Source organism: Neovison vison, chromosome 2, assembly GCF_020171115.1.
Source record: "Neovison vison isolate M4711 chromosome 2, ASM_NN_V1, whole genome shotgun sequence".
NCBI lineage: Eukaryota > Metazoa > Chordata > Mammalia > Carnivora > Mustelidae > Neogale > Neogale vison.
In genome coordinates, this window is record NC_058092.1 from 106,081,039 (window position 1) to 106,299,223 (window position 218,185).

At 41.6% G+C, this 218,185-nt stretch overlaps 4 protein-coding genes, 1 long non-coding RNA gene, 15 other non-coding genes and 2 pseudogenes across 25 annotated transcripts; 14 read left to right on the forward strand and 8 right to left on the reverse strand.

The window, feature by feature from the left end:
* Positions 1–1,970: 1,970 nt before the first annotated feature.
* Positions 1,971–2,042, forward strand: TRNAE-CUC. Its single transcript has one exon. It is a non-coding gene; the product is annotated as a tRNA-Glu (tRNA).
* A 1,084-nt stretch (positions 2,043–3,126) lies between these two features.
* On the forward strand, positions 3,127–3,198 carry TRNAG-UCC. Its single transcript has one exon. It is a non-coding gene; the product is annotated as a tRNA-Gly (tRNA).
* Positions 3,199–3,947: 749 nt separating this feature from the next.
* Positions 3,948–4,019, forward strand: TRNAH-GUG. The gene has a single exon. It is a non-coding gene; the product is annotated as a tRNA-His (tRNA).
* A 979-nt stretch (positions 4,020–4,998) lies between these two features.
* On the forward strand, positions 4,999–5,071 carry TRNAK-CUU. Its single transcript has one exon. It is a non-coding gene; the product is annotated as a tRNA-Lys (tRNA).
* Positions 5,072–13,454: 8,383 nt separating this feature from the next.
* Positions 13,455–14,913, forward strand: LOC122898822 (annotated as a pseudogene).
* Positions 14,914–18,400: 3,487 nt separating this feature from the next.
* Positions 18,401–18,474, reverse strand: TRNAN-GUU. Its single transcript has one exon. It is a non-coding gene; the product is annotated as a tRNA-Asn (tRNA).
* A 3,289-nt stretch (positions 18,475–21,763) lies between these two features.
* LOC122900430 lies at positions 21,764–51,693 on the reverse strand. Its single transcript, XR_006383224.1, has 2 exons — positions 51,636–51,693; positions 21,764–22,243 (listed from the first exon to the last, which is right to left on the reverse strand). It is a non-coding gene; the product is annotated as an uncharacterized LOC122900430 (long non-coding RNA).
* Positions 26,230–26,393, reverse strand: LOC122901351. Its single transcript, XR_006383451.1, has one exon. It is a non-coding gene; the product is annotated as a U1 spliceosomal RNA (small nuclear RNA).
* TRNAQ-CUG lies at positions 38,343–38,414 on the forward strand. Its single transcript has one exon. It is a non-coding gene; the product is annotated as a tRNA-Gln (tRNA).
* LOC122901349 lies at positions 39,692–39,855 on the reverse strand. The gene has a single exon (XR_006383449.1). It is a non-coding gene; the product is annotated as a U1 spliceosomal RNA (small nuclear RNA).
* Positions 51,694–64,091: 12,398 nt separating the features above from the next.
* On the forward strand, positions 64,092–64,165 carry TRNAN-GUU. Its single transcript has one exon. It is a non-coding gene; the product is annotated as a tRNA-Asn (tRNA).
* Positions 64,166–73,237: 9,072 nt separating this feature from the next.
* On the forward strand, positions 73,238–73,310 carry TRNAV-CAC. The gene has a single exon. It is a non-coding gene; the product is annotated as a tRNA-Val (tRNA).
* Positions 73,311–77,868: 4,558 nt separating this feature from the next.
* Positions 77,869–77,942, reverse strand: TRNAN-GUU. Its single transcript has one exon. It is a non-coding gene; the product is annotated as a tRNA-Asn (tRNA).
* Positions 77,943–78,293: 351 nt separating this feature from the next.
* Positions 78,294–84,319, forward strand: LOC122899195. The gene is made up of 4 exons (XM_044236794.1): positions 78,294–78,326; positions 78,536–78,946; positions 81,724–81,927; positions 84,157–84,319. Exons 1-4 carry the CDS (start codon positions 78,294–78,296, stop codon positions 84,304–84,306), a joined length of 798 nt encoding a protein of 265 aa, XP_044092729.1. The 3' UTR covers positions 84,307–84,319.
* TRNAH-GUG lies at positions 78,493–78,564 on the forward strand. Its single transcript has one exon. It is a non-coding gene; the product is annotated as a tRNA-His (tRNA).
* TRNAE-UUC lies at positions 80,387–80,458 on the forward strand. The gene has a single exon. It is a non-coding gene; the product is annotated as a tRNA-Glu (tRNA).
* A 2,118-nt stretch (positions 84,320–86,437) lies between the features above and the next one.
* TRNAG-CCC lies at positions 86,438–86,508 on the reverse strand. The gene has a single exon. It is a non-coding gene; the product is annotated as a tRNA-Gly (tRNA).
* Positions 86,509–91,439: 4,931 nt separating this feature from the next.
* ARNT (aryl hydrocarbon receptor nuclear translocator) lies at positions 91,440–161,297 on the forward strand. Of its 6 annotated transcripts, none has more exons than XM_044239105.1 (23): positions 91,440–91,565; positions 102,774–102,887; positions 112,611–112,722; positions 119,991–120,035; positions 125,779–125,823; positions 128,975–129,019; positions 131,079–131,292; positions 135,196–135,409; positions 137,821–137,923; positions 139,638–139,703; positions 140,121–140,206; positions 141,736–141,812; positions 146,441–146,575; positions 148,905–148,979; positions 153,176–153,327; positions 155,619–155,729; positions 155,868–155,940; positions 156,112–156,223; positions 156,400–156,502; positions 156,889–157,033; positions 157,839–158,001; positions 158,376–158,542; positions 159,274–161,297. In XM_044239105.1, the coding sequence occupies exons 1-23, from the start codon at positions 91,541–91,543 to the stop codon at positions 159,361–159,363; spliced, it is 2,472 nt and encodes an 823-aa protein (XP_044095040.1). In that variant the 5' UTR covers positions 91,440–91,540; the 3' UTR covers positions 159,364–161,297. The 6 variants fall into 6 exon arrangements, with proteins under 6 accessions (XP_044095040.1, XP_044095038.1, XP_044095041.1 ...); XM_044239103.1 differs by having other exon boundaries at positions 91,441–91,565; positions 156,886–157,033; XM_044239104.1 differs by having other exon boundaries at positions 91,442–91,565; positions 156,886–157,033; positions 157,842–158,001.
* Positions 151,011–151,204, reverse strand: LOC122901365. The gene has a single exon (XR_006383462.1). It is a non-coding gene; the product is annotated as a U2 spliceosomal RNA (small nuclear RNA).
* Positions 161,298–161,390: 93 nt separating the features above from the next.
* Positions 161,391–173,898, forward strand: CTSK (cathepsin K). Its single transcript, XM_044239109.1, has 8 exons — positions 161,391–162,796; positions 164,282–164,405; positions 165,084–165,206; positions 165,292–165,447; positions 166,386–166,604; positions 170,962–171,127; positions 171,371–171,476; positions 173,342–173,898. The coding sequence occupies exons 2-8, from the start codon at positions 164,283–164,285 to the stop codon at positions 173,439–173,441; spliced, it is 993 nt and encodes a 330-aa protein (XP_044095044.1). The 5' UTR covers positions 161,391–162,796; position 164,282; the 3' UTR covers positions 173,442–173,898.
* Positions 173,899–183,080: 9,182 nt separating this feature from the next.
* On the reverse strand, positions 183,081–184,219 carry LOC122898823 (annotated as a pseudogene).
* Positions 184,220–187,851: 3,632 nt separating this feature from the next.
* On the forward strand, positions 187,852–208,674 carry CTSS (cathepsin S). Its single transcript, XM_044239110.1, has 8 exons — positions 187,852–187,989; positions 188,917–189,040; positions 190,634–190,756; positions 192,051–192,200; positions 194,518–194,745; positions 195,764–195,929; positions 197,230–197,332; positions 208,452–208,674. Exons 1-8 carry the CDS (start codon positions 187,955–187,957, stop codon positions 208,549–208,551), a joined length of 1,029 nt encoding a protein of 342 aa, XP_044095045.1. The 5' UTR covers positions 187,852–187,954; the 3' UTR covers positions 208,552–208,674.
* The last annotated feature ends 9,511 nt before the right edge of the window (positions 208,675–218,185 follow it).

Consider the following 218,185-nt stretch of genomic DNA (forward strand, 5'->3'; position numbering starts at 1 on the left):
GTCTGGTGTATGATCTACAAATGTATGGAAAAAGGAAAAAAGAAAATGGAAGATGGAGTGAAGTGAAGGAATTGCACTCCTCCCCCATCTTCCCTTAGGTGTGTGATGCCAGAAGAGGAGGAGGCTTAATCCTGTCCTGAATGATGAGGCCTCTCCTGTTTTGTTTTGTTTAAGATTTTTTATTTATTAGACAGATAGAGATCACAAGTAGGCAGAGAGAGAGAAAGGAGGAAGCAGGTACCCTGCTGAGCAGAGAGCCCCATGTGGGGCTCGATTCCAGGACCCTGGGACCCTGAGATCCTGGGACCATGACCTGAGCCAAAGGCAGAGGCTTTAACCCAATGAGCCACCCAGGTGCCCCCTCTCCTGGTAGTTTGATGTTGAGAAGGGTGACTAGCTCCCAGAGCTTGTACTTTCTTTCCTAGGTTCTCATGTGTTGCCAAAAATTACCAGCAGGTGACAAAAAAAAAGATGACAATGGACTGTTACTGACTGAAATATAAGGTTGATTTCCTCTGATATAGAGGAATAAATTCTACTATATAGATATAGAGGAATAAATTCTACTATCCTACCCACCCCAATTTGGAATTGGTATACAATTCCAAAATGCTGAAAGTTAGTTACTTTTTTTCCATCCTTGGGGTACAGATTGTTGTTCAGTGGAACAGAGCTGGAATAAAAAGAAATGGCCTCTGTTAATCTCCATGGTGACATGTGACAATGGGATTACTGGTTTTTGTGAAAATAACCATCTGGCATTTAGTAACAAATTTCTGGCATTTAAACCCACAGGAAGGTGGAGATTGAAGTCAGGAGGATGTATACTTTTCTTAAACAATATTTTAACATTGATACTTTAAAAGCAAAGCAAAAGAACATAAAACCCCACAAATTCCCCATGTCCTACCATCCATTCTTCTGTTAAGCCCTGCTGATATGCACACATCATTAGTGATTCAATATTTAAATTCACTTTTTCATTATCGAAAGTATTTTTTGATGTTAATGCGGAGGGGGACTGCTTTTAAAAATTTCGGTTTGAACTCGTCAAGGTTAGTAACATTGGGATCTTCTGATTAAAAAAAAAAAAAAAAAAAAGCCTGAGTGGAGGCTTTTGTTTCATTCTTGTTTTTCTCAATTTTTTATTTCAAAAATTTTTACAAAAAACTCGAAAGAATAAAATAATGAGCACTCAATTACCCCTCACGTAGATTCATTGTCAGTATTTTGTTACATTTGTTTTTTCTCATATAGTCAAAAAAAGTTAATTTGCATACACTGATGGGTATGGTTTTTAATGTTCCTTTAGTGGAAGCATGCACCCCATTTCTTTTTTCCTTCTTACTCCCACTCTCCTTTCTTCATATTAAAAAATTGAAAAGCTCCATACCTCTGCCTTTCTCTTAGTCTCCCACCAGAGTTAAGCTCAGGTTCTGCTGACCACCAAGGACCGGTAGGCCCAGTGACTTTCACGTGACTGCAGTATTTGTTTTGGCCAGCAGAATTTGGTCTAAGTTCATAGACGAAAAGAAGCTGCCATAGGATCAGGATCTCCAAGCGTTGGTCACACGACGACCTTTATATTTCTTAAGGAAAAGTTTCTGTTCACCTGGGCAAAGCTCCAGCTAAAGGTCGTTATTTTTCTCCTGATCACAGTTCAGGAAATCAGGGCAACTACGTGAAGCTGAGAGCTTCTTTTCTGTCTCCGTCTCCTCCTGTTACTTATCTCTGGTCTTGGGGACTGTGATCGTGCATTTCTGATCATCCCTCAGCTCTGGGAGCCAGGCTTCCGGGTTCTTTCGCGGGTTTACTAACTTCAAAAAAGAAACGCGAAGGAGTCCATTCCACCTGACAAAGGCCCAGTTTTCAGAAATCTCAAAACCCAAGGCAGTCGGAACGATATACAGAATTTAGGTAGAAACATACACTTAGAATCATATAATTTCTATCAAGAGCCTTCCCTAACCTCCCTGGTGGTCTAGTGGTTAGGATTCGGCGCTCTCACCGCCGCGGCCCGGGTTCGATTCCCGGTCAGGGAAGGATCGTTTTAAGTTTTCTTTTTAACTATTCCACAGAATCCTTTTAATAATTTTTTTTTCCTTTTAATGATTAACATTGTTTCTCCTAGTCAGTTACCCGACTCGCCAAAGCTGAAATACAGGAAGTGCAGAGATATACAAAGTGAAAATTGTTCTCCGACCTATTAACTCCGATGTCCAGTTTTAAAAAAAACAATTGGAATTATGCTATTCATACTATTTTATTTCCAGCTATTTTTAAAGTTAATATATTTCCAACACTTGTCAATGGAAATAAACGCTCTTCACTAACATGATATTTTCTTTCAATTTAGTTTAGTTCTTGAAAAGGGCAGTGTATTTATTTACATGGTTTAGGATTCAAATATGCAAAGGCTATAACTGACAAACTTAATTATCTCTGCCATCTATTTTCCCTCTAATAAGGCAACCAATGTTACATTTCATATCTTATGCAAACGCAAGTACATGCACACATACTTATATATTTAAATATACTCCTCCTTGCACAAATGATAGCAATCTATACACGTTTTTTGGCACGCTTTGCCTTTTTTACTTAACAATGTATTTTAGAAATATATTAGATTATACATTAAGTTTAGACATGAAGAGTTTCCTCATTCTTCCTTATGGCACATAGTATTCTACTGTATTGATATTCCATAATTAATTGAACTAACTTCTTTTCGATGGACAGTTAGGTTATTTCTAATCCTTTGCTACTACAAACAATGCCGCCAAAAACAATCTACCGTATTGTATTTACCTTAATGCATCTGCCCTATGAAAGTACTCTGAAATGCCTAATAACTCCATCAGGGGAGACTTAACTTCCTAACTGGATTTGAGACACCTCCTTCAAACCACAATTGAAAAAATTAGAACTGATTTTTAAAACCTGTGAATCAATAAGAAACTACCATAGAATTTTTAATATAACCATAGGAGAAATCACAGAGCGCTGTCTTGTCTGGCTGGGTGTTAGAAATCTCTCTTAATGTGAATGACGGATAAAGAATTGTGTGACCAGAACTAGACAGTTACTCCTCATAGGGAAAACAATCAAAAGAGCAAAGGGTCTGCGTTGGTGGTATAGTGGTGAGCATAGCTGCCTTCCAAGCAGTTGACCCGGGTTCGATTCCCGGCCAACGCAATATTCCTTTAAATTTTCTCCCCCGAAACTTTTAAGTAGTTCAATTCAGTAAACTACCAGGGAAGGAAAGGTTTTTGAGACTCTCTGCTCCGTGGTGAATCTATCTTAAAAGAGACCCTCTGGGGTTTTTGTAGCTGCAACGCCGAGCCAAGCCAGTGTGCTGGGTTCGGACGCTGGCCTCGCACCAGTATATAACTATCCTTTTGGGGTCTTTAGGGAATTTTTTTGGGGGGGGGAGGGTCTGAAATAGAGGCTGCTCGGATTTGATTTTCTAAATCCTCAGATGCGGCTCTGGTTTACTGAGGAATCAGAGTAAGGACGTCAGTACAAATCCCGCAGTTCCCGGAGAGATCCCTGTCACTTGGAACGGTGTCTAGCAAGAAGAAACGTAAAAGAGGGCCTTCGACCAGCTCCGCTTCTATCCGGGCTCCACCGCTCCAGGGACAGAAACCTCAATTCCAGGGTACAAGCTGGAAATGGAAGGAAAAGCGGCATGAGGAGGGGCGATCCGCGGTGGTCCCAGCCACAGCCCGCTGCCCAGCCGAAGGGCGATGCTGGCGCCTGAAGGCGGGATTTAGCCCAGAACCAGATTCAGGGGTCAAGACTTCGAGGCTGTGGAGTGGAAATGTTTGGTGTTTTGATTGCTGCAGATCACTTGAACGGGGCGAATAAAACGGCAGCGTAGGGTACGCATTCCTATTCCAAAAGGCATAAAATAAAAGCACGTTACGTCGCCTGGCAGGTGGCGCGCCGTGATCGTATAGTGGTTAGTACTCTGCGTTGTGGCCGCAGCAACCTCGGTTCGAATCCGAGTCACGGCATATAATGTGTCTGGGGTGGCCTGTTTTTTTTTCTTCTTTTTTAAAATTAATATACAAAATCTTTTAAAGGGCTTGAAAAAAGCTTAATTCTCTCTTCGTTCCAAGCTCCTCGCAGAAATGCTGTTCAAAAACTGGGTGAATTGTTTCTGTTCAGCTCCTTAACCCACTCGCTCCCCCTAAAACAAACAACCTAAGCGGCTCTGGCACGCGCGCACTTCAGGGCGGTCTGGGGAGTATCGGAGCTGCCACCAAGGCTGCAAAGGTGAGAACCCTTTGCTTCTGACTCTGGAACTCACCGCCTGTACCGTACATTGGAGAAATGAAAGTTGGGAGAGTGGAATGAAATCCCCTGGGGCTCTGACTCCCATCTGACTTGAAATCTCGCTAGGACGTTTACACGTAACAAATAGGGTCTTTTACTTAAGCCACAAAATTTTAGTATTTAAAAACAAATTCGTGCTCCCAGTGACACGTCCCTCAGCCACGCTTCCTCCCACCACCGTGGTCGTCACGGTTTAGGAAAAGAAGAAAACATGGGGCGCCTGGATGGCTGAGTGAATTAAGCCTCTCTGCCTTCAGGAAAAGAAGGAAGCAGGGGCTGGAGCACCAAGCCCCCAGGCAAGCCCCCAGGCCCCTACCTGCTCCCCCGGCTGTTTGCGACTCTCATCCGGGTTCCCTCGCGCTCTTTAGTCTCCTCCTCAGCAGTCGGCAAGCCAGACACAGGGCTAACAAAATGATCCGATCCATGCGGACTTTGCGGAAACACGGAGGTTTTAGGACTCCAGATTCTCTGTTCTCTGGAAGGCTGCCTGGCCCCACGCAGTCCCCGCCACTCTCTCGGAGCCAGTTGTAGTAGTAAAAAGCTACTACTATGTTCACAATCCCAAGATCTCTTCCATTGTCACTAGTGTGTATCTAGACTATATAGTCTGTCTCTTGAAAGAAATTATACCTCTAAGAGAAGGCCTGTATCACAAGCGCCCGGCTAGCTCAGTCGGTAGAGCATGAGACTCTTAATCTCAGGGTCGTGGGTTCGAGCCCCACGTTGGGCGTGCAGATGTTTTTCTCCTGAGTTTCTATGAAATCTTCTTAGGCAACCAACAATTGTAAATTTGTAATTAGCCACTGCGGCCGCTTTTGTTTTTAAACTTCGGTAACAACTTCCAGAACATCTTCTATTCGCTCCAAATTGAACACAAATTAATCCGAACCGGGGACCCTGGGTCCCTGACCTACCAACTGAGGGGCGGGAGGAGCTTCTCCCGGGGGGAAGGTGACAGCTCCGAGTCCCGATCCGCGGGGGCCCCCTCCGCCCTATCACGACTCTGCTCCACCGAGAAGACGCCTTAGGACCAGAAGGGACCGGATGGAAACACTCTACTCTGCTTGGTGGGGTTTTTTGAAGGACCTTCTTAGCTAGTTAAAATGTTCTTCGCTAGGTGCCAAGGAGCATCTGTTTTTTACTTTTCAGGTTTTGAAGCGTTCATCAGCCACAAACGGCTATAAAATACAACTCATTTACTAAGATCCCGGAGGCGGGGTGGAAAGGAGAGTGCCCTCGAAAAGGATCTGGGGAGGCGGAGGAGGGACTGTTGAAGAGCCGCCGGCGTGGGCGGGGCGTGGGCGAGGCGCAGGCGTGAGCTTGCAGGCGGGGAGTCCACGCGGCTCTCCGCCGGATGCGTGGGGCGGGGTCTGGGCGGCCTGTTGCGCTGCGCCCACCGGTTTTGAGGTAGTTATTGATCCAATGGAGAACTTGGTTCTGCTGGGGAAAGCCTGAACTTTTTGCTCTGTAATTGTCTCGTCCGAGTCTCCTTTCAGTGTTGGAATGGGTGGTCTGGCTTAAGTTGTTTTTCAAGGCGAGTGGCAGCCAAGTTTGGCACAGGTCTAGAGGCTTCTCCTCAAGGGCCAAGACACTTAACTCCTCATGCAAGTTGTCCGCCTCCCTTCCCTAAGGATCCTTTAACAGTCCTTTTTTTGTTGTTAAGTTTGTAAATATGCTTCAGCCTCCCACCAACCCTCTCCGAGATGATCAATACATTAGGCCAGTTATTCTCAAGTGTAGTGCCAGGACAAACATGAGCTTCACCTGGAAACTTGTGAGATATACAGATTCTCAAGCCCCACGTCAGACCTGCGGAATCAGAAACCATGTGCTGGCCCAAAAACCTGTGACTTAAGCTCTGTAGGTGATTTAGGTAAATGGCCAAGTTCAGGAACCACTGCATCAGGACCTCCTTCCCTGTCAACCAAGATATATTATGTTCTTGGCTGGGAGACTCAATGTCACAAAGATAACATCTCTCCTTAATTTGCTGTCTGAAGTTAACATGGTTTTCATAAGAATATCGAAATGTTTTTTAGAATTCAAACTGGACAATATAATTTTAAAGTTTAAATGGAAAAGTAACAAGCAGAAATACTCAGGGAGGGGCGCCTGGGTGACTCGGTTGTTAAGCATCTGCTTTTGGCTCAGGTCATGATCTTGGGGTCCTGGGATCCAGCCCAACTTCTGGCCCTGCTGGGTGGGGAGCCTGCTTCTCCCTCTCCTGCTCCCCCTGCTTGTGTTCTCTCTCTTGCTGGCTTTATCAAATAACTAAATAAAATCTCAAAAATAAAGAAACGAAATACTCGAGGAAGATCTTTTTCAAGGAAATTTTCTTTTAAAGAGAGCAATAGGAAGGACCAATCCTATGAAAAATTATAGTAATTAAGATAGTAAGGTATCATGCATGAGTCAACAGTAATAAATGGCACAAGAATCCGGATATATACCAAAATACATAAATAAATGTAATACATTAGAAGGAGGGTCTTGAACCAGTAATTCTAATGAGCAGTTTTGAATAAATAGGTGTCTAGGGAAAAATAATGGTCAGTGAATACCATGATCTTTACATAAGGGTAAATTCTAAATCAATCAAAGATTTAAATAACAATAAAGAGGAACATAAAAGTTCTTGTGGAAATAGGAAACAATTATTATCTCGGTGTGTATGTGAAAAAAGGTGTTCTACAACATAAACTCTCAAGTCGTGAGAGAAAGTATCAATGAATATGACTACGTGAATCAAGTGATATCTGGCTAAGTCAAGTCCAAACACAACAAATTTGAGAAAATATTTGCAATTCACATTGTGGTAAAAATCCTCCATTTTAATTTCTCCTCACTGCCCTAATTGTGAACTCACACCCCCAAACAGCTGAAACCCCTTGATAACAAACCCAACACCTACATTCACAGAACACACATATATACAAAGGGCTAATTTCCCTAATATTTACAAACTACAAACCAACAAGAAATAAGTCAACAACCCTCCCCAAAGAGCAAACATATAAAGAATAGAAAATACACATTTCTATTGCTCATAAGGAAAGATAGTCAACATTCAAGGCTGCTATTAACAAAAGCAATGCAATTTGAAACAACACTGAGTTAACACTTTTGACCTATAAGAAATGCTGTAATTTTTTAAAGTTTAGCATGTTGGAGAGGTTAAATATGAAAGGGTGAGTTGGTCCAAGTTCTGTAGGGTGCCCTTTTAACAATATCTATCAATAATTAAACTTTTTATTTACTTTTTAAAATCCACACTTAGAAATTTATCCCATTACCCCCACACATGTGAAATTAAACATATTCAAGGTTATTCATAGAGCATTTTTCATTAAGTGATTAAGACTGGAAACCTCTCTAAATTTCCACCATTTGGGGGTGGGTAACTAAATATACAACTATACAATGAAATACGGTTCAGCCAGCTGTAAAAAGAATGAGGAAGCTCCTGATATTCCAATATGGTTTGACTGAAAAGAAATGGTATATTTTGCAGCTCCTCCCATCAGGATGTGGAACTTATTTGTCCACTGGTCTGTTATCTAGGACTGGCTCTGTGACTTGCTTTGGCCAATGTTGGTGCCTTAGCAAACCTGAGGAAAAGCGCAGGCTTGAAAAATGCACATCGGGGCTTAACCTCCTTTTGCTGCACTTGGAATCCTGAGGCCATAATCTGAAGACCCTCAAGCTGGTCTGCTGGACAGATCACAAGGAGAAGAAGATCCATCCAGGTCTTCTAGTCAATTCAGCTGTGCCCCAGACAGGTGACTGAACCATCCTACACCAACCAGCCCCAAATGAGCTGGCCCGGAAGAGAAAAACTTCCAACTCACAGAAGCCCTAAAAAATAATAAATTATTCTTATTTTAAGTCAGTAAGTTTGGGATGGTTTGTTATACAGCAAAAGCTAACTTAAATTCACTGAGACATAGATCAAGTGAAGATTCCAAAGGAACAGTCTTATAATGTGCAATCATTTGTATCAAAGTGGTAATGGTGGTTCCAAGAGATAGACACTTTTACTTATATATACATAAACATCTCTGGAGTGATACACAAGAAATCCAAACTCCTCCACTGAAAGGGTCCATTAAGTGCCCAGTAGAGTGGGTAAAAATAGATTAGCTTCAAAACAGTAAGGACAAAGAGGAGATCCTGAAAGCTTTTGGGAAGGGGAGTGAGACAACAGTTTAATGTCAACAACCAAGAATTAGAATGGCATCTGCCAAAATCAATAAAGAAACAAGAGCACTGAATGACACACTGGACCAGATGGACCTCATAGATATATACAGAACATTCCACCCTAAAACAACGGAATACTCATTCTTCTCAAGTGCACATGGAACCTTCTCAAGAATAGACCAAATACTGGGTCACAAATCAGGACTCAACCGATACCAAAAGACTGAGATTATTCCCTGCATATTTTCATATCACAATGCTTTGAAACTGGAGCTCAATCACAAGGAAAAGTTCCGAAGGAACTCAAACACCTGGAAGCTAAAGACCACCTTGCTTAAGAATGCTTGGATCAACCAGGAGATCAAAGAAGAACTGAAACAATTCATGGAAACCAATGAGAATGAAGACACTTCGGTCCAAAACCTATGGGATACAGCAAAGGCAATCCTAATGGGGAAATAATACATAGCCATCCAAGCCTCCCTCAAAAAAATGGAAAAATCCAGAACACAGCAGCTGTCTCTACAGCTTTAAGAACTGGAGAATCAACAACAAATCAAACCAACTCCACACATAAGAAGGGAAATAATCAAGATTAGAGCTGAGATCAATGAGGTAGAAACCAGAGATACAGTAGAACGTATCAATGAAACCAGAAGCTGGTTTTTTGAAAGAATCAATAAGATCGATAAACCATTGGCCACACTCATCCAAAAGAAAAGAGAGAAAGCCCAAATTCATTAAATTATGAATGAAAAGGGAGAGATCACAACTAACACCAAGGAAGTAGAAACAATCATCAGAAGTTATTATCAACAGTTATATACCAATAAGCTAAGCAACCTAGATGAAATGGATGCATTCCTGGAAAACTATAAACTCCCAAAATTGAACCAGGAAGAAATTGACAACTTGAATAGACCGATATCTAGTAATGAGATTGAAGTGGTGATCAAAAACCTCCCAAAAAACAAGAGCCCAGGACCTGATGGATTCCCTGGGGAATTGTACCAAACTTTCAAAGAAGAAATAACACCTATTCTCCTGAAGCTGTTTCAAAAAATTGAAGCAGAAGGAAAACTTCCAGACTCCTTCTATGAAGCCAGCATTACCTGATCCCCAAACCAGGCAAAGACCCTACCAAAAAGGAGAATTTCAGACCAATATCACTGATGAATATGGATGCTAAGATTCTCAACAAGATCCTAGCAAACAGGATCCAACAGCACATTCAAAAGATTATCCACCATGACCAGGTGGGATTCATCCCTGGGCTACAAGGATGGTTCAATATTCGCAAATCAATCAATGTGATAGAACAAATTAATATGAGAAGAGAGAAGAACCACATGGTCCTCTCAATCAATGCAGAAAAAGCATTTGACAAAATCCAGCATCCGTTCCTGATTAAAACGCTTCAAAGTATAGGGATAGAGGGAACATTCCTGAACCTCATCAAATCTATCTATGAAAGACCCACAGCAAATATCACCCTCAATGGGAATAAGCTTGCGGCCTTCCCGTTGAGATCAGGACCAAGACAAGGATGCCCACTTTCACCACTCGTGTTCAACATAGTATTAAAAGTCCTAGCAACAGCAAGCAGACAAGAGAAATAAAAGGTATCCAAATTGGCAATGAAGAAGTCAAACTCTCTCTCTTCGCAGATGACATGATTCTTTACATGGAAAACCCAAAAGACTCCACCCCCCAAACTACTAGAACTCATACAGCAATTCGGCAACGTGGCAGGATACAAAGTCACTGTACAGAAATCAGTGGCTTTCTTATACACTAACAATGAAAAATACAGAAAGGGAAATTAGAGAATCAATTCCATTTACTATAGCACCAAGAACCATAAGATACCTGGGAATAAACCTAACCAAAGAGGTAAAGCATCTGTATTCGAGGAACTACAGAACACTCATGAAAGAAACTGAAGAAGACACAAAAAGATGAAGACCATTCCATGCTCTTGGATCGGAAGAATAAACATTGTTAAAATGTCTATACTGCCTAGAGCAATCTATACTTTTAATGCCATTCCGATCAAAATTCCACCGGTATCTTCAAAGAGCTGGAGCAAATAATCCAAAAATTTGTATGGAACCAGAAGAGACCCAAATCGCTAAGGAAATGTTGAAAAACAAATAAAACTGGGGGCATCACGCTACCTAATTTCAAGCTTTACTACAAAGCTGTGATCACCACGACAGCATGGTACTGGCATAAAAACAGACACATAGACCAGTGGACAGAGTAGAGAGCCCAGATATGGACCCTCAACTCTATGGGCAAATAATCTTCGACAAAGCAGGAAAAAATATACAGTGGAAAAAAGACAGTCTCTTCAATAAATGGTGCTGGGAAAACTGGGCAGCTATATGTAGAAGAATGAAACTCGACCATTCTCTTACACCGTACACAAAGATCAACTCAAAATGGGTAAAAGACCTCAACGTGAGACAGGAATCCATCAGCATCCTAGAGGAGAACATAGGCAGTAATCTCTTCGATATCAGCCACAGCAACTTCTTTCAAGATATGTCTCCAAAGGCAAAGGAAACAAAAGCGAAAATAAACTTTTGGGACTTCATCAAAATCAAAAGCTTCTGCACAGCAAAGGAAACAGTCAAAAAAACAAAGAGGCAACCCACGGAATGGGAGAAGATATTTGCAAATGACAGTACAGACAAAAGGTTGATATCCAGGATCTATAATGAACTCCTCAAACTCAACACACACAGAACAGACAAGCATATCAAAAAATGGGTGGAAGATATGACAGAGACTTCTCCAATGAAGACATACAAATGGCTATCAGGCACATGAAAAAATGTTCATCATCACTAGCCATCAGGGAGATTCAAATTAAAACCACATTGAGATATCACCTTACACCAGTTAGAACGGCCAAAATTAACAAGACAGGAAACAACATGTGTTGGAGGGGATGTGGATAAAGGGGAACCCTCTTACACTGTTGGTGGGAATGCAAGTTGGTGCAGCCTCTTTGGAGAACAGTGTGGAGATCCCTCAAGAAATTAAAAATAGAACTTCCCTATGACCCTGCAATTTCACTCCTGGGTATTTACCCCAAAGATACAGATGTAGTGAAAAGAAGGGTCATCTGTACCCCAATGTTAATAGCAGCAAAGGCCACGGTCGCCAAACTGTGGAAAGAACCAAGATGCCCTTCAACGGATGAATGGATAAGGAAGATGTGGTCCATATACACTGTAGAGTATTATGCCTCCATCAGAAAGCATGAATACCCAACTTTTGTAGCAACATGGACGGGACTGGAAGAGATTATGCTGAGTGAAGTAAGTCAAGCAGAGAGAGTCAGTTATCATATGGTTTCACTTATTTGTGGAGCATAACAAATAGCATGGAGGACATGGGGAGTTAGAGAGGAGAAGGGAGTTGGGGTAATTGGAAGGGGAGGTGAACCATGAGAGACATGGAAAACTCTAAAAAACAATCTGAGGGGTTTGAATTGGCGGAGGGGTGGGAGTTGGGGTACCAGGTGGTGGGTATTAGAGAGGGCACGGATTGCATGGAGCACTGGGTGTGGTGAAAAAATAATGAATACTGTTATGCAAATAAAAAATAAATAAAATAAATTAAAAATAAATTAAAAAAAAAAGAAAAAAAGAATGGCATCTGCCTTCTCTACAGTGTCAATGGGCTCCAGTGTATAACCATCAGGAACAAACCTGGATTTGTTCAAACAAAGTTGGATTTGTGGCTTCTCGCAACAAAAGAGACAACATACATTGTGGGTAACTATGGGGCAGTTCTACCTTTGGAAATCTTAGTACTTTTTATTCCAAAAGTGGGAGGAGTGGAACAGAGTCAAATGTGAAATTGGTGAAGAAGCAACAGTTACTATTAGTTGGTCATTTGTTGTGGTTTGGACTGCGTTCTGTTCATGCTCAAACACGATCATTGTAGGAATGCTTGCCACACTGACCCCATTTTTGGCCAGCATTTTGACTTGTCTGCTTGGTGTTCATTCTAGTGTTATGTTCTTCAGAAGCTGCCCCCGCCCCCACAGATTACTGTACGTGTCTTGTGATCACAGAGGAAACAAGAGCACCAAGAGTTCTGTATAGCCTCCAGCAGGTCCATTAAGATATAAACTTCAGTAACGTGGTTTTGGCCTCCTGGTGCACAGATGGGTCTGTTAATAATTAGCTATTAATCACATTTGCGTGTACACTTAGATATCACTGTTATGCTCTTCCTCAGGTCCTACCTCCTCACACGATTTATGAGTTAAGGTCTGGATTTTTGTGGAGAATCTGCATGGTCCAATCCTTCCCGCCAGTAAGTTACCCAATATAAAAACCCTCTGTCAACTGCTTCTCTCATTTGTTTCCCCATCTCAAAGTGCCTTCTCAGTTCAGGGGATGTCAAGCATCCTTGATGTTCCTCTGCCTTCAGACAATCATGTAGTAGTTCTTCTTTTCCTCCTTCTTTTGTTTTATCATGATTAGAGAGTGGTTTCGTCTGATGCTGGTGTTCTGGGAAATTTTTTAGTTTTAACTAAAGGAGTACATCACAGCCCAGGTGTTTCAGTCAGGCTGGCTCTAAGCTGACAGCAATGAAGAGCTGTTTTTCCTTCCCTAACAGCAACTCTAGGAAATAGGAAACAATGAAGCAGTGCTTTGAAAAATCTGAGGGAAAGTGATTTCAACCTAAAATTCTCTCTTTAGTAAAAATATCTATTAGTGGATATGGATCTAATAGACATTTCCAGACATGCAGGGTCTCAAAGAGTTTAGTTCTTTAAGCAATTCTCTACAGAAGTTATTGGAGGATATACACCATTAACAGGAAGGAAGGATCTCTTCCTCTTGGTCCCATATTGAACTCGAGTTGGAAGAGGTGAGTCCGGTCTCAAAATGGAGGGCCATGATCCAAAGGAACCAGAGCAGTGGAGAAAACCGTTTATTGGTGGTTTGAGCTTTGAAACTACAGATGATAGTTTAAGAGAACATTTTGAAAAATGGGGTACACTTACAGATTGTGTGGTGATGAGAGACCCCCAAACAAAACGTTCCAGGGGTTTTGGTTTTGTGACTTACTCTTGCGTTGAAGAGGTGGATGCAGCAATGTGTGCCTGACCACACAAGGTTGATGGGCGTGTAGTGGCACCAAAGAGAGCTGTTTCTAGAGAGGATTCTGTAAAGCCTGGTGCCCATCTAACAGTGAAGAAAATTTTTGTTGGTGGTATTAAAGAAGATACAGAAGAGTATAATTTGAGAGACTACTTTGAAAAGTATGGCAAGATTGAAACCATAGAAGTTATATTAGACAGGCAGAGTGGAAAAAAGAGAGGATTTGCTTTGGTAACTTTTGATGATCATGATACAGTTGATAAAATTGTTGTTCAGAAATACCACACTATTAATGGGCATAATTGTGAAGTGAGAAAGGCCCTTTCTAAACAAGAAATGCAGTCTGCTGGATCACAAAGAGGTCGTGGAGGTGGATCTGGCAACTTCATGGGTCGTGGAGGAAACTTTGGAGGTGGTGGTAACTTTGGCCATGGTGGAAACTTTGGTGGAAGAGGAGGCTATGGTGGTGGTGGTGGTGGCAGCAGAGGTAGTTACGGAGGAGGTGATGGTGGATATAATGGATTTGGAGGTGATGGTGGCAACTATGGCGGTGGTCCTGGTTACAGTAGGAGAGGAGGCTATGGTGGTGGTGGACCAGGATATGGAAACCAAGGAGGTGGGTATGGAGGTAGTGGTGGTGGGTATGACGGTTACAATGAAGGAGGATATTTTGGAGGTGGTAACTATGGTGGTGGTGGGCACTATAATGATTTTGGAAATTATAGTGGACAACAGCAATCAAATTATGGACCCATGAAGGAGGGCAGTTTTGGTAGAAGAAGCTCCGGCAGTCCCTATGGTGGTGGTTATGGCTCTGGTGGTAGAAGTGGTGGCTTTGGTAGCAGAAGGTTCTAAAAATTTTTCAGAAGAAAAGGGCTACAGTTCTTAGCAGGAGAGCGAGCGAGGAGTTGTCGGGAAAGCTGCAGGTTACTTTGAGACAGTCGTCCCAAATGCATTAGAGGAACTGTAAAAATCTGCCACAGAAGGAACGATGATCCATAGTCAGAAGAGTTACTGCAGCTTAAACAGGAAACCCTTCTTGTTCAGGACTGTCATAGCCACAGTTTGCAAAAAGTGCGGCTATTGATTAATGCAATGTAGTGTCAATTAGATGTACATTCCTGAGGTCTTTTATCTGTTGTAGCTTTTTCTTTTTCTTTTCATTACATCAGGTATATTGCCCTGTAAATTGTGGTAGTGGTACCAGGAATAAAAAATTAAGAAATTTTTAACTTTTCAAAAACAAAAAACAAAAAACAAACAAACAAAAAAACCAGGAAGGAAGGAAGAAGATGACCTAATAAAAGAGGCAATGGAAACCCCAAGATAATGGTAAAGAGAGGTATGATGATGACAGCAGTAGGGAAGGCCTGTAGGTCAAGTGGTCTAGACTGGAGGAGATGGGAATGTGCCAGGAGAGAGTTCTTGAAAAAGGTTTAAGGGGCACCTGGGTGGCTCAGCGGGTTAAAGCCTCTGCCTTTGGCTCAGGTCATGATCTCAGGGTCCTGGATTCGAGCCCCGAATCTGGCTCTCTGCTCAGTGGGGAGCCTGCTTCCCTTCCTCTCTCTGCCTGCCCTTCTGCCTACTTGTGATCTTTGTCTGTCAAATGAATAAATAAAATCTTAAAAAAAAAAAAAAAGAAAGAAAGAAAACAAAACGTGTGTTTCAATGTGTCAAGGGGAGATTTACAGTACTGCAAAGAAACCAGTTATGATTTAGTAATGATTGCATGGAAAACTAAGGTAACTGTTAATGCCAGGAGAACATGTTACACAAAACTGATCACATTAGGGGTGCCTGGGTGGCTCAGTGGGTTAAAGTCTCTGCCTTCAGCTCAGGTCATGATGCCGGGGTCCTGGGACTTAGCCCTGTATCGGGCTCTCTGCTCCACGGTGAGCCTGCTTTCCCCTCTCTCTCTCTCTGCCTGCCTCTCTGCCTACTTGTGATCTCTGTCTGTCAAATACATAAATAAAATCTTTTAAAAAAATTTTTTGATCATATTACATGGCTTGTCTATTAACAGTTTATATATATTTAAAATAATAATCACTGATCTTATCAAAATTATGATATGAGTATATCGATGTATTAAGAGTTCTCTGGAGGGGCTCCTGGGTGGCTCAGTGAGTTAAAGCCTCTGCCTTTGGCTTGTGTCATGATCCCAGGGTCCTGGGATCGAGCCCCACATTGGGCTCTCTGCTCAGCGGGGAGCCTGCTTCCCCCTCTCTCTCTGCCTGTCTCTCTGCCTACTTGTGATCTCTGTCAAATAAATAAGTAAAATCTTAAAAAAAAATCAATAAATAAAAAATAAAAAAAAGTTCTCTGGAGAAGTAGAACCAACAGAAGATGTATTTATATACATACCTAGGACATAAATATGTGTGTATATAAAATATTTATCTATTGAGAGAGAAAGAAAAGCTTTTATTTTAAGGAATTAGCTCACATGATTGTGGAGGCTGGTGAATCCAAAATCTTCAAGATATGCCAGTAGGCTGGAGACCCAGGAAAGAGTTGATATTGTAGTTCTAACCTTGAGGCAGGATCTGGAGGCAGAATTCCTCCCTCCTTGGGGGAACCTTGATTTTTTCCCCCTCAGGCCTTCAATTGTTTAGATGATCCCCTTGCTCATTATGGAGAGTAATCTGTTTTACACAAAGTCTACTGATTTACATATTAATCTTATCTATAAAATACCCTCACAAGAACATCTAGATGATGTTTGACCAAATTATCTGGGTCCCATGGCCTGCCCAAGCTGAAACATCAAATTAATCATCACAGTTGGGAAGCTAAGGAAGTGGGAAAGTGTGTGTGTGTGCATGTACACACACAGTGGTAAATTGTAGAGGGAGTAGACAGAAGATGAAGTACCTAAAACTAGAAAATGAAGAATTAACAATATTTGTTTTCAGAGATGGAAATAGCCAATCACTGATTTAAAGAATTAAAGTCAAGGTGCTGAACAGAGATGCGGTGACCTCCCAAAGCTTTTGTGGCACATTTTCTGAGGCTCTCCCAAGGCCAGCCCTGCTGAGGATTAGGTGGGTTTTGGGAACTTCCCAGCTCAGGATTCCCGGGCCCCACGCAGGGAATGTATGGTGTGGTATTCCAGCAGTACTAGCACCAAGGGAGCAATTCCATAAGATCAGCAGAATGGACACCATTACGAAGTTTCCCCAAAGAAAGTTCTGAGAAGGCAGTCTCTCCTCTTGCTGCCATAAGAAAACATTTAAAAATATCCAACATCTGAAGTCTTAATTTGAGGAAAAAAAAATTTTTTTTAAAGATTTTATTTATTTGACAGAGAGAGATCACAAGTAGGCAGAGAGGCAGGCAGAGAGAGAGAGAGAAGCAGCAGGCTCCCCGCTGAGCAGAGAGCCCGATGCGGGACTCGATCTCAAGACCTTGAGATCATGACCTGAGCCGAAGGCAGTGGCCTAATCCACTGAGCCACCCAGGCGCCCCAATTTGAGGAAAATTTTAAAATTCTCTCCTTACGAAGTTTTATTTTGGCTCAGGACCACCCAGGAAGGTCCCACTCTGACAGGTGAGTTCTTGGCTCTTCTTCAAGAAGCAGAAGACTGGGTTCTCTGCCACAGGAACATTGGGAACCGGACTTCTACTGTCCTATGAATCCAACCCTGTGAACTACTTCCCCAGGATCCCCAGGGGATCAAGAGAACAAAGGAGACTGAGGGAGCACCAGCTCCTCATGGACAAGTCACAGTAATGTGTGAGACCAACAAGGAATAACATTCCCCAAGCAAAAGTGATGGATTTGTACTGCTGGTAAATGTCAGTTTGGGCTGCCAAGAAAAGGGTGCCCTCTTAGAATGTGGCAGTATGACTAGGTACAACTTCTTTGGAGGGCCATTAGTCAGGAATTAGCAAAATTAGGAATGACAAATACTTTGATTAGGAAAGTCCACTTCCAGCAATCTCTTTTAGGGAAATCCATGCATAAGTGATAAGAATATTTGTATAAGGATGTTCTTTGAACAAGCATTTGCAACAGTAAACATTAGAATCAATGTCACGTCCAACAATTAAGGCATGTTTGTCTATACACTAATCCATCGAAAAATCAGTAAATAAATAAAAATAAATTACCAAAAAATAAACAAACAAGCAAATCACAAAACAATAACCCATCCATGGAAAGATAGCCATTTGTTTAAGAAGATGAGGTAAATAACAGAAATGGTGACGAGATGCCACTCAAAAGTTTTAATTAAACTTAAGTGGTCAAATGGTTTATATGCGCATCTCATAAAAATTTAAATTAATCCATGAAGGAAGTACTCTTATTCGCCCCCTCTTATAGACAAAGAAATCGAGGCACAGAAAATTCGTGATTTGTTCAAGCCACATGGTGGAAGAACCACAATTGCACCCATAACTAGAGGCTTCACCGCGAGTGAAGACAGGTTTTGTTGTTCTCAATTCTTAGGATTTTCTAGTTTCCAGGATGTGCAGTTGTAAAAACCCAGTTTTGGGAAGTGAGGCTCTCTGCAGTGCCTCTGGGATAAAGAAAGGCCCAGACGCGGACTACTGAAAGAAATACCTTTGCTGAAAAATTCCTTCTTCTAGGCACTTTGATGCAACTTGGGTCTTCGGGCAGGTATTTCGGAGTCTGATTTAAAGTGGACAGAAGTTCAGAAGACTCGGAGGATAAATAAATTCACTAGCAAGTAACCTAAGGTTCCCAAGTTGCTGGGAAAAGAGACCGTCCCTGGGTGGGATCGAACCACCAACCTTTCGGTTAACAGCCGAACGCGCTAACCGATTGCGCCACAGAGACACGGAAACTCTCCTGCCTCAACTCATTTCCTGATCTCAGAAATTGCTTTCCAACCTCTGGCTGGGGACATCTCATTCTTTCACTCCGGAAACCGGAAGGGCGGGAGACACTGAGGCCACCGGTTGTCTCACTGGGCACGTGTGAACATCGACACCGGGCCAGACACCCGGGGACTCGGAGAGCCCAACGCCGGACCCACCACCCCTCCGCCTGCTCCTCGCAGCCTCATCGCCGCCTGGCTCCAGAAGTGGCCCGCAGCCTCTCGGGCTGAAGTCATCCACCTTCCCATTGTTAACTCCGATTTCTTCCGGGCGCTCCCAGGGAGTCCCCGCAAGATCAGGCCGACGCGCGTGAGCTGGGCGCTACCCCCAAGGCCCCAGCTCGCTGCAAGGGTAGACTCAACGGGGCCGGACGGGCGTGGCTAGCGATGCAGCGGGTGCCCCCGAGCCGGGCCGGGCCCTGGTAGGCACTCCCTAAATGGCTGGTGACAGATCCATTCTGCCGTGGGGGCCCAGGGGAGCCAAGAACTGCAGTGTGGGCATTTGAGTCCTACGAGGGGCTCGGGAGAGGGAAGACAGCAAAGGTTTCTCCGAAGCGGACGAGCTTTGGTTCCCAGAGCTGATCGAGAATGCGTCGAAAATTCCGACTTTGGACTCGTGCGCCCTAGGATGGACCTGAGTCCCCACCCTGAACCGCCACGCAGCAGCCTAGTATGGCTTCGGCGGTCCGGGGCCGGGGTGTCGAGGGTTGAACCCAGGAAACTGGACAAGAGAAGCAGAGAGGGGGCGTGGGCAGCCTGGTGAGGGGCGGGGGACAGGACGCGAGCACTCAGCCTCTGAACAAAAGGCCGATTTTCCTTAATTTCGATCACCCGCCACTTGCCGTCTCTTGTGTGCGGTTGGTGCTCTCAGCTCTGAAAAACAGTTTTCCTCCTTTAAATGCCTGGTTTACAGACGGCAGCGCCATGAGATATCACCCTTTGGACCTGGCGACCTCCCAAACGCGGGCACCAGAGCTGCTGGGGGGTCCACAGTCCCTGTTCATGGCTGCAAACCGCACCCTTGGGGGGAATCGGCCGGGCCCCAACCCCTCGCCCCCCGCCCGAAACCGGCTGTGCGCTCCTCCGCGCCCCTGAGCCCTGCAGAGGAATGTGGACAATGGTGAAGTCTGTACTTCCAGGAGGTGCACACTCAAAAGACAACCGGAGGAGAGGCTGGTGAAGAATTCTAAAGAAAGGTGTGTCTGAGCGAATTTATTATTACTGGAGTAAAGTAAGAATGCTTGTACTGAGTCGGACGATGACCCCTGTAGCTTTAATCCCACATAAATAGAGCTGAAAGTTCCCTACAGCTTTGTAGCTTTGTAGCCATTTGAGGGCTACTTCCAAGCATGCACTCACGTTTTTTTCTTTATAAACGTAGCTAACAATATACTATTTATTAATATGTGCGTTCCTTTGAGTCTCAATTTACTTTCCCAACAGCCCCCCAAGAAGGGGCGGAGAACAGGCGGGGCTTGGGCACAGAAAAATGCACTTGGCGTCACGTCAACTTTCACCTGAGCCTAAAGAAATTGGGGGAAAGCGCCCCCTCGTGGACGATTGGAAAATTCCAGTAACAGGGTTAATTAAGGAGGTGAGAATCTGTGGTAAGCCTCGGTGGGACCCCTTGGGATGGACTGAAAATCCTTTTATCCTGGAGATCCTTTCCATGGAAGTCTGGGGTTCAATATGGACGGAAACTAGCACCGAGAGAGGCCCTTCTATAAGGCCCGGGGCGGGGGCTGGCATTGCTCCCTCAGCCGGACCCCATCTCCACGCAGCACTTTTCATCCACTACGCTGGCCCCTCCTTGAACTCAGAAGCTGGAAGATCCTAGGCCTGGACTGTGATTTAGTGCCCATCAGCCGTGGGCCGGAGGAAATCTATTAAACTCTCTACAAACCTATTTCCAGATTAGCCACACGCTGAGGTCTTGGCTCAGGTATTACATTTAAGCAACGATTCCAAGCTGCTAGGGAAAAAAGAAGCGCACCTACTTCTCCCGTCTTGCTAGCTCAGTTCATAGCGCTCTAATTTTAGGGTACTGAGCATCGCCCAGCGCCCAGTGAATTTTATTTGGCTGTCTACCGATTGGGTAACGTCCGTGGCCAGTGCCGTGTGGATCCCCGAGGTAGCCACGAGGGGGCGCGCCGTCCCTTCCCCTTGGATCCCGGCTCCCAGAACCACTTCTTTCCCCCCTCCACCTCCCCCACCCCAGTTTGGATGGTAAATAATAAAAATGTCCAGTTTCACTTTCTCTGAGACTGGCACAAACCAAGATTCTTATTCTTTACCACCCCAACTGTAGGATCGTCTTGAGTTGCGGCATGGGAGGTTTGGTTGCATAAGCTCAGCTGCCCAGCTCAGAGGCTACCTCATTCCCTCTGCGGCTACCAAACTATAGAAAAGGCTCAAAGACAACTGGTTTTGAAAGTAACTGATTTCCTCTGTAATTTTAAATGTTCTGTTCTATGCACTAAGAAGTCTTATTCCTGGGATGCTTGGATGGCTCAGTTGGTTAAGCCTGGGAGGGTGGTTGAGACTGAGCCCTGTGTGGGGCTCTGGGCTCAGCCTGAAGTCTGCTTAACATTCTTTCTCCTCTGCCCCCCCATAAATAAATCTTTAAAAGCTTTATTCTAAGAAGCATGTGCACCTTCTACCCCCCACCCACCCAAATAAATAAACCTTTAAAAGCCTTATTCCAAGAAGCATGTGCAGGTTTCAGCAGACCACAAAAGGAGTCTTCTGTAGAAAAAAGGTTTGAAATTTGCATGCTTGGGAGAAAAGACCCGATGCATCCAGGCGTGAGGCTGGGGAAGAGAATGGGGAGAAGACTCAGAACTAAGAGCTATGAAACTGGGGAAGAGGAGAAAGGAGATACATTCTAGGGACTGGTCCCCACTAAAGACAGCTTGTCTTTCTGGGCCTCCCCTCCAACCTTTGTCTTTCAAAGCAGCCTCTCCCTCTTCCACTATCTGATTCTGAGAATTCTGGCATTTTCTACTAGGCCTACTAGGCCTACATGAAGTTCCTTCCACCAGCACCAGGAACCTTACAGTTGTCCTTTTGCTAATCCTCTCTTTTGTAGTCCTAGGAGAGTCTGTGGGTAAGGCAAAACTTTACCTCTACTGTCTTAGGGACTCCATATGGGCCTGAGAATTAAGTTGACACATGACAGATTAATAGGAGAAAAGCACATTGATTTTTACACCAACATGGAAGGTCCAATAGGAAAATGAAAATCCAAAGTACTGGGTAGGCCTAAATGTTTTTATACTGGGTTGAACAAAGGGAGGCAATTATGAAAAAGCAAGACATATGGGAAGATTAAAGGAGGATATAAATTATTTTAACAAGGTTTGTACCAATTTCTCTGGGCACTGACTTCCTGTCTCACATGACAAGAATGCTTCTTTCCTCCTGATGCAGTGAGGGCATCTTTCACACGCATCTCCTGCTTTCAGGAAGGAAAAGGGAGCGTGCTCTTCCTGCATCTGCTGTCGGAGGTGTCAGAGCGGTCTTCCTGCACCTGCTGTTTTCCAGGTGCCCTTAGCGCAAAACAATCCTTATGTCAAAGTGTCATATTTTGGGGTGGCGTATGTTGCCACTCTTCAAGCTCAAGCATGGGAATACGCCCAGAGAGCAGCATAGTTAGTTCAGATCTCCTTGTGATACTGTGGGGTCACCATGCTGAAAGTGAGTCCAGAAGGTCCAGATCATACTTGATATCTGTTAAAATAAAAACAAAACCCTTCACCTAGGTCATTTGTAAATGTGGAAGATAGTATTCAAATTATTTAGAAATCAGTAATCTAGGAACCCCTGGGTGGCTCAGTCAGTTAAGCATCTGCCTTTGGCTCAGGTCATGATCCCAGGGCTTGCTCAGCTGGAGACCGCTTCCCTTCTGCCTGCTGTGTGCCACTCACTCTCTGACAAATAAGTAACTAAAACCTTCATAAATAAATAAACAAACAAATAAATAAAACAAGGATTTAAAAAAATAGAAACCATTAATATATGTAAAAATCCTTCATCTTATCTTTTTTAAAAGTTTCTGAAAGCACTTTATTTACTTCTTTAGTTTCGTTCTTTAACCTCTACACCCAACATGGGGCTTGAACTCACAACCTCAAGATCGAGTCACATGCTCTAATGAGTAAGCCAGCTAGGCACCCCTAAAATCTTTCATTTTATTTTTATGTTAAGATTTTATTTGTAAGGGGCGCCTGGGTGGCTCAGTGGGTTAAAGCCTCTGCCTTCGGCTCAGGTCATGATCCCAGAGTCCTGGGATAGAGCCCCACATCGGGCTCTCTGCTCAGCAGGGAGCCTGCTTCCTCCTCTCTCTCTGCCTGCCTCTCTGCCTACTTGTGATCTCTGTCTGTCAAATAAATAAATAAATAATCTTTAAAAAAAAAAAAAAAAGGATTTTATTTGTAAGTAATCTCTATATCCAACTTGGGGCTCGAACCTACAAACCCGAGATCAAAAGTCTCATGTTCCACAAACTGAGCCAGTCATTTTAGGCACCTTCACCTTAAAGGCACTGGGAAGAATTCAGGGCTTCTACCCACAACTCTAATATAGTAATACCACCAGATTAGTCTTCTCACTTTAAACAACTACAAAGATGGACAAAATACGTGAAGGGTCTGTTTACAGACACTGGACAGAGGTAGTGCAAGGCTGTGATTCCATGAGAGAGGGTTGAGGTTGGCACAGCAATCTGGAATCCCAGGAGAATACTGTATTCACACTGAGTTGTGAAGGCAGACATCAAAATCAGGGCAGCTGAAGTTAACAGGAATCTTCAGCACAGAGCATCAGAAAGGAGAAAAGATGCCAGTTTTCAGAAGTCCACATTAGGTGTCCTGCCAGTCATTTGCTGAGTGGAAAGCAGCTCATGCGCAGAGAGCTACTATCCAATCTGGCTTACCAGAGGACAAATGCTACAAGATGGCAAACAACAGATCCTAGAGATCAGTGCTGGCAACACTGGGACTCAGGCTCTGTTAACAACTCTACCGCTCTGACTATTGAGGTGATACACCAGAACTGCTCTGTTTTAGGTGTGAAGACCACACCCTAGTGTCAAGCTTGACCCTCCCTAACAAATATTAAAACCAAGCCCTGATAAGATTAACAGAGGGAGGAGCCGGAGTTTCCAGGTTGAGTCACACCAAGTTAGAGAGCTTTAGGAAACCCCTTGGACTTTCCAAAGATCCACCTAAACAAAACGTAAATCCAGTGCTACACAAACTCCAGGTCATACATTAGTCATCAAATTGGTTAGCAGAACATATATTGATACTGTATGGAGGAAGGTATCAGAATCTGGAATCTCTACAATGTATCATTCAAAGTGTGCTATAAACAATAAAAAGTACTAGACACACAAAGAAACAACAAAATGAGGCCCACTGAATTCATACTTAAGAAAAAAACAGCAGTTGGGCGCCTGGGTGGCTCAGTGGGTTGAGCCGCTCCCTTCGGCTGGGGTCATGATTTCAGGGTCCTGGGATTGAGTCCCACGTTGGGCTCTCTGCTCAGCAGGGAGACTGCTTCCCTTCCTCTCTCTCTGCCTGTCTCTCTGCCTACTTGTGATCTCTCTCTGTCAAATAAATAAATAAAATCTTTAAAAAAAAAAAAAAACAGCAGTCAAGAGAAACCAGCTCCCAGGGTATTAATTTTAGCAGACTTCAAAATACATATATACATATAAATTACATATGTATATTTTATATAATTATTTGTAAGTAATATACATGGAACAAAAGGAATATACAATGTCATTGAGTGTCCTGGTTTGTTTTCTTAAGATTTATTAATTCATTTTGAGAGAGAGAGAGAACCAACAAGACGGGTAGAGGGAGGGGAGAAAGATTCTCAAGCCGACTCTGGGCCACGCCCTATGCAGGCGATTTAACAATCCTTAAATCACGACCTGTGCCAGACACTTAACCCACTGCGTCGCCCAGTTGCCCCCATTTTGTGTTCTAATAAAGGAACTGACACAAAAAAATGAAAATCATAAAAAGAATCAAGTATTTCACAGGGTTGATATACTCTAAATTAGCAACCAATATATGGTGCTGTTACTTGAAAGTTTCGGAACCAAGTGGTAGAAATGGGAGTGGCTCCTCTCACTATTACCCCTAGGGATATACTAGTGAACATTTTGCTTCCCATCTACCTCTGTAACTTTGATCTGTTGATCCAGTAGTCTTAGTTCCCAAGTCCTTAGTTCCCAAGGGCAACTTGGGTTGCTACTACACAATGGCGGTAAGGAGGAGTATTTGAGGAATGCAGAAAAGCCATCAGAAGACCCTTTGGAACTCTCATTGCTCTCTGACTGAAAGTCAATGGAAATTTTAACAATCCAGTACAGGTAACACAGAGAACGGTCCAGAGACTCTAGGAATGAGGATTTATAGATCACTCCACCAGACAAGATAACTGCTAACACAGAAGTGTGGTGCTTGCTGAGGGCAAAAGAATTACTATGTAATTAGTAGCGAACACAGTCATGAGAAGACAGTTATAAATACCAGTGGCAGTTGCAGAAGTGAGGACTTGTAATAAAATATGAGTATTTCTTCCTTATTTTGATACAAATATTTTTGCATATGTATGAACCAATATTTTCCTCTTTCCTTTTCCATCCCACTACCAGCTAACAAATATAAGATGTGTTGATAGTACTCAACTTTTAATCTAAGTAGGGGGAATGACGGTGATTCAACTGGAAGAGGAATGAACATCATTCAAAGACAAGGGATTTTATTCTTTGCGGGGGGTGGGGGGTGGGGGTGGGGGCTGGCATGTTTTCACTATTTGAAGAAAGCATGATTTTCCTATTGTCTTTAATACTGAAAGTTAAGAATGATTTTTAAAGGAGCAGGAGGAATACCACACAGACACCAAGTCTGTAAGAGGTGAACTGTGGTGGATTTGTGTCCATTTTCATTCTAAACCGGAAGCACATTTTCCAGAATTCCCATTCGTGCACAGTTCTGCGTTAGCTTAACGTATCAATTTGGAAGGTGGAAATGGAAGTGGCTGCCATATTCTATTAGAACCCTGAGAAGGACAATTCACACATGCACTTTATCAGCTGATTTAATTTCTGGGCATATGGCAGTAGGCAGGCTTGTTTCAACAACTCTTGCCCTATCTCTCGGGGCTTCTTCTGTTCCTTGGCACTGCTGGACGTTTAACTCCTTGACACTACCAGCTAGATACTACTTAACGTTAAGATTGAAAGTTTGGAGTGTTGAGGCAAGTTCTACGACTTTCCTCTTTTATGGGGTTCACTGTCCCACTCGGTCCCCCTTCTCCCACTCTGTCCCTGCAAAGCTAGCTTTGTTGAACCCTATGCTAATACAAACCCCTCTTCTACTAAAATCGCGGGACGTTCCTGTGATAATGCTTCTTAAGACCAAATACAGAAACCAGCAAATAAAACCACACTAAAAAATCAATAGAACTCTCAACTAAAACTATCCAAAACGCAATTTCTAAAACAGTTTTGGATAAACGTGCCAAAATACCCAATGACATAAAACTTGTATAAGCAATGCCTGTTAAAGACTGCCAGTAATTGGTATAAACGCAACACTGTAAACCCGCAAAGCAAAAAGTACTGCAGAATACCAATATATTACCATTGAAATAACCACGTTTAAGACAAAGACACTCTACTTTTATAAAACAATAGCCAGGGGAGAGCGCGAACGCAGTCCCCCACTACCACAAATTATGCAGTCGAGTTTCCCACATTTGGGGAAATCGCAGGGGTCAGCACATCCGGAGTGCAATGGATAAGCCTCGCCCTGGGAAAACCACCTTCGTGATCATGGTATCTCCCCTGCCAGGTAAGTATGACTTCCAGACCCTCCGCCCCACACCAGCTGCACACGCCTTGCACTCTTTACACACGACCACTTCGCTCCCCACCACTCTTGAGCCTCCCGATGCCTTCCACGCACGCGTAACAACGAATCTCCGTCAACCGCCCCGCACTGCTTCCCGTAGCCCCGGAGATCCATTGTTATTTAGGCGGCAGCTGTCGAACCATCAGCCCCTGCGCTGCTATATTTACATAAGACGCGCCCTCCTCGTGACGTCACAAGAACCCTGACCTCCGGCCTACCTCCTCCCTTCCACCCACCCCTCCCCGGCCCCCCTGGTCCGGTCTTTCCTTCCCAGCCGCATCCGCGGCGGCGGCGGGCGTGGGTTCTGAACCTCTGTTCGCCTGTAGGGAACCTGACAGGCTGTTCCTGTCTCTGTACCTTTCTTCAAATAATGCCTTTCAGTGTGTAAAACAGAACAAAGGAAAGGGGTTCCTTTCAGATCCAGTCAGCTTTCTGATTGCAGCACTGTGTGTACATCTATTAAAATTCACGAGGCAGGGACGCCTGGGTGGCTCAGTTGGTTGGACGACTGCCTTCGGCTCAGGGCGTGATCCTGGAGTCCCGGGATCGGGTCCCGCATCGGGCTCCCGGCTCCGTGGGGAGTCTGCTTCGCTCTCTGACCTTCTCCTCGCTCGTGCTCTCTCTCACTGTCTCTCTCTCTCAAATAAATAAATAAAATCTTTAAAAAAAAAATAAATAAATAAAATTCACGAGGCATCACAACTGGTGGCGAAATCTAGTCCATTCTTTTCTTTTTTTTTTTTTTTTTTAAGATTTTATGTATTTGACAGAGATCCCAAGTAAGCAGAAAGGCAGTAGAGAGAGAGGAGGAAGCAGGCTCCCTGCTAAGCAGAGCGCCGGATGCGGGGTTCAATCCCAGGACCCTGGGATCATGACCTGAGCCGAAGGCAGAGGCTTTAACCCACTGAGCCACCCAGGCGCCCCAGAAATCTAGTCCATTCTTGAAAGTTCAGTTTCATGTATGGAACATCTCATTCATTTCCCTTTCTAACCCTTCGATATGGGAAAGTTTTCGATTTTTTTTTTTTTTTTTTCTTCTTGTCCTTTTCTGGAACACACGTTATTCTGAAAGCAGAAGGAGTTAAGGGTCCTCAGTCAAAGCCTAGACGTAGCTTTCGGGACTCAGGGTAAGTCACTTTTGCCCGATTGCTTTCCAAGATCTCTGATGCCCTACCTCGCTACTCGACTGAGCACACTTCTCCAGGAGCTTCCCAGGAGGTGTCCGAATTACAAAGCAAGGCAAAACCTTTAGTTAAGAATTTTAAGGGAATTCAAGAGAGTGCAAAAGCTAACAGTCTCTACCAGGCTAGGAATTAGCCTAACCCTATCGGAGACAATAAATCAATGGTAAAACTCCCAGTACCTTTTCCAAAAGTAAACAAGACCCTATATTCCTTACCAGAGATAAGGAGCCCTAGACCCCACCCAGCATGCCCAGAGCCCCTCTCCTCCCTGGCCAACTATCTCTGCTTCATCAAAGTGTTATTCGCGGCCCCAGGAGGAGCATCAGCCTCATTAACATTAACATTAGACGCACCTTAGAGGCCTGTTTTCTAAGTGCGATGCAACATTCTGTCTGCCTTTACAGTCTATGACCAAATCCCCTTTTTCTGAGAATTCATCCTAATCCTAGGTAAAAAGAACCTGCTGACCCCTACCTGGGGAGCCGCAGCTTTAGAATTTATTCCCCCTCCCCTTCCCCATGATGTCCTTATTTGCGACAAAGTTTCCTTTGTGCGGCAACTCCACTTGGTCAAGTCTCTACCTGTCACTCACCAAGGAGGGAAGTCATGTTAGTTTGGTTACAACTCATGCTTGGACCTCCTGAACTCATCCCTCTTTTCCTGAACTAAATGTCTGGGGGTTTTTTTGCTTGTTTGCTTGGTTTTTTGTTTTGTTTTGTTTTGTTTTGTTTTTTTTTAAGATTTCATCTATTTATTTGACAGAGAGAGAGAGAGAGAGATCACAAGACGACAGAGAGGCAGACAGAGAAGGGGAAGCAGGCCCCTCCCCCCTGAGCGGAGAACCCGATGCGGGGCTCGATGGTGGGATGATGACCTGAGCCGAAGGCAGAGTTTTAACCCACTGAGCCACCCAGGCGCCCCTAAATGTCTGTTTTTGACTTCCTTGCTTTTACTTTGGTTTCTAGCAAGTGTTCTGGAGGTCAACTTCCCAATCTGATTGAACCTGTGAATGTCAAAGAAAGAATCAACGGAAGCTACAGAGAACTACAAAGTGGTAAAGCGAGAGTGGCACTAGTGCCTTAAGTTGTTGTTGTTTTTAATTACATCTCTCGGTTAAATTGACTTTGATCCAAAGAAGGGGCATTGTTAAAAAGCAAACTGCAGACCCAGAATGGCTTCACTTAGATTAAGATGCCAAGTCAGGAGAGGAGGAGGACTTAATAAGCTAACTGACGTTTCACACTGTCCCGTCAGGGATGTAATCTTGAACCAGTCACCATGGACTTTCCTGGTCAATACTAGGAAGTGGTTTGTTTGTTTGTTTTTAAGATTTTTATTTATTTGTTAGAGAGAGAGAGATACAGAGCGCAAACACAGGCAGACAGAGTGGCGGGCTAGAGGCAGAGGGAGAAGCAGGCTCCCTGCCGAGCAAGGAGCCCGATGTGGGACTTGATCCCAGGACTCTGGGACCATGACCCGAGCCGAAGGCAGCCGCTTAACCAACTGAGCCACCCGGGCGTCCCACTAGGAAGTTTTCTGATAGATCCCCCTTTTTCTCCCCTTGCCTAACATTACATTCCTTGTTAATGATTAATTCCCTCCTCCTCCTCCTCCTCGTCTCCCCCACTCCCTTCCCTTCTTTAATGCCCTCTCTCCTCCTCTGAAACCTTTTTGTTTCAACTCAGTGGAGCTCTCCTCTACTTGCTAGGTGGAATGCTGCCCTATTTGTGAATTTTTAATAATAAAGCTAATTAGGTTTTTAAATGTACTTGGTTGAATTTTTAAATTTTTATTTTAACATGTACTTGACCGCAGAGAGAGGGAACATAAGCAGGGGGAGTGGGAGACGCAGACTCCCCACAGAGCAGAGATCGGGACAGACGTGGGCCTCCATCCCTGGGACCTGGGAGCATGACCTGAGCCAAAAGCAGACACTTCATGACTGAGCCACCCAATGCCTCTGAATTCGGTTTTTAAACAGGTATTAGGGTCAAGTTTGCCTCCTAGAATTAGTCAGGGAAAGTTCTGTCTTCTATTTTCTGAAAGATATTGTAGAGAACTCGTATTGTTTCCTTAAATGTTTGGTAGAATTCAGCAGTGAAACTAGGTCTGGTTTTGTTTTCAGAAGCTTATTGAGTCAATTAGGCCTTATTCCTCCCTGTGAGAGTCTGCGTAAATTGTGTCTTTCAAGGATCTGGTTCATTTCATCTAAGTCATCAAATCTGAGAGCAGTTGTTCCTTATAGTCCTTTACGGTAATTTAATGTACGCGCGATCGTACTAAGGGTCTTCCATTTCTGGTATGACTAATTTCTATCTTCTCTATTTCTCGTTTAGTTTGGCTAGAGGTTCATCAATTTGATTCATCATTCCAAACAAACTAGCTTTTGATTTCACTGATTTTTCTCTATTGTTTCTAATTTTTATTGCTTTCTGCTCATTTTTATTTTCTTCTCATCTTACTTTGTTTTTTGAATTTCCCGAAGTGAAATCTTAGATTATTGATTTTAGATCTTCTTTGCTAACACACGCACTTCCACGAACGAACTACTCTTGCTACATCCCACACGTTTTTTAAAAAGGTTTTGAGAGAGGGGGAGAGCAAGCAAGCAAGCCAGTGTACACCCTGTGGGGAGGAGTGGCAGAGGGGGAGAGAGAAGCTCCATCCAAGGACCTCAGGATCATGACCTGAGCTGGAGGCAGACACGTAACTGAGCTACCCAGGTGCTCTCATCCCAGGCATTTTTTTTTTTTTTTTAAGATTTTATTTATCTGACAGAGAGAGAGAGAGAGAGAGAATGTGAGCGAGCTAGAGCATGCACAAGCAGGCAGAGCAGCAGGCAGAGAGAGAGGGGGAAGCAGGCTCCCTGCCCGGCAGAGAGCCTGACTCGGGGCTCAATCCCAGGACCCTGAGATCGTGACCTGAGCAGAAGGCAGAGGCTTTAACCCACCCAGGCGCCGCCCAGACACTTTTATAAGCAGTATTTTCATTTTCATTTAGCTCATAATAATTTCTCGAGAATTTCTCATGTAGCATTCAAAGTGTGTTTTATAATCTCCAAATTGGGGTTTTCCAGCTGTTACTGATTTCCAGTTTTGTTCCATTGTGGTCTGAGAGCGTGCATTGTATTTCTAGTTGGAAAATCTTCAACTCCAATCACTAGTGAATCTGTTTATTTCTCCTTACAGTTTCTATCAGTTTTTGCCTCATGTATTCTGTTCTTAGGCACTTATTCATCGAGTATTATTATACCGTCTGGATAACTGACCCCTTTATTATGTAACACCACTTTTTATTCCTTGTAGTTTTTCTTGCTCTTAAGTATATTCTGTCTGAAATCAATATAACCACTCCAGTTTTCTTTTAATTAGTATCAGTATGGTATACTTTCGCTGTCTCTCTTAATTTACCTGTGTTTGTAAGTTGCTTTTTAAAATGTTTTGAGACCGAGAACGAGAGAGAGATCAGGAGCAGGGGGGCAGGGGTAGAGGAAGAAAGAGTCTGATGTGGGACCCTACGTTCCTAACCTGAGCCCAAGGCAGACGTTTAACTCACTGAGCCGCCCAGGCATCCTAAACTAAGCTTCTTACAGGCAACATCGAGTTGGGTCCTGTTTACCACTCTGATGGTCTGTTTTTTAACTGATGTATTTAGACCATTTAAAGTGATTACTGACATAGCTGAACTAGTATCTTCCCTATCTGCAACCGTTTCTATTCACTGCCTTTGTTCATTGTTCCTTTTCTCTTCCATTCTTTTTCAGCCTTCTATGGTCTTCGGTGAGCATTTTACAGGATTCTCTTTTCTCATCTCTTAGAATATCAATTCTGTTTCTTTTTAAAATGTTTGAGTGACTGCCCTGTAGTTTGCAATATACATTTCCAAGCAATCTGGGTCAACTTGCAAGTAACACTGCAACCCTTCACAGACAGGGCAGGCGGGTCCTTGTAACAGAGCATTTCCAAATTCCCTCCACTGCCCTTTGGAATGTTGCTGTTTGAGCACTTAATTTCTCTACAAGCTATAATCATCTAAGACACACACACACACACACACATTCTTTTTAAAAGATTTTATGAGAGAAGAGAGCGAGCGCTCGAGCCTGAGCAGGATGGGGGCCAGAGGGAGCAGCAGACTCCCTCCTGAGCAGGGAGCCAGATGTAGGGCTTGATCCCAGGAATCTGATATCATGACCTGAGCCGAAGAGAGCCACTCAACCTGCCGAGCCACCCCAGCGCCCAATATAATTATCTAATATAGTTTTGCTATATTATCATTCTGAACAAATTGTTATCTGTTAGCTCAGTTAGTAAGATTTTATTTTCATTTATTCTCCTTTTGTTTAGTTGGTGGGGATTTTCTTACAGCACTTTAAATATTTCACTGGACTCTCTCTTCTTGATTGTATGGTTTCTGCAGAGAATTCTGATGTAATACTTAATCCTTGTTATTCTATAACCAGGATGTTTTTTTCTTCAGGCTTCTTTCAAGATGTGCTCTGTGTCTTTGATTTTGTGCACTTCAAGTATTATATGCTGTGATGGTTAATCTTATGGGTCAACCTGACTGGACCATGGTGTCCAAGTATGTGGTCAAACGTTATTCTGGATGTTTTCTGTGAAGGGAGTTTTTTGGATGGGAATAACGTTTCAATCAGTGGATTTTAACTAAAGCAGAATACTCCCTATACTGCTGCCAGGTCTCCTCCAGTAGGTTGAAGGCTTCCCCAGAACAAGCGAGGAGGAGCTCAGCCAGCAGACTGCCGTTAGACACCAGCTCTATCTAGCCCTTCTCTGAGTCTCCAGCCGGCCGAGCTCTCTCATCACATGGGACTCATCAAGCCTCCACAGTCCCATAAGCCATTTTGGTACCAGGAGCTGCTCTAGAGGAACAGAATCTTCAGAATGTCTTTTAATGGGTCCGGGGTTTCTGGAATTGGCTCTCTGATCTGATTCGATTGAAAGACACTAAAAACTCTACTTCCAGTAGCAAAAACAGTACTGCTAGTCCATGGTATAACGTGGCAATAGAGATATGCAAAGTATCACTGGATACTCCTGCACAAGCACCTAGAAAAGGCAGGGATTTGGGGGACTATGTACATGATACTTGAACATTTTGGTCAAACTAACGAAGGAGACTGGCTCACTCCATCATCAAATAGAAATGGTACATACGAAATAGGGCCCAAGCAGGCCCTGAAGGAAGGTACAAGAAAGTTACATGAAGAAGGGGCACAAATGCCCATGGTCCCCATTCCTGCTACACGACCCCTCTCACGGCCTGCACCGTGAGAAGTGCCTCATGGGGCATTCCCTACAATTCACATAGAAAGAGAAGACTGGAGCCCCATTTGCATATGGTTCTGCCTGATATACAGGCACTGCCCAAAGGGGGACAGCCTTAGGATGACAGCTCTTTCTGGGACAGCCCTGAAGGACAGTGGTGAAGGGCAACCCTTCCCGTGAGTGGAACTCTCAGTAGTATACCTGGCGTTTCATCTTACTCAGAAGGGACATGTTGATCATGTTGATTGGTGACAAGGGAGCCCGGGGAAGAAGTATGTGGATCGACTTCTCAGAATGAGCGCAGACACGAGGATGTGAATAATCGTGTGGGTAAGAGGACCTGTTCTGTGGATACCAGTCTGCTTCTTTCTCCAGCCACCCACTCTGGCATCACCCAATGGGCTCCTGAACAAAGCAGTCATGGTGACAAGGATGGAGGTTATGGGCAGGTTCAGCAACATGGACCTCTACTCACCAAGGCTGGCCTGTCTACAGCTACTGCTGAGTGCCCAGTCTGCCAGGAGCACAGACCAGTCACCAAGACAGCACCATTCCCTGGTCAAATACGGACAACTCCCTAGCGGCAGATCCGTGACATCGGGCCACTTCCATCATAGATGGCACAGTCTTTCTTCTCACTGGAACACTCTGAGCACAGGTTTGCCTTCCCTGCCCGCAACGCTTCTACCAAAACTCCTGTCCATGCACTTGCAAAATGCCTTATCCACCCCTACAGCATGCCACACAGCATTATTTCTGGTTACGAACTGGATTTTGCCTCCCCGGCCACCAAACTCATAGGTGTGTGCCTGACTCCCAATGTGCCTGCTTGGAGATAGGGCCTTTAAGGAGGTAACTCAGGTTATGAGGTTCAGTGGGGCCCTTAATCCAATGGGACTGGTGTCCTTCTAAGAAGTGGAAGAGGCATCCGAGCTAGCAGGGTGTGTGTGTGTGTGTGTGTGTGTGTGTGTACATGCACACACGCCCGCACACGTACACCTAAGCACAGAGGAAAGGCCATATGAGGACACAGAGAAAAGGCAGCTCAGGAAAAGAGTCTTCACCCAAAAAAAGGCTAGCACCATGGTGTTGGACTTCTCACCTCCAGAACTCTGAAATAATTGTTGTTGTTTAAGCTATGGTATCTCGTTATGACCGCCCAAGCAGACTATAAACTCCTTCTGCTCAGGGAAGTCACCTCACAGAATACCAAGTGCAGGAGCCCACGCTTGTGGAATTCACGAGTCTGACCATGATCCCCACCATCCGGAAGCAGCTAACGGGAGAAACCAGTGGGACGGCCTCCTGAAGACTTAGTTGCAGTGCCAACTGCCACCTGGGTTGCCAACACCTCGAAGGGCTGAGCGAGATTCTCCAGGAGGCCGCATATATGCTCTGCGTTGGTGTCCAAGACGTGGTGCTGTTTCTCCCACGGCCGGGATGCATGGGTCCAGGCCTCCAACGGTAGAAACAGGAGTGATATCGTTCACTAGGACCTCTAGTGACCCTAGCAAAACCTTTGCTTCCCGTCCCTGCAGCCTTTTGCTCTCTTGTTTGACCTACGCTTTTTCCTGTATGGCCACGCTTTCCAGCTCAGGTGTGCTCTTCTAATCCTAGAACCGGCAGGATCAGCAGCCTTGCTAACGTTAACTTAGCCCCGTCACCAGGCAAGTGTCACAGGATTTGACAGGTCAAGAATCACAGGACTGTCCCTGTTGTTTGGTGTTAGGGACTGAACTGTGCTCCCTACCCTCACCCCGAATTCTTATGTTGAATCCTAACGCTCCATGTGACTGTGTTTGGAGGTAAGGCCTTTAAGGAAGTAATAATCGTTAAATGAGGTTAATAAGATGGGGCCCTGATCTAACAGAACTGGTGTCCATACAAGAGGAGGAGGAGGCACCAAAGCTCTCTCCTGTTCACAGAGAAAAGGCCATTCAGGGACAGAGTGAGAAGGCAGCCTTCTCCAAATGCCAGAAAGAAGTCTCATCAGAAGCTAACTCTAGTCTTCTGGCCTCCGAAATGGTGAGATTATGTCTGTTGTTTAAGCCACCCAACCTGCAGTACCTCGTTATTGAAGCCCAAGCAGGATGCATGTAATCAGGATGCATTCACGGACTCCGGCTATGTAACTGGAAGTCAAAGTATGTTTTGGAATAAGCACTGTCCAATTTCACGGTCTGCATATCGTGTCTTTTGCACTGATAGTGCCTTCCTTAGTTACACGTATATTGAAGCCCCAGGCAAGGACCACAGAAACGGGCAAAATGGTGGGGCGGGGGGTAATAATGGAAGGGGGGAAAGATACGAAGTTTCATGACTGCATCCTCTCATCACCTTACAGATCGACGTCTGCACTTTAGGTACCCTCAGATTCAATCTGAATACACAATCATTTAAGCAACTGAGCCAGTTTTTCCAACTTGCTCCTCACATGCTTGGAGAAACAAGTATTTCATTTACCACTGAGAGCACCAGTCTAAGGGTTATAAAGCTGTGGTGTAACATTATGTCACATGTAAGGGTGATAAGGAGATGTAATATTATGTCTCTTTGCCTTTTTTTTTTTCTATATCCAGAATCTCCTCTTCATTCTGCTAGCCCTGATCTGACCACAAACTGGAATCCCAACCATTCTTAACTGCCTCTGAAAAATCTGACCTAATTATAAACCCCCATCTCCAACTAGTACAGAGATTAAGTGTGGTGGCTAAGGAGTTAAGAGCCCCATTACAAAAACTCACCTATAGCTGCGGATGGTGGTTACAAGTTCCCACAGGCCTATCCCGAGGTTTCTGTTCAGCACCAAATGCACAGGCATTTGGTGCTAATTTGCCTAGCTCCTCAAGGTGCTCATCTGCGCCACCTAAAGGCCCCATGAGAAGTTGTCTTCCGTTAAAGGAATTAAAACAGTACTGAAGGGAAGTTAGTCCAGACACACATGAAAAGATACAGATTTCATAAAACCGAAGTGCAATTCCACATGTGCTTAAGAGACAGGAAGCTGTAAGAGGAAGGAGTTTCCACTCGGACAAGAGAAAGCTGGATGATCTACCGAATCATTCCTCTTTTGAGCTCAACAGAGAGCTGAGATTCCAAGACCACTGGGTAGACTGAAGTCCAAAAGCCCAGTAACGCTCTCCAGGGAACCATTTCCTGCCTGGCAGAGAGTGAAAAGGAAAGATGGCAGCCATAAAAGTTTGAAGGAGAAAAGGACTGCAATTTTAACCATTTCTTACAAGCCAAAGCTATCGCGACAGTTTACAATCCCAGAGGCTCCTGTGTAAAGTGGGGTTTTGCCTGTCTTTCAGGATTTTTTTCTTTTCCAAGATTTTATTGATTTACTTGAGAAAGAGACGGGGAGAGGGACGGAGGAGATGCAGACTCTACGCTGAGGAGGGCCCCCAACGTGGGGCTCGAACCCAGGACTCTTGGGATCATGACCGGAGTCAAAGGCAGATTACTTAACCGACTGAGCCACCCGGGCACTCCATCAACTCTTTTTCCTCAGGCTTCTGCCAAGGGATCTGACCTAATATAACCCCCAACTCTAACTAGAACAGGGCACAGCAAGGACTCTGGGGTGCCTCAGTGGTGTGGGCACAGAGACCAGGATCAGCTACCGCAGGCACAAAACCCAGTCACTTCTCTCATTTGTAAGAAAAGTCACCTATCACTGATGTTAGAGCGAGAAACCCTGCCAACCCTTGCTTCCAAGTATAGGTCAGCCTCAATAAAGGGGTGAAACGGGCTGGGGAAAGGGGCTGAGGAGAGAGAGCTGAGGAAGCTGGGGAGAGATGAGAGGTGCAGCAGCAGAATGGGAGGAGAAACAGAGGGAGGATGAGGAGGCCTTACATTTCTGGGGCCCTTCTGTTCAGGACAGCCCCCCACCACCACCACCACATCCCCATCTCTCACCTTGGGCTCTCAGACCCCACAAGGACACTCTCTTCACCCATCGCAGTTTCCAACCTCATTGCTCTCTCTTCCCCGCTCCTCCTCAGAGCCTGGTTCTCTGGCTTTCCCGGCCTTTCTGTGATCTCTTAATATCCTTTCAACAGACTTCTTTCCTTTTGAAATCAGTCACAGCCCATTTCTGTTCCTTGCAGTCATAAAGCCTGACTCACTTCAAGCTTTCCTGGAGGAATACTTGGTGATGTTACGGCTCAACTTTTTCGTTTTCCAGAAGGCACTTTCATCTTCTCCTCAGACTTTGAGGAGAACATCTTCTTCTTCATAACAAAGTAGACCCTTTGCCTTCTGCCTCCATTCAAGCCTCACCCAGTCTCGAGGAACAAAATACCTCTTCCAGAGCACCGGGCATCTTTCGTTGTTTTTCAGGCAGCGGCTTTTTTCTTTCAATGTCCATTTTTTTTCTCTTCTGTGTACTGAGTAAGGGAAGGAATGGCTTTGGGATAAAATGAGGAGGTAAAGGGGAAATTAAGTACACAGATGGCTATTTTGAATGTAATATGGATTTACATCTATTATGTGCATATTCAGTGTGGTGGTATTTTGTGTACCTAAGTCACGTGCACACTCTAAGACACCTTGGGTACACATACCCTGTGGCCCAGTCCTGGGTGCTCTTGGGTACATGGATATTATGTTCGTTGTTTTGTTTTGTTTTGTTTTTTAAGCGTGCAGTTTCCAGGTTATGATATATTGAGAAACTGGAATGGAGCGGACTTGGCCAGACTCTCCGAAAACAGTCTTCAGAGTCAGAGCCCTGCCTTGTGGCTTTAATGGTATGCTGTTGATTCTGAGTCAACGCAAGCCAAGTTTGGTTTGGTTTGTCAGAGTGTTTGATGTTAATGTTAAACACGGCTGATTACTTTGTATTGTAGGTCTAACAAATACAGAAGCAGAAACAGAAGAAAAGCTTACAACAACAGCAACAACAAAACCCAGAAATGTGGGGGGGGGGAATCCCCCTGCCTCCCAGTCCCACTCCACTGCTGACACACCTTTACCTATTGCATGTAGGAGTCAGTTGGTGGCTTTGGAGGGTGAGGGTGCTTTGTGACCAAGGGACCCAGGAAGTCCCAAGTCTTGCCTTTTCTCTGGGCAACGGGAAAAGTGTGAAGGCAAGGAAAAGTCAAGTCACTGTACTCTTCACAGAAATTTCACCTCTGGACAGAAAACTGGATAAAACTGGGGTAGAATCTGTGGTTTATGAACTCTTCCCTAACCCTAAGCCCAGAGTGGATTTTCCTTATTTTCTGAGGTGGAAGAGACATGATAGAAGTCAATCAAAGGAGTCAGACAGAGGGAAAGCAAGGTGGATGAGCACCGACGCGGGCCAACTGTAGTCTAGTCTAGTCCCGCCAGTACAGAGAACAGACTTGGGATTGCCGACAGGCCTGTGGATGCTGGATCAGTATTTAGGCACCTCTGGCGAGGGACAGCACACCACTTCTGTAGGGGTTCCATGGTGTAATGGTGAGCACTCTGGACTCTGAATCCAGCGATCCGAGTTCAAATCTCGGTGGGACCTTTCCCTTTAAGGGGACAGGGTGGTTTTTTTTGTTTTTTGGTTTTTTTTTAACTCTTCAAGGGGGACAAGTGCCTTCCCGCTCCTCACCCGCTCCTCACCCCGCCCCAATCCCGCGGAGGGAAACCCCGGGCACGTCGCCCCCCCACCCCACGCCTGGACCCCACGCAGCCGCGTCCCTCCGCGCTCCGCAGCCTCCTCAGGAACCGGGAACCCAGAAACTCGCATCTCAGAGTGGCCCTGGCTCTCATCCCCACTCCCACCCGGCGCCACGGACACTGCAGCCACGGGGGGGGGGGGGCTCCGGGCCACTGCGGCCTCTCATCCCCCACCGCCCCTCGGGCCTCGAGTAAAACCCGGCGGCTGTGACCACTAAATGCTGTGACCCCGAGGGCGTCTCGCCGCGCGACTTGTCGTTGCACCACTTGTCTTGTCAGGCAGGTTTTGCTGGAGGGTGCTCTGGTTTTGATGGTTCATAGACCTCAACCGGAAGTGCACTGGCCTGTTTTTGAAGCAAGGCCTTGAATCCTCATTCCGCTTTTACCGAGCCGGTCGGCTGAGCTAATGTATTAACTCTGAGATGCTTCCAGCCCAGGAGATTAGAGTCATTCTGACCACAGAAAGCGTTACTTCACTGTCCCTGGGGGGCGGGGGCGGTGTCCACAGCCACTGAACAATGATCCCTGGTGTAACTTTAATAAAATCCGTTTTCATTACGTCCAGTGTCTCTGCAGTGTTGCGCCCCAAATATCTTGGGTCCCAGGCCCAATCTACAAATGTAAATGTGCTACTCACTGACTCCTTCGACAGGCCCATCTCATACCATCGTCCTCCTTTCCTATAAAATAGAACACTGAGATAAGGAGAGGAGAGAGTAGGTAATCTGTGCAGTCACTCTGGACACTTGAGCGAGAGGGATTTGAAAGCAGAAAATTGAACCGAAGACAGCCGGGCTCCAGAAGAGAGGCTCAGAACCACTGGGTTCAAAGTTCCCTTCACTTAGAAAAAAGAATAGCATTGCTAGACAGGAAACTAAGGCTGTGTACTTTTTCTTTTTTTTTCCTTCTCGGACAAAAGACCTAGGAAGATTCAGACCAATAGCAAAAACTATCCTACATGGCACAGCCACCCTTCCTAGCTAAAGCCACAAACTCGGGAAAGGAAGAATCGTTCACGCTTGTTAAACAGACGCACACGCGTGGCCCTCTCCACGAGCAGCTACTATAAGCACCGCCCTAGCAAATCAAAAGCTCCGGTCCTGTTTTTCAACAAGGAAAAACCAGGGGAAAGCGCGAACGCAGTCCCCCACTACCACAAATTATGCAGTCGAGTTTCCCACATTTGGGGAAATCGCAGGGGTCAGCACATCCGGAGTGCAATGGATAAGCCTCGCCCTGGGAAAACCACCTTCGTGATCATGGTATCTCCCCTGCCAGGTAAGTATGACTTCCAGACCCTCCGCCCCACACCAGCTACACACGCCTTGCACTCTTCACACACGGCCACTTCGCTCCCCAACACTCTTGAGCCCCCCGACGCCTTCCACGCACGCAGCACAACGAACCTCCGTCAACCGCCCCGCACTGCTTCCCGTAGCCCCGGAGATCCCATTGTATTTAGGCGGCAGGGGTCGAAATCATCAGTCCCTGCGCTTCCATATTTACATAGACACGCCCTCTGTGTGGCGTCACAGGAGCACCTCCCTCCGGCGCACAGCCCCGCCCCTGTCCTTGTCCCCTCTTTCCTGCCCACCTCGAAACCGTGGGGAGGCGGGCGTGGGGTCTGAACCTCTGGCCTGCGGGGAACCTGTCTGGCAGGTTCTTCATACCTCTATACCTTTCTTCAAATATAATGCCTTTCGGTGCGTAAAACAAAGCAAAGGGAAGAGGCTCCTTTTAGATCCAGTCAGTTTTAACTTTGTGATCCAGGATTTCAATTTCAATTTAAGTTTGTCCAGAGGCGCCTGGGTGGTCCAGTTAAGCACTGGATTCTTGGTTTCACCTCAGGTCTGGATCTGGGTGGGGATGGTGGAGTCAACCCCGAGCGGACTCGCGGCTCACCGCAGTCGGCTGAGACTGTCTCCCGGTCTACCCCTGCGCTCCGCGCCTTCCACCCCCCCCCTCCCCGCGCATGCGCACTCTCCAATAGATAAATTTTTTAAAAAATTAAAGCTATTCAGTATCCGAAAGCAGCTGAATTTATGAAACTATAGAGACAACAGGTGACTGAAAAACAACGCTTCTGGGTTTTTGTGTTGTTTTGACAGAGACAGAGAGCAAGGGAGGGGAACACACGCAGGGAGAGGTGGGGACAGGAGGAGGAGAAGCAGGCTTCCCGCCAAGCACGGAGCGCGATATGGGGCTCGATTCCAGGACCCTGAGACCATAACCCGAGCCAAAGGCACACAGACGCCACCCAGGCGTCCCCCCCCACACACACCCCGCCTTCCGTTTTCACCGCTAGTGGCGCTCCGGCCTGGGAAACCCAACTGAAAGGCTCTTTATTTTAACATTAAAAGTAGATTCTGTACTGTTGCTCCGGTCACAATGTATTCATTGAAGGATTCTCCTCTGGAGACGGTAAAGCAAGCGGTAAAGAAGTGTCTCTGGCCAGTCAGGCCAGGAGAGGACTCGGTAACAGGGATTAGGTGACAATGGAGCCAGTGAATGTGAATGCTTGATCCAAGCCCCATTCCTTGAATCCTGGCAGCCAGACGCATTGTCCAGGCGGCAGTGAGGAATACCTCCTGGGGAATCTGACCAGCCTCGTAACAGAAAGGGCATGTCTTCCTCTGTATTGCTTCTATTTCCTTGCTGCTATGACCTATACCGTCAGAATATTGGCTTGCGTAGCTCTGCTTGTAGGCATCTGACAGCTAAGTTTTGCAAAGACTGCTTTTTACCTGACATCCACCTCACCTGAGAAGGTAAGAAGTAGGTACAGAAATGGCTATGCTATGTTTAAAGATTTACAGGATCAACACGACCAGATTCCTGGACGCAAAGATCAGCTGACCAGGGACAAAAAACTTAACAGGACCTTCCTCAAATGCCACACACACACACACACACACACACACACACACACATACATCATCATCATCATCATCATCATCCAGCTCTTGACCCCCTCTCGCTTTCCTCTTTGGTAACATAAAAGAAACCTGAATTTCTTGCCAAGAGGAAATAGTTCTTTGGGTTAACAGTCTACCATCTCTGGGGCGCCTGGGTGGCTCAGTGGGTTAAAGCCTCTGCCTTCTGCTCGGGTCATGATTGAGCCCCGCATCGGGCTCTCTGCTTGGTGGGAAGCCTGCTCCCCCATCTCTCTGCCTGCCTCTCTGCCTACTTGTGATCTCTGTCAGTCAAACGAAAAATTTTTAAAATCTTTAAAAAAAAAAAAAAAAAAGTCTACCGTCTCCTTGGTTTGCTGGCTTTCTGTATGCAGTCCCTTTCCCTGCCCCAACATCTTGCCTCTTTACTGGCCTGGCATGGGGAGGAAACGAGAGGAGCTTGGACTTGCTATCAGCCTGAGTGGAAAGACCTGGCGTGGTCCTGTCAGAGAATGTGCAGGCACTTGTTAAAAATGCAAGGCCGATTTTTTGCTTTAGCTACTGCAGTAGGGGAGAGACTTCAGTATAAACCTGATGGCAACTCCCAAATACAGCAAAGACAACTGTGGGTCAGTGATTGGAAAATTACTCACAGAAACTTGGGTTAGACATCAACAGTGAGGGGCTTCTTGCTAGGACTGGGCCTGGAGGGCCGAGGACTAGGACCAATGGAGGAGGGCTGAGGAGTCCAAGTAAAGGAAAGCGGATGCTACTTATTCAGAGCTTGCAGCTTGTGGTTTTGCAGAGACTGAAAGGAAGGCAGAGGAGTCGGAGAGCCTTCTAGCAGAAAATGGGAAGGCTTCGTGTGCGCCGTGACTGGAGGCCGATAGCACGGGTAAGCTACAGGCAGGTGTTAACTTTAAAAATAAGTTATTTTCCCAGCAAAAATGGGCTTATTTGGAAACAGCAGAGAATTGCAAATTCACGATATGCATGTTGTGGCAAAACCACAGGCAGGCTGAGTAAACAAAGGAGGGGAATGTCCTCTTATGGAGGAGGAAGAAGTTGGGAGGGGTTGTTTTGAACAAAAATCCACTGGAGAAAAAGCACGAGTTCAGGGTGATGACGGCTTCTCACAGGCTGAGTTGGTGGGGGGGTAGTCAGTTTTAGGTAGGAGATACAATCCACATTTTTTCCTTTTGGGACCTGTCACTGTGAATTCTTTCCTGTTGAGAATTCTTCTGTTGGGGAGTCTCCAACTGACAATGCTTCCTGTAATTGATGCTGGTGGTATGGCTCCCCCTTCTGGCCTCTATTTTAGTGAGGTTTCCCTTTATTATTTTTCACACCAACTGAATTTAGGCATCCTGTGAGATTGGTTGGGGCACACCGCTCATCTGGCTCTCTCTGGTGGATCCCACATGGGAAGCAGGAACGAGAACCACGGAAATTGTCAACTACCAAGTCCTGGCATCCCGGATGGGTTTCTTAATATGCTCACACTGTTATCACGAAACACGGCGGCCTGGGTGGCTTAAACAATAAAAGCAACTTATTTCTCCCAGTTCTGGGTGTTGGAAGTCCCAGATTCAGGCGCCACCAATGTAGGGGTGGCCTAATAGGGCACCCCAAAATATGCCACTCTGGCATAAGGATTATTTTGAGCTAAAGACATACTTGAAAAAGAGCAGACTCAAGAAGGGTGCTCTGACCGACCTCCTCCTTCCTAAGCAGAGGAAGATAAAGCTCCCCTGTGAAAGATGCTCTCCCCTCTACCAGGAGCTAAGAAACATTCTTGTTACCAGAGACAGGAAGTTGAGGCCGAGAGAAATCTCTGCAAATGGACCTTGTTAAATTAACTCTTATCTGTCTTTTGCCTCCTCCTGTGTTTTGGTTACTTTTTCAAAATTTCTACTATTGCTAAACCTCCTACGCAAGCACGTAGGCCTTAGCACTTTTGGGGTCTTTATTCTTCCTTGACAGCTTCCACATAGTGTAAAATACCTCCGTGCTTTTCTCCTGTCAAAGTCTGTTTTAGGGCGCCTGGGTGGCTCAATGGGTTAAAGCCTCTGCCTTCAGCTCGGGTCATGATCTCAGGGTCCTGGGATCCAGTGCCACATCGGGCTCTGCTCAGCGGGGAGCCTGCTTCTCTCTCTCTCTCTCTCTCTCTGCCTGCCTCTCTGCCTACTTGTGATCTCTGTCTGTCAAATAAATAAATAAAATCTTTTAAAAAAAATAAATAAAGTCAAGTCTGTTTTACAGCCAACTTAATTCTCAGGCCCAGTCAGAGACCCTAAAGGAGACCCAGGAAGAGTTTCACCTCTTCCGCCGCTTCCTTCTCAGGCGTTCTGTCTTGGCTTACATCAGCCCCCATCTCTCGCTGTGTGCTCGCTCACGGGGCCTCTTTTTAGGAAGGGGGGGGGCGGGGACGATGTTGAAAAAATATCCTGGCTTTTAACTTCCCCAAGTGTCAATCCAGGTTTAGTAGGGGGTGTGGCCACAGCACAGACCCGTCTTTCTGCAGCTGGAAGAGGATGGAGGGCTATTTCATTATCCAGAACAATGGTGGCCAGAGATTTTACCAATCTTTGCCTAGCAGCTACTGCGTCAGCAGCAGATTCTGTAATAACTTCAAGAAATTAAGAAGTTCCTGATCATCGCCTTATTTACTTTTATCCCTTACCAGGAAGAAGGGATCCGCCAACAGGAGTGAATCCCGAATCACAAAAGCCTCCTGGTAGGTCCTCTCTCTCAATGTAAATAGCGATTCCACCAATGAGGTGCCTGCCTTCTTTTGCTTATGAAAAGCTGGGGGCAGAATTACGGGGGGTTTTGTTTTGTGTTGTGTTTTGTTTTTCCCTAGCCTGAAATAAAAGGTTGTTCTAAATTCCCGAGGTTACCGCCACTTAGCAATGGCCTGGGGGGTAAAGATGAAGGTCTTCCTCTTTCCGGGCCAATGCCAGAGTAAAGGAAAGGAAAAGGAGGAGTGAGGGGTTTGTGTTTAGTTCAAGTATGAAGTCTTGATCCATCGTCTGGGACGGAAGCAGTCGATCTCCATGTCAGCTGCTTCTCTTCATCAGTCTGATTTGAAGGTCTCCAGCATCTGTGCCGACTCGTGTCAGGCGCAACATTTTTTTAGCTGTGTGATGTGGACCTGAGGATCAATGCTTCCTAGTTTTGCAGCAGTGTCTGTGCTCAGGAACACCTGGGAAGGTTCCTCTGCATGAGGCTCAAGGGCTGTCTTCCTCTGACAACACTTCCAGAATACCCAGTCATCAGGCCAGACAGTGACTGACAGAATCCTCTGAATGCCCATCTCGGAAGGCTTCTTTAACCTGCGGACGACAGCCCTGAGCGAAGACACTACACACTTCCCGTAGCTGCTGCTATTACTGACAAGGGAGAGAATTCCAAAAAGTCTGCAAGGTTTTCCTCAGGGTTTGTATTTGTCCGGGGATGTGGAGAACGTGGAAGGTATAATTCAAGTGGGAAACACACTTTCTAACAGTTTTTCCACTACTGTGAGGACATCAGCCTTGCAGTTCAAGGATAAACCTCAGCCCATCTGGAAAACATATCATACAGTAACAAGAACATATTGATAACCTCTACTACCAGGTGGCAACTGAATGAAGTCCAGCTGCACGTGTTCGAAGGGTCCAGAGGGAGGTCTGAGGCTTCTAGAACAAAGGGAGTTTTCCCAGGGTTATAGACCTGACAAAGTCAGACTTTGCTGGTAGACTGTTTTCTGTAACTTTATGTAAAGTCTTTCCACCAATGTCTATTTATCATCTGAGTCCATTTAAATGTACTATGGTAGGTTAGAGAGTGCAAAACCCAAAAAATGGGGCTGGTTAGGGAGCCAGGAAGAGCCAAGTGACCACCTTGGTTTTCCACTGGCCCCAGCTGTTCCTTTCATTTACAGCCATTCTTTACCCACCTTAGTTTTTCTGATTCAGGAGCAGACTGCTTGCCATGGGTATAGGACCTTTAAGATGGCAAAAATCTGGCAACAAGGGGCCATTCTTTGCAGGAGCACAATGGACATTATCCAAATGTATCATTATCTTTATAGAAATCTGTTGCTGTTGGCTTGTATGTCAGCCAGCTTGATCACGTATTAAAATTTCTCTCCAAAAAAAAAATTTTTTTTAAACAAACCTACAACTTTCTTTTTACGTTCAGATTTTGGGGGCGCCTGGCTGGCTCAGTCAGGGGAGCATACAGCTCTTGATCTTGGGGTTGTGAGCTTGATCCCCATGTGGGGGTAGAATTTACTTAAAAAAAAAATTCTGATGTTGTCCTATGTTTTCCTTCTTAAAACTATCAGTCTCACTTTAGTCACTAACACAAAAGTTCTTTCTTTTTCCCTCAGCAAAAATGTATTTCCATCCCTCCTTCTTTTTCTTACCCAAACCACGTATTTCACTTTTCCTTGTACACGGAAACATTTCCCTTATTATTTCCAGTAGTCTTAGTTACTTGTATCAGAATTTTTAACTCTTAGAAACCTTAATGTCTAGTCATAATAAGCTCCTGTGAACTAACTATTACAGCAGTGAGGTAGGAAATTGAAGGGACTCCGTTTTAGAAATTCTAAGTGTCCATCTCTGCTGTTTTTCTGCTAGGCCCCATTTACTCACACTCCATCTTTTGCCCCTGAATCAGCCAAAGCAGCTATGTTCCCACTTCGAGGGGGACCAAGGGGGAACTCAGAACTCTTGAGTTCTGTCCTAGACCCCAAACACCCGGTAACACCGAAGAAGAACACCTAAGAACCAAACATGGTTCAGGGTATTAGCTTCAAACCAACCTCTGCTAACGCTGGCATCAATATCCCTACCTTCCCTAATTTATGCAGTAACACCTACTGTTCCCCTGACACCTTTGACTGGGTCCTACCACACTCCTGAAGAAACACAACCCTAGACCCTCTACAATCTAAACTGCTAGCCTCAAGGAGACTAACTCTTTCCTTTCCCAGTCTTCCAGCTACTTGGTCTGCTATTCTCCACCTGTCACTCACCTTATTTAGGTAACTCTGTTTTCATGTTCTCTGGCTTGTGTTTCATTTCTGTCCTGCGGGAAGTCAAGGACCCTCTTGGCTGATCCTGTGGGACCCTCCCTGGGTCCTCAGACCCAGTCTGCCTGTATCATGAGCTTCTTTAGATTTGCAAATTTCTGAGTGTATTTTATAGTTTCTAGAAGCACTTGCCTTTTTAAATTTTCTAGTGTGGCACTAACACACTTAAATATCTTCTAGTTTCTCTGTAATCAGAAGCCAAAAATTAATGTTTTAATATTCTATTTCGAAATGAGCTAGATATATAATGAATTTAACTTATCATTTAACTAACTTAGTGAAACTGTTAAGGTTTCAGACTGCCAAAAAGATTTGGGGAAACTACTAAAGGAGACTAGTAAATTCCAGTGAAATAGAAGTTTTATATTTAATGCTGGTAACTCTAAAGATGTGTCTGTTTTAATTAAGCCATCAACCTTAAACTAGTTTTCCTAAAAAAAAAAAAAAATTTTTTTTTAAAGATTCTATTTATCCACTCCACAGACAGAGATCACAAGCAGGCAGAGAGACAGGCAGAGAGAGAGTGGACGCAGGCTCCCTGCCGAGCAGAGAGCCCAACGCGGGGCTCGATTCCAGGACCCCGGGACCACCTGAGCCGAAGGCAGAGGCCTAACCCACTGAGCCACCCAGGCGCCCCTCTTAAAAAGTTTTTAAAAAAGATTTTACTTATTTGACAGACAGAGATCACAAGCAGGTGGGGATGGAGGGGTGGGGGGGATGGGGAGGTGGGTGGGTGGCAGTAGGCAGCCCGCTGAGCAGGGAGCCCAATGCAGGGCTCCATCCCAGGACCCTGAGAGCATTACCTGAGCCTAAGGCAGAGGCTTAACCCACTGAACCACCCAGGCACCCCTTAAATTAGCTTTTATTAATTCTGTATTTTCCCAGATCATACAAACTTACAAGACACTTGGGTTCCTTTCCTTTTTTTTTTTTTTTTTAACTAGAGGAAGTTGGGGAAGGGCAGAGGGGGAGAGAGAATCCATGCCTAGCTTGGAGCTTCATGCGGGGCTTATTCTCACAAGACCTGAGCTGCAATCAAGAGCCAGATGCTTATAACAGACTGAGCCACTCAGATACCCCAGTTTTTCTTTCTTTCTGAGTTTTAGAGTGCCCAATCCTTACAAGCCTTCAAACCAAATGAATGAAACTCTTTTACAAATTAATTTCAACAATACCATCCAGGTAGAAGAATACTGACATTACAGTCCACACACACACACACACACACACAATCACATACACACACATACATGGGTGCAGAGACACTATGGTTACTTTGGGGGGGGGTTGCCTTTTTTTTTTACTCTGGTTTTTTTAAGGCCAACAATTTACAAGTCTTTTGGAGATAAACGGGAGGTCTGGGGATCAGTAAGGGAATAGGTGAATTCTGAATTGCCTCTAGAGCTAACTTCTGCAAAACTTGTGTAAGATCAAGACAGCTCCTGTCACTTTCGGAAAGATTTGGGTTTTAAGTTAAATGACAACTTCGGGGGAGCCACCTATCCAACTACATTATCTGCTTTCTTTCCCTCCGGGTACAGTTTCAATTTTAAGTTTTTCTGGCATTACTGAATAACCCTGCTTGGGTGTAAGCTGGGTCCCCAAAGAAGGTGCAAAAGATATCACCTTTCCAAAATCCAAAATCACCCTGACAGCCAAAACAAAACACAAGTTGGATGCCCCAGGCAGACACCTAGCCCAGTAATGCAAAACGAGACAAACAAGAAGACAATAGCTATCCCAGGGAGAGAAAGGATCCATGTAATGGGCTTGGATCCGAAAAGAAAGGGACAATAGGAAATTTTTTTCTCTCTCTCAACTGGGTGCTACAGACAAGAAATTCAGAACTGATTCTAGTGAGAGTTTCCACCCTTCACTGGCTTCTGCCAGTTTTTCCAGGATCCCCTGCGCAGGCTCTGGTATTTACCGGAGTTACCCCTTGTCTGGTTAAAGGAGTAATACAGCAGTTTACCAGAGAATCTCTCGTTTTCATCAACTCTGGGAGGAGGCCCATATGGGGCCCTCTCTTGAAGGTAGGTATGGAATTGTCTGTAAGGCCATCGGCTTGGGAGGACTTTTGTTTACAGCTGTGTCGTCTGTTCAGAGTAGAAAAACAATTCACAGGATTAGCAGAATGGGTACTCAGACGAGGGAGAGGATCAACAGGAGTTACATCAGAGTTGCAGTCTTTTAATTTTCCATGAGCCTTTTGCAATGAATCTTTCAATACACTGGAAGGCATCTGGAGGCTTTGGCTCGCCAACTGAAACCAGTATCCCATTCTGTTTAAAAACGAAAACCCTTACTTTTAAATACACTTCTTAACTCATCTTAGGTACTTGCAATGTTCCGCATCATGGACATTGTAATTCCAAGTTGTATTTCGAGTAAAACTCTGCCATCTCTGTACTTCTTCACAGCTCCTGGCCCCACAAGTTTTTCAACACAAAGCAAGCAGGCTGGCCAGAAGGTGGCGCGCTTGACTCTAGAATTTCAGAATCCCATTACCTAAGCCTCTGTTCCCACAAGACAAGATAAACAAGGGCACCTCAACACAACAGCAGTAACCACAAGATGTTACTGGCAAAGAGAAGGCCCCGCATACCACCAGCAATTCCCAGCATGGACTCAACCAGTAGACTTTGGTACATGGAGAGTGGGCAGGAAATGAGGAAAGGACCAACCAGCAAATCCGAGTAAATGGAAACCACGGACTGGAAATGGGGAAAGGGCCCCAACGAGGAACTACAGAGCGGACTGAACCAAGGGCTAAGGACTGCAGCTCTCTCAGAGCCTCCCGTCCGTCTTGTCTACCCCCATGACCCCTGGACCGAGAAGCCAATTAGATCAGTAGCTCCAATGCAGAAAAAGAGGGGAGCTCAAACCAAGAGAATCTTACCAACAGTCCTTGGAAAGAGCAAGACAGACTGAGCTCAGGAGGCACCATGCCTGCTTTTCATTATCCCTGAAAGCCACTAGAAGTTCACTTTGAATTCCTATGCTTAAATCTTAAAAAAAAAAAAAAATCCCAAACCCATGAAATCTGAAGCTCTAACTGGCTTTATTAAATGAGTCACAAATCAGGCAGCATCCCATCTAGCAAGTACAGGGGAACTCTGCTGAGTTTACAGAGAGCAAAGGTTTTTAAAGACACAAAGAGGGCTTAAAAGTAAAAGAAAGGAATCTGTGAGCCAGAATGCATCGTTTAGGCAAGGTTGCCCTCACAGGGGGAGGGGTGAGGGCCTATCAGTGAAGTTCCTACTACTAACCAAGAAATTCCATGTTGACTAGTCAAAGGTGACATTTCTGGGAGGTTGAAACTGCAGTTAGGCTAAGTAGTAAGTGTTTTCTTACTGGGTTGGGGTCTTTGTAAGTGGTACCATTTGGGGCCTGGCTTTCTTTTTAACCTACTGTTGCCAGGAGAACTGGGGAGACACCAGACCCTGAGGCCTCAATCCAGCCAGTCCTAAAGAGAGGGAGAGGAGGAGAGAAAGGGAGAGGGACAGGGAGAGCTAGAGCAAGAGGGAGCTGGACGGCAGGGGGTGGGAGGGGTGAGGGGGTGTCTTTCACTGATGATCAATATCAACAGGCTTACTACCTTGGGATGGGAGGCTGGGTTTCCCTTTTTTTTTTTCTTCTTCTTCTTCTTCTTCTTCTTCTTCTTCTTCTTCTTCTTCTTCTTCTTAATTTGGTCAAGGGTTTCCTGTCCTGGCACTGGCCACCTTGGGCCTGTCTGGTTTGATTGAGCTTTTTGTGGAGAGCTGCCCAGACACGCCTCTGACCTTCCAGATAGCTGGTGATGGCTTCCTCATTGCTGACCTCCAGCTCTCCCGTCAGAACCCAACTGACCGCCTACTCTTTAACAGTATCAAAACCAGACAAATGACCCAGGTTGTTGAACTGGTCTGGGCTGTTGACCAACTCAAAAAGCTACCCTGGTAGAATTACAGAAGGAAGAAAACAGGATTAGAGAAATTATGAAAATTTATAAACCTCCACAGAGACTGAAGGCAACTGCGAACTGGTGTGTGCAGGTGGTTGATGTTCAGAGGGAGCAGAGCTACAAGATGGAGAAAATCATTTAGGTTCTGACCTTGCATCTCACTCCCATGGCACTGGCTCAATCATTTCTTATTCCTTCAAGAAAGGAATTACTAGCAGCACTTACTCAATTTGCCAATGTGGCGTGCAGTTTGGATGTCTGGGACCCACATAAGCTTTTTTGAGTGAAACAGGTGTAGACACGCCTGATGACCCCTGGGTGTTCTTTTGCTGGCGTTTCCTCCTCCAAAACTGCAGGGCTGATGACTGTCATGGCCTACCCCAGTGGGACTCACCCACCCCTAAGTACGTAAGTGATCCCCTAAAGAGAAGATTTCCCTTATGGACTGTAATACAACAGTAATGGAAATTACTTTATTGTACATGTTGCTCTACACGTGGGAACTCATTCTTGATTTTACCACAACCACCAAAGACTGAGGCCTACCTCTACCTAGTTCTCCTCATCTCCCTGTGGGTTCTTCCCCCCCATGTATCCCCCCCCTTCCTTGTTCCCCTAATTCCTTCCCCTCCACCAGGGTGTCTGCCCAGCCCTGCAAGGTCTCTCCGTTTGGGAATTGATTTCTTCATCCCTACTGCATAGTGAGACGTGGCCCAAAGGTCTGTCCAAGTCTAGCATGTGAATCAGTGACCAGAGGACTCTGGACTCCAGGGACCACCAGGAGAAAGAATAAAAGTTAACACTGGTTTTAGACCCCAATATGCAACACCTCCAAGACCCATCAGACACTCAGACACACCTACCACCCCAAGGACATAGCCTCTCCAAAGTCCCTGTGCACACTAATTCCTCCATGTCTTCTGCCCTGGAAATAACCAGAGAAGTTTAGTTCCCACTTTCTTTCCCTATTGTGGCAGTTGTTCCCTGAAGGTCGAGACCCCAGGGGGACCTAACTTGCCCGAACACTAGATAGAGAGTTCGAAGTAAAACTTCTGAACACGCTGCACTGGCCATACCCTGGTAAGTACCCACAGCTCACAGGCAGGGGATGGGGGGAGGAGGGTGAGGCACAGCCCTGCAAAAACTCACGTTGGGGCTTCTTGTCCTGTTTCCTTTCGGTCCCTGTTTGGGCGCCACTTGCCGCTTCCTAAAGGCGCAGGGGAGGAAAAGGAAGCACAGGCCAGTCAGCAGTTATTTATTAGATACAAGATAACAACCAACAAAGAGATGGAAGACGTAAACCACAAAACTCGTAGGTAAACACGAAGAAGAGTAGGGTGTGCCTGGTCGGGCAGCTTGAATTTGTGGGAGAGCAGGCGCACTTAAAGGGATTACCTCCACAGCGGGCTTTCTCTGGGGCTAGGGAGACTACGGAAAACGGAAGCAGACGGTATTCCGCCCTGAGCGGGCTGGGTGTTCCTGGCTGCTCGGTTTCAAGGACATGTATCATCCTCTCCCCTAGTGGCCCGCTGCTAGTACAGGTTTTTCTCAAGGTCATTTTTAAGCCTGCTTGCATGACCAATACAACTCCTCATTAGTTATATTTTAAGCAGTATATTATCCTGAGGGACGGTTACAATCCCAGGGTCCTGCGATTGAGCGATGGATCACCCCCCCACACCCGGTCCCCACACTGGACTCCCTCCTCAGCGGGGAGTCTGCTTCTCCCTGTGCCTCTGCCCCTTCTCCCTGCTCCTGATCTCACTCTCTCTCAATTAAATAAAATCTTTTAAAATAAATAAATATCTGCATGTACATATTGATATAAGTAAATAGATAGAAAAATGAATAGGGAAAATAGATAAATGTCTCATGCAGAAGTATCCCAAATTTATGTAGCTACTACACTAACTGTGGGCTACTCACTTCCCTACCCATGGAAATGGGATAAAAAGTGATTTTACAGTGGAGAAGCCTAACAAACACTGCCTCAGTCAGCTGATCAAGATTAACATCAATAGAGATAAATAATGTAATAGTACATATTGTTAAGAAAGAGAGTTCTGGGGCGCCTGGGTGGCTCAGCCGGTTGAGTTTCGGACTCTTGATTTCAACTGGGGTCATGATCTCAGGGTTGTGGGATCCAGCCTTGAGTCCAGCTCTGCCCTTCCCCAGCCCAGCTCCTGAGCTCGCTCGCGCTCTCTCTCTCTCTCAAATAAATAAATAAATAAATAAATCTTTGTAAATAATAATATTCAACCGAATAAATTTGAAGATCAAACTGTTTTTTTAAAATGATTCCTGAGGGATGCCTGGGTGGCTCAGTTGGCTGGGCAGCTGCCTTCGGCTCAGGTCATGATCCCAGTCCTGGGATCGAGTCCCACATCGGGCTCCTCACTCGGCAGGGAGCCTGCTTCTCCCTCTGCCTCTGCCTGCCTCTCTGTCTGCCTGTGCTCGCTCTCTCTCCCTCTCTCTGACAAATAAATAAATAAATAAATAAAATCTTAAAATGATTCCTGAATCAGGCAGCATTCCAACCAATAAGCAGAGCGGAGCTCTGCTGGGCTAAATAAAAGGAGGGTATTTTGTTTTTTGTTTTTTAAGATTTACTTATTTGAGAGAGAGAGAGAGAGAGAACAGGGTGGGCAGGGGCAGAGAGAGAGAGAACCCTAAGCCAACTCCACGCTCCGCATGCTCCGCACCAAGACCCACGTGGTGCTGGATTCCAGGACGCTGAGATCAGGACCTGAGCCAAAACCAGGAGTCGGACACTCAACCAACTATACCATCCGGCTGACTCCAAAAGGAGGTTTTTAAAGGCAAAGAGAAGACTTTAAGGGAAAAAGAAGAAGAAAGAAAGACAAGACCAAGGTACTTATCAGTAGGGAATATGTTATTTAGGCAAGGTTGCCCTCCTAGGGTGAGAGGAAGGAGTGTACCAGTAAAGTCCCTAGTACTGACCAAGAAATTCCATGTTGACTGGTTAAAGGTTACATTTCTGGAGGGCTGAAACTGCAGTTTAAGTTAGGTATGAAGTTTTGGTTTACTTTCCTGGGGTTTAACCTAAATGATGCTATTTTGAGCCTGTGGTTTTCTTTTTAACAACACCCATAATACAAAGTGGTGAGAATGGTACTTTACCTCCCAAAACCCATAACCCCTGATTGTGAGAAAAACATCAGACAAATCCCAGCTGAGGGAGTCTACAAAGTCCGTGACCTGTACTCCTGAGAATTTTCAAGGTCATTAATAACAAGGGAAATCTGAGAGACTGTGACAGTCAAGAAGAGCATAAGGAGAATATAATGGGATATTCTGGGTAGAATCCTGGAATAAGAAAAGGTCATTATGTAAAAACTAAGGAAATCTGAATAAAATATGAGCTTTAGTTAATAATAATGTATTCGTTCAATTATGACAAACATACCACTCTAATGTAAAATGCAAATTGTAGGGGAAACTGAATGCACGGTATATGGGAATCTTCTGTACTATCTTCTCAACTTTTCTATAAATCTAAATCTATTCTAATATAAAAAGTTTACATAAGGGTGCCTGGGTGGCTCAGTTGGTTAAGCAACTGCCTTCAGCTCAGGTCATGATCCCAGAGTACCGGGACTAGGTCCCCCATCATCAGGCTCCCAGCTCCACGGGGAGTCTGCTTCTCCCTCTGACCTTCTCCTTGCTCATGCTCTCTCTCTCAAATAAATAAATAAAGTCTTAAAAAAAAATAAGTTTATGTAAAAAGTAAAAAATAATGTCAAGCCAATTATAAAAGTGGACAAAACACTTGGAATCTCTTCACAAAAGAAGATTTCTTTAGGGCCAAGAGGCATAAGAAAGAATTCTCAGTATCATCCACCACTCCTTAGAAACACAAATTTAAAATGCCCTGATATACCATTGCATACCTATCAAAATGGCTAAAAAAAATTTTTTTTTAAGATTTTATTTATTCATTTCACAGAGATCACAAGTAGACAGAGAGGCAGCAGAGAGGGAGGAAGGGAAGCAGGCTCCCCGCTGAGCAGAGAGCCCAACACGGCCAATCCCAGGACCCCGAGATCATGACCTGAGCCAAAGGCAGAGGCTTTAACTCACTGAGCCACCCAGGCGCCGCCCCAGAATGGCTAAAATTTGACAGAGAACACTCATGCTGACAAAAATGTGCAGCCAATTTATCTATTGTTGCTGGTAAGAGAGTAAAATAGTACAACCATCCTGGGAAACTGATAGATTCTAATAAAGTTAAAAATATATATATCCAGGGGCGCCTGGGTGGCACAGTCAGTTAAACAATGACTCGGTTTTGGCTCAGGTTGTGATCTCCAGGTTGTGACCTCAGGCTCGGGAGATCGAGCCCCATGTCGAGATCGAGCCCCATGTCGAACCCCACGTCGGCTCTGTGCCGGGCACAGAGTCTGCCTGGGATTCTCCCTCCTCTCCCTCTGCCATTCCCCGATGCACGGGCTCTCTCTCTCTCTCTCTCTCTCTCTCTAATAAATAAATAGATAAATCTTTAAAAATATATATCGATATCCCATGAAATGAAATTCAACCTAGTAAATATGAAGACCTAATTGGCTTTTTCAGGCCATTCATAAATCAGGCAGCCTCCCATGTAGCAAGCAGAGATGCTCCAAGGAGATGCATTTTGAGCCTTGGAAGATTTTTTGTTTTTGTTTTTTTAGAAAGGAAGGTTTTCATAGGAAGGAGGGTAGGGCAAGGAAGCTATTAGCCAAAGAAAAAGTGGTTGAATATTTTTTAAGGACACAGAGAATACTATACATTCTTACCAGTAAAATTTTTCTATCTCTCTAGGGATAGAGGCCAAGCTATTCATTCAGGTATCTCATGAGTATGGTTTGTTCTGGCACAAATCAACAGTCAGTCAGGTTTGTAGAGTCAGACGGTGGTTTCTTGCAGGGTAGGGGCAAAAAGATATGGTGAGGCTTGACCATCGGCAATGAGGGTCACAAGAAAAAATAATATGTTAACCCAGGGGCTACAATTTATTCCTGATAACAGGCCATTGTAAGAAGAACTTAGATAAAGTCAGTAAGGTATTTTGGCTACTATATGGGTTTCAGGTAGGATAGAGGAATGAACAAGTAAGAGATTCAGTCTGTACAGCAAATAACCTATGAAAGCAGTGAGTTTTTCAATATTACAGGGTTTTACCACCAACTGAGGAGTCTTACTTACTGTGTAATATTGCAACCAGAGTTAGCATACTTATTAGGACAAGTAACAGCCCCAATACCTCAATCCAACAGTCCTTCATGATTAATTCCCCAAAGAATCTGAAGGGTGTTCTCCAAGCTAAAATGCCAAGTATAAGCCCATTCGTGGAATTCTTCATTTCCTGCAGAGAGGTCCACAAGGAGTATAAGGACACGTTACAAATACTGCCATATTACTTCATAGAGAAATAGACAAAGGAGGTTCCCCAATAAAATGATTACGAAGTGTTATAAAGAAAATAACAAGTTATAGGTTTAAAAAAAAAAAAAGAAAAGAAAGATACTGTACCAGTTAATTGTGCTTCGTTGGTGCTCCTAGAAATACAGCTAGCTCCTCTCATATTGTTTCACGAGATTTCTAAGTTTATCAGCTGCCCAGTGGGTCAGCTGATGATGAGTCATTTTCATGAGGGGTCTTTTCGTGGACTGTGGCAAGATAGGTTTCTTGTTTGGGCCATACCATAAATCAGTCAGTGGACTGAAACTACAACTGTGGTCAGCCCAATAAGGTTTTTCTTTGTGGGATGTCCTAGATTGAACATCCTTAAAAAGGACTTTCAGATTTTCCTTCAGGAGATAATTGCCTATGAGGGCCTTGGTTTTGATCAATTTTAAGGCCGGGGTCTTTGCTGCTTAAGCAGCCAAAAATTTGTCTTTGCTTCTCCTGAGTCTAATTTTGAATGTCCAAGAACTTTGAAAATGGCCAAGGGTTGGGGGCGCCTGGGTGGCTCAGAGGGTTAAGCCTCTGCCTTCAGCTCAGGTCATGATCACAGGGTCCTGGGATGGAGTCCTGGGATCGAGCCCGGTATCGGGCTCTCTGCTCAGCGAGGAGCCTGTTTCCCTCTCTCTCTCTCTCTCTGCCTGCCTGCTCGTGATCTCTCTCTGTCAAAAAAATAAATAAAATCCTTTAAAAAAAGGAAAAGAAAGAAAGAAAATGGCCAAGGTGGACGCAAGTTTATCAAAAATACCAAAAGGTTTTAGATACCAGACTAAGTAGGATCACAGATTGTGAATCAATACTTAATTATGTATTTGACCACAGTGACAATAAAAGATTTTAAAGGCCAATACCAGGAGGTTACATAGTTGAGCAAAACCCATAAAAGACCTGATAAAGCACAGAAAATTATTTTGATAAAACATGAAATCTTTGCTTTCCTTTATAAATCTCCTCTCAGGTTGCAGACCAATAATACAGGAAAATGGGACACCTGGGTGGCTCAGTGGGTTAGACCTCTGCCTTCAGTTCAGGTCATGATCTCGCAGTCCTGAGGTCGAGCCCTATATCGAGCCCTACATCGAGCCCTACATCAGGGTTGGCGGGGGTGGGGGGTGTCTCTGCTCAGCAGGGAGCCCGCTTCCCCCTCTCTCTGCCTGCCTCTCTGCCTACTTGTGGTATCTCTCCCTCTCTCTCCTTCTCTGTCAAATAAAGAAAATATTAAAAAAAAAAAGTACAGGAAATCTTTGTCCTTTTAGCAAATGAAAGGGTATTAAGTTTCTGTTTTATATAAGCAAATTACAATTTGAAACCCATTCTTTTTTTTTCTTGAAATCCATTAATTTTTATAGGTTCATCCTGACATTGTTCTGCTAGACTGGGAATGACAGAACAAGGAGGCACAACGGGATTCCCATATTGCTGAAGAGGGTTGCTCTGAGTAGGCAGAATAAAGACTTAAAAGATGGAACAGGTTCCCAACAGACGGCAGAGGGTATCAATATCAAAGAAGCCATCACCAGAATCCCGGCCTTGCAAGTAGTTTTAAAACGTGGGGGAGGTTCTTTTTTTTTTCTTCCATTTTAAAACTTATCTTTTTATTATAAAAACGTATGTTCGTTATAGAAAATCTGGAAACTATAGATAAGGAAAAAAACAAGTAGCTATAATCTTATCACCCAAAGAGATAACCACTGTCACCATTTTAACATTCTCTTCCTTACACACCACATATACCCACACACGTGTGCACACGTGCACAGACATCATTTCAAATAATTAAGGTCAAAATAGTCATCCAGTTTTTAAAATGTGTTCCACTCAGCAATAAATGGTGATTTTAATTAATTCTTACCAGTTCCTAAAGTTTACCATTGATCTTCTTGCATTTATAGACCTATTACATAAAATGTTTTGACCTCATTTTTGCAAATATTTATACTGCTGATCTTGTTTTCCCACCTAATTGCATTGACTTTCCAGAACAATGGTAATTAATTGTGATAAAATATGCTTATTGTGTTTTAACTTTACTGGAACTGTATGTACCTATGTGTATAAGTGGGTATGTGCACGTGTGCGTGGTGTATGTGCAGCAGCACTGATGGTATTGCATGAAAGGGGTCCTGAGAGTCTGTGACTGGTTCATAGGGTAGGATAAGCAACCATCAGTAAAGACGAGGGGACTGAATAAATTCAGAACAGACAATTGTTCCAGTTTTTGGGAGGGAGGAAAGGATTAAAGGTGAAGGATAACTAAAGGCTGACTCACCAATACTTCTTCTAAGACCCTAGTCGCCGGTGGAAATTCATGTGTATGCCGTTTATTGGAGAGTAGTGGGTGAGCCTGGATCTAGACAGGGAACAAACCATTTAGAATCCCTTTCATTGTACTGGGGCAACAACACTGGAAAGCTGGATCTGTGCAGTAGCTAAATCGAGCGAAGGCTGGTAGCACAGCGGGGCTTTTGCACCCAGCAGAATACCCAGGAGGGAGGTCCAAGACTGGTGCAGAGGCCAGGCTAATCCTAAAGCTCCCAAGAAGAGAAAGAGGTCCTCTAGCACAGCTGTGTAACCAAACAAGGAAGAAAGGACGCGTAAAGATTCCTTGCTCCGGATGCCACTGGTTCACTGAAGTGTGATGTAAAGCTATGTCAGGCAGCATTCATGCTTAAGATTGAAAAAGGAGAAGTTCTTTCAAACAAAGGTTGCTGCCTGGCTATAAATCATAAAAGACAAGGCAACAAAGTATGAATCCACCAAAGAGCGGCTGCAGCCTGGCTTTGAGGAGTGACCACTGTGCATGTACAGGGCAGAAAGGATGACTGCTCCCGTATTGGCCTTTTCTACCGGCCGCACAGAACCTTCGTCGTTCAGTTTACTGCGGTATAAAAACAGCGGCTTTCAAACATGTTGCATCATTTCACAGCAAGAAATAGTCTGTGTATTATGTCTCAGCGCATACACATATAAAACCATATAAGTAACTGAAGTAAAAGTTTAATAAACTGCCATGTATTGCTTATTTTCCGTATATGCCAGGCATGTACTCTCCTTTCTACTTTTTAAGTAAAATTTTTTCTTTTTTATTCATATATGGATAAATACCCCTATAATAAAATATATAAATTACAGATAAAATTGAAGATACATATATCATCCATTCAACTACATAAGCAGATAGAGATAATAGTTGTATTTTCTACTCAAATAAACGTTCATCAGAACTCATCAAGGGTCTATGACCGCAGTTTGAAACATGCCAGAATTTACAATAAATCCTTCCACGGTAGGAGAAAACTCTTAGGAAAGTTCATGGATTCTTCCTCTTCCAAAGGCACACCTGCTCCCTTGTGTGCATTCTCTCAGCATCAGTGCACATGACATATGCAGAGTTCATGTATGCTTACTATTCTAAGTGTTTTGACATTTTTCTCTTTGACTCATTTGTATTATTAGCTCCTTTTCCAACCTTTTTAGCCACTTGTAATCTTTGCTTTTTAGTGACTATTAAGAGGCAGGCAACTAACCCTCCTATACTGTTGGTGGGAATGCAAGCTGGAGCAACCACTCTGGAAAACAGCATGGAGGTTCCTCAAAAAGTTGAAAACAGAGCTACCCTACAACCCAGCAATTGCACTACTGGGTATTTGCCCTAAAGATACAAACGTAGTGATCCGAAGGGGCACGTGCACCCGAATGTTTATAGCAGCAATGTCCACAATAGCCAAACTATGGAAAGAACCTAGATGTCCATCAACAGATAAATGGATAAAGAAGATGTGGTGTATGTATGTATACACACACACACACACACACACATACACACACACTGGAATACTATGCAGCCATCAAAAGAAATGAAATCTTGCCATTTGCCACAACGTGGATGGAACTAGAGGGTATTGTACTTAGCGAAATAAGTCAATCAGAGAAAGACAATTATCATATGATCTCCCTGATACGAGGAAGTGGAGATGCAATGTGGGGGTTGTGGGGTATAGGAAAAGGATAAATGAAACAAGATGGGATCATCTCACAAAACAAACTGAGGGTTGCCGGGGGCAGGGGGTTAGGGAGAGGGTGGTGGGGTTATGGACTTTGGGGAAGGTATGGGCTATGGTGAGTGCTGTGAAGTGTATAAACCTGGCGATTCACAGACCTGTACCCCTGGGGCTAATAATACATTACATGTTAATAAAAAATTAAATTAAAAAAAAGAGGCAGGCAACTGTCTATTATAAATTAGCATCCTGTAGTACATTAGCAAACTTATAAAAACATTTCAAAAATTTTAGAGATATATTCTTATAATAATTTTTTGGTAAAAATTAAAAAGCCAAAGCTAGATAAACTATGTTTAGCAATTAATGTTTATCTTTTTTGGAAATGATTTACATATTCAATGAATATCCACTATTTAGTCTAACAGTACAGTCTCATTCATATTTATTTAAATTATTTGCTTTTAACAATTATACTTGGATTAGACATTAAACAGTTAATCACCTTTCTTTCTTTCTTTCTTTTTTCAGTAGGGTCCACACCCAGCTTGGAGCCCAATGTATGGCTTGAACTCACCACCCTGAGCTCAAGACCTGAGCTGAGATCAAGAGTCAGAAGCTTAACTGACTGAGCCACCCAGGGGCCCGAATTAATCATTTTATTTCTTTCATTCACAAATTTTGTAACACAGAGATAACACAAGCTTATTTGATTAGTAAACCCAAGTAGAAGAAGTTGTTTATCTGCATTATATTTAATGCGGATAACTGAAGATACTCTTGTTTTTATTAAATCAACAAACTTGAATTCTCTTTTGTTTACTGAAGATTATCCTAAATTATATGAACTTGAAAACATTTGGGTTAGCCTTCATGCTATTACTGAGAACTTTAGGAATACTTAATTTATAAACACTTAATTTTCCCTAAGCCAATTAAGCAGAACTGTTTTAAAATTAATTTTGGCGATACCATCCTAAGGTAGCAACATACCATATCTGTAACATACATATACGGACACAAACACAGAGATCTTATAGTTTTGTTTTGTTTTAATTTTAGCTATGTCTCAGGGGAAAGCTCAAGCTCAAGAGAATAGATAGATCCAAATTATGTTTCTAGCAGATGGACTAATTTAAGGTTTCCTGCTCAGATGACCAAAGTCTTTTATTAAAATTTTATTATTATTATTTGCATTCCATGTAAGGAAAGTTTCAGAGGTGTTTTGGACTTACTTTGTCCTTTGTATACTATTCAAAGAATGCTTGGAATCCTCTTTTTTAAGGGTGCCCCCAAAGGTTTCCTGGAGCGGTCACTGCAATTTTAAATGATCCAACAGTTGTTGTAAAACATCACGAGTTTTGCAAGCCTTTGAAACAAAAGAGTACTCCTCAATAGTGAAAACCCTGCAGTGGCATAATGAGCATCATTCTCTCTGGGCAGCCACCCACCCGATCCCTAAGAAAGACAACCACCCCAACCGAAAGCAGAGAGGTTGGTACGTTGAAGAGGACTCAGTACAAGTGAAAGGCTCTTCATATACTGTCCCTGAGCACAGAAGTCTCCTATGGCTACTGCAGCGGCTTCCAGGAGCCACTGGCCCTGCTGTGAAGTCACTTCAGGTCCTGCTTCTGACAGGAGACAATGATTAATAAGACTGTTTATTTGGGATCAAAGAACTGCAATTCGGCACACATACTTGAATAACAACCTAAAGAGTTGCTTAGGGAGACCACCACCCCCCCCTTTTTAAAAAACTTTCCCAGGTAGAGTCCAAGTGGCACGGAGTACAGAGTCCAATAGGAGGCTTCTTGAACTCAAGACTTTGAGATCCTAGATCTGACACTTAAACCCACCAAGCCGCCAGAGCGACCCTAGCAGACTTTCCACTGGGGTTGATGGCAGAAAGCTAATCTTGACTGTGATTGATTGCTAAGGTTATCACTAAGCAAAGTCTCTTCCTGTGGCAAGTTACATATTTTCGGGCTCAGTCCTTGCAATATTTGGGGTTTGGCTCAACTCAAAAATTCCTGATTCTACCCAGTGGAGACGTGCATAAAAGCCCATCTCCTTAATGGCTTCCTGGCTCCATTTTATTTTATTTATTCTCTTTTTATTATTATTATTTTTTAAAGATTTTATCTATTCATTGGACAGAGGGAGAGAGAGAGATCACAAGTAGGCAGAGAGGCCGGCGGGGGGGGGGGGGGAAGCAGGCTCCCCACCAAGCAGAGAGCCTAATGCGGGGCTCGATTCCAGGATTCCAGGACCATGAGATCACGACCCCAGCCAAAGGCAGGGGCTTAACTAAGGCGCCCCCCCCCCGCTTCATTTTAAAACCCCTTCACGCAAGAGGCCCCATTTCATTCGATCTTTCAGATTCTTTTCTAACAACTGGAAAGGAACTCTAAATTTTTGGACTAATATAAATTTTCCCTAATTTGATCGAGATACCAGTTACTTTTAGCAAAACTCACTGGGCTGTGCACTTCAGATTTGTGCACTCTATGTTCAGTCATTTACTGTTCGAAGAAAAAAATGTTAAGATTTCATTTATTCGTTGGACTTTATTTAAAGTATCCAGCTAAAGTGCGAAGTCTCATTTCATTTCGTCCCTGTTTTGGTCTAAAAAGGCCCTACTGATGTTTGAAACACCTCAACCAGAAAAATGGCTGTAGCCTCACCATTGATTTTTAGAAAGATATCAAAGGTATCTTTGGTGACTCCTCCTTCACCTCCTTCCAGACGTCGGGCAGTCCAGCATTTCGAGATGCCTGTAAGTCCAGCGCGCACCGTGCGGTTTCCCCTTTTCTCAACGCAGAGCGCGGGGGTCTCGGGAAACCGTGCTCTCGAGCCGCTGGTAAGTGGCGCAACTCTGCAGAATTTTAACACTCGCCACAACCTCACCAGACTCTGCTTCGAGGCGATTGCAGCCGAGTGCAACGCAGAGTACTGAGCACTGTACGATGACAGAGAGCCATGGGCCGCCTGGCAACCGCTGTGTTCTAAGTCGTTCTAACAGCCTCGATGATATTTTGCGGCTCCCCGCCCCCCACCCCCACCCTTTTTAAACAGAGCTACGGGTCTACGCGGTTTTCCGTCTTTCGGGTTCTCTTTTTCCTTCCTTCCTCATCCGGCTAGGATAAAAGAAGCATTCTCCTCTCTCCAGGATCGGGCCCTCACCGCTGCCCAGGCAGCCTAGGAAGTCTCAATGCCCCCGGACGTGCCTCCGCAGCTTCTTGCCCCCCGCCCTCCCGCCCCCCCACCGCTAGCCTTTCTCCCCGCGCCTTCGGGCGGCAGGCACCCACGCCCGCCCCCACGGAAAGCCCGTGGCCCGTGTGGGGCGGGGCTGGGCGCGCGCGGCCGAAGCGTGCGGACTGCCCGCCCTACGTAGGCCCTTTCTGGGGCGTCCGCTGGGGATGCCGCACCATGAACTGTTTGAGGAGTTTGGAAAAAAAGAAATTTCCATCCTGAAAAGTTTTTCAGGATTTCCATTCACGAAGGGCCTAAGAGCTAAAGACGACAGTGGAATCTGACATGTTCCAGGAGAGCGTCCTGGTGCGTGAGTGACCCCCAGTCTCGGCGTGGGGACGTTAGAGCGACCATCACCACGACCGCTGCCGCGCAGAGCTTGCCTGCTAGGCACGGGAAACCGAAGAAGGCAGCGGAAGCGCCCCCACCCCCCGCCCCGAAGGCATCCCCGAATGTGGACAAATGCTCTCCTTCTGACCACTTGTATTCCTCCCACCCCCTCCAGCCGGCACAGCCGTCCTGGTGCAGGTCCCCCGCACCCCTGAGGACAGGTGGCGACGAAGGGCGGTCTGGTGAAGGCGGAGAAACGGCAAGTGCCATCAGGCGAGCCCACCGACTTGCACCGTCCCGCGGAGCCCACTCGCCTCAGACGACGAGGACCCTAGCGTTTAAGGCGGGTGGGGAGCAAAGGGGGAGAGGCCGTTGGGGTGCCCTTTTGTCTTCAGAATCGCCCGGCGCCGAGTTTTCGCGTGATGAGCACGCGGCGTCTGCTCCGATCCTGGTCTCGGGTTTTCCAAGGCTTGGGAACGTCTATTGTCCAGTGCGCGGCACATTGCGAGGTAAGGAGCTACTGACTACCTAAGAAGGCGGGGGAGAACGAGGAGCTTGTGTCTCTGTGGCGCAATCGGTTAGCGCGTTCGGCTGTTAACCGAAAGGTTGGTGGTTCGAGCCCACCCAGGGACGGAGTGCCTAACTTTTAACTGAGTTCTGCGTCTTTCCTGCTGTTTATCACTTGCACATTTCTTCACATAAAAATGTTACTGGATTCCGGGTCCTATCTAATTCACATCAGCTCTTAAATAAGACCCACCGGCCCCATCTCCCCAACCTGATTCTCTTAGAGTATGGTTTGGCCTATCATTTGGCATGCATATTAACTGCAGTATTCCATGACAGTTTTTTGTTGTTGTTGTTGTTGTTTGTTTTCTGCTATGTCCATGAAAATTAGCTCAGACATCTCAGTGGAGCCAATAGAATCCTGCCCTTGACCGGCTCCTCCTGCACACCTGGACCGTTAGTGCTGTTGGCTCAGTTCTGTTGAATCTCATGGGCAGAAAGTGAGCTCTTTGCCTTTTACATACTAAAGTGGGGTGATTGGAAAACTCTTCTTTTTCTCTCTTCCTCTCATTGTGCATCATTATTTTCCCCTATCCGCGTGCATCAGTGTGTGAGTGTGGTTTAATTTTATGAAGTGAATTCCTGGGACTAATCTCTGATGAGTGGTAGTGGCCAGGGATCTTTATTCCCTGTTAGGTCGTAAAGGACAACTAATATAGCCTGTGGGACTCTTAGATTTCTGTTGTCCTGAGGATTCTGGTTGGTATTTTCTGGTATGTACTTGGGGAATGCTATTGTTTGCTTGGTTCACATATATATTTCTGTATATTGAGAGTATGTGGGTGGTGCTGTGGATATTCTTGGGTGTTCTCTTGACTCCCTACAAAAGTTTAACAGAATGATTTGTTGTTTTCAGTGTTCTGACATTTCGAAATCATATGCCTTGGTGTTGTGCACTGCACAGTTTCTCAGACCTTCTCAGGCTTCATTCCTTGTCACACACTGATTTGGGGGGGGGCACGGTGCTTGGTTTTTTTTATCACAGCAACCACCAAAATCCAGTTTCATGTACAAGTATCACTGAAGAGAATGTAGCATATTCTAATGTTCATGAATTTTACTGTATGTAAATTACATCTCTATAAATCTGACTTTAAAAAAAAAAAAAAGACTGACAATCCCAAATGCTGAAAGGATGAGGAGCACTGGAGACTCTTAATTCTGGAAACGGTAAAAATAAATTCCAAAACTGTTGGGAAAAAAAATTTGGCAGTGTCAGCTAAGGGTCATGCCTTCATGGTTATATACTGTGGCCCAGCAATTCTACTTTTAGCTACATACCTTAGTCCCGTGCTCTCCAGTATGAGAGGTCAAGCTACATGCAGCTACTGAACACCCGAAAAGTTGTTAATACTGCATGTTGCAATGACAATATTTTGATATAGTAGGTCTAATACAATATTAAATAGATGTTCATTTTACTTTTTAAAAGGTATCTACTAGAAAATTTAGAACTATATGTGACTGCCATTATATTTTTATTGAAATGGGCTGTCTTAGAGAAATGTATATGTCCACTAAAAGACGTAGAAAAGAATGTTCATATCAATCCAAAATATCCTAAACTGGAACCAACTCAAACATCCAAGAGCTTAATAAGTATACTGAGATATAATTCATACAAGGAATACGAAAACAAGCACTGCATGGAAAACATGGATAAATATCACAGACATAATGGTGAGTGAAGAACTCAGACCATGCCTGTCTCCCCCCGAAAAAAAAAAAATATATATATATATATGCTTTATGACTTAATTTATGTGAAAGCAAAGACAAGTATATATATAAATATTTATACACACACACACACACACACACACATACTGATAAAATGTTGGGGGGTTGTGGGGCTTTGGGATGGAGATGACTCCGTGAGCTCTTGGGTGGGAAAAGTCATGAGGAAGATTTCTGTGGTCCGCTAATGTTCTGAACTTTAGTTGGTACTACATCAGTGCTTATTCAGGTTGGCTTATATTGGTAAAGGCTTTTTAATGGTCCACGTTTTGTACTTTATTTTTAATAGGCCTTGGTTGGAAAAAGTTCAAAGCCACTGGGCTAGGCTGAAGTGAAGTTGATACTTTTGGTTTGGCTGAGGCAAGAAGGCAAAGTAAATTTAAAGTATCTATTGTGATATTTTCGCTGTCCTCAGACTGTTGGCTTTCCTGTGCTATCTGCTATCTAATTACCTCTGTGTTGCTCACAACCATTACCTTAAGTTGATATTCAACTGTTAAAGGTGTGTCAAAGTGATACCCAAGTGGGCATCGTCAAATCTGCTCTTTTCAGAATAATTATGGCTGAACAGGGATGGTTATGAGCTTAAGAAATCCTGATGGAGAAAGTAGTTCAGTTAGTCTGAATTAAGAGGTGCCAAAGCAAGGGCCTGGCAGGTATTACACAAAGAAAACTGGGGAGGCGGAGTCACCACATTCATCCCACAACTAAACTTTGAAGAATTTCTGGGAGGCAGAGGCAGCAGAAGAGATGGCCCCTGGGGTTGAACTGACATTCAGCAGTATCTAGGCAGCTGAAGAAAGCAATTCCGGATTGTTCTTGGGGGTGCCTAGATGGCACAGTGACTCTTGGTTTTGGCTCGGGTCCTGAACTATTGGGCCTGCACTCAGCATGGGGTCTGCTCAAGACTCTCCTTCCCTCTTCCTCTCTTCCTCTGCCCCCCCCACTTACTCCTCTGTGTTCTCTCTCTCTCTCAAACAAATCTTTAAAAAAAAAAAAAGAAAAGAAAAGAATTGTTATTAAAAGCGAGGTGTCTGGGGTACCTGGGTGGCTCAGTGGGTTAAGCCTCTGTCTTTGGCTCAGGTCATGATCTCAGGGTCTTAGGATCGAGCCCCGCATGGGGTTCTCTGCTCAGCAGGGAGCCTGCTTCCCTCCCCCCAGCCCCCTACCCCATCTCTCTGCCTCTCTGCCTACTTGTGATCTCTGTCAAATAAATAAATAAAATCTTAAAAAAAAAAAAAAAGCGAGGTGTCATTAATCTGTTTACTGCTGCAGAGCAATTAGGCAGACGATGAGTTAGTCAGTTTCACCAGATGTGGTATGCTGGTTATTATCTAACCTGTACTATCCTATACTGTAGCCAGGGCTATGTGTAGCTATTTAAACTTAATTATGAAGTACAAAAAACAAATTTGAAAATTCAGTTTCTCAGCATTAGCTACATTTCAAGCACTCACTTGCCAGACGCCCGGTGGCCTCTGCATTTGAAACTGCACATCTGGCTCATTCATCTGGCACGTCAGTACACATGAGATTTGTTTATTTGAAGGTCTAGACTTGTCCTTCAGCATTAGATTCATTTTAGTCCACCTAGTACATCCCTAGGACCAGCAGCTCCTGTGTCTGTACTGATCTCTCCGCTTTCCCTGAGCTTTACTGGAGAGGAGGACTTTCCTGCTTTCCCTGGGCTGGTGAAGAGGAACCCATTCCAGACCCTGGCTCCTGCAGGGCAGTGGTGAACCGGGCATGACCAGGGTCTCTTGCCTTGATCACTCAAGCCCAACACTGCTCTTGGTTCCTCTAAAGGCTGCCCCTGCCCACACCTCAACGGAATGCTTGTGGAGGCTCCTGGGCTCTGCTTATTACTTCTGTTATTAACTATAACAACTCGATTTTTTCCTTTTATGTAGTTTTAGAGTTACATCCTGTTTGTGGTAGTTCCTACTGGTATTTCAGTTGTGATGCTGATATACAATTAATTTTAAAAATAAATCAAAAGTGTGGGAACTATTAGCTCATCAGTAATAAAGGTACATGGATGTGGTCCAATATGGAAGTGCTCTGTTCCTAATGAACTTGGAGAAGCATGATTCTGTCTCAGTTTTAGGGACTGGCCTCCCTTAGCCTTGTCCCTCCCAGGAGCACTCCCTTTTGCCCTAAGTCAGGTAGGCAGGTATGCTCACCTGTCTGTCTCCTCTGGGCTTTCAACACAAAAGTCACTGTCAACTGTTTTTTTTGTTTTTGTTTTTGTTTTTTTCTGGACTCCCTGGGGATGTTCCCTGTTCAGACCATTAAGAAGAATCAAGATTTCAGAAGTGCTTCTGGCTGGGAGATGGGATTACATCATCCCTGAAGCCATGGAGTCTGTTTCTGGGGAAGACTAAAACTTTTTCTGTGCTCTTTCTCTTCTACGTCATCAATTAGTTCTCAGTGTTTTGTAGGCTTTACTTTGAATCTTCTCTCTCTCTCTCTCTTTTTTTTCCTCAGATGAGGGGTGCTGAATAAGAAGGAGGGGAGGGAAATCTTGGTGAAGGCTTCTCCGTGAGCACTGGCACGATGGCCTAGCACAGGGACTCTGGGGGCAGACGGCCTGGCTCCGAGTGCTGGCTCTCACCATCAGTGGGCTAGGGCCCTTGGCAAGTCAGCCAGCCCTCCGGTGCCCGAGTGTCCTCATCTGCAACGAGGGTGGTCAGAACCTGCACCGTCTCGGGGTTGTATGTGGGCTGGATACACAAGGAACCGTGTGCCCGTCACACAGTGAAGCTCTGAGAAAGCTGCTAGTACAATGGGAATTAAGACTTTGCTTTCCACTTCTAACTGTACCACACTGCCAGCTTTCAACATTCCTCAGAAGAAATGAGGGGTGTTAAATGGTTTGGTTGGCATATTAGTGACCAGCACCAGAAAAACTGGTTACTTGATGATTTTGAAAGCCATCTGAGTGGAGATATTGCACCAGGGGCCTGGATCCAGCGTCCTCAAATCCTTGGACCTTGGACAGGCATGATGATTGTTCAGCTCATGGTGGACAGTCTTTTTGCACATGCTTCTAGCAAGAGCTTTTAGTATCTGGTCATACTTAATCCAGGTATTATAAGAAAACTTCAAGTATGCACTAGTGATCCCCCCTTCTTTTAAGAAAAAAAAAAAAGAAAAAGGAAAAGAAAAAGAAAATAGAATTTATCTGGAAGTTGTAGATTGTCATCTTTCAGTGATGACGGTGTATTTGCAGTAAACCGGCATTCACCTTGAAAAGAAATAATGTCTGCATTGAAGGAATTCTGTTTGAAATCGTTGGGAGAACTATCCATGCAGCTCGAGAGAGAAGAGAAAGAGAAGAGAAAAGTGAAGAGAAGCTCAGTGGAATAAAACTAGTTTTCCTGCCTTTTCCCCCTCAGGAACAAGACCTTGAGGAACTGGAGAGATGGCAGCTAGTAAGAGTCAGAGAAAACAGCAACACATTAAGAAGTTTCATAGAGGGGCTCCTGGGTGGCTCAGTCCTTGGGCTTGGGTGTCTGCCTTCGGCTCAGGTCATGATCCCTGGGTCCTGGGATCCAGCCCCCCCACCCCCACCCCGCATCTGGCTCCCTGCTCTGTGCGAACTGCTTCTCCCTCTCCCTCTCCCCCTGCTGTGTTCCCTCTCTCGCTGCGTCTCTCTCTGTCAAATAAATGATCAGAATCCTTAAAAAAAAAAAAAAAAAAAAAAGTTTCATAGATCTGGACAGAGAGAGAGGAGAAAGGGGTAGGACATGTGGAGCTGACCAAGGATTCAGACGTGAGGAGCCAAGATCCTGGAGTGGGTTAAGTGAGCTGCATGCTTGGGACAGAATTTCCCCTGGACACATTCGCAAATTAAGCTACGTGCACATAAGAGGCTAGAAGGCAAGCAGAGTGTGGCTGAAAAGCAAGTGGAATTTTCAGCACTGCCATGGTGCTAAGGAGATACAAACTGAAGTTCAGGATTCATCCAAGAGGAGGGGCCCGAGGAAACATGCCACGGTCTCAGGTCGGGGAGCCCTGGCCATCTACAGCACAGCAGTTCGAGCAAACTAGCTGCATGCAGACTGAGGCTTCCCCTGAGGGCAAACAAACTGTAAATCAGCTTAGTCAAGGATTAGGGGCGATCTGTTCCTCTGCTGCCTCCTGTGGGAGAGGGTGAATATCTTCAGAGAAAGACAACATCTTTCAAACAGGCTATCATTGTTCACCCAACAGTTTCATCATTCAATCACAATACTCTAGGATTGTAAGGGAAGAGAAGCAAGGGGGTGGGGAAGCAAACCATGGAAACTAACTCATGGGTGATTGAGATACTGAGTTATGAGTTATTATTTTAGTTACTAGGACATGGGGACTCTTGATCTTGGACTAGTGAGTTCAAGCCCCACCTTGGGTGTAGAGAGGTTCCTTAAATTACTTAAAAGTTACCTACAATTACTTTAAAAAGATAAAGTGGTATGATTCAGCTGACCAGAAAAGGGATGACAAGATAAAAATTTTCATCAGAGAAACAGAATCCATTTTAAAAATCAGATAAAAACTACAGATACAATATATAATAGTTGGCATTTTAAAGAGTTAATAGTTGAGTTTCATAGCAGTTTGGAAGAGAGATGATTATCCTGGAACTATGTAAGGAGAAAGAAACTCTCCAGGCTTAAGCATAGAGAGCTGAAAGGAAGAGAAATTCAGAAAGCAGTGTAATAGAGATATGGGCCATGTTCTGAAGGCCTAACACACATGTAATTAAAGTCTCGGAGGCTGGAGGAGCCAGCAAATGGGGCAGAAACCATATAGAAAGATATTACGGACGATTAAGGAAAAATTGTGATGATCTATCCAACCACACGTGGAAGAAGATCAGTGAACTTCAAGCCAGAGAAGGACAAGAAAATCAGGGGCCCAAGCTGGTGAACTCCAAAGACAAATGAAAACAATCATAGCAGCACCTGGATGGGGAGTGGGTGGTGAATTCCTGTTACATCGTCCGCAGATTGGAAGCTGAATTCCCAGCAAAAACAATGAAAAAGGAGACCTTAGGGAAGGGTTAGAGCAAGATCATTTCCAACCTACTAGGTGTTGCTAATCCCTGGCCAGATATCTGTCAAGAGGAAGTGAAGACCTTACCACATTAGTAGCTTACCCCAACTAAAGGAAATGCAAAAGGTAACTCTTCAGGCTACCTGGGCGCAAGAAAAATGTGGAAAAATGAAGGTAGGAATGAAGAGCAACAGGTAGATAGGTTAAATATGTGACTAAGTCAAATAAATATCACTATCCAAACAATAATAATAATGTCTATGAATTCAAACTGTATGTTGAAATGAAAGTAAGGCCAAACACCCAAAAATGAGGGGAGTAAATGGAATCGAGATGTTGCAGAGCTCTAGCATTGTCTAGGAGGTGTTAAAGGTGCTAATATATTCAGTCTTTTGCATAGATTTTATAGACTACATGAAAAAAGTAACTTATTTGTGTACATATGAAACAAATATATAGTTTAATCTTGAATTAATATTAAATAGAACTAAAATAATATTTTTGAGAATTCTCAGGTTTTAAAACTAATTCACTTTATTTTGGGGTGGAATATTCTGGCTATATCTGTTATGTCCTGTGGTCTAATCTGTCATTCAGAGACACTGTTAATTAACTTTATGTTTAATGTTAAGGTTATAAATAGAGAAAGTAGACCACAAAATGTGATAAAGGTATAAGCCTCTGTGAGTATCAGCCAGCCTAATGTACTTCTATCAGCTCAGGAAGTTTCCTGGCAAAATATTTTAAAAAGGGAAGCCCTGTTCTCTGCTGATACTTCCTGGCAGTGGGAGCACACAGGAGTATCAGATAGGTGCATTTGAATACATATGTTTTAGGTGTACAAACATGCCTTTATGGTGGGCATCTTTTGCTGAACAACACTGTTTGAGGGAGTTATCCGTGTTACTGCCTTATCCATAGTTTGAATGTTTTTACTACACAGTACTAATCCATTCTGAAAATACACGTGAGTTTTATCCAGGTTGGCCTAGTATAAATGACATCGCACCAGTGTTCATGTAGAAGCTTCCTTTGGGTGTAAGCATTCGTTTTTCTCGGGAAGTTAATAGCAATTTATTACCAGGTAACAGGGTAGGTATATTTTTTAACTTTATGAGAAACTGCCAAATATCAGGAAAGTGGTTGTGCTTTAAATAGACTGCAATCAATACCACACAGTAAGGTCCTACACACTTGAATGGGGGACACAGAGAGAAAACAACTTGAAAAATCTATTTTTCTAGGCTTCTCCTCTCCACTCTGCTCCCAGTACTTAAGGCCTCTGTGGGGGTGGCTCAGTAGTTTCGGCGTCTCCTCTGCTTTCTGCAGGGGTCCTGATCCCAGAGTCCTGGGATTGAGCCCCACTTCAGGCTCCCTGCTCAGCGGGGAGCCTGCTTCCCTATCCCTCTGGTGGCTGGTGCTCCTACTTGTTCGTTCTCTCTCTCTCTTTCTGTCTCTCTGTCTGACAAATTAAAGGTCTCTGTGAAGGTGGCTCTGGTCACACCAAGTGTCACCACCAGCCTATTCGGGTCTGGCTGCAAAGCCACAGAGAGACACCAAGGCAGCCCAGACAAGAGTCATTCCTAAACGCCAGGTAGGAATAGCCCTTCCCTCCCCAGTCATGACTCTGTGACTCTTGGGCTCTGTGCCAAACTCTAAAAACCATTTCTTGCGCTTCCTTTTCATCCCTCCGTGCCTGGATTTCACTAGACACTGCCCGATGGTCATGGCCACAAACGTCTTGTCAGTGGCTTTAAGGCAGCTCAGGCAGGAACCCGAGGAATCACCCGAGGATACCAAAGAGATTGCGGTTTGGCGAGAGGACCGTGGAGAAGCGCAGAGAGAAAGGGCCGGGGAGGGCAGAGCGCGCAGGGCAGGCGCGGCGGGGCAGGCGGGAGGCCGAGCAGAGCGCGTCCTCCAGTTCCTGGGAGGATTCCTGGCGCCGAGCAGCGGCCACGAGCCGAGAGCACCGGCCGCCCCGCAGCGAAAGGGGCCACCGACAGACCCAGAGGGCGGGTGACCCCCGGCCGGGTGGAGGGGGCGCCTGGGGCTGGGACGCACGTGACCCGCCGCCTCCGGGAGCTGGAGAGTCGGCGGGGCGCCTTCGGCACCGGGGCGCGTCGTTCTGGATCTGGAAGCCCTGCGTTTGATGCGGATCCCGAAGCCAGACTGACGGCGGCCCCCGGCTCTTCGCTTCCTGGGGGGAGACGCGGGATCCCAAACCGGCGCCCCCCCTTTACCTGGAGGGTCGCGAGGGCTTTCAGGGGGCTTTTTGCACTTAGGAAAGAAGGTGGTGGGCACAACAGTAGGGGCAGGACGGAAGCTGTTCAGGCTCCGGCATGAGATCTCGCCGCGTGTTTCGTTTCCGTAGTGTAGTGGTTATCACGTTCGCCTCACACGCGAAAGGTCCCCGGTTCGAAACCGGGCGGAAACAACAGCCTTTTGCCCCCTAGTCCTCGTGTTGACAACACACAAAGGAGGACGCTTGGAGCCAAGGGGCAGGTAGCGTGCGCAGCCTCATTTTCCTTTCAGAGAAACAAACACGAAGCTAGGCTGCAGCTCCCTTGCTTCCCGAAAGCCTACTCCGCACTTGACAACCTGGCCTCGTTCGTCCGCTGCCGGCCTCGCTGGAGAGCGGGGGCCACAACCAGTCAGGCAGGCCGAGAAGGGCACCGGGGACAAAGCCCAACGCACGTTTCCTCTACCTCCAGAAACCCCCTAACCTGCTCCTCTGGCGCCTCAATCCGCCCTACAGGCGGACAGGCACCCGGGCTCGGAGAACCGACCACGTCCTCCCGGAGCCGTACACTTGGCTTTCCCGAGCCCAGCCCGCTGGCGCAACAGGTGGATTTGCCTCCACAGAACCAAAGAACACGAACTGCACCTGGGACTCGTCGAGTCGGCGTTTCAGGCTCCACGCGATGAGCCCACGGGGGAGCCGAGGAGCCCTTCAGGTGCCATCATCAGGACAGCCCTTGAGCTAGTTGGGAGGCCACCAATAGAGGGACTCTCTGCTCCTCACCCGCACCTTACTCAGCGGGAAACCGAGGCTCACCAAGAGAGCATGGCCTTGGCTCTGCCACACACAGGGGTAAAGCTAGACTAGAATGGAGCACCGACCAGTTAGCTTGGGGTCAGACCTCAGAGCCCAAAGTGCTGCTGAGGCTGGGAGAGATGAAGAGCAGCGGGGCAAGGGCTGGGAGCTGTGGGCTGCTGGGAATCGCCCCACTTTTGCTCTGCCCATCTGGGAAATCTAACTTTATTTTCAGGGTTTTCATCTGCAAGGGCCAAAGCAGGGATCCTGTGTGGATGCCCCGTGATCTGTGGGATACGATTTGGCTTTTCACGGCTACTGGTCAGGTTCTAGTCCCAGTCAGTAGGACCTTTCAGCACTGTCTCCTTACTTAGGATTTTCCTTTTCCTCCCCTAAATGTGCTGTGCACCAAAGGGCACGTGCAAAGGTGCCTCTGCAGTGAGTCCCTAAGAGCCAGAGGACCAGACTCAGGTTCCTTGGAATCACCTGGGTGGGAGAGCAGAGCTAGGATGAGCAGCCAGGGCAGGAGCTCACCTCTATCCCCCTCAGAAACCTAACCTCTCACTTCAAGGGTTTTCATCTACAGAGAACCTGCGATTTGACTGGATCACTCCTTTAAAACAAAGAAACAAACACATTTTGAAACACACAAAACAAGTTGCAGGTGTGGGAACATCCTGTATCCCTCACCTCAGTGCACCAGTTAGCATTTTCCCACATTGACACCCCCCCTCCTCTCTCTCTCTCTCTCCCCCCCCACTGCCCTCCCCCCGCCCATATATTCAGTCTGGACACCCTTTGAAGACCTCTCAAGATAATTAGTTGGGCCACTGTCGCTCATTTCCTTGGGCAATGTCCCTCAAAACCAGCCTCTGCAGGACCTCTCCTCCAAGGCTAAGGGGAGGGCTTGTCCTCTGGAGGAGGCCCCTCTGGTCCCTTCAGGAACCAGACACCTGTTGCCCTCAGACTGTAGAGAAGCTTCAGGTGGACTGAGTGGTATGGCCTCTCCCAGAAGGTGCAGGCCAGCTTGTGCCCTGCACCTGTAGGAACACGATTAGGGTGTCATGCCCCGCAACCACTTGCCCTCTGGACTCCTTCTGGTGGCTTTGATGGGCAGAGGGTCTAGGGTCAGCCTGAGCCCTAGAACCCCCACCCCAGGACAGACCCCTCAGGGAGGTGTAGCTCCCCCTTAGCTCCTGCCCTCCTGGCTGTCTGTGCCCTGCAGGGATCTGAAAGGGTCCTGGCCCAACAAATGGGGGAAGAATCCTTTCCTCTGGGGGGAGGATGAGGGGAGCAGGTGGAAAATTCTTCAAAAAGAAGGAGTTTTCAAGAGCTTTCCAGAGTTGTCTGCATTGGTGCTGTCAGGTAGGTGGTGGCCCTGTGATCCTGGTTCTTAGTCTCATTTTGTCCTGGCCTCGAGCTGGTCCTGGCTCCAGTCTGAGTCCAAGCAGACACTGGCAACTTGTGGTTTGTATCCAACTGTGCCTCTCCTCAAAGTGGGGAAGTGCCCGAGCTTCTATTTCCAGGACCCCAAGGGGCAGCAGGGGGTGGGGTGGCGTCCCAAGGATGCTATTGATGGGGTTTTCTTCCTTCCTTTTTGCCCCCCTTTTCTCTTCCTCCCTTCCTTCTTTCCTCCCTCACTCCCTCCCTCCTTCCTCCTTTCTTGCTTCCTTCCTTCACCTCTATCTTTCCCTCTTTCTTTCTTCTCTCTCTTTCTTCCTTTGCATGTTTTGTTTAAGTAATCACTACACCCAAGGTGTGTCAGCTGAACTCACAATCCTGGGACCAAGAGATGCATGCGCTACTAACTCAGCCAGCCAGGTGCCCATCCCACTCCCTTTCTTGCTGAATCCGTAACTCAGGGACAACAACAAAAACAAACAAGAACAAAAACAAAAACAGTTTAACTATAGATTAGTGGTCTCAGTGCTAGTTACAAGAAAAAAAAATCAAGTGAAATCTTGAGTAATTTTAAAATACTTTTAAGGATTTCAGTAATTTATATATAATGGCATAGAAGATGTTTCTATCATGTGGTATTTCTGAAGAGGACTCCTTGTGTGCATCAGACTGCTTTAATAATTTTGATCTGAAAACTGCTTTATGTTGTCTTCTAGTCTTTCTAATACTGTAGAAAATACTGGTAGATGATATTCCAGTTTATACAAGTCTTGGGTTTACATTCGCTTCAAAATCCTAGTGACCCTTAGCTGCCTCAATCTCCTATACTGCTTTTACTGGTCCAACAAACACACTTTAATTCCAGTACTACTTAAGAGTTTATACAATATGAAATTGTGTGTTTCAGTAAGATGAATACATCATATTATATTTTTTTAAGGGAGACTAAGTCATAACTCTGAAAATCACAGTGATGTAATTATTCTTACAATTGTGTGTGGGGGGGGCGGTAAACCATTTTAGGTATCATATACAATCCCACCATGCATTTCTCCATTATGTGTCAGGTCAATTTGCAATTTGAAGATCTACTGTGATCTTTAAGTTCTTCCAAGGATATTAAATTGAGTTATAAATGTATCAGCTTAGCTTAGAGCATCTCTAATTAAGAGATAAATCACAAAACACTTTTAATACAGTGCTGCTGCACATTTTTAGGCATTAGATAGGGGGGTTGATGGAACAGGTTGAGGGCAGTCGACCTTTAGGAGATATCGGTGAGTGTAAAAAACACAAGCGATGTCTGCTCCAGCAAGTGAGGGGCTATCAGTGAACAGTAGTGCGACGACGTTAAAAGATATGAGTGATGAGGGCGGGGGGCGGGAGGGGACAGAAAAAGATGTGAGTGATTGGAGTCTATGAAAAGAATGGGGGGAAAGAAGCCATTTTTGAGGAATTGAAGAATTTCCCATCATAATAAAAATGATAAACCCACCAACCCAAGGAGCCAAACGAACGAGATGAAGTGAGCGCAAGACACATGAAGAAAACCATATCCATTCACGTTCTAATTATATTGCTCAAATCCATGGGAAAAGAATAAAAAATCTGCAAAGCCGCCAGAGGAGAAAGGTGTGATGATACCTACAGAACACAAAGATGAAGATGATGTGGGCTTTCTGGTGGGAAGCCGTGTGAGAAGGCCCTGGAGCAAACTTCAAAGTCAACGAGGATGTCTCCTCCAAAAAAGGCTTTCAAAAATGAAGGTGACACTGACACAGAAATGTTGACAGACTACATCACCAGCAGACCCACACTACAAGAAAGGTTACACGTACCACATGGGAATCTGCATTTAGCCAAAGGGAGGGAAGGGCAACAGACTGGTAACCGCGTGGGAAAATAGATTAGATTCTTTTCTTATTACTTAAATCTCTTTAAAAACACGAGACAGATGAAACCAAAGTAATAAGGATGGGTTTGGGGGTTTCTAACACGAAAAGTAAACGGCACGATGGCTACAGCATAAAGATGGACAGGGAAGAAACGTGAAGAGGTAGGGGATCCCTTAGAGGGAGGCCGGGAAATTACAGATGTATGCGGCTATAAAGCTTGAAGCAGTCGCTGAAATAACAAAACAAAGAGTTACAGCTAATAAGCCAAGGAGGGAAAGGAGTGGATCACAGAAAAACCACGGAAACACTACGTCAGAGCAGTTGCTCTTCCAGGACTTTACCCTGTAGAAGTAGTCGTCTAGTACAAGAACGATGACGACAGCAGTATTTTATCCATACTATCCTAGAATCAATTTAAAGAGTATAAGGAAAGGATTCAATAAATACTGGCACAAACAGACGCAGGCAGAAACTTCTCTGCCTCGTTAAAAGGCATTCGGAGGGTTGTACTCGTTCGAGGACTTCCGGATTCCCAGCGACCTGTTTTCCTCCAGAGCTCTCCTTCTCCGGAGTCCGCGGTGGCCTTCGAATCTTGGCCTCGGTCCTCCTGTTGTGCACAGGCCAAACGACAGGACCCTTTCTACCTTCTAAAAATACTGCCGCGTCCCTGGGTGGGCTCGAACCACCAACCTTTCGGTTAACAGCCGAACGCGCTAACCGATTGCGCCACAGAGACCTTCGGGAAGTCCCCGCCCACATCCCGGTAGAGAGCTAGCACGCGCTCAACGCTAGGGGGAGCCACCCGCCTCCTGTGTGGGGGTGCGAGTGGCCCGCCCCCTCCCCGGAGAAGCCGAAGGCCAACTGGTTCCCGGGACGTTTCTCCCCGTGGATTCCGCGGGCATACGACCTTCCGCGCCGCTGGCGCTCGGCTTGCTCCACTCAGCTGCGGTCGGTGTGGGGGAAGCTGGAGAGAGGGTGGGGTGCGGCTGCTCAGAAGGGGGCAAACGCCAAGAGGCGGCAAAGAAAAGCGGGGGAGGCGGGGACGGGTTGGCGAGACTGCCCAGCACCCGGATTGAGGGACCGGACAATGGTTTTTTGGTGGTGGTTTTGTCCTTATCGCGTAGGAGGGTTCAGAGGAAGGGAAGGAAGATCCGAGAGCGGGTAGGAGAGACGCCACAACACCAGTACCTGCAGTTTGTCCGATGAGAAAACAGCGCAGCCACAGGAATGACTTTGCGTCAAAAGTCCTATTGCGACTGCAAGGCCGGCCGCCGAGAGGGTGGCGCGCCGTGATCGTATAGTGGTTAGTACTCTGCGTTGTGGCCGCAGCAACCTCGGTTCGAATCCGAGTCACGGCACTCTTCTCGGCCCCTCGCGACCCATCCCTTTTACTTTGTCTTTAAACACCCCCACCGTGGGGGCGCCAGCGCCTCGAACCTGGGGGCCCGAGAGCCCTGCTTTCCGCTGGCCACTGGGCGCCAGGAGGTCTTCTTCATTCACCCGAAGGAAAGGAAAACTCCACTCGCCGCTAACCTCGGGACCTTCTCCGCTCTGACTCGGAGCGTAAGGAAACTCAACCAAATGGCTTTTCTTCAGCGCGCCTCCAAACGAGGACAAGTCCTGGAGTCCCCAGCTGTCCAGCGAGAAGCCTCGTGGGCTGTCCTTGCTGGGAAGTGGCGTCTCCGGGGGTCCTCAGAAAACCTTAAGGATCTTCAAAGACCAGAGAAAAGTGCCCGTCAGGTAAGTGACAGCTCTTCCACAGACCTGTTGAGCGCCTCAGACCTTGGCTCCTGCGAATCTCTGTCTCGGGGGAACTGTTTCAGTCCTTGGCTGTAGTCCTTCTTGGCGTCATCGCAGCAACCTCTCCAGTTGCTCGTGGCATACCCTCAAGGGTTTGTAAAGGCCTGTCGGCAGCCCCTTCCACGCCCGACGGTATTTATTCATCGCGATACCACTGAGAGTTGTGTTTGTTGCACATCCTTGCCAGGATGGGGTGTTTCCCATCCTTACCAGTAGTGCTATCTCGTTGTGATTTTAACATCCATTTCCCTAGCGGCTAAAAATACTGAGCACCCTTTTATGTGCTTTGTTGGCCTCGTGTATCTTCTTTTCCGAAGGATCTGTTCATGTCTTTTACCCATCTCAAAAACTTGAGTTGCCTGATTTTTTTTTTTTAAATTATCAGTTTGGAGGCGCTCACAGCACCCTATAGCTACACGTGTGGGGGTTTGCTTGCTTGCTTGTTTTGGTCGGATATGTTTTCTGAACGTTTTTTCCCTGTCTGTGGCATGCTGTTTTCACTGTCTTGGTGGCGTCTTTGAATGAGAAGATAAGGTTAAAGTTGATGAAGTCCAACTTGCCCTTTTTTTTTTTTTTTTTTTTTTTTAAGTACATATTTTTTTTCCTGGTTCTTGTTTAGGAGATCTTTGCCTATCACCAAGTCACAAAGTAACCTCCAAAAGGTTTATGCCTTCAACTTTTATGTTTTAGGAGGCACCTCCCATTAATTTTTGTGTGTAGTGTTGGGTAGCAGTAAAGCTGTTTCCGCCCCCGATATTGAACCTATTTCCTTACCCGGTTGAACTGTTTGTGTTGAAAACGAATTCACCAGGTCAGCTGTGGGTCAGTTTCAAGTCTCTCAGCTCGGTCCATTTATCTGTGTGTGTCTCCTGATGCCGCTGGCACATTGCAAGGTGAGTAGGGGCTCAGAGTAAGTCTTCAAGTCGCGTAGGGTGAGCTGCGGGGGCAGCAGGCTGTAGGGGGGCATAGATCCGGAGTCCAGTTCCCGGCTGCGGAGCCTTCCTTGAAAGCGGCCTCAGTCCGCCGGAATCCACCGGGTGATGTCGAGGACCCCGGGGTGTCACGCCGGGCGCCTCCCTTCCCGCGCTCTCGCGGCACCGCCTGTCCGCACGCTACCGCCTCGCGAAGGCGCGGCTCTGAGGGGCGACCGGGCCGGGCCGGGCCGGGGCGACTCGCGCCGGGACTGGTGGGCCAGGCAGGGCCCTGGCGGCCCTCGGGACGTCTCCTGCGGCCTCTTGTGTTGGAGAGGGCGGGGACGGACCGTCCTTATGAAAGGGCTCCGGGGAGGACGGGTGACCTCCTTGAAGGCTCAAGGCCTTCCACGGCTCAGGGGGACAGGACTTCCGTGGGAAGGCGGTAGAAGAGAAAGCTCCCGCGTACTCCCTGGTGGTCTAGTGGCTAGGATTCGGCGCTTTCACCGCCGCGGCCCGGGTTCGATTCCCGGTCAGGGAATTGCTTTTTTTGACCAGGCATCTTCACTTCTAGCCCTGCAGCTGCGCGCCGGCGGTGTACTCCCCCCACCGCACCGACTCTTCCTCTCCCGCGGCCGGGGGGAAACGATAGCTGGCCCCTTGGCAGGGCGCGCCGGGCTTGCTTGCGTTCAGGTCCGCCGCCCGCAGAAGTGACTGCAGAGGGCCACTAAGCAGCTGACTCGTGTTTACGTCCACGCGGCGGAGGTTCAAATCCCCGTGGAGCCGCCCCAGAGGCGCCCACCAGGCTGAGAGCTCTGGATCCCAGGTCTGGAGGCCAGGCCACGTCGCGGGGTTCGTGTGTACCCCGGACGCGGGCCGGTGGGCCCAGTTCCTCAGCTCAGTTCGTGCGGAGAAAGCGTACTACGCGTTCGGACCCGATACCCGCGAGGGCTGAAGGGAGCGGGTCCTCCCCGAAGGCTGTCTCATTCGCAGATTAAGCGGCGTAGGGAGGTGATGTTAGCTGACCCAACAAAAGGCAGCGAGTGAGGGGTGCCCTAAACGGAAAACTTACTGCTTCCGTAAGCCGAAGGTAGGGGTAGAAATCCACACCCGGATCCCAAAAACGATGATACCCCAATCAGATCCCCCAGTTTCTCCCAAGGGCTGTTGCATTTAGACCCTGTAGACTTTACCAGGCGCTGGGCCCGTTTTCTTTTTTCCCTTCGACCCTGGCTCTGAAGACCTGTTGAGATAAATGTGACGTTCCGGTAAGGCTGGAAGAGAGAGCGAGCCAGGGCCGACGGAGGTGCTGTGGACCCAGCAGGCTGCAGAGGCGACAGGTGCGGGGTGGAGACCAGGCCGCGCAGGGGCTGCGGGGCGGTGAGTGTGGGGCCGCTGCCGAAGGCGGATGGCCTCAGGGGCCAACTCGTGGGTTCTCGTGGGTTTTCGTGGGGGCAGGTGTGCGAGGGGAGAGGGGCGAGTGTCTCTTGAACTCCTTTCGGGAGCGGTTTGGAAGAATGGCGAGGGCTGGGTGGAGGAGAAGGTGGTGACCCTGAGTGTACCAGGGAGGAATGGAAGGCTGTAGGGGTCGGTGGAGGTCCGCTATAGGCAAAGATAACTATTTTCTTGACGGTGGGGTTTTGACTGCATTTTCCGTCTGTTACTTGCTGGGTGCTTTTGTTCTGGCGGTGGTTTCCCCCCCCCCTTTGTTTTTCTTTTTTTCTTTTTTTGCTTCTTTCTTTCTCCTCTCCTCTCCTTGCCCCCAAGACTGCCTTTTCTTCACTCTTGTTCTCGCTGAGACCCTAGGTATGTGCGCAGTGTGGCACCCTGAGGCTGCTTTCTACGAGACCCTTCGGTGGAGGAAGCGTGGTTGAGGGGTTGGAGGTGCACAACACCGCCTGGTTCCAGCAGGCCGCACAGGAACCTTCTGTGGTGTTTCACTCCAAGAAATCCAGGAATTCTAAATTCATCCCTGCCATCTGGGTAATGATGAAGGCAGAGTTTTCCAAAGTAAGAGAAGAATACCATCTATTTCGTTTCTGATTACAAGGTCTTTTTGTGTGTGGGTTTTGGGTTTCTTTTTTTCTTTCTTTTGTGTGGAGTGTGTGTGTGTTCGTATATTTGTTTTTCGTTAATTAATCTTGATCGGTACCTTTAAAAAAAAAAAAAAAAGCCTAAAGGTAGATGGCAAGCTTGCCACTAACATTTGCAAGTGTTCATGCAAAAAGTAAAACGGAGGCATCAAAGCTCCTCCCGCTCCTGGGTGGACCTTGAGGGCTAGGAACACAGAAAAATGGACATTGTCAGTCCCAGGCTCCCTTGAGAAGGCGTATAGGAGGTCCTCACTACATTAAGGTGGGACCCTAAGATCCAAAACCCTGGCGGGTAAGGGTGATCCCATCTAGTCCTGCCCCTTCTACTCCCAGGGCTCTTTGGACAAGGCGGCCTTGGCTCTCCAAACAGAATAAGGAAAAGGAAAGCTTAAGAGGCCCTTGACAAGAAACAAACTGAGTAGGCGGGCGGCACAGGCAAGCAGGCCCTGGCTGGCTCGCCGGATAGAGCAGCCACTCTTTTTTTTTTTTTTTTTTAAAGATTTTATTTATTTATTTGACAGAGAGAGATCACAGTAGACAGAGAGGCAGGCAGAGAGAGGGGAAGGGAAGCAGGCCCCCTGCTGAGCAGAGAGCCCGATGCGGGACTCGATCCCAGAACCCTGAGACCATGACCTGATCCTCCCTCAGGCTTGTTAAGTCCCAGCCCCACGTTGGACGTAGAGATAACTTGAAGATAAAATCTTTAAAAGAAAGTAAATAAAAAGCCCCTGAAGAAATTGTGGCGGCGGGCTTGACCTCTAGTGGATTTAGCCTTGAATACACATAGCCTGGGTAGTCTGGGAGACCGTGGGCCATCAACTTGGTGGGTATGTTTCCCAGTCAGTAACAAACCCCAACCAAGAGCCTGCCAGAGGAGAGCATAGTCAAAGGAGAACATACTCATCCAATAACACTTCATCCAGGTACCCTCCAGTAGCATCTCAAGAGAATCAACTTGCATCTAGAGTTCAGTTATAAGACAGAAGGACGAAAGCTCAGATATCTGGAATTTTAGAGATGCTTCCATCCATCCTTGTCTCAGGGCAGACATGAAGATGGAAATTAGGACATAATTCTGAAAAAAAACAAAACTGAAAAGACTGCAGCTACTGCACAAGGTGTGGTGAAGCCAGTCTTCAGAGGACCATACGCACCTTTTAAATGTAAATCATGACAATTGGGGCTAATGAGCTAAACCTCCATCTCAAAGAGTTACCAAAAAATTTTTAAAAAATAACAAGAACAACAAAAGCATATGGGACCAGAAATTAAATATAAAAACAAGAATTTGAAAATTAGAAAAGACATGAAAATTAAAAAGAAAATGAGAAGTAAATATACAAAAGCAAAAAGTCAGTGGTTGGCTCTTTGAAAAGACTGCTCTGATAAAACTGGAAGAGGGAAGATGGAAGTCACTGCTACTCAATGGGCAGACACGAGATTAACAATAAATGAGTATCATAAACATGCATATGCCAACCCATTAAAAGTTTTAGTGGAAATGTAGGTATATTGCAATAATGATTTGGGTAGGGTGGGGAAGGAGGACTGGTCCTACAAGCATTAATTTTTTTTTTTAAATTGGAATTCAGAAGTCTTCCTGCAAAGAAAGCCCAAGGACCAAAAAAGGTCATTAGAAGAAATGACTCCAAAAGCAAAGAAATTCTACAAGCATCCAAAGATGACAGAATTCCCCAACTTAGGTTTATGAGTTTGGGTGGAAACCAAAAACCCCAAAAAGGCAATGGGAAAAACAGAAATTACAGGCCTCATCTACTGCTGAGTATACACAGCTGCGGAAAAAAAAAGACTGAATCAAACAAAATATATATTTAAAATGTGTCATGACAAAATTGGTTTTACACTGGGGAAGCAGTTGATTATCATTAGAAAATAAATGAATTCGTCACACTAACAACTTATATAGGAGGAAAATGGGAATCACCAAAGCCCAGAAGGTGTTTCAAAAAAATTCGTTATCAGTTTATGATTTTTCAGAACCTCTTAGCCTAACAGGAAGAGAACAGCCCTCATCTGCTGAAGGGGTAGCTTCTAGACCAAAAAACAGACAGACAAAACCCCTTCAACACACGTTATAGTTGATGTTAGAATACTGACCTTTAACCCCCCTACCCTTGCCAATCAGGAACTGTCAGGAAGCAGACAAAGAGGCCCGCTGCCATCACTTCTCTTCACCACTGTGATGGAGATCTTAGCCAGTGAGGAAAGGCAAGAAGAAGTAGGAGAAGTGCAAATGAAAAAAAGAATACTACAATTATTTATATATATGAAATAAATTACTGGAACTATTAAGAGAATCGAGCTTCTTTGGTATATACACAAATAGAGAAAGCAGGCTATGACGAAGATTCAAAATCCAAAGGTGTTAAAAACATTATAAATGTTCAATGATTATAGCATATAAGAATTTAATCCCATGTACTGTGTGGGGCGGGGGGGGGGGGGGGGGGGGGGAGGGGGGGCGTTAAGGGGGGGGGGACCGGAGGAGGGGAGAAGAGGGATGAAATATGATCCCTACCTCCACCATAACCAGAGTAACTTCCATGTGGATTAGGCACCAAAATGTGAAACGAAACCACGAATGATTTTAGTTGGTATTAATGTACCGGGGTAGTCGCATGATCTCAAGGGTAAGCAAGGATTGAAAACACAAGACAAAAAGACCAATTTTTAGTGAAGAGGCTAAGTCACTTGCTTCAAGAATCTCTGTTTATTGCAGCACAGAATCAAGGGTAAAAAGTCAAGGCACAATTGAGGCGAATGTATCTGCAGTCAGCATAATCAAGTGGTATCAAAGATTCTTAATGAGTTATTGCAAAAGGAGAAGAAAAAGACAGACCTATAGGAAAAATCACCAAAGTTGGGGGAAAAAACACAGGAGAAAATTCAAGTGGCTAACCAACATGGACCGGTGCTCCAATTCATTACCAAGAAGGGCCTTCAAAACGGAACCCTGATGAGAGAATATTACAGAGAGGCAAAATAACAACAGCACCACTAATAATTAAGTGGGAGTAGGGGGTGAGGTAGAAGGTTATGACCTGGTAAAGCATGGGAGTGGTTGATTAAAGGGCTAATAATATTTTACTTCTTCATCTGTGTGTAGGTTACACAGGTGTGTTCTGTGCATTTTACCTTATGTATGTTACAATTTTTCAACCCCCCACCCTCAATCTTCCCCACTCCCCCCATCTTCCTCCCACCCCCTCCACAAAACTCTTGAGGTTGAATCAATCACGTTTGTTTTTTAAAATTTTTGAAGATTTTATCTGTGTATTAGAGAGAGCGCGCGCGCGCGTGCCTGTGAGCCTGAGCTGCGGGGAGGGGCAGAAGGAAAGGGAGAAGCGGACTCCCCGCTGAACAGGGGGCCCAGCCCGGGGCTCCATTCCAGGATCCCAGATCAGGACAGGAGCGGAAGGCAGAGGCTTTAACCGACTGAGCCACCCAGGCGCCCCTAAATGAAGTTTGTTGTGTTGGTTGTTGTTTAGTTTATTTTTTAAAGCGGAAAGGAGGGGAATCTCCCCCAGTGTTACTAACCTTCACTTTTAAGCTGCTGTTAGGTAGGCAAATCCTCCAAAGATTTTCGGAGGAAAATTAGTCACCCGTAGCGTCTAACGCAGCCACGCCCCTACTACCCTCTAATTGGAATCCTTTCCAAGGAGCGCCCAAGAGCTAGAGAACAAACCCGGGTCCACGGTTCCCGGAGTCTTTAGTTCCTCTTCCTTTCACAAGTATACTCTTCTTCTTCGGGCCCACACCTGTTGAGGCGCATCGCCGGGCACGCGGCGTCCGGCCGCGCGAGCGAGGGGCCTCCGGCCGCAGCTCCCCTGGCGTCCACCAGCCTGCGCCTTCCTCGGGCCGCCGACGCCGCCCCGGCCACTGGGTGTCTGCCGGGCCCCGGGGCGGTTCCCGTCCGGCGACCTTCCCGTGGCTGCCCTCGCTCCGGGGTGAAACGTGGCCCAGCGGCCGACCCCAGGTCCAGCACGGGCCTCAGTGACCTGGTGGCCCTTTGGGTTCCGTGGGTCCTGCAGGGGAAAGCCTGAAAGTAACTGTGGCGTCTTAAGTCCAAGCAGTCTAAACTGCAGACACTTGGGGGATGGACAGGTGAGAACTCGCGAGCGAGGTGGTTGCCGCGCTGCACGCCAAAGGCTACTCCACTCAGGCCCAGCCCCAGTGTAGATCGGCTCCTTCTTGCTTTCTCCGTGGAAATGGCCCGCGGATTCGGGGTCTCGTTTTCCTGCTCCTGGCGGCCAGAATCAGGAAACCACAGGACCTGGCCTGTGCCACCGGGAAAGCGAGGAGGAGGGGCCTCGTGAGCGTCTGAGGTCTGCAGGGGAGGGGAAGGGAGGGGAGGGGGGAACGGCACACGAGGGTCGCGGACGGGGAAAAAAGGGAGCGAGCCAGGATGCATTGGCCGGGAATCGAACCCGGGTCTCCCGCGTGGGAGGCGAGAATTCTACCACTGAACCACCAATGCCTCACACAGGCCTTGGCGCATGGTGGGTCTCTAGAAAGAAGTTCCAGAGTGACCGTGGGAAGGGGCACCGGGGAGCGGAAACGCTCCAGAAGACGTTTACACGGTCGTCTTTGGAGGACTGACCTAGCAAACCTACAGGCACTCGAAGCAAAGGCTTCGGAAGGAGGTTTCCATCAGGCAACAGCGTCAAGTGGGGGCATTCGAACAAGATAGCAAAATAAACTAACTGTTCCGTCCGCTCACACCACAACTCTGAGAAAGTTGTGGTGTGAGCAACTGTACAACAGACTCCCGCAGGAAAACGTGGGAAATTCATCCAGACCCCTTGATCAACCCTCAACCTCGAACTCTGTCGCTATACAGAGTCTGAGAGCGTATCTAACTTGCCAGTTCAGAGCAAGTAAAATTCTAAATGGGGAAATTAAGAAGCAGCAGATGCTCGTTGGAATTGGTAGAGGAATTAGAAGAGCTAAGCAAGAAACACATTTCGGTTAATGCAATTAGGTCTTTGTTACTGGGTTTTGTTTGGGAGGGTTTGTGGGTATAATAATTATGTCGTTCGGTGATCATTATTATAACAATAGTATTTATCTGCCTCTTAAGGTGTTCAAAGTATTTCAATGGGTATGTGATATACCATAATTATGACAAGATTACTAGTAAGCCTGTGACTGATGATTAACTGTTTTGGAGAATCTAACTTCCTTAAATTGAACTCCTGGCTGCAGTGAGTTGTAGCATTTGTTGACTCTGAGATGTCTCTGAAGCATAGGGCTTGGTGTATTGGCCATAGAAGGCCAGGCTATTTTTTAGAAAAACATGGATGGCTGAAATGTCCTTTGATGACACTGAAATAGAGAATTTCTTTCCCAAATTTTCTCTGAGAAATTCCCTGGGGAAATTAAGACCGGGGCGTGGGGGGGGGGCGGCGGGAGGGAGGACACCAAGACCTGGAGAGCTCCCCCACATGTTAGGGCTAGAAATCAGTATGACTTTTTTTTTTTTTTTTTTAAGATTTTATTTATTTATTTGACAGAGATCACAAGTAGGCAGAGCAGCAGGCAGAGAGAGAGAGGGGGAAGCAGGATCCCTGCTGAGCAGAGAGCCCGATGTGGGGCTCGATCCAAGGACTCTGGGATCATGACCTGAGCCGAACGCAGAGGCTTAACCCACTGAGCCACCCAGGCACCCCTCAGTATGACTTTTTAAGGACAGGAGCCACAGAGGTGCAAAGAAGCCTCTCTCCCTAGAATGCAAGCATTAAAGAGTAAAAATATAAATATCAGAGTATCAGTCAGAGGCAAAGGACAAAAAAAAAAAAAAACAGTTTATATTGGATAGAAGAGTAACATTCTAGCATCTGTCTAGGATCCAATCCAATTTTTTGTCATGGTGTGGCCTCCTTGAGTGGCCAAAGGAGGTGTGGTTAAATGGAAGATCTTCAAATGAAATTTTCAGGTATTCATCCTTTTGTAGGTCTCTCTCAAATACAGGAAAAAAGCAGGACCATTGATCCTTGGCCTCTTTCCAGGACACAAAATAGAGGTAGGATGAGAGAAGCTGTATCACCCAGATCTTCTGGATTAACTCAGGTATATCCACAAAAGTCTACCTTCCCTAAATGTTACTGGGTCCTGAATGTCTATTGAGGGGAAAAATATGTTGGTATTTTATTTGGGAGGAAAGGGAGCTTGGAGGCCCCAAGAAATGGGGCAGCAAAAGAATGCATCTAAAGTGAGGAGATGATTTTTATTTGAATACCTCAACTTTATAGTGTTGCATAATTTAAGTTTCTTATGCAGACTTTGCTCTGGGTGTCTTTTCTGTTTGATCTATGTGTCTACCAAAGAGATCTATACAAATTTATTTTAAGAATTCTTTTCAGAGTCCTTTGAAGACAATGATAAGACCTACGGTGCAACCTAAGATGAAGCTTTGGTGGTTCAGTGGTAGAATTCTTGTTCCACAAGAACAATGTGGGAGATCCAGGTTCAACTCCTAGCTAACACATACGGCTTCCACTTTTAAGTTTTTCTTTTTGCACAGAGAAAACGGGTTGATTCTGGGTTCTGGTTTCCAGAAGTGGCAGTGGCAGTGCAGCGAGAAAAATAGCAACAATACCTCTTTAGTTAATTCCAGAACAGAAGACCTTAAGGAGCTACCCTAAATAGGGATTTTGTAGGGCTCTGAGCCTTGAATTGATCCCACATGTTTGTTGACCTGCAGTGCAGTCATCACCTGGCAAGAGTATGTCTTTGAAGACTCAGATGTACCTGGTGGGTCTCTGCGATTTGAAATTGTACTTAAAACAATTGGCTCAGTGGGTTTAAAGCCTCTGCCTCTGCCTTTGGCTCAGGTCATGATCTCAGTGTCCTGGGATCGAGCCCCGCATCGGGCTCTCTGCTAAGCGGGGAACCTGCTTGCCCCTTTCTCTCTCTCCCTGCCTCTCTGCCTACTTGTGATGGCTCTCTCTCAATCTCTCTCTCTCTCTCTGTCAAATAAATGAATAATGATTTAAAAAAAAACCCCACTGTTACCCTTGTTCTTTATCCTATCCTATCCTTTGGCCACATAGCACATGTAGTGGAATCAAAAAGTGAAGTTCCTGAAGGATAGAAGTGGCTATAGGAGAGGCATTAGGGGCTCAAGGAAGGGAGACACTTGAATGCAGAGAATTGGGTTGTGGGGCTTCTGACCTTCTAAGGAGTTAGGTCCTAGTTTGCTGGTCTTGGTAAAATTAAGGACAAGAATGAACTCCATGTGGAGAGACACACTCACAAGAAAATAATTTTTATTGTGACTTTTTGTTTTACTTCACCAAATCTGATCAAAGGAACTTCAGGTTTGTATTAATTGATACACTAATTTTAGAACTGTTTTAGGATTACAAAAAAATCGAACAGATAGCAGGGTTCTCTTATTCAGTTCTCCTAATTCTATTATTAATATATTGCATTTATATGATACCTATGTTACAAATAATGAACCAATATTGATACATTATTATTAACTAAAGTTCTTCATTTTTTAAAGACAAATCAATTTTGACAAATTGATAATGTCATGTATCTATCATCATTATGACATACAGAATACTTTTGATACCCTAAATATTTTCTATACTGCACATAATCATCCTTCCCCTCTCCAAGTCCTGGCAACCACTGATCATTTTTAATCTCTATATTTTTGCCTTTTCCCAGAATGTCATATGTGGTCTTTTCAGACAGGCTTCTTTCACTTAGCAATATGAACTTAAGGCTCTTTCTTTTTTTAAAGATTTTATTTATTTGACAGACAGAGATCACAAGTAGGCAGAGAGGCAGGCAGAGAGAGAGAGGAGGAAGCAGGCTCCCTGCTGAGCAGAGAGCCCGATGCTGGGCTCCATTCTAGGACCCTGGGATCATGACCTGAGCCAAAAGCAGAGGCTTTAACCCACTGAGCCACCCACACGCCCAAAGGCCTCTTCTTTAAAAATTATTTTAAAAAATTTATTTGACAGAGAAATCACAAGTAGGCAGAGAGGCAGGCAGAGAAGCAGGGAGAGAGAGAGGGTAGGGAAGCAGGCTCCCTGCTGAGCAGAGAGCCCAATGATGCCCGGCTCTATCCTAGGACGCTGAGATCATGACCTGAGCCCAAGGTAGAGAGGCCTAACCCACTGAGCCCATTAGTAATAGTAACCCATTTCTTTTTATTTCTTAATACTACTCCATTTCATAGTTCAATCCATTCACGTACTGAAGGGTATCTTAGTTGCTTCCTATTTCTGTGACCATTCATGTGTGAGTTTCTGTGTGGAAATAAATTTTCAAAAATTTTGGTAAAGACCTAGGATACTGATGCAGTACATATGTAAGATTAGGTTTAGTTTTGCAAGACACTGTCAAACAATCTCTCCAAGTGACTGTATCGTTTTGCATTCCCCGAAGCAATGAATGATGGTTCCCACTACTCTAGATCTTCACTGCATTTGGTAATGTTACTTCTTAGATTTAACCATCCTAATAGGTGTGTACTGGTATCCTATTGTTGTTTTAATTTGCAATTCCCTAATGACAAATAATGTTGAAAATTTTTTCATGTCCTGAGTTGTCACATATATATCCTTGACTGTTCAGATATTTGCCCTTTATTGAATTGGGTTTTGAAATTGTTATTGTTGAGTTATACAGTTATTAGTGTATTTTGAATACAAGTCCATTATCAGATAAACAATTTGCAAATATTTACTCCCAGATTCTGGCTTGTCTTTGACTCCCAGAACAGAATCTTTTGCAGAGCAGAAGGATTTCATTTTAATGAGGTCAAACTGAATCCATTTTTTCTTATAAGGATGGTGCTTTTAGATTCACACGGAAAAGAGTTACCATGAGAATGAATTTGAAGAACAAAGCGGGCATTGTGAGAGACCCTCACCTGTAGAGAGAAGCAAGTGCCTGGACATGAGATCCTGAGATTCTTCCTGACCTGTCAAGCACTTCACTGTTACCAAACCTGAGAAATGGCAGGAGACAGATAATAGGGATGGTAGGGGGTCGAGCAGAATACACATCGTACAGATACCAAGACACTGTAGTGAAGGAATATGAGGACACTAGGTGGTATTAGGTACAGGTATGTCCAGATTTAGGCTGTGGAAGGGTCCCTCAGGATGCAGTGTGTTGGAAGTGCAGGTTCGTAGTTTTGGAAGAGATATGGGAATAAATGTAAACCTGTCGATGTAGGTGATAACTGAAAGCGTATTGGCTAGCCCAACCTCTTGGCATTTTCATTGGTCAGTTTCTCAGAGCAGGCGGGCTGAGGTGGGGGTGGGGAGTGACTCCACCCACTCTATGGGCGGGGTCCGTCCTCCGTAGGGGCTGGGGCCGGTGGGGTGGGGGGGGTGCCACAGCCGCCATCTTTGATTCCGCAGTGGCGGCGGCGGCAGCGGGGCGCCGCATCTGGGGAGTGGCTCTCCCCTCCCCCTCCCCCGGTTCGGTGGCGACGCTCCTCCCACTGGGGGGTTGGCGCGACGGCAGTGGCATCTACGGCCATGGCGGCGACTGCTGCTAACCCCGGTGAGTAGACTGAGGACTAGGGCGCCTCTAAAGGAGGAGGGGCTGAGAGGGTTGGCAGCTGAGGAGACCCAGGGCTCCGGGGCAGTAGTTGGGGCTGAGGGCGTTAGGACGAACGGGGGTGGCAAGAGCGTTGTGGGGGAGGGGTGGGACGGTTGGGGGGAGGGGCCGACCCTAGGGAACTGGGGAGACCCGAGGTGGAGGGAGGGAGAGGGCTGGAGGGAGTTCTTTGGGGTGAGTTCTGTTGGAGCGGCTCCTGAAGCTGGGCTTGGCCTGCCTCCACTCCCCTGGCGGCTTTCTGATGTGTGATGTGGTCCTTTTTCAACTCTGCCCACTGGAGCTGCTTGTTGCAGAATAACTGGGCAGAATGGCTCGTCTTACTTTAAAAGTAATTTGGATTTATAAACACTGAACCATGTTGCTCTTTAGTTGAAGTGTTGCACTTCGAAACGTTTAAACGTTTAAGTAAAAATCTTTGAGTATATACTTAGCTTTTCTAGACTGTCGTCGCCGCCCCCCGCCCCCCGCTATCCTTTGAAACTGGCGTTTTATTAAGTGCCTATAGTGTCTTCAATTGCTGAGGACAGAAGTTTATGTAATGGTTGGTGTTCAGGGCAGATCTTGCCAACAGCTAGCATCCAGAACCCGAGGTTTAAATCTTGTTGGGTGTAGATCGAGGCAGTTCCCATTCTTTAAGAAAAGTTCAGGGGGCGCCTGGATGGCTCAGTCGGTTAAGGGGTTTAACGTCTGTCTTGTCTGGTCGTGATCCCAGAGTCCTGGGATCCAGCCCTGGTTGGGCTCCCTGCTCAGGGGGAGCCTGCTTCTCCCTCTCCCTGTGCCTGCCACCCCCCCCCCCCCTTGTGCGTTCTCTCTGTCAAATAAATAAATAAATAGAATCTTTAAAAAAATTAAAGGGTTGAGGATTCTTTTGAAAGAAGAGTCAGTTTCATGTCATTTTTCAGTGAACATCTCTTCAAAAGGGGGAGCTTGGTTATTAAAAAATCTAGTCAGTCATGTCTAAGCTATGGAGTGGAGTGTATTGAGGCAGGTCTAAACAGATCAGGTCTCCAAATTCCTAGCCCCAGTCCTCTTTCCACTAAAGTACAGTTACTTCTCCCTGGGAAGTTCATTTTAGAGATCCTAGTTTACGTTCTTGCGAAATAAAATCCTTTTCAGAAATCCCTATATCTTTGATAGGCTTAAAAAAGAACCCAGAGGTTGGGGCTGAATTACTTGAAAATACGGCAGTGAAAGGGACTCACTGGGGTTCCCATGTTGAAGCTGAAATTGGATTTTTTTCCAATGTCTCTGAAATGAGTATAATTTATGGTACCCAAGTTTTGCTCTAACAGTTGAATCCCTATGAAATTTAGTGTCTTTACTACCCTGTTTCTGGTAACAGAGCTATTTAAGGAAGTTAATTAGTCACATGTCAATATATTATAAAATCTTTCAAATTTTTTTAGAGGAAAAGATAAAATTAATGGCTCAGGTTTTATTGCAGGAAGTGCTGATGATGGAATAAAATTGGAAAGATGCTATTATTACGGCAAACCGGACCTTGTAGTAAAATAACCTATGTGTTAATACTGGGGAGTTAATAAACACGATTTTAAACTGATAACACATTGCAAAATAGTTACATAACCCTAGTCAAGTTGCAAAGCATTTCTCTTATTAAGAGGTGGCCTGGGTAAACAAGATTAGTGAATGTTTCGGAAGCTTTTTTCCAGCAGTGTGGGTGGGGCTGCTTTATTTTGTTTTTTTTTCAACAACAGTGACCAGAATGACAGTTTCTTGACCACATTTTATTACTAGATTCATATCAGCTGAAATCTGAACCAGAAAATGGTGTTTATTTGTATAGAATCCTTGCTGATGAAGCATTTGATTTTATTATCCTTCGACATCCTGTGCCTGCAATTTTTAGATCTCCTTTTTGATCTAAAAAATTGTCACATCTCTTCCAAGTTACTGATACAACATTTAATTATCTGGTTATTAAATTAGAAAAGGTGCTTTTTGCCTTAATTTTTTTTCTTTTGCCTCTTTATAGAAAATGGAAGCAATCACAGATGCATTGTGGACTTTTATAGCCTGTTGGGTTTTGGGAAATGTGGACTATGAATGGAGGATCATGGGATGGAAATACACTGTGCTCAGTGAAAAGAAAGAAAATGTTTTTGGTGTGCCTGGGTAGTGCAGTTGGTTGAGCCTCGGACTCTTGCTGAGATCATGATCTCAGGGTCCTGGGATAAAGCCCCCAGCAGGGTCTGCCCTCAGTGGGAGTCTGCTTGAGAGTCTCTCTCTTTCTCTCCCTTTGCCCCAGCCCCTACCTGCTAGCTGCATGCTTGCAAACTCTCTCTCTGAAATAAATAAATAAATCTTAAAAAAAGAAAGTAAATGCTTTTCAGGTCAGAATTCTTTGTTGCATTGTCAGACATTTCCTTAGAGCCATTTTAGGGATTAGAGACATACCTAATTCTTTGAGGTTTTTTTTTTTTTTTTTTTGCTGGTTAAGATTTCCTATAGTTCTTACTAATTTTGTTTTCACAAATGTCTGCAAAAGATTTTTGTAATCATTATTTAACTTTTCTCTCTAAGCTCCATTTAAGGTAATCTTCAGTGTTAATAATAATGCTTGATGATCATGTTAATTGTACATAGAGTGTGATTTAGAGAGTGTGGTGGCCCAGGCTAGTAGTGGGTAGAGACAATTTGATTGTTGGCAATCTGTCTACACGGTCAACTTTTTATTTTACATTTTTAAGTTTTTATTTTATTTTTATTTTTGAGAGAGAATGGGGACGGGACAGAGGGAGAAGGAGAAATTGCCAAGCAGGCTCCATGTCCAGTGCAGAGCCCGACTTGGGGCTCCATCTCAGGACCCTGAGATCGTGACCTGAGCTGAAATCAAGAGTTGAATGTTTAACCAACTGATGCACTGAGGCACCTGTTTTCTTTATTTATTTTAAAGAGAGAGTGTACATGCTCACATGCATGTGTAGGGGGAGGAGCAGAGAGAGGGAGAGAGAATTTCAAGCAGACTCTGCACTGAGCTCATCCTGAGGCTGGATCTCCTGACCCTGAGATAATAACCTGAGCTGAAATCAAGAGTCTGATGCTCAACTGACTGAGCCACCCAGCTTCTCCCATAGTCAATATTCTTAATCATTAAGGTGTAAGATTTTCCACTCTTAGAGTCACTGCCTACTGCAATGTAGTATGATAAAGATGACATATCTTTTGAGGAGGAGGAGGAGGGTGGGATGTGGTGAAATACCATATCTGGGCAGCTCAGGAGGGTATAGTAGCTTAGATGGAGCGGTGAGTGCAAGGTGTTGAAAAAAGAACTGGAAGAGTGTTGCAGTTCCTTTTCTGTGAGTTATTGTGGTTTTTTTTTTTTTTAATATATATTTTTCAAGATTTTATTTATTTATTTGTCAGAGAGAGAGAGAGAGAGCGCGTGTGCGCGCACAAGAACAAGTAGAGTGGCAGGCAGAGGTGGAGAGAGACCAGGCTCCCTGCCGATCAAGGAGCCCAGTGTGGGACTTGATCCCAGGACCCTAGGATCATGACCTGAACCGAAGGCAGCGGCTTAACTGACTAAGCCACCCAGGCGTCCCTACTGTGTTTTTTACTCATAGTCGTTTTTCAGCTCTTTATTTTTAAAAGACTTTATTTTTAAGTAATCTGTACACCTAATGTGGGGCTTGACCTCATAATCCCAAGGTCAAGAGTTGCATACTCCACCAACTCCAACACCTGGCAACGGCAGCCAGGTGTTCTGTTTTTCAGTTATTTATTTATTTAAGATTTTATTTATCTGAGAGAGAGAGAGAAAATGAGCCGGTGGGGGGAGGGGGTGTGGGGGCAGAGGGAGAGGGAGAAGCAGACCCACCCACCCCCGACCTGGCCTGCAGAACAGGTTGCCCAGGGAGGGACTCAATCCCAGGACCCCAGGATCATGACCTGAGCTGGAAGGCAGACATTTAACTGACCAATCCACCCAGGTGCCTGCCCTTGTTTCTCAGCTGGTTAAATACTTTTTAGGCTTCTTATTGGAATTTGTCTCTCAGTTCTCCATACTCCATAATTGTGCCTTTTTTTTTTTTTTTTAAAGATTTTATTTGTTTATTTGAGAGAGAGAGAGTGCGTGAAAGGAGAGAGGTCAGGAGGAGAAGCAGACTCCCCATGGAGCAGGGAGCCCAGTGTGGGACTCGATCATGACCTGAGCCGAAGGCAGTCACTCAACCAACTGAGCCACCGAGGCGTCCACACAATTGTGCCTTTTAGATAAGCCTCATGGAGATGCTGCTCTGCTTATTTTTAATTTTTTTTTCACTGACTCTTCTTTCTTTGTTTCTTTTGCCTGCTCATTTTCTTTTTCTTGCCCATTATACTTCTTTTCTAGTCTCATTGCTGGGGCTAGAACTTATAACTATTAAGCTTCCTTCATTTCTATTTGCCCAGCTACTTGCTTTCCTACCTTAAGTATTTGTTTGCTAACTACTGTATCCCATTCCCTTATTTTTCTTACATGTATTAAAGATTCTCAAAAAAAAAAAATTCTCTAAAATTGTCATTCCTGACTTCTCTCATAGCTTCTTTCCTATATTTTCATCTATTTTTTTTTTTAAAGATTTTATTTATTTATTTGACACAGAGAGAGAGAGACAGCGACAGTAGGAACACAGGCAGGGACAGTGGGCGAGGGAAAGCAGGCTCCCACCTCCACAGCAGGGACCCTGGTGTGGGGCTAGATCTGAGGAACCTGGGACCACGACCCTAGCTGAAGGCAGTAGCTTAATGACTGAGCCACCCAGGTGCCCCCATTTTCATCTATTTAAAACACATCTCTATTTGAATAATCTTTAACATACAATTTATATATATGCTCACCAGTATTTCCTTCAAATCTTCTACCCTTCCTAACTTTTCTGTATCTTCCATGATTATCACAGTTTTTTCAGTTCCCCAGGCTAAGCAACTGGAAGTGTTTGGATTCTTTCATGTATTTATCTGATTGGTTATCAGATAACCCCCCCCAAAAAAAACCCATATATATATTTAAACATAAAAAATGTTTTGATTATGTAAAAGTGTATGTTTAAGATAGATATGTTTAAACATATATATTTAAAGTTATTTTAATCAAATTATACATACATATATTTATTTGAAGAGTTAATTTTACATGATTTCTTACAAAAACGATAGTCCTCCACTCTGTTCTCTCAGTTTCTTCTCGGTAACAACCATTTTTATCTCTTTTAACTTTTTTGTTCTTGTTTGAATAAAATGTTCAAGAAGTTTAAGACATGAGTTTTCAAATTGAAGGGGACAGACTAGTGAATGAAAACACACCCACATCAAGGCACAATATCATGAGATTTCAGCATTAGATACAAGGAGTATCCTGTAAGCTACAAAGAAAAAAATTGATCACTCAGAAGAATCTGGAATCAGATTGATCATGCTTCTTACTAGTCACCCTGGAAAGTAGAAGGCAATGGAGCAATGCCTTCAGAATTCATAGGGAAAATAATTTCCAACTTAGAATTGCAGATGTAGGCAAACTATTGGTTAGTGAAATATAAGAAAGATATTTTCATATATCCAAGGTCTCCCTTACACTCTTTTTCAAGAACTTAGTAGAGGATGTGCTTCACCAGTAATCCAAGAAAGAGAAAACATGGAATACAGGCAAAGCAGTACAACAAAGGAAGAGGAAAGCATCCATTTTGCATTCATTGATGTTAGTTTCCCTGTTTTCAGTATGGTAGCCTCACTTTCAGCTTTGCCTGGTGTTCCCTAGACCAGGCAACATAGATAGAAAAGAAGATTTATATTCTCCAGAGAATAAAGCAGTCTTTTAATGGGGGGGTGAGACAATTTCCCTGCTAGAAGGACTAGGGAGAGGATCTGAAAACCTGCCTGCTGCTTAAACAGTTGTTGAACCAGTTCTTTTTATTTTAGCTTTCATTCACACATACCCCCTCCTATGCACCTAGAATTACCAATTCCTGAGACTTTGGGGGATTCTGACATATAAATTGTGGTGGTTTTCTGCTTTTCCTCCTGCTGGCTTAGGATTCAGTTCTTGTGGATCTATCAAGGCAATGGTCCCAGTTTCCAAAAATTTGTTGCTCTTTTCTTCTATTTTTTTGTGTCGATGGACTTTATGTCTTAAATAAAATTGTTTTTCTCCTTTATATAATTTCAGGGGGGTAGTAAAAGTAGAAGTATGCATTTACCCCATTATTTTTCTTCAGAAGTGGCATAGTTTAAAATTTTAGAGGTTCTTTTAACCTTTTCATCCTGCTGTTGTACTATGCCTTTATCACCTCATTTTTGGTTAGTATAATTCATCTCCCTACTTCTATTACTTCAAACTTTAAATCCGTCATATTAATCTTTTAATTTACCTTTTCGTCTTATCACTCTGATTTAAAAGTGTATCTTTTGGTTGCTTGTTGAATCAAATCTAAGATTTCATCTTGTCATTGAAGACCTTATCACACTTGACATTTTATTTTTTTCCCCCAAATACAGACTCTGTGCTCTATATAGGCCTGACAGCTCTTCACGCATATTTTCATACCTTCCTTTAGGATTTGCTTATGTCCTATGTGTGGAATGCCTTTTTCTACTCCCTTTACTTTTTTTGAGGCCCAGCTTAATTTGAAACTTTTCTGGCTGGTGGCCTTGTTTTCTTTACTATTTCCTTCTTATTGAGCACCTTCTCTGTGCTATGGACTATGCCACATCTTAATTTAAACCATCTCAGAATCAACTTTTCTTTCTCTTAATTCCTCTAATTCATAGATTCTATATAAACCTATTACTAAAAGCGTGAACTTCTTTTTTAATTGTAGACTTTGCTTTTTTTTAGGGAAGTTACATGTAATCACTATTTAAATTTTATAGGACAAAATAGAAAAAGTATTAACAATAACAAAAATATATTCAGTCTTACTAATAACAGATAAATGAACATTAATGATAATTTTATACTTAGAAAATTGGCAAAAATTTGAAGGATTGCTACTTCTCAGTGCTGGTGGACATATGGATAATTTGATATGGTTGATGAGCCTCTTAATTGGCATAGCTTTCTTAGAGTATCATGGGCAAAGTTTTAAATATGTTCCCTTATCATTTTCAGAAATGTATTACTATAGAAATACTGGTACCATGCATAAAAATACACAATGGTGTTCTTTGAAACATTATTTATGATACTGATTGTTTGAATATCATAAATATATACATTTGTACTATGAAGTACTATATAACAATTAAAAAGGTTGAGCTAACTCTATTTGACATGACATACCTTCCAAATTTATTGTTATATGGAAAAAACAAAACATTCAGAATAAATATAACATGATCGCTTTCTTATGTAAAAATTGCCTTTCTTATGTAAAAATTACCAAAAAACCTTTCTTATGTAAAAATTACCAGAAAACCTTTGATATATGGTGTATAGAAAAAGATATGGAAAGATTATATCAAAATGTTAATAGCAGTTACCCTAGGGGGAAAGTGAGATTGGAGTTTGTGTGTAGAGGATTTTACTTTTGATCGTTCGCTTCTGTAAGATTGTTGAATATTTTTAGAGACTTTTATATTTGTTTTTCTGTATATCCATATTTTAATATATTGCTTTTTCATGAAAAAAATTAATAGTAAAATCAATTAACATTTTGGTTTGTGATATATTTTTGTAAAGCTACTATTTAAGGAGTACTTAGAGTATTTCAGGTGCTATGGTAAGTATTTTTCACATGCATTATCTAATATAATCGTCCAAAAAAGTTGGTACTATTATTACCTACATTTTACAGATAAACTCAGAGAGATTAAGTCAAATAGGTGGTAAGTGGCAACCCCAGGATTGGAATCCAGTTTTATCTAATTTTAAAGCTTAAGCTTTGTTCTCTCAAATTTTTAATGTATGTACCCCCCACATTTTCTTTTTTAAAAATTTGGATCTTGCATTTCCCAGTATAAAGGTGATACATGCTTAATGTAAAAGACAAAATAATAAGGATATATAGAAAATCAAATGTAGAAATCTCTATATGCCGTCTGAGAGATAACTACTGTCAGTTTATTGTGTTACATTTGCTCACTCCATTCTAGCCATGATGTCATCCACACTATTTCTAGAACTTAACAGGCATGTTCTCACCTCTGGATCTTTGCACTGTGCCTAGAATGCGTTTCCCCCAGATACCTGCATGGCTTATTGCCTTATCTCCTTTTCTTATCTCTTGTCTCCTATTCCTATCTCCTTTTACCTTTTCAGTGATGTCTTTCTTCACTATCTAAAATTGCTATCCTCCTGTCCTTCAACTTTTATATACTTTTTTCCCCCCCTATGGAGCGGGAGAGAGAATCTCAAGCAGACTCAGAGCCGAGCATGGACCTGATGCAGGGCTCCATCTCAGAACCCTGAGATCATGATCTGAGCTGAAAACAAGAGTCGGACACTTAACCTACTGAGCCACCCAGCTGCCCCTAATCATTATATACTTGTGACTTGACTTCCTGTGGTTTTTTTCCCCTCCACATTTATTACTATATAACATATTATTAGGTTGAATCATTTGAAATTTGATATTCATTTTTTACCTATAAAATGTCACTTTCATATTGTCATTCCAGTTTATATTTAAGTTATTTTTCTTGTTGGTCTCTCTCTCCCACTGGCATGTAAAGTTTGTAAGGGTTAGGATCTTTGTCTTTTCTATTTATTGCTTTATCTCTAGGATCTGGTAGTGCCAGCATATAGTAGGCATGCAACTAATACTAAATGAATTCTTCCAGACTTGGGTTATGCATATAAACTTTATTTATTTTTTTTAAAATCTTATTTATTTATTTGTCAGAAAGAGAGCACAAGCAGGAAGAATGGCAGGCAGAAAGAGAAGCAGGCTCTTCACTGAGCAGGGAGCCCTATGTGGGACTCAGTCCCAGAACCCTGGGATCATGACCTGAGTTGAAGGCAGATGCTCAGCTGCCTGAGCCACCCAGGCATCCCACATACAAGCTTTGAAAAAGAAATGTATTTTATATTTTTTTTTCTTTAGCTTGTTCTTCCATAATCATATATGATAGATAACTTTCCATTTCCATGATATAGATTCACCTCAAAATTTTTCTGATATATTTTTTTCCATTGTGGCAAAATGCACAATACATAAAATTTGCCATTTAACATTTTTAAGTGTACAGTTCAGTGGCCTTAGTATGTTCACAGTGTTGTGCAGCCATCATCACCACCCATCTCCAAAACTGTTTTCATCTTGCAAAACTGAAACTCTGTACCCAGTAAATAATAACTCCCCATTCTCCAAATCCCCCAGTGCCTGGATTCAACCATTCTATACTCTGTCTCAATCAATTTGACTTTTCTAGGTACCTCATTTAAGTAGAGTCATATAGTATTTCTCCTTTTGTGACTAGCTTATTTCGCTTAGCTAGTACCTTTGAGGTTCATCTGTATTGTATGTTACTGCATAGTAACATACTTTTTTTTAAAAGGCCAAAGGGTATTCCACTGGATGTATATTCCCCAATTTTTTATCCATTTATCTGTCAGTGGACACTTGGCTTGCTTCTACCTCTTGGTTATTGTGAATAATGCTGCTGTGGATGTTGTCTAAGTATCTCTTTGAGACTCTGCTTTCAATTCTTTTGAGTATATATCCAGAAGTAGAATTGCTAGATCATAAAATAGTTCTGTTTCTAATTTTTTTAGGACTCTCTATACTGTTTTCCATAGTGGCTGCGCCAATTCATTTTCCCACCAACAGAGTACAAGGGTTCCATTTTCCCCACATCCTCACGATACTTTTTTTTTTTTTTTTGAAGATTGTTTATTTGAGAGAGAGAGAGCACCTGCGGGGGGTGGGTGGAGAGAGGGAGAAGCAGGCTCCCTGCGGGGTTCCATTCCAGGACCCCAGGATCATAACCTTAACCAAAGGCAAACAGCTGCTTAATCAACTGAAACATCCAGGTACCCCAATACTTGTTATTTTTTAATTTAATAAAGTTTTAAGTGTGCTCGATGCCCAGCATGGGGCCAGAACTCACAACCTCAAGATCAAGAGTCATATGTTCTACCAACTGAGCCAGCCAGGCACTCATTTATTTTTCATTATTTAAAAAAATTTTAAATTATAAAAAATTTTTGATGGTTGCTGTCATAGTGGGTGTAAGGTGATATCTCTTAGTTTTGATTTGCATTTCTTCAGTGATTTGTGGTGGTTGAACATCTTTTCATATGCTAATTGGATTTTTGTGTATCTTTGAAGAAATGTCTATTTAAGTCTTTTGGACATTTTAAAATCAGGTTATGTTTTTTGTTGTAGAGTTCTCTCAAATAAATAAAATCTTAAAAAAATTAAAAAACACATCCAAATTTCATATTTTAGACATTAAGAATATAATGAATAATTCGTCTCAAGGTTTCTTTTTGAACATTTTATTACCCAAAATTAAAAAAAAAAGATTTTTATTAATTTATTTATTTGAGAGGGAGAGGATAAGTGTGAGTCGGGGAGGGGCAGAGGGAGACAAGAGTCTTAAGCAGACTCGGCGCTGAGCCCAGTGCAGGGCTTGTTCTCACTCACCACCCTGAGATCATGACCTGAGCCAAAATCAAGAGTCAGCTAGATGCTTAACCACTGAGCTACCCAGCCTCCCCCCCACCCCCGGTCCAACTTTTAATGCTTTCTTTATCATTCCTGTTTTCCTTCGTTGTGTTTTCAGTGACTTAATTTTGTATGATTTCTCCTATTTCAGGAAAGGAAGTTACATTTAGAGGTAGCTTTTTCATAAATCTGGGAAATTATGTTGAATAACTGAAATATGTTATATTTACTGTTTTTCTGTAATTTCTGTGAAATTTATTTTTTTTGTTATTTCTTCTTTTATTTGACTGATGTACATTTCTCCATTTCTGGGATGTAAAGTGAACAAAGAATTAGAGAATGTAGAATAGGAAAAGGAGAGAAGCCATCCACAAATCTGAGTGAATTAGAAAGGTACATAGATATTTGGGTTGGAATTGACGAAAAAGCTGTTCAGAGCTGAAGGGAGGTCCTTAGTTTCTAACAAAAATCTCCTGAAGGCTCTATTAATACAAGGGTCAGGTTATGGAAAAATTCCCTAATTGCACAAAACCCTATTATGCAGGAGAAATGGGCTGTGGGGGCAGCCGGTCTGCATCAGGGATGGCTGGGCTGGAGGCCGCGGCTCGGACCCAGGACCTGGAGGTAGGAGCAGGCTGGAAGAACTCTAGAGGCAGAGGTTAGTGCATTCACCCAAATCCCTGGTTTTCCATTCAGTCTCTGGGATGTGGGTGCTTTCCTCAGGCAAGGCCATGCAATTGTGATTTTAATAGAAGGTACTTGATTTCAGTGCAATAAGAATACTCCCTAACTGTGCTACCCTAAGTTCTTCCATTTGAAAGGAGCTAATATTAGTGATTAATATCCAAAATATATTAAAGGAATCTTACATCATTATTGTATTAGTTTCCCAGGCCTGCTGTGACAAATTAACAAACTGGGTGATTTAAAACAACAGAAATGTATTCTTTCACAGTTCTGGAGGCTCAGAATCTGAAATGAAGATGTTGGCAGCTTTAATTCCTTGTGGAGATTCTGAGAGAGAAAATGTTTCCCTATTCTTTAGCTTGTACATGTCACTCTAGTATCTGTGTCTCTGTATCCAATGTGTCTCTCCTTCCTCTTACAAAGAAAGCTGACAGAGATACCTGGGTGGTGCAGTGGGTTGAGTGTCCCACTCTCTTGGTTTCTGCTCAGATCCTGATCTCAGTGCTGAGTGCTAGCTGGCTTGAGACTGTCTCTCCTCTCCCTTTCCCCTTCCTCTTGATCTGCATGTGCCTAATCGCTCTCAAATCTCAAAAAAAGAAAAAAAAAAAAGAGCAGGCATTGGATTTATAACCCACCCTAACCCATTATGACTTCAGTCTTAGCTAATTATATATTCAGTGACCCTATTTCCAAGTAAGATCACAATATGAGATTCTGTGTGGACATGTATTTTTATATTATATTATTCAGTCTAGTGCAGTTATAGAGTAGGGTTTATTCCAGGAACTCAGAGATGGTTCCAGCTGAGAAAACTTATAATTCATGTCATCAACAAACTAAAAGAAAAAAATAATTATATTAATAAATGCTTTACAAACATATTTGTTTCAGATTTTTTTTTTTTTTAAAGATTTTATTTATTTATTTGAGAGAGAGAGACAGTGAGAGAGAGCACGAGCGAGGAGAAGGTCAGAGAGCGAAGCAGACTCCCCATGGAGCTGGGAGCCTGATGCGGGACTCCATTCTGGGACTCCAGGATCACGCCCTGAGCCGAAGGCAGTCGTCCAACCAACTGAGCCACCCAGGCGTCCCTTTGTTTCAGATTTTAAGGGGCGCCTGGGTGGCTCAGTGGGTTAAGCCTCTGCCTCTGGCTCAAGTCATGGTCTCAGGGTCCTGGGTTGAGTCCCGCATTGGGCTCTCTGCTCAGCAGGGAGCCTGCTTCCCCCTCTCCTTCTGCCTGCCTCTTTGCCTGCTCGTGATCTCCCTGTCTCTGTCAAATAAGTAAATAATCTTTAAAAAAAAAATAAAAAGTACATTCCTGATTTAGTGGTGGGTGGAGAGGCAGAGAGAGAAGCACACTCCCGTTAAGCTCAGAGCATGATGCAGGTCTTGATCCCAGAAGTCCAAGATCTTGACCTGAGGCAGAGTCAGGTGCCCAAGTGCCCCGAGTTTTTAAAAAAACTTCCAGACTGTTTTTTGAAGTGTCTTTGCTGTATTACATCTACCAGCAATGTATTAAGTGATCTACTTTTTCTGCATCCTTCCCAGCATTTGTTATTTTTATTAATTAATTAATTAATGTAATGTTAGCTATTCTGATAGGTATGTAGTACATCTCAATGTAGCTTGAATTTGCATTTCACTCATGGCTAATGATGTTGACCATGTTTTCATATGCTTATTTACCATTTTTATATCTTTGGTGAACTGTCTCTTCATGTCTTGCCCCTGTTTTAGTCCGACTACTTTTTTTTTTTTCTTTTTTTGACAGACAGACACTGCGAGAGAGGGAACACAACCAGGGGGAGTGGGAGAGGGAGAAGCAGGCCTCCCCATGAGCAGGGAGCCGGACGCAGGGATGGATCCCAGGACCCTGGGATCATGACCTGAGCCAAAGGCAGACACTTAATGACTGAGCCACCCAGGCACCCGAGACTACTTTTTTTTTTTTTTTTTAAGATTTTATTTATTTATTTGACACAGAGAGATCACAAGTAGGCAGAGAGGCAGGCAGAGAGAGAGGAGGAAGCAGGCTTCCTGCTGAGCAGAGAGCCCGATGTGGGACTCGATCCCAGGACCCTGAGATCATGACCTGAGCCGAAGGCAGTGGTTTAACCCACTGAGCCACCCAGGCGCCCCCAGACTACTTTTTTAATGTTGAGTTTTGACTTTCTTTTTTATATTCTGGATATAAGTCCTTTCCTTCAGTGTTTTCTTCCACTCTGTTACTTGTCTTTTCATCTTCTTGCAGTCACTCACAGACTAAAAGTTTTTAATTTTAATGAAATCCAATTTAGCAGTTTTACTGTTAATGGATCATACTTTTGGTGCCAAATCTAAGTACTCTGCCTAGGCCTAGATCCTGAAGATTCCCCCCCCCCCCACAATGTTACATAGTTTTTACATTGACATAGTGATCCATTCTGATTAATTTTTATATAAAGGGCAAAACTTAGGTTGAGATTCAGTTTTTTCATCTACAGTTGTCCTGTTGCTCTAGCACCATTTGTTGAAAAGATGATCTTTCCTCAGTTGAATTGTTTTTGCACTTTTGTCAGAAATCATTTGGGCATATTTGTATCAGTCTGTTTCTGGGTTCCATTGCTCTGTGTCTGTCCCTCTGCCAACACTCCGTACTTTTGATTACCATAAATCTTTTTGATTACCATAAAGCCTTGAAATTGGGTAGACTGATTCCTGCCACTCTTCTTCATCAAAATTGTTTTTAGCTATTAGTTTCTTTACCTTTCCTTAAAAATTTTTAGAATTATCTTGTTTATAAAAATGTCTTGGTAGAATTTTGATAAGAATCACATTAAGCCTGTGTATCAATTTGAAGAAAATTGACATCTTTATGTTGAGTTCGAATTCATGAGCATGGTGTATCTCTCTATTAGATCTGTGATTTCTTTTATCAGTGTTGTGTTGTTTTCAGCATACAAGTCCTGTGATGTTTGTTGTATTTTTTCTTTTTTTAAGTGATTACAAATAGCTTTTTTATTTTTTAAAAAGATTTTATTTTATTTATTTATTTGACAGAGAGACAGAGAGAGAGGGAATACAAGCAGGGGAGTGGGAGTGGGAGAGGGAGAAGCAGGCTTCCCACTGAGTAGGGAGCACAATGATGTGGGGCTCATTCCCAGAATCCTGGGATCATGACCCAAGTGAAGGCAGACATTTAACGACTGAGCCACCCAGGGGACCCTAAAAGGTTTATTTTATTTATATTTCCTTAAAGATTTTATTCATGTGAGAGAGAGAGCAAGGGATAGCACGAGTTGGGGAGGGGCAGAAGGAAAAGCAGACTCCCTGCAGAGCAGAGAGGCTGATAGGAGGCTCAGTCCCAGCAACCAGGGATCATGACCTGAGTGGATGGTAGATGCCTAACCAACTGAGCCACCCAGGCACCCCATGATTTATTTATTTATTTTAGAGAAAGTGTGAGCAGGAGCAGGGGAAGGAGGAGAAAGAGAATCCTCAGACAGATTCCCCAGTGAGTGCGAGGCCTAATGCAGAGCTTGATCCAGGACCCTGAGATCGTGAACTGAAGTCAAAACTAAGAGTTGGCCGCTTGGGCGCCTGGGTGGCTCAGTGGGTTAGGCCGCTGCCTTCAGCTCGGGTCATGATCTCGGGGTCCTGGGATCAAGTCCCGCATCGGGCTCTCTGCTCATCGGGGAGCCTGCTTCCTCCTCCTCTCTCTCTCTCTGCCTGCCTCTCTGCCTATTTGTGATCTCTCTCTGTCAAATAAATAAATAAAATCTTTAAAAAAAAAAAAAAAAGAGTTGGCCGCTTAATCTGGCTGAGCCACCTAGGCATCCCTGTAGGTAGATTGGTATTTTAAATTTTGGTGTCTACTAGTTGCTAATATATATAGAAGCAGTTTAATCTTGTATCATTCAGTTTTGCTGGAATCACTTACTTGCTCGTGAGTTTTTTTGTTAGATTACTTAGAATTATCTACAAAGATAGTTATGCCATCTGTGAATGGGGATAGTTTTATTTCTTCCTCTTTGATCTTTATGCCTTTTGTTTCCTTTTCTTGCATTTTTTGCACTGGCTAGGATTTCCCACAATATGTTTGAATAAATGATAAGAGGGTACATTCTTGCTTTCTTCCCAATCATAAAAGGATTGTCTTTCACAATTAAGTATTAACTTGAGGCCTTTTTTTCTCTTTTTTCTTTCTCTCTCTCTCTCTCTCTTTTTTTTTTTTGTTGTTGTTGTTTGTTGTTTTGGGGTTTTAGGAGGGGTAGATTCTTTTTTCAGGTTGAAGACATTTCCCTCTATTTTTATTTTTCTGATCTTTTTTTTTGAAGTTAGGAATGGTTGTTGGTTTTTATCAAATGCTTTCTTGCTTAAGTTGATATGATCATGTTATTTTTCTTCTTTAACTTAATATGGTGGATTATGTTGATTATTAGATATTGAGCCAGTTGGCTTTATTTGGTCATGTTATATAATTCTTTTGCATATTGCTCAATTTTATTTGCTAATATTAAGAATTTTTATCTGTTTTCATGACGAATATTGATCTCTAGTTTCTTTTGTCCGTTTGCTTTGTTTTTGTACTGATTTTGTCTGTTTTGGTACCAGGGTAATTCTGGCCTCGTAAAAATTGGTGTCTTCTTTCTCAACCAGTTTCTGGAGGAGATTGTGTAGAACTGATAATTTTTTTAATGTTTGGTACAATTCTCCTTCTGGACCTGGAGATATCTTTTTTGAGAGTTTAAAAATTATGGATTCAGCAGCACCTGGGTGGCTCTGTTGTTAAGCGTCTGCCTTAGGCTCAGGTCATGATCCCAGTGTTCTGGGATCAAGCCCCACATTCGGCTCCCTTCTTGGTGGGAAGCCTGCTTCTCCCTCTCCCACTCCCCCTGTTTGTGTTCCCTCTCTTGCTATCTCTGTCAAGAAAATAAATAAAATCTTAAAAAAAATATGGATTCAATTTCCCAATATTTATGGGCCTATTTACATCATCTGATTTGTATTGGGTCTGTGTTTTTTCAAAATATTGGCCTATTTTGTCTAAGTTGTCAAATTTATGTTTGTAAGTCACTCCTAGTATTACTACTTCTCTCTCATTTCTTTGAGGTCTGTAGTGATATCTGTCTTTTCGTTTTTTTGTTTTATTTTTTCTCTTTTGGTAGTTTTTTGTGTGTTTGTTTTTGTTTATGTTTTTTCCTGTCTTGCCATTTTGGGGATCTATTTAAAGAACTAGCTTTTTATTTTATTTTTTTAAAAGTATTTTTCTGTTTTCAAATTCATTGATTTATGTTGTCTGTTCCTTCATTTTGTTTGCTTTGGGTTTATTTTGTTCTTTTTCTAGGTGCTTGAAGCAGCCATAGATGATTGACTTGACTTTTCCTTTTTTCCAGTTTAGCATTTTAGTGCTATAAAATTTTCTCTGAGTACAGTTTTTGCTGCATTTCACAAATTTTAACTATCTTGCATTTTAATTTGCATTTTAGTTCTGTTTTTTCTTAATTTCATTTGAGACTTCTATTTTGACTCATTGATTACTTAGAAATGTGTCGTTTATTGTCCAAGTGTTGGTGATTTTTCTGTTACCTGAACTCAGTAGAGTTCTAGTTTTATTCCCTTTTAGTTGGAGAATATAAGCTTTGATTTCATTCTTGTAAATTTGTTTAGGCTTAATGGTCCAGGATATATCTATCTTGGTTTATATTCTGGGGACACCTGAAAAGAAGGTACACCTGCTATTATGGGGTAGAGTCAGTAAATCTTAATTAGATCCTGTTGGTTGAGGGTGTCATTGAGATCTTTTATGTCTTTGCCGATTTTCTATTGTTCTGTTAGTTGAATGAGGGGTGTCAAAGTCTTCAGCTACAATCATTTTCTTGTTTCTGTTTTATTGGTTTTTGTTTAACAGATTTTGCAGCTCTCTTGTTTAGTGCATAGCTGCCAAGTGTCTTCTTGGTAGCTTGCATATTATATAATGTGCTTTGTTTCTGGTCATTTTATTTGCTTTGGAGTTTATCTGATTATTATTAATATAGCTACTGTTGCTTTTGTTTGGTAAGTGTTTATATGATGTATGTCTTTTCATCCTTTAACTTTCAACCTGTTTCTACTGTTATATATGAAGCAACTTATAGACTGGGCCATATTTTTTTGTTTGTTCTGCTAATCTCTTTATATTAATTGGTATATTTAGACCATTTACATTTAATAAATTTTTTATGTTAGGGCGTAAGTCTGCTGTTTTCTTTTTCATTTGTTTGTTTTGGTTTCTGCTTCTCTATATTTTTCTCTGCCTTCCTGTAGGTTATTTGAACTTTTTAAAAAAGATTTTATTTATTTATTTATTTATTTATTTGACAGAGAGAGAGATCACAAGTAGGCAGAGAGGCAGGCAGAGAGAGAGGGGGAAGCAGGCTCCCTGATAAACAGAGAGCTGAATGCGGGGCTCAGTCCCAGGACCCTGAGATCATGACCTGAGCCCAAGGCAGAGGCTCAACCCATTGAGCCACCCAGGGGCCCCTTGAACATTTTTTAGAATTCCATTTTGAGGAGTGCTTGGCTGGCTCAGCTGGAAGAGTATGTGACTCTTGATCTTGGGGTTGTGGGTTTGAGCCCCACGTTGGGTGTAGGGATTACCAAAATACTTATGTAAACCTTAAAAAATTAAAATAAATAAAAGTAAAATCTTAAAAAGAATTACATTTTGATTTATCTGTAATGTTTGCTGGTGTATCTCCTTGTATAGCTTTCCAGGTAATTGCTCCCTTTGTATAGCTTTCCAGGTAATTGCTGGAGTGGACATTGCATTATATATCATAATATCACAGTCTATGGGTGGTGTCATTTTACCACGTTAAGTGTTAACATCTTACCTCCCTTTATAATCCCCATTCGTAATTTAATTGTCATAAATATCTCCTCTGTATACATTCAGAAACATGTCAGACAGTGTTGTATTTTTTGCTTCTGGCAGCAGATGTAATTTAGAAAATTCAAAAAAAAAAAAGGAAAGCCGGGGCGCCTGGGTGGCTCAGTGGGTTAAGCCGCTGCCTTCGGCTCAGGTCATGATCTCAGGATCCTGGGATCGAGTCCCACATCGGGCTCTCTGCTCAGCGGGGAGCCTGCTTCCTCCTCTCTCTCTCTCTGCCTGCTTCTCTGACTACTTGTGATCCTTCTCTGTCAAATAAATAAATAAAATCTTTAAAAAAAAAAAAAAGGAAAGCCTATGATTTAACCCATATTTTTGCATACTGTGTTTTTATTTCTTGATAGGTATTGATGTGTTCCAAAATTCCTTGTTTTATAATTTCTTCCCTGTTTAGAGAATTTTGTTTAGCCATTTTTTAAGGATAGGTTTGCTGGTTGCAAGTTCTCCATAGTTTTAGGTCATCAGAGTGTGTTGATTTCCCATTCACTCCTAAGTGATCTTTTTTTTTTTTTTTTTTAAAGATTTTATTTATTTATTTGACAGACAGAGATCACAAGTAGCAGAGAGGCAGGCAGAGAGAGAGGGGAAAGCAGGCTCCCCGCCGAGCGGAGAGCCCGATGCGGAGCTTGATCCCAGGACCCTGGGATCATGACCTGAGCTGAAGGCAGAGGCCTTAACCCACTGAGCCACCCTGGCGCCCCCTAAGTGATCTTTTCACTTGTTGCAGGATTCTGGGTTTACAGTACTTTTTTCCCCAAAACTTAAAAGCTATCGTGCCACATTCTTTTTGCCTCCGTGGTTTCAGATAAAACATCTGCTGTTCGAAATATTTTTCTTTTATAGGTAAGGTGTCATTTTTCTCTAGCTACTTCCAAAACTTATCTTTAGTTTTTTAGACATTTGTGATCTGTGTTGGAATGCAATTCTTTAGGTTATGCTTTTGGGGTTTACTCAAATTCTTGAATCTGTAGGTTACATCTCTTGCCATATTTGAGAAATTTTCAGACATCATTTTTCAAGCTTTGCCCTCTTTCTCTTCTTTCCTAGTATTCTAATGTGTAATTTCTAGTGTTTTGTCTTCCATTTCACTGGTTCTTCTCTTTGTTCTCTCCATTCTGCTATTGAATCAGTCTCCTTAACTTTTTATTTCAGTTATTTTTCACTTCCAAAATTTCTTTTTTTTTTTTTTTTTAAAGATTTTATTTATTTATTTGACAGACAGAGATCACAAGTAGGCAGAGAGGCAGACAGAGAGAGAGAAGGAAGCAGGCTCCCTGCTGAGCAGAGAGCCCCATGTGGGACTCTATCCCAGGACCCTGAGATCATGACCTGAGCCGAAGGCAGCAGCTTAACCCACTGAGCCACCCAGGCGCCCCTCACTTCCAAAATTTCTGTGTGATTCTTCTTTTTATCCTATTTCTTTGTTGAGACTGTTTCTTTGCTGAGGCTTTCAACTGTATTAATAATTATTGAAGCATTTTTATCACGACTTCTTTTAAAGTCTTTGTTAGATAATTCTAACATCTATGTCATATCATTGTTATTTTTCTTTTAGTTTGAGATCTTCTTGGTTCTTGGTATGATGAGTGGTTTTCTTTCTTAAAATTAAAGTTTTTTTTTTTTTAAGATTTTATTTATTTATTTGACAGAGAAGAGAGATCATAAGTAGGCAGAGAGGCAGGCAGAGAGAGAGGGATGCAGGCCCTCTGTTGAGCAGAGAGCCCGACGCGGGACTCGATCCCAGGACCCTGGGACCATGACCCGAGCCGAAGGCAGAGGCTTAACCCACTGAGCCACCCAGGTGTCCCTTAAAATTAAAGTTTGAATATTTTTGTATTTGAGTATTTTTGTACTGTGTGATATTAGATTTTTTTTTAAATGATTTTATTTATTTATGAGAGAGTATGAGTGAGAGCAGGTGCGTACACAGGCAGGTGAGGCTGCAGACACGAGGGAGAGGCAGGCTCCCCGCTGAGCAAGGACCCTAGGATCACGAGCTGAGCTGAGGGCAGATGCTTAACTGGCTGAGCCATCCAAGCATCCCAGATGCCTGGATCTTATTTAAACCTGTTTTAGCTGGTTTTCAGTGATGCCACTTTGGGAGAGGAAAGGAGAGTATTGCTTTGTTATTGCTAGGTGGAGTTAGAATTCCATTTATTTTGGGTTCTTTTCTGTATTTTCTAAATAAAATACATAAGAAACTTAGATAACTTAAAATAAGTTATGTATATTGCATGAGTAAAATGTATAAAACTGATTGTGTGTGTGTGTTTTAGATCAGCATTATGTCACTATCACAAGCTTTTAAAAGTGAAGGCTGCAGGGGCGCCTGGGTGGCTCAGTGGGTTAAGCCTCTGCCTTCAGCTCAGGTCATGATCTCAGGGTTCTGGGATCAAATCCCGCATCGGGCTCTTTGCTCGGTGGGGTGCCTGCTTCCTCCTCTCTCTCTCGGCCTGCCTCTCTGCCTACTTGTTATCTCTCTCTGTCAAATAAATAAATAAAATCTTAAAAAAAAAAAAAAAGTGAAGGCTGCAGATAGAATATAGTACTCTCTCTTCCAAACTCTGTGAAGCAGGGGAAACTGAAGTACAGGGAATGTATGCTTTCACCAGTGTAAGAATTCAAGAAGAGCAATCTGGATATGAGCATTTGGGTTTTCTAGCAAGCCGCTGGGACTTCGTCTATACCTTGAGTCTTCTAGCAAACTCGGTGATGATGATGATTACCATTATCAGAAGAAAGGACTGTCTTTCTTAAATGTATATTTCTATTTTTCTTTGATAGAAATGACATCAGATGTACCATCACTGGGTCCAGCCATTGCCTCAGGAAACCCTGGGCCTGGAATTCAAGGTGGAGGAGCCATTGTCCACAGGGCTATTAAGCGGCGACCAGGGTGAGTTTGGGTATTGTATCATGAATGGCTTTCCTACAAGCCAGCCTGATTTAATTAGTGGCTGAATCCTCTTTGCTATGCCCAGTCCTCTCATTTCAACTGGTTACTAACCACAGTGCTGTCAGATACCGCTCTTTAGTCCCTGGATTTTTTTCCTTATACAGAATTACTGTTTTTATCTAAGTTTCTTATATGCAGGCTTTTTAAAAATTGTTTTAAATTTTATTTTTTATTAAGATTTTTACTCTAATTCCTGTATAATTAACATACAGAGTTATATTAGTTTCAGGTGTATAATACAGTGACTCAGCAATTCTGTACATCATTACTACTCAGGTGCTCATCATGACAAATAGACTCTTAATCCCCTTTACCTATTTAACCCATTCCCCCCCACCTTCCCTCTGATGTGCTTTATTTTAAATGAGTACCCTCAGTTAAAGTTTTTTTTTTTTCTTTTAATAAGAGCATTTCTTATTTGAAGCATACTTTAGAATACATGGTTCTAAAAGGTATATGTAAAACAGTCCATCCAAGAAAAATAGAATACACATTTTCTTCAAGTACACACAGAACAAACCCCTGGTTAAATCACATAAAAAGGAGCATAATAAATACTACAAATTTAAGAGACCAAAATCATACCAAGTGTATTTTCCAACCACAGTGATACAAAACTAAAGATAAACAATAAAGGTGGAGAATGTGCAATGTAAATATGAAATATTTATTATGTAGAGTGCCTCGGTGGCTCAGTCATTAAGCATATGCCTTCAGCTCGGGTCGTGATCCCAGGACCCTGGGATAAAGCCCGGCATTGGGCTTCCTACTTGATAGGAAGCCTGCTTCTCCCTCTCATACTTCCCTGCTTGTGTTCCCTCTCTGGCTATCTCTCTATCACATAAATAAGTAAGAACTTAAAAAAAATGCAATATGTGAAAATTAAATAACACATTACTGCACAAGCAGTGGGCCAAATAAGAAATCAAACAGCAAGTCAAAATATGACTCAAAACAAAACAATATTCTAAAACCTATGGGATACAGTGAAAACAGATGATAGAATGAAATTTATGCTATAAATGCCTATGAAAGGACTCAAATAAACAAGGTAACATTATAGCATAAGGAACTAGAAAATGAATAAACAGCTGACATCTAGTAGAGGAGGGAAATGACAAAGAAAAGTCAGAAATAAATAAGAGACCAGAATAAACAATAACATAACATTGAAAGTAGTGACGAGGGCTGCCTGGGTGGCTCAGTGGGATAAGCCTCTGCCTTTGGCTCAAGTCATGTTCTCAGTGTCTTGGGATTGAGCTCTGCTTTGGGCTCTCTGCTCAGCAGAGAGTCTGCTTCCCCCTTTCTCTCTGCCTGCCTCTCTGCCTACTTGTGATCTCTCTTTCTCTGTATCAAATAACTAAATAAAGTCTTAAAAAAAAGAAAGTAGTGACCAGTTTTTACAAAAAAAAATAAAATTAGCAGTGCTTTAAATTAATTAAGAAAAAAAGGAGACTCAAAAATGAAAATGAGAACCAAAATGGAAGGGAAACAATACAATAGATAACCACAGAAATACATAGTGTGATAACAGATTACCATAATCATGTACTGACAAACCCGATAAAAAAGTAACTTCTTAAAAATGCACAAGTTACCAAGATTCAATCATGAATCTTGAATCTAAGAAGTAGAAAATATCCTTAATCCAATACATGAATGAAAGCTGAATTAGGTATCAAAAATTTCCCAGCACAAAAAACCAGGCACATGGCTTCATTGGCGAACCCCACAAAAATTTAAAAAATAATAATGACGATCTTTATCAGAATCTTACAATTAATGGAATAGAGAGATCACATTCACAGTCATTCCATGAGGCTAGTACTACCCTGATACCAAAGCAGGACTAAAAGAATGCGAGAACCTAGGAGTCTGCTTTGTCTCTGTATTGTTCCTCCAACTTTCTTTGACATCTATTTGATGTTTCTCCACCCTCTCACTTTCAATCTGCAGGTGTCTTTAGTTCTAAAATAAGGCTCTTGTAGGCAGCATATAGTTGGGTCTTGTTTTTTTTTTTTTTTAAGATTTTTTATTTATTTGTCAGAGTGAGCGAGCACAGGCAGACAGAGTGGCAGGCAGAGGCAGAGGGAGAAGCAGGCTCCCTGCTGAGCAAGGAGCCCGATGTGGGACTCAGCCTTGCTGGATAGAGAGTATTATTGGCTGTAGATTTTTCCAGTCAACACTTTGAATATATCATGCCTCTCTTTTGGCTTGTGAAGTTTCTGTTGAGAAATCCTCAGTAGGCTTACAGGTTTTCCCTTGTAAGTTAAGGACTTCTTTTGTCTTGTTGCTTTTAAGATTTTTTTTTATTAGTATAGTTTGTGCATTACTCTTTTTTAAAGAGATTTGTTTATAAAGATTTATTTATTTAGGGGAGAGAGGGAGTGTGTGTGCATGGGGGGCAGAGCAGAGGGAGAGAATCTTCTCTGATGAGCTGTGAGCCTGATTCTGGGCTCCATCCCATGACCCATGGCTTGAGCTGGAACCAAGAGTAGGACGCCCAAGTGATTGAGCCACTGAGATGCCGCGAGTAAATAAATAAATCTTAAAAAAAAAAAAAGGCCTGGGAGAATGGGTAGTATTTTGTCCACTTTTTTTGTTGTTGTTAAATTTCTCATTTTGTTTTTTCTTTTTCTTTCTTTCTTTTTTTTTAAGGTTTTACTTATTTGACAGACAGAGATCACAAGTAGGTAGAGAGGCAGGCAGAGAGAGAGGAGAAAGCAGGCTCCCCGCCAAGCAGAGCGCCCAATGTGGGGCTCGATCCCAGGACCCTGGGATCCTGACCTGAGCCAAAGGCAGAGGCTTTAACCCACTGAGCCACCCAGGCACCCTTTTTGTTTTCTTTTTTAAAAATTGCGTAGTTAAGGGGCACCTGCATGATTCAGTTGGTTGAGTGTCCAGATTGATTTCATCTTGAGTCGTGATCTCATGGTCATGAGATGGGGCTCTGCAATGGGCCTGAGCCTGCTTGAGATTCTCTGTTGTTTCTCTCTCTCTCCTCCCCCCACTCACACATTCATGCTAGCTTTCTCTCTCTCTCTCAAAAAGAAAAATTCTGTAGCTAATATAGCTAGTCTTTAATTTCACCAGCTAATAATAATGCAGGAGCCATCCTTGGGTTTATTTGGTAACATGAGTAACATACTAAGACTTGCTATGTGTCCAAGAGTTTTACACATTTTAATTCATTGTTTGATATGAATCTGGGGAGGTTGGTTTTAGAGTTCACTCTCTTAAACAACAATGTTATGGTTATGTATAATAGCAAACAATTAGAAGCACTATAAATATCAAAATTAGAAGATTGGTTGAGTAAATTATAGTTATTTGAAATGGAATTCTATATAGCTATTGGAAGTGACAAGTATATATCAGTACAGAAAAATGTTCTCAGTATGTTGGGAGGTTACAGTTTTTGTAACATACTTCTCTGTCAGAAATAAATACGTGTAATGTGTGTATAGCAAAACTGAAAGGATACTTAACTTACCAAATTTCTGGATGATGAGATTATGGAAACTTTTTTTTTTTTTTGATTATGGAAACTTTTGTTTTTATTTTCAGATTTTCTAAAATGAATAGGTATTATTGGTAATCAGGAAAATATATTAAAAGTAGTAATATGTATTCTTTTATTTATTTTTAATTTCATTTACTTTTAATTTAAATCAGTTTATTAACATGTAATGTATTACTGGTTTCAGAAGGAGAAGTCAGTCATTTATCAGTCTAATACCCAGTGTTCATTACATCACATGTCCTCCTTAGTGTCTATCACCCAGTTACCCCATTCTCCCAGCCCTCAACCCACCAGCAACCCTCAATTTGTTTCCTATGATTAAGAGTCTCTTATGGCTTGTCTCCCTCTGTGATTTCATCTTGTTTTATTTTTTCCTCCCTTCCCCAATGATCCTCTGTTCTGTTTCTTAAATTCCACATATCAGTGAGATCATATGATAATTGTCTTTCTCTAATTGACTTATTTGACTTAGCTTAATACCGTCTAGTTCCATCCACATCATTGCAAATGCTTGCTTTTTTTTTTTTTTTTTGGTGGCTGCATAATACTCTTGTACATATATACCACATCTTTATTCATTCATCTGTCGATGGACATCTGGGTTCTTTCCATAGTTTGGCTGTTGTGGACATTGCTGCTATAAACATTGGGGTGCAAGTGCCCCTTTGGATCACTACATTTGTATCTTTGAACCCAGTAATAATGCAATTGCTGGGTCATAGGGTAGCTCTATTTTCACCTTTTTGAGGATCCTCCATACTGTTTTCCAGAGTGGCTGTTCCAGCTTGCAGACCCACAAACAGTTTAAGAGGATTCCCCCTTCTCCATATCCTCACCAACATCTGTCATCTCCTGACTTATTGATTGTAGCCATTCTGACTGGTGTGAGGTGGTTATCTCATTGTGGTTTTTGATTTGTATTGTCCCGATGCTGAGCGGTGTTGAGCATTTTTTCATGTGTCAGTTGGCCATTTGTATGTCTTTGAAGAAATATCTGTTCATGTCTTCTGCCCATTTCTTGATTGGATTATTTGTTCTTTGGGTGTTAAGTTTGATAAGTTCTTTATAGATTTTGAACACTATCCCTTTATCTGGTATGTCATTTGCAGATATTTTCTCCCATTCTGTTGTCTGTCTTTTGGTTTTGTCCACTGTTTCTTTGCTGTGCAAAAGCTTTTTATTTTGTTGAAGTCCCAATAGTTCATTTTTGCATTTGTTTCCCTTGCCTTTGGAGATGGGTCTAGCAAGAATTTGCTATGGCCAAGGTCACAGAGGTTGTTGCCTGTATTCTTCTTTGGGATTTTGATGGATTCCTGTCTCACGTTTAGCTCTTTCATCTGTTTTGAGTTCATTTTTGTGTATGGTATATGGAACGGTCCAGTTTCATTCTGCATGTGGCTGTCCAATTTTCCCAGCACCATTTCTTGAAGAGACTGTCTTTTTTCCATTGGATATTCTTTCCTGTTTTGTCAGAAATCAGTTGACCATAGAATTGAGGGTCCATTTCTGGGCTCTCTTATTCTGTTCCATTGATCTATGTGTCTGTTTTTGCACCGGTACCATACTGTCTTGATGATTACAGTTTTGCAATAGAGCTTGAGGTCCAGAATTGTGATGCCACAAGTTTGGTTTTCTTTTTCAACATTCCTTTGGCTTTTTGGGGTCTTTTCTGGTTCCATACAAATTTTAGGATTATTTTTTCCAGGTCTGTGAAGAAAGTTGATGGTATATTGATAGGGATTGCATTGAATGTATAGATTGCTCTAGGTAGCATCGACATTTTAACAATTTTTTTCTTTCAGTCCCTGAGAATGGAACATTTTTCCATTTCTTTGTGTCTTTCTCAGTTTCTTTTATGAGTGTTCTATAGTTTTCTGAGTACAGATCCCTTGCCTCTTAGGTTAGTTTTATTCCCAGGTATTTTATAGTTTGGGTGCAACTCTAAGTGGGATTGAGTACTTAAAAGAATATACATTCTTTTATTTTTTAATTTTATTTATTTATTTTTTAAAAAGATTTTATTTATTTATTTGACAGACAGAGATCACAAGCAGGCAGACAGGCAGGCAGAGAGAGGGAGAGGAGGAAGCAGGCTCCCCGCAGAGCAGAGAGCCCGATGCGGAACTCGATCCCAGGACCCTGAGATCATGACCTGAGCCGAAGGCAGCGGCTCAACCCACTGAGCCACCCAGGCACCCCTATTTTATTTATTTTTTAAAAAGATTTTATTTATTTATTTATTTATTTGACAGGCAGAGATCACAATTAGGCAGAGAGGCAGGCAGAGAGAGAGAGAGAGAGGAGGAAGCAGGCTCCCTGCCAAGCAAAGAGCCTGATGCGGGGCTCAATCCCAGGACACTGGGATCAGGACCTGAGCCGAAGGCAGAAGCTTTAACCCCCTGAGCCACCCAGGTACCCAAGAATACACATTCTTTTAAATAAAGACTGGAAAATAGAAAGAAAGAAGAATAGCGATAATCTTACTACCCCATCATCTCCTATAAGTTTTTTAGTATAATTTCTTTCATTCTTTATATGTAGATCTTGTTAGTAGTTGTAATCTGTAATTATACAGTTTTTTATAGCCTGGTCTTTCCACCTAACCATCTGTAACCATTTTTTTCATATTGTTAAATATTTTATAAAAGCATGATTTTTAAGTTACATAAAGGGATGTACTCAATTCCTATTTTGGGATATTTAAGTTGTTTTGAAGATTTTGCTGTTATATGTAATGCTCAGTGAACATCTTTGTACATAAATTTTTTTTCTCTTTTTAGTTCTTTTTTTTAGGGTAGTTTCTTAGAAATGGAGTTACCGGGTGAATTTTGACTAGTAATTAGGGGGCTACAGGGAGAAAGAGGAATGAACATTTTCAGGATTGACGCTGTGTACTTCATATGTAATCCATCTAGAGACTCATAATGTTAGGTTATAAGGCTAGTAGAGATGCCAAGAGTGATCACTGGGATGAGGTGGTAATATTTTGGTTCAGTAGAGTAGAGATTAATAGGAGATTGGCCTACCTTGTTACCTATAATCTTCTCTAATCCCCTGAAAGTCACTGCTGCTTTCACTAAATGTCTTATAGCATATTGCTTACGCTCCTCACATGGTGCTTTCCTATTCTCATTTGTTTTGTATTTATTTTGTATTTGTCTGGGTAGAGAATCCCTTGAGAGTAAGTCTGTTTTCCCTCTCATCTAGCAAGTCTTTAATGTAGCATATGCTACATGTTTATTAGATGTGTGATGTAAAGAATCATTGTTTAGTAACCTTATGAGATCTTAAATTGGTCTCTTTTGTAACATCACTGTTTTGGAATATGTTTCAGAAGTCTAGTAACATAGCTTAGACTATAGAATTGAAAAATGGACCTGACTTAATAATTTTTTAATTTTCATTTTTGAGTGGATTCCTGTTTCTTTGGTAGAGGTTGTATTCTGATATAAAACTTTGGCAAAGGTGGACTGCCAACTTAGGAAAATGTTAGGTAGCACAGACTCTTTTGATTGCCCAGTGAGGTAAAAGGGGGAAGTCACATATCTTCATTTGACTTCTGTCCACTTCCTGTTTTCCTTATTCCATTTGGGTGGGTGTTCAGATAACTTGTGGGTTGAGAATTTTTAATGTCTTAGTGTTCTGTGTCAATGAGCTTATAATATTTATTGTTGGCTTTACCCAGGTTGGATTTTGATGATGATGGAGAAGGGAACAGTAAATTTTTGAGGTAAGATTTTAATTTTTTTTCTCTAGATTTCTGATATTAAGAATTAGTTCATGGGGACGCCTGGGTGGCTCAGTTGGTTGGACGACTGCCTTCGGCTCAGGGCGTGATCCTGGAGTCCCGGGATCGAGTCCCACATCGGGCTCCCAGCTCCATGGGGAGTCTGCTTCGCTCTCTGACCTTCTCCTCGCTCATGCTCTCTCTCACTGTCTCTCTCTCAAATAAATAAATAAAATCTTTAAAAAAAAAAAAAAAGAATTAGTTCATGATCTTTATATTTCTGACTTGCAATATTTTTGTCCTTAGGCCTGAGGTGAGTGCTTTATCCAAAACTAAAGTTTCCTATTATATTATACCTCCTAAAGTTTTCAAACATTTTTTTAATGGTTCTAGTGAAGAGAGGGCAGAGAATTTCCAAAACCCTCTGTTACAGTTAGTTGCTGTGTGGTTTAAAAACAACAATTTATTATTTCTCACAATGCTGTGGATTGACTGGATGGTTATTTTGTTTTCTTCCTGGTCTTTTATCCTTAAGGAGGTCAGACTGAGTTTCTTTATTATTATTATTTTTTTAAAAAAATATTTTATTTATTTGTTTATTTGACAGAGATCACAAGTAGGCAGAGAGGCAGGCAGAGAGAAAGGAAGGGAAGCCAACTTCCCGCTGAGCAGAGAGCTTGAAGCGGGGCTCGATCCCAGAATCCCAGGATCATGACCTGAGCTGAAGGCAGAGGCCTTAACCCACTGATCCACTCAGGCGCCCCAGAATGAGTTTCTTTATGTGCCAGTGTCTACAATCTGAAGGGCAAGTCCCATTCTAAATGCTTATCAAGCCTCTGCTTTGTATTGACATTTGCTAGTTTCCATTGGCTAAAGCAAATTTTATGTTCAAGTCCTGAGTCACTGTGTCAGGAAGCTAAGGTGTAATTCATTGGGGGGGTCATTAATGTACTTTTCATACTTTCTCATACCTGTTGACTTCTACAGAGCAAGAATTAGAATTTGTATCCTTGAATGATGAATCTTCTGGAGCACTGAAAATGGACTTTTTGATACATTGATGGAGGAGTTCTTTCAGAGAAGGGAAATATTTATTCCTGTTAAAGACCCATTATTTGGCTTTGTTTCTAAGTAAGGAAAACAGTAAGAGTCAAAGAAAGGAAGATAATGTTGACCGCAACCTGCCATTTTTTCCTTTGCAAAGTTGAAAATATTACCTAGGTGGGTCTACATTGTTGAGTAACAAATACTTAATAAGGAAGTCCTATTTTAAAAAAGCCATTATTTTATTATGTGAATGTCCAGATTTGATTTGTCTTATTAACTAGATCTTAAAAAGTAATATATTTTGGGATGCCTGGGTGGCTCAGTTGGTTGGACGACTGCTTTCAGCTCAGGTCATGATCCCAGAGTCCCGGGATCAAGTCCCACATCGGGCTCCCAGCTCCACGGGGAGTCTTCTTCTCCCTCTGACCTTCTCCCCTCTCATGCTCTTTCTCACTGCCTCTCTCTCAAATAAATAAATATCTTAAAAAAAAAAAAGTAATATATTTTGTAAGTTTTTAAACAGTACGAAGTTATGTGTAGTTCAGGCCTGTTTTCCTTTCTACTTTAGACCCTTCCCCTTAGACAACTACAGTTTCCAGTTTATTGAGAATAAATATTCAGAAATATTCAGTACATATATAAGTATATTAAAATGTATATGTGTTACATACATTCATAATGTCCTAGGTTTTTGTTTTTGCATGGAGGATGTCTATATTGTAAATTCCTTGCCATTGTTTAGTTTTACAATGCTTAAGTTCTGTCAAAGACATTTGGGTTTTTTCTCATTTTAGTAATTTTTATTTAGGCTTATATTTCTCACTACTAACTCGTTGCTGAACCCTACCAGATACTCTTGAAACAACTGTAACTTGGCTACCATAAAGAAGTAGTTGCAGAGCACTGGAGAAAATAATTCTCCAAGAGAGCTCTTGAGACTTAGTGAGTATTAATAAATGTGAAGAGGGAAAGATATTTCAATTGGGGAGGAAGGATAGATTTTTTTTTTTAAGATTTTATTTTTTTATTTGTCAGAGAGAGAGAATGCACCCAAGCAGGGGGAGCATCAGGCAGAAGGAGAAGCAGGCTCCCTGTGGAGCCTGATTTTGGACTCCATCCCAGGATACTGGGATCATGACCTGAGCTGAAGTCAGATACCCAACCAAATGAGCCACCCAGGTGTCTCACGGATAGACTTTTAAAAACAGTTCTGGGAGGGGCGCATGGGTGGCTCTGTGGGTTAAGTCTCTGCCTTCAGCTCAGGTCATGATTCCAGTGTCCTGGGATCGAGCCTTGCATCAGGCTCTCTGTTCAGCAGGGAGTCTGCTTCCCCTTCTCTCTCTGCCTGCCTCTCTGCCTACTTGTGATCACTCTCTCTCTCTCTCTCTCAAATAAATAAATAAATAAAATAAAATAAAATAAAACAGTTATGGGAATTTTTCCAATTTGGAATCCCTAATTATAATGATAAATGCTATTGGTGGGACCGAATTGTGCATATGCATGGCATATAAGTAACCACTCATCTTTATTTTCCTTTTTTTTTGAAGACTTTATTTATTAGAGAGAGAGAGACAATGAGAGAGGGAACATAAGCAGAGGGAGTGGGAGAGGGAAACGCAGGCTCCCTGCGGATCCCAGGACCCTGGGAGTCTGACAGCCAAAGGCAGATGCTTAATCGTCTGAGCCAGCCAGGTGCCCCACCACTAGTCTTATTTATACTTCTCACTTAGCTCTGGCCCTGAGTCACTGTCTTCATTTCCACAAAATCTAGTAGTCACAAACTATATGCAGATCAGTTCATTTGTTCTTTCCTCAGCCATAAAAAAAGACTATCACAATCATTTTACCTAGTGGGTCATTATACCTGAGAGAGACATCACCAAATTTATCTTTTTTTTTTAATTTATTTATTTTTTAAGCAGTTGGAATTTTTCCTCTCTGGTCAGTGTGTGAAAGCCTTATTTGCACTGTGTCCTTAAGTCAGCACTAAATTTCTTTGGTGGATGCTACTTTTGAAAGTTGTAATTTATCATATGTTTTCATTGATTTGTTCAAATGTCATTTTGTTATATTCTCCAGACACCTAAAAAATCATTTTTTAAAAGATTTTTTTTAATTTATTTGACAGAGATAACAAGTAGACAGAGAAGCAGGCAGAGAAAGAGGAGGAAGTGGGCTTCCTGCTGAGCAGAGAGCCTGATGCAGGGCTCAATCCCAGGACCCTGAGATCATGACCTGAGCTGAAGGCAGAGACTTAATCCACTGAGCCACCCAGGCGCCCCTAAAAAATCATTTTTTTTTTTTAATTTTAAAAGATTTTATTTATTTATTTGACAGAGAGAGATCACAAATAGGCAGAGAGGCAGGCAGAGAGAGAGAGGAGGAAGCAGGCTCCCTGCTGAGCAGGGAGCCCGATGCGGGACTCGATCCCAGGACCCTGAGATCATGACCTGAGCCGAAGGCAGTGGCTTAACCCACTGAGCCACCCAGGCGCCCTAAAAAATCATTTTTAATAATATAAAGGCTTAGAAACTCCAGGTGCATTGTCAGAGTTACTAGTGTTCACAGTAGTGCTTCTAAACCTTCATGTGTATACAAAGCCATATGGGGTTTCTTGTTAAGGTCAAGATTCCAATTCAGTAGGTATGGACTGGCTCAGTTGGTAAAGCATGTGTCTCTTGATCTTGGGGTTGTGAAATCAAGCCCCACAATGGGCTTAGAGATTATGTTAAAAAAAGGTAATTCGTTAGGCCTGGGATAGGGCCCAGGGTTCTGTGTTCTGATTCATTTCTGGAACCTGCTTCCAGCCAAGGATCTAGAAGACTGATTCTTGAGATTCAAAGTTAATATGTAAATTAAGGTCTCTCTTTTCACTTTAGGTTACATGTTTCACTAGGAGTTAGTAGCATCTGACTTAAAGCATATTTTGTGTCCTAGGAACAAACCATTTGTGCTTGAGCTGGAATTCATTTACATTTCCATGGATTTGCCCATTCTTCTTCTGCTCTCCTGTTATTTTCAAAATCTGAAAATTCTTGGGGTTGGCTTAGTTCAGGATTTACAGCCGGTAAAGGAGCAGTATAAATTTTGACTCTAATGTAATATCTGGTTTAACTGCAGATTTTGTGAGACTTACCTATTTCCCAAAAGCACTTTCTGCCCAAAGTTGATAGATCTTTGCTATATCCTGTGGCAGTGAGAAGAAAATTTAGATCATCCAGAGTGTAGAGTAGGTGTTTTTTTTTTTAAGATTTTCCTCCCTCAATAATTCCTATAGTTTCTGTATTTAGCAGATATGATTTATTGGTTTATTAAGTACAAGTTGTTGGGATGAATGGATTGTGTTTCCTTGATCAGAGAGATAAAAAACATTGTTTATGTCATAATTTCAAACTATCTCTTAAAACTTTCTGTGCACCAAAGAAAACAGTGAAAAGATAGCCCATGTAAGGGAGAAAATATTTGCAAATCATGTATCTGATAAGAGATTAATATCTATAATAATATGAAGAACTACCACAACTCAATAAAAAAAACCCTGATTAAAAATTGGCAAACCACTTGAATTGACATTTTTTTCAAAGAAGATATGCAGAAGGCCAACAAACATATGAAAAGATGTTCAGCATCACTAATCATTAGAGAAATGCAAATTGAAACAACAGTGACATACCACGTCACATCCATGATGATGGGCACCATCATAGAAATAGAAGATAAGTGTTGGGTAAGGATGTGAAAAAGTGGGAACCCTTGTGCACTATTGGTTGGAATGTAAATTGTAAATTTAACCACACTGGAAAACAGTATGGAGATTCCTCAAAAAATCAAAACCAGAATCACCATATGATTCTACAACCCCGCTTCTGGTTATAAATATCCAAAATAATTAAAACAGGGTCTTAGATATTTGCATACTCATGTGCACTTCCCATTTTCACAATAGCCAAGAGGTGGAAGCAGCCAAATATCTATTGACAGATGAATGCATAAAGAGAATGTGGCATATATGTCCAGTGGAATATTGTTCAGACTTAAAAAGAAAGGAAATCCTGACATGTGCTACAACATGGATGAATGTTGAGGACATTATACTAAGTAAAATAAGCCAGTCACAGAAAGACTATATGTAATCTCACTTACATGAGATATCTGAAGTAGTCAAAATTAGAGACAGAAAGTACAGTAATGGTTACTAGCAACTGAGGATCAGGTGGGGAGCCGGTGGGAAGATGATGTTTAGTGTATATAGAGTTTCAGTTTTGCAAGATTAGAAAGTTCTATACATCTCTTGTACAACAATGTAAATACAGTTAGCACTACTGAATTGTACTCTAAAAATTGGTTAAGATGGTAAATTTTGTGTTTCATGTTTTTTTGCCATAATTAAAACACAACTATCCCTAACCTCAGAGTAGTGTTGACCAGGCAGTCAGCTGTGCCCTCATGAGATCATCGTCTTTTTTTTGGAGTGTCTGATAAGTAAGGGTAAAGGAGAATATCAGAATCCTGACGAATAATAGTCATGGGTTTCTTAAGTTCTTTTGTATGGTATTACTATCTCTTGCTTTGCGATGCTTTTCCATTGGCTTTTTTCCCCCCCTGTTGAATATTTTTACTCCTTTCTAGTTTTCATTTCAGATGAAGTAGATATAACAAGTATAATGCTTTGGGCTAACCTTATTTTTCTTTTTAGGTGTGACGATGATCAGATGTCTAATGATAAGGAGCGGTTTGCCAGGTAATGTAATAGAGCATCTTGGGCCATGTTGTGGGACCAGGCAGCTCAGGCGTATGGAGTTTAATTTGATCTCATTAGGAGTTAATTTCTCTGTCCAGTCTTTCTCACACTCTGAAAGCTGACAGAATTTTGTATGAAAGTTACTGTTTATGTTCAGGTAACATGGCTTCAAACTAATGGCACAATTTATACAATGTTTTTATGTATATGATAGGCAGCTATACAGTGCGCTTGCTGGGTGTCCACAGGAACACAAGTTACGGATTTAATGGTTGCATTCATTATTAAATGGTTCCACAAACTCTGTACAGATAATAGTTTTCCTTTAAAAATTGCAACAGGGGGGCGCCTGGGTGGCTCAGTGGGTTAAAGCCTCTGTCTTCAGCTCAGGTCATGATCCCAGGGTCCTGGGATCAAGCCCCGCATCGGGCTCTCTGCTCTGCAGGGATCCTGCCCCCCCCCCACTCCCTGTGCTCTCTCTCTGCCTGTCTCTATGCAGATAAATAAATAAATAAATAAATCTTTAGAAAAAATATTGCAACAAGAACAATTTTTGTGGAGATGAATTTTGATTGTAGTAAATGTATTTAAATTTTATTAAGATTTTGAAAAATGCTTTGCTTTTTATTTATAAGTCCTTCTCAACTCAGATGTACAAAGTTTAGGATTTATAAATAAAAAGCAAAGTATTTTTTTTTTTTAGAAAGTTCATTCTGTATATTAGTTAGTTTGTTTTTTAAAAATGGAGTTTGTAGCCACCTTAGAAAAATGAATAATCAAAAATCCAGAGCTTAACTGAGTACTTATATTTATTGTGGATGTTGCTAGTCTGGGGACTATACCTTGAGAACCACTGATGTAGAAGGCTAAGAAATTCCAGTCATAGTAGCTTATAACTGTCTGAAGCCATCATGGGCTTCGAATAAAAGATTTTATTTTATTTTATTTTTAAAAGACTTGATTTACTTATTTGACAGAGAGAAAGACAGCGAGAGAGGGAATACAAGCAGGGGAGTCGGGGAGGGAGAAGCAGGCTTCCCACAGAGCAGGAAGCCCAATGTGGGGCTTGAGCCCAGTACCCTGGGACCATGACCTGAGCCAAAGGCAGACGCCCAATGACTGAGCCACCAAGTGCCCCTGAATAAGAGATTTTCATAAATAAAATGCATATGGGATCTTCTCTAATAGCAGTGTATAAGATGTATTAAAGAGAAGCACTATAGTCAGGGAGATAGATGCAAGGGTGAATAATAAGATAGCTATCAAATCACAAGTGCCTGGGATAGAGTGGAGGCAATGGCAATAGGAAAGGAATGAATTTAAGAGATTTTCAAATAGTTTATTGAAATAGATACTTATAAATACTTTAGGGTATATACCATCTCTAAAATGAGAAGTTAATTATAGATATTTGGGGAATAGTTTTTCAAGCTGCCCTGGAAAGTCAAGCCATCATGGGCATCTGGCTGGCTCAGTCAGTAGAACATCTAGCTCCTATTCTTAGGGTCCTGAATTCAGGCCCCACATTGGGTTTTGAGATTACTTAAATAAATAAATTTTTTTAAAAATGAAAAAAAGAATGACAGTCAAGTCATCAGATAGTACTGGTCATGCAGGTTAACAGTCTCTTGATTAAAATTCCAAAAGTCTCTATGAAGGCATGACCTGAATTATTTTAGTTTTCATTTGTCCTACTTAATATAAATATTTAGACATTCACGTATTTCACTTAGAGATACTAGAGTGGTTAAAGGATTATGGATTTGTAATAGTAGGAGTAGTAATAAATAGGAATTTTAGATATTTAAGTTTCTTTCAAACAACTTTCTCCTGTAAGAGATGAAGGGTAGTTGGGCGGGGGGAGAGAAAGAGGTGGGGAGAGAGAGAGAATGTGAATTCTAAGCAGTCTCCACACCAAGCACAGAGCCTGTTGTTGGGCTCCATCTTACCATCCTGAGATTGTGACCAGAACCAAAACCAAGATTCGGACCCTTAACTGACTGCGCCACTCGGGTGCCCCTGTACATGTCACTTTTAGTAATGAAATATTAGTGTTTAGGCTGCTCATATGTCATACTTAGATGTTATATTAGTGTTTTAGGCTGTTCATATGTCATACTTAGATGTTTCATTTGAGGCTTCTTAATCTATATTTATATCTATATATATATTGTTTTTAATGGAATTGATACTGATATACTGGCCTACCAACACCTTGATGTTTCTTCAGTTCCACCAATTCTTACAATTTTCAGTCTTCCAGAAAAATTTAGTGGTAATCCTTTGTAGCCCCCTCCAGGGGAGGGGGAGTTGGCACTGGGGATCCAGTAGTTTTAGGGCTTTACTGCAAAGAAATGGGAGAGTGAATAAATAGAAATTTACTACTTCAGTATCAAACCAATGATAGGGGATGTGCCAGAAACCTAATTCTTAAGTTTTATTTATGTAATTTCGGTTATGTTGTCTGTGAGTGCATGTGTGTGTCTGCATGTTACAGAGAGATTGTATTTGTGATAATTTGACATTCTTATCATGATTTACTCTTTGATTTTTTTTTCATTATAGGATAGCATATGTGGGGGCACCTGGGTGGTTCAGTTAGCTAAATGGCTGACTCTTCATTCATGATCTCGGGGTCATGGGATCGAGCCCCGTGTCAGGCTCTGTGCTATTCTCCTTCTCCCTCCTGCATCTTCCCCCCACCTCAAATAAATAAATCTTAAAAAAATAAAAAAAGAATAACATACGTGGGTATCACTTTATTTCCAGATTGGGAGCAATGTGTGAGAATGTATTCTCTTGTTTGGTTCTTGTTCAAACTATTTATTGTTGGTCTCTACAGAGATTGATTGGCAAAATACTTTCTGTGTTCAGACTACGTTAATTTATAATGAATATTGGCCTTGCTTTTATGTCAACCTTTGTCCTGTAAGTTACTTTTTCTTTATCCTAACAAATGGCTTTGTAAAGTTATGAGCAAGATTTCTGTCCATGTTTTAATTTTCCCTTCTCTGCATCTGTTTTGTTCTATTTCCTTTTTTCTTTCCTTTCCCCTCTCTACTTCCTTCCATCAGTCTATCCATCCATCCATCTTTATTTTTTTCTTTCTTTTTATTTTAATTTTAGCTTAGTTCATTAATTCTATTTTTAGGTCGGATGATGAGCAGAGCTCTGCGGATAAAGAGAGACTTGCCAGGTAGGAGAACAGTGTCTTTAAGCATGATGAAGCAGATGATACTGCTTTTTCCTTTTTCTTACTCTGCTCTTTTCTTCCCCCTTCTCTTTGTGTTTTTCCTTATCTGTGGCAAGAGAGGACAAGATTTTTTAGAAGTTTGTGTGTAACAGGAACTTTGGCCTCCCCCATCAGAAAGTGGGTGAGTTGAGGGATTTACTAAGGAATTTAAGAAATTGCTATTAGTTTTATAGTTTCTCTTTCTTTCTTTATCTCAGCACTGTTTCACAGAATAAAAGGCTTTAGAAGCAGGACAGTGGTGCCAGTTGGTGCTTTATCAGGGGCATACTTTTTTATCAGAAGACTAATAAATATATCTATGTTTGCAGTTGGTTCCCAATATTTAGGCCTTAGCATTTATTCCATACCTCTCTAGAAAGCATACCCTTTATCTTCCTGTGTAGACTCATAGGTTTGATTACTGTGTCATAGCAGTACTGGTCTTGCTTTGGTGATTGAATCTTTTGTGGTTTCCCAGAAAAGTTTTAGCAGCCATGATATGGCTTTTTTTCTGGATTTTAGTGTCAGAAGTCTGTTAGATACTAGGAAGATGGGTGCTTTAAGTTTGAAAATAGAATGTTAAAATATGGACTTATGTGGTAAGACCTTTTTGCCTTTGGAAAGGAGACTCTAGAGCTTTCTTTGGAGACTGTCATCACTAAGATAGAAATACTAGGATACTAATGATATACCTAAAATTTTCTGTTTTCTGGCTTCTGTGATTTGGGACCACTCAGAGATAGATCATTGATACCAATATGTGTTTTTACTACTTTCTCCCCTACCTCATTACCTTTTTCAGCAGGACCACAAGCTCATTTTGTTGTCATTTCCTGCTAACTCTTTAACTTTTCAGAAAGCTGATATTGTATGATATGGTGGGAAAACCATTGCATTAATTGGGAATGAGTGCTGCCTTTGGGAAATTCATTTAGTTAACTTCTTAACCTTTGTTTGCTCTTCTCATAGATTTATGTTAGACCAGTTGTTTTTACTTTTCTTTTTTGTTTTGACAAATAGCTTTTATTCTGGTAGGACCCTTAAGTGGTAATGGAAGCAAATAAAAAGGATAAAGCAAAAGCTGCTCAAGGAGAAGCAGAAATGCAGCACATTGTTTGGTTCTCTCTTTGGTGCATCCCTGTGGAAGACACTTAGGAACTCTGGGGCTTTTCAGAAATCCAGCTTGAAAACTACTGGATTATTATTTTTAACAATGATAAGATTTTGTTCTGATATTGAGGAAATCAGCACTGGAGATGTGATCCACTTACCCTGTTGAGATCCAAATTGTCTGTTTTCAGGACTTTTCCTCCCCACTCCACTTTTATTCTCCAATTCATTTTGCTCCAGTGGGGGGACCCAGAAGTGACCTCTGCTAGATGATATCTTAAAATCTCTTGAGCTCAGTATACTAGCACCACATCCAAATAGAGAAGGTAGGACTTTATTAGTGAGATGAGTAAAACTTCACAATCTTCCAGTTCTTCCTTCCAGTGTTAAGAGTAAGAGAGAAGCTTGGAACAGGCAACATTTTATAGACCAAAGGAAAGTGTACTATCAGTTATTTTATCAGCTGTGGAACACTATACTTGGGTTGGAAAAAACTAGTCACTTTATTTTCAGCCTTAAAAAGTTGAATTAGTAAACATGGTGTCAGCCAAGCCAAGATTATTTGTCTCTCGGGAACTAAAGTGAATAAAATCAACATCTTTTAAGACTATCACTTCTTAAAACACTTTTTCTTTTCTTTTATTTGGGGGAGTGGTAATTTACATAGGAAGTGAAGTTTCCAGTTTACATAGGGAGAATTGCTGGTATCTGGTTATTCTCTGCCTTGTTGGTTTCTATTCCATGCTTGTTCTGCATGAGAATGTTGGCAAACTTGACACTACCCTCTGAGACTTAAGCCCTCCTAAATCAAACAACTACATTTCTTCAGCAGCTTTCTCCGTTTTTTTATCACTCTTCCCTGCTCCCAAATGACCAGCTGTGACCACTGGATGGGGCTTCTCTCTCCACGCAGGGAAAATCATAGTGAAATTGAACGGCGGCGACGAAACAAGATGACAGCCTACATCACAGAACTGTCAGACATGGTGCCCACCTGTAGTGCCCTGGCTCGAAAACCAGACAAGCTAACCATCTTACGCATGGCAGTCTCTCATATGAAGTCCTTGCGAGGAACTGGGAATACATCCACCGATGGCACCTACAAGCCTTCTTTCCTCACTGATCAGGTCTCTGGGATGTACAATCTGAGATAGTCTAGAATCTGTTAAAAATTTTGATCTTTTGGGAGTATATGACCATAATTCTTTTTTCTTTTTAATTTATTTATTTGACAGAGAGAGATCACAAATAGGCAGAGAGGGAGGAAAAGTAGACTCCCTGCCAGGCAGAGAGCCTGATGCCAGGCTCAGTCCCAGGACCCCAAGATAGTGACCTGAGCTGAAAGCAGACACTCAACTGACTGAGTCACCCAGGCCCCTAGATGACCATAATTCTAACTAGTGCCTTATATTGAGAGACAGAGCCAAGTTGAGTCTGTAGATTGCTTAAAATACAAGAATACAGTTGTTAAGGAGAAATTCACACCACGGGAAAGTAGTTTCAATTCCTGGCTATAATATTCATTAGTATTCAAACAGTGAGAATTGCAGAATACTTGTGCAAATTATTTAGCAAGCTTATAGGTATTTTATTTTATTTATTTTTTAAAAGATTTTATTTATTTGGAGAGACCATGTGTGCACAAACGAGGAAGAGCAGACTCCCTGCTGAGCAGGGATTCTACCCCCCCCAACCCTCCCCACCCCCCAGCCCCAATGCAGTTCAATTCCAGGACTTGGGATCATTACCTGAGCTGAAGTCAGACATTTAACCAACTGAGCCACCCAGGTGCCCCAAAGCTTATATGTATTTTAAACTTCACTCATGAATGTAGCCTATAAGGTGAAATAAGAGTAGACTTGTAGGAAGAAGCGATGACTGTGTCCTATGGAAAACAGTTCTCTTTGTTGCCTTTAGGGTTATAGAAGATGGAAAAAATCGATTTCTTATTCTTGAAGCAGCTTTCAGTTTTAGTGATAGAAGGAGTCTAACATTAGGCAGTCATCGTTCCTTAGAGATGTGTTTTGTTACATGTAATGAGAAAAACAGGGAAGGCAAAAACATTTCTAGCTTCTCAAGAACTTAATCTGAATATGAATATGTGAGTGAGTGGAAATCAGTCTGAATATGAATTTTTGAGCGGCTGGATACACACAAGTGAAAAATGAGAGGAAAATGCATACAGAGAAGAAATAACCTTTTTAAAATGATTTTTTAAATTGAGAGAGAGAGAGAGAGAGAGAAAATATGAGTGGGGGGAGGGGCAGAAGGAGAAGGAGAGAATCTCAAGCAGACTCCCCATTGAGCTGGAGCCCAGTGTGGAACTGGATCTCCTGACCTTTGAAATCATGACATGAGCTGAAACCAATAGTTGTACATTCAACTGACTAAGCCATGCAGGTACCCTGAGAAATAACCTTTCTTTAAAACTTACTAATTTTAGGGGCACCTGGGTGGTTCAGTGGGTTAAAGCCTCTGCCTTTGGCTCAGGTCATGATCCCAGGGTCCTGGGATCGAGCCCCACATCAGGCTCTCTGCTCAGCAGGGAGCCTGTTTCCTCCTCTCTCTCTCTCTCTCTCTCTCTCTCTCTCTCTTTCTCTCTGCCTGCCTCTCTGCCTACTTGTGATCTCTGTCAAGTAAATAAATAAATAAAATCTTAAAAAAAAATAAAACTTAGTAATTTATATGGGACTAGATAAATATATAGTGGAGGGATGGCTAATGTGAATAGAATGACCAGGTTTGAGTGGGGATGGTTAGCAAAGACTTCTAAGAGTAAGAAAGACATGTTCTGTTTCAATTATTAAAAATAACACGTGGTTAATGCAGAAAAATTCGGAAGATACAGGCAATATAAGGAAGAAAAAATTGACCTATAATGTCACCTTTTTATTCAGAGGAGTAGAAGGAAAGGGATGTGGTTTGGAAAACAATAAGAATTTTCCAAATAGGAGTGTCTATATGAAAACACACATAGCATGGATTTTATATGTATGTACTTTAAATAGTTAATCAGTTAATCTAACAATATACATAGAAATACTGATTGAACAGGCTCTAGTTTATGCACCTTTTATGGGCTAACCAGGTGCTTTGTGCTATGAGAAGAACAGAGATAGGAGAGAGTCACTAGTGGAAAGAGACACGTAAATAAATAAACAAAGTATGAGCCCACAATTAGTTCTGTCATAGAGGTACAGTATTAATGTCCTGTAGAAGTATAAACATGGACAAGGTAAGGGATTAGTGTCATAAATATTGTGAATAATTTGAGCAAATGCCTAGTGAGAATGATTGGATTATTCAAGGCAAATGAAATAGTTTAGCAAGCCTTGGGAAATGATAATAGGGAAGTAGGCTGGGACCTGATCATGGAATACTTAGGTGTTATGTTACAGAATTTAGATATTAATTTTTAGGCAATAGGGTACCTGGGTGGCTCAATCAGTTTAAGTGTCCAATTCTTGATTTTGGCTCAGGTCAGGGTCTCTGAGTCATAAGATTGAGCCCCAAGTTGGGCTCTGCGCTGGGCATGGAGTCTGTTTGGAATTGTCCTTCTCTTCTGCCCCTCTCCCATCTCTCTCCCTCAAAATTGTGTTAGTTGATGTAGAGCATTTTAAGCCTGGATTTGGGAGAATGAATGCAAGGAAAGCATTTCCTTCGTCTTGGCATAAGATGACTAGGACAATGATCTAGTATTGGAAATAGAATTGATAAAACAGTTATCACTGGAGCATGAGACAAAGTAATTAGATTTTGAGTCTTGTAGCCTGAGAGGAAGGTGATACTGTTAATCAAGGAAGGAAATGCTAGAAGAGCACAGAGGATTGTTTTTTGGAGGGGGAAATATGACCGGTTTTGAGATGTTGAAATTGAGTTGCTGGTAGAATGTCTAAATTGGAAATGTTTAAGAGTTGGTTGGAATTTAGGTCTGCTTAAAGCCAAAAATAAAAAAAACCACAAAAAACATTAGGGGAGTCTAGAGATACAGACTTGGGCATCATTTCATAGCAGGAAGAAGTGGATATAATTTCTCAGAGATTATGGTATAAATAGAGAAGAGAACTTAAGATAGAACCTTGGAAATACCTATACTTAAGACTTGAACAAAGGGAAGGGTGCCTGAAGCAGAGAAGGGGCATTTAGAAGGGCAGCAGAAGTTGGGGGATGGTGTCGTAGAAGCTAGAGGAAAATAAAAGGATGGGATGGACAACATTACCAGATTCTGGAGAGAGATAGAGTAACATAATAAAGACCCAGGAAAGGGGACTTGAATTGGCAGTCAGGAGAATTTTGTTAACCTGCTAAAAACAATGTGAATGGTTTAGAATGACAATTATAGTGGGATTGAGGAATACGTGAAAGGTAAGAGAATAGAACCAGTGAATATAACATTACTCTTTTTTTTTCCCCCAATTTATTTATTTTCAGAAAAACAGTATTCATTATTTTTTCACCACACCCAGTGCTCCATGCAAGCTGTGCCCTCTATAATACCCACCACCTGGTACCCCAACCTCCCACCCCCCCGCCACTTCAAACCCCTCAGACTGTTTTTCAGAGTCCATAGTCTCTCTTAATATAAACTTGGCACTGAAATAGGGATGAGTTGGGCAAAATGGAGGGAAGATTTGTATACAAGTGAGAAAACCTGATCATATTTATAGATCTGAGGGGAGAGAGAGTGAAAATGGGAGTGTTTATAGAGCAGGATCCTAAAAAGAGACCAGAGGGTGTAAGATCAAGGACTAAATTTTGTTAGTGGGAAACTTCTTTATTCCCCATCTTGAGTCCTGAGATGAAGGGGAAGAGGTGAATAGTGACATAGAGAGATTGAAGAAATATCTATTAAAAAAAACTGTCGTGAAGGCAGTTACATTTAGCCTGCATAGCTGGGGCTGTGGATCAGGCAGGAGCCAGCAATTGCTTATGGAGATGTGCATAAGGTCTGAAATGTCTTACTTGTTTCCATGAATAATACTTGGCTTTTAAGAGTTCAGTATTAACTTTTATTTCTCTTCCTTGGGCAGGAACTCAAACATTTGATCTTGGAGGCAGCAGATGGCTTTCTGTTTATTGTCTCATGTGAGACAGGCCGGGTGGTTTATGTCTCTGACTCAGTGACCCCAGTTTTGAACCAGCCACAGTCTGAATGGTTTGGTAGCACACTCTATGATCAGGTGCATCCAGATGATGTGGACAAACTTCGTGAGCAGCTTTCCACCTCGGAAAATGCCCTGACAGGTATGAATTATGTGGATGGAAAATGAATGGGAAGCCCTTTCTTTTTTCCCTGAAACAGAAGAGGTGTTTTAGCTCTTCACTTTGTTCATTAACTCTGGCAGGGCTTCTAGAATGTTCTCCCATAATGAATATAATCATTTTTTTATATCCACATGCAGATAATATAATTTGTAGTTATTCTTAGAAAATTTTTTTTATGACAGCGTGCATATAAAAATTTATTACTGTAAACAAAACAGTAAAAGCCAAATCTACAATGAATTTTTTTCCCATTCTAAAAGAATTAAATTATCCATGTTTCTGTCTAATTTGTATGGGTAATTACCTGGTATTTTTTCCTACCTGTTTCTGCATATCTTTGGCTTTAATACTGGATTCTATTTAATAGATATTTATTTTAGAGGGGAGTGGTTATCAGTATATAAGTTTTTTTTTTTGCGATTTTATTTATTTATTTGACAGAGACATAGCAAGAGAGGGAACACAAAGCCAGGAGAGTGGGAGAGGGAAAAGCTGGCTTCCTACTGAGCAGGGATCCCGATGATTTGGGGCTCCATGCCAGGACCTGGGAGCATGACCTGAGCCCAAGGCAGACACTTAACAACTGAGCCACCCAGGCACCTCTATCAGTATATAAGTTGTTGTTACTGTTGTGGGTTTTTTTGTATCTATACTATTTTTTTGTCTTACTTTTCTTTCTTTCTTTCTTTTTTTTTCCCTTCCCCCTATTTTAATGCTGTTCAGTACTTTTGCCAGAGTTTGGCTAGAGGAAACACGTCTGCTTCTTAAGCAACTCTGGAAAAAAAATTTAAAGTGAAAGCAGATCAAAACTGGTAATTAAGGGGGGCCTGGGTGATTCAGTTGGTTGAGTGTCCCAACTCTTGGTTTTGACTCTGGTTGTGATTTTTGAGTTTGAGCTCCATGTCAGGCTCCATGCTAAGCTGGAATCTATTTGAGATTCTCTGTGTCCTTCTTCTGCGTCTCCCTGTGTACGCGTGCACACACACACACACACACACACACGTGTGCACGCCTTCTCTCCCTCTCTCTCAAATAAATAAGCTAAATCTTCTAAAAACTCGTAATTAAATATAAGAAAGTCCATTAATTAAATTCAATTAATTAACATGATGTATTACTGGTTTCAGAGGTCTGCCTCTAGGTCAGTGATTCATCAGTCTTATACAATGCCCAGTGCTCATATCACTGCCCTTCTTTATTTTTTTAAAAGATTTTATTTATTTATTTGACACAGAGAGACACAGTGAGAGAGGGAACACAAGCAGGGGGAGTGGGAGAGGGAGAAGCAGGCTTCCCACCAAGCAGAGAGCCTGATGGCAGGGCTCAATCCCAGGACCCTGTGATCATGACCGGAGCCGAAGGCAGACGCTTAAGAACTGAGCCACCCAAACGTCCCTCACTGCCATTCTTAATGTCCATCACCCAGTTACCCCATCCCCTCCCCCGCCTCCAGCAGCCCTCAGTTTGTTTCCTGTGATTAAGTGTCTTAATGGTTTGTCTCCCTCTCTGATTTTGTCATTTTATTTTTTTTCCTATCTTTCCTTGTGATCCTGTTTTGTTTCTTAAATTCCACATATGAGTGAGATGATTTGATGATTGTCTTTCTCTGACTTATTTCACTTAGCATAACCCCATCTAATTTCATCCATGTCATTGCAAATGGCAAGATTTTGCCTTTGTTAATTGTGTTTTAGTTTTCCCTTCTTTTAGGTCTTTATGGATTTCATGTTTCTAGTTCCTTTTCTCAAAAGTTGCCATTTGTTTCTTTTTTTTTTTATAAAGATTTTATTTATTTCTTTGACAGAGCACACAGCAGGGGGAACAGCGGAGGGAGGTAGAGGAGGGAGCAGGGAGCCTGATGAGGACCTTGATCCTAGGACCCTGGGATCATGACCTGAGCTTGAAGGCAGATGCTTCAGAGCCACCCAGACACCCTTGCCATTAGTATCTATATAATAAAGGGAGGAACAATTTTGGCTAGAGATAGGTATTGTGTTACTATGGCATATGAAATTATTTGTTTTTAAACAATGACATTCCCTCAGTGTGCATATGTGTACACATGTGTATGTGCATGTGTATAAAAATGAGATCCAAGAATATAGCCTGGCCTCTTACTTGCCAACACTACTTTCCACTCCCAGCTTCCTTCCTTATACAAGGTTATCACCAGTGCTGTCTTTGAATTTAAGAATAACATTCATTGATGGAGTTTGAGGTATTTTGGACTTGAAAAAAATCCTTCCCCTACTTGGCCTGTTCTTTTATAAGCAAGGAGATTGAAGGGCATGAACAGGATACTTATTTATCTTGGCCTCCAGTGTCTCTCCTGTCCCCTTTTCACCACATACAAGAACACAGTCCAGACTGTTTTTCACATCATTTTTCAGGGCGTATCCTTGATCTGAAGACTGGAACAGTGAAAAAGGAAGGTCAACAGTCATCCATGAGGATGTGTATGGGCTCAAGGAGATCATTTATTTGCCGTATGAGGTGAGTGTCAGGCTGAGGACTTAAGAAACTTAAGAAAAATTAAGACTTAATTTAACTTAAAATTAAGACTTAAGAAAAATTAAGAGCAGGGTGTTTGATTTCTGGGTAGGGGAGTTAACATTTTTTTAAAAGATTTTATTTATTTATTTGACAGATCACAGGCAGAGAGACAGGCAGAGAGAGAGAGAGGCGGAAGCAGGCTCCCTGTTGAGCAGAGAGCCCCATGTGGCGCTCCATCCCAGGACCCTGGGATCATGACCTGAGCTGAAAGCAGAGGCTTTAACCCACTGAGCCACCCAGGCACCCCGGGAGTTAACCTTTTAAATCCGAGCTCTAGTTGGATTAAATTTAACTGTCAAGACTCACATGAATTATAACAGAATGAAGTGTTTGATAAGGGAACTAAAGTTTAATGAACAACTCCTATACCACATATTATAAGAGACTTGGCTATCATCACATTTCCCACATCTGTTCTTTGGGGTTGAGTTTATGGATACTATTCTGCTGTTAAAAAAAGATTCAAAATTAACTTCCCAGGATTACATAGGTAATGTCTGGCATAGGACTTTATTTTAATCCAGAGAAGTTGGATTCCAAAACCTGTATTTTTTCCCAGTATATCACAAGACAGCATCCACCTACTCAGAACATTTCTGCATTTTTCTTTTTTTCACAGAGTGTTGATACTTTCTTATATCTTTCACTTAATATTTAGTGTTTATAATTATAAATTATACTTTTTTAGTATTCTGAAGAAAGTATGGTGGTACATTCTACACAGGCAGGAAAGATAACTCTTAAAGTCACAAATAAGTTCAGGTTGTACAGTGGAAATTGCCTACATTGCACTGAGAGGATGCTTTTTAGAAATGATGAGTAGGACATTAAGAAAGGTTTCCTGAGAGAGTTACAGAATTTAATATTATATGGCTTACTGATTTAGAGTAACTTCTGAACTTGGACTACTACCTACTATCTTCTGAGACCTTGAGCTGATTACATGACTACTTTGTGCTGTGGTTTTGTCTAATATTGGGAATTGAGAACCTCACAAAGTTGTTAAAACCATGAGGTAATAAATATTTGTAAAGATGCTTAGAATAGTGTACAGTATATATTAAACTCTGGGTAAGTTTTAGCCATTATTTTAAAGAAATGAGATAAGGAAGGTAGAGAGGGTGGGAGAATGTCCCAATATGTGGACACGACCTATGTAGAGACATAGGAAAGAGCAAGATAAATAAAGAAATGTGGCAAATAGATTGGGTTGTGGTATAGAACAGGAATCTGCAAACCACAACTCTTTGTTTGTGGTTGTAAATATTTATAAATAATTGTATTTGTAAATAAAGCTTTATAGGAACATAGCAATGTGCATTTGTTTATGTGTTGTCTGTGGCTGTTTTCATGCTCTGATGGCTCGTTGCAACAGATTGTATGACCCACAAAAGCTGAAATATTTAGCGTCTGGTCCTTTACACAAAAAGTATACTGACCACAGTGTAGAGAATGTCTGCATTTGAAGATTATGTGGAATATTTTGAACTTCAAATTCTGGACAGTTTTAGAAATACAAATTTTAGAAATATCAAGCCTGACTTCTTTATCCTTCTGTGTCTAATCCAGAGCCCCTTTTTCTGGCTGTTAGTGGATGGAAAGTTCTTTAATAGCACAGCTTAATTGCTTTTAATATCTCCGTTCTTTGAAACAGGTGTGGCAGTAGCTCAGTGGACCCAGTCTCCATGAATAGATTGAGCTTTGTGAGGAACAGATGCAGGTGAGGTCCTGAACAATGAAAAACCAAAGGGATGGCCAAGTACCTGTAGAGATCATCGCTTGTTCAGCCATCTTACTGTAGTACTTCTTTCAACAGCCCTCACCTTCATCCTTCACTTTCCAGTTACTTTTTTTGGGGGGGAGGGGACAGTATTTTCCTAAACTTTTACAGCCTCCTTTGCTTATCTTGTTTGAAGAAGTTGCCCTACCACTTTACCAACTTTCTTTCTGCTACACTACCTTTCTGTTTCTTTACTTTGGCAAGGGTCAGAAATATGGTGGTCACTTTTGGGTGGGAGAGGTCAAAAAGTGACCAGTTTTCTAAACATCCAGGAGCCTAAAGTTAAGGTACTAAGCCAGCATTGCCTTTTAAATGTTACTGGGTAGGGTTTTCTCCTCACACATGTACTTCTTCTAGGAATGGACTTGGCTCTGTGAAGGATGGGGAACCTCACTTTGTGGTGGTCCACTGCACAGGCTACATCAAGGCCTGGCCCCCAGCAGGTAGGAAAGTTGAATTTCTCCCATGGTGCAGCAGGTTTGTCACAGAGTCTGAGTTCGCTAACATTTATCATGTACCTGGTATGCGAAATGTACTGTGGTATAAACTGTAAGAAAATAACAAAGAAAAAGCAGGCTCCTGCCCCTCCTGTATATTCCAGCTGGGGAGATGGATTACTCAGACTTAAAAATGATTCAGTGTTGGTGGTATCACAGAATGCAATATTTCAACATGCAGATTTATAATAATATATACTAAATACCAATTTTCTAAGTTTTTTTGTGCAAAGAAACAGTTGGCATTGAGTGCAGTTAATTCGAGAAAGCTTTTTAAAGTAGAAGCATGACTTGGAGGGAGAAGAGGGAAATGACTTAATAGTAGTAACTTATAAGTGGGATATTCTCTTTAAAGGCCTCAAATCAAGATGTGAGCACATTAGCTTAGCTAGAACTTGAAGTCAAATAGAAAATGTGAGAAGGGTGGTTGAGTGCAGGAATCAGCCTTTTAAACTGGTTTGTCAGAATTTCCAGATCTTAGCAACTTTATTACTTTGCTGCTAGATGGGTGTAATGGGGAAATGGGATTGTAGGGAGAGGGAAACTAAGAGAGAAGGAGGCAAGGTGGTATATTTGGGGAAGAAATCAAACTTTGTATAAAAAAAAACCTGGGTTTGATTCTGGCATTGTTACTTACTAATGGTGTAACTTAGGGTAAGACATTTGACCTGTATAAAAAGAACCCCTCAGTTTTCTCATCTATAATTTGGAGGTAATATATCCCACATAGAGTTATTTTGAAGATTAGAGTTAATGTAAGAAAAGCACTTAGCCCAGTGCCTGGCATATATATGCACTCAATAAATGGTAATTAAATGTAATTCAGAAAAATTAATTTTAAGTGTAGTGACATTTGAGCCTTTTAGTTTATATACTGAATAAACCATACATTTGCCATATTATACGTGGTCTTTTATACTTCTGTATTGCTCTCAAATAATATTTTTCTTGGTAAAAAGACTATATATGCAAAGACTAGAGAGAAAATGAAGCCTTCTTCCCTTTCCACAAAAAACATTGAAACTTTGGCTTCTCTCTTATCCAAAGGACATAAGTAACTAGCTTTTGATGTTGGTTTAATTTCATTTTTAGTTGTTTGCTTATTTTAAAACACAAGGTGGGCAAGACATCTGTTGCCTGCCTACGGTATTAGTCCTAGAATAAATGACTGTCTCCATATGTTTGGTTTGACCAGTACAGTTTTTTAGAATACTTTGAGTGGGACTTGTACTCTATAGTTTATTACAATTAATATGGGTAAAATATATGAATTAATACATGTAAAAATACTTTAAACAGTATCTGGCATATATGGTAAGTTCTGTGCAGTTGTTTATCCTTATTATCATTCAGCACTCTGTTATTTTATACCTAGTCTCTTCATACCTACATGTATTTTAAATCTTTTTCTATCTGAATTGAAGGCAGTTGAGTTTGAAATCCCTCTTAAACCTTTTAATTTCACCTTCTTGAAGGTGTCTCCCTCCCAGATGATGATCCAGAGGCAGGTCAGGGGAGCAAATTTTGCCTAGTGGCCATTGGCAGACTGCAGGTAAGTATGAATTTTCCACATCTATATCATCTACTTTCTTTTCTTCCTTTCTTTTTAAAAATCTTACACATTTTTAAAAATTTTAATTCCAGTGTAGTTAACATATGGTGTCATATTGATTTATTAGCATATTAGTTATATGAGGTGTACAATATAGTGATTTAGCAATTCTTTTTATTTATTTTTTTTTAAGAGAGAGACAGATGTGGGGTGAAAGGGCAGAGGGAGAGAGAGAATCTTAAGCTGGGTGCTCTATACCCAGCACGGAGCCCAGTGTGGGGCTTGATCTCAAATCCTAGATGATGACCTGAGCTGAAATCAAGAGATGCTTAACCAGCTGAGTCATCCAGGTGCCCGTTGATTCAGGATGACTACACATTACTCAGTGCTTATCAGAAGTGTACTCTTAGGTGGGGGGTTGAGTCAAATGAGTGATGGGTGTTAAGGAGGGTATTTGTGATGAGCCCCGGGTGTCATATGCAAGAGAGAGAATATAAGCAGGGGCAGAGGGAGAGGGAGAAACAAACTCCCTGTGGAACAGGGAGTCCAGTGCAGGGCTCAGTCCTAGGACCCTGGGATCATAACCTGAGCTGAAGGCAGATGCTTAATTGACTGAGCCACTGAGGCGCCCATCTTTCTCTTTACTTTTTTACTGGTTTAATTTGTGGTTACCATTAGGTTTGTGTTAAGCATATGGCAGTTTATGTTAAATTGATAGTCACTTACGTTTGAACTCATTCTTCATTCCTCTTCTCTTCACGTTTTAGGTATATTGGTGTCATACTTTGCAGCCTTTTATTTTGTGAATTCCTTGACTAATTTTTATAAACATACTTCATTTTGCTGGTTTTGTTTTCCCTACTTTTCTTACTCCTACTTACTGTCTCAAAGAGTTCCCTTTAACATTTCTTACAGGGCTGGTTTAGTGGTCATGAATTTCTATAACTCTTGCTTGTCTGGGAAACTTTATCTGTCCTTCTGTTGTGAATAATAGCCTTGCTGGATAGAGCATGCTTGGCCACAGGCTTTCTTCTTTCAGCACTTTGAATATATCATGCTACTTCTTCTGTCCTGCGAAGTTTCTTCTGAGAAATCTACTGATTACCTCAAGGTTTTCCCTTGTATGTAACTGTTCTTCTTCTGCTTCTTTCTTTTTTTTTTTTTTTGGTAACTGTTTTTCTTCTTTCTGCTTTCATTTACTTATTTTTTTTTAAAAAAGATTTTATTTATTTATTTGACAGAGAGAGAGACAATGAGAGGGAACACAAGTAGGAGGAGTGGGGGAGAGAGAAGCGTGGAGCCCAATTAGGGGCTCGATGCCACGACCCCGGGATCATGACCTGAGCCGAAGGCAGACGCTTAATCACTGAGCCACACAGGCACCCCTCTTTATGCTTTTAAAATTCTCTCTTTATCTCTTCTTTTTACCAGTTTAATTATTGTATGTCTTGGAGTAGACCTCCCTAGGTTGATTTTGTTGGGGACTCTGTGTGCCTTCTGGATCTGGATTTCTGTTTCCTTCCCCAGATTGGGGAAATTGTCAGCTATTCCTTATTCAAATAAATTTTCTGCCCCCTTTTCCCCTCTCTTCTCCTGGGATCCCTATAACTGAATTTTCTTATGCTTGCTGGCATCACTGAGTTCCCTAAGTCTGTTTTCATTTTTATATCTTTCCTTCTCTCCCTCACTCTCAGGCATGCTTGATTGCTTCCCATCATTCTGTCCTCCAGCTTGCTGATCTGTTCTTTTGTTTCCTCTAGTCTACTATTCATTCCATCTAGTGTCTTTTGAATTTAATTTGCTTTTTAAAGATTTATCCATTTATTTGACAGAGAAATGGCAAGAGCGGGAACACAAGCAGAGGGAGTGGGAGAGGGAGAAGCAGGCCTCCTGCTGAGCAGGGAGCCCAGTGATGTGGGGCTCAATCCCAGGACCCTGGGACCATGGCCTGAGCTGAAGGCAGATGCCCAATGACTAAGCCACCCAGGCACCCTGTGTTTTTAATTTTAGTTACTGAGTTTTTGTTTTGGTTTTTTTTTTTTTTTTTAATCTCCGATTGGTTCTTTTATGTTTTCCTGTCTCTGTTAAGGGTCTCGCTGAGGTCCTTCATTCTCTTCTCAAGTCCTCTGTACTTTAAAGTCTACATCAGGCATATTACTTATCTCTGTTTTGTTTCTGTCTCTTGCTGTGATTTTGTCCTGTTACTTCATTTGGAACATATTCCTCTGTGTCCTCATTTTGTCTAACTCTTTGTTTCTTTGTGTTAGGAAATTCAGGTACAGCTCCTTCTCTTGAGAGTAGTGACCTGTAGTGCCACGTCCCCTGTTCATCAGAATGTGCTCCAGGGGTGTCTCTTATGTATGTTATGTGTGCCTTGCTATTGTGGCTGAGCAGCTTTTGCCTTTAGTCCAGTCATCTGCAATGGCTCTCTGTCTAGTGTGGGCAGGGTTTGGACCTTGTACTGGATCATTGTAGTGGGCCAGTCTTGGGATGCTATGGGCTTAAGTTGAGTCAGACCAGGCATTTTCCAGATATAAGTAGCTCTGAATGCATAGGAGTGGGGTGCATGATGTTAGCAAGGTTTGCAGGGGTCAGCTGTGGAAGGAGACCTGGTGTTGCAGCCTGTCTAGCTGGGGTATGCCCACAGGTGTATGCATGAGTGGGGCATGCTGTTAGCAAGTGAAGTACTGAGTGTTGGTATCATACTGGCTCCTGCACATGTCAGTGTGTTTGTGCTAACGGAGGGAAATGGCACTAGCCAGCTCCTTTAGTACTGGGGGAATTTTCCAGTGATCCTTGCCTCTCCAGCACATGCTCTGAAATTAGTAAACAGATCTCCCTCCTTTATACTCTGGGTGTTTTTCAGAGTGCTGCCTCTGTGCTGTATCTCCATGGGGCTGTTTGTTGTGCTCTCTCTTTAAGGGTGGGGACTTGGTTTCCTCTTGCCCTCCCAGCTTTCCCATGAGCCTGCTGATACTTAAGTGTTCCAGGTTTTAAGCCCTGCTGTTGGTAAGCAGTTCTTGAAATTCAGCCCCTCTGGTTTCAAACCAAATGTTATTGGGATTTGTCTTCCCTGTGGGGTCTCCCTGGTGTGATAGTCTGTTTCTCTCCCTTCTCTGTGCCCACTGAGTTCTTCCTTCCTGTGGACAGTCCACGGGGCCTTTTAGTGTATCCATTTAGTCTTCCTACTCTCTTCAGTGTGGCCTCTTCTATGCATTTAGCTGTGGAGAGTTTGTTCTCTAAGTCTTTGGTTCCTTATCTGGGTTATTTACACCGATGCGGCTGTTATCTGGTTGTATCTATGGGGCGAGGTAAGTTTAGGGTTTACCTACTCCACCATCTTCCCTGGAAGTCCCATATCATTCCTTTTCAGTGAGAAGAACTCTCCTTCAGGACTTGATGTTATTTTTCTTTTACTCTCTACATACAAATGAGTTCTGTGAAACCCCAGATTTTAGGAAGAACATAGCATTCACAGTGCTTCTCTTCTTGGATAGCAGAAGCTGAAAAGGATAAGAGAGGGAGGGAGATCTTTCCCCCTTATCTTTCATACTGTGAACTTCATAGTGCTGAATTTTCTCTTTGTAATTAATTTCTTCTGCTTCTACACAGAAGAAGAGAAATCTGTTTTTTAAAAAGATTTTGTTTATTATATATATAGAGAGAGGGAGAGAGAGAGCACAAGCAGGGGGAGCAGTAGGCAGAGGAAGAAGCAAGTTCTCTGCCAAGCAAGGAGCCTGATGTGGGACTCAGTCCCAGGAATCTGGGATCGCGACCCGAGCCAAAGGCAAATGCTTAACTGATTGAGCTACCCAGGCATTGTAGGAGAAGGGAGATCTTTTTATTTTATTTATTTATTTATAAGTTTGTTGCATTTTTTTAAAAAGATTTTATTTATTTATTCAACAGAGAGAGATCACCAGTAGGCAGAGAGAGAGAGAGGAGGAAGCAGGCTCCCTGCGCAGCAGAGAGCCTGATGCAGGACTTGATCCTAGGACCCTGAGATCATGACCTGAGCCAAAGGCAGAGGCTTAGCCCACTGAGCCACCCAGGCACCCCTTTTTATTTTATTGTTTTATGACTAGAAAAGTGGAATTATTCTTTTCATAAAATTATATAAGTTTCTTGGTTACTGGGGACTAATTTTCTAATCAAACATAGCCTAGTTAAATGAAAATAGGTGAGTTTTGAGTTGAATTAATTTTAATCTTTTCACAAAGTTGGTATAGGATACATATGTGGGAGTGGAACTAGCCCTCTTACCCTCTCGGATTGTGATTGTCATTTTTTTCCTGTTTGGATGAGATGGAAGCTCAGAAATTCCTAAAATTGGAAGTGTCATGTCTATATATATGACCATGAGGAGATGGGAAATGTATCTGTAAAGAATGGTATCAGGGTGCCTGGGTGGCTCACATGGTTAAGCCTCTGCTTTCAGCTCAGGCCATGACCCCAGGGTCCTAAGATCAAGTCCCGCATCAGGCTCCCAGCTCGGCAAGGAGCCTGCTTCTCCCTCTCCCTCTGCTGCTCCCCCTGCTTATGCTCTCTCTTTGTCAAATGAATAAAAATCTTTAAAAAAAAAAAAAGAATGGTGTCATTTTATCTTGTTTTTATCTCTTTACTTTCAGGTAACTAGTTCTCCCAACTGTACAGATATGAGTAATGTTTGTCAACCAACAGAGTTCATCTCTCGGCACAACATTGAGGGAATCTTCACTTTTGTGGATCATCGCTGTGTGGCTACTGTTGGCTACCAACCACAGGTGAAGAGCTGGAGCTGTTAAATCATTGATACTGAAGCCTGTTTTCCCTTGGTTTTGTTGAGATTATTCAATCGTGTATTCCAGAAGAGCCAAAACATATCAGGCCTAGATCAGAAAAAGAAATGAACCTATTCTACCTGTAGCTTAATTTATTCTCAGGTTTCTACCAATGTCATTCATCCAGTCTAGAAAAATATGGCTGCTCTCACATGGGAACAGTGGGCGTGGATATGTATTTATTTTTTGTTGTTGATATTAATACAGATAATAATGCAGGAGAGTTCATTTTAATTAGTTGTAATGGTATGATCATCGTTAAATGATTTGTGTAATCACTTAGGTTAGGTACATAGTAACCCACAAAATACACAAGTTTGGCCCTGGTTATTATGATTTTATTGAGATTTCTCATTCAGCAGAGCAGGTAGCTATACCAGAGTTGAGCAATAAATCATTATAGAACCCTTCAAAACTGTATGACCAGGAGAGACTTCTGGCTATGGCTCTGTGAAGAAGTTGGCAAAAAAGAGGTCTTGAAAAAGAACAAAGTTGGAGGATTTACAGGACTTGATTAAACACCTGTTATAAAGCTTTTGTCATCAAGGTAGTGTAATATCTGTATAGGGATAGATATACAGATCAATAGAACAGAAGATAGTCTCTTTTCATATTTATGGTCAACTGACTTTCAACAAAAATGTCAGGACAATTCAGTGGAGAAAAGATTCTTTCCAACAATGGTGATGGAAAAGTTTTCCCCACACACAAAGGACGTAGACTCTTTCTTATACCACAGACAGAGATCAACTCAAAAACATAAATGGACAAGAGCTAAAGTTATAAAACTTACAGAAGAACATAGGAGATTATCTTTGTGATCTTGAGTTAGACAAAGTTTTCTTCTGTGACACCAGAAGCATGGTTCACAAAAGAAAAAACTCATAAGTTGGATTTCATGAGAATTAAAATTTACCCTCTTAACAGGACATCATTAAGAAAGTGAGAATATCATCCACAAATGGGGAAAAAATGTTGCAAATCATATACCTGAAAAAGGATTTGTAACCAGAATATACAAAAGAACTCTTACAACTGATTAAGATAAAATAAAAGATAAGATAAAAAGGGCACAAGATCTGAACAGATATTTCACCAAAGAAGAAACATGAATGGCATATAAAAAGATACTCATCATGGGGTGCCTGGCTGGCTCAGTTGATGGAACATGTGACCCTTGATCTTGGGGGTTGTAGGTTCAAACCCATGTTGGTTGTAGAGATTATTTAAAATCTTAAAAAAAAAAAAAAAAAGATGCTTGTCATCATCAGTCAGTAGGAAAGTGCAAATTAAAACCACAGTGAGATACTATTGTATGCCCACTAGAATGTGCACAGTGAGATACCACTATATGTCCACTATTATCAAAAAGTGTTGTAAGAATGGGGAGAAATTGTAACTGTTAGACATTGTTGGCAGACCTGTAAGATGGTATAGCCACTTCAGAAAAACATTTTGGAAAAATGAAAGAAGAGTTTTGTAAATTGTAAAAAGTTAAATGTATACATAATCCTATAATCTAGCACTTCTACGCCTAAGCATTTACTCAAGGGAAATGAAACCTTTGTTCACATAAAGATTTATATACAAGTGTTCGTAGTTGTATTATTCACAGTAACCCCAAAGTGGGAAAATTGGAAATGTCCATTAACTAGTGAATGGATACACAACTGTGAAATAGCCATGTTAGAATACTGCTGAGTAATAAAAGGAATATACTATTACTATGTGCAGCAACATAGATGAGCTCCAAAAATCTTAAGTTACATGTAAGAAATCAGACCCAGTAGACTACATATTATATGATTCCATATGACATTTCTAGAAAGACAACACTAAAGCAGAAGGGAGGTCACTGGTTGACTAGGAGGTTGGGAGCAGATGTTGACTACAAACAGGCAAAAGAGAACTTTGGGAGCAGTGGACATGTTCTGAAACTGGATTTGTGGTAATAATGTATAAATATAATGTATAAATATGTTAGAGGCCATCAAATTGTAGATTTAGAATGAGTGAATTTATGTGTACATTAGACCTCAAATGTGTAAAAATACAGCTAAAATATAATATTCTGAAAAACAAATGTTTTAGAGGCCATTTGCTTAGCAGATTCTATATTCTTTTGTTTCTGTCTTTTTTTCCTCTCCCCCCACACTTTCTATAAACCCTAGGCTAAACACAGGAGACATAAAATCTAAGTCGTTTGCTGATAGGCCAGGAAAGTTAGATAATCATAGAAGTGTCCATCTTACTCCTCTTTTTTCACTTCTAGGAACTCTTAGGAAAGAATATTGTAGAATTCTGTCATCCTGAAGACCAGCAACTTCTAAGAGATAGCTTTCAACAGGTAACTTTTCCCCATGGTTTGGATCTGAATAATATTTTAATCTAATACTTGTTATATTAATTCCTCAAACATTTATTGACCACTGATTGAGTACTGTGACAGGCATCATAATCTTATGTCCTTTAAAACAAAACCTGTATTTTTAAGGAACAGAAAAGGGCTAGTGTTTTGAAACTATGGATAATATCCAAGGTATTTTGGCTTTGGCTACTCAGCTGTCCTGTATCCAGCTAGCTGTATCCAAGAGACTCTTTAAAGTGCTTAAAATATTCTAGGCCTCACTGAACTGTGGGTGGTGGTAGGAATAACCATTTCATGGTTGTTGTTGTTTTTTTAAAAGATTTTTATTTATTTGACAGAGAGACATCGAGAGAGGGAACACAAGCAGGGGGAATGGGAGAGGGAGAATCAGGCTTCCCGCTGAGCAAGGAGCCTGACATAGGGCTGGATCCCAGGACCCTGGGATCATGACGTGAGCCGAAGGCAGACACTTAACAACTCAGCCACGCAGGCGCCTCTCATGGTTCTTTTATAGATCATTAAGAGTTAACGCTAAACGAATAAGATTTTTATTTATTAAATGTTGAATTTTAATCAGATTCTTGGGCTAGTAGCTCTTATCCATCAGCTCATTCAGCTTTAGTACTAGTCTTATCCCCAGTGGCTTTTCCAGAACTAATACCTTCACTGTGAAGCTCCATGAGTTTTCCTAGTTCAAACTTGGGCTTCTTCAGCATTTTTCCTTTTGTTACAAAGACATTGTGCAGTGGACAAACAGATTGGTAAGCTTTTTCTGTGTCTTTTCTGATGCTATCTGGAATCAGCTTATTGACCACTTCTTTCAAGTCATTTGTCTTCACCTCTCAGGTCATGATTTCCATCATCATTTTCCAAATTTGGCAGACCTGTTGATGTTGAGCATAGGAGGTCTTCTGAATCTGATTGTTGCCTTTTTTAGTAAAACCAACACAAAATAGGGGTGTCTGGGTGGGTGATTTATTTGGTTAAGCCCCTGACTCTTGATTACAGCTCAGGTTATAATCTCAGGGTTGTGAGATTGAGCCCCAGGTCAGGCTCCTCACTCAGCTGGGAGTCTCCTTGAGATTCTCTCTCTCCCTCTGCTGCTCCCCATCCCTGCCACCCTGCATGCATGCATGCATGCACTCTGTCTCTCAAATAAATAAATCTTTAAAAAAAATTCTGTTAAAACTAACACAAAATAGGCAAAGCAAGTAACCATTGGTAGTCTTAACATTACTATGAGTTTCAGTCATTGTTTGCCATTTTTTGACCATAGAGCACATTTTGTCACAGGTAAGATCCATGCCATAGAAATTATGCAGTTTTTGCCCTGAACATCCTCAGTAATTAGATTGAGTTTTCTAAGTGCAGCTTCATCATTCTGCAGATCAGCAAGGCTCACTTCAAAAACATGATCCTGAGGCCATCAGATGTGATTTTGGTTCATTGAATTCTCATGATTAGTGTTTTTCAAATATTTTCTTATATTGAACAAGTTGAACAAGTTGGTGCTTTCACATTGTGCCTTTTTTCTTAGAAAATGGATCAGTCACTTCTTGGCTTCCTTTTTGCTACCTTTTGTTGGGTGCTTGTTCTTGCTATCCTGCATGGCACTGCTCTGGAAGCCAAAAGGCAAGAGTTAGTAATTGTAAACTCTTTTTCTTTCTTTCTTTTTTTTTTAAATAAATCTTCCTAAGAAACTCAGAAAATAGTCAGCTTAAGTACAAGAAAGCAAAACCCTGGAGAGGAAATTACTGAAGACAGAAACAAAAAGAAAGGAGAAATTAACAAAAACTATTTCTACCATTGGCATAATCATACTTCATTCATGCTTCTAGTACAGTGTAAGACACCCATGGTGCATATATTTATATATATACACACACCTCCCCCTACAGGAGGCCAGATACAAGCCATCTGCTCAGGCACTCACTCAGAGGCAGAGACATTCCAATACACACAGGTTGCCCCTGCAGCTCGAGCTGGCTTTAGGCACCTAAGTATTCCCCGAGGGAGTGCTCCATTCCTGGAGTTCTTGTAATACCAGGTTGATGCGTGGCGTGGATGGGGAGCAAATCTCCTATTCCATCTCCCTGCTCCAAAAATCCATTTAATATATTGTCCTCAGATAGAGGACGTGTCATATATTAAACTGATAGGAACAGATACTGCACTTGATTTTAGCCAAAAGGCCAAAAATAAACTAACTCTGTTATTTTCAGGCCCCAGATTCTAAAAAGAAGTGGTGAATTTAATTTCAGTACAGGTTTGGCTTTAGGAAGCAGTTCTTTGTAGTAGACTGATTTCTCTTTGCGCCTCAGTAGTGTTCTTACACAATAGGTATAATAACAGTACTTAAATTCAGAGGGTTATTGGGAAGATTAAGATAATGCATTTAAAGCAAATAACCCAACATCTGGAGAAAATCAGATGATGGCAGTAAGATGTCTCTCTGTCTTCTAGAACTTCAGCATTACCAGTTCCATGCACTCAGCTGCAGCTTGCAGAAGAATCACATTTTGTGTTTGTGTAGGCTCAGAAAAACCGTTCTGAAAAACTATTCTGACTTCTGTTCAATCCATTCAGAACTAAGGACATGGACCTTCAGCAGTGGGAGAAGATACTGTACTGTGTATTTTAAATTCTTGAAATTCCTAACCTTACAATTTCTGGTCACAGAGTATCATTTTATCATTTCTAGAAAATGTTTATTGCAAAACAGCTTTAATGACTCCTGTATATTCTACATAATCTTGAGGTTATTATTTTGACATTAGTTGCTGCTATGATTTTAGGGTACTTAGATAAAGGTGCTTTTTAATGGAGGGTCTCCAACTACTTACTTAGCTGCTGATTTCCTGATTTTGGTATTTCTTAAGTCTAGTTGAATTTATATTTCTTTTTCAGTAATAAATTTAGTTATTTCCAACAAAGCTTGTTTTCCTTTTTTCTCCATTTTGGTTACTGCAGTGCTGTGTGTCACACCTGATTTGTGAGAAGTGTGTGTGTGTGTGTGTGTGTGTGTATAAAATGTGCCATTTTATTATTGCTAAGTGAAGTATATCCCATTTTCTTCTGTAATTCTCAGTCTGCTTTAATGTCAGCAGTTATTTCCACACTTAAATACAAAAGTGGTGGTGGGTATTATAGAGGGCACGGCTTGCATGGAGCACTGGGTGTGGTGAAAAAATAATGAATACTGTTTTTCTGAAAATAAATAAATTGGAAAAAAAATACAAATGTTACCACTTTTTGTTAAAAAAACAAACAAACAAACAAAAAACCTTATAAAGGCTAGGTATTTTGAAGCACTGGGCTTATACTTCACTGGAATAGATATATACCTTAGTAAGCAGGTTTCGAATCCAGTACTTAGTTATATACAAATGTAATTATATTCATTCTGTATATATTTCACAGTGAGCACATGTAAGAATTAAAGGCTATTTAGTATTGTTTAAATGTAAATGTTCATATCTCATATCTTTTTTATCATGTTAAATAAATGTTGATGTTCTTTTAAAAAAAATTTAAAAACAACGTAGCCCAGTGCTTGACATATAATAACTATAAAATGTTAGCTACTAATCCTTATTCATTGTTAGGGAGAGAGGTTCAAAAGATAATTTTCTGTTTCATAAGACTAGAAACTAAAATAATCTAAAATTACTTTATTTTAAAAAATAGAAACAAAACAAGGCTAAAGCTAACTTATTTTTATTTATAGAAACCTCCATGGCTGCTGTGAAAACAAATTCTCAAGGTTTGGGGGGAAAACCTAGGATTGAGGAGCAACATGTAAACTATTCAGTATCAAACTACAAATTTCTACAATAGACTGTAAAGCTAAAGCCACATTATCTTTAAGGGATTTTCCACAAGAAGTGGGGAAACAGTCTTTATTTTCCTGGAATAAAAATTGTAACTCCTGTTTGACTTTGACTAGCGTGGTCAGATAGCTGCTTGGGACTCTGGGAAGAAAAATAAGTATATCTCCTTATTATTTAGCACTTAGCTTTCATTCTACATGTTGTTTCATCAGTAACCTTGAAAGAGACTGAGACTTCAAGGACAGGATCACACAAATCTTAGGTTTGTAGAAATGGGAAATTAAAAAAAAAAATTCTAAAGAAAGTTTTTTGTGGGTTTCACTGATAGCATGAAAATTTTTTCAGGTGGTGAAATTAAAAGGCCAGGTGCTGTCTGTCATGTTCCGGTTCCGGTCTAAGAACCGAGAGTGGCTCTGGATGAGAACCAGCTCCTTTACTTTCCAGAACCCTTACTCAGATGAAATTGAGTACATCATCTGTACCAACACCAATGTGAAGTATGTACCATAAAGGCCTTTTCCAAGGTTGGGACATCTCGTGGGCCGAGTCTGCTTAGCTTTATTAAGCCTGTCTTCTACTTTTCTGCTTTACCTACCTTTGTGGTAGTAAGCCATTAGTTTGAAGTTCCTCATCTTCCAATTTACTATAGGATTTGGGATAGTTCATCCAGCTAGAATAAGAGTTTTAACAAATAGTACTTCAGAGAGTAAGTTCTGAGATGTGAATGGTGTGTGTTTCTATTTTATGCTTTTCAACCCTTTCTAGAAACGATATTGATTTAAATACCAGTTTATTGCTCTCTTCTGGTAGGATTTTCATCTAGAGCAGGTGTCTGCAGACTCTTTTTGTAAAAGGCCAGATAGTACTTATCCTAGCTTTGTGGGGCATATGATCTCTACTGAATTATCCAGCTGTGGTATTATAGCGTGAAAATAGTCCTAGCAAATGAAATGAACAAAGATGGCTATGTTCCAACAAACTTTTTATTTATGAAAACAGGTAGTAGACTGGATTTTGCTCATGGACCGTAGTTTACTGTAGACCATAGATACATCCATTCTTGTTAGTTTTTATTCCTTGATTCCTTTCTGTTTGAGATTTTCTTTCTCAACTTGGTGAAAACCAGTTTTTGCAATAGATTGCACATGCCATGAAGTACACCCATTTAAAGTGTACAATTTTTTAGTATGTCACAGAGTTGTACAGTCTAATCTCTCAGTACATGATCATTTCCCCTAAAAAATTCTGTACTCATTAACAGTCTTCCTCCCCATTCCCCAAGTCCTATATGACAACTAATCTAGTTTCTGTCTCTTTAAATTTGTGTGTTCTGGACATTTCATATGAATGGAATCATAGCAATACATAATTCCTTGTAACTGACCTCTTTTGCTTAGTATAATGTTCTAAGGGTCATCTGTGTTGTAGCATTTATCTGTACTTTTTTTAATTGCCAAATAATATTCCTTTGTACAGGGATACATTTTATCCATTCATTAGTTGATGGGCATTGGGTTATTTCTAGTTTTTGACTATGTAGAATGCAGCTATGAACATTTATGTACTAGTTTTATGTGGATATGTTTTTATTCTGTTGGATATACCTAGGAGTGGAATTGCTGGGTCACATGGTAACTTTGAGGAACTGCCAAACTATTTTCCAAAGCTTCAGTATCCTTTTACACTTCCATTAGCAGTGTAACGAGGGTTCCAGTTTCTCCATATTCTTACTTTTTTTAATATACAATCCCAGTAGATGTCATTTGTCAGGTTACTTCTTTTCCATTTAATCCATCTATATAGAATTGGCCCTGAACCTAGCTCTTGAAGATCTGCGTAGAAATTATTATCAAGTATAAATAATACCTGGTGACAACATTGATCTGTGTCCTCCTTCTCTTAGGACTTTAAGGTTCAATTCTTATCTCATTAGTATAGCAGAGTGGATTGAGTTAGAAATTGTATTTACTTAGGACTCAGGTATAAGGTTGTGGTCACTGTAGTTTCCTAGGGTTTCTTTTTGTTTTTGCATCTTTATGTTACAGAATAACTAGTATTGTGTCTCCATTTTGTTTAAATTTTGAAATTTTAAGTACTTTTAAGAACTTGTTTTGGGGGCACCTGGGTGGCTCAGTTGGTTAAGCAACTGCCTTTGTCTCAGGTTATGATCCTGGAGTCTCAAAATCGAGTCCTGCATCGGGCTTCCTGCTTGACAGGGAATCTGCTTCTCCCTCTGATCCTCCCCCATCTCATGCTCACGCTCTCTCATTCTCTCTCTCAAATAAATAAATCTTTAAAAAAAAAAAAAAGAACTTGTTTTTGGAAATAATGGTGTTCCCTATTTTTACATACTGTTTTCCCTACCAGTTTAATTCTTCAAATTTTTAAATAAACACTTTTTTCAGAAACTTGGAAAGTATGAAAAACTATGAAGAGAAGGAAAAAACTTTTCACTATCCAAAAAGAGTCTTTGTTAATATTTGTATATATACTGTCAGTTTTTTTACTTAGCTTTTAAAAAACCACAATATATACCAATTAGGTATCGAATACCTAAAAAAAATTAGAACCCAAACAGGGTAAACCCTTGTGCTACAGGACATAGTTTTTGTTTGTACCTTGTCGCCTATGGTATGAAATAGCTGCTGAATTGAAGTTACTTAAAGGATTAAACTTCAACAGGGAATTTATTAGTTATTGCCTCACTTATAAGTGAATCTTTACAGGTGTATGTGCAGTGTCAGATCCTTTTTTTCTTCTCTGCTCTGTCTGCTCTCCATTTTCTCAGGAACTCCAGCCAGGAACCAAGGCCTACACTGTCAAACACAATCCAGAGACCACAGCTAGGTCCCACAGCTAATTTATCCCTGGAGATGGGCTCAGGGCAGTTGGCATCCAGGTAAGAAATGGTAGAAGACTCATTAATGATCAGTGGTCCAGAGAGTGAGCATCTGCAGTTGCATTTGTTGGTTTAAGCCCTTTGCCCACATTTAAAAAAAAAAAATTCTGTCTCTCCTCACTGGCCTTTAATATATAGGCAGCAGCAACAGCAAACAGAACTGGATGTGGTATCAGCAAGAGATGGACTGGCTGGCTACAGTCATTCCCAGGTAAGTGGTGGTGTTGTCTTTGAAGAAGACTATGATCATTTCCTTAAGAAATGTCCCCCAGTGCCAGTTAGATTGTATGTGCATCTTTATGTGAATGTTAGGGTTATTGAATTGCCATGTTAAATCTTTCATGGTTATTTTTATCATTGTATTCCACACACTTCTGTTCAGCCTGTGACAACCACAGGGCCAGAACACAGCAAGCCCCTCGAGAAGACAGATGGTCTGTTTGCCCAGGATAGAGATCCAAGATTTTCCGAAATCTACTCCAACATCAATACAGGTATGTTTCTTCCTCATTGTCCTTTTAAATTCCCATTCCAATCACTTACTGATGTGCCTGCTGCTGCCTGACATCTTCCCACTTAATCATAATACCTTATGAGTAAATAGGAACTTGCTGAACTAATGTACTACAGCCCCTTGACTGGCCCTCCCACCACTCCTTTTGGTCCACAGATCAGAGTAAAGGCATCTCCTCCAGCACTGTCCCTGCCACCCAACAGCTATTCTCACAGGGCAACACATTCCCTCCTACCCCCCGGCCGGCAGAGAATTTCAGGTGAGCCCCTCATGTATGTGCTGCTTTATGGGGCAACTGAGGCATTCAGTTGCTAAATCCAAGTTTTATTCTTCCCTAGCTTTCTCTGGTTATTTTAGACAAAGCAGTAGAATTTGTAGGGCTTAAGATGAGGCAAGCTGCTTTTCTTCCTCCTATTTCTTTGCACCTGTCCTGTTGCTATGTTATAGGTTCCATCTTTGTGTGTCCTGATTGGTGTGTGACTGTCAGTTTTTCTCATCTTTTCCAAATTTTGTTATCAACTTTTCCTTAACCCCAGGGAAATAAAGGGGACCTAGTAATAGCAGTAGATTGTCCTGTGATTCCTAGATTTTGTAGTAAACACATCCTTTTAATCTTTTACTGCACTATTTGTTCACTCGTAGAAGTAGTGGTCTGGCCCCTCCTGTAACCATCATCCAGCCATCAGCTTCTGCAGGGCAGATGTTGGCCCAGATTTCCCGCCACTCCAATGCCCCACAGGGAGCAGCCCCAGCTTGGACTCCTAGCACCCGCCCAGGCTTCTCTGCTCAGGTAAAAGCATCTCCTCTGTCTAACCCCTGTGTACTAGTTTTTCTTTGGTTAGTTAGGCTTTTTTCCATATGTAAAATTATTGTCATCTATCTTAGATAACTTCTCCCCAACCCCCACCCCCTACCTTCCAATTTTTCTTTTTGTTGGAAGTAGCTAGATAATTAAAAATATAGATAATCCCCAAATCGCAGAGTCTGTGGTTTTCACATACTCACTTTTATTCAGAATTGCTCACACAGAACATGTTAAACAGATTTGATTTATAGATTTATTTAGGAGTCAGTTCTGAGTTTCCATTTTGTACTAGAAAGTAAAGGAATAAAGGAGAACATTAATTATAATTTATACACAGTGATGTCTATTTCTTTTTAAAAAGTGGTTAAAAGCCTCATATCATATATATTATATATGATAAGCTTAAAGCTAATATTCTTTCATATATTAATATATGCTTATATTGCACAGCAATATTTTCAGTAAGAAAGCCCAAACCAAAAAGCAGACTCCAAAATTGTTATATGCAGTATGATCTCAGTTGCATAAGAAATGTATAGGAAAATAAAAACTGGAAAAATTCTCACAACTCTCAGTGTATGAGATAGTTCTTTGCTCTTTTCACTTTGTCATACCTGCCTAAAAGTAGGGTCAAAGGAAATTGGCATTAATTAGAAGAAATACAGAGTAGGAAATAAGTGATGAGCTTGGCTCAAAAGAATCCAGTCATTGACAGAAGGTTGACTTATAGGAATGGCATGTGCAATAATGTTAATGTTCCATTTGTTCTCTATCCCTTCCTGTCTTTCAGCAGGTGGCTACTCAGGCTACAGCCAAGACTCGTTCTTCCCAGTTTGGTGTGGGCAACTTTCAGACTCCGTCCTCCTTCAGCTCCATGTCCCTTCCTGGTGCTTCTACTGCATCACCTGGTGCTGCTGCCTACCCTAGTCTCACCAGTCGTGGATCCAACTTTGGTAAGTTTCAGATGAGAAGGGAGGGTAAACTGGAAAATGACACCACTAAAGAGAAAGGATTTGGTAGTTAAAACCGTTTTCTTGGGTCCTGGGTGCAGTGACAGTCCATTTGAAATTTAAAATGTATCCACATGAGGAAGACTTTAGCCCATATGTAAAAGTATATAAGTTATATATTAAATAATGAGCAAATTTAATCTAAATGATCAAAGGACTCTTTTTGGAAAGGCTACTCAGAGAAGAATTAATTTGGGGCTGGGTTTTGAAGTAGAAGAGGCACTGATTAACAGAAGAGCAGAAAGTATCCGTGTGCTAGTTTGTCCTCGCCAGTGGAGTTAGTGGCTTAAGGTTGGTTGTCCTTTCTGTATTTCTAGCTCCTGAGACTGGACAGACTACAGGACAATTCCAGACACGGACAGCAGAGGGTGTAGGCGTCTGGCCACAGTGGCAGGGCCAGCAGCCTCATCATCGATCGAGTTCTAATGAACAACATGTCCAACAGCCATCAGCACAGCAACCTGGGCAGCCTGAGGTCTTCCAGGTGAGAGGGTGAAAAGACTTCAGAAAATCAGAAACTGGAGGAGAAAGGGTCAGGGAGCAGAAACAGAGTCCTCAGCAGGACTGAGGTATTTGGGAGTATGTGGGAGAAGCCAGATTGGGGATATATAGGGATAGATGTCATTAACTGGAACTTACTGTGTGATGTACACCGCACAGCCTTTAATCAGAAACCAGACCATTGTTAGTGATGTGAAGCACCATGCAAAGAAGTTAAAGGAAGTCACTCAGTCCCATTAAAGGAGAGCCACATTCGCACGGCACAGTAGCTTGGGTATAAACATACTGCTTGTACCTATAAAGGCCCATTTGTTTAAGTCCTGAGGGGACTGAAAGAACACATAAAGCAATCTTAGGACAAAAGAAGAGCTTGTTGAAAGAAGGCAAAACAGATTTTGGTGGAAAACAAATGGGGTAAGAGATACTCCATACATGTTCATAGGGGCAAGCAGGTTTTTCTCCTTTTGAAAATAATGGAAAACTAGAAAAGAGGGAAAATGTGGAACTGTAGGAGGAAGCCAGAGAAGGGACTAGGAACCAGTATTGTTATCTAAAGGAGTCAGAGCGTTCCTGAGAGTAGGGAAGGCTCAGGGAGTTCAGCCCCGCAGAAGCTCTGTCGGGTCAGGGGTGATGCTTTAGGGGAATGTTGGGAAGAAGCTTGATAAATGTAAGGGATTAAGGTTGTGACTAGATTTGCTCTGTTTCTCTTACCAGGAGATGCTGTCCATGCTGGGAGACCAGAGCAACAGCTACAACAATGAAGAATTTCCTGACCTAACTATGTTTCCCTCCTTTTCAGAATAGAACTATTGGGGTGAGGATAAGGGGTGGGGGAGAAAAATCACTGTTTGTTTTTAAAAAGCAAATCTTTCTGTAAAGAGAATAAAAGTCCCTCTCCTTTCCCTTCCCTCACCCCTAATGTGTATCCCCTGCCCCTTCTGGTCTTTCCTTGACCTGCCTCTGAGATAACATTTATAGAAGAAATGGGGTGAATCCTGAAGGCTTTGGGGATCCTTCGAAAAACTGAGGCTGGGTGAAGTTAAGAATGCCTTTCCTTATGTCTCCTGACCAGAGATTTGTGCAGAAATGATTGTGCTAGGGTCAAGAGGCAGGTTAGAGAACCTGACATCCACTATTTGCCTTGGATACTGTGGCTTGTTTTTGGAAAGAAATTCTGAGTAAGGTGGGGGAAAGGAGGAATGTCCTCATATTTGAGGACGATGAAGCATGGTAGGTATATATGGGGCTTCAGGAAGTCAGTATAGACTCTTTCTGCTGCCTGGTGAGTGATGAAGTGAGAGAGGGAGAAAAAGAGGGGGAGAGAGAGAGAAAAAGAGTGTGTGTGTGTGTGTGTATGTGTGTGTGTGTTTGTGCATGTATGTGCACACATAAGTTTCTCTGTTTGTTTCTCCCTATTAGGGAGTTATGCAAAATTTGTCCCAGATTTTATCTTTGTTTTTCTGTGTATTCTTCAAAGAGTCCTAAGGAGTTAAATCTCCTAGGTATTATCCACTTAGTATTGCAGCCAAAGAGTATTTAAATAAATGTCTTTGCTGCACTTATATCTATGCCCAGCCAGTATGCAACTGTAAGCAAATATATAAAGTTTTCTGTTGATATGGTTGGTCTCTCATCGAACATACTTAGTGATAAAGCTGGGTCATTCCTACTTTTGGTGCTCTCACCTTATATGGAAGATCGGCAAACATTACAGGTGTTTAGGGTGGGAAGATAAACCCCTTTCAAAAAACCCCATACTTGGCCATACTTGCTGCATTTTTCTGTCAGAATCACATATGATGTGTGTTCTGTAGAGGTTATTTCTGCATGGAAACTCAACTTCTTGGATTAGCAGTCCCAGTGATACCTTCACTGCTGGAGTTCAAACCAAATACCAAGCCTTCTTGCAAAGTAGCCTCTTTCATCCCATTCTCAATTCAGTCTGGCTAGAAACTGAGACTTAAGTCTTTTCTGGATGTATATACGTTCTTCCTTTTTGCTCCCTCCAATCTTAAGATTGGATTTTGCTTTATCATTAAATCCATGGGATAGATGGGGCCTGGACTCCCATTCTGACAGGGTCACTGAGTTAACTATAGCCATATAAAATGCAGATACCAGTTATTATTCTCATTCTTTACCTTCCTCAGGTAACAGTCATGTGTATCAGCCTTTTTTTTTTTTTTTTTTTTTTTTGATTGGCTCAGGCCAGTATCTTAAGTGCAAGACTGAATTAAATAAGAAGACATATTAAACATAGCCATAGGAGACTGAGGAGCACAGATGGCCTTAGAGAGGCTAAGAAAGCATCATTACTGGGTTTTTCTCCCTTTTGTCTCCAGTCTGGTGCCAGGTAGTGGAGTTGAAAAGGAGACAGTTTATTTTTTTATTCTATGTGCACACATACCATATACATGTATATTTATATCACAATTTAAGAAACCAAAAAGTTGAGTTTCCAATGGAATCCTTGTTTTTTAATAATTGACTGTTTTTAAATGTGATCAGGACTATGATATTGTACAGTTATTATAGGGCTTTTGGGGAAGGAGAGGGGAGGGAGAAGATGCTCTGGGGGTTTTGTTTCTGCTTTTCCTTCAGGGTTTTATTTTTTGATTGTTTTGTTTTTTTCTTGTTGGCCATTTCTGTACTGCTGGCATCTGTGCTGAGCTTTACAGTGGCGAAAATAATGACATGTAGCAAAGATTTTAAAACAAAATATTTTTTCCTTTTGTAAACTTTCTTGTGTCGTGTGATATTGATTGCGGCTTTATTATTCCTTTCCAGCTTATAAACAGCAAATACCCACAACTAGTTGAATCCATAGCTTGAACTCCAAATATGCAAACATAAAGCACAATGTGTTTGTAATTTCAGGATTCAGAAATCATAGGGCTCTGATCACTCAGCACTCCTTGAGTGTCCTCCTGATCCTGACTCATTCTGAGTAAAATCAGCAGGGACATCTGACCATGAGATGGGGGTTGGGGAATTGCCCAAGTCCTCCAGAGCAGACTTGAGATCTGTCTGGCACATCGGTTTCCTTCTCTCCAGTATGCCTTGCTCTCCTGGATTAAAAGGAATTAGGGATGGGGAAATTTAAACTATTCAGGTCTGGACTTGGTTTCCCTCCAGGAGCATATGGTTCATTAGCAAATCTTAAAACTTACAGGCATAAACTTATGTTCTTGAGGGTTTGTGTATGCAGTCCAGCTAGAAACTGAATCTGTCCTATGTATTATCTTTTCTATTCCAAGGACTATCTTTTCCTCTTCCCCCATCTCTGTTTATGGAAGAAAATGGGAGTTTGGGGATGTGGTTTAGGTACTGAACTAGACTCTTATGATCTGTCACATGCTTGGATGTTGGGGGAATTATTTGGAGAAGCTCACATGACTGGTCTTGGATCAGGGATTTTAATAATTGAAACAGATAATGTTCATCAGGCATCCCACCATCTGAGAATTTTAGCAACAAAGAAGTCACATGTGAGTTTGTCAGCGTTTAATGGCACTGATTCAAGTCAAGTCATTAATAACTAGGAGTGATAGTTTTTTTGTTACTTTCAGAACCAGTTTCATCTGGACTTCTTAGGCATATCCTTCCTCAGCAGCATCATATTAGGCTGGGAAAGCTACTGACAACTTTTAGCCAACAAGCTTATAAACTACAAGTCATTTTGGAGCCTTTGGCTTCCTACATATTCTTTTCTAGTCTTTTTTATTTATTCCCTCATCCTTGCTGTGAGGGTCAGACACAAATTGGAAAACTAAGGTTTCAAAGTTGGAGGGATGGGTGATAAAAGGAAAAGGACAGGAGAAGATGTAATCCCCAATATAATAAATACTATATAATAAAGAAGGATGGGGGAGACCAGGACTGTGTCTTATTAACCATCCAAGCGAAGGTAAGCCCCAAGTTGTGTAATGTGTATTGAAGTCTTTTTTTGTTTGCTCTCAAGGACAGTCCCGTAAAACTAAATACCTAGCAACTTTCGACCCTGGCACGCACACACTACACGGACACAGAAACATTGCAAATCCGCTGCCTCCTTCCTTCCCCAACCCTGCTCCTCTCAGCATTTCTTTCCCCGCCTCCCTCCTCTATTCAAATTTTCCAGCCCACAGCTGAAACTGACTTCCGCAATCCTGATGGAATAAATCCAGCACCCCTAGTCATCCGCCCACATATCTACACTCCCCAGCGAACGGAGCCCAGAGCAGATTCCTATCAGCAGGTAACATTTTCTACTTGCTAGATCATTTAGTTTCTCTTCCCTCCCTTTCTCCATTTTAGGGGTATTAGGAATGTAATGACTTGGGGATATGGTTGAGATTTGTAGGTTTTGTAGGTGAAAACAATATGCCCATCTTAGGTCATTTCCTGGCCAAATATGCCTGGAAATCTTTAGGATTCCTGCTATGATTTTTATTTATGTATACATAGTTGTTAGTGAAAGCTAAGGCTATAGGGATTCCTTTGCCCATCCCTTACAGAGTAGCCTCTCCTTGCAGGGTTTTCTGTTTTGGCCGAAGTTACCGAAGGGTTAACTTACTAGCAGGGAGGAGAACTGGTGCCCCATGTGCTTTTCTACTGTCTCAAAGCCCTTAACAACTCCAGATATTAAATGTCTTGTTGAATGTTTTGCCAGTCTGCAAAGCTTATACAAAAATGGGACTGTAAATTCAAAAATGCAAGCTGTATAACTTATTTCAGACTGCAAATTGTTCTTAAAATGGAAAACACAGAATTAAGCAAGCCGCTGTAAGAAATGAGTGAAACTAGAGTAAACTTCTGAAAAGCTGTGCATTTAATGATCATAGAACCTGCTTTTTTATCTTAACATTCTAACAAACTTTAGTTCTGAAGCTTTCTATCCTGTGAGGCAATTACAGAGGTTTTTTGTTGTCAGGAAAAGAAAGAAAAACTTCCCTGCCCACAGCATCTGGTTGAGATTAGGGGCAGTTTCCTGCCTGAGGAGCGAGCAGAAAGAGAAAGGAGGAAGAAATGCGTAAGACTAAGGAGACAGTAAACATCTAGAGAATAAGAAATACTGTCAGCTGTTCCCAGTCCTCTCCTGGCAAGATCTGGGAAGTATCAGAATTTGGGGTAGGGAGTAAATGCATTGAAGAAATAGGTTAGGTAGCAAAACTTAGCTGGAAGTCTCTCCTTTGTGTATTTTCCAATCCCCCTCTAACCTCCAACCTTGTACCTCTCCTTCAAGTCTGCAGGGGACATTAGAGGAGAAAGGTGCTGAGTCCATTCTGATTGTCCATTTCCTACCCCGTTTCTGGTTTTCTGTGCGTGTGTGTGTGTGAGAGAGAGCGAGAGATCTCCCTAGGTCAAAATACTTGGAACCAGATGTATCAGCACCCAGTCCAAACCCAGATCCTTCTATCATTGTTTTATCATATCCAAATCACCCTCAATTCTTTGTATTCCTTCTTTATAAATCCTTGTTTTCCTTTGCATCATGGTCCCAAGGAAGGCATTCTTATCTTTGGGTTCATGAATTCCCCAGAATTACTGTGAGTGTGTGCATTTTTCAGATGAGTGGGACTATGATGGATTACAAAATTTTATTAGCTTCTCAAAAGAGTTTGTGACTCCCAAAGGTTAAGAACCACCTGTCTGGGAATATAGCTCCAGCTATTTCCTCATCCCAAGCCAGGCTATGAACCCCTTGGCATACAAAATCTCCCCTAACTATCCCCTTCCTTAGGATGTGGGGGCTCAAGTTTCTTCTGCTGCTGCCCATGGCAAGCATTGCTCTATATCCTGAGGAGATACTGGACACCCAGTGGGAGCTATGGAAGAAGACCTATGGCAAGCAGTACAACAACAAGGTGATCGGGGGTCTGGAGGGGAGCATGGTCGGGAGCTGGAACTTGAGACCTCCAGTCTTAGCTTCCAGACTCCATTCTTCAGTCTCCATTCTTCAGTCTGAATACCTTAACCTCTCCAACCAAGCAAACCTGCTCCTGTTCTCTAACTCAACATATAGTTTCATTCCTACTCCTTGATTCACCCTCCCTCGAGTTCTGGCCTTTATAACTGTCACATTTCTCTTTGGGGAAGACTTCTCAGATTAATGCTATTTATCCATAAGCAATTTTTAAAAATATTTGTTTATTTGATAGGAAGGGAGGGAGGGAGAGAGAGTAGCAGAGGCAGAGGGAGAAGCAGACTGTGCTGAGTAAGAAGCCCAGTTACGGATCTTGATCCCAGGACCCCAAGACCCCAGGATCATGACCTGAGCCAAAGGCAGAAGCTTAACTGGTTGAGCCACCCCGGCATCCCTTTAAGCAATTTCCTATACATCTCTCCAGAGCTTTGCATTCTATTTTTTGTATTTGTTTGCATATTTCTTTCTGTATGCTCTTAATAATCCCATGGTGAGTTCCCCAACTAGACTACAAATTCTGCATGATTCTAAGTTTCATCTTTTCTCCTAAAATCTCTGCAGTATTATGTAACTTTATACACAAGATACTGTGTGCGAATACTGACTATTTTCTGTTTAGGTGGATGAAATCTCTCGGCGTTTAATTTGGGAAAAAAACTTGAAGCACATTTCCATCCATAATCTTGAGGCCTCTCTTGGTGTCCATACATATGAACTGGCCATGAACCACTTGGGGGACATGGTGAGTTAAACCTCAGCTCCCGGCCTACTTGCCCTGTTTGCCTTAGTTCTCTGCTAATGCTTTGCCTTTTTGTTCTTTATCCCAGACCAGTGAAGAGGTGGTTCAGAAGATGACTGGACTCAAAGTACCTCCCTCTCATTCCCGCAGTAATGATAGCCTCTATATCCCAGACTGGGAAAGCAGAGCTCCAGACTCCATTGATTATCGAAAGAAAGGATATGTTACTCCTGTCAAGAACCAGGTACCCTCCTTTCTCCTGGCATGATCTCTTTCTGCTTTTTTCTTCTTTAAGTAGGAAGGAACTAGGAAGAGAAGGCAAGGAATTAAAGGATCTCTCCCAATGCCAAGAGAATATAACCTGTTCAAGTCATCACCTATTTTTGTACATATATGTTGTTCCTATCTTTTTCTTTTTTACAAGTAGTATTTCTGTAAGCACCCTTGTGCATATGTTTTCATGTACATGTGCAAATATTTATGCAAAATAAACCCTAACATTGGAGCTGCTAGGTCACAGACAATCATTTCCAAAAAAATTTTTTTATGATCTTAACACTCTCACCAGCAGGAGAACGCTGCTTTTCCCTCAGCCTTAACAATGATAATTATATTAACCAGATCATCAGCTAATTTAACATTCATCCAACAAACACATCTGTTTCAGAACCTACCAGATATAGTGCTAGGCAGTGGAGACTCAAGATGACTAAGACATAACCCGTGTCCTCAAGAAATCCTCAGTCCTAAAAAATAGAATAGAGAGGGGAAAAAAATATATAATCTAGCTGAACAATTACTAATCGTAACAGCACTTTTTGAGAGATTGTTGTGTGTCAGAAATTTCTAAATCCTCTACATGAATTGACTTTTTAAATCTCCATAATCCATAATTGAGCAATTATCCACATTTTACAGATAAGGCACAGAGAAGTTTAGAACTTCCCGGAGATCATATATCTTGTGGGTTGCAAAGTTCTGCTCCACTACAGCTAATGGTAACAATGGTAACAACAGTTATCAATGCAAATAAAAACAATAGAAAAATGTAACAAATACTAAACAAAGGGAAATAGGAACAGAAAGGAGGACATGTATGCTGGAATTTCATCAGGCAGTTTAGAGGGAAGAACCAAAAAGGTGAACAGTAGTGACTGATCATTGTTCTGTTATGCCTCTCAGGGTCAGTGTGGTTCCTGTTGGGCTTTTAGCTCTGTGGGTGCCCTGGAGGGCCAACTCAAGAAGAAAACTGGCAAACTGTTAAATCTGAGTCCCCAGAACCTGGTGGATTGTGTTTCTGAAAATGATGGCTGTGGAGGGGGCTACATGACCAATGCCTTCCAGTATGTGCAGAAGAATCGAGGCATTGACTCTGAAGATGCTTACCCATATGTGGGACAGGTGAGACCGTACCACATGGTTACACAGCTCAGTAATGCCTCCTTATTCCCCCAACAAGATATTTTGTACTGGAAACAATTCCAGAAACCTTGTTTTCTGTTCCCCTATCTTGCCTTCTTGACAGGGTAATTTCCCATAGAAGGCCAGGAAGATTGTCACAGCCCAGGAGATTTGGGGAGCTTAGGCCACCATAACTCTATCCATCTCTTTTCCCTGGAAAAAACAGAGCACAGGTGACCCCACAGACATCTGAGTATGCCTCCTCCACTCCCATCACATATCCCAAACCTGCCACACTAATTCACTGAATCATGTGCTTTTATTTTGCATGATCCCAGCAAGGGTTTGGGGACTGTTACGTAAATTATGTAAGTTAACATTCTGACATGTACAAAATGAGAGAAAACACAAGTTGCTTCATACTTGTTTTTAACTGTAAAAATTTTTTTTTTTTATTTGACAGAGATCACAAGTAGGCAGAGAGGCAGGCAGAGAGGAGGAAGCAGGCTCCCCAGAGAGCCCAGTGCAGGGCTCCATCCCAGGACCGTGGGATCATTGACCCGAGGTGAAGGCAGATGTTTTAACCCACTGAGCCACCGAGGTGCCCCTTGTTTTTAACTTTAGAGATAAATTCACTTCCTCCTTTAGTAATAGGACGGAGATCCTTGTTATCTAAAAGGAAGATTTAAGGACTTTTATATACATGGGGTTGATAGATAATAGGATTACATAGGGCTTTTGCAACAGAAGCTTTTGAAGCAGAGATAGCAAGTTTGAGTAATAAGAATGATGGTTATGGAGCACCTGGGTGGCTCAGTTGCCCAGGCATCTGACTTCCGCTCAGGTCATGATCTTGGGGTTCTGGGGTCAAGCCTTTTTCAGGCTCTGTGCTCAGAGGAGTCTACTTGTTCTTCTACCACCCCCTCATTCCTTCTCACTCACTCTCCCTCTCTCAAGTAAATAGATAAAAATCTTAAAAAAAAAAAAAAAGATTGATGGCTCCTATGTACTAAGCCATGTGCTTAGTTTATTTTCTCACTTAATTTTCATAACAGGCATGTAAGGTAAACTTATCCTCACTTTATAGGTGAGGAAAGTGACACTGAAGGAGATAAAATAGCATGTGCAAATTCACCGCTATGTAACAGCTCCAAGATGTAACAGCTCCAAGATTTATCTACTGTTCACCCCTACAAACATTTCCAGCATGTCTTCTATGTAAATATGCAAAATTTTCTTTAGTAAAATATAATACCTTGGAACAGAATTTGTCTGAGTCTTGGGGTACCTGCATCTTCAGCCTTACTAGATAATAACTAATTGTTTTACCCAAGTGTTTGGAAACATATATATTCCCACCTGGAGTATATAAGAATTCCCACTGATTCCCATCTTCATTAGTATGTTTATTTGGTCATCTGCATTTCTTCAGTGAATTGACTGCTAATATCTTTTGCACATTTTTAATTAGGTTGTTTTTCTCTTTCTCACTGATTTTTAAGAATTTTAAAAAGATATCTGGATACAAGTACTGTTTGTGTTTTAGGTGAACATTCTTTCAACTCAGAAAAGTTCTTAATTTCAGGCTAGTAAAATTCTTTTCTTTTTTTTAAGATTTTATTTATTTATTTATTTATTTGACAGAGATCCCGAGTAGGCAGAGAGGCAGGCAGAGAGAGACAGAGAAGCAGACTCCCCGCTGAGCAGAGAGCCCGATGCGGGACTCAGTACCAGGACCCTGGGATCACGACCTGAGCTGAAGGCAGAGGCTTTAATCCACTGAGCCACCCAGACACCCTAAAATTATTTTCCTTTGTAATTAGTGCCTTTAAAAAAAATCCAGGGGCAGTAAGTTTTATTCATTCATGTTTAGTCATATCAAATGATGTCTGTTATAATAAATGCTCATTAATGTAAATGACTGAACAAATCCATTTCACTGGATACTCAACAACCTATATAGTAAAGTTACTGCAACACATTTTTGTAGACATTGGCTACACCAAAACAGACATTAATTTGTAAATTTAATCCCATTTTTATTCCATGTTGCGGTTTTTTAACTATCGGGCATACAAGGCAGAGAAATTGGAGATTGAACCTAAAAAAAAAAAATTTCTTTAATCCATATACAATTTTCAGAACTCCTGGGTCCTGAGTCCATGTGTGAATTCTGGAGCTGCTACTTACTGTAAGGCACCACACTAAAACTACCCTAACAGATGAGCTTTTAAATTCTGAAAACATCAGACATCAGTGAAATAACCCGAATGTGGCAAATATTCTTTTTTATTATTTTATTTTTTTTTAAAGATTTATTTATTTGAGATTGAGAGAGAAAGAATACACACACATGACCACAGAGGGAGAGGGAGAAGCAGATTTCCTCCTGAACAGAGAGCCCAATGTAGGGCTCAATCCCAGGACCTTGAGGTCATAACCTGAGGTGAAGACAGACACTTAACCAACTGAGCCACACAGGTGCCCCAAAATATTCTTTTATTTTTTTTTAATTAATTTATTTATTTGACAGACATCACAAGAGATCACAAGTAGGCAGAGAGACAGGCAGAGAGAGACGGAGAAGCAGGCTCCCTGCTGAGCAGGGAGCCCGATGCGGGACTCAATCACAGGACTCTGGGATCATGACCTGAGCCGAAGGCAGAGGCTTTAACCCACTGAGCCACCCAGGCACCCCAAAATATTCTTTTTTAAATTATTAAATATTCTTTTGACAACTTTTTGTTGTCACTTGATATAAAAAATTTAAATCCCAGGGCACCTGTGGCACAGTCAGTTGAGTGTCCAACTCTTGGTTTTGGCTCAGGTCATGATCTCAGGGTCATGAGATTGAGCCCTGTATCAGGCTCCACACTTAGCGTGTAGTCTGCTTGAGACTTTTACTCTCTCTCCCTATGCCCATCCCACTCATGCTCTCTCTCTCTCAAATAAATAAATCTTTAAAAAAATTAAATTCCAATAGTATATACAGAAAAACCCCACCCCAAACCAGGTCTGTGTTTACAGTTTTTTCCATATTCATTAATCCAGGCAGCCAATTTAAAGGATTATGTAGCCATGTTAAAGAAAAAGAAATTAAACACCATCAGAACTAATAATTGATTACTCATCCATTGACAGCTTATATCGATTAAATGGTATTATATTCATCAGTCTGTTGAGAGACAGTTTAATAGCTCAGAGAGTTTGAATAATTTAAATGAAATTTACTTAATATCTGAAACCTTAATTTGGAAGAGAAGTGGCATCTGACTTCTAATTTCTATTCTCCTGGCCCTTCAAATGATCTCTTCGGCATTTGAGAGCAGTGTGGAATGATTTTGGTCTCATAATCAATTAAAGTGAAGAATGAGCCATATACGACACATATTCCATTTTTATTTTTTTATTTATTATTTTTTTAAGATTTTGTTTCTAAGTAATCTCCACACCCAACATGGGACTCGAACTCCCAGCCCCAAGATCAGGAGTCACATGTTCTACTGATTGAACCAGCCAGGCACACCCATATTCTATTTTTTTAATATTCTGTATCTTGAGTGTTTATCTACTTTATAGCATGTATCTACTTTTTTAAAAGCAGCTGTTATATAAAACTAAAAGAACTTCTCATATGAACACATGAATGAATGGAGGGAGGTAAAGAAAAATAAAACTTAAAAAGAGATCTGATAGAGCAACAGTCAGATAATACAGTAATTTAAGTTCATTCTAGCTTGGCTTTGGCCTCCTCCCCACCGAGCAGCTGGTGACTCCCTCACATCTGAGGCTTACACATACTACATGGCCAGAAGATGATCTGTGCTTTTAAAAGCACCTTGTTGCAGAAATCCCTCTCCCACCCTGAGGGAATAAAAATTTTCTCTCTATTAAGTTTTACAGTGTTTCCGTTCACATTTGTTTAAAACCACCCAGAGCTAATTTTTGTGTATGTGCAAGGTATTCAGTTTTCATATTCTTTTTTTTTTAAGATTTTATTTATTTATTTGTCAGAGAGAGTGAGCAAAGGCAGACAGAGTGGCAGGCAGAGGCAGTGGGAGAAGCAGGCTCCCTGTTGAGCAAGGAGCCCGATGTGGGACTTGATTCCAGGACGCTGGGATCATGACCTGAGTTGAAGGCAGCTGCTTAACCAACTGAGCCACCCAGGCGTCCCTTCATATTCTTTTTTTATAGCTGTCTAAAATGGTGAGGAGAGAACAGACCTTCTATAAAGACTCTAGGTGTGCCGCCGCTGTCAGTTCACTGACATCACTTAGAGCATTGGTGGAGTTTCTCAGCCACCAGTTCCTGGCCTGCTGCTTTGTCCTAGTCCTGTTTTAACCTCATTTTTTTCCAGGATGAAAGTTGTATGTACAACCCAACAGGCAAGGCAGCTAAGTGCAAAGGGTACAGAGAGATCCCTGAGGGGAATGAGAAGGCCCTGAAGAGGGCAGTGGCCCGAGTGGGACCCATCTCTGTGGCCATTGATGCAAGCCTGACCTCCTTCCAGTTTTACAGCAAAGGTAAGGAGCTGTTCCTAGAGAGCACAATCAACCCTCTCTTATGATGTGGCTTGGCAGCTTCTTGAAGGCCACTGAGCATTTGCAGTACTTGGTTTTCACATTTAGACTGAGTCTGGCCTGGGGAAACGGAACTGCTGCTACAGTGCAGCATATCTCTCTGTCACAGCTCCTCCTGACAGGGCAGGACTCTACTGGGTGGCCCTTGAACTGCAGAAAGCTTCACCTTGATAGTTTGTTTCCTAGGGGTGTACTACGATGAAAACTGTAATAGCGATAACCTAAACCATGCAGTGTTGGCAGTGGGATATGGCGTCCAGAAAGGAAACAAGCACTGGATCATTAAAAACAGGTAATGATGGGCATACTAAGTTTGTCACGCAGTCACCCTCATAACACTCAACCTCAACTGCAACTTCCCAGTATTTCTCTCACTTCAAGAGAAAGTCGTTTCAGCCTTTTTAGTTGTCCCTTCCCAATTAGAGGTTATTAATTCTAGCATTTAATGGCTGGACAGTAGTACTTAGAGTATGTGTTGGGTGGCTGCTCCACATGCAGGGTGCTTAGTTGTACAGAAATGAACAGAATGTTTGCCTTCAGTGATCTCACAGCTCCCTAAGAAAGACAGACCTAACTAACCAGAACATACAATAGCACCAAGAAACCAGCAGGAGCTTTGGAATTATGTAGGTTTTTTTCTATAATGTGATCAATTTCTTAGGAAGCTTTCCATCATCAGTCTGTTTGAAAGCAGTAGGGAACCAATGTAAAGGTTTAGTATCTTCTTGTGCAACTTTTTGCCTGTCCAAGTATACTTAGGATAAGTGTGTGTGTGTGTGTGTGTGTGTGTGTGTGTGTTTGTTTATATGTTTATATATATATAAATCTGCCCACAGATTTTGAAGTTTGTGAAGAGAAACATTTTTTGGAAAATAGATGTAACAACAACAAAAATTAATGTTTCCTTCCCTATTATTAGGAATAAATAAAACTACACAATACTTTAGCTCCCCATTTCTCTTTAGCCCCTTGTTACTTTAGAGGGCAGACTTAATGAGAATCATGCTTTCGCTTCCTCACTGGCCAGTACCAGCCCGGCAGCAACAAACTAAACTTTTTGTCCTTGGTGCCTCCAGGGGATAGGAGTCCTAGACGCTGGGGCGTTCATAGGCCAAAACAGTGCTGTAAGCAAGTGGGGTGCTGCCTGGAGGACTGGCAGGGTAGATGGTGTAGATCACAGTCTCAACTAAAGCTGAACCTGAGTACCTTTCTTAGAAGGTGCTCCTTCTCCTACAGCTTCTGTCCTATGTCCTCTCTTTCTCGACTCCCAGCCCCAAGTACTTACTCTGTCCTTTCCTCGTCTGGTGCCAAGGGTAGAGCCTTCATCCAAGATTGCTGGGAGGAAGAAGGGACATACTTAAGCAGGATCAGCATCACTGGAGACCCCTAGAGAAGGGAATAGGAGTAGGGTACAGGTCTAAAGTAAAATGTATTGGGCTAGGAGAATTTGCTGGTTGGGGGAAAAAGAAAACTCATGAAAACAATTTGGGAAGATACATAGAGCAGTCTCCTGTCCACACCCCCTTATCTTCCATTCTCTCCACTTCTTTCCTTAGCAATCTAAATCACTCTCACAGTTTCATTCATCTCTTCTATTGGCTTTACCCACTAAGACCAAGATCACCCTTTCTTATGCTCTAGACTCGTGTTTTCAAGATCACGCTTCCTTAAACACAAATTGGACCATATTATACTCCCAATCTGAAACTTTCAGTGTCTCCTGCACTAGGATGGGCCACAGAGCCAAACTCTTCAGGCCGATCTCAACTTACCTTTCCAGACATATCTCCTATTATACCCTGTCAGACACCTTATGTTTCAGCCACATGATCTTAATACATGTCCCATACTTTCCTGACTCTAGTATTCATTTAATATTCCTCTGCTGGCATCCCATTTGTGAAGGTCTACCCAGTCTTTGGGCTCACTTCAAATGCTACCTCTTGAATTAAGCCTTTTTTGATCTCTTGATTATAAGCAATCTCTCCTTTGAGGCCTATAGCATTATGCCTTCTCTCCATTCCTTTTCTTTAAACTCTTCAAAGGTAAAAACTGTTTTATTCATTTTTTATACCATCAGTACCTAGCACAATAATAAGTGTTTTAATGAATAAATAAACTGAGGGTACTAAGTATTTTCCTTCATTGGTCCTACAGCTGGGGAGAAAACTGGGGAAACAAAGGCTATATCCTCATGGCTCGGAACAAGAACAACGCTTGTGGCATTGCCAACCTGGCCAGCTTCCCCAAGATGTGACTTCAGCCAGCCAACCTCATCCTGCTTTCCCGTTCCTTCCACGATGGTGCGACATTCTGATGTAATTTGGAGCAGATGTAGCAATATAGAGATTGTCCATTCAGTTTCTCCGTTTGTGCTTCAAGGGACACCCCTACTACTTTCCTTCTCTCCATCCAAGGCCTTTATTTTTCAGTGTGGCCACAGTAGGAATTTCCCTAGAAAGATTCTCATTCATAGTGTGTAATTAGCTTTAACCACCTAGAAGACTAAGGTGACCCGACCTCTCAGTCTCCAAGTTCACTTCTTCTATATTCTAAAGATAGAAATTTCTATGTTTTCCACCCCAATTCATAGATCTTTGGTACACGTTTATGTGATACAAGAAATGTGTTTTTTCCTTCTTTGCATTTTTAAAGTAAGCCAAGTATTTATCTCTTATCTCTAATTTAATAAATACCTATTTAGTAAACATTCATTTTGTGTCAGATACTTTGCTAGGTGCTGGAGACAGAAAGATGGGGAAAAAAACATATTTCGAAGGCACCTGGATGGCTCAGTCAGGGGAGTATGCAACTCTTCATCTTGGGGTTGTGAGTTTGAGCCCATGTTGGGTGTAAAGGCTGTTTAAATAAATAAAACTTTAAAACAAAACAAAACAAAACAATACATTCCTTATATTTGATGTGCTCCCAGTTTGCTTGGAGAGTCTCTCACAAAAACAGTTCATCCTAACTCATTTATTTGTTCACTTTTTCAACCAACATTTATGAAGTGCTTACTATATACTAAGAGCTTTCTAAATTTCAGGGATTCCATGGATATAAGGAGACTTCAGCATTTAGTTCTGTCTGTAGGGGAACTAGATTAAGTGACATATAAACCTGGGTCTTGAAAAATATCTTAAGGCCTTTTCTGAGGTTCTACAGTCTCAACATTTGCTGTCATCAAAAGAAGAAACTAAAACTCTTTATAATGGTTTCCAAACAGTATTAACTCTAAGAGAAAGTGGCTAATAATAAATCAGTGCATCCAGCTTTGCCATTTTTCACAAAATGTTTATTGAACACCTATTATCAGCACTAGAAAGAGTTCACATTTATGCAATACTTATCAGGTGTCAGGCACTATTTTGTTTCATTCTACACAAAAATTATTTATTTTTGTATATAAATATTTATTACCCTGTGGTAAGCAGTGTATTTAAGGGTAAGAGGATGAAACAAATTAGTAAGACATGGCTCTGACCTCAGGAATGTTATAGACTAATAACAGACATATAATCAACTAACACCACCCATAATGAAATAAATAACTAATTATGCAAGCCCAGGAATGAATCACTAGTTGTTAACAGGATTTTAGATGAGGCTTCAATGAGAACAGAGCTTTGAAAGATCTGAATGGACAGAAAAGATGGGTGTGGGGATAGGGTGGAGGGAAGGAGGGAATATCAGGCAGAAAGTTTTGGGTGAACAGAGCCACCTAGAGAGCTGCAGGAATGGTGAGGGCTGGTGTGACCCAAGAGTTAGGTGAGAAGGCATCTATAGTAGAACTGAGGTGAGCAAAGTGGATTGGAGTTAAGTCCTGGAAGGCCTTGAATGCCTTCCATGTCTCAAGAACTTCATATTTTAAATACACAGGCATGTAGTAGGCAATAAATATTTTTGAGCTGGAGATAGACATGATCATATCTGTATTTTAGCAACATCCTTCTGGCAGGCAGTGGTGTAAAGAACAAATAACAGATGGAGAACAAAATGGAGATGCAAGAAATTGTGAAGAAAAGTCAACATTTAGGAGACACTGCACATATTCTACTTCTTCTCAAAGAAAAAGTACTGCACAGAAGAATGACTCCTGAACTTCTTTGAAGGTTAAGTATGAGTTTGGCAGATGGGAAGGTGGGAAAAGGTCCCTTCCAGGCCCAAAGAATAGCATATTCCAATGTGTAGGCATGAGAGAGAACGTTCAGCAATCTGCAAGAAGTTTTTGTTGAGCTTTGAAAGTGCTAAAGATGAGCCTGAGAGATGTCTGACTCCCAACTGAGCAAATCCACACTGTTGTGTTATTTTGATCTGGCATTTTTTTTCCTTAGGCCTAAAGAACATCCTTCAGAATTTCCCTTTGTACAGATATGTAGACAACAAATGTACTCTGTTCCTGTATGTATTTGAATATATATACCTAGATTTTCTATTGTGCTACATTAATACATATATCTATACTTGACCAGTATCACACATTTATACTGTGTTTTCATATCTAATGGGTTAGTCTTCCCCTATCACCTTCCTCTTCTAGAATTCTTCCTGAATAGTCTTGCTTTTTACTTTTTCCATGTGTTCTAGAGAATCAGCTTGTCAATCTCTCAAAAATCCCACTAGTATTTTTATTTAGATCACGTTTAATTTATATCTTAATTAGGGAGAACTGACCTCCTTTTACTACTGACTCTTCCTATGTAAGAATAAGAAATGCCTTTATATTTTTTAAAGTACTCTTTTGTGCCCTTAAAGATATTGCTCATTTCTTGCTAACCTTTTTTGCAACCCAGGATGTTTACCTTTTATTATTATTTTTTTTGCAGGTTTTTTTTTTTAACTTTTGCAGTTTAAATGGTTTTTTTCCCAACATAATTTCTAATTAGATGTATGTTTGAAAGCTGTTGATTTCTGTTATTTTAGTTTTTATACCAGATACCTTACCTTGAATTCTGTTTTTGTTTATACATTTTACAGTTGATGCTCTTGGATTTTTTTTGAATACACAAGTTTATCACCCACAGAGGTAAATTTTACCCCTTTCTTTCTGACTTTTATTTCTAATTTCTTCCAGCCTGCTGGCATTAGGTAAAACTTACAAAATGATGGTTAGAGTTGATAGAGCCTTATCTAGAAAATTGTCACCCTTGACCTGCAAGGACAACAAGAAGCCCCGGTTCAGATGTATCTTCTCTCTCTTTATTTCCGCAAGTTTACACACTTATATACATTTACATGACCAATCAGAGAGCAGGGTGACCAATAAGGGGCCAAGCAATGGGGAGAGCCAATGAGAGTCCTGTTACTATGCTGATTAAATTTGAAACATCCAATGACTATGTCCTCCTTTAGGCGAGCTTCACCAGAACATTTGTTGTTTACTTGCAGTGTATTTTGCTGGCAGTGAGCCAAGTGCCATCTTTTAATGGCGGGGGTCCCCGACAGAAAATGTTATTATTTTTTAGATGCATGAAATTCCAGTTAATTTAACTGAATTCCAGTAAGTCAGAATTTGTATTTCCAGTGTTCTCAATTACAAAAAAGACTGCAATTAATGATTGATATGTTAACACAAAAAAGTTTTAAAGTGATCATACATTTAAATCTGTCATTATGTAATTTTTTATTCCTTTAATAAAAACAATTCTAGCTAACATTTATTGAGCTTTACTATGCAGCTCATACTATGTTAAATGCCTTACACATAGTACCCTTGTTATTGGCATTTTATAGATGTCAAATAACTTGCCCAAAATAAGCTAGCTAGTTAAATGGCTGAGCCAGGACTCATACCCAGGTCTTTTGTTGTTCTGTCTCCTTTTATACATTTCAGTATTATTTTTAACTTTATGTTATGGAACATTTTAAACATACAAAAAAGAGAGAGTAGCAGAGTGAATCTCATGTACCCATTATCCATCTTGAATAATTATCAACATTTTCCAATCTTATGTCATCCATTCCTCTTCCACTTTTTAAGATTTAGAATTTTAGGGACGCCTGGGTGGCTCAGTTGGTTGGACGACTGCCTTCAGCTCAGGTCATGATGCTGGAGTCCCAGGATTGAGTCCCGCATCAGGCTCCCAGCTCCATGGGGAGTCCGCTTCTCCCTCTGACCTTCTCCTCACTCATGCTGTCTCTCACTGTCTCTCTCTCTCAAATAAATAAATAAAATCTTTAAAAAATAGAATAAAACAAAATTTAGTATTTTAAAGCAAACCCCAGATATCATTTCACTCATAGTCCTTATACATCTCTGAGGATTTTTTTAAAATAATCACCATGCCATTAGCATGCCAAACAAAAGTAACGATGGTTTCTTACTATCGTTTACTATTCAGTCCATTTAAAAATTTTTCCAGTTATTTTAAGATCTTTTTACTGTTAGTTTATTCAGATCAGTATCCAAACAGTTTTACGTGTTGCACTTGGTTCTTACTAAGCATACTGTAGTCTTTGATAGTCACATCCCTAATGTACTCCCCCAAACACACATACTTTCTTTTTTTTATCTTCCTGTAATTGATTTCATGGAAAAAGCAGATCATTTGCCCAGTAGAATGCCTTATACTCTAGATTTGGCTGATAGCTTGTTCTTTCTGAATCTAAGGGGCTAGTGTGCTTAATTACTGCAGTATGCCCTGTTTCTCACTGTCCTTTAGAGATGTCATGACGAGGAAAGGAAACTTACAAGTGACAGCCCATTAAACTTGTAGAGGCACAGATATTCTAGAAATCCTGGGCAGTTTTATTCTTTTTACAGTACATATACTTTTTACTGAATCTTCAGGCTCTTCAGCTCTTGAAAAGTTTTTATGAGTCATTGACAGGCTTCATAATACTGATAAGCTGAGTTTGTCCAAGGACTTCAGGAGCCTAGTTTTTCACTTCTGGGTGAAACCTAAGCCTAAAGGCTTGGTTTCCTGAGACTGACTCTATGTACAGATTTGCAGGGTAAAGATGCTATGCTCTTGCAGATGACAAGATTGTACATACAGAAAATTCTAAGGAATTAACGGGAAAACTATTAGAACTAATAAATGAGCTCAGCAAAATTGCAGGTACAAAAACCCCAGATAAATAGATTTCATCAACATTAAAAAGTGTGCATCATGGGGCGCCTGGGTGGCTCAGTGGGTTAAAGCCTCTGTCTTCGGCTCAGGTCGTGATCCCAGCGTCCTGGGATCGAGCCCCACATTGGGCTCTCTGCTCAGCGGGGAGCCTGCTTTCTCCTCTCTCTCTCGGCCTGCCTCTCTGCCTACTTGTGATCTCTATCTGTCAAATAAATAAATAAATAAAATATTTTTTAAAAATGTGCATCAAATTGTCACTTGAGAGAGTGAAAGATAACCCACAGAATGGGAGAAAATTTTGCAAATCAGGTGTCTAATAAAGAATTAATGTCCAGAATATATAAAGAATTCCTACAACTCAACAACAAAATAGCCCAGTATAAAACTAGGCAAAGGACTTAACTAGACATTTCTCAAAAGAAGATAGATGATCGATAAACACATGAAAATGTGCTCATCACTAGTCATTAGGGAAGTGCAAATCAAAACCATGAGATGAAAAAAAAAAAAGAAAAAAAACCATGAGATGTCATTTCACATGGATATTACAAAACAGAATGGCCATTACAAAACACAAAATACTAAGTGTCGCAAGCATGTTGATAAATTGAAACTCTGAAACATTGCTGATGGGAACGTAAAATGGTGCAACTGCTGTGTAACAGCATGATGGTTTCTCAAACACAGATTTATCATATGATCTAGCAGTTCCACTCCAGATATATATCCAAAAGAATTGAAATCAGGGCCTCAAACAGATATTTGTGCACCAATATTCTTCACAGCATTAATCACAGTAGCCAACGAGCAGAAACAATTCAGGTCTCCAGCAACAGATGAACGGATAAAGAAAATGTATATACATACCACATGGAGTATTATTTAGCCTTCAAGAAGAATTAAATGATATATACTACATACTACAACATGATAACTGATACATACTATGGCATGGAAGAACACTGACAACATGATAAGTGACATAAGCCACACACAAAAGGACTAACTACTCCACTTACATGAGACATTTAAAATAAGAAAATTTAGAGACAAAGTAGAATGGGCTAGAGCTATTTGGAGAGGATAGAGAGGGGGTAGAATAGTGAGACGTTGTTTAATGGGTGCAACATTTCTGTTTGGAATGATGAAAGGGTTCCAAGTAGGGGAGGTTGTGGATTTAGGAGACAAAGAATGTATTGGGGGGTGCCGGCATGGCTCAGTCCATTAAGCATCTGACTTCAGCTCAGTTTATGATCTTGGGGTCTTGGGATCAAGCCCCATATTGGGCTCCCCACTCAGCAGGAAGTCTGCTTCTCCCTCTCCCTCTTCCTCTGCCCCTCCTCCCGATGGTGTTTTCTTCATCTCTCTCAATAAATAGAATCTTTTTTAAAAAGAGTATTTTGGAATTTTCTGCATTTTCAGCTTAATTTTACTGTGAATTTAGAACTCTAAAAAATCATCTATTAAAAAAGTTTTAGAAATAGATGGTGGTAATGGTTACACAACATTGTGAATGTTCTTAATGCCACTAAATTGTAGACTTAAAAATCATTAAAATGAGAAATTTTATGTGTATTTTATCACGTTTTTAAAAAGAATCAGAGAAGTTCTAGTGACTACTGAAAACTTTATTATCCAGCCATATAATTTTGAACTAAACATAGCTCTATCACTGTTTGTTGTTATTCCTGTCTTTTCTACTTTTCTTATGGCCTATATTAGCAGATTCTTTCCCTCCATCTTCAAAATACGGTAATCTGGCCACTCCTTTACCTCTACCATGACCTCCCAAGTTAAGCCCCCATCATTTCTTGCCTGGGCTTCTGTGGTAGACCCCCCTAACCCCCAACTCCCATTGTAATACTGTTTTACTGTAGCCCACACTATAGCTCTATGTATAATAGATCACATCACTGCCCTATGCAAAGCCCTCCCACTACACTTTCATTTAAGAAGCTAGGCACTGTTCTGGGAATTCAGCAGTGACAAAAATCCATGACCTCACGGAGCTTATATTTTAGTGAATTTAGAATATAATGCAAAATTCTTAAGTGGCTGCAAGTATGATCTAGACTTAGGCCACCTCTCTAACTTTGTTTCAGTCCATGGCCCTATGAAGAGTATTTCTCTAAACAAAATAAGAATTCTGTTGAAAAGGAAGTAAGGGGTAAATGGTTGTTAAAAAAATTTTCATGTCTAGGGACACCTGGCTGGCTCAGTCAGATGAGCATAGAACTCTTGATCTCAGGGTCAAGAGTTTAAGCCCCACATTGGGGGTTAGCGATTACTTAATAGATATTTTCTTTTAAATGTTCATGCCTGTATAAAAGAGTACTTACCAATGTCCCCTCCCCAATGAGAAAACCCAGAGCTTTATCTGGTTATTGCGCTCAGCTATAAGACCAGGATATTTTGGCTGATGTATATAGTCTTTATCAATTTGGAAATGCCCCCTTGAGGCTTGGCAACCTAAAACTTATCTAATATCTAATATATCTAAAAAATGATGATGAAGAAGGAACAGGGTAACTACAATGAAAAATCTAACTCTGGAAAGGGGAGAATGGATGGAAAATAATACAAAGCTATCATTGTTCTACACCATATATATATATATTTTTAAATATTTTATTTATTTGACAGAGATCACAAGTAGGCAGAGAGGCAGGCAGAGAGAGAGGAGGAAGCAGGCTCCCTGCCAAGCAGAGAGCCTGATGCAGGGCTCGATCCCAGGACCCTGGGATCATGACCTGAGCCAAAGGCAGAGGGCTTAACCCACTGAGCCACCCAGGCACCCCTACACCATATATTATATCCTGCTAGGCAGGAATGTGGAAGACTCTGCCTGGTGGTAGAGTGAGTTTTTTGGCCAGTCAATTGGGAATCTCTAGGTCTGTTGTCCATAAAGATCTTCCTTATTTTCCACCATGACCTCTGGTTCTTCCTGCTAGATGATCTTGCTTGTCCTTATTCTTCATGGCTATGCCAGAGGTGGGCATTGGGAAAATGCCCTTTCTGGAAACTACTCAACTTCAGTGGTGGTACAAGCTGGGAGCCTAGACAAGCAACAGACTGTTGTTAGGCTTGGGTTTCTTGGGCAACATAGTTTCCATAAAAGATTCAGTTCCTTCTACTAGTTACCACACCCCAAAAAAACCAAAAAAACAAAAAAACTTTTCCCAGCCAGAGGGAAATTTTTCCCAGCCTTTGACAGGCTAATCTTAACATTCACCCATCCCTGGAACTAGGAGTAAAGTTGCTTCTGAAGTCCAGGAGTGTGTGTTTTGGGGGATGGTCCCCATTTTAAAATCCCCTTCTATTGCCACAAGAAGTGAAAATGGAAGCTAATTGGCAAAAATAATTTACACTGTCAGAAATCCTTTGGCCCAGGTATTTCCTTTTTTCTTTTTTTTTTTAAAGACTTTATTTGAGAGAGAGAGAGAGATAGAGTGCAAGAACACGAGCAGGGGGAAGGGCAGAGGGAAAAGCAGACTCCCCACTCAGTAAGGAGCCTGATGCCAGTGCGCTCCCATCTGGGGACTCCGGGATCGTGACCTGAACTGAGAGCAGAAGTTTAACTGACTGAGCCACCCAGGTGCCCTGGCTCAGGTATTTTCAACTTTCTTCACCACTACAGAGAATACAGATGCTGTTCACATCTATGACATTTTCATGATACATTCACAAAATAATGTCAGTCTCTGGTAGCTACCTATAAACTCTCCCCTTTCCTCTCCCAGAAGGCATATTGAAATGCACTTATGCACATATTGAAATGCATAATATGAAGACATATTTAAATGCACTACCTGAATCTGCTCTAATTCTTAAATATATCGCTTGCAAATTGTGCTACTTTATTACTACTAACAAATTATTATTATTATTGTGACTTACTTTGCAATCGATTGTTAACACATCAACAATGTCACAGCCATTATACACTTGGAGGTAGGATCTTATCTTTGGCACCCCAAGTGCTCTTTAGTTGTGTCTTGTTTTGATCTCGGTAAAATCAGGGCATCTGGTTGGCTTAGTCAGTGGAGCAAGCGACTCTTGATCTTGGGATTGTGGGTTTGAGCCTCATGTTGCATGTAGAGATTACCTAAAAAAAAAAAAAAGATCTCTTGGTAAAATTAACCTTCCTCCTTAGAGCAAACATTGCCGGGTGACAGAAAGAAGCAAAGAAGTACCCAGGATAATGGGGGATGTCCACTGGGATCAAATATTTTCAGTGAAAAATGCACCAAACGGATCATCTATAAAGCATTAGAATTAATGCATATTTTTAATTTATTTTTTAATTTTTAAAGCATTTCATAGATTTTTTTTTAAGATTTTATTCATTTATTTGACAGAGAGAGACAGCGAGAGAGGGAACATAGGCAAGGGGAGTATGAGAGGGAGAAGCAGGTTTCCTGCTGAGCAGGGAACCCGTATCATTCAGATATTTCTCCTGCTGAGCAGGGAGCCTGATGCGGGCTCTATCCCAGGACCCTGGAATCATGACCTGAGCCTAAGGCAGACGTTTAATGATTGAGCCACCCAGGTGCTCCAACATATTTTTAATTTATAACACTTCTATTTTTCCCAATGATTCAAGAATCCTTTATTGATTGATTGATTGATTGGTTGGGTACTGCATACTTTATTGATGGCACATGAGAGGGTAGGGCTCTCCAAGTCCCTCCCTTCTTCAGGGGTTCTGGGATGGAAATTGTGTAGAGTTCAGGAGAGTCTCAGCATGTTGGGGGTTGAGTTGGGGCAGGGACTTCCCATCTGCTAAGGACCTTTCTCTCTTGCTGTCACTGGGGACTGGTGGTTCAGGAGGCCATTTGGGCCGTAAGGTCTAATACCTGGTTGCTGTAGCCAAATTCATTGTCATACCAGGAAATGAGCTTGCCAAGTGGTCATTGAGGGCAATGCCAGCCCCAGCATCGAAGATGGAAGAGTGGGTGTCACTGTTAAAAGTTACAGGAGAGGGGCACCTGGGTGGCTCAGTGGGTTAAAGCCTCTGCCTTTGGCTCAGATTATGAACCCAGGGTCCTGGGATCGAGCCCCGCATCAGGCTCTCTGCTCAGCGGGGAGCCTGCTTCTCCCTTTCTCTCTGTCTGCCTCTCTGCCTACTTGTGATCTCTATCTGATAAATAAATAAAATCTTTTTTAAGAAAAGTTGCAGGAGACAACCTCGTTCTCAGTGTAGCCCACCATGCCCTTGAGGGGGCCTTCCAATGCTTGTTTCACCACCTTCTTGATGTCATTGTATTTGGCAGCTTTCTGCAGGCGGCAGGTCACTGTCATGTCATGGGTGGGGACATAGAAGGCCATGCCAGTGAGCTTCTCATTCAGCTCAGGAATGACCTTGCCTATATCCTTGGCAGCACCAGTAGAAGCAGGGATGCCCTTGGCCATCATGGCACAGCTTTCAATAGGGCCTTCCACCGTCTTCTGGGTGGGAGGGATGGCATAAATTATGATCACGAGTCCTTCCACAATGCCAGAGTTGTTATGGATGACCTTGGCCAGTGATGAGGCCAGGCAGTTGGTGGTGCAGGAGGCACTGCTGACAATCTTGAGAGAGTTGTCATAATTTTCATGGTTCACACCCATCACAAACATGGAGGCATTAACAGGAGGGGTAGAGATAATGATCGTCTTGGCCCCATCCTTCAAGTAAGCCCCAACCTTCTCCAGATGCCATTGGACTCTACAAAATACTCAGCACAAACATCACCCCCATTTGATGGTGGTGGATCTCACTCTTGGAAGATGGGAGACAGGCTTTCCATTCTCAGCCTTAACTGTGCTGTTGAATGGAGTCATACCAGAACATGTAGACTATGTAGTTGAGGTCAATGAAACGGTCATTAATGGCAACAACATCCACTTTGCCAGAGTTAAAAGCAGCCCTGGTGACCAGGTGCCAAATACAGCCAAATCTGTTTACTCTGACCTACACCATTGTGTTTCTGGGAGGGATGCAACTGGCACCGTCCCAAAAGATGCAGCTGTCTGTCAAACGGAGAGGAGATGAAAGCCCTGTTTTCATTCCTTGACGTGTAAACTAGATAATTTTAATGTAAAGGTAATTAATTTTCTAGTCCCTATACTCTATTAGAGTTATTCATCTCATTGGTTATTTCTTGGGCAGAAGGGTCAGTAATAAGTGAGCTTTTTTTAAAAAAATTTTTTATTTATTTACTTGAGAGAGAACATGAGTGGGGCGAGGAGCAGAGGGAGACACAGGCTCCCTGCTCAGCAGGGAGCCCAATGTGAGGCTCGATCCGGGACTCTGGGATCATGACCTGAGCCAAAGGCAGGCACTTAACCAACTGAGCCACTCAGGCGCCTCATAAGTGAACTATTTTAACTATGGAAATAATTCTGTTATTAAGTTTCCAGCACAAAGTTAATCACCTGCGGGCCAATGAGCACCGAATAAAACATCAGTATCATCCTAAAATTCAGAGCCCTTAGTAAGACAGTTCCTCAGAGAAACATGAAGCAGCTAATTTTGAGAGTGTGTGAGGCTAAAAGAGGGTGATTTTCAAACCTGGAGAAGGCACTAAGCTTCCTTATTCTGCTTTCATTTCCCTTTCCCGTATCATTCAGATGTTTCTTCATCTATGATCACCTGCGATAGAAGGGAGGTAATATTCTAAGATTTAGATAAGATTTAGAATCATACCGCTGCAGATTTTCTTGGTTTTTGTTTGGTTTTAATCTCTCTACAGGTCTTCCTCAACTCATGATGGGGAAACATCCGCATAAACCTATCATGAGTTGAAAATATTATAGTTGAAAATGCGTTTAATATGCTTAACCTACTGGACACGATAGCTTGGACTTGCCTACCTTAAACATGCTCAGGATGCGCACATCAGCCTACAACAGGGTAACAACATCTAACACAAAGCCTGTTTTCTAATAAAGTGTTGGATGTCTAATGAACACTGTACTGGAAGTGAGAAACGAAATGGTTGTGTGGGTGCAGAATAGTTGTAAGTGCATTGGTTGTTAGCCTCGTGACCGTGTGGCTGACACACAGGTGCATCTCCCGCTGCTGGCTGGCATCAACCAAGGAGTATCATACCACATATCACTGGCCTGGGAAAGGATTGAAATTCGAAATTTGAAGTAAGGTTTCTAAAGAACGCATATCACTTCTGCACCATCATAAAGTTGAAAAATTCTAAGTTGCAGGCCATCTGTAGTTAAATAAATTTGCAACAGCAAGGGTGCCCCATTTCAAAGGAAGCTACCATAGAAAGACCCAATTTACAGTTGTAGAGTGTTGCGGGATGATTTTTAATTTTATAAAAGACATTTAGTGTACATGGAGTAGACTATGTAATAACATGTTCCCTCAATGTATTCAAATACTGTATTTTTGGGGGGATGCCTGGGTGGCTCAGTTGGTTAAGTGCCTGCCTTTGGCTCAGGTTATGATCCCAGGGTCCTGGGATTAAGTCCTGCATCGGGCTCCCTGCTCAGCGGGAAGCCTACTTCTCCCTCTGCCTGCTGCTCCCCTTGCTTGTGCTCTCTCTGACAAATAAATAAATAAAATCTTTTAAAAAATAATAAATAAATACTATATTTTTATAGACTTTTATATACCAGGAGAACAAAAGCAGCAGAGAAACCTGAGGCTGTTAGCCTCAGGAGAAAGAGAAAAGAAAAGCCTTAGGAGCCACTGCCAAATGAGTATGAATCAGAAATGAAGACAAAACATGTAGAAGATTGTAATTATGAAAAGTAATCCAACAAATACTGATTAGTTAAGGCCTAAACATGTGTTAAGCCCCAGAACAGCACAAAGATGAGTAATATAGGATTCTTTATTCTCAAGTTAGCTGGGGAGATGAAACTACCTTATGTAATAAGTATAGAGTAAGTTCAGACTGGGTGGTATGATTTGTAAGTGTCATGAAAGTATATAGAAAGGAAAGATGAGTGAGTTAGAGAAGGCTCCCTTGAAGGCAGTACTTGAGGTAGGTCTTGCAAGACAGAGAGGTCAAGGAATAGAAAGAGCCATTTCAGAAAGACACGAATGACCACACAATGTGGGAAGCCCAGAAGACCAGCTTGACTGCAACAGAGGCTGAAAGTTAAAAATCTATTCTAGGGGCGCCTAGATGGCTTCGTCAGTTAAGGTCTGCCTTTGGCTCAGGGCATGATCCTGGAGTCCCGGGATTGAGCCCTGCATCAAGTTGGAAAAGGACTACTTTTTAAAACTGGGTTCATTCCAAGGTCAGCTACCAGTTCTGTCCTCTTGAGAGCAGACAAGTTTTATGACCTCTCAGCACTTTAATTTCCCCTCGGTAAAACAAGAACAATAATTGTACGTTATTCATTGTGTTGTGAAGATTGACTAATATTACATGAAGAGTATAGCGCATACATTGGTATAACTGGCATCCAGCAAATGTTAGCTGGGGACTGTTATAATAATAAAGTGAGTATGAAGTGCAGAGGATGATAAACATAGATGTTCTGGAAACATGAAGAAAACTAGTTGCTTTAAGTATGAGGTTCATATGTGAGGATAGATGCCTTAGTCTGTTCAGGTTTCTGTAACAAAATACCCTAAACTAGGTGGCTTATAACAACAGAATTTGTTTTCCACAGTTTTAGAGCCTAAAAGAAAATTTATAATGTGGGGAATTCTCCAAACATAACAAGATTGTTCAAACGATGCTAAATGGCCATAAAAAATAAATAAGGACTATATATATTAATGTGGAGTTATTTCAGGATTTAATTGCTAAAGTATAGTTTCCAAAAATTTGAGAATATGACTTGTGCAAATATAAAATAAACATGTATCAATATTTTATTCAAGTCATCAATTGATATGGGATCAGTAAGATATTAAAACTGGATCAAATAAGAATTGAAGTGACAGCCATTTACATTCTCTATTCAGTAGAATCTACTAGACAAAATTCATTTGAATTGCCATGTACAGGAATTATCTATACAGTTATTCAATTTTTAAAAGATTCCATTTTTTTATTTGTCAGAGAGAAAGAGAGAGATAGAGACAACCAGGGGGAATGGAAGAGGGAGGCTCCCCACTGAGCAAGGAGCCAGATGCGGGACTCAATCCCAGGACCCCAAGATCACAACCTGAGCCGAAGGCAGTCACCCAAACAACTGAGCCACCCAGGCGCCCAATAAATAATTTTTTTTTATTTTTTTTTCCAATAAATAATTTTTTAAAAATATATTTTAATTATGAATCAAGAAATAGTTGAGTAAGAATGAGACAACAGTAATCACAGAAGTTTACAGGTATTTGTAGGACAGTCTGGAGGAAACTCGGATTTCAGGAGCTTAATCCTATTGTCTACATAACTAAATTTTTCCATCTGAAAGTTGGTGTTTTAAAGTGAATTATCCAAATGATGAGGGATTAAAAGGCAAACTGGAACTTCTCCTATATTGCTGAGTTTGTTCTACTAATTGGCTCCCCTGGGTGTGGTTTTTGATGGCTTACTTTACCCACATTAACTCTAAAACTATAGGGGTGAGGGCCAGAGATAGCTGATGTGGTTAGATTTTAAATGAAACTGAAATGAAAGTTCACTTCCTCATTGTGGGTACCTCATGTGACAAGCCCAGTATCTTTTTAAAGTCAGTTTAACAGAGGTCTCTTTGCTGCCTTCAAACCTTTGGAGAGGGCTCGCCTTCAGGCATGCTTACTATGGGAGCACCTGCCAGTTCTATCATGTACGTACTCTCTGGTCTTTTTCTACTCTTTGGTCTTTAAACCCTCCGTTTGTGCATTTAGCGTGCTGTGCCTACCAGGCTTTAAACCATTGGTTCCAGGAAGTAAATGAAAATATTATGCCACTCAATTTGCCTCTTGTTTCTTTGACTAAAAAGAATCTATTTTTGAAAAGTTAATGTCTGTTTGCACATCTAAATCTGAGGCTGAAACGTGGCTTTCTTTGGAATATAATTTGAAGCTGTTTTGAATTTAAAAGAAACAGAAAAGGAAGTAGAATCCAGTTTAAGGGAGGTAGTCACTGAATTACTATTCAAATCTTTTTGTTTTAAACATAGAAGTGGTGTTTTCAAAAGTACATAAGTGCTTCCTTTGAAATAGGTGTTTTGATTATTGGGAAAACTAGTTTAAAAAAAACCAAAATGATTCTAGGATTTGAAAGCAATACATGGGAGTTGTCTTTCAACTACCTCTAAATGTTGTGGATATTTAAATAGACCAGTTAAGAAAAGCCCAAGTATTCAAAAATTATGAAGTTAAATTGATTTTTCAAAGGTTTGCCCTCCTCTTGAAGATGGTAGGCGGTGATATCCCTTGGTTAGATTTGTTGGCAAATCCTGTAAAGTCCCTGCCTCCCCACCCTACCCAATCCCTCCTGCCTTGGATGAAAGTTTGGTATACCAGGTATCAGGAAATTTCTGAAAATCACTTTTTAAAATGCTACTAAGTATTAGAAGTGGTATTCCAGTCATAAATCTACAGACTACCTCCCTGAGACAATAAATCCCAGGAAGTTTCCTGTTTAGTTCTGATTTGTATTGTCCTTTCGACAGACTTTACAGTGTGATTTTTTTTTTAATGTAAAAATTTGGTCAAAATATATGCAGCTAATAACTATTCTTCTTATGTTACCTTTCCTTTAACCAAAGGAAATGGCTGGTGTGGGGACTCCTGGCGAGCTCCTATGCAGTTGCTCAGGTACAGAATGATCCCACTCTGGATCATCACTGGAATCTCTGGAAGAAAACCTATGGCAGACAATACCAGGAAAAGGTAGGTGGGATCATCACTTGAGCAATTTGCTTTTGCTCGAGTATCCTGTACTTTCTCCCCCTCAAAATGATATTCGTACAAGCAATGATTTCAATAAATGCTTACGCACTCATTTCTTGCCGGATTCTATTCTTGGTACCAGAGATATAGCAGGAAACAGAGCAAAGTTCCTGTTTTCGTGGAGCTCATATCATAGCAGGGGAGACAGGAATTAAGTAAATAAATAAGCAGAATATAGTATGGTAGGTGGTGATAAGGGCGGTAGAAAAAAACAAAGCAAAGCGTGGGGGATCTAGTGAGACCTAGAGCTGGAGGGCTTTGGGAGATGGCTGTCAGGGGTTGGGAGTGATTTTTCTTGATATGTAACAGAAAGCTCAGGGAAGTACCCTCATCGAAGGTGACATGTGAGCCGAGAATTCATAGAAGCCAGGAAGCAAAGTTGTAACTAGAATGCAGGTTCCAGGTCAAGGGAGGTAGGGTACATGTTTGAGAACAAAAAGACCTATTTTAGTCCCTAGCACATAGAAGCACTACCAGATGTTGTTTTTTGACTTTGAATTCCCACGATGTACTTTTGTTTTTATTTCAATGCATATTTATTGATTTTTTAAAAAAGATTTTGCTTATTTATTTGACACGGAGAGAGATAGTGAGAGAGAGAGAGAGCATAAGCAGGGGAGCAGCAGGCAGAGGAAAGGGAGAAGCAGGCTCCCTGCTGAGAAGGGAGCCTGATGTAGGTTTCCATCCCAGGACCCTGGGATCCTAACCTGAGCCAAAGGCAGACGCTTAACCAACGGCCACCCAGGCGCCCCATATACTCATTGATTTTTTAGACCTTAACCAGGGCACCTGGGTGGCCCAGTCAGTTAAGCATCTGCCTTTGGCTCAGGTCATGATCCTGGGGTCCTGGATGGAGCCTCACATTGGTCTCCCTGCTCTGCCAGGGATCTGTTTCTCCCTCTGCTCCACCCTGCTCTTCTGCTCTCTATCACTCTCTCTCAAATAAATAAAATCTTTTAAAAAAAACTCTCTAAGATATATGTGTGAAGATGTGTGTGTATATTTTGACTCTGTAAGCAAGAATTATGTATTAATTTATTTGATACATTATTTTGTATAAAAATGACACTTTTTAAAATGTAAATGAAAGGATGTGCACTGAGTTGTTTTCTTAGTAGTGATGAATTTTTACCCTCATCCAAGTGCCTTGAGAAACAAGGCTCTAATTTCAAGTTTAAACTAGAGTAAAATGTTCAGTTAGCATCACTATCTGGTTAAATGAATACTCCCTCTCTTTTTAATGACTCCAGTCCCTTGGAAGGAACGAAAATTACTTTTGATTAGTATTCTTCCTTGATAATTTATCTCAAAGCTCAAATAACATAATCCTTTTGCACACTTAATAAACTATATATAGTGTAAATGTGACTTTTATATGCATGGAGAAACCAAAAACTTCATTTGACTCACTTTACTGTGATATTTGCTTTACTGCAGTGGTCTGGAACTGAACCTACAATATTTTTTTTTTTATGAACCTACAGTATCTTTTAAGAAATGGCTGGGACTATGTTCTTTTTCCTTACATTTTAGAACGAGGAAGTAGCACGGCGTCTTATCTGGGAAAAGAATCTAAAATCTGTGATGCTTCACAATCTGGAATACTCAATGGGAATGCATTCATATGATCTAGGCATGAACCATCTGGCAGACATGGTAAGTAAATTACAAATAATCCTACTTTCATCTCTGTGTATGTATGATTTCCATCTCCCCAAAGGCAATTCGAAGGTAAACAGTAAAGGAATGTGTGTGTGTGTGTGTGTGTCTGTGTGTGTGTGTGTGTGTACACATATGCAAAGTTAGAAAACAGTAGAATTTAAGGATGTAAGAATTTGCAGATTCCTTGTTTCATTCTACTGTGACCACTTTCCTTAATAAAATTTTTAGAGGTATATTTGAAACTTACAGGCTAGTATTGCTTTTGTTTTTTTAATTAATTCTAGAAAACACTGCCTAAAGATCACTCACAATCTTTTAGAGTAAGTTACCATACTTTTGTATGTCTAGACTGATACCTCAATATAGTCTACCTGCTTTCTTAATGAGGGAGTGTGGGTATTTAATATCACAAATACTCTCCCATTAGTTTTTAAATTTTTTTCTACCTACAAAACTTTACTGTTGAGGGCGCCTGGCTGGCTCAGTGGGTTAAGCCGCTGCCTTCCGCTCAGGTCATGATCTCGGGGTCCTGGGATCGAGTCCCGCATCGGGCTCTCTGCTCAGCAGGGAGCCTGCTTCCTCCTCCTTCTCTCTCTACCTGCCTCTCTGCCTACTTGTAATCTCTCTCTGTCAAATAAATAAATAAAATCTTTAAAAAAAAAAAAAACTTTACTGTTGAGGCCGAAATTAAGAATCGTAGTACCTCTTGGAAGAGAATACACTGGGTAGGTTAAATTTCTACTTAAATGCGGCATCTCCTTTGTAATTCTTTCTTACAAGGAAAACCAGTTCAGTCCACCTTTTTTTTTTTTTTAAGATTTTGTTTATTTGACAGACAGAGATCACAAGCAGGCAGAGAGGCAGGCAGAGAGAGGGGGAAGCAGGCTCCCCGCTGCACAGAGAGCCTCATGCAGGGCACGATCCCAGGACCCTGAGATCATGACCTGAGCCAAAGGCAGAGGCTTTAACCCATTGAGCCACCCAGGTGCCCCAGTTCAGTCTACATTTTAGACAGTCCTTGAATAAAATTCTGCCTTGCTTTAAAACAAAAATCTGCCTCCCTGTGACTTTTAGTTTTTACCACTTTCTTCTTCTTCCCAATGCCTAAATGGGTGCTAAGACAAAGTGTGAAAGAGACCCAGATAGTTCACCTATCTGATAGCAGTACCTATGTCGGTCACAACTACCACTGGTTTTTCTCAATTGTTAAAAACGTTCACAGTTACGGTTATTAGAATATTGAAAAGAAGGTCATAATTGAAAGGAGATATATATATTTGTCTTGCAGACCAGTGAAGAAGTGTCATCTTTGATGAGTTCCCTGAGAGTTCCCAGCCAATGGCAGGCAAATGTCACTTACAAGTCAAATTCTAATCAGAAATTGCCTGATTCTGTGGACTGGAGAGAGAAGGGGTGTGTTACTGAAGTGAAATACCAGGTGAGTATTGTCATCCCAGGCTTCTGTACCCCAGGAAGAGCTCTCTCCTCTGTCAATACTTAGTCTAGCTACATAATTTGGCAGTGGAATCTCTCTAATGTTATTTCTAATGATTTTTGTTATTCTCATCTTCCCAATTAAATTGTAAGCTCCTTGGGGACAATGACCACATATCATATTTTATTTGTATTCTCCAATGTTTAGTTCTTGTTTAGTCCTACTATAACCACTTTCTTCAACAAATTTTTTAGAGGAACATTTGAAACTTGCAGGGTACTATTGCTTTTGGTTTTTTAAATTAATTATAGAAAGCGTTGTCTAAAGATTACTCACAATCTTTTAGAGTAAGTTAGCATACTTATGTAAATCTTTTTTTAAAATATTTTATTTATTTATTTGACAGAGAGAGATCACAAATAGGCAGAGAGGCAAGCAGAGGGAGAGGGGGAAGCAGGCTCCCCACCAAGCAGAGAGCCTGATGCAGGGTCTGATCCCAGGACCCTGAGACCATGACTTGAGCCAAAGGCAGAGGCCTAACCCACTGAGCCACCCAGGTGCCCACACTTACATAAATATTAGTTGATTATTAGACTTAGAATACCAATGGTTAGAACTCTATTAGAAAAAACTGTGAACTGAGCAAATATATTTCTTTAAGACAGATTTCTAGCGCTCATGCACTGGATCTTCTACTAAGCCAATTGCTTGGGAAACAGTATTGTGTGTGAGAGAGAATATCGATCAGGAAATCTCTCCCTCCATTTCAGGGTTGAAGGAGAGGAAAAACCTAGAGCTGAAATTGTACCAGTCTAGTTCACTCATGACTAGGCTGGCACTGTTACAGTAAGAAATACAGTATGGGTTTTTATAAATTTGTTCCTATGTTTTTGTATTTCCTTTAGTTCACTTTAAGGGACGCCTGGGTGCCTCAGTCAGTTAAACATCTGACTCTCGAGCTCAGCTCAGGTCTCCATCTCAGGGTCCTGAGTTCAAGCCTCATGTTGGGCTCTACACTGGCCATGGAGACTACTTTAAAAAAAAAAAAGGAGCAGCAAAAATCCTAAATTAGTTAGGGGTAACTAAGGGTAAAACACACCTATCACCTTAGAGGTCAGGGTAAGGGAGAGGAAGCCAAGTGTTCTAAGCAGCTGCCCTAGCTGGTAACCAAAGAAGAAAGTAAACATATATTTTTAAAGATTTTATTTATTTTTTTATTTGAGAGAAAAAACAAGTATGGGAGGGGCAGAGGGAGAGGGAGAAGCAGACTCCCCGCTGAGCAGGGTGCCTGACTCAGGGCTCGATCCCAGGACCCTGGGATCATGACCTGAGCTGAAGGCAGACGCTTGACAGACTGAGCCACCCAGGCACCCCAAAAGTAAAAAATAAGAAGTAGATGGTACTGCTAATATCTTATTCTTTTCTTCCTAGATATTTTTCTTGTAATTGGTTTTAGGTTTCTTATTAGAGCTTATCTAAAATAAAAGTTGGAGGCTTCTGGCTGTATCAGTCAGTAGAGCATAGGACATAAATCTCAGGGTCATGAGTTAAAGCTCCATGTTGGGCATGGAAGCTACTTAAAAAAATAAAGAAATTAAATAAAATTTGGGACGATCCAATAAAGTACATGTTTAGGTGTTAACTATAAATAATCTAATGAGCTCCTTTCCCTGGATGATTGCATTTTAATGGGTGATTTTGCTTTAACCAAAAGCAAATTCAGTTTGCTTCCTTTGGGTAGAGAGCAAGGTAGAATGAAGGAAGAAGTAAGAGAGAACAATTATGATAGGGCTCCGGACTTTTTTTTAACTAAAGCAGCTTTGTGTTTTCTGTTTGTTTATGCTTCCTTGTAAACTATCTTTGGTCAAAAAATTATGAAGCTAAAAATGTTTGAAAAAATTTAACCTTATGTTTTCAACCTTATTTGGTAGGAGAAAGGGTATTTTAGGTCAAGAGAATCATCCCTAGCTCCCCTCAAAATCACTATACTGTAGATGACTATCTACCTTACTTAAGGGTGAAGATAGCTGGGATCTAGAGCAGGCTCAGGGGGTACCATTTCTCAATAAACTTGACTATGGCAATTATGCTCTGAGCTCAGCCATTTGCAAATCGCTATTAATATTGGACCTTCCTCAGAGAACAGTCAAGTATATATAGTCTTCATGTCCATGTCTAAGAAATGAAGAAATTGTAGAGTGGGGAGCTGTTCCTATAACAACCGACAGAATTGACACATTGAGAGGTACACAGTTCGTGGGATGGAAAACCTCCTTCCTGACTTTCTATGATTACTTCTGTGCCCTTGTCTCTGTTTTAGGGTGCTTGTGGTGCTTGTTGGGCATTCAGTGCTGTGGGGGCCCTGGAAGCACAGCTGAAGCTGAAAACAGGAAATCTGGTGTCTCTGAGTGCACAGAACCTGGTAGATTGCTCAACTGAAAGATATGGAAATAAAGGCTGCAATGGTGGCTTCATGACAAAGGCTTTCCAGTATATCATTGATAACAACGGCATCGATTCGGAAGTTTCCTATCCCTACAAAGCCATGGTGTGTCACAAGCAAACTTTTTGTGCTGCCCTGGGACCTTATGCTATCCCTTAACTAACTGAGCTAAACCTACAACCAAGCCAATCACTTGAGAAGCAGTGTATGAAAATCCTGGTCAGGAATTCTTAAATTTGTAAGAGTTCACTCCTTTTTCAGTAGTCTTCTTAATTCATCAGTGGCACACTGATTTTAAGCAAGTAGAATTCACAAAAAATGGATTTTCAGTAAGCCTTAGAATTCCTTCTGTCCATCTGCCTGGTATTTCAACTTGTTTTTCCTACAGCCTCCCATGCTCAACCTTATTCTCAGATCATCAGTCACACCATTCTCCTACCTACTAAAAAGCTAAATGATGCTCTCTTCTTCCTCCTCACAAGTTCATTGCATGTTTTGTTAGATGAATTAATATATCTGTATTACAGAAAATTTAGGAAAGATAAAGAAAATACCACTCCAAAACCTCCTACCTTAACCACCATTAATTTGGTATATTTCTTTCAAGTTCTTTGTCCTATTAAGCATTTAAAAAAACATATGTATATGCACAACAAAAGTGAATTTGTAATTTCTCTTTTCCTACTAAAATATACACTCTAGGTGTTTTTCAGATTATATGGTCTTTGTAAACCATCATTTAAACTGCAGATCATCTTGTAGGCATTATATCATCAAAAAGATTTTAAAGTTATAGTATAGATTTTATGATCTTTACATAGTATACCTCCCCAATCCACCTGAGAACCTGAGGGACATTATCCAGCAACTTCTGCATGCATAAAGATGTTCACAATTTAAAACAATATAATAGTTATGTATTTCCTCTGTTACTGGTGAAACACGGAAGGGTTAAGGTTTTGGGGAGATTTGCTTTTTCTTCATTTAAATGAGGAAGGAAACTTAGACATTTGAAAGACTAAATGAGGAAAGAAAACATTTGAAATCCAGACTTGGGATGTTGGTGATATAAAAGAAGCTGAAATAAATACTTATTTATTTGATTTATAACCTTTTTTTGCAGGATGGAAACTGCAGGTATGACTCAAAACATCGAGCTGCTACATGTTCAAAGTATACTGAACTTCCCTTTGGCAGTGAAGATGCCTTGAAAGAAGCTGTGGCCAATAAAGGACCTGTGTCTGTTGCTATTGATGCAAAACACTCTTCTTTCTTCCTGTATAAAAGTGGTAAAAACTCAGATATTTTATCTTGTTGTTATATGCTGCCCCTGCACCATAAGAAAGAATATAATCCTTCCCCATCACCCCATCTCTGAGTGTTTAGGTTAAACCTAATCCTCCATTTCATATATATATATATTTTTTAAATATTTTATTTATTTATTTGACACAGAGAGAGAGAGCACAAGTAGGCAGAGAGGCAGATAGAAGGGGAAGCAGGCTTCCCGCTGTGCAGAGAGCCTGATGTGGGGCTTGATCCCAGGACCCTGAGACCATGACATGAACTGAAGGCAGAGGCTTAACCCACTGAGCCACCCAGGTGCCCCTTTTTCATATATATTTTTTATATCCAGTTCTAATTAGTTAAGTAATACTCATCAAAATTTACAATACTTCATGCTGAGTACTATGATAAATTCTTTCCATGAATTATCTTATTTAATCCTCACAATAGCCCTATTTCACAGATGAACAAGTCACACGTTAATTGGCATAAAGTAATACAGTCTGGAAGTGGTCAGTGAGGATTAGAAACAATGCTATTTGACTCCAGAGCCTGGGCTCCTAACCTCTGGAGCCACTGTGCAGTGTAGGTACAGCACTGTGGGATACAAGGAGAGCACCCGCCAATGTTAGAGTGTTGTGTTAAACCAAATGACTCTACTGTTTTATTTAAAACAAACAAACCAGCAAACAAACTCACCCAAAGATCATTTCATATCGTAAAGGATAAAAATATATGGAATAAACAGTTTAGGAATACATAAAAAGAAATACAGTAACTGACGCGATATAAGTTAAAATCTTTAGGAAAAGGGGCACCTGGGTGGCTCAGTTGGTTAAGTATCCCAACTGTTGATTTCAACTCAGATCGTGATCTCAGGGTTGTGGGATCGAGAACCATGTCAGGTTTTGCACTCAGTGCAGAGTCTGCATGGGATTCTCTCTCTCTCTCTCTCTCTCTGTCCCTCCCCCTGCTCATACTCACTTGTGGTCTCTCTCTCTCTCAAATAAGTAACTAAAATCTTTTAAAAAATAATTAGAAAAATGTAGCTGCTTATCAAAGATTTCCAAGGGAACTGTGATTGGATTGATGCCAAAGTTGGCAAGAAAACTGACAAATACAGCATTGATGGCAAAGAATTATTAACTCTAATTAGTTTGATGAGAGTATATGTTCCTAAAATTATAATTCAACTTGCTTCCTATATATGTAAAGCAGTCTACTAAAAGCAATAGCATTTTCAAATGTCCTTCACTGCCACATATGGTTCACTCTTTTTCTCCACCCACATTTTATTCTCAGGTGTCTACTATGACCCATCCTGTACTCAGGATGTGAATCATGGTGTATTAGTGGTTGGCTATGGTAACCTTAATGGAAGAGACTACTGGCTTGTGAAAAACAGGTAATATATTTGCACTTAAGTGTATATTTAATTAAAATAAGGAATTTGATGGAGCTTCAACCAATGCTTTCCTGTGATTATGATGATGATAATAATAACAACAATGATAAACATTTATAGCTTCTTATAAAGTGACATTCAAAATTAATTACTCAGTGCTCCCATTTCTTCACTCCCTGTTCTGGCTTCAGCAGTTTTCATGATTTATCTTCTACAATACTTCTCTGATCATTCCTTCTCCTTTATAAATATCTATTCCTCTGCTTAGCCCCCAAATGTTGGTCTTTCCTCCAGGGCTCCATCCTTTGCTCATTACTCCTCTTAGCCTACATTTTTCTTATGATTTTAGCTATAACCTATATGCTGATAGTTTCCAAAGCTTAAGCCCTAGCTCTATCCTCTGCCCTGAAATACAGACTTATTTATCTGGACATACCCACTTCCATGTATCTTAGTTTCTCCAAACTCAGTATGTCCAAGGAATTCAGTACCCTCTCTACCATATTGTCCTCTCCAGAACTTCCTAACTCACTAACCGGCAACCACACACAACAGAGTCACCCAACAAGATACTATGGATTTATTGTAGGCTCCTCAAGATCTAATCAAGCAGCAAGTCAATCTAATTTCCCACATATTTGTCCTTGCCTCTGTCCCCTCTCCATTTCTTCCATTATTGCTTTGCTTCAGACATCTTTTGCCTGAACTACTCCTGTAGCCTTCAAAGTGGTCTCCTTTACTCTCAAATCCATCTTTTGTGCTGCTTCCAGACTGGTGTGTCTCAAATATGACAAACTGGGGTAATAACTATTCTACAGAGTACCCTTTGGTATAAATGTTCCCCAGTAGGGGCATCTGGGTGGCTCAGTTGGTTAAGCCGCTGCCTTCAGCTCTGGTCATGATCCCAGGATTGTGGGATCGAGCCTCGCATCCAGCTCCCTCTTCACCGAGTGGCCTGCTTCTCCCTTTCCCTCTGCCTGCCGCTCTGCCTACTTGTGCGTGCTCTCTCTCTCTCTCTATCTCTCTGTCAAATGAATAAATAAAATCTTTGAAAAAAAAATGTTGCCCAGTGGGGAAGACAAGTCCTCTATGGTTGTGGTCTCTGCCTGTCTGACCAGGCTCAATTGCTGGCACTTGTCTCCCACTTTTTATTCCAGTTACATTTAACTATGCACAGAGTTCCCATACATAGCATTTTATCTTTAATATCTTCATACCTTGGTTATGCTGTTCCTTCTGCCAGGAACATTCTTTCTCCTCACTTGGTTTATTTCTCCTTTTCCTTCAAAACCAGCTAAGGCATTCTCTATAACAGAAATTTCCCTCTAAATCCTTGAGCTGGGTAAAATGTCTTTTTTCTATGCTCCAAAAAAGTCTTATGCATACTGGAGTACTTTATGCATTATATTTAAATTGTATTCGGGATGCACCTTTGGGGTAAAGATCTGTATTGTCCTTGTATCTCTAACACACATAGAAGATGGTAGTATTTGTATGGCTTACTGGGAAGTAGTTGGGGGAAACAACATCTTGGTTCACTTGTAACCTATTCACAGCACTGATCAGCTTGGGCCTGGACCAGGGATATGAAGCAATATTTTCACTTATATCTTTTTTCTTGTTCACTTCCTACAACATGTATTCTAACTTCTCTTCTCTATTTTTTTTTTTCAACTTCCCTTCTCTATTGAAACTGCTCTTCTGGAAGACCATTTATATCGTTTAGTGTTTAAATCCAAAACCCCTTCTTTTTTTTTTTCCAATTTATTTATTTTCAGAAAAACAGTATTCATTATTTTTTCACCACACCCAGTGCTCCATGCAAGCTGTGCCCTCTATAATACCCACCACCTGGTACCCCAACCTCCCACCCCCCCCGCCACTCAGATTGTTTTTCAGAGTCCATAGTCTCTCATGGTTCATCTCCCCTTCCAATTTACCCAAAAGCACATACCCTCCCCAATGTCCATAACCCTACCCCCCTTCTCCCAACCCCCCTCCCCCCAGCAACCCACAGTTTGTTTCGTGAGATTAAGAGTCACTTATGGTTTGTCTCCCTCCCTATCCCATCTTGTTTCATGGATTCTTCTCCTACCCACTTAAGCCCCCATGTTGCATCACCACTTCCTCATATCAGGGAGATCATATGATAGTTGTCTTTCTCCGCTTGACTTATTTCACTAAGCATGATACGCTCTAGTTCCATCCATGTTGTCGCAAATGGCAAGATTTCGTTTCTTTTGATGGCTGCATAGTATTCCATTGTGTATATATACCACATCTTCTTGATCCATTCATCTGTTGATGGACATCTAGGTTCTTTCCATAGTTTGGCTATTGTGGACATTGCTGCTATAAACATTCGGGTGCACGTGCCCCTTTGGATCACTACGTATCCAAAACCCCTTCTTAACACTTACTCATTCAATGAAAATTTATTAGAGATCTACAATGCCATGGGCATTATCTAGGCCCTAGAAATACGAAAATAAACGAGAAATCATCCTGTCCCAAAAGAGCGCACATAAGAGCTCAGTGGGGAATTAGATATATTTTTAAAACAATAAAATACAAAACATCATGGTATAATGATATATGTCTCAGTGGCTATGGGCCATAGATGAGGAGATGCCTAACTGCCTAAAAGTTTCACAGAGAAGGCACTACTTCCTTGTATTAAGTTTTCAGATGACTGGAATTGCTCATGTTCTAGAGGAGGAAAATAAATGGCCCAGTCACCTATAAAGGATATGTAATGGCACAGAAATGTGAACAGTTTCTCTGCTTTATAAACTCTGTACTACATTTATTTCTTTGGCATCTACGACATGACACTATCCTGACTCATTTTGCGATATCAGCTTTAGCCTCATTTCTTATTTTCTTCCACCTGTCCCTCATGCTCTAGCTCCAGCTATACTAAAGCAAACTCATCTGCAACTTGAGTTTCAACTGTTGTCATTATGTGGATGATACCCAATTCATAGTCTCTAAAAACAATCTCTCTACTAACCAACAGACTTCCATGTCCAACTTCCAACTTGACAGCTTTGCTAAAAAAATCCAAATTTGGGGGGAGCCTGGGTGGCTCAGTTGATTAAACAACTGACTCTTGGTTTCAGCTCAGGCTGTGGTCTCATGGGTTATGAGATTGGAGCCTTGGGCCCCCAACTGCCCTCACTGCCCCCATGCTCAGCAGGGAGGCTGCTTGAAGATTCTCTCTCTCTGCCCCTCCTGCCATGTACATGTGCTCTCTCTCTCATAAATAAATAAATCTTTTTTTTTTAAATCCAAATTTCTGGACACCTGGGTGGTTCAGTTGGTTAATTTTCTGCCACCGGCTTGAGTCACGATCCCAGGGTCCTGGGATGGAACCCTGCATCAGGCTCCCTGCTCATCAGGGAATCTGTTCCTTCCTTTCCCTCTGTTTTTCCCCACTTGTGTTCTGTCTGTCTTGCTCACTCTCTCTCTCAAGTAAATAAATACAATCTTTTTAAAAATTCAAATTTCCCACCTGCCTATCCTACTGCTACTCCCAACACACACATTGTCTCTCTCAAAAAGTCTAAATTCATATTCTCTCTCTCCTTCCATCTAAACGACCCTTTCACTGTCTGCCCCTGAAAAGTATTTTAGAATAAGCCGAAGGGAGAATAATTCTGTATTTTGAGTAATGCATCACCATCTTCAGGTTATCAAAGCTTTGGTATCATCTTGGATGATACCATTCTCTCCTTCAATCCATAGCCCTGTCCATTCGGCCTCTGAATCAAATTTTATATTTCCTTCTATTCCTGCTCTAATTCAGATCCTATTCTCACCTAGCTATGGAAGTACCTTCTTAAAATGTAGATTATGAAAACTCATAGTCAAAAATTCTAAATAGTTTACCATTGTCATCATAATGAAGTCCAAATTCCTAGCCAGGCACTCAAGATTCTCCATTATCCAGTTTCCAACATAGCTTTCTAGACTTTTCTTTCCCTAGGTTCTCATGCACCCATATTTACACTCTGGCCACAGTGAACTACTTACTCATCATTCCCTAAGTTTATAGCTATTTCTGTTTCTTTACTTGTGCTATTTCATCTTTCTGAAATGCCCTTAAAGCCCATTGCTGCCTACAGAAATCCCACCTGTCTGTGGTGAAATGGGCACTCTCATACATTCCAGTGGAAGAATAAATTGTTACGATCCTCCTCGAAAGCAATTCAATAATATGAACCAAAGCCTATTTAAATGTTCACATTCTCTGTCCAGTTTTTTCTCACGTCTTGCAACCTAAATGAATAAAATAATCTTAAATATGAGGAAAGCTTCATATCCAATTTATGTAAATTATAGCATTCATTCTTCCTCTTTAATAGTGAAAACCAGTAAACCCAAAATGTCTAACAATAGGGACAATATTAAACCAAGCACATGTATTAGAAACTATATTTACTCAGACTATTATTAATAACCTAATAAAATACTTGAACATATGTTTAAATGGAGAATACATATAAACATAAAATAAATATTAAGTTTAAGACAGTATGCCCAATTTCTCTGATTTTTGTTATACTAAAAGACCAGAAGGAATTATACCAAATGTTAATAATGGTTATCTTCGTCTACCTTTAAGTATTTGCAAAAGTCTTTAACAAGTACCTTATTACTTTTGGGCACCTGGGTGGCTCCCTCGTTAAGAGTATGCCTTTGGCTCATGTCATGATCCCAGGGCCCTGGGATCGAGCCCCACATCATCCCCCACATTGAGCCCCACATCAGGTTCCCTGCTCAGTGGGAAGCCTGCTTTTCCCTCTCCCACTCCCCCTGCTTGTATTTCCTCTCCTGCTGTCTTTTTCTCTATCAAATAAATAAATAAGTAATCTTTAAAAAAGAAAAAGAAAAAAAGAAATACCAAGTTTTTAAAAAATTACCTTATTACTTTTAAAATGAAAAAAAAAACCCTCACTAAAAATCCTACTCATTCAAATAAATAAATAAAATCATTAAATGTTCATCGATATATAAATGGGTAAGGAAGATGGGATATATAACAGAATTTTACTCAGTCATAGAAAAACAGTGAAATCTTGCTATTTGTGACATGTATGAACCTAGCATAATGCTAAACGAAATAAGTTAAATAAACAAATACCATATGATTTCACTTATATTTAGAATCTAAAAAATAAATAAAACAGAAACAGACTCCTAGATACATGAAACAAACTATTGGTTACCAGAAGAGGAAGGGTTTGAGTGGATGGGAAAAATAGGTAAAGGGCATTAAGAGATATTAACTTCCAGTTATAAAATAAATAGGTCATGGGGATATAATGTACAGTATAGAGAATATAGTCAATAATATTGTAATAACTTTGTGTGGTAACAGGTGGTAACTAGACTTATGAGGATCATTTGTTATGTATAAAAATATCAAATCGCTGTGAAATCACACTTGAAACTAACAGGATATTGTATGTCAATTATGCTTTTTATTTTTTTAAAGGTCGGGGAGGAGTTTAATCTAATCTACAGATCAATGAGTAATGGAGGCCCAAAGTTATTGGGCATAGAATAATTTTAGCCTGGGGAAAAAAATTAAAGGCATTAGCCATTAGATCATGAGAACCTTAAATACACACACACACACACCCTCCCCCAAAACTAGGAAAGTACCCAGAACACCTTTAAGCGTTATCTGGTGAACTCTCTAAGATAAGTAGTTGCAAAATAGATGGGCCTCTAGATAATGAAGTAAGTCAATGGAGCTGATGAATGGGAGACTGAAATGCCTCCTTTTCATTCATAAATGGGATTAAGTTAGGAAAATACAAGTTGGAAAAAAGAACATATTCTATTTTCCCTCAGTGAAAGCTACTGTCTGATCTTTCAAGAGATCCTGACTCTTACAGTTAATATTCTTTAATCATTAAACATGATAGGGGTCTACATTAAACTCATATGTACTGCCTTCTCTCCATGGAATCAAAGGCTGGAAAGGAAAAAAGGAAAAAGTTAAAATCTAATGATTTTTCTTTCATATATTAAGCGATTTCTCTACAGAGAGATTAAGAATGTACATTTGGTTTATAACTCAATTTATAACTTATTCCCACTACTCCACTGAAATCGATGTTTTCAAGATCAGCAATCACCTCCATCTTGCCTCATTAAATAGTTTTCAGGTCTCATCTTCCTGCATTCTTAACATTTGATGTATGGTTACTCTCTGCTTTCCGAAACACTTTATTTGACTTTCAGGGGATCATACCCCACCCTGGTTTTCTTCCTACTTTACCTCTCAGTCTCCTGAGTTCTGTAGTTCCTCTTATTCTTCCTTCCTTTTAAATATTATAATCCCCAGGCCTCAATTTCTCTCTATATATTCTTTTGAAGATCTCGTTTAGTGTCGGTTTTAAACAACAAACAGCTGGTGACTCTCAGCTTTGTACCTTCAACTCTAACCTCCTTTCTGATCTCCAGACTCCGTGACCAAAAGCCCATTATTTGACCTCTCCACTGGAGTATTCATAGGCCTCTTTAACTTAACACATCCAAAACAGAACTTTTGACTTCCTGCCACTGCTCCAATTTTTCCCATCTTGGTATATGCCAACAGCATTTACCCCAGGTCAAAATACTGGAACCATCCTTTCTTCATTTGCTATCTCACACCTAAACCATCAGCAAATTCTGTCATTTCTATCATCATTAAATTTTCCCAAACCTTAACACTTCTCAGTATCTCTGCTGTTACTGCTCTAGTTCAAGTCACCATCCATCTCTTGGTCTATAGCAATAATCTCCTAACTGGTAGTCACTTCCCTTCTTGTTTGCTTACGGTCAGTCCTCTATATAGTAGCCAGGATGATCTTTCTAAAACATAAAGGAGGTTATGTTACTCTCCTGCCCCAAATGCCCTAATGGCTTTCCTTCACACTCTGAATAAAATCCATGACCTATAAAACCATGACAATTTTTGGCCTCAGCCTGTCTCTCCAACGGCATTTCCCACTACATCTGCCCATCTCCCTCAGCTCCAAGAACACTAGCTTTTTTTCAGTACCTTTTCTCAAGAGACACTTATCATTTCTTACATATCAAGTTTATTCCAGCTCTTTTTCCAGATCTTTGCATCATTTGCACCTTCACTTACTGTCTTTGCACTAATGTTTCCTCAGAGAAGCATTCCCTGACTACTCCTAAAATGTAGCCCTGATTCCCAACATTCCATATCCCCTTACTCTGCTTTAATTTTCTTCATAGTACTTATATTTTATCATATTATTTACTTGTTTACTGTATGTTTTTTATGTAGGCTTTGAAAAGACTTTGTCTATCTCATTTACCTCCATAATCCTAATGCATACAGTAGTATCTGGGATAGCCTAGGAAGCTCAGAACTACAGTTTATCACAAAGGAAACTGGCATACATTCTAGAAGGAATGTCTTACAAGTTAGTAGTCTGTAATATGCAGGGAGAAGGTAGGGTGGCCAACCATCTCATCATGTCAAAGACTAATGGGTTTCCCAGGCCACAGGACTTTTTTTTTGAAACCAGAATAGTCCCAGGCAAGCTGGACTGTTGATTACTCTAGAAAAAGTCTGTATTTTGTTTAAAGGGGATGAACTCTACTTGAGTCCAATCAAATGGACTCATACTTGGATAATAACAAACATAGACACCTCTACTCACTATTTACTACATACAGACACTGTGCAAGTACTTCTGGTAAGTAAGAAAATTCTAGCTTCACCAGAATTTTTAAAGGATACGCATTTTATCTCCATAATACAGAATAGGACTCCTGGTACTGACAGAGTTAAGAAACTTGCCTGCAGGTAAACAGTTTGAATGAAAGAGCTATAGAACCAGTAAAAATAAACAACTTGGTAAGGACCAGAATCAACATTTGGAGCTGACTTTGCACAGTTCCGAAGGAAAGAATTTGTCCTCGTATTTATTGAGCTTGTGATTTTTAAATCAGTGTTATTCTTTAAGGAAAGGTTAGGAGGACTTAGTCAAAAGAGGTGTGGGATTTCTTTTTTTTTTTTTTAGATTTTTAAAATTTATTTATTTGGCAGAGATCACAAGTAAGCAGAGAGGCAGTCAGAGAGAGGGGGAAGCAGGCTCCCGGCTGAGCAGAGAGCCCAATGCGGGGCTCGATCCCAGCACCCTGGGATCATGACCTGAGCCAAAGGCAGAGGTTTTAACCCACTGAACCACCCAGGCGCCCAGGTCTAGGATTTTTACAAAGTTTGGGATAGTTGATCTTGTTCTGTGAAGCTGGGGAAAGTGAGCTATCCAGATTCTGAATAGGACCTCACTGACTGAGTTCATACTGCTAGTAATTACAACTCAGTTCAAATTTCATTGCCAGAACTTAAGCCCAAACTCAGTTTTTCTTTAATTTTTTATCTACTTTTTTAAGGCAATGAAATAACTACAAAACAAAATATAGGAAGATATCGATTATATAAAGTCCTGGATGTTCTGGTCTGAATTTCATCTCTCATGCTACCTCACTCACAGGAATAATGTAGGGTTAGGGCTAGTATAAATGTTAGAGTAGGCTTTGAAGTAAAACAATCCTAGATTTGTGCCCTGACTTCATAATTAACCATCTTAGCAAACCATTTTACCACTTTGACCATTTTCCTCCTCACAGTGTGATAATTAAGTCAGGTAGTATAGGTTAGGGTGCTTAGCACAGAGCTAGGTGCTCAATGAAAGGTGGCTATTAATATTAATAATAGCTTCACCTGAATTTATCATAATTGTTTTGGGATACTAAAAGAATACTCCATCTATTGATAAGAGGTGACAGTGGAGTTTGGATTTTATTTTAAAGATATTGGAGAGGCATTAAAGTATTTTAATCAGCAGAGTGGTAATAAATGAAAGGAAACAATAAAGAAGCCCACAAAAGACTTTAAGAAGGAGTGAGCAGAGAAGGGAAATATCAGGGCATGTATTATCTTAAGGCCAGGAGAGAAGTGGGGACCACCTCGTTAAATGATACAAGAGGGAAAAATAAGACCTGCAAAGTGTCCACTGAATGGCTGATACAGGGAACAGTTAAGGCCTATCAGAGCACAGCCATTTTAAATAATGCCATCTGTCTGCTTGCAATAAAGCCACATTTCTTAGTTTCTCCACTGCATGCAAAGACATAATCCACCTCTCCTTTGAGTCCCGAGCAAAAATTTTCAACTGTTTCCCTTTGCCTATGGAATTAAATTACGCGTTCCGTAGCCTATTGTTCTAAGCTCTTCACAACATAGCCCCAACCCAACTTTCTATCCTCTTTGTCCCCTTCTACCCTAAAGATGTGTAATTTTCCTTTTAACTAAATGTTTTGCTGCTCTCCAAATATAAACACAGTAGGCACTTTCTCAAATTCATGCTTTTATTTGTATCCTAGTTATAGAACTTAATGAATTTGCTTCAGAGTATAATTATTTGTATATCTACAATTACAAAAATCTCAGAATCATAAAAAAACTTAAGAAAATATTTATCTTACAAAAATCTTGTCAGTTTTTTCACTAGTCTGTGACAAAATGAGAAAATATGAATATTTTGATATATCCTTCATAAATATACAAATTTATTTGGATCAAAGGACTATCCTTAAAGTAGAGACTATGTCCTCTTAAGTTTTGTTTTGGTGTTGAAACATCCTTTCTGGGTCTCTGGGTGGCTCAGTTGTTAACCGTCTGCCTTTGGCCCAGGTTATGATCCCAGGACCCTGGGATCAAGACCACATCGGGCTCTGTGCTCAGTAGGAAGCCTGCTTTTCCCTCTCCCACTCCCCCTGCTTGCATTATCTCTCTCTGTCTAATAAATAAATAAAATCTTAAAAAAAAAAACCATTCTTTCTTTTACAATACAATGGTGATATAAAGAGCATTTTTTTATGTCTGTACTTGCTAATTTAAAAATTGGTAACTTTGGAGCACCTGGGTGGCTTAGTCAGTTAAGCTTCTGACTCTTGATTTTGGGTCAGGTCATAATATCAGGGTATGGGATTGAATCCCGCATTGGGCTCCGTGTTCTGTGTGAGATTCTCTCTTCCTCTCCCTTTTCCCTGCTCACTTGCTCTCTCTCTCTCTCTGTCTCTCTCTAAAAATCAATCAATAAATGAAATCTTTAAAATAACTATAAAATAAGGCACCTGGGTGGCTTAGTCAGTTGAGTGTTTTTCTTCGGCTCAGGTCATGATCTAAGGGTCATGGACTCGAGACCCACGTCAGGCTCCCTGCTCAGTGAGGAGCCTGCTTCTCCCTCTCCCTCTGCTACTCTCTGTTTCTCTCTCTCTCTCTCTCTCTCTGTCAAATAAAGAAATAAAACCTTTAAAAAAATAAAATACCTATAAAATATTGGTAACTGTATGTAAATTTGCGAAATTTTTTAAATTCTCAAAGTTCATGAAATGAAAAAGCGAGAGACCGTTGATCTAACTCTTACTTGACCTACAAATTCCCTCTGCAACATCTCTAACAAGTTATGCAAACCTCTGATTGAACACTTCCAGAACCAGTGAGCTCACCTTCTCCTAAGATAGCATATTCCATTTTTTCACAGCTTTACCTATGAGAAAGTCTTACCTCAGCTCCACCTCAAGGTCGCAAAGCTGTTTGAGGGGGGCCCTTTTTATTTCTTACTTTGGAATTTCCTACCTTATGCCTTTTCCAGAGTAGTCATTCAAAAATACTTCTTAGTTGACATTCTCTAAAGGAATCTAAGTTTGATAGAAAATAATAATTTATGATCCTGTTTTGCAAAAACATTTAACGATGGGACCTTGGAAAGGACCATAATACCCTTTCCCTGCAGGAGGTGTATTTACAAAGTAGGAGGATTAAAGCTTTGGGGTGGAGTTTATATTGTTTTCCTTAGGTATTAAGTCTATTCATCAATATAGCACTAAAGCCTTCCAAACTATCCTTTGAAAATTGCCTGAAACCCCTGGGGAGATTTTTATATTATTTTGCTCTAATTTTGTTTTATAGCTTTTCATATATAATCACTTTAGGAAAAAAACAATCTAGGAGATAAAAAGTTGATATTGTGATTTTATTATATTCATTTGTAATTTTGTGTTATTTCTTTTTCTAAAGCTGGGGCCTCAACTTCGGTGAGCAAGGATATATTCGGATGGCAAGAAACAGTGGAAATCACTGTGGGATTGCTAATTATCCCTCTTACCCAGAAATCTAGAGGATCTCTTCATTTTATAACAAGTCTGTAAAATATAACACTTTCTCTTAACTTAATTTTACCTGCTGTAACCTGTAGAAATAAGTGTGTCATGACCAACTTACATTTACTGTACGAATAGAATATGTAGTTTGACTCTTTATTTTTTTGCTTTGCAGAAACTGGAAAATTTTTGCTACACAAATTAATAATGTACTGTCTGGGTGTGCCTGGGTGGCTCAGTGGGTTAAAGCCTCTGCCTTCAGCTCAGGTCATGATCCCAGCCAGGGTCCTGGGATCAAGCCCCACATAGGGCTCTCTGCTCAGCAGGGAGCCTGCTTCCCCTCCTCTCTCTGCCTGCCTCTGCCTACTTGTGATCTCTGTCAAATAAATACATAAAATCTTTAAAAAAAAATGTACTATCTGTACGTGAATAGGTCAACCTAAGAAATCTGTCATGTTTGTTTTGCCACTGTCTTATTTTACATGCTTTGTCTTTTTAGTTCCTTGGTATCGTTTTGTAATATGATGGCATATAAATGCTTAATAAATATCTCTTTTCAACTTTGTATTCATACCACATACCATTCCTTTCTTATCCTTAGGTAACTATTATAATCTATCATGAAGATGTAAATTGTAGTATGCTAGTGAAGGGCTTTGGCAAAAATAATGGAGGAAACTACTGGGTTACTAATGTCCTGAGGGCTGATATGGTATCTTTGCACATCAAAGGATTAGATAATTTTTTTAAGGTAGGCAAATACTTAAGACGTAATCCGTTTTCAAGCACTTCGGAAGAATCGTTTTAATGATCAACAATTAATATACTAATACAAATTATTTTTACCTAGTCATTTAGCAATTTAGCCAGAACATTTTGGGGGCAAATAATTAAGTCAACCTGAATAAAATAACCAAACTGCGTCTCTTTTAAAATATTCCATTACTGGGGTACCTAGGTGGTTCAGTTGGTTAAACGACCCATTCCTGATTTCAACTCAGGTCGTGATCTCGGGATTGTGAGTTGGAGACCTACAACAGGCTCTCTGCTGGGTATGGAGCCTGCTGAAGATTCTCTCTCTTTCCCTCTCCCTCCACCCCTCCCCCTCTAAAAAAGTAAATGCATAAATTTTAATCAGTTTGTGCCTACTACATGAAAATGTGAGGGATGATGTAATTAGTTGATCTTAAAATGAACTTAATTTCACTATAAAGAACATTTTATTTTTTTAAAAATATGTATTTATCTATTTGCAAGAGAGGGTAAGTGCGTGAGATGGGGGAGGAGTAAAAGGGAGGGGAGAGGAATCAGGAGGGGATCCCAAGCAGACTCTGCACTGAGTGTGGAGGGGCTCAATCTCACGACCCTATGACCTGAGCCGACCTGAGTCAGATGCTCAACCAACTGAGCCACCCAGGTGACCCCATAAAGAATATATTAAAGAATGGGGCGCCTGGGTGGCTCAGTGGGTTAAGCCGCTGCCTTCGGCTCAGGTCATGATCTCAGGGTCCTAGGATCGAGTCCCGCATGCGGCTCTCTGCTCAGCAGGGAGCCTGCTTCCCTTCCTCTCTCTCTGCCTGCCTCTCTGCCTACTTGTGATCTCTGCCTGTTAAATAAACAAATAAAATCTTTAAAAAAAAAAAAAAGAATATATTAAAGAACAAGAATTGCTAACTATAAAAACATGATCATAATATATGACTACCATCAAAAGTGTAGAGAAACATTGTAATCAAAAAGTATTTAGTCAAGGGGTAACTGGCTGGCTCAGTTCATAGAGCATGGGATTTTGATCTCGGGGTTGTGAGATCAAGTCCCATGTTGGGCATAGAGCTTACTTTAAAAAAAAAATGAAAGTATTTATTAAAAAATATATTTAATTGATTATTCTTTATTTTGCCCACAATTTTTTAAGCACTGTAAATGGAACAAAAACATAGGTAAGTTTTAACTTTTGTAAGTCTGATGAAGCCTATAAATTCTCAAAATAATGTTTTTAAATACATAAAATAAAATATATAGGAATGCAAAGAAAACCAACTTTATTGAAATACAGTTATTAAAATGTTAAAATATAGGGGCGATTGGGTGGCTTAGTTGGTTAGGTGTCTGCCTTCAGCTCAGGTTATGATCCTGGGGGTCCTGGGATCAAGTGCAGAGTCTGGGTTCCTGCTCAGCGGGGAGCCTGCTTCTCCCTCTCCCTCTGCTTGCCACTCCCCTACTTGTGTTCCCTCTCTCCCTCTCTGTCAAATAAACAAAATCTTTTTTAAAAATGTTAAAATATAGGGCGCCTGGGTGGCTCAGTGTGTTAAGCCGCTGCCTTCGGCTCAGGTCATGATCTCAGGGTGCTGGGATCGAGTCCCGCATCGGGCTCTCTGCTGAGGGAGAGGGAGCCTGCTTCCCTCTCTCTCTCTCTGCCTGCCTCTCCATCTACTTGTGATTTCTCTCTGTCAAATAAATAAATAAATAAATATGTTAAAATATATATCTGTGCCATAGTAATACATATACTTCTTTATAATGAGAATTAATAACCATCTTAAATTTGAAATAGTGATGAGTATAAATGATACTTGACAGATATCTGGGAAAACTATAATTATATATATATACATATATATGTAAATATCTGACTTTTGGTGATAAAATTACAAGTATTGCTAATATTGTTTTATGGACTATATTCTGAATTGAAGGAAATGATAACTTTCAGTTAGAGGTTAATGAAAATAAAGCTATAATTTTTTTCCCATACAAATTATCTGAATTCTATCCATGGACTCTGGATCCTAGGGGAAGAACCCTTGAAATAAATAAACAGAGTAGGGAAATATTTAACAAAGATCTTTATTCTATTTCCAACACAAAGGGAAATTTTTAGCAATAAATAATTTCAAACTTATAGAAATAAACAGCTTTTTAAAAAATTAAAAGTTTAATGGGGGGTTAAGGGGGTAGGAGAAGAATAAATGATACAAGATGGGATTGGGAGGGAGACAAACCATAAGTGACTCTTAATCTCACAAAACAAACTGAGGGCTGCTGTGGGGAGAGGGGTTGGGAGAAGGGGGGGTGGTGTTATGGACACTGGGGAGGATATGTGCTATGGTGAGTGCTGTGAAGTGTGTAAACCTGGTGATTCACAGACCTGTACCCCTGGGGATAAAAATATATTATATGTTTATTAAAAAAATTAAAAGTTTAAAGCAAAAAAGAAAAGAACAAACTTATTCTGGAACCTCTAAACAGGAATGGTTTGAAGAAAATAAAAAGGATACTAGCTAGAAAGTACTATAGAAAGTACATATGTGGGGCGCCTGGGTGGCTCAGTGGGTTAAGCCACTGCCTTCGGCCCAGGTCATGATCCCAGGGTCCTGGGATCGAGCCCCGCGTCAGGCTCTCTGCTCAGTGGGGAGCCTGCTTCCCCCTCTCTCTCTCTGCCTGCCTCTCTGCCTACTTGTGATCTCTGTCTGTCAAATAAATAAAATTTAAAAAAAAAGAAAGTACATATGTGAGGTGATATTAAACCTTGGACAATTTAAGCAGCTGTGAAAAAAGAAAAAGAAACAAGCATTTGGGAGTCATTATAGAGTAAAAGTTGACAAATCTTTTAACTGCATAATAAAGGTAAACAAGGATTTAAACATTGCAGAACTAGGAGTTTACTGGACAATGCCACTATGAACTTATAAGAAATATATGAAGGCAGAAACTATTTCCTTGAAAAAAAATTATTCTTTTCTTACTGTTCTTAGATGAGAATCTTGATGATGATTAACTCTAAGTTACCAGAGAGACACATCCATCTTTAAAAATGAAAGCAATCCTTAAAGGACATAACTACTCTGGGGCACTTGGATGGCACAGCTGGTTAGGTGTCCTACTTCATTTTGACTCAGGTAGTCATCTCTAGGTTGTTATCTCAGGGTCATGAGATTGTCTGCCTCAGGCACTCAGCACATAGTCTGCTTAAGAGTCTCTCCCTCCATCCCTCCCCTACCCTCACACTCTCTCTCAAATAAATAAATAAATAAATATTTAAGGAAAAAAAGAAAATGACTCAAGATAAATCAGTGTTTCTTTGTTGATGCCTGCCCCCCCACACAACCTTTAATTTGTTCTCCAACCAAGACCTGAAGTGTTCATTCACAAATATAAATTTGATAATATCTTTCCCACTTGCAAGCATTCAGTAGCTCCCATTACACCTAAAGTAAAACAAAAATTCCTTAACATTGACTATTAAATTCTGCATATTCTGGCTCTCCTATCTTATCTGGAGTCAGTTTTCCTCATTTGCTATGCGCTAATCCATACTGGCCTTCCTCCAGTTTTTGAAGCACTTCTTATATTAGGACCTAGTTTTCCAGCCACACTCTTCCAATAATTTCCACTCATCCTTGTGGTTGCAACTCAAATGTCATTTCCTTACAAAGGCCTTCCATGAACCACCTTCTCATGTAAACTGTTTCTTTTCCTTTGACTATCACCGAATCCAGTGCTCTTCTTTCAAACCTTATATCAAGTTATATGTTATTTATATACTTATTTGTATAACATCTCTCTTCTTCATTAGATCATCGGCTGAACTAGAGCAGAAATCATGACTCTTATTTACTTACCACTTTGTACTTAGAACATAAAACAGTGCCTGCCTGAAAGTAGTGTGTCACTATTTATTGAAAGGAGAAAATACACGAGTGATGGATAAATGCGAATGAATGACCAGCACATTGTAAGAGTTAGAAGTAAAACGATGTCCTAATAGTTCTTTCATAGTAATAGAAATCTAATACTTGTAGAAACTGTTTTAAAATGTCTATTAAAATTTAAGGAAAACTATTATTCAAAAGATTCTTTTCCTGCTTCCCTCTCCCACCCCTCCTAGGCCTATACTTTGATCTGGATTTTGCTCCACTTCATTTCTACTTCATTGAGATAAAGATAATTAATGAATGAGATTGCCTTAATAAAACAGTAAGCTAAAATTTTATAATATTTAATCTCAGTTCTTGAGATTATTTACCTGTTTAATTTTTTTTATTTGCTTAATTTTTTTTTTAGTACAGCTAATATATTCACATGGCTCAAAAATCAAAAAGGAGGAAGTAGCAGGCTGAGATTACTTCAGGTAGCAGGAGATCAGCTAGATAGCTTATCTAAAGATTGCAAACATTGTGCTTGCTTCAGCAGCACATATACTCAAGATTGCAAACACCTACAAATCCAACAGGAGATCAAAGAGAAACAGAAAATTGACCACTTTCTGAAAGGTAGGACTGTCAGTGAAGTGAATCCAAAGCAATGGGAAGATAGACTGCGGGGTGAGGGGCCGGCTCCCAGCAAGCAGCGGAGCAACAGAGCACAAAACCAGGACTTATAAAAGTCTGTTCCACTGAGGGACATCACTCCAGAGGCTAAACCGGGGTGAAGCCCACGCAGGGTCAGCGTGGCCTCAGGTCCCACAGGGTCACAGAAGGATCGAGGGTGTCTGAGTGTCGCAGAGCTCACAGGTATTAGACCAGGGAAGCCGGCTACAGAGACAGAGCCGAGAAGTGAGCTCTCAGCTCGGGGTTACCTTGAACAGGTCGCAGGCTCGGTGAGCTCGGAGCGTGACCGGAGGCCAGGGAGACGGGAGTAATTGGGCGCTATTCTCTGAGGGGGCACTGAGGAGTGCGGCCCTGAGCTCTCAGCTCCTCTGGGCTGGAGACCAGGAGGCCGCCATTTGTATTCCCGTCCTCTGGAACTCTATGGAAAGCGCTCAGGGAACAAAAGCTCCTGCATGCAAACCCGAGCAGGTTACTCAACCCGGCCCCTGGTAAGGGCGGTGCAATTCCACCTGGGGCAAAGACACTTGAGAATCACTACAACAGGCCCCTCCCCCAGAAGATCAGCAAGAAATCCAGCCAGGACCAAGTTCACCTACCAAGGAGTGCAGTTTCAATACCAAGGAGAGCAGCGGAATTCCAGAGGAGGAGAAAGCAAAGCACGGAACTCAGGACTTTCTCCCCATGATTCTTTAGTCTTGCAGTTAATTACATATTTTTTTCTTTTTCAATTTTTTTTCTCTTCTTCTGCTAAATTTTTTTAACTTTTACCCTTTTCATTTTTAACGTTTTTAACTAGTTTATCTAATATATATATTTCTCTTTTTTATATTTTTTCTTTACTCATTTTCTATTTTTAATTGTTTTTTTTTTTCTTTCTGAACCTATTTTAATCCCCTTTATCCCCCCTCACAATTTGGGATCTCTTCTGATTTGGTTAAACCATATTTTCCTGGGGTCTTTGCCACCCTTTTAGTATTTTACTTGCTCCTTCATATACTCTTATCTGGACAAAATGACAAGGCGGAAAATTTCACCACAAAAAAAAGAACAAGAGGCAGTACCAAAGGCTAGGGACCTAATCAATACAGACTTTGGTACTATGTCAGATCTAGAGTTCAGAATGACGATTCTCAAGGTTCTAACCGGGCTCAAAAAAGACATGGAAGATATTAGAGAAACCCTCTCGGGAGCTATAAAAGCCCTTTCTGGAGAAATAAAAGAACTAAAATCTAACCAAGTTAAAATTTAAAAAGCTATTAATGAGGTCCAATCAAAAATGGATGCTCTCACTGCTAGAATAAATGAGGCAGAAGAAAGAATTAGCGATATAGAAGAACAAATGATAGAGAATAAAGAAGCTGAGCAAAAGAGGGACAAACAGCTACTGGACCACGAGGAGAGAATTCGAGAGATAAGTGACACGAAACAACATTAGAATAATTGGGATTCCAGAAGAAAAAGAAAGAGAGAGGGGAGCAGAAGGCATATTGGAGAGAATTATTGGAGAGAATTTCCCCAATATGGCAAAGGGAACATGCATCAAAATCCAGGAGGTGCAGAGAACCCCCCTCAAAATCAATAAGAATAGGTCCACACCCCATCACCTAATAGTAAAATTTACAAGTCTTAGTGACAAAGAGAAAATCCTGAAAGCAGCCCAGGAAAAGAAGTCTGTAACATACAATGATAAAAATATTAGATTGGCAGCAGACTTATCCACAGAGACCTGGCAGGCCAGAAAGAGCTGGCATGATATATTCAGAGCACTAAATGAGAAAAACATGCAGCCAAGAATACTATATCCAGGTAGGCTATCATTGAAAATAGAAGCAGAGATTAAAAGCTTCCAGAACAAACAAAAACTGAAAGAATTTGCAAACACCAAACCAGCTCTACAGGAAATATTGAAAGGGGCCCTCTAAGCACATACCTCAATATTATCAAAGCCATCTATGAAAAACCCACCGCAAATATCATTCTCAATGGAGAAAAACTGAAAGCTTTTCCACTAAGGTCAGGAACACGGCAAGGATGTCCATTATCACCACTGCTATTCAACATAGTACTAAAAGTCCTAGCCTCAGCAATCAGACAACAAAAGGAAATTAAAGGCATCCAAATCGGCAAAGAAGTCAAACTATCACTCTTCGCAGATGATATGATACTATACGTGGAAAACCCAAAAGACTCCACTCCAAAACTGCTAGAACTTGTACAGGAATTCAGTAAAGTGTCAGGATATAAAATCAATGCACAGATATCAGTTGCATTTCTCTACACCAACAACAAGACAGAAGAAAGAGAAATTAAGGAGTCAATCCCATTTACAATTGCACCCAAAACTATAAGATACCTAGGAATAAACCTAACCAAAGAGGCTAAGAATCTATACTCAGAAAACTATAAAGTACTCATGAAAGAAATTGAGGAAGACACAAAGAAATGGAAAAATATTCCATGCTCCTGGATTGGAAGAATAAATATTGTGAAAATGTGTATGCTACCTAAAGCAACCTACACATTTAATTCAATTCCTATCAAAATACCATCCATTTTTTTCAAAGAAATGGAACAAATAATCCTAAAATTTATATGGAACCAGAAAAGACCTCTAATATCCAAAGGAATATTGAAAAAGAAAGCCAACGTTGGTGGCATCACAATTCCGGACTTCAAGCTCTATTACAAAGCTGTAATCATCAAGACAGCATGGTACTGGCACAAAAACAGACAAATAGATCAATGGAACAGAATAGAGAGCCCAGAAATAGACCCTCAACTCTATGGTCAACTAATCTTCAACAAAGCAGGAAAGAATGTCCAATGGAAAAAAGACAGACTCTTCAATAAATGGTGTTGCGAAAATTGGACAACCACATGCAGAAAAATGAAATTGGACCATTTCCTTACACCACACATAAAAATAGACTCAAAATGGATGAAGGACCTCAATGTGAGAAAGGAACCCATCAAAATCCTTGAGGAGAACACAGGCAGCAACCTCTTCGACCTCAGCCTCAGCAACATCTTCCTAGGAACATCACCAAAGACAAGGGAAGCAAGGGCAAAAATGACCTATTGGGATTTTATCAAGATCAAAAGCTTTTGCACAGCAAAGGAAACAGTTAACAAAACCATAAGACAACTGACAGAATGGGAGAAGATATTTGCAAATGACATATCAGATAAAGGGCTAGTGTCCAAAATCTATAAAGAATTTAGCAAACTCAACACCCAAAGAACAAATAATCCAATCAAGAAATGGGCAGAAGACATGAACAGACATTTCTGCAAAGAAGAAATCCAGATAGCCAACAGACACATGAAAAAGTGTTCCTCATCACTCGGCATCAGGGAAATACAAATCAAAACCACAGTGAGATATCACCTCACACCAGTCAGAATGGCTAAAATTAACAAGTCAGGAAATGACAGATGCTGGGGAGGATGCGGAGAAAGGGGAACCCTCCTCCACTGTTGGTGGGAATGCAAGCTGGTGCAACCACTCTGGAAAACAGCATGGAGGTTCCTCAAAATGTTGAAAATAGAACTACCCTATGACCCAGCAATTGCACTACTGGGTATTTACCCTAAAGATACAAATGTAGTGATCCGAAGGGGCACGTGCACCCGACTGTTTATAGCAGCAATGTCTACAATAGCCAAACTATGGAAATAACCTAGATGTCCATCAACAGATGAATGGATCAAGAAGATGTGGTATATATACACAATGGAATACTATGCAGCCATCACAAGAAATGAAATCTTGCCATTTGCGACGATGTGGATGGAACTAGAGGGTATCATGCTTAGCGAAATAAGTCAATCAGAGAAAGACAACTATCATATGATCTCCCTGATATGAAGAAGTGGAGATGCAACATGGGGGGTCAAGGGGGTAGGAGAAGAATAAATGAAACAAGATGGGATTGAAAGGGAGACAAACCATAAGTGACTTTTTTTTTTTTCCATAAGTGACTCTTAATCTCACAAAACAAACTGAGGGTTGCTGGGGGGATGGGAGTTGGGAGAAGGGGGGTGGGGTTATGGACATTGGGGAGGGTATGTGCTATGGTGAGTGCTGTGAAGTGTGTAAACCTGGCGATTTACAGACCTGTACCCCTGGGGATAAAAATATATGTTTATAAAAAATTTTTAAAAATTTAAAAAAAAAATCAAAAAGGATTGCAGGGGAGGAAAAAAAAATTTTTTTCCTACTACCCTCCTAGATTCTGTCACTGGAGCCATGTAAATTGGACTGACAAAGGGTAGATTAACAATAGAAAAGCATACATATTTAATATAAGTTTTACATGAC

What these genes read in the sequence shown, in the direction of transcription:
- CTSK (XM_044239109.1), top strand. Translation starts at nt 164,283, where the DNA reads ATGTGGGGGCTCAAGTTTCTTCTGCTGCTGCCCATGGCAAGCATTGCT. An exon ending in TTACTCCTGTCAAGAACCAG is followed by an intron (nt 165,448 to 166,385) that starts GTACCCTCCTTT and finishes TATGCCTCTCAG; the next exon opens with GGTCAGTGTGGTTCCTGTTG. An exon ending in CTTACCCATATGTGGGACAG is followed by an intron (nt 166,605 to 170,961) that starts GTGAGACCGTAC and finishes ATTTTTTTCCAG; the next exon opens with GATGAAAGTTGTATGTACAA.
- CTSS (XM_044239110.1), top strand. Translation starts at nt 187,955, where the DNA reads ATGCTTACTATGGGAGCACCTGCCAGTTCTATCAT. An exon ending in GCAGACAATACCAGGAAAAG is followed by an intron (nt 189,041 to 190,633) that starts GTAGGTGGGATC and finishes CTTACATTTTAG; the next exon opens with AACGAGGAAGTAGCACGGCG. An exon ending in CCTATCCCTACAAAGCCATG is followed by an intron (nt 194,746 to 195,763) that starts GTGTGTCACAAG and finishes CTTTTTTTGCAG; the next exon opens with GATGGAAACTGCAGGTATGA.
- LOC122899195 (XM_044236794.1), top strand. Translation starts at nt 78,294, where the DNA reads ATGGTTTTTTGGTGGTGGTTTTGTCCTTATCGC. An exon ending in GGTGGTTTTGTCCTTATCGC is followed by an intron (nt 78,327 to 78,535) that starts GTAGGAGGGTTC and finishes TTGTGGCCGCAG; the next exon opens with CAACCTCGGTTCGAATCCGA. An exon ending in CAGAGAAAAGTGCCCGTCAG is followed by an intron (nt 78,947 to 81,723) that starts GTAAGTGACAGC and finishes CTGAGACCCTAG; the next exon opens with GTATGTGCGCAGTGTGGCAC.
- ARNT (XM_044239103.1), top strand. Translation starts at nt 91,541, where the DNA reads ATGGCGGCGACTGCTGCTAACCCCG. An exon ending in CTCGGAAAATGCCCTGACAG is followed by an intron (nt 135,410 to 137,820) that starts GTATGAATTATG and finishes ATCATTTTTCAG; the next exon opens with GGCGTATCCTTGATCTGAAG. An exon ending in TCAGGGCAGTTGGCATCCAG is followed by an intron (nt 155,730 to 155,867) that starts GTAAGAAATGGT and finishes TTTAATATATAG; the next exon opens with GCAGCAGCAACAGCAAACAG.